At 37.9% G+C, this 286,109-nt stretch overlaps 15 protein-coding genes and 4 long non-coding RNA genes across 33 annotated transcripts; 11 read left to right on the forward strand and 8 right to left on the reverse strand.

Annotated features, from left to right (window-relative positions):
- Window positions 1-11,007: 11,007 nt before the first annotated feature.
- LOC137047634 (keratin, type I cytoskeletal 13-like) lies at window positions 11,008-13,280 on the forward strand. The gene is made up of 7 exons (XM_067425442.1): window positions 11,008-11,570; window positions 11,865-11,947; window positions 12,035-12,191; window positions 12,279-12,440; window positions 12,528-12,653; window positions 12,738-12,958; window positions 13,058-13,280. The coding sequence occupies exons 1-7, from the start codon at window positions 11,067-11,069 to the stop codon at window positions 13,188-13,190; spliced, it is 1,386 nt and encodes a 461-aa protein (XP_067281543.1). The 5' UTR covers window positions 11,008-11,066; the 3' UTR covers window positions 13,191-13,280.
- Window positions 13,281-14,481: 1,201 nt separating this feature from the next.
- Window positions 14,482-34,477, reverse strand: LOC137048348 (uncharacterized). 2 transcript variants are annotated; one of them, XR_010899391.1, is made up of 3 exons: window positions 34,357-34,477; window positions 33,409-33,520; window positions 14,482-14,622 (listed from the first exon to the last, which is right to left on the reverse strand). It is a non-coding gene; the product is annotated as an uncharacterized lncRNA (long non-coding RNA). The 2 variants fall into 2 exon arrangements; XR_010899390.1 differs by lacking the exon at window positions 14,482-14,622 and adding an exon at window positions 28,613-28,732.
- Window positions 20,248-22,503, forward strand: LOC137048347 (keratin, type I cytoskeletal 13-like). The gene is made up of 7 exons (XM_067426470.1): window positions 20,248-20,800; window positions 20,996-21,078; window positions 21,173-21,329; window positions 21,412-21,573; window positions 21,655-21,780; window positions 21,861-22,081; window positions 22,213-22,503. The coding sequence occupies exons 1-7, from the start codon at window positions 20,378-20,380 to the stop codon at window positions 22,340-22,342; spliced, it is 1,302 nt and encodes a 433-aa protein (XP_067282571.1). The 5' UTR covers window positions 20,248-20,377; the 3' UTR covers window positions 22,343-22,503.
- LOC137048346 (keratin, type I cytoskeletal 13-like) lies at window positions 28,128-30,293 on the forward strand. The gene is made up of 7 exons (XM_067426469.1): window positions 28,128-28,721; window positions 28,913-28,995; window positions 29,080-29,236; window positions 29,319-29,480; window positions 29,562-29,687; window positions 29,766-29,986; window positions 30,127-30,293. Exons 1-7 carry the CDS (start codon window positions 28,257-28,259, stop codon window positions 30,260-30,262), a joined length of 1,350 nt encoding a protein of 449 aa, XP_067282570.1. The 5' UTR covers window positions 28,128-28,256; the 3' UTR covers window positions 30,263-30,293.
- On the forward strand, window positions 34,453-36,658 carry LOC137048344 (keratin, type I cytoskeletal 13-like). The gene is made up of 7 exons (XM_067426468.1): window positions 34,453-35,006; window positions 35,209-35,291; window positions 35,376-35,532; window positions 35,615-35,776; window positions 35,870-35,995; window positions 36,076-36,296; window positions 36,468-36,658. The coding sequence occupies exons 1-7, from the start codon at window positions 34,542-34,544 to the stop codon at window positions 36,601-36,603; spliced, it is 1,350 nt and encodes a 449-aa protein (XP_067282569.1). The 5' UTR covers window positions 34,453-34,541; the 3' UTR covers window positions 36,604-36,658.
- A 3,944-nt stretch (window positions 36,659-40,602) lies between these two features.
- Window positions 40,603-46,591, forward strand: krt1-19e (keratin, type 1, 19e). The gene is made up of 8 exons (XM_067426192.1): window positions 40,603-41,163; window positions 41,306-41,388; window positions 41,720-41,876; window positions 42,190-42,351; window positions 43,269-43,394; window positions 44,786-44,860; window positions 44,995-45,143; window positions 46,450-46,591. Exons 1-8 carry the CDS (start codon window positions 40,618-40,620, stop codon window positions 46,589-46,591), a joined length of 1,440 nt encoding a protein of 479 aa, XP_067282293.1. The 5' UTR covers window positions 40,603-40,617.
- On the reverse strand, window positions 42,245-54,966 carry LOC137048162 (uncharacterized). The gene is made up of 4 exons (XR_010899325.1): window positions 54,629-54,966; window positions 53,047-53,153; window positions 52,748-52,975; window positions 42,245-42,375 (listed from the first exon to the last, which is right to left on the reverse strand). It is a non-coding gene; the product is annotated as an uncharacterized lncRNA (long non-coding RNA).
- krt1-19d (keratin, type 1, gene 19d) lies at window positions 52,783-56,139 on the forward strand. Its single transcript, XM_067426190.1, has 8 exons — window positions 52,783-53,184; window positions 53,273-53,355; window positions 53,535-53,691; window positions 54,975-55,136; window positions 55,230-55,355; window positions 55,453-55,527; window positions 55,667-55,809; window positions 55,951-56,139. The coding sequence occupies exons 1-8, from the start codon at window positions 52,783-52,785 to the stop codon at window positions 56,075-56,077; spliced, it is 1,275 nt and encodes a 424-aa protein (XP_067282291.1). The 3' UTR covers window positions 56,078-56,139.
- Window positions 55,591-68,726, reverse strand: si:dkeyp-113d7.1 (uncharacterized protein LOC407709 homolog). 4 transcript variants are annotated; one of them, XM_067426181.1, is made up of 5 exons: window positions 67,896-68,726; window positions 67,558-67,805; window positions 64,167-65,728; window positions 59,064-59,126; window positions 56,317-56,810 (listed from the first exon to the last, which is right to left on the reverse strand). In XM_067426181.1, the coding sequence occupies exons 3-5, from the start codon at window positions 65,569-65,571 to the stop codon at window positions 56,776-56,778; spliced, it is 1,503 nt and encodes a 500-aa protein (XP_067282282.1). In that variant the 5' UTR covers window positions 65,572-65,728; window positions 67,558-67,805; window positions 67,896-68,726; the 3' UTR covers window positions 56,317-56,775. The 4 variants fall into 4 exon arrangements, with proteins under 4 accessions (XP_067282285.1, XP_067282282.1, XP_067282281.1 ...); XM_067426184.1 differs by lacking the exons at window positions 56,317-56,810; window positions 67,558-67,805 and adding an exon at window positions 55,591-55,607; XM_067426180.1 differs by lacking the exon at window positions 67,558-67,805.
- Window positions 68,727-70,056: 1,330 nt separating this feature from the next.
- Window positions 70,057-167,945, reverse strand: si:dkeyp-113d7.10 (zinc finger and SCAN domain-containing protein 16). 5 transcript variants are annotated; one of them, XM_067426186.1, is made up of 6 exons: window positions 166,989-167,944; window positions 166,296-166,366; window positions 86,734-87,033; window positions 78,643-78,948; window positions 77,318-77,635; window positions 70,057-76,385 (listed from the first exon to the last, which is right to left on the reverse strand). In XM_067426186.1, exons 2-6 carry the CDS (start codon window positions 166,312-166,314, stop codon window positions 75,946-75,948), a joined length of 1,383 nt encoding a protein of 460 aa, XP_067282287.1. In that variant the 5' UTR covers window positions 166,315-166,366; window positions 166,989-167,944; the 3' UTR covers window positions 70,057-75,945. The 5 variants fall into 5 exon arrangements, with proteins under 5 accessions (XP_067282287.1, XP_067282290.1, XP_067282288.1 ...); XM_067426189.1 differs by lacking the exon at window positions 86,734-87,033 and having other exon boundaries at window positions 166,989-167,945; XM_067426187.1 differs by having other exon boundaries at window positions 166,296-167,944.
- On the reverse strand, window positions 91,052-93,089 carry LOC137048163 (uncharacterized). The gene is made up of 3 exons (XR_010899326.1): window positions 93,041-93,089; window positions 91,591-91,700; window positions 91,052-91,177 (listed from the first exon to the last, which is right to left on the reverse strand). It is a non-coding gene; the product is annotated as an uncharacterized lncRNA (long non-coding RNA).
- Window positions 104,325-111,226, forward strand: prf1.3 (perforin 1.3). The gene is made up of 4 exons (XM_067426179.1): window positions 104,325-104,378; window positions 105,496-106,003; window positions 108,015-108,887; window positions 109,988-111,226. The coding sequence occupies exons 2-4, from the start codon at window positions 105,501-105,503 to the stop codon at window positions 110,289-110,291; spliced, it is 1,680 nt and encodes a 559-aa protein (XP_067282280.1). The 5' UTR covers window positions 104,325-104,378; window positions 105,496-105,500; the 3' UTR covers window positions 110,292-111,226.
- stx1b (syntaxin 1B) lies at window positions 113,230-164,742 on the forward strand. Its single transcript, XM_067426191.1, has 10 exons — window positions 113,230-113,534; window positions 133,368-133,442; window positions 140,508-140,607; window positions 148,870-148,944; window positions 152,162-152,235; window positions 154,136-154,244; window positions 154,497-154,570; window positions 155,731-155,868; window positions 156,753-156,863; window positions 159,177-164,742. The coding sequence occupies exons 1-10, from the start codon at window positions 113,505-113,507 to the stop codon at window positions 159,255-159,257; spliced, it is 867 nt and encodes a 288-aa protein (XP_067282292.1). The 5' UTR covers window positions 113,230-113,504; the 3' UTR covers window positions 159,258-164,742.
- A 618-nt stretch (window positions 167,946-168,563) lies between the features above and the next one.
- si:dkey-89b17.4 (zinc finger protein 646) lies at window positions 168,564-183,130 on the reverse strand. Of its 4 annotated transcripts, XM_067426178.1 has the most exons (5): window positions 182,739-183,130; window positions 173,849-176,566; window positions 172,321-173,472; window positions 172,152-172,245; window positions 170,827-170,966 (listed from the first exon to the last, which is right to left on the reverse strand). In XM_067426178.1, exons 2-4 carry the CDS (start codon window positions 176,350-176,352, stop codon window positions 172,167-172,169), a joined length of 3,735 nt encoding a protein of 1,244 aa, XP_067282279.1. In that variant the 5' UTR covers window positions 176,353-176,566; window positions 182,739-183,130; the 3' UTR covers window positions 170,827-170,966; window positions 172,152-172,166. The 4 variants fall into 4 exon arrangements, with proteins under 4 accessions (XP_067282276.1, XP_067282278.1, XP_067282277.1 ...); XM_067426175.1 differs by lacking the exon at window positions 172,152-172,245 and having other exon boundaries at window positions 168,564-170,965; window positions 182,739-183,123; XM_067426177.1 differs by lacking the exons at window positions 172,152-172,245; window positions 182,739-183,130 and adding an exon at window positions 182,548-182,570 and having other exon boundaries at window positions 168,564-170,965.
- Window positions 183,131-202,716: 19,586 nt separating this feature from the next.
- Window positions 202,717-213,910, forward strand: gnb3b (guanine nucleotide binding protein (G protein), beta polypeptide 3b). Of its 3 annotated transcripts, XM_067425702.1 has the most exons (10): window positions 202,717-202,845; window positions 203,801-203,826; window positions 205,925-206,015; window positions 206,103-206,248; window positions 206,806-206,869; window positions 208,800-208,956; window positions 209,041-209,107; window positions 211,270-211,471; window positions 211,661-211,877; window positions 213,126-213,910. In XM_067425702.1, the coding sequence occupies exons 3-10, from the start codon at window positions 205,959-205,961 to the stop codon at window positions 213,230-213,232; spliced, it is 1,017 nt and encodes a 338-aa protein (XP_067281803.1). In that variant the 5' UTR covers window positions 202,717-202,845; window positions 203,801-203,826; window positions 205,925-205,958; the 3' UTR covers window positions 213,233-213,910. The 3 variants fall into 3 exon arrangements, with proteins under 3 accessions (XP_067281803.1, XP_067281804.1, XP_067281802.1); XM_067425703.1 differs by lacking the exon at window positions 203,801-203,826; XM_067425701.1 differs by lacking the exons at window positions 202,717-202,845; window positions 203,801-203,826 and adding an exon at window positions 203,842-203,985.
- On the reverse strand, window positions 213,107-217,629 carry LOC137047817 (uncharacterized). Its single transcript, XR_010899255.1, has 3 exons — window positions 217,492-217,629; window positions 216,813-216,942; window positions 213,107-213,240 (listed from the first exon to the last, which is right to left on the reverse strand). It is a non-coding gene; the product is annotated as an uncharacterized lncRNA (long non-coding RNA).
- tpi1a (triosephosphate isomerase 1a) lies at window positions 217,588-224,563 on the forward strand. The gene is made up of 7 exons (XM_067425704.1): window positions 217,588-217,797; window positions 219,704-219,827; window positions 219,924-220,008; window positions 220,153-220,285; window positions 220,526-220,611; window positions 223,289-223,376; window positions 224,021-224,563. Exons 1-7 carry the CDS (start codon window positions 217,686-217,688, stop codon window positions 224,137-224,139), a joined length of 747 nt encoding a protein of 248 aa, XP_067281805.1. The 5' UTR covers window positions 217,588-217,685; the 3' UTR covers window positions 224,140-224,563.
- Window positions 224,564-225,792: 1,229 nt separating this feature from the next.
- On the reverse strand, window positions 225,793-245,767 carry eno2 (enolase 2). Its single transcript, XM_067424829.1, has 12 exons — window positions 245,490-245,767; window positions 243,403-243,488; window positions 243,018-243,113; window positions 239,822-239,880; window positions 238,138-238,207; window positions 237,023-237,156; window positions 236,672-236,894; window positions 236,390-236,587; window positions 233,684-233,885; window positions 233,495-233,603; window positions 233,305-233,363; window positions 225,793-229,080 (listed from the first exon to the last, which is right to left on the reverse strand). Exons 2-12 carry the CDS (start codon window positions 243,485-243,487, stop codon window positions 229,011-229,013), a joined length of 1,305 nt encoding a protein of 434 aa, XP_067280930.1. The 5' UTR covers window position 243,488; window positions 245,490-245,767; the 3' UTR covers window positions 225,793-229,010.
- A 9,533-nt stretch (window positions 245,768-255,300) lies between these two features.
- chd4a (chromodomain helicase DNA binding protein 4a) lies at window positions 255,301-282,804 on the forward strand. Of its 2 annotated transcripts, none has more exons than XM_067424873.1 (41): window positions 255,301-255,506; window positions 255,903-256,028; window positions 257,714-257,835; window positions 258,976-259,203; window positions 259,294-259,412; window positions 263,953-264,209; window positions 264,925-265,049; window positions 265,265-265,400; window positions 266,952-267,121; window positions 267,236-267,469; window positions 267,640-267,843; window positions 269,280-269,491; window positions 269,582-269,713; window positions 270,373-270,472; window positions 270,589-270,780; window positions 271,311-271,511; window positions 271,601-271,738; window positions 271,869-271,990; window positions 272,517-272,690; window positions 272,783-272,924; window positions 273,035-273,166; window positions 273,809-273,926; window positions 274,032-274,156; window positions 274,277-274,369; window positions 274,468-274,606; window positions 274,705-274,874; window positions 275,164-275,350; window positions 275,473-275,559; window positions 275,656-275,747; window positions 275,838-275,971; window positions 276,398-276,542; window positions 276,698-276,860; window positions 277,076-277,176; window positions 277,277-277,508; window positions 277,635-277,697; window positions 277,782-277,937; window positions 278,803-278,911; window positions 279,023-279,155; window positions 280,005-280,200; window positions 280,293-280,456; window positions 282,548-282,804. In XM_067424873.1, the coding sequence occupies exons 2-41, from the start codon at window positions 255,974-255,976 to the stop codon at window positions 282,557-282,559; spliced, it is 5,814 nt and encodes a 1,937-aa protein (XP_067280974.1). In that variant the 5' UTR covers window positions 255,301-255,506; window positions 255,903-255,973; the 3' UTR covers window positions 282,560-282,804. The 2 variants fall into 2 exon arrangements, with proteins under 2 accessions (XP_067280974.1, XP_067280975.1); XM_067424874.1 differs by having other exon boundaries at window positions 275,164-275,341.
- Window positions 282,805-286,109: the final 3,305 nt, after the last annotated feature.

Raw genomic sequence — 286,109 nt, forward strand, 5'->3', positions numbered from 1 at the left:
CACTGGAATCTTCTAGAAAGAAGCTCACACTGGCCTGAAGGCTGTGGTTACAGCATATCAAATATCTTGAATGCAAGCCAGCTGGAGCACAGATTTCCGTTGCAAAATTGTGCAATAAGGCATCTGCAACATATTTCAATGAGTTTTATAAATCAATGAAGAAGGAATTTATGGTATTCACCAAAAGAATTTTGCGTTTACACGAAAATGATGGACTAGAAATGGAAAAGTTTTTTCTTTGTACAAATGACAACTTTATCAAAACGATACCCCACTGATCTGCGGAAACGACTAAACATGCTGTATTACACACACCAGGGCATATGTTAGCAATGATATTTATATAAAACGTTAATTCTGAAGAATAAATTGTGCTTTTCTATATGTCAGTCAAAAGTGACCATGTCGGTCACAATGCATACATTTTTTAAATCAACCTTGTTGCTGATTTAAATTTCAAATGGGTCCAATGTGTTTCAGTCTGTGGTGACCCACGCATATGATCTGCTCTATGCTATCATGTCTTTAGACAGAAATAGTTACAAATCTTTTAATTAAAGTTAAAAACAAATTAAAATTTGTTTTTAATTAAAAACAAAACAATGCATTAACAGTTAATCAAGTGCAATAAATTATGTTCAATTAGTTTTATGCTCTAAAGTGTTTTGCTACATTACACATTATATACACTGTAAAAAAAATTAAACATTTTCTAGTGAATGATCACATCTAAATTTTTCTAAAATATAATAAAAATGTATATGTTTTTTTTACATTGTAGTAAGCTATGTGTATTTTAGATGAATAACATTTGTGTATACTTAATAATCATTAAAGCTGCAGTACGTGACTTTTTTTTGCTGGTTAAAAATTATCCAAAATCTATTTTTAAGGAAATACACAACAAACAAGTATTCAAAACTATCCCCTTTATCTTAGCCCCATTCACAATGGTAAGCTTTAGCCTGGATGCCAGCTGAACTCAGCCCCGGCCACAACATTTGAGCTCGGGCGGTTCGTTCTGGCCTTGCTCCATAGAGGAGTAATTATCCCTGAACAGAAACTGTTCAGACCAATGAGATCATCAGGGCGGGCTTTAGACGATGACGGACAGATGATCAACAGTAACGTAATCATCACGTCATCAAAGGGGCTTGGATTATAGTTGTTCAAATCCTAAACGGAGAGCTTGTTTGTATATGCATTCGCCTTGACTATTTCTCTCAGAAATGATGATCATGTTTGCAAGTAACTGTGTAGCCTTAAATTCTTTTTTTTTTACAACACCGGCAAAGATCGTTTATTCCAGCGTGTGGGCAGCAGGGTTGCCAAGTTTTTACAACAAAATGTGTTTGGGGGGTAAAATGTGTGTTATTTTGGCAAGGTTGCCTGCTAAAATTCGTATTCATAGGTCTATATATCACATAACAGTCGCTTCAACAAGCGGATATGGAAAACAACCTGCGGAAAAAAAACACGGACTTGACAACACAGTTGAGCTCTGTTGACATTTGACAACTAAAGTAATGTGTCACTCTGTTGCTCTGATTGGTTGTTGGTCTATCCAATTGATGTCTTACCTGATTCGGTTGAAACACGCCCCATAATCACAGCCCAATGGAGTAGTTTCAGACTCATATTCTGACTAGAGTTGAGTATGACCACGTCAGGCTAGGTAAGCTTCTAAAAATGTGTTATAATTTGAGTGGTACGGTGGATTTCCGTGGGAAATTCAAGCATGTCAAGCACGTCTATATACATAAAAAAAGAGTCCGGCTAGTAATAGTAACGCATTTAAGGAGCATGTATACCGCATGTTCTTCAGCAGATCATTTATAGCCTTTTCTCACAGTTGGAGTAATTAAATTAATCATTTTGATGGCTAGAATAATAATAATATGCAGTTAGATGTTATTCGAGCGATCGTTAGATTTAATCACCTTTGGTAGCGTGATTTATTGTAATGTTTTGTTCACAAATTCTTATTTAGGTTATACTCCAAGACGTAGAATCTGTGATTTAGAAGTACAGTATCCACACCGGTGCGGTGACTGACAGCCATACACAGTCAAAACATTAGATTTATCCACGCTGAGGTGCCGCTAACTCCACAAATAACTGCAGTTGCAGGTTTCACACAGAGATGGGGACATAGAGGCAAAACTTACAGACTGCAGCTTTAAAGGTCCCCTTCTTCGCGTGTTTTCGAAGCTTTGATTATGTTTACAGTGTGCAATATAACATGAGTTCATGTTTTGCGTGTAAAAATACACAGTATTTTTCACACAATTTACTTATCTGTACAGCGCTGTTTCCTCTGTCCTAAAAACGGCCTGATGATTTCCTTGTTCTATGAAGTCCCTCCTTCAGAAACACATAACGAGTTCTGATTGGGCCAGCGCTTCCCGTGTTGAGATTGGACAGCAGCTTAGCGCACTTTGCCCGGAAAGGTCCCTGCCTCTTACCATAACGGGGAGATGCAAGTGCTGAATGCGCGCTCTTCTCCACGTGGGAGAGCAACATGACCACGCCCCCTATTTTGCGTGTTCTTGTGGGCGGAGGGTTAGTCAACAAACGGTTCTAGTGACATCATTCCTGAAGGAAGTGCAGGGGTGTAGTCCAAACCGGCCGTTCGCTGTAGGCTTTGAAAGGGAACTTCTGTTAAATAAAATATCTCGCTTGGCACTGAACTTTGAGCTTTATAATTTTACAGGTATTATTTATGCTCTAACAACAACATTACACACTAACTAAAGTTTGAAAGATGGAATCGCGAAGAACGGGACCTTTAACTGACAGTTAGGGGAGACCTGATTTCAAGGGAAGACCCGATTTGTCATGATACTGCAAAATAGGCCTACACATTTTACAGAATTAAAATGTGTCTTTTACAGAGCAGACTTTTGCCAAACGTGCACGCCTATAGTATAGACTAAACACATAATACGCATGACATCACCGTTTTCACAGATTTGTGTTTTCATAGTTTACACAGAGAAGATAACGGTTTAGTTTTCAAAAACTTGCATTTTAAAACTGGTTTTCAAAAGATTGTGTTTTCAGGCCAGCCAAACACTTGTTGTGTAAAAAAACGACCAAAATGCATTAGTTTTCAGTTTTTCGTTAAAAACGGTTTTGTAAACAAAAAACCCTAAAAATTCCTTGCGTACAGACATTAACGATGTCAAAACGCCCCATTTGCATAGATCTGTGAAAACGACTAAAAACGCTGTATTATGCTGCTAGGCCAGTCGGTGTAAAAAAAAAAAAAAACCTATGCGCTTATAGAATATGATTGTGCATAACATTACGGTTTTCACAAATTTGCATGTTTGTAGTTTATACTGAGACAAATGTTTTCAGGCACAATTTTTGTGTAAATTAATGGTTAAATTGCATTAAAAAGTGTTCCCTTCTTAGTTGAAAAGGATGCCGTGTAAACGGACCCTAAAATGCTTTCTCACACAAGCTCCTTTGAAGTGTGTGTGACATGTAGTTACAAGAACCCACAGTTCTGTCTGAACAAGAGTTGCATTTAACCTACCTTATATTCAAATCACCACAATGCGACATGTACTCACAAAACTTAATAATCATCTACTGATTGATGTTGCCTCGGGGTAACAACCCTGCTTTCATATAAAATGTACCTTATTTATGTAAAATCTAAATAAAAAGTGAAGACAATTTTAATTATGTCATGCTGTTATGTTTTAGTATTCTGATATCAGCAATGTGTTTGATTCATTTTGTTCCATAGTTGCATGGTGGATTATGCAAGATCATGTACGCTTTTGGTTTTATCTCCATTTCACTAAGCTTTTGCTTGCACATTCCTCTGGTTCACTGCATTTTTTGTCTTTAGGTCTTCACATCAATTGTACTGTGACAAGGGCAGATTCTACAACCCTGAGATTAAACAGCACCTTATAGGGCAATATCCATGGGCTATCCCTTAAAGAACCAGAGCACATGTTAGAGGGGCCAAAAAGGTATTTCAATGCACAATATGCAAATAAGTTAACCCTTTTAAAAACAGTTGCATTCCCCTTTCCTGGCAACATCAGTGGAAAAAATCACATCTTTTATTCCACAGATCATTATAATTAAATGGAAGCCCAACAGTACGCAGTTGAATGGTTTATGGAGAAAAAATATTAGACACATGTGTGAGAAATTGGCTCTCGTCCGTCTGTTGGACTGCACTCGCAGAACGATTCCAACAACGGTCCTTAAAAGGGCAACTGACTACTGTAGACAAGCTGACACAGGCCCTAAGAATATTACTTCAGTATATTTTAGGATATCAGACTAATCTGGGGAGCATGTGGAAGGATTTTAATCTTATATTGAAATATAGTCTAAAGATGTCAGCATAGGTAAACATTACCAGAACTTTCAACTGCACACCTTTATATACGTGACACAAGCACAAAAAAGAAAATGTCAAAAACTTTAATCCTGTGCCTTTATCCATCACGTCTGGGAATCAGAGTCATAGTTCATAAAACCACATTAACCTGAAAAGCTTTGCTAAGCTTCTATTCAACCGCAAAAATATTTCACAAGAATATTTGTTGAGTGATTGATGGGAGGGCGTAGACGACCGATAGCAGTTTCTCTGCTGTCATGGCTGTGTTTACTTGCCAAACCCTGAGGGGGAAGGAATAAAAAGAATATGTCCCCTAGTCTCAGGGTGTTACCTAACCTGCGCTTCGAATCTATCCGACACACCCTCTGTCCTCAAAATGCTCACCTGATGTTTACAGGCCACATTCACAGCAAGAAACAGCAGGACAATGTCAGCATTGTCCTGCCCAAAGGATAATTGGCAACTATATAAATGCTTCCAATTGCACAGTTTGACATAAAGACGTGGAATATGCAGTAATTCACAAAGGTTTCCGCTTGCACAAACAAACACTTTGTTTCAACATAATGCCATTAAAGTAAACAAATGACTCAGTTATGATTCACAAGTTTCTTAAAGAATAAAAGAGTACTTTATGAACGAATGCCAAGAACGGACAGGTTCTCACGGGTGTCTTCCGATTTATATTTTATCTCGGATTCATTCTGCTCTGTGTATTCACCGCAATTGTACTCTTTGAATAGGCGTTCCAGCAATATCAGTTATCAGTAATGTTTTTGTAATGCAATTAAAGCCAATTCAGGTACAATAAAACTCATCTGGGAGATAACAAGGAACATTATTTCCAAAAGTGATGACTATTTGAATAATAAAGGTATCCTTAATTTTTAGCCCTTTTTTTCCAAACCGATTTGCAGCGGTTAGGCTAATCTTATAATTTCCTGTTTAATACCGCCACAAATAAGGTTATTTGCCTCCGAATGTTAATTTACAGTTCACAGCCTGGGTCATTATCAGTTTGCTTGTTATAGTAATCAAGCCTATGTAAAATATCAATACTCTCGAGGAGAAAAGACACATGCAGCGAGGGTTAAACTGTAGATTCAGGCTTGTACGCAGCAGTAATATGAGCCTCGATGGGTGGAGTGGGGTGGGGTTCGGGTGGTCCAATAAAACGGCAGCAAACTGAAACCTCTGTCTAAACAGCCTCTTTACTCTCATGCTTGAAGACCTACGTAATGGTTTACAGATGAACAGGTCTTTATACTTCACATTTAAAATCAAGCAATTCAGTGCTTTTCCCCTTAAAGTCCGACATCATAGGAAAAACAGAAGATTAAAAAAGTCTTCAGTCATAAAACATACTAAATCCTTGTTGCCCCGGCCACATTCTTACTAGCTTTTCGTGGAAGGCCCACTTTTGTCACAGCAACACACCCAAACCTTTTTTGTTTAATGATATGGTGCTTTATTGCAAGCACAAGTGTTAATGAACCTCTTGACAAGCATATAACTTCTCCCTTCAACACTGCCATAAATCTTTGAAAACCGCATAAAACTATCTCGCAATGTGGTCAGAAGGATCAGGTGAAAAGGCTAGATCTTCATTGGTTGGGGGCTAGCAGACGATTTACAGGTTTGTACAAGCCTTTGTTTGCACATTCCTCAAGATTATTTTCAGTACCTCATTGTTAAGACACATTGACACAAATGTTTCAACAAAGATTTTAGGCTTAAATGTACAAGAAAGTTTATATTTTAGTTACGGTGGCAGCACAAATTCCTTTAGACGTATTTGTCGCATTTAAATCACTTTTTAGCCTTTGATAGTCCTGATGTATATTGTATTTAAAGCGATAGTAAATTCTGTCATCATTTCCTCACGCTCATGTTGTTTTGAACATGTATGAGTTTCTTTGTTCTGTTGAACACAAAAGAGGATATGGTCCCCATTGACTTACTTTTTGGTTAGCAACATTCTTCAAAATATCTTCTTCTTCTAAAACCTATATAGATTTAGAACAACTTGAGCATAAGTAAATTATGAATTCAATTATAAAATCCCTTTAAGGCCCGTTAACATCAAAAACGATAACTAAGCACACACAAACGTTCTGTTTATAGACCAGTTGTGAGCAGACGTCAGAGTTACATCATTGGCAGCTGCGCACACAGAGTGGTGGCAGGAAAACTGTGGCAACAAGTGAAGGAAAATTGGCAAAATACACGGAAAAAGAGAAACAATGTCATGTTGTGCCGTTGGATGTGGTCTTAATATTTATAGAACGCTGCTGTCGAAGACGCGCTGTGAAAATAAATGCAGACATGGTTGCAATCCACAAACTGGTTCCTTCTGATTCCTTGGCTCAAGACAATGCACCCTATATGACGACATTTTCAGTTTTTACATTTTCCAACCAAATAACCTACTTTTTTTTTTAAACTCGGTTCATTAAAATCAAAAATTAAGTCCTTCAGACCATGCTGGAAAAAAGTTATTAAAAGCTTTTTGATAAACCCAACCGTTCCCAAATAGCATGCTAACAAATTTGAAGAACAGCATGTGTTTTTTAGACGAAACTAGTACAATCAGAAGCATGACCTGTGGCTACTTGCATCGCTTCGGCAAAGCATCACCTACTGGTCAGAAGATATGAAAAATGGCCTTTTTGCTCATAACTTCTGAATGGTTTGCTTAAAAATCATAAAACTCTCTTCTGCTTCAGTGCATAATACGTCAAAAGATACCTAATCCCATATTGGCCATTGCGGATGTCAGCCATTTTGAATTTTATCCTAAAATGCTGTATTTTAAGAACACATTAGTGATTAGTGTATTCTTACGAAACTCGGTATGTGCCACCAGGACCATGCCCTGAAGGTCCTCAAAAAGTTTAGAGACAGCGCCACCTTGTAGTCAAAAGTTATGAAATTTCCAAAAATGCTAATCACTTGATTCATGTTGCATATTTTATTGAAACTTGATAGAGGTCATGCCGAGAAAAATGTCACCAATTATGCCATATTTACCCGAACATGTTGTCAGCCATTTTGAATTTCTTTGAAAACCTACTTTTCCAAACTTTTTAGACCGTTGGTCTGATTTTTACCAAAATTGGCTCGGATTATCTTCAGCCAATGCCAGCGAAAAGTTATCAAAATTATAATGGTATTACTACACCATAATAATTTGATAACAGTGCCACCTATTGGTCAAAAGTGATAAGCAAGTTTATCATATTACAGTGATTGTATTTGTGATGTATTCATCTATTTTGACTAAAATAATCTAAAAACATCTTAAATTACTTATTATGGCTTCCATAGAGTGCTAGGACTACTGCAGAACAGTAATTTTCTGCCACCAGGTAGGCTCCGCCCACAATCAACACATCAGCAGCGTTTGCAAACACCCAAATTGGTTTATTATGCGTGCTACATTTTTGTCGTCTGCCGCTTCAAATGCTTAAGTTCGTTAAAGCAGGATGGATTCTGATTGGCTGTGAATGTTTTTATTGCTCATCAGCTGGATAAAATAGTTCTGAAAGTGATTCCATCGTTTCTCTGTGCCGTTATCGCTGTAGTTGTGGTGTGATCTGCTATTCTTTAATAGGCCCGTTCACACCAAGAATGATAACTAAAGAAAACTATTAGCATCCACACAACGGATGAAATCGTTCGGTTTATTCTAAGTTCTTGCTTGTCTGTCACTTTAAATGCTTGATTTCGTTATAGTTCGTCAGCTGGATAAAATAGCTCTGAAAGTGATTCCAGCAATGTTGTTTATCTGTACCGTTATCCTTATAGTTGTGGTGTGAACTCTGTTATTCTTTATTATTGAGAGTGATTTTAAGAACTATCTCTTTATCGTTAACTTTATCATAGTTATCGTCCTTTGTGTGAACGGGCCTTTAGTCTCTCAAATCATGAGGTCATTAAATGGATAATAACTAAATTAAAGTGATAAAATTTAGCATGCCACTCTGTATATCAGATCATGTCTTTATGTCTGCACATAGGTATTATAACATATTAGTCTATATAATACAAATATACCAAAAAAAGCTTAAATAACCCTTGTTTTAGACATTGATATACTGACAGTAAAACTGTCATGTATTCTGCTTGAAGCAAAGTTAATCACTTTTGCACCAAACAGTTGGAACACATTGCGCTTACAAAACTTTCCCTAAGTTATTTTTTATTTTCAATCATCAAAAGAACAAAAGAATTGCTCAAGATCATTTGGGCGGAGGGCACTGCTAACACAGTTTCCCTATAGGCTTATACTTGCGTATACTTGTCAAATCCTAAGGGTGAAAAATGAAAGAATTTGTCCCCCTGTTAGTCTCTAGATGTTACCTAACCTGCACAGCGCTTTGTATTGATCTGACACACCCTTTGTCCTCAAATGCTATATGGTTCAGACTCATTAAGGGAACAGCACAAAAGCACTGCAATAAAAATCTAAAAGCGGCAAAGAAAAACACATTGAAATGCATTCAAAATGCACGCTTTTGTTTGGAGGAAAAAAAGAAAAGAAATGCTGCAGAGATACAAACACAATTAATACAATAACATTTGCTACAAAACTGTTTCTTTGTCATTTGACTATGTGAGTCATATTAATTGCATTAGCTAAATGCAAATATGACTTACAAAGTGCAAATGATTACAATTTCACAGGTGTTTCTCCGGTGCATTTTGATTATTAGTAGCCTAGTAAATTATGCTTTCATAAATATTTAATGGTAAAGAACAACTACAAAGACACAAGCCCTATATTTACCATCTGCACATTACCGGCTTTGAATAATTCAGACAGGAACGGCACATAAAATAAAAAAAACTATTATTTTGTCCTTAATAGGAGCAGGTGCATCAGACCAAGCTTGTTATACTTCAGGCATTAGACTTTGTCACACTCCTCTATTTGTCTGTGTAAATTGTGCTTGACTACCATAAAACCATATATCACCAAATCTTTGACTTTTTCTCTGACACTTCCCTGTACATTATTGACACTAAGCGTAGAAAAATTCAGATGGAGAACCACCCTTTTTGACAGCAAAAAAAAAAGGCTGGTCATGTAACTGTTGAGTTCAGTGTAAGTTCATACTATATGTGAAGGGACACAACCTAAATGAAGCAAGCTTTACAGTAAGCAAGTCTATGTCAAATATAAATACTCCTGCAGCCAAGCCTGAAACTGTGGGTTCTTTTTTACAGTCTATGGTTCTGGCATACAAACTGAAATAATGTGAGCCAGAAGGGGGAAGTCATGCAGTCCAAGTAAAACAGTTCCAGACAAAGATCCATTTTCTTTTTTAGAGTTTTGTTTCAGAAATGCGTCAACACTTATGTCAAGCAAACATATGAAATATTAAACTTCTTCACACTTACGGCCTCTTCTACGTTTTTATGGTGAAAGGCGTTTCATATCCCACCTTTATTTCTTCAGTGTAAAACACTCCCTGCCATCAGCCGAAGCTTAATTATTAAAGGGCTTTCTTGTTTTCATATCAGGCCATCAGATTTACGGCCTTTAACGCTTACTAAATGTTATTTCCTTTTGTTCTGGTGGTTTATTATTTGTTTTTGTATTTTGTTCCTGTCACCATGGCAACAACATTAAGGCATATCTTCATGTTTTTCAGATTTAATAAGGATAATGGATAAAAGGATAAAGAATGATTTGATCCAAACAAAATGCATCACTTGAGATTTCGAATGCAAAGAGTTATATATACCTGTTAAATGCATTTTCTAATAAAATGATATGAATCGTTGTATTCTATATTCTTGTACTCACATGTGATAAAACATTTTATGATAAAAAGATATGAACCTCTACATTCTATATTCTTGTACGCATATGGGATAAAACCTATTTTCTAATAAAGAGATATGAACCGTTTTATATTCTTGCATGTAAATAACTGACGCAGTAACTGTGACTGTGCCAGAGCTTGTTCTTTGGGTGTGGCTCAGTATTGGCACCCTGAGGACAGAAACTCTCACTTTTCTTAGTTCTTGTATTTGGAGCACCGTTTTACCCTCAGGTTCAAAAGAAATTAAGGTAACTACAATGCTAATGTTGAATTTTGTGATTTTCTAAACAATCATGATATACTGTATTAAACATATAAAAATCAGATGCACTTCAGAAGGTATTGTTAAAATTGGATATATGTATTTTAGTCCGAGTTGATATAACGGTCCAGATGTGCATGTATATACACACTCCATATAGTCCATACATAGTATGTACTATAGACAATACATACATAAAATAATTTTCCTTGTAAATCCACTGCGTTTGAGTGCAGAAGAGGTTTTTTCACTAAACTACTAGACTAAGAACAGTGCAGTTCATATCATAAACATATGCATAGTATTTTGTCACTGATTTCACTATGGCAAAATGCCTTCCTATAAAATCCAACTGCAGCAAATAGGGGCTTGATTCAAACCATGCAGTTGGCTGAATGCTGTGTGACTGCGTGTGACCCTGTGTTTGATTTGGAGAGTGAGGCAATGGTTTCTCACTCCACCTCTTTGGCTAATCCACAACGCCCATCTTGATCGTTGCCTCCCTCTATTTCTAAATAAAAGAAGATTTTGTGGTCATCTTTTCCTCACTTCTCACACTCTCTTCAGTCAAAGAGCAGAACAGGAAGCCTCCTCTGCAACCATGTCTGTTTCATACGCACGCAGTTTTAAATCCTCTGGAGGATCCATGGCAGGAGGAGGATCTCACTTCTCCATGTCCGGTGGTGGTGGTGGTCGTATGTCTGGCATGCGTGCCCCCAGCATGCATGGGGGAGCTGGAGGATCTGGGACACGTATCTCAAGTTCCTCTGCTTCTCGTTCTTACTCTTCTGGAGGTGGTGGCGGCTATGGAGGTGGAGCTGGTTTTGGCAGTGGTTCTGGTTTTGGTGGTGGTGGAGCTGGTTTCGGTGGTGGAGCTGGTTTCGGTGGTGGTGGTTCTGATTCGTTTGACGTGTCTGCAAATGAGAAGGCCACCATGCAAAACCTCAATGACCGTCTGGCCACCTACCTGGAGAAGGTGCGCACCCTTGAGAAGGCCAATGCTGATCTTGAGCTGAAGATCCGCCAGTTCCTGGAGAGCAAGACGTCACCCACTGCACGTGACTACAGTGCCTATTATGCTACCATCAATGACCTCCAGAACAAAGTATGTGGTACTGTCAGAAGAAAAGAATTGAAACTGTTATTAGAAAATAAATAATATATAACTAATCTTTTGTTAACTAACCTGTATACTAATAATGTGCTAAAATAAAAATAAAAACATTGTGCAGTTTATGAGTAATTTTTGTACAAAATGACCAATTAAATCTTTGAGAACATTGATATTTTCAATATATTGATGGAGATTGTTGTAATGAAGATGAATATAAGAGATAAGACTAAGCTCAAATAATTCTCAAGAGATATCTAAATTTGTCAATATGTTTGTCCCCTGAAGATCCAGGATGCCACTCGTATTAACGGAGGCATCTACCTCAGCATTGACAATGCCAAGCTGGCTGCAGATGACTTCAGAGTCAAGTAAGTCCACGCATGTCTAAGAGAAAATCTGACTATCAACATCTCGAATGGGTCCAAGAGATTTACAATGATTACATTTCTCTGCAGATATGAGAATGAGCTGAGCATGAGGCAGTCTGTAGAGGCAGATATTGCTGGGCTGAGGAGGGTGCTGGATGAGCTGACAATGGCCAGATCTGATCTGGAGATGCAGATTGAGGGGCTGAGAGAAGAGCTGATCTTCCTCAAGAAGAACCACGAGGAGGTAAGTTGGCGATTGATTAACACTCTTGAATAAATCAGCTATTCGTCCATGAAGCAAATGCTCATTTGTTTGTTGTCGCATCTTTAGGAACTCTTGGCAGCACGTGCCCAGATGACCGGACAGGTCAACGTAGAAGTTGACGCAGCACCACAGGAAGACCTGGCTAAAGTCATGGCTGAAATCCGTGAGCACTACGAGGGAGTCGCTGCCAAAAACCGCAGAGAACTCGATGCCTGGTTCCAGACACAGGTAGAATCAGATTAGTTTATATTTGTCAAAACCAATTCAAAATCAAAGTTCTTATCTGACTGCTCTGCTACTGATTGTCTCTAATAGAGTGAATCCATCAACAAAGTTGTCGTTGAAAGTACAGAAAACCTTCAATCATCCAAATCAGAAATCACAGAGCTTAAACGCACACTCCAGGGTCTTGAAATCGAGCTGCAGTCACAACTCAGTATGGTAAGTAGGTGACCAGGTCAGTCTTAAAATTTGCAGTTCTGATACATCACATAGCCTTTAGAATAATGACTTTTTCCTCAACAGAAATCGTCATTGGAAGGCACTTTGCACGACACACAAAACCGCTACAGCTCTATGTTGTCTGGCTACCAAACGCAAGTGACCAACATGGAACAGCAACTGGTCAATCTTCGTGCCGATCTGGAGCGTCAAGGTCAAGAGTATAGGATGCTTCTGGACATCAAGGCCAGACTGGAGATGGAGATTGCAGAGTACAGAAGACTGCTGGATGGAGAGGCTTCTGGGTAAGAGACTAAAATACACATTCACACCCTGATTCTCAATAAATTATAGGAAGCTGAATGAGATTGAGAGTTTTTCCCCTGTTTTTCCTCCAATCACAGAAGCCAACAAACCGCACAGTCCTCAACCAAAACCTCAACATCAACTACACGCAAAGTGGTAACTATTGTAGAGGAGGTTCAGGATGGCAAAGTGATCTCCTCCACCCAGGCAGTGACTGAGAGCAAAAAGTGAGATCTCAAACAAGAACAACCAGCACAAGAACTCCTGAGATAAAGCAACCTAATTCAGAGTGATGAAAAACAATAAACTGGTCTAAATGTGCTTTTGTGTTTGAGTTTTATTTATGCTTAATTTCTACTTAATTATTTGAAGAAATCAGAAACATGTTTTGCCTTCTACAAAAACTTAATGTTGGGCAAGCTTTGTTGTTAAAAAAATATTAATACACATAATATACAGGCATACACTTCCATTAAAAAGTTTGGGGTTATTCAAAATGTTTAATACTTTCGTCACATTCTAGTTTAATGATGTTGAAGATATGAACAAATGATGAAATAGTAGTGTATTTATAAAAGATAAGAAAACTCAGGAAACTTACAAAGGTAAAACTAAATGAAACAGTCGAAAACAGAAGAAACAGAAGGAACTGAACAGAATACTGACAGATGTGATCAAATTAATGAGTACCCAAGGAACACTTACTAGAGAACTAAGACAGGCTAAACAGGAAGAGAAGACAGCGACAATGAAACCAAACTGAACATAAATGTTATAACTTTTATTCAGCTAGGATTCATTTATAATGGTTACAAATAAATACTGTTCTCTTGAGGGTTATATTCATCAAAGAATCTGGAAAAAATTATCATGGTTTCCAGAGGAAACAGTTTTCAACATTAATAATAAGAAATGTTTTTGAGCAGCAAATCAGCACATTAGAATGATTACTAAAAAGAAAACAGTTATTTTAAATTGAAAAAATTGTTCAAAACCTTAATGTTTTTAGGGTGATTTATGATCAAATGCATGCAGCCTTGGTGAACCTATAATACAGCGTATTGAATAAATAAATACAGCGTACAGCAGTTACATAAAAAAACAAATAAAAACGTGTGCAAAGGTAAACAGTTTCTCATTTTAATACAAATGAGTTAATACACCGCATATCAATAATTTATATATTTTTTAAATACTATGAAATATACTGCACTGACCAATCATGTTAACAGAAAGTCCACTCCATTATCAGTGTACACACACTGTCAGAAACATATTTGGGAAAAGTATGCCTTTAGGGCTACAACAGCTTGTCATCAGAGCTGTGCACTTATATACTAATGTACCCCTTAAGGGCGCATGTAATTAATATGCATCCTTTAGGGGCAGACAAGGTAAAAAATTGAAACAAATTATTGTTTTTATATATATATGGTTATATGTCTTACTGAACGATCATTGGGTTTTAACAATCTAACATTCAGACAGTTTCAAATGAATCCAAGGAGATACTGACCTTCAAGTCACTATGACCCCTCCTGTGCGGGACCAGCATCCTGGATCCAATCCATAATATGTAGGTCTCCTCTTCTGCCACAGTGCATTCTGAAGTTGCTTTCCTCCAGTTTTTTCATTTGGGAATGTTACACGTGATGTGCAATGGCTACAAAAGGAGGAAAAGAGGTAAATGCAAATAATAAACAAATTATTTTAAATTAAAGGTTAAACCACTGGAAACACATGGCTTGTTTTAATAATGTTTTACCACCTTTCGGGGCCTTGAAAGTGTTAAATAGCAATATATTTCATAAAAAAATATCTTTATTTGTGTTACGAAGATGAACGAAGGTCTTCCGGATTTGGAATAACATGAGGGTGAATTAATGACACAAATTACATTTTTGGGTGAACTAACTCTTTAAGTGGGCTGTATGTAAGACTTTTCATATAGATCGCTTTTTATTGCTAATATGTGAACAGCTTGTAACAACACTTCCCCAACTTCCTAGGTTGTCTATTAAAGCCTGTTGATTGACTTACATATGAGGGACCTGGGACGTTTTTGCCCGGGAAACAAAAGGGCGTGGTGTTTACACACGCCCCCGAGAACCTTTCTTCCGTTCTATGACGCATGAAACAAATGCTTATACAATGTTTAGGATAATGCAGAAAGAGCTACTCTGTAGGCCTACTATAATGTCAATGCGTCATGCAAAGAAAAGAGATTAATTCAAACTATAATCAGATCTGTCTATAATCTCAAATATAGGCCTACCTCTAAATCAATTTATCATATCAGTGTAATTTTAATTACTTCATCTATGCTGGTGAACTGTAGAGTTGGTGCAAAAATATCTACATCGCTGTGTGGTAGGCACAATAAAGAACAAATATCTCAACTTGACCTTTTACTCTCTTAATTTTTGTATTCTGCATTTTCTATTATTTTTTACGGGTCTCTATGGACCTCTAGTGTCTACTGTTTCATATTACATGAGTTTAGTTAAAGCATTGCAGCTTCTCAATATGATCAGATGCTTTCTTAACTGTTTTTTTCTCACCGCTGGCATTTTTGTTGTTTATTATTAAGATAAATCTTAAAGTCACTCTCAGCAGCATGGTAGGCGTCTGGATGTTCGTAAAAGGGTTAGGTCACCCAAAAATGAAATTTCTTTCATTAATGACTCACCCCAATGTCGTTCCACACCCGTAAGAACTCCGTTCATCCTCAGAACACAGTTTAAGATATTTTAGATTTAGTCCGAGGCCTTTCTGTCCTTTGAATGTAAGTGTATGCCCACTTGCTGTCCACGTCCAGAAGGGAATGAAAACATCATCAAAGTAGTCCATTTGTGACATCAGTTGGTTAGTTAGACTCTTTTGAAGCCTCAACAATACATTTTGGTCAAAAAATAACAAAAAATATGACTTTATTCAGCATTGTCTTCTCTTCGGTGTTCCTCAAATAAAGAATCAAACGGTCATGATTCAAGATTCGGATCGCTTGTCAAACTGCTGAAATCACGTGACATTGACGATATGAATAACGAATCAATCTGACCGTTTGATTCTTTATTTGAGGTTTGAAAACAAACGTGGAAGAGAAGACAATGCTGTGACTGAAGATGAACGGAGATCTTACGGGTGTGGAACGACATTGGGGTGGGTCATTAATGAAAGAAATTTCAACCCTTTAACATTACATCGCTGCAAAAGTATTTTCATCTTCTTTTTACTTCTAAGCAAAGAATGCAAAAACACTTGGCCTTGGCCTGAGGGTATATCGGAGCATTGAACCAGGCTCATCTCTTGTACGTGTCATGCACAAATGCGAGCACAAGCAATAAGTTGCTGGCTGCAGGTCATTTAACTTGTTCACACTTGTCTGTAATAACAAGGGGTGTTTGAACTCTACATATAGCCCCTTTATATTTTTTTTACAGTATAGGTAAAGTTAATTAGCCCCCGCTGGTAGAAGCTGTAATTACACCACTATGTAGGCATGTTTCTCCATTGTATTCCATTCTGTTTTTGCAAGGAACATTTAAAATGACCAAAACAAACATAAAAATAGCCCAAAAATGTCTCCACAAAATGACGGCAGCATCCAGGCTGTACTTTCGTGGCTGCCTGCTCTGCCATTTCAGTGAATGAGACAGGTTTCTTTAAGTATTTTAGACCTCATTAGTTCAATCTAACCTTCAATCCCTACATTTAGCACACAGCGGAAATAATAACATGAAAATGGGTTTAATTTAAAAAAACTAGTTCAGTAATGGGTGACTCCTGGCGGGAGAGCAATTATATTGCAGGCTCGCTTAATGTACGGCAACATAAATTGTTGCAAACTAGTTTGTCGATCATAAAGCTGCACACTGTCATTTCCAGCAACCTAGTTGATCCTGCCAGTAACATAACACATCAGAGATACAACAATACTTGTGAGAAAAAAACGGCGAGAATTTACTGCATTGTAGTGAATTATACTTTCATATCGTCAGTTAACAACACATCTTTGGTAAATCTATGCAACTGTATAATGTTCTTCAGGTTTGACAGCTGTAACATGATACTACCAGCATTTTATCCTTTAGTTAATGACACATGAACCCGTTTTAACCCTCTGCTCTTAGCTGACATAAGAATTCCTACATTTTCGAATACATCTTGTTTTAGTTAGCCTCTTATCTTTAAAAACCAGAGCACTAATAAATCTGACTTACACTCTAAACAACTGAGATCTGCAGCAAAAAGCAACAACACTTTATGTTTAAAACTAATTCTGATAAACCATTTCATCAAAGTACTATAGTTGTTGCGCTATAGCTTAAATTAAGTTTACGAATTATGACTTACTGATCACATTTAAAGTTTCTTGCACAATCACAAGTGAAAGGTTCAGCATAATTTAAATGCTGTTCCATTACATGTCACTTTTAGCCTGACAACCAACACAAACACTTCCTTGTCTGCTTCTGTCAACAAGTTAGTCAAAAACATTTGTGGGTTTATACTGTAGACTAAAGTTTTTGTTTTCTTTACTTCAATCTTTTCATTGGATTCATTTTTTTAATGTAATCTAATCTAATCAATAAATTATGCAAGAACAGAGATAAAAGCTATAGAGGGCCACTTTGAAAGGAATCTAATGAACTTTACATGAAAAGGGATTGTTGTAGTCATCATACCTCACACTACCTATATAAATGATCTGCTCTGGAGTGGACAAATCTTAGAGCTGATCGTTTCACAATCTCAGAGGGCTTCTAAAATGTAGAGAGTGGGGCACAACCTAACGCCTTTTGACTTTCTCAGTCTGTGTAAATCCATGTCCAATACAATTATGTGGTTTTGTTTCATTAAAACAGTGTATTATTATTTTTTTATTTACCCCAAAAGAATGGAAGTGAAATGTAACAATATACCCCATTGGTGGGACATGTTGTAACGTAAGAAGGCACGTTTTAACAGGACCAAATGTCAGCTTAAAATGTTATGATATAATTAAAAAAAATATCCAGGATAAACTAAAATACTTTGTCAATAAAATAAAATTATTTACTTTTTCCAAATAAAATGGCATTTTTTTTATAAATACTTTTTTTTTTGACAACAAACACAGCAAAACACAGCTATACGGCATAGTTCAAAACATAATTAATAATTTATGAATATTGACTCATTATTCACCCTTTCATAGTTTCTTAATATAATTCATGAAAGTATAGAATATAATAGCGTATTTTAATATAGGCTCGGTGTAATGCAGTGTAACATGCCCGACCTGTGCAGCTGAGATTTAAACCCCGATTGTGTCTACTGCATCAGCATTAAAGAACAATCTCAACTGTTAAATAACAGATATAAGATTACAACAATATCTTATTTTAAATAAACACACACACAAAAAAAAAACAGATGAAAAATCGAAGTAAGAAATTTACTTGCTATGGTTTAATAAATGTTCCGTGATATCTTCCTAAGATTTAATACAATTTTGGCACAATTTTCTTTAAATAGAGTTGATAGGGCAATTAGTAAATACCCCAAGTTTTGTCATGCGGGCATGTGAGGAAACCTTTAAACCGTGTTTGTTACAACTAGCTTGGTTTTCAAACTTCGAAAAGCGGGCTCTCTCCTACACTTTTCGAAGTTTGAAAACCTGCCGGTTTAATGTTAAGACCTGACACATTCAGTGGATAAAACAGGTTTGTCTTGCCTCAGGTTGGTTCTGGATGAAGGGTTGAAAAGTTTTTGAGATAAGAAGATTTCAGTTTTATGTGAGCCAAAGGCTGGTAACTAATGTGCAGTTGCCTCTAATAAATCTACCAATCCATTAATTTCAATATATCTTGATTTATGAATAAATATGCAATAAAGAAATCTACCTACAATGTATTTGATTACTAACACCAGTGTCTATTAAAGGGATAGTTCAACAAAAAAATGAAAATTCTTATAATTACTCACTCAGTCGTTCTAAGACTATTATTCCTCTTCGGAACAAAAATGAAGATCTTTTTAATGAAAACTCCCTTCAGAGACAGCTATAAGTTCATAAAGAGACCGTAAAACGAATTCATAGGCTATGAATTGGGCGATTTAGTACAAAATTTTCTGAAGAGACATGATCGCTTTATATGATAAACAGAATGAATTTAGGCATTTATTGACATAAAATCTCATCACACCGGCCCCCAGTTTGCACATACAAATTAGGTGCTTATATTTACTAAATGAGCCTACAAAAGCAGAAATAAGCCATTTTAAATAAAGATCAATGTTTAATCAAATAAATAAATAAATCACGACACTAAAGTTTAGTAAAATTAGGAAATATTTAAGAGATCGTTAATTTAGTGCCTATTTTGTTCTCCTGTCACAAGTAATAATGTCAAGCCAAGGTTTACTGAGTTTTACACGATTCTTTTGTAGTGGTTTTCGGTGAAATGTACTAAAATAAATATCATCACCTGTGTACATTAGCCCACTTCTTCTCGACGCTTTTTCCTGTTGGTTTATAGAACAATTACTCAGAGTCGCCCTCTATCGTTTCAAAGAATAGCACAACGGCGAGCTCGTCAAGTATAAACATCTCGTCCGTTTGGGGAGGAGCGCGCGCAATCAGCGGAGGCTCGCACAGTGGAGCCAGACGAAAGTATAAACAAGGCTTAACACATCAGCTGTGGTAAGCGGAAGCTCAAGCATGTTTGCTTGATGTATGAGAACCAATGAGGTTCATTCTCATGTTACATAGATTTTTTTGAGTTTCTGCAATAACCAATGAGGTTCAATCTCGTGTTATGCAGCACATTTGCGCTTCCACAAGTGTTTTTTGTTCTTGTGCGTCAAGCAGATTAGGTAGAGCTTCTGTTTATGTTTGCTGATCAATGTTTAAATGTGAATAAAAGCCTACATTAAATCTATTCTATGGATTAGTTTTACAGTCTCTTTATTCACGTTTTGAAGTGTCAAAGTGTTAGTTGTAAAGCAGTTTATATGGAGAGACAGAAATATCTCAGATGTCATCAAAAAGAGCTTAATTTGAAAACAAAATTCTTATGGGTTGGAATGACATGAGCGTGAGTAATTAATCAAATATGTTTTGCAGAGATAAAAAGAAACATGCAAGCACAGAAGTGTGAAGACTGACAAGGACTGACAGCTGAAACTCACAGAATTTATTTCTTCTATGGAAATGTGAAAATATAAGTGATAACATACCAATCAAACCTGTTATCGGCCACACCTGCTCCTTCAGGGAACTGTAAAATGGTTTCACTCTCTACCACCTAGGGCAATCTTCAAGGTCCCTCCCCTATTTGTCAGCATAAAAAGATTAAGGGTCGTCTTCTCCTCACTCATCCGGTCGCTATTTCTCCAGTCAGAGCAGAAAACGACAGCAAGACTCCTTCAAAATGATGTCTTCTTCTTCCACCCGCAGCTACATGTCCTCAGGAGGATCTTCTCGCGTCTCTGTCTCTGGTGGCGGAGCTGGTCGTATCTCAGCCATGCGTGCCGGTAGCGTGTATGGAGGAGCAGGAGGAACCGGTGTCCGTATCTCCAGTGCTTCTTCTTCTCGCTCCTTCTCTGCTGGAGGTGGTGCTGGTTTTGGTGGTGGTTTCAACCTGGCTGATGCTATTGATGTGTCTGCAAATGAGAAAGCCACCATGCAAAACCTCAATGACCGTCTGGCCTCCTACCTGGAGAAGGTGCGTTCTCTCGAGAAGGCCAATGCTGAACTTGAGCTGAAGATCCGCCAGTTCCTGGACAGCAAGGCCACTCCTGCTGCTCATGACTACAGCGCCTATTTCGCTACTATCAGTGACCTCCAGGCCAAGGTATGTGACATAACTATACAACATATTCCTCAAGTCAATAATTAAACCAACTAGAGCAAAATTAACCTATTGCCAATTGGCCACCATCCTTTGTATGCAAAACATATATTCAAAGCATGTGAAAAATATTGCATTTTTTAAGTACAAGTTATCTAAATTTGACCTTTTATTCATCTTCATTCTGTGCCCCTAAAGATTCAGCATGCTACTGCTGTAAACGGAGGCATCTACCTCAACACTGACAATGCCAAGCTGGCTGCAGATGACTTCAGGGTCAAGTAAGTCCAACTAAATTGTACTATTAAAACTATAAAAATGCACTTCCAACATCTACAACATATCCAAAACATTTATATTTATATAATTGTGCAGATATGAGAATGAGCTGAGCATGAGGCAGTCTGTAGAGGCAGATATTGCTGGGCTGAGGAGGGTGCTGGATGAGCTGACAATGAGCAGATCTGATCTGGAGATGCAGATTGAGGGGCTGAGAGAAGAGCTGATCTTCCTCAAGAAGAACCATGAGGAGGTAAGTTGGCTCACGCTCTTCAATAAATAAGTAATTTCTCTAAATGAAGCAAATGCTCAGTGGTTTGTTATTATATTTTTAGGAACTCTTGGCCGCACGTGCTCAGATGAGTGGACAGGTCAATGTAGAAGTAGACGCAGCACCACAGGAAGACCTGACCAAGATCATGGCTGAAATCCGTGAACACTATGAGGCTGTCGCTGCCAAGAACCGCAAAGAACTTGAGGCTTGGTTCCAGAGCAAGGTAGAAATCTGATGTTTTTAAAGATAATTCAAACCAACAAAACACTTATCTGACTGCTTTGCAATGGATTGTCTTTCATAGACCGAAACCCTTAACAAGGAAGTTGCTGTCAGCACAGAAACCCTTCAAACATCCCGATCTGAAATCACAGAGGTTAAACGCACACTCCAGAGTCTTGAAATCGAGCTGCAGTCACAACTCAGTATGGTAAGCAAGGAGAGATGAATCCCTTAAAGTTTTTTCATCACATTGTGTAGAACAGAGAATAATTTCCTTTCCCTCAACAGAAAGCATCATTGGAAGGCACTTTGGCAGACACACAGGCCCGCTATTCCTCCATGTTGTCCGGCTATCAGTACCAGGTGACCAGCATGGAACAACAACTGGTGCAACTTCGTGCCGATCTGGAACGTCAAAGGCAAGAGTATCAAATGCTTCTGGACATCAAGACCAGACTGGAGATGGAGATTGCAGAGTACAGAAGACTGCTGGATGGAGAGGCTGTTAGGTGAGACATCTACAATAGGACAATCTCTAAAAAAAACATTCAGATGATACATAATGTGTTCATTTTTAAGTATAATAACTTGAGTAACAAGTAATTATCAATTTAATATTCTTTTTTTTCTATATCTGCAGTACCCAAAGCACAACCAAAACCTCAACTACACGCAAAGTGGTAACCATTGTGGAAGAAGTGGTGGATGGCAAAGTGGTCAGCTCATCTTCCCAGGCTACAAGCGAGATCGTGTCTCAAAAGAGCTCTTGAGCAAAAGCGATCTCAGAGTGAAAAAAGCCAATAAACTGGTCTAACTGTGCACAATCGTTTGTCTTACTCAGATGTCATTTGCACCTACATGCTGTTTTAAACTTTTCATAATAAAATCCCAGTCAACCATAATAATTAGGCAGAAGTTTTTAATTCCCAACCCTAGTAAAAAAGTTCTAGTACATAAAAAAAAAAGATTTAGACAAAATTAATGATTGGGTTCAATAAGATGTTTTATGACATATTTTAAAGAAGCCACAGCAGTACATTATTTCACCCAATTTAGACTTAGTGTTCATTCGAATGAACATCAATTTTCTCTGATGTTTATTTATAATGACATGAATAATAGTTAAAATGAGGGGTGTTTTTATATATATATATGCAAGATTGAGTTTACTAATAATCTTTTGACTTTTGCATCTTATATAATAAAAAAGTCTATTTCTCTCTTCTTTCTAGTATTACCGTACTCTTGACATGCAGCAATTGCAATACTGCACATATCAATACTCCAGAAGACGCCCCTATGCTTTGGGATAAAAATTCTGCATGACAGCTCTTGATATTCCTACATTTGAAATAATTTGGGATGAAAGCATCTACTAAAGGGGATTCATACACATTTTTACAAATACTTTTCCATGACTTTTGAGGCAATATTCATGACCTGATGTTCCATGAAAGTCTATGTATACATGTAAAATAACAAAACACATTTAAATTTATTATATCATATTTGAACTAAAATGAATGAATATAAATGTTATTTTTTTGCTTCCTTATTTGTTTTAATAATAAGTGCACGCTGGTTGTGACTGTGCCAGACGTTACTCTACGCAGATAACATAACGTCACATGCCTTGTATAATTTACTCCATTAGGTGACTCTTATCGGGGCTGGGGGATGTGTAGTTGGGGGAGCTTTACAATTACCTAAACCTTAAATGTTTTTTCAATCTATGTATTTGTGCTTTTACAATGGAGTATTTTTTTGCACAATCGCTTACACAAAAAGCACAAGCTTAATTTTTTAATTTTGAATAAAATTCAGTAGACAGTCAGTAACATAAGTCATGTCAAGTCAACTTAATTTGTATAGTGCTTTTACAATGACGATTGTTTCAAAGCAGCTTCACAGTGTTAAACAGGACAATATTGCAACAAAATTTGATTTGGCTGTACAGTCGATCTGGAGGAAACGGTGGTGGTTATCAGCTCATTTTAATTTATCATATAGCGACAATGTGGGCAGATCAGTAATATAGTTTATACAAATTAATTAAGACGTAATAAATACATTTTATTTGGATATTTAGTTAAATAACTTACATCGAAATTTTACAACGAAAATAACAACAATTAAATTATAAGCAGTAGTACAAATACAGTGGGTACGGAAAGTATTCAGAACCCCTTAAAATTTTCACTGTTTATTATATTGCAGCCATTTGCTAAAATCATTTAAGTTTATTTTGTTCTCATTAATGTACACACAGCACCCCATATTGACAGAAAAACAGAATTGTTGACATTTTTGCAGATTTATTAAAAAAGAAAAACTGAAATATCACATGGTCCAAAGAATTCAGACCCTTTGCTCAGTATTTAGAAGAAGCCCCCTCTTTTTTGAGAAAGATGCAACAAGTTTTTCACACCTTAGTTTGGGGAACCTCTACCATTCCTCCTTGCAGATCCTCTCCAGTTCTGTCAGGTTGGATGGTAAACGTTGGCATTTTCAGCCATTTTCAGGTCTCTCTAGATATGCTCAATTGGGTTTAAGTCGGGGCTCTGTCTGAGCCATTCAAGAACAGTCATGGAGTTGGTTTGAAGTCACTCCATTATTTTAGCTGTGTGCTTAGGGTCATTGTCTTGTTGGAAGGTGAACCTTCGGCCCAGTCTGAGATCTTGAGCACTCTGTAAAAGTGTTTCGTCTAGGACATCCCTGTACTTGGCCACATTCATCTTTTCCTTGATTGCAACTGAAAAACACCCCCACAGCATGATGCTGTCACCACCATGCTTCATTGTTGGGACTGTATTGGACAGGTGGTGAGCAGTTCCTGGTGTTCTCCACACATACCGCTTAGAATCAAGGCCAAAAAGTTCTATATTGGTCTCATCAGACCAGAGAATCTTATTTCTCACCATCTTGGATTCCTTCAGGTGTTTTTTTTTAGCAAACTCCATCCAGGCTTTCATGTGTTTTGCACTGAGGAGAGGCTTCTGTCGGGCCACTCTGCTATAAAGCCCAGACTGGTGGAGTGATGGTTGACTTTCTACAACTTTCTCCCATCTCCTGACTTCCTCTCTGGAGCTCAGCCACAGTGATCTGTGGGTTCTTCTTTACCTCTCTCACCAAGGCTATTCTCCCCCAATAGCTCAGTTTGGCCAGACGGCCAGCTCTAGGAAGGGGTCGTCCCAAATGGCTTCCATTTAAGGATTATGGAGGCCACTGTGCTCTTAGGAACCTTAAGTGCAGCAGAATTTATTTTTGTAACCTTGACCAGACCTTTGCCGTGCCACAATTCTGTCTCTGAGCTCTTCAGGCAATTCCTTTGACCTCATAATTCTCATTTGCTCTGACATGCACAGTGAGCTGTAAGGTCTTACATAGACAGATGTGTGCAGGGTTTCTCCTAAATTGAAATTTTTTTGGTGGCTGCCAAAGCAAATTTTTGTCCCATCAAAGCCTTATTTGATGAGTTATTGTGATTTATTAATTGATGTAGATTACTAATGCGCATGACTCTCTGCTCGTTCTGACACTCAGTTAATGTGCGCCCTCGTTAACTGAGTGAAGGAGAACGAGCAGAGAGCCGCACGCTCTTTCTGTCTTCAAAACCCTCACCGTTCTCTCTCTTTCTCACTTGCGCTTATCAATCAAAATCAACAGAACTGAAAAAATTGTTAAAGATATGAAGACTGAATCCGTGCGCCACGTGGCGCGTTCGCACAATATTTTCCCTGAATTACTGCTGGATGTGAATTGTGCTCAAAAATCGCACCTCTTTTAACAGACGTTTTGCACACGCAGCTGACATGAACCATACTTTCAAATAAACAGAAAATATCCTTATGAAGTGTTTTCTGTGATCAATCATTTGCGTTGTTTTAAGAGTCGGAGTTTACACATAACGTGTCCGCTTTTGTCCCATTCGCGAACTAATGACTCATTTGAACTGATTAATTTTAATGAACTGATCTGTCCAACACTGAACTCACGAATCGGTGTGTAATCATTTACTCACAACACCTCTGAAATGAGAATGCATGAGTGCTTACCCCACTAACAAGAGGGGTTAGTAAGAATTAGTCTCAATAATCCACAATATTTTCATGTATTTATTTTGAGTATTTATATTGATAATGTGTAGTAAATTCCCCATTTTTTTTTTAGTTTAGACTGGAATAAGGTGAAAGCAGAACAACGCAAGTTAAATTGTTTATGGCAGAGAATTAGACTATTTGTTATTCAATTTTTAATGCTGCTTTTTAATAATTGTTTCCAAAATAATGAATCAGTAAACCATGCAAACTGTGTAAAAATGAGGAACTAAAGAAACAAACATCAAGACATCATACATAATGAGATATCAAAATTAGATGAGCAACAAAAACCAAAAAAAAAATGTTTGCATTTATTTTACATTTATTGTCAGTATTGGGCTCACAGATCACGCGGGTAGGTACTTTTACTGTTGGGGAGTGTGTGCGCGTGCATGCGTGTGTGTGGAGGACCATGACTGGTCAGCCACCACCGAAGACCATTTCTGACCCAGGAAAAACCCTGTGTGTGGCTTTCCTAACCAAGTCCAATCCGTGTAATCAAACATAGCTGGACTCAAATGAAGGTGTAGAACCATCTCAAGGATGATCAGAAGAAAGGGACAGCACCTGAGTTAAATATACGAGTGTCACAGCAAAGGGTCTGAATACTTTGGACCATGTGATATTTCAGTTTTTCTTTTTTAATAAATCTGCAAAAATGTCAACAATTCAGTTTTTTCTGTCAATATGGGGTGCTGTGTGTACATTTATGAGAATTTTTTTTTACTTAAATGATTTTAGCAAATGGCTGCAATATAACAAAGTGAAAAATGTAAGGGGGTCTGAATACTTTCCGTACCCACTGTAAATACAATGGAATAATGATACAAAGGAAAGTGTGTGTGTGTGTGTGTGTGTGGGGGGGGGGGGGTCTTATAGTAGATCTAATATTTAGAAAATTTTCAAAAATCTAATACGACACTGAATGACACCTGCTGGAAATTTTAAAATGTCCTGACTTCTCCATGTTTTTCATGGTTGTACAAACCCAAAAGTATATATCAAGTAATGAATTGGATGGCAAAAGTCTCATATGGCCTAAGGCAGCATCTAAGCAATGCTTTAGAGTGTTAAAAATAAACTTATATATATCTTTGTCTCCATGCTCTGAGTGTCTCCTCTAAATCATGCTTCTGTTCTAGACTCCCTGAGGCATGCAGAGATAATTTATTACAATTGTTCAGCTGTTGATTATGGTATTTTCCATCAACTATTTTTAAATTGTATTGCTACAATACAATACCTACTACAAAGTTTCTCTGATCCTCACCAAATAAATCAGGTAATCAACAGACCATTAGATTAGACAGACCATAGATTAAAGTGAAGCGTATTCAAAACGGTTTGTTATAATAAAATATAACAAACAAATATAATATAATAATATATAACAAATATAATATAATATAATATAATATAATATAATATAATATAATATAATATAATATAATATAATATAATATAATATAATAAAAGCCATAAGAATGTTAGCAATCAGGGCTGCCCCAAGCATGGTCCATTCCCCTCAGTCCTTTCACTCCAGTACTCCCTCAAGCATGGGGCCCGGTGTGGTTGCACTGGTTGCACCGCCTTGAGGACGGCACAGTCAGCGATACCACTGAACTGACAAAACCTTGTAAATGTTGCAGGGTCAAAACCTAAAGGGTCATCAGCCGGGTGGCCTTGAGCAAATGACAAAACCACAGGTAGCTCTAGACCAGCACCAGCATTTACTAATTAAACAAACCTGATTCAACAATGTGCCTCCAGAAATGGGGTTGGGAAACACTGCTCAGGTGAAAGTCCCTGCAGCAATTATAGGGCAGTAAAGTCCCTTTTGTTACATGACTACATACTTGCATGCCAGTAGGGACCCCGCATAGTTTCTGGACATTGCTTAATATTGGTTTAAAAGGTGTAAAGTAGGGTTAACTCTGTACCTATAACACAATATGGGTCACTCAGAACTATAAATATCTAATAATCACCACATACAAACTAGTTCTATTAGGAATTCATATATATATTTTTTTTTAGAATGAAACTACTGTATTTTAAAGATTGACCATGTTTAGCTTTACAGTATTACATTTACGACGCATTCCAAACATTTAAAAGTTGCCCAGCACAACTTTGTTACATACATATATTTAGATACAAAATATATCTAAATATATTTCTCCTTTTTACTTATTGGACTGACAGGGCCAATATACTGTGCATTCCTAATGCAAACATTAAAAGGTTTATTAAAAGAAGAGAGAAATTAGCTAATTTAATAAAATAAAAAAAACAAACACAAAAAAAACATATTTCAGTCAATCTACGAGTCAACACTTAAGTCAAACTTTTACGGAATTTTAAAGTAATTTAAGTGAAACTGTGAAATGTTAACATACCTGTCTTCAGCCACGCCTGCCACCTGAGAGAATGGCCAAACAGTTGCATGTTCCCCACCCTTAGGCAATCCATTCAGTCCCTCCCCCAACTGTCCACATAAAAGGAGCAGGGGTCGTCTTCTCCTCACTCATCCACTCACTCATTCTCCAGCCAGAGTAGAGAACGACAGCAAGACTCCTTCAAAATGATGTCTTCTTCTTCCACCCGCAGCTACATGTCCTCAGGAGGATCTTCTCGCTTCTCTAGCTCTGGTGGCGGAGCTGGTCGTATCTCAGCCATGCGTGCCGGTAGCGTGTATGGAGGAGCAGGAGGAACCGGTGTCCGTATCTCCAGTGCTTCTTCTTCTCGCTCCTTCTCTGCTGGAGGTGGTGCTGGCTTTGGTGGTGGTGCTGGTTTTGGAAGTGGTGCTGGTTTTGGAGGTGGTGCTGGTTTCAACCTGGCTGATGCTATTGATGTGTCTGCAAATGAGAAAGCCACCATGCAAAACCTCAACGACCGTCTGGCCTCCTACCTGGAGAAGGTGCGTTCTCTCGAGAAGGCCAATGCTGATCTTGAGCTGAAGATCCGCCAGTTCCTGGACAACAAGGCCACTCCTGCTGCTCATGACTACAGCGCCTATTTCGCTACTATCAGTGACCTCCAGGCCAAGGTATGTGACATCTATAAAACATGTTAGTCAAGTCAATCATTAAACCACCTTTAGATAACAATGATCTAGTTTTCAATATCCCATCTTTCCTCATTTGCAAAGCATATATTCAAAGCATGTGAAAATAACGTATTTCGCACATGCGTAACTTCAGGAGATAACTAAATTTAACTTCATTCATCCTCTTGAAGATTCAGCATGCTACTGGTGTAAATGGAGGCATCTACTTGAGCATTGACAATGCCAAGTTGGCTGCAGATGACTTCAGAGTCAAGTAAGTCATTAGAAATACAAGCAAACAATATTTCCAACATCTATAACAGATCAAAATTATTTATATCAGTTAATTTTTTTGCAGATATGAGAATGAGCTGAGCATGAGGCAGTCTGTAGAGGCAGATATTGCTGGGCTGAGGAGGGTGCTGGATGAGCTGACAATGACCAGATCTGATCTGGAGATGCAGATTGAGGGGCTGAGAGAAGAGCTGATCTTCCTCAAGAAGAACCACGAGGAGGTAAGTTGGCTCACACTCTTCAATAAATAAGTAATTCCTTTAAATGAAGCAAATACTCAGTGGTTTGTCATTATATTTTTAGGAACTCTTGGCAGCACGTGCTCAGATGAGTGGACAGGTCAACGTAGAAGTAGACGCAGCACCACAGGAAGACCTGACCAAGATCATGGCTGAAATCCGTGAACACTACGAGGCTGTCGCTAATAAGAATCGCAAAGATCTTGAGGCTTGGTTCCAGAACAAGGTAGAAATCTGATGTTTTTAAAGATAATTCAAACCAACAAAACACTTATCTGACTGCTTTGCAATGAATTGTCTTTTATAGACCGAAACCCTTAACAAGGAAGTTGTTGTCAGCACAGAAACCCTTCAAACATCCCGATCTGAAATCACAGAGGTTAAACGCACACTCCAGAGTCTTGAAATCGAGCTGCAGTCACAACTCAGTATGGTAAGCAAGGAGATTAATCCTTTAAACTTTTGTCATCACATTGTGTAGAACAGAGAATAATTTCCTTTCCCTCAACAGAAAGCATCGTTGGAAGGCACTTTGGCAGACACACAGGCCCGCTATTCCTCCATGTTGTCCGGCTATCAGTACCAGGTGACCAGCATGGAAGAGCAACTGGTGCAACTTCGTGCCGATCTGGAACGTCAAAGGCAAGAGTATCAAATGCTTCTGGACATCAAGACCAGACTGGAGATGGAGATTGCAGAGTACAGAAGACTGCTGGATGGAGAGGCTGTTAGGTGTGACATCTACAATAGGACAATCTCTAAAAGAAAAGCATTTAGATTAAACTGTGGTGTCAAAAATTTTCAGTAAACAGTGGTGACTTAATCTGCCTAGCATTTCAGAAATGTAATTTTAAGTGTTTCTATCTTTGCAGCCTCTCAAGCTCCAGCTCAACCTCAACCTCAACTACACGCAAAGTGGTAACCATTGTGGAAGAAGTGGTGGACGGCAAAGTGATCAGCTCATCTTCCCAGGCTACAAGCCAGACCCTGTCTCAAAAGAGCTCTTGAGCAGCAACAATCCACCTCAGATTGAAAAATGCCAATAAAGTGGTCTTACTATGAATTTCCTGTGTTTGTATTATTTTGATATCACATTGTATCATAATGTGAAAATGTAGGCAAAGGGCATTAAATTAAAAAAACAGATCAGCTATTAGCCTTGTTGTGGTATAAAACATTAGAATTACAAAAAAGGCATGACAGCTAATTCAAAGACAAAAACCCAATTACACGGCTGTTCTCAATTACCAGAACAAAACGTAAATAAAAAACGTTGCTGAAACCTTACGCCCGTTTCACACATACTCCGTCTGCAGTGCGTGTGCGGTGCGTATTTTTTTCAGTACCCATGTTAACGGATGACAGCTTTCACACTGCACGCGGATGCGGTCCGTCAGTCCGTTCCAGGTGCGTTGCGTCTGCAGCAGTGTACGGATCGTTTTCGTACCGAGTCTATTTTTTGCTGCGCTGCGTTGCTGCATTAAAGTGATAGAACATTGTTCGCATTGAAATAAACATGTACTGACACGAAAATCTAGTAATTTCACCACAGATGCATATCATTTAAAATATACTCGTTTCAAAGTCAAGACATGGCTTTTTCTCTCAAGTAAAGCAACAAAACGACACCTTACCTGGCATTTAGGTAAAAAAAAATGTGCCATAATGGATAGCACTCGTACTTTCTTGGAGGTGAAAAGCAAAGTTCTTTTTGACCGGCAGGATTTCTTTTAAAAGGGTGTAAAAACGAAAGAAAGACGAGAGTCGGCTGTTTTTGAATAGACTATTGTAAGTTTCTAATTTAAAATGTTTGTGATTTAAGGCTATAACCTATGTTTAAATGTTTTGCCACTTGTGTGAGCTAAATCTAAAGTATATAAATATGAATACATGAATTTAATAAAATGTTGTTTAAATGTAGTAGGCTACGTAACCTGACTTCTATTAAAGAGTAAACAAAGAGAATTGGAATTCTGACGAGGCATGTTCAGTAAAAACTTTTGGATTTTAAATTTTAAAAAAAATGAATAAATGCTGTGTTTGTGGTATGCAACAGCGGATCAGTTGCGGACTGCAAACGCAGCATATGTGAAAGCACTACAGGGTGTGCTCCTGCAACGCAACACGCAATGCAACGCAACATGCACCGCACACGCACTGCAGACGGAGTATGTGTGAAACGGGCGTTAAATGACATACATTAAATCAGGCTGCAGTTTACTTTGCTGCAAAGGACATGTCTTTTTAATAAATATATCCATTTACAAATATAAGCCAACTGTTTCACATCTACAACCGGCCATCAAAATAACTATTTTAAAGGGGTAATGAATTGAGAAATCAAATTTCCTTTGAGCTTTTGATCTATAAAAGGTAATTATAATAAAAGAATATCCTGTAAGTTTCAGAGCTGAAAACGTCCTTGTTAGTCAGAGAAAAGCTTTTATAGACACCAGGCCCAGAAAACAATCGTGAGCTTCATTCTTACATCATAGCGCTATGAAACACCTCTACAGAACGCGTAATTCAGTAGCCCCGCCCACCGACTCATGGAAATGTTCGTATCACACTAGCCAGCAGCAATAACAATGTGGAAGAAGATAGCAAGATATTGTGGAAAAACACAGATGCTGCAAAAGCTTCCTTCGGATCATAATATTAGGAATGTGTGATACTTCATTTATTTTTAATGAAGTTCCAGCCCACGTGGGGAAGTCCGTTTGTGTGCTCGCTGCGGAATCGTTTGTAAACAAGCCTCAAGTGCTGGATTTGCAGACACAATGTTGTGCCTTCTATATTGGATCTGACAGGACTGGTTCAACAAATGTGAGTAAAACGTCTTTTTTATATGAAATAGTAATCCCGGGGCTGTACCAGACCAAAACGTATGCTTGTCGGCAGAAATTCTTTCTTGATCTGGGTGCACGTGTGTGTGTTTATGTGTGTGTGTGTGTGTGTGTGTGTGTGTGTGTGTGTGTGTGTGTGTGTGTGTGTGTGTGTGGTTTGCGCTTAGGCCGCGGAAACACTGCAAGCGTGCCGTGCTTGGACACTGCTTGCAGGAAGCTTGCACACTGCCTGCCTGACACGCACGGAAAACGCGTGCATGATAGAAATAGAAGAGACCCCTGTACATCAATAGCAGCAGTAGCGGCGCGTTAGACACGCTTCTGGTGTGCAAAGACAGAGAAAATGCCATGCAGCCGCCCTGCGGCTGACACGCAACAGCAATGCCACACTCACAGTGTGTCTCCGGCATTATATCGACCAATTATGCGGGTGCGGGCCATGTGATACAATCGCGGGTGGATGAGAAATAAATCATTGTGTTTGTTTGATAAAGACAAGTTGCCGTTGCCGCTTTCATAATAACTTCTCCCTCATGTAAACTAAACTGACAGGGGCATAGATATTAGAGCGGAGCAGAACCTCATTAAATATGCAAATCTTCTCCAATCCTAGCCATGGGCGTTTACTTCCAAGTCTCCAGTGCGTCACGCCCATCAAAACCCAGCGTTCAGAAGACAGCCTCAAAACCAGTGTAGAAAATAGCCTATTAATTATTAATTATTAGTTATGATGTTTTTTAATGTAAAAACCACACGAACGTCATTAGTTGACCTCAGACAACAGTATAAAAAAAATAAAAAAAGCCAGTTCATGACACCTTTAATCTCTCTGGCGCACACTCAAACATTTAAATGCATTTATGCAGGACTGATTATGTGAAATCTGAAACATGACAGTAAAACCAGCATTGAAAAACGTCCACAAATGTCTGAACATGTACAGAGCTCTCGTCTGAGAAAAGTTTAGCGGGGGAATGCAAGACGTCTGTCAAACTTACTTGAGGGGAGGATCAATTAGCCAGTTTTACGTCTTATGCTATTAGGTCATTCACACTTTATCATGCCATGGGCGTCAAGCACTAGCAAAGCCAATTGAAGCAGAGCAAATATATATATTTTACTACCCGCTTGTTCACCTACAACCTGACAACCACCTTTCTATCACTTCAAAACACCAGTCACTATTCATTCTTGACTGCCTTATTGACACTTCATTGTCACTGTTTTGAGATGTGCAGTTATTTGCCTGACGACTTTAAAAGGGTAAAGGGTGATTTTTTTGTGTGCAAATTTCCTAATTAAACAAACCTGATTCAACAATGTGCCTCCAGAAATGGAGTCAGGAAACACTGCTCAGGTGAAAGTCCTTGCAGCATTTGCAGGGCAGCAAAGTCCCCGCATAGTCGAAGGACACTGCCTCCTGTTGGTCAAAAGATGTAAAGTAGGGTTAACCTATAACATAATATGTATATATATATATATATATATATATATATATATATATATATAAAACGAAACATGCAAACTAGGTAATGGAATTTGTCGATTCTGATAACTGATCATTTATATTATCAATAATACATTTGATGATTTGTAATGAATCTACGTTTTGTGAAATGACAAATATATAGTGGTATATATATATATATATATATATATATATATATATATAAAAATACTCAGAGAGAGAGAGAGAGAGAGAGAGAGAGAGAGAGAGAGAGAGAGAGAGAGAGAGAGAGAGAGAGAGAGAGAGAGAGAGAGAGAGAGAGAGAGAGACCTTAAATTACACCAAACAATATGTGCTATGGAAATTTGGAAAACAAATAAAATCTTTACCCCACAATAATTTTTAAATTGGCTTTATGAACCGCTGGAATAAATTATAGATACGTACTATATGTACAGCAAAGAATCATATAACATTGAATCAAGAAATAAAATGCCTGTATAACAAACAAAAATACCTTTATCTAAACACTTTATTTCATTTGTGTTTAACAATAGGCCAAATAATGTGGGATCATTATTTCTTGAATATATCTAAATATATTCCTCTATTTTACTTATTGGACTGACAGGGCCAATATACTGTGCATTCCTAATGCAAACATTAAAAGGTTTATTAAAAGTAGAAAGAAATGAGCTAATTTAATGAAAAAACAAAACATATTTCAGTCAATCCACAAATTCACACTTGGGTCAAACTTTTAAGGAATTTTAAAGTAATTTAAGTGAAAGTGTTAAATCTTAACATACCTGTCTTCAGCCACGCCTGCCACCTCAGGGAATGGGCAAATAGTTGCATGTTCCCCACCCTTAGGCAATCCATTCAGTCCCTCCCCCAACTGTCCACATAAAAGGAGCAGGGGTCGTCTTCTCCTCACTCATCCACTCACTCATTCTCCAGCCAGAGTAGAGAACGACAGCAAGACTCCTTCAAAATGATGTCTTCTTCTTCCACCCGCAGCTACATGTCCTCAGGAGGATCTTCTCGCTTGTCTGGCTCTGGTGGCGGAGCTGGTCGTATCTCAGCCATGCGTGCCGGTAGCGTGTATGGAGGAGCAGGAGGAACCGGTGTCCGTATCTCCAGTGCTTCTTCTTCTCGCTCCTTCTCTGCTGGAGGTGGTGCAGGCTTTGGTGGTGGTGCTGGTTTTGGAAGTGGTGCTGGTTTTGGAGGTGGTGGTGGTTTCAACCTGGCTGATGCTGTTGATGTGTCTGCAAATGAGAAAGCCACCATGCAAAACCTCAATGACCGTCTGGCCTCCTACCTGGAGAAGGTGCGTTCTCTCGAGAAGGCCAATGCTGAACTTGAGCTGAAGATCCGCCAGTTCCTGGACAGCAAGGCCACTCCTGCTGCTCATGACTACAGCGCCTATTTCGCTACTATCAGTGACCTCCAGGCCAAGGTATGTGACATCTATAAAACATGTTAGTCAAGTCAATCATTAAACCACCTTTAGATAACAATGATCTAGTTTTCAATATCCCATCTTTCCTCATTTGCAAAGCATATTCAAAGCATGTGTAAAAATACTATATTGCTCAATTATGTAACTTCAGGAGATAAATAAATGTAACTTTTTTTTTCATAAATTTTTCCTCTTGAAGATTCAGCATGCTACTGGTGTAAACGGAGGCATCTACTTGAGCATTGACAATGCCAAGTTGGCTGCAGATGACTTCAGAGTCAAGTAAGTCATTAGAAATACAAGCAAACAATATTTCCAACATCTATAAAAGATCAAAATTATTTATATCAGTTAATTTTTGTGCAGATATGAGAATGAGCTGAGCATGAGGCAGTCTGTAGAGGCAGATATTGCTGGGCTGAGGAGGGTGCTGGATGAGCTGACAATGAGCAGATCTGATCTGGAGATGCAGATTGAGGGGCTGAGAGAAGAGCTGATCTTCCTCAAGAAGAACCACGAGGAGGTAAGTTGGCTCACGCTCTTCAATAAATAAGTAATTTCTCTAAATGAAGCAAATGCTCAGTGGTTTGTTATTATATTTTTAGGAACTCTTGGCAGTGCGTGCCCAGATGAGTGGACAGGTCAACGTAGAAGTAGACGCAGCACCACAGGAAGACCTGACCAAGATCATGGCTGAAATCCGTGAACACTACGAGGCTGTCGCTAATAAGAATCGCAAAGATCTTGAGGCTTGGTTCCAGAGCAAGGTAAAAATCTGATGTTTTAAAAAAAGGGCAGCATTATAATTTAAACCAACAAAACACTTATCTGACTGCTTTGCAATGAATTGTCTTTCATAGACCGAAACCCTTAACAAGGAAGTTGCTGTCAGCACAGAAACCCTTCAAACATCCCGATCTGAAATCACAGAGGTTAAACGCACACTCCAGAGTCTTGAAATCGAGCTGCAGTCACAACTCAGTATGGTAAGCAAGGAGAGATGAACCCCTTACATTTTTGTCATCACATTGTGTGGAACAGAGAATAATTTCCTTTCCCTCAACAGAAAGCATCGTTGGAAGGCACTTTGGCAGACACACAGGCCCGCTATTCCTCCATGTTGTCCGGCTATCAGTACCAGGTGACCAGCATGGAACAACAACTGGTGCAACTTCGTGCCGATCTGGAACGTCAAAGGCAAGAGTATCAAATGCTTCTGGACATCAAGACCAGACTGGAGATGGAGATTGCAGAGTACAGAAGACTGCTGGATGGAGAGGCTGTTAGGTGAGACATCTACAATAGGACAATCTCTAAAAGAAAAGCATTTAGATTAAATCATGGTTACAATTTTCCAGTAAGCAGTGGTGACTTATTGCAACAAACTAAATTAAAGTGGGTTGGAAATATCTGTCTAGCATTTCAGGAATGTAATTTTGTGTGTTTCTACCTTTGCAGCCTCTCAAGCTCCAGCTCCAGCTCAACCTCAACTACACGCAAAGTGGTAACCATTGTGGAAGAAGTGGTGGACGGCAAAGTGGTCAGCTCATCTTCCCAGGCTACAAGCCAGATCGTGTCTCAAAAGAGCTCTTGAGCAGCAACAATCCACCTCAGATTGAAAAATGCCAATAAAGTGGTCTAACTGTGAATTTCTTGTGTTTGTATTATTTTGATATCACATTGTTTCATAATGTGAAAATGTAGGCAAAGGGCATTAAAATAAAAAAACAGATCAGCTATTAGCCTTGTTGTGGTATAAAATATTAGAATTAGAAAAAAGGAATGACAGCTAATTCAAAGACCCAATTACATGGCTGTTCTCTATTACCAGAACAAACATTACAAAAAGCTGCTGATGCATTAAAATACATGCATTAAACCAGGCTAAAGGTTAATTTATTGCAAAGGACATGTATTTTTAATAAATATACATTCACAAATATAATCAATGTTTCACATATACAACCAGCCATCAGAATAACTAAATAAACCTCTCTCTGACACACTCAACCATTTGAACACATTTATCCATCATGACTATGTGAAGAGACTGATAAAGTCTGAAACATGACAAATAACTATGCTATTAGGTCATTCACACATTATCATGCCAAGGGGGCCTAGCAAAGCCAAGCAAATATACGCCTTTTCACTTGCTAGCTGACAACCAACTCCCTAAAAACACTTCAAAACACCAGTCACTGTTCATTCTTGAGCTGCCTTATACATCATTGTCACTCTTTTGAGCTTGAACACTCTTCAGAGTTATTTGCCTGACTTTAAAGGTCAAAAGGTGACGTTACAATACAAAGTTGACAGATCCCAGATAACCAGGTTATTTCAAATATGTTATTTCGCCTATGGCACCTAGAGGTGCTAGGAGCACCAATTTTAAATTAATAAATAAACCCCTAACATTACTAAAGAATTCAGTACAAATTACAGTAAACATGCAAGTATTGTGAATGTTATAATGCGAACACATTTGTGCACACCATTTTAAATCTGAATTTAGGTTCAATGTTGTGGGAATATATCTGTAAATAACTTCAAAAACTGGAACAATTAGCTTTTATTTCTATAATTATTGTTGTACATCAATGTGGATTGATGTCCACACCAGTCATTTTAACTTCAGTGAGTCGAGTTAAACCAGGGAAACATTTCTAGTAGGCCTACGGGGTTTCAATGATAGGTATCAACGTTATTAATATTACGATATTCGATATCTTGCCGTAAAACTAAAACTTATTTAATTTGTGGTGAAGTTAAGTGTCTCACTCACCTTTTATTTTCTGAACTCTCCCTCAGAAATCCAGAAAACCGCGCCAATCTTGTCACACGCGCGCGCTCTTGTGGTCGAGCACGCAATCGACGCTGCCAAACAAACTATCAGTGTTTTTCAATCAAGTATAGGCTATATTCCAAGGAATTTACCAAAATATTGCATTGAAACCGATATTTCTGGTATTAACAGAAGCAAAATGTCTTGTTAAGGTGACTCGACTGCATTTGAGAATTGACTGTTGGCAAACATACTTTTTCTTTTAGCATTTTTAGTTTTTGTATGAGATTCATCTGGTAAAAACTATTTTCCCCCTTTTTTGAGAAAGGTGACATCAGTATAAGTCAAAAACATTAAGGGGAAAACATTTACATTTTCAATCAATGGTGACTTATGGAAATGTGATTACACAATCATTGTTTAAAGCTTACATTGAATTACATTAAAAATGTAAACTTTTTGTATAAGGTAGGCCTGGTAGGCTATAGCTTTTTTAGAGTGAACATTAAATTATTTTGTTCTCAGAATTCAGACAATGCTATACTGCTAGTAATGGGAACAGGGAGCATTGAGTTTGTTTGACTTGCTGAAGGCAAAATGGCGAGAGGCCAAATAGACTACAACTGTAAATTCCTGCAGCTCAAGCATGCTCAGACATTTAAAAATATAACTAGCACTATCTTATTTTAAAGTAAGATTTGAACACAACTTATATCATATTCTCAATACGAGACTCATGGATAGACTTTTTTGACAACATACATGTCATACATCAACTTGTTCTTGGTCTTTAAATATGTCTGACATTAAAGTTTAAAATCATGACTAAAATCATTTTTATCAGGAATTTGAGACACAATAAGTGAATAGGGAAAGAAATTACATATCAATATTCCTATGAATTATTAAATATTATTGCAAAAAGGTTTCCATATTACTACTCCCATTATTTCACATATTTGCATTACATGTTGCACCAAGAACATATTAAAATGCAAATTAGATGTTGATTTGAAAGGGAAGATCCAAGTATGTCCATTTTTACCCACATATTGCATAAATTAAAATGGTATCTATCAATGCATTCCGTTAAATCTATCATATCATATTTCAGACTCATTAAACAAAGGTTTTTTATTATTATTATTATTCTGAAACCTAAAAAGTTGATTGGTAAATTAATAATAAATCAGATTTTTGCCTTTACATGTAATGTCATGTTATTTTATTTTTTAAACAACTGAGTTCTCATGTCAACTACAGAGAGCATGTAGCAATAAAATATGACTTTTCCCATTTGTTTCTTATGCTCTAAACCTGAGCTACATCCCTAATTAAATACACCTAAATTAATCAAGTTCTTACTAGGCATACTAGAAACTTCCAGGTAGGTGTGTTAAGGCAAGTTGGAGCTTAACTCTGCACTCTAAACAGTGGCCCTGCAGGACAGAGTTTGGACAAACCTGCTCTAAACAATGCAATGACATGAAAAAAACCTAAATTCAATTTCCCAGAGTCCCAGGAGAATATGAAAACTAAAGGCAAACAATAAATAAATAATAAAAATGTATCATCTCTTTTTACGCAGAGGTCTGTCCTCGGCGACCAATATATTACTTGAAATATATTAAAAAGTATGGTAAATACATGGAATAATATATTGATCGTATTATACAATATATTATATATCAAAGTAATAAATTGCTAAATATATAAATTATTGCCGCTTTCAATATATTGCAATAAATTGGAAAATTTATGATAAATGTATGATATAAATCCCATATATGTGAATATATTGCCTAATGTATTACATTGTATTTTCCAATATACTGCAATATATTTTTGTTTTGTTAGGGTCAACCGCCTAAGGGAGGAATTTTATGTTAAGCTACACATGGTGGGAAAAATCCTGCTGCTCTGCTAAGTACACACATGTACATGCACAAACATGAGAAGTTTCAAACAATCCACTTTTACCTCTAGATAGTATAGCCCCTAGTAAAATTGTTACATAATAAGATGCTGTAGACGAATCTTCAATTACCAGTGAGATCAGTATAGGTCGAAGTAGTTTCACAGCTTATCAATTTAAAACTTTTAAAAGATTTTCTGAAGTCACACTTGCTTCTTCCAGCATGGCTACATCACTTGCGAGCATTAAAATCTTAACTGAGAGTGTATGCTGAGTTAAGAACCTTTAAAGGGATAGTTCACCTGAAAATTCAAATTCTGTCATTTACTTACCCTCAAGCTGTTCCAAAACTATTACTTTTTTTCTCTCCTGCTGAACACAAAAGATGATATTTTGAAAAAATGTGGTAACCACTGACTTTTTTTGGCCTATCAACTGTAGACCCATATTCTTCGAAATACCTTCTTTTGTATTCAGTAGAAGAAACACATACAGGTTTGAAACAAATTCAAGGTGATTCAATGATGACAGAAGTTGAATTTGTTGGTGAACTAGCCCTTTAATATACTTTAATTTAGAACACTGAAGGTTTTAGAGTGAGGGGTTTGCATGTCCACAAATGTCTGAACATGTACGGAGTTCTCATCTGAGGAAATGTATAGAGGTGGAATGCAAGCTTCTATCTTACTCGAGGGGATGATCAGTCAACTTATTTTATGTCTTGGCGTCACTTTTCACTTAAAGATGATTTAAGCTGATAGAATTCCTTGCTGTCAGCAAGTTGTGATGGAAAATAAGGTTACTGCACCTTTCCTTGTCAGCATCACCAGCACATAAAAGGACCCTGAGTTTGTCCACTGTACTCACTCTCCAGACAGAGCAGAGTAAGACCACAAACCACCGTCCACATGGCTACCACCTTCTCCAGCGGCAGCTTTGTTTCCAGCAGGTCCTCAATGGGCTCCTCACGATTTTCAGCTTCAGGTGGAGGAGGAGGAGGAGGAGGCCGCATCAGCGCCATGAGGGCTGGCAGCGTGTACGCGGGTGCAGGAGGTTCAGGGGTCCGGATCTCCAGTGCCTCTCGCTCCATGTCTGCAGCTGGGTCAGGAGGTGGCTTTGGTGCCGGTGGAGGATTTGGGGCTGGTGGAGGATTTGGGGCTGGTGGAGGATTCGGGGCTGGTGGAGGATTCGGTGGGGGATTTGGTGCTGCAGCAGGAGGAGGATTCGGTATCTCTGGAGGAGCAGATGACAGCGTCATTGGCAATGAGAAGTTTACCATGCAGAATCTTAACGACCGTCTGGCTGCGTACCTTCTGAAGGTCCGCTCCCTTGAAAAGGCCAATGCTGACTTTGAGTTGAAGATACGCCAGTTCCTTGATAGCAGAATCTCCCCTACTGGCACTGCTTCTAACCACTCCGCCTTCGAGGCTACCATCAGTGACCTCCAGGCTAAAGTAAGTCTAGCTAGGTAGATTCTCTGTGACTATTGCTAAAAGACAATTATAAAACATAATAATCTTTATTCACTATAAAGCATGCAAACAAACTAATTAAAATATGAAAAGTAAAAAAAATAACTTTTCCTTTTGTTCTCAGATCTTGGCTGCCATCCAGGTAAAGAACACAGTCCACCTCGGCATTGACAATGCCAGCTTGGCTGCAGATGATTTCAGAATGAAGTAATTTTTTTTTTTTTTTATTATTAAAGAAATCAATTTTATTAAATATATGCTGTGTAAATATCCATACATTCTAGGGGGAAAACTAAACAAATAACTGCAGTGCAAATCATAAAAATAAAAATCTACTTTTGGGTAATTTGCACATTCTTGTGTGACAAAAGCTATACACACTTATACACAGTTAAATAATCTACTTATCACATTAAAATAACATTTAAAATGAACTAGTATGAGCTAGTGTACTAATGCATACAGTACACTGGATTTTAACAAATGTTGATGTTTATAAAAGAAAGTTATTTTAATAATGTTCCTTATTAATTGGCAGATATGAGAACGAGCTGTCAATTCGTCAGTCTGTGGAGGCCGACATCGCCGAGTTAAAGAGTGTTCTTAGTGAGCTCAACATGAACAATAAAGACCTCAGTCTGCAGATCGAAGGGTTCAATGAGGAGCTGGTTTACATAAAGAAGAGTCACGAGGAGGTAGTAAACCTGTTCATAATGGAGCAGAGCACAACACAAGATTTATTCTAATAACTGTTCCGGTTGAATATTTTAGGCAGGGGGTCAGGTCATAAAGGTGCCTTATTGTCTTAAAGGGATAGTTCACCCAAAATTAAAATTCTGCGTTCTTTTGTGTTCAGCAGAAGCACACACAAAAATACAGGTTCGAACAGTTTGAGGGTGACTGTCCATTTAAAGTCAAGATGTTACTGTTTTGTAACATATTTCCATATCATGATATTTAAAGTAAAGAATAATGAGCATCTGAAAATTATGTATAATGTATCTTCAGGACCTCTTGACAACACGTGATCAGATGAGTGGACAGGTCAACGTGGAAGTTGATGCCGCGCCACAGGAAGACCTCACCAGGATTCTAGCTGAGATGCGTGAGCACTACGAGACCGTCGTAGCCAAGAGCCGGAAAGACCTTGAAGGCTGGTTCCAGCAGAAGGTTGGTTCCGTCCCGAACCTGACTCTGTATATGAGAAACACAACACACATAAAGTCATAATGCATTCTATGGGCTCAGCTCAAAAATGTTGGAAACAAATAAATGGCGCTGGTCCAATAATAGTTAATGAAAATTAGATTAAAACAAAAGTTGATCAAATCTTGCAAGAGAAAAACCTCTCTATTTTTATTTTAGAGAGTAGTGGTATACACCGATCAGGCATAACATTATGACCTAATATTGCATTGGTCCTCCTTTTGCTGCCGAAACAGACTCAGGTCAAGAGGTCCCCATGTCCCTTTGAGACATGGACTCCACTAGACCCCTGACGGTGTGCTGTGGTGTCTGGCACCAAGATGTTAGCAGCAGATCTTTTAAGTCCTGTAAATTGCTAGGTGGGGCCTCCATGGTTTGGACTTGTTTGGACCTTCTTTCCAGAGTGCATCCTGGTGCCATGTGTTCCAGAGGTACCACATCGTCCAGCCGTCGCTCCCCACGCACATCAATGAGCCTTGGCCGCCCATGACCCTGTCGCCGGTTCACCACTGTTCCTTCCTTGAACCACTTTTGATAGATACTGACCCCTGCAGACCGGGAACACCCCACAAGTGCTGCAGTTTTAGATGCTCTGACCCAGTCGCCTAGCCTTCGCAATTTGGCTCTTGTCAAACTGTGTCAAATCCTTACATTTCACATTAACTTTGAGGACAAAACCTTCACTTGCTGCCTAATATATACCACCCACTAACAGGTGCCAGGAGTAAGAGATAGTCATTGTTATTCACTTCATCTGTCATAATGTTATGCAGGATTGGTGTATGTGTAATAAACATTAGCACAGCTACCTCTATGTTGGATGTTTGCATTTTACACAGCATTAAATTCAATTTTTTTTTTAAATTTCACTTATTTTGCAGTCCGAGACCTTCAAAGAAGAAGTTGTAACAAGCACAGAGACCTTGCAGACGTCAAAAACCGAGGTCAACACAGTGAAGAGCACAGTACAGTCACTGGAGATTGAGCTTCAGTCCCTCTTTTCTATGGTGAGTAATCAAGTAATGTGCAGTGAATCCAAAAACTATTTAGACATGTCACACTTAAAAGTCATTTTAGTTGACTGTAGCCTACTGAAACATAAAAATAACGTACGTTTGCAGAGAAGGCTCCTCGCTTTCAATTTTCAGTTACATTTGCTTCCGTTGGGTGTCCACAATCTGGCAACCCGTGTGAGCATAGAACCTGAGGAGGGGGCGGGGGAAAACTGATATAATAATGTTGCATGGCAACATTACAGTGCAGGCCAAAACCCACAAAATATAGTGCCTGAAATGCCCTGTAGATGGAGATCTTTTGTAGCAGAAATAAACTTTAAGTGTCATGCCAATTTTAACGAATTGCATTACTCATCACAAATGTATTAGAGTAAATAGTACATATAGCCTACTTATTCAAAAATATACTCCAGTAGAAGTTGCTAATATCTTTGATACTCACTAAAACTACAAAGTTGCCAAAAAGTTACTTAAGTACAGTAACTAACTGAATTTACTCAAATACTTTAGACCACTGCAAAAGTGCCCTTTGCAAATGGCAAATTATTTCAACATAAATGTATGTTTAACACTCATGTTCTAACCATTATTATATATTTTTCTTTCAAATAATTTTGTATTACATGATATAGCTTCAGTCATACAAATGAAACTGATTTTTTTAAGGAAAAAAAATGGGGGGTGGGGTTTGGGGGTTTACTTAAGGAAATGTTTCTAATATGGCAGAACTACCACAATGGAAAATGGGCAACAAAAGTAATTTTTCTTTAAAATTATAATTTTCTTTTCTATTTAAATGCACATTTAGTTTAGAAATTGATAGACTGGAACTTATGCAAACCAAAAATAAGTAGATTCCTATCGTTTAATCTTCACAATGACAAAACTCATCCTCACCCTCATCACACGGAAGAGCTAACTCTGCCCTCGTCCTATTGTTGCCCTTTCCATAAAACATTGCTATATTCATTTTCTGAAAATAAATAATTTTGTTATTTATACATAAATACAACTACTACAATAAAACTTTAAATAAATAAATAACTGGAATCATAAAGTATTGATGCTACTATCTATAAAAAATCTCAATGGGGAAATGCATTACTGCAGATCCACTGTGGTAAAGCATTGCCATGTGGCAACATACCTGTTTTTCCTGTAGTGGTACATCGTTGCCATATGGAAACATTGATATTCTCTCAATTTAGAGTAAAACTATGTAAGACAGAGTTGATTTGTGAATACAAATATCACATTTTACAAAGATGCTGCAAAAAAAATGTACTTTAAAAAGTATTTGTATTGTACACTTTCTGGTTATCAAACTTGAAAGAAAATGTACAATTCTGGTCATTGCTAACATGTTTTTCTCATTATCACAGAAATCCTCTATGGAGAGCACCCTGAGTGAGATTCAGAATCGCTACTCCCTGCAGCTGTCTGGCTACCAGGCACAGGTCAGAGCTCGCCTAAGGCTAAGACTCTCATAAATCTTAAAGACAGAACTCCTTCTGTAGCGAGCTCATTAATAAGGTTTTAAAATGACCTGTGTTGGTGTTAAAAATTCTGTCCTCTCCCCTCGGGCTTGTAGGTCAGTGGAATGGAGGGCCAACTGGTGCAGCTCCGCAGTGATCTGGAGCGCCAAGGTCAAGAGTATCAGATGCTTCTGGACATCAAGACCAGACTAGAGCTGGAGATAGCAGAGTACAGAAGACTGCTGGACGCAGAGGCTAGCGGCAGGTAAATCACAGACCATGTTTATATAGACAATAACAATGCTCTGCTCCATACATGCAGACTTAACATTCTTTTCCGGCTATTCTCGACAAAATTAATGTATTTATTGTACTATACACCAATCAGGCATAACATTATGACCTAAAATTGTGTTGGTCCTCCTTTTGCTGCCAAAGCAGCCTTTACCCTTCGAGGCATGGACTCCATTAGACCCCTGAAGGTATGTTGTGGTATCTGGCACCAGCAGCAGAGTTGCAAGGTGTGGCCTCCATGGATCGGACTTGTTTGTTCAACACATTCCACAGATGCTCGATTGGATTGAGATCTGGGGAATTTGGAGGCAAAGTCAACACCTCAAACTCGTAGTTGTGCTCTTCAAACCGTTCCTGAACCATTTTTGTTTTGTGGCAGGGCGCAAAATCCTGCTGAAATACACTTTCCATGAAAGGGTTTACAGGGTCTGCAACAATGCTTAGGTAGGTGGTGCATGTCAAAGTAACATTCACGTGGATGGCAGGACCTAAGGTTTACCAGCAGAACATTTTCCAAAGCATCACACTGCCTCCGCCGGCTTCCCATATAGTGCATCCTAGTGCCATGTGCTCCCCAGTTAAGCGACGCACACGTACCCGGCCATCCATGTGGTGTAAAAGAAAACGAGACCAGGCCACCTTCTTCCATTGCTCCGTGTTCCAGTTCTGATGCTGTTGGTGCTTTCAGCGGTGGACAGGGGCACCCTGACTGGTCTATGCCTATGCAGCCCCATACTCAACAGACTGTGATGCTCTGTGTATTCTGACACCTTTCTATCAGAACCAGCATTAACTTCTCGAGCAATTTGAGCTACAGTAGCTCGTCTATTTTATTAGACCACATGGGCAAGCCTTTGCTCCTCACGTGCATCAGTGAGCCTTGTCCGCTCATCACCCTGTTGTCAGTTCACCACTGTTCCTTCCTTGGACCATTTTTGATAGATACTGACAACTGCAAACCCGGGAACACGCCACAAGAGCTGCAGTTTTGGAGATGATCTGACCCAGTCGTCTAGCTATCACAATTTAGCCCTCAATTTGTCAAACTCCCTCAAATATTTACCCTGGTCCATTTTTCCTGCTTCTGAAATATCAGCTTTGACGACAACATTTGCACTTAATGCCTAATATAGCCCACCCTTTAATAGGTCATAATGAAGACGTAATCAGTGTTATTCACTTCACCTGTCAGTGGTCATAATGTTATGCCTGATTGGTAGATAGTACAAACTGGGGATTTAAGGTTTAACTTGCTGCATATTTTTGTCTCCCAACAGCCTTTCTATCACAGCCAACTCTGGCTCCAGCTCCTCCTCCAGCTCCATCACTAGCACCAAAACAGCGGTGATAACTGTTGTGGAAGAGGTTGTTGATAATGGGACGTTGATTTCAACCTCTTCAACATCCCTTGTTAAGTGAACCACACCAGACTCATGTTGGTTGGAGAATACATCTGCAGCTCCTATCAAGCTGTCAAGTTGTGGTGGTAGTCTGTAAGCATTTGCAACAATAAAAAGTGCCATGGACAAAATATGTGTGGTTGTGTCATTTGTTGTATAAGGGTGCAATTTGGAAATTATTCACTTTAAATTAAAGTGGCCAAAACAAATGCAAAGAGGGTATTGCCAATGCACATCGTTAAACATATCCAACACCAATTCAACCACATCCTCATTTAAAGGAACACTCCACTTTTTTTTTGAAAATAGGCTTATTTTCCAAGTCTCTTAGAGTTAAACAGTGGAGTTTTAGCCTTTTTGAATCCATTCAGCCGATCTCTGTATATGGCGGTAGCATTTTTAGCATACATCATTGAATTGGATTAGCCCATTAGCATCACGTAAATTATTTTTTTACCAAAGACTTTAAACATTTTTCCTATTTAAAACTTGACTCTTCTGGAGTTGCATGTACTAAGACCAACGAAAAATTAAAAGTTGCGATTTTTTTTAGACTGATATGACTAGGAACTATTTTCTCATTCCTGCATAATAAATCAAGTGCAAAATAAAGTGCATTCTCTGCAACTACAAACTTAGTGTCGGTCACATTGGAAGTTACCTATCTGAGGACTATTTTCAGTTGCTGTGTAATATCATTGCGCCTCTGCACCCATTGGATGGCAGCAAAGTAATGTGATTATTACACAGGAATGAGAAAATAGTTCCTAGCTATATCGGTGTAAAAATCCCAAACTTTTCATTTCCCGTTGGTTTTAATACACATTGGCCCTCATTTATCAATCTTGCGTAGAAACTGGTGTATATGTTGGCGTAAGATTATGCTTACACTCCTCTCACCGCCTGATTTATGAAGCTGTGCGTACCTCTGCAATCCAGGTGTACGCAATACTTGCCCTTGATAAATGCGGCGGCTGAAAACGATCGTCATTAGAATAACACGCCCCTATATATTCAAGTCTCCGCCTCCCCCACGCCCTCATTTTACGCCATGGACAAACAGAAGACGGCAAAGAAGCGAAACTTCTCCGACGTGGAGATCGGGCGCGCTCAATCATCTCACTAGTCCACTAGTCAGGGCACTGATTAGGGCATAAGTCAATGGGCTGACTCCCTGATCACTGACAATCCTATTGAGATGATTGAGACGCACCCATCGAGATCACCAGGGAAGTGGAAAAAAAACCTGAAATTGTTTTATTTGGGAGTTTAAAGAGTGGAATTAAAGGCACCTACAAAAACAAAATATGGACACAAATAACGAGTACTGTTAATAGTGTGGAGATTGAGAAGCGCACTCCAGCAGTTTAAAGCTGTTTGGATGATAAATTACCATCACTGCATTATTTTACAGCACGTTTTGAAAAAATTAGCATTTAATTTCGTATCACGGCACATGTATTGGGGTGTACAATAGTGATGATGATGTGATGTGGAGTAAGATTCATTCACATTAATAATTACATGACAATTTGTACGATTCTTCTTTTTATTATTATGATTATTATTCTTAATGACACTTGTTATTTAGAAGAAGAATGTCGTTTTTATTGATTTTATTATTATTTAAAAGAAGAAGGTCATTTTTATTATTTTGTCAGTCTGAATTATTCCCAGTCCGTGTGCAGCTGCCGGGCCAGGCGGGCCTGAAACGACAGATAAAGCGCACAGGCTCGCGACTGGAGGAATACATATGCCTACAAATCAAAAGCTTTGGTAAAGTCACAAAAATTAAACATTGACGTTCATGTTGCACAAAATAAACTATGAATGTTGTTTTTGTGGTTTTTAACAGTGGGTCATATAGCATATCTTGTCAGTGCGTTTTGTGGTGTTAGGAATTGCTTTTCTGCGCATTTTCCCACTAACTCAAACGTGCGTACACCACCTCCTGAGCTGGCGTAGGATTTGAGCATGCCGTACGCCAACGTCCATATTGATAAATCTCAAAGTCACCGTGGGTTTGGGTGTACGCAGGGTGTACGCTGGAAATTTGGTGTACGCACTTTTGATAAATGAGGGCCAATGTAACTACAGAATAGTCAAGTTTTAAATAGGAAAAATATTTTGAAAAAATAAAGTCTTTGCTCATTTCTGAGCACTAAGCTAATGGTCTAATCTGATTCAATGATGTATGCTAAGCTATGCTAAAAGTGCTACCGCCAGATACAGAGATCGGCTGAATGGATTCAAAAACGGTAAAAATCAACTGTTTAACTCTAAGGGACTTGGAAAATCGAGCCTATTTTCAAAAAAAGTGAAGTGTTCCTTCAAATCCCGGTGAAAAATGAACTCATCCCATTCTCCAAACAGTGTTTTTAACTAGGTTAGCAAAGAAATGTAACTGCTAACCTCAAAAAAATGTACAAACCTCAGAAATGTCATGTAAATACAAAACTAGGAAGTTACAAAACTAAATAGCTGGTTTAGCAACATAGTTCAAATGACTGCATCTGCTGAGTGTATGCATATGAATGTGAATAAATAATAATAGTGAGAGTAAACATTAAGATAAGACGATAAGATAAGTAGGGTTTGGTTAGTATAGAGTCATAGAGTACGATAAAGTAGTTAGCATTGCACAATCCTGACAAATCTCTCCTGTAAAGCAACTAAAAGGTCAAACTGGAATGAAAGATGTTTAAATTGCTGCTAAAATGTCAAGCGGCAATCAAACTAATCTGGATATTGTTCTGGTGAACTTGCTTTGCATCAACTTCACCTTTCCAAGATAATGCTGCTTTGCATATAAAAAAACCACAAATGTCAAACACATCATCTGCAGAAATGTCAGCCCAGCCCAGCCCAGCCCATTAAAAAATGTAGTTTGGTCAGTGAGCAAAATTCATTTTCAATTGTGGAGCTATTTAAACTCACTCCTCTCTTTTTATGATGATTACTTTGCTACTGTATTCTCAAAACAGGATTTGTTTTTCTAAAATTGTTTTAATTTTGGCAGCCTTTGAAACATCGGCAAAATAACCAAGAAAGTTATGTATGGAAAAGACAAAAAGAAAACAGCAAAAACAGAAGGGGACAAAGCATCTATTGTGAAGTAAAACAATTTTGCCAGTAGAAGAAGATGGCAAAACTATATTGTTTTATTGTTTATTTGCATTCACAATGCAATATACACCGATCAGGCATAACATTATGACCTGATAGACACCAAATAGAACCATGGCATGATGTGAGTGGTGTGTTGTCCATATGACTGTTCACGATCCATTATGTCACAACGTATGTGCACAAATTGAAAATGTAATTGCAAATACAATTTGCAATTGTTTTTTCCAAATTGTCCGGAATGTCATTCCATAGGGCTGATCTGTGTGTGCAATTCCACAAACCTGGAAGAGCTTCTGAATGTACACCGATCAGGCATAACATTATGACCACTGACAGGTGAAGTGAATAACTTATTATCTCTCCATCACGGCACCTGTTAGTGGGTGGGATATATTAGGCAGAACTTTACTTTATACTTTATATTAAGTGAAGATTTTGTCCTCAAAGTTGAAGCTGAAAAAATGAGCGGGCGTAAAGGCGGTTACATACTCTGCAAGAACAGAGAAAAAAGTTCTCACTCCTAGGGCTGCGAGAACAAAATGACGTCATAGCCACAGACCAGTCAGGGTGCCAATGCTGACCCCTGTCCACCGCCCAAAATGTACATGAGCCTGGTTTCTCTCAAGTTTTTTTTTTCTCCATTCTGTCTCCTGAAGGAGTTTTGATTCTTTGCCACAGTCGCCAATGGTTTTTGGCTTGCTCAGTTGGGGACACAAGATTTTCAACTAAATTACTGATTTGCCTGCATGAACACTATATGATAATTTAAATGAACTGGATGACATCATATTTTTGGCAATGTTCTGCTGGGAAACCTTGTGTCCTGCCATCCATGTGGATGTTACTTTAACATATACCGCCTACCTAAGCATTGCAGAATATGTATAGCCTTTCATGGAAACGTTATTCCCTGGTGGCTTTGGCCTATTTCAGCAGGATAATGCACCTGCGGTTCAGGAATGGTTTGAGGAATACATCAATAAGTTTGAGGTGTTGACTTAGCCTCCAAAATCCACAGATCTTAATCCAATCGAGCATCTGTGGGATGTGCTGAACAAACAAGCCCAAACCATGGAGGCCACACCTCACAACTTACAGGACTTCTTGGTGCTTTATACCACAGTACACCTTCAGGGGTCTAGTGGAGCCCATGCCTCGGTATTTGGGCTGTTTGGGCAGCAAAAGGGAGACCAACACTATGTTAGGAAGGTCATAATGTTATGCTTGATCTGTGTATATAGACTACATTGCCAAAAGTATTGGGACAACCCAACAAATCATTGAATTCAGGTGTTCCAATCACCTCCATGGCCACAGGTGTATAAAATCATGCAGACGCATCTACAAACATTGTCGCTCGCAGGAGCTCAGTGAATAAAAATGTGGTACTGTGAAAAGTTGCCACCTGTACAATAAATCCATTTGTGAAGTTTTCTCAGAACGAAATATTCCACCATCAACCATCAGTGGAAGCGATTGGGAACAACAGCAACTCAGCCAAAATGTGTTCCAACATGACTGTTCACAAAGCGTCGGGCCCATAAAGACAAGGATGAGGAGTTTGGTGTGGAGGAACTTGACTGGCCTGCACAGAGTCCTGAACTCAACCCGATAGAACACCTTTGGGATGAATTAGAGCAGAGACTGCGAGCCAGACCTTCTCATCCATCATCAGTGTCTGACCTCACAAATGCGCTTCTAGAAGAATAGACAAAAATTCCCATAAACACACTCCTAAACCTTGTGGAAAGCCTTCCCAGAAGAGCTGAAGCTGTTATAGCTGCGAAGGGTGGGTCAACTCCATATTAAACCCTACGGATTAAGAATGGGATGTCAAGTCAACTCAGCTTTATTTATATAGCGCTTTTTACAAGTCCAAGTGTCCCCAACTAAGCAAGCCAAAAGCCAAAGACGACGGTGGAAAGGAACCAAAACTCCTTCAGGGCCAGACTGGAGAAAAAAAACGTGAGAAACCAGGTCAGTCGGAGTGCCAGTTCTCCTCTGGCCGACGAACAGACAGTGTATGATTATGATTCTGGCAGCTTTACAGATGTCATTAAAGTGCATGCGCATGTAAAGACAGGTGTCCCAAAACGTTTGATCTTGTTTCCAAGTAAATATATCTAAAATTTTAAAACAAGATACTTTTACTGGTGTAAGATATTAAGGGTTGTTATAAATATATATTCAAACACTATACACTACTTTTCTATAGACTGGGGTCAGTATAAGATTTAATCATTTTTTGAACAAGTCTCTTGAGTCATCTCAAGGCTGCAATTATTTGTTCAAAAATATTATTACAATTTAAAATAGCTGTTTTCTAATTAAATCTATTTTAAAATGTAATATATTCCTGTGATGAAACCTGAATTTTCAGCATCATTACTCCGGTCTTCAGTGTCACATGATCCTTCAGAAATCATTCTAATATGATGATTTGGTGCTCAAGAAACATTAACATTATCAATGTCTAAAACTTGTGATAAATATTTTGAGAATTTTTTGATGCATAGAAAAAGAGAACAACATTTAATTGAAATAGAAATATTTTGTATCACTATAAACATGAATGCAACCTTGCTTAATAAAAGTGCTAACTTTTATTACTGCCCCCAAACTTTTTAAAGCATAAAACTCAAAGCCAGTGCTGAGTTTTAGAGGGTTTATGCATGCTTACAGAAATAAATCATAAGAAGAAAACACAACAAATATAAATGTGTAAAAGATAAAATCTGAAAACAGTTCTTAAGTAAATACTTTTATCTTGTTTTAAGGACGTTTAAAAAAAATTTTTAACAAATTTTGGAGAAAAACAAAGTGTTTATATTGCCACTAATGCACACACATTTTCATCAAACAGTAGCAGAGATTTGTTAAGTGATGTCCTTTATCCCACAATCACCTTATCTGTGACCTTTAAACGTTGCTGGAGACGTTCCAGAAAATGTGGCGAGATGACACGCATGGAATTTCAGGCATTGTGTCTCATATTCAAATTCACTCTATAAAAGAAACTGGCGTTTTCCTCCTTACGTTTACTAACCTGTCAGGACAGACGCAGACATTGTCTCGGTCAACATGGCTTCCACCTACTCCACCCGCAGCAGCTACATGTCCTCCAGTGGCTCATCCATGCGTGTCTCCGCGGCAAGTACAGGAAGCCGACGTATTAGCACCGTGAGGGCTGGCAGCGTGTATGGCGGAGCAGGAGGTTCAGGGGTCCGGATCTCCAAGTCCTCTCTTTCTGCAGGAGGTTTCAGCGTGTCAGGATCTGCAGACACCAGCTTCATTGGCAATGAGAAACTCACCATGCAGACCCTCAATGACCGTCTGGCCACTTACCTAGTCAAGGTTCGCTCCCTGGAGAAGGCCAATGCTGATCTGGAGCTGAAGATCCGCCAGTTCCTTGATGGCAAAGCCTCTCCTGTAGCTCGTGACTACAGCGCCTACTATGTCACCATAAAAGATCTTCAGGCTAAGGTATGTTATGGTTTTCAGTGTTACATGCTATTAAACATATTAAATATGAGGCAAAAAGTAAATCATGTATATTCATTTATATGTCCAGATCATGGCAGCCATTCATTTGAAGGGTGGAGTCCATCTCAGCATTGACAACACCAGCCTGGCCATAAATGATTTCAGAATGAAGTGAGTCTTGTCAGCAGATTCATCTATTCATCAATAGACCTGTCTGTCGGTCTATCTATCTATCTATCTATCTATCTATCTATCTATCTATCTATCTATCTATCTATCTATCTAGTTTTACCTCTAATTGTTTAATGTCCAGTGTGAGTGTTTCTCAAGAAAGTGTTGCTGCATGACAGATATGAAACCGAGCATGTCATACGTCAGTCTGTGGAATCAGACATTGTTGGGCTGAAGAGGGTGATTGATGACCTCAACATCAGCAGAAAAGACCTCACCATGCAGATCGAAGGGCTGAAGGAGGAGCTGGTCTTTTTGAAGAAGAATCATGAGGAGGTATATAACACTTCTGTGTGGTAGTTTAAAAAGTGGTGTTAGAATTATTTCTTAAACGACCATGTAGGAAGAAATGGCCACATTCCAGGACGACAAAGCCAAGACTCATCAGGCTCAAATGGTGAAAGAACGGTTGTGAGGGAGCATGAAGAATCATTTTCACACATGAATTGCCACCTCCAGATTCCAGACCTTAAATTAGTTGAAAGCCTTTGGGATGTGCTGGAGGAGACTTTACAGAGTGCTGGACTCTTCAACTGTCAATACAAGATCTTGACCAAAACAATGATGCATCTCTTGATGGAAATAACATCACAACATTTATATCCATTTGAGTCTAATGAATCTTGATATTTTATAAAGATTATATATACACACATTTATTTTACTGTAAATCATGTAAAAGATTTGTGATAAATACGTTTGCTTAAAGGAGTACTTCAGCGCTGGGAAGATGAATTTGTATTTAAACTGGGTCATAATGTAGTAGAAATGTGAAATTATTTTTTATTTGGTGCTTTCTAGACTGAGAAAAGACAGAAAATGTATTTTTGTCTCATGGGGGTGAAAGACAACAATTCTCTGCCCTATGAGGCCACTCCCAAAGCCACCACTACTAGATTACTGAATCACTTTCACTTTGCCACCACGACCATGTTCATTTTTATAAAATTAGTTCAGTTAGAGAACAGACACTACAATTAAAAACTGAATGTGTCTGTTCAATATGTGATTTAGCTGCTGAGGGAGTCTCACAGCCCAAAACGCTGCAGGAGTCAGATATATTGACAGGCATGGATGAGCTCATGAGGAGAGCTGAGGTAAACGCGTCTGGCAGCATAGATTCACAGCGCATGTTCAGTCTGGCGCGTTTTCAGTTCATGCCTTTGAAAGCTTAACTTTCATAGGAATTAGTTTGAGAAGTTGAAAGACTTACTTTTCTCCACTGGCCGCACCGTTTAAACATGAATGCCTGAGGCTGCAGCTGAGGATGAGTGATCTCCCATCCCCCACGCGCGAGTTGAAAACATGTGGAAAGGGCTCCCTCTGCTGGCTGTAGTCTTTAGCCTCTGGGGAATTTTTTTTCCAGAAATAAAAATCTCTTGTCTCATGGGGATATGAGGGGGGAAACACCATCATTCGAATATACTTCAGGGTTTCAACTGATACAAATCCATATGCTAATCACTGAAGTAACCCTTTAAGTTTTGTTAAATAATTCAATATGTAGGCCTATCAGTGAGGTTACTTGAACTGACATGAAAATGAATTCATACTCTTAGGAGCTCTTGGCCGCACGCACACAAATGAGCGGGCAGGTTCATGTCGAGGTTGACGCGGCTCCACAGGAAGATCTCACCAAGATTCTGGCAGAAATCCGTGAGCACTATGAATCCGTCACAGCGAAGAACCAAAGAGAGCTTGAGCACTGGTTCAAGACAAAGGTGAGATCTATCAAACATACAGGGATAAAAGTATTTTAATGTGCTCTGCATGACAGAACGGTATGAGAACACATATGTTTTATTTTATTTTAGACGGAGACTCTGAAACAAGAAGTTGTCACCAGCACCACAGACTTGAAATCTACTCGCTCTGAAGTCAATATAGTCAAATCCAGAATGCAGGCATTGCAAATCGAACTGCAGTCCATATTAGCCATGGTCAGTGATACGCAATTGGCAGTTTTCTGGCACTAACTCGTTATATTAGCATTCTAGTATTACATTATTCTGAATATGCATCTTATCATCAATTTAGAAATTATCTTTGGAGGCCACATTGTCTGACACAAAGAATCGTTATTCCATGAAGATGTCTAACTACCAACATCAGGTGAGTAGATTTGCATTGAAAAGGATATAGTTCATAAAATGTACTCACCCTCACGTCACTCCAACCTGACTTTCTGTCCTCTGTTAAACACACACAAAACATTAATCAGTACAAAACCACTCATTTTTGGTGCTTTTAGGTCACCATCCTGGAAGAGCAGTTGGTGCAGCTCCGGGCCGATCTGGAGCGCCAGCGTCAGGAGTACCAGATGCTCCTGGACATCAAGACCAGACTGGAGATGGAGATCGCAGAGTACAGGAGACTTCTGGATGGAGAAGCCAGGTGAGTTTATCTTTTGATATCTTTCACATAATTATCTGTCGCTCAGCTCCAAATCATTAAAAAAGCATTCCCAGGAACATACTACTATTATTATAATAGTTGAAAATGAAAGTCCCACTAACTGTTGTTTTTCTTCCACAGTGTCAAAAAAACCTCCACTTCCACCTCAAGGACTAAAGTCATCACTGTTGTGGAAGAGGTCGTAGATGGAAAAGTGATTTCCACCTCCACTTCTGAAAGCGTGTCTGGCAGTCGCAGTGTTTTGTAATGCATGTTTGTGTTTGCTGTAAGTGCAAAACTGAAAACCAAATAAAACAGCATTATGAAACATTTATGCGGTGATGCATAGTCTGTAGAACGACTTATTCTTCAAGTGGGATTAGATTTTGAATAATAATGTTATTTTAAAATAAAACTAATACATCAAATAATTTTAAATAAATTAAATACATTTTATTAAATAATACATTTTTGAAATTGTATTCTGCTGAAAATGATTACATTCAATTACCCTTTTATAAAGTTATGAAATTCTATCTATCTATGCATTGCTATCTATATCTAAGTGAAGCCTGTAGAATACACATCTTTAAAGTTGGATTACATTTATTTATGAAAAATTATAGATGGAGGGTATAATAAATAAAGGCATTAAATAAGTGCACTCTTAAAAACTGTGGAAAGAAATTGAGAACTGAATGGCATTGCTGAAAAAAAGAAAAGAAAAAAACTTTAGGAATTTATAAAATCACTGTTTGTAATATATCTACAAACAGCAATGGCATTTCCTGGTTCTACATACATCTTACACATATTTCATTTTCTGTGGCATCATGCCTCAAACAGTCCACTAGTAGCTCATTTTCAGTTTGAATGTTTTTCATAAAAGACCTACAATGCACAAACAGTAGGTGGCGCTCATGAATGTCCAATAAGGTTTAGCTCTTTCAGTTTTCAGGCTACTTTTTAAGTTGTTTTATCCTTGATCTTCCCCAGCAAACCTGTCAAGGAGACATTAACAGTGCTTCATTAACAACATTTCTGCAGTCTCATAGTGTAATGTGACTATTTTTCATGTGAGTTCAAAAAAGCCAGTACATCAACAAGGACCCACATTTAAAGCTTACATCAAGTTGCATCCCAAAACAGTACAGTTTCTTATAGTTAAAATGAAGCAAACACAACGATCAGAACAGGCCTGTAAGCCAAAGTTATAAGTATATGTAAGCAAAATTGTGCAAATGAAAGATTTTAAAAACATGTAAGAGATCCCATAAACATTTATTCCCTCCGACCCTCCCTGAGCTGTATTCTTTAACATTAATGTCAATAATCCTTCCTGCCATTTTGCTACAGAATTCAATGGGAATATTCTTGATCTGATCATGACTGAGTCTGCACCATTTGTGTAATATCTGGGTGTATCTGACAATAAGGTTTCTGTCTCCCTACATCAAGGCCAAACGGGACATACGTTTCAGACACCTGAAAAATATTAACAGAGGAAACCTGAGCTTTAAGGTGCATTATGTAGTATTTTTGAAGTAAAACATCCAAAAACCACTAGGCCAGTGTTATATATTTTGTTCAGTTGAGTACGTACACCATCCCAAATGTTTCCAACTATTTGTAAATTGAGAGAAAATCGCTATTTTAACCAAGGAGTTGGGACGTCTCAGCATTGCGTTTAAGGGAGTCGCGTCATATCCGCGTTACCCTTGGTTTCTTTACTCTTAGCAGTGTGCAACAAGTGTCACAGCAACCACTGAGCCAACGCACAGAGTAACACCATAACATCATTTTAAACACACTTAGTTGTGAGAAACACAGAGCTGAGTTACCTCATACTCATGACCGGAAAAGCGGAAATAGCGCCGGCGCCTGGTGTGTGTTTGTGTAACAATCACTCCAGCAGCCTTGCTCAGCTCCACAAACTCTCGGTCCTGCTCTGCTTCATACTGCAGTAACGTTAGTAACAACCGATAACTGAACATGATTTCTCCCTGAATCCTATTTTCCACCGGCTGTAAGGTGAAGACCACATGTCCCAAGATACTGCGATCAAACTCGGCGTCATCATACACCTTTGTTTTGAATAGATGACCTCTAGCGGACGGAAAGTTGCATAGTGCAGCTTTAAGCCTTCAACATATCCATTCTGCAAATATCCCATCAGTTACTGAGTCTGTGGAATTCTACATTAGGTCACTGAGACGCATTTTAAGTCAGAAAAGTCACGTTTTCCCGCTCAGCTCCCTGGTTTACAAGTGACCTGCGGAAATTGAAGGCAGCTGGACGTGCCCTTTAACGGCGGTATAAAAACTCTGAACTAACTGTTCACAAAGTGGCCTATCTGGACCACCAAAATGCTCTTTTGAAAAAGATGCATGGTCACAGTTCTATTAAAATATTATTCAGGATAGTCCTGGCAATTAGTCCTGGCTGTTCTCCACCATAAATTATCTCCTTAAACCTCAAATTGCTTCACTCATTGGGGCTACAGAAGAACAATGTAACAATTTAATGACCTTCTTTAGAACTAAAATCGCTCAAATTCGTTCATCCCTCTCTTATTTCTCCTCAACGTCTGTTCCAACTGCCGACCCACAATTTGGTATCTTGAGGCTATTCTGCTGCTTCCCAGAAGTTATTCAACTTGAGGTTGAGGCAGCCATCAGACAGAGGAGATCCTCCACCTGTGCCCTTGACCCCTTCCCCACCGCTCTGGTGAAAACAAGTATTACTGCCATCATCACCATGATAATAAACCTGTCCCTTCAGTCTGTCCTAAAAGAAGCTATAATTAGACCATTACTCAAGAAACCCTCCCTTGGTCCTCAAACTCCTGCTAATTATAGGCCTATATCCAACTTGCCATTTATTTCGAAGGTCGTGGAGTAAGTACTTGCCAGGCACCTCGAGGACCTCCTCAACTACAACATTTTAAAAATCTCCAATCTGTCTTCCATTCTGCCACAGCACAGACCCAGCCTTAGTGTTTAGACTGTCTTTCAGTGTTTAAACTGCTTTATGTTTACATGTTTGTGTTCATTTTAGTTGGAAGCTGATTGATTCTTTATTGCTCTAACTGGTTTATTTTATTCTTCCTCCCTTTGTAGCACTTTAAGATTTTCTTTAAAATGTAAAATGCATTATAAATAAAATTTATTATTATTATTATTATTATTATTATTATTATTATTATTATTATTATTATTATAAGCAATTAGAAAAATGCAGGTTTGGTTACTTACATGGTGGTTTGGAGTAGACTGATGATTGTTGATGATGAGTGACAGAGACCTCTGGTGGCTGACCTAAAAAGGTATGAAAATACAAGATTTCAGCATACATTAATTTAGAAATATTTTCACCTAGTTTGGAAATCAAATATCACTTTAATTACATATTAAACATTTTATGACAGCTATTAAACATTTTATAAAAAACTCACACATGTAGGCCTATAAGCCATCTAATTGTAGTCAGTCACTGAATCCAAATTGCATGACAACTTTTTGTTAATAATGTAATCTATTTCAGATTTAAGGTTGGACTACTATTGGATTACATTTGACATTACATATTACATCATGTCAGGATTTCCCAGACTGGGCTTTGTATTAACTAAATATTTTAAATGAAAATAAATCATAAATAAATCAATAAAACACTTACTAAAAAAAAGATGTTGACCGTAAAAATTAAAATAAACCTTTTAATTTATTTACCTGCAGCATGTGACCTTCACCAACGTTAAGAGAACCATGAACTAAATTGTATTATTATTTATTATAAGTGGCTTAATTTAATATCGACATAACTTATTAACTTAAAATCTCAGGGGGTGCTTGAAGTAAATATATTATGTCAAAGAGGTTCAACTGACAAAACAATTTGGCAATCCCTGCATTGCATGTACAGTAGGCTACAACTTTTTTATAAGTTTTAAAGACAAAAGCCTTCCAAAGACATGGTTAAATGATTCACTGAGTGATAACTAGACAACATAAAGTTATAATTCATGTGAGATCAGGAGGTATTTAGAAATACAATGTTTAGAAAACACATTTATATGAATCCAGTGAAGAAATGCTGTGTTTTGCTCAGTTGTCACTGATTTCAGGCTCTTGATTTCCACAAACCTGAAAGAGCTTCTGAATGTACACCAATCCGGCATAACGTTATGACCACTGGCAGGTAAAGGGAATAACACTGATTATCTCTTTATCATTGCACCTGGGTGGGATATATTAGGCAGCAAGTGTAGATTTTGTCCTCAGAGTTGATGTGTTAGAAGCAGGAAAAATGGGCAAGCATATAGATTTGAGTGATTACTTCTTCATTATGACCTTTTAAAGGGTGGGCTATATTAGGCATTAAGTGCAAATTTTGTCCTCAAAGCGGATATTTCAGAAGCAGGATGAATGACCAGGGTAAAGATTTGAGGGATTTTAACAAGGGCCAAATTGTAATGGTTAGACGACTGGGTCAGAGCATCTCCAAAACTGCAGCTCTTGTGGGGTGTTCCCGGCCTGCAGTGGTCAGTATCTATAAAAAGTGGTCCAAGAAAGGAACAGTCAACAGTGGTTAACCGGCGACAGGGTCATGGGCGGCCAAGGCTCATTGATGCACAAGGGGAGCGAAGGCTATCCCGTGCGGTCCAATCAGACAAGCTACTGCCATATTGCTTAATATATTAATGCTGGTTCTCATAGAAAGATGTCAGAATACACAGTGCATCACAGTTTGTTGCCTATGGGGCTGCAGAGCCACAGACCAATCAGGGTGCCCATGCTGACCCCTGTCCACCACTGAAAGCGCCACCAATGGGTGTGTGAGCATCAGAACGGGACCACTGCGCAATGGAAGAAGGTGGCCTGGTCTGATTAATCACGTTTTCTTTTACACCACATGGATGGCCGGGTGCGTGTGCATCGCTTACATGGGGAACACATGGCACCAGGAGGCACTATGGGAACAAGGCGAGCCGGAGAAGGCAGTGATCCTTTGGGCAATGTTCTGCTGGGAAACCTTGGATATGGGTGTTACTTTGACACGTACCACCTACCCAAGCATTGTTGCAGACCATGAACACCCTTTCATGGAAACAGTATTCCCTGGTGTCTGTGGCCTCTTTCAGCAGGATAATGCTCCTGCCATGAAGCAAAAAAGGTTCAGGAATCGTTTGAGAAGCACAACGATGAGTTTAAGGTGTTGACTTGGTCTCCAAATTACCCAGATCTCAAATTAAATCGAGCATCTGTGGGATGTGCTGAACAAACAATTCCAATCCATGGAGGCCCCACCTCTTAATTTACAAGATGGAAAGGATCTGCTGCTAACGTCTTGGTGCCAGATACCACATCACACCTTAAGAGGGTCTAGTAGAATCTATGCCACGATGGGTCAGGGCTGTTTTGACAACAAAAGGGGGACCAACACAATATTTGGATTGGTCATAATGTTATGCCTGATGGGTGTATATAAAAAGTAGATTTTTATAGAAAGGAAAATTTAATTAATTAAAATAATACTGTGAGAATAGCATTGTAAGAATAACATGTAATCAATATAAAAGTAACTAATGAGTATTTTAAGAAGTAACCTAATAACAAGTTTTTTAAGAATCTTGTTATATAATCCAGATTACACGTAATCAGACTACCCAACACTATACATCTTTGTATCCTTTGTGGTATCTATCCAGTGTTGCAAAATATTAATAGAAAATATCAGCCAGCACGAGAATATAGAGCTGACTCAGAAAACCATGCTAGGAGAAACAGCTTCAAGTCATTGTGGTTACAGGATGCATTTAGCTCACTAACTGCATAATTACCCTGGAACAGCTGGGAATTCAGCCTTTATGTTTTTGTGATATCAGTCAACATCCTTAAACATAAACCTACTGACATACTTTCACCGTTCCCTAACCCTGTAAATCATAATCATTGTTACATTACTTGAAGACAATACAAAAACTAACATATATGTTGATTTTTACTTGACTTAAAGATGTTGCCACACATAGCTAAAAAAAAAAACCCATCCAAATATTTTCAGTTCAGGCTAAGTTTACTTCAGCCTACTTTAGACAGGCTCCCTTGTGAGAGATGAGACTATTAGGACACCAATTAGGTGATAAACATCCATAATAACTATTTGGAGTCAAACAAACCAAGTTCAGTGATTCTCACAGGACTTGCAAATATCATTAGCGCCATAGATATGCATGTGCAGACTGGCCCATAGAACCACATTAAAACTAACACACTCATATCAACTGGGGGAGGGATTACACTTTTAACATCCGGGATGAATGCGCTTGCATAATGTTTGCTTTTATTTACCTACAATCCAAATCACCAATTTCTTGGTCTGAAACAAATCTGATGTAACTCTGCAGTTCAGACCTGGACCCGTAAAGCTGGATTTTACTTCGCTGATCTAAATCTGATTGAAAACATATGTGCCCTCCCTGTTTCTCACTTACAAACACCTCATGTGTAAGAAATTCCACAGAGACTGAGCTACGGTCAACAATCTGTCCTAAACACTTTATGACTCATAAGAATGACATGCAAATATAAAAATCACAAAACATTTAAAAAGCAACTGAGAACTAATACGAAATAAAAGAAGGCTTGGAAGAATTTGTTCTTTACCACTTACATTCATCTTTGACAAAAAAAATCCACACTGTAAACCCTAACGCTCCAAATAATGAATTGGTTTGAGTAGAGCCAACTCAAATTAAACAATTTACTTCAAACTAATTAACTGTTATGAATATTTTTTTGAGTTCTCAAAACTATGTAATCTGAATTGTTTTATGTTTTATGCAAGTTTTATGAACTTGTTTCTTTTAATTTAGACAAACTTAAATTTAATTGAAACTGGACTGGGATTCTAGGATGTATATTTCCCAGCATGCTCTGCTACTGAAAAGGGACAGTAAAGGGCAAAATTAATGTTAAGTGGGAGATTTAGTAGTGTTTCATGTTTTGTTATGCTAGAAGAGTTCTGTTATGTTGGGTGTTCGGTGATGAGTGGAGCTAGTTTGAGAACAGATTTTTGTTAAATGTATTATATTGCCATCCTCATTCAGCAAGTGATATGCTAATGCTATCAAAGCCTTGAGTTAACAATTAGCGAGGTGGCATTTTCTGAATTAGCTAGTTAAAGCAGGTCAAGTTCCCACCTAAAAATGTAAGATTGAATATTTTTTAAGTTAAATATGAATTAGCTTACCCAAATATTTCAGAGCAATTAAAATGTATGTTTACAAGAAAGAAAAAAAAACGGCAAGTTCTGCTCACTTAAACTTTACATTTCTTAACTATAAAAAATGGAGGCAACTTATTTGGGTTTACAGTGCAGCCTTTACTGGACATGGAGTAGAACAAAAACTGTATTTTTGTTACAGAAGATATTTTCAATAAATCCCAAAATTAGCCACACTCAAACAATCATAAAAACATTCATATAACTAAGTAGGCTACACACACCAGCCTTAAAGGGATAGTTCACACAAAAATCCAAATTCTGTCATAATTTACTCACCCTCAAGTTGTTCCAAACCTGTATGAATTTCTTCATTCTGCTGAACACAAAAGAAGATATTTGGAAGAATATTTGTTTATACAGGTTTGGAACAACTTGACGGCAAATGAAATATGACAAAATCTTCATTTTTGGGTCAACTATCCCTTTCACTTTCCATGTATTTTCCTTACATTTTGTTTTTGATGCACAAGTAAAGCAAAATTGTTCCAACCATTTTGCATTTCACTGCTCTAAATAAAGGGATAGGTGAGAAACCTATTCAAATGCACAACTCAGTTTCAAAAAGAACAGCAGATGTTTTCTGAATTTTTTTTAACATTAGTTTCTTTAATAATTCATTCCAGTACATGGTTTAAGAATTACATATTATCAATAAACGTGTACACTGAGTATTTTACTGGAGGAAAGAAACTAGAATGGCACTCACTATGACACAGATCAGACAAGATACAAAGACTCTCTGTAAGCTCACCGATCCCAAACATAGACACTTTCATAAGAGAAAATCAGTCACGACTGTAACCAAAAGAAGATATTAAGAAAAGAGACGTAAGGTATGAAAACATAATGAAACATATATATTTTATAATATATTTATATATATTGTAGCTTTTATTTTTTTTTAAAGAAACTAAAGAAATGAAAAGCAAAAAAAAGAAAATAAAAGAGTAATACTTTTTTGAGATGTAATGAGGTTTTATTTCAGCTGCTATCGTTACTGAGACTGCTGCCACTGCTAAGATCTGGCCGTTCTCGTTTGTGAATCTGCTCGTGTGCTTTAAGATGACCTGATTGGCTGAAATTCTTCCCGCACTGCTGGCAGGTGTACGGCCGTTCGCCCGTGTGAATTTGCTGGTGTGCTTTAAGATGTCCCAAGCGGCCAAAACTTTTGCCACACTGGGTGCAGCCGAACGGTCTTTCCCCGGAGTGAATCTTCTCGTGCGTTTTGAGGACCCCTGAATTGCTGAAAGATTTGCCACACTGGGAGCAGCTGTAGGGCTTCTCGCCCGTGTGGATTTGCTGGTGATTGCGGTAACTCGTCTCTTTAGTGAAGCTCTTGCCGCACATCGAACAGCAGAAGGGCCGCTCTCCCGTGTGGCTCAACTGGTGGGCTTTGAGTTCCTTGGTTTGACTGAAGCACTTTCCGCACTCGGCGCAACTGAACGGCTTCTCGCCCGTGTGCAGCCGCTGGTGCGAGCGGAGGTCGTCCGCTTTAGTAAAACCCTTCGGGCAGTGAGCGCAGGTGTAAGGTTTTTGCCCCGTGTGGATGAGCTGGTGCCTTTTCAAGTTACCGGCCTGCCCGAAGCTCTTCCCACACTGGGAGCAAGTGTAAGGCCTCTCGCCGGTGTGGATGCGTTGGTGAGTCTTCAGGTTACCCAGGGTGCTGAAGTTCTTCCCGCACTGAGTGCAAGAGAACGGCTTCTCACCTGAGAGGTTGCGAGGTTTGCGTGGCCCGTGGCCTTTTGTGCTGGTTTGGTTGTGCGCAGCATGCGCTTTGTTGGCGTGGACGGATGTCAGTTCGTAAAGGTTTCCGGAGGGGAAATCCGAGTCCATTTTCCCCATGTTGTCGATGACGGTTTCGGGCCGGAGCTTGTTGAGCTCGGTGCGCAGCTCCGCCATGTGGATGGACTCCAGGCCATTCATCTCAGTCTTGATGTGGCTGGACATGAGGTTGGGTTCGTACTCGGTCTTGATGGCGCCGAGCTCGCTGGCGTAGTAGCTGTGCAGGTCCGAATGCTGCTCTGACTTGATGTACTCCAGGCTGTCCGAGACGTGGGTGATGTAGTCGAACACCAGGCTGGGTTCATAGTGTGACTTGTAGGAGTCCAGCTCCGTGCTGTGAAAGGAATGGAGGTCACCGTGGTGCTCCGACTTGATGTAGTCCAGGCCGCTGATCTCCATCTTGATCTGCTCGGAGCCCAGCTCGGCTGTGCTCAGTGGCTGAATCACAGAGAGGTCCACCGTGCGGATGGGGTCGAGGTCGGGCTCGCTTTTGATGCACGGCAGCATAGCCATGGGCTCCACGATCTCGGACGCCAGCGAGCTGAGCGTGGGCATGCTACATTCTGACGAGAGCATGGTCAGGGTTTGCGTGGTGCACTCCGTTTGCAAAGAGTCAAGTGGCGGAGTGTCGCATTCCGACACCAGGTTATTTAGTCCTAAAGTGATGCATTCTGTCTCCAACTCTGCCATCCTGGTGGAAGCTAGTCCACCGCCTGTCCGTAGCTTCCGTTATGAGTAATATACCTTACTTTCAAGGAGATAAAAACAGGATTCCTGAGCGGGGATTTTCACTTCTGCCGCGGCAACCGCTAACCTCGGTTAGGAACAACCGTGAGTCCCCTGGCTCCTAGATGCAAAGGAAACACACACACAAAAACAAAATCAATGTACAACATTTGAACAGCAATTGAATGTCCCTTTATTTGTATAAAAATAGCAAACAATTTTGCACAATGCAACCAAAATGTCATACCCTGTTGTTAAAGCGCAACTGAGCCCATGTCAACATTAAATCAATTTTTGGTGCTGCAATGATGCAAAACACATTAGCAACGATGGAGAACCACCAAAAGTTGCTGTTTTTTTTCTGTGGAATGGTATGCCATTACAAATTAAACCCATGACTTGTATCTTTAAAAGCAGTCTTACATTTATTGTTATTTGAATAATTTGGGGCAAATTATGATTTAGCTCTCTTTGTTACACTATACATTTGAATACTGAGTAATATTAAGTAACTACATGTATTTACTATATACTATAGGTTTAGGATTTGGTGTGATTTAGTTGCACGCAATTATGCATAATTTATAGTTACTACAATAGTAAATACAGCAACACTGACACCGTAAAATAAAGTGTTACCAAAAGTTGTTTTCATATGGTCTTTCTATGCCATTTATTTTTTGCATAGCACTTTGGTCCACCTAAATAAATAAAGATCAAGTTGAGATTTAGTGGAGTTTCATATTTCCCAACAAACACTCAGCTTTTATAGCAATAATGCAAAATACTGAAGAGCAAATGATGCACATTTGATGTGTACTTGACGCTTTATCTGTGTATTTATTATATGCAATGGAGAATGATGGGAAATAGAGTGTAGTCACACAGGTTTCATCACAGACCAGGTAACTGGCTAGCTTTTTTAACAAATGTATACAAACTACATTGTACCATGAACATGACTTTAAGCTATTTGATTCTGTCATTATTGAATTTGATTCAGTCATGAAGTTAGGTTTTCCTCTGGTAATTTGTATTTGGTGGCATTCATTTTTGGACTGAACAATGCAATCCTTCCAACGTGACTTTTGTGAAGGACTTTAGCTGTCAAAATTCAACCTACACTAAGGCCAAAAGTAAAAAAAGAAAGAAAAGCTACTAAGTAAAGCTAGATCAAACACAGATTGTCATCATTTGATATTTTGCATACTTGTCATTTCAAAATGGCTGTTTCTTGAATGCATGCATGTGACAGACCTGTTCATGCAAAACACATAATTAGTTGAAACATTTTTGTTATATTTTTTGCTATACAGTACACTAATAAATGCTGATAGCGTCATTTATTATACCTAATAAATATGACAAGCATCTAATGGTGGGCACCAAAACGTCAAAGTCAATGTGACACATTGCTGAAGCAGATGTTTACATCAGAATTTATTGTCAAATAGTCGCACAAAATATGTCAAGCAAATCTGTGAGGGAATCAAACAAAAGAGGGAGGTTCAGGCTTATAAGTGTATAATTACAACGTCGTGTGTCATTTGTGTAATTGTGTGTGCCAAGTGACGACTGTTTGAAAGTACACATTTTAGGCCGGCGAAAAATAGGATGACAGAACAAAAAAATAAAAAGATTAGAAAACTTGATGTAGATGTGCTGTGTAAAAACGCGCAAAAAGGCTCGTCGATTTTTACCGAGAATAAGCAACTAGTCAAGGTGGCTTCGCTAGTTCGCCACGCATCATGCACTTTTCTGCTGCCTTTCTTGAATCTGGCGGCGTTTTGCACACAATAAATCTTTTGCTATTTTTTTTACACCAAGAGAACGGTTTAATCCACGACGCATAGAACGTGCTATACAAACACAGAACGGGTAGCGAATATTGGGTATATCGGCATGCAGGGCGCGTTTCGGTGTTTCCAGCGGTGGTGATGAAGAACATACAAAGGCAGGAGGGTGAAAATGCCACAGCTTCAGCATGCGCGAGCCAGTGGCCATCTTGTTTGTAGCTGAACGTCGCTGCATCAGCCAACTGAACGATCCGCTGAGGGAAAGTTGAGCCAGCTGCAACTTTTGAACGCAAACGTCGATTCGGTCACCTTTGCATAACAATGCGAACCGCTCGCTGCGATAGAACAGCGAGTGTGGTGAGTTGCATGACTTGCGCGGTTCGTGCACACTCTCATCACTACCTATCAGGAGAGACAGGAGGAGGAAAAAAAGATGAAGACAGCGGAACGCGAGTAAAAACGCTCGTGAGGACGCATCGGCGATTTTTTTACCTGTTCATTGCTTTTTTTCGGCCGTCAACGCGCCGAAGCGGAACCCACACCAAACCCCTGCCGGACCCGCCACGTCCACCTCGGCCCCAGCGTCCAGCAGCCTCCCTGTCGCACACACTCCTTCTTTCCCTCTCTCTCCTCCCTCTCATTGACTAATTCCGCTTCGTTTTCACTCCCGTTGTCGCTTTCCTCCGGGCTTCAGCCGTTGTACTTCCGTCGTAAAAATGTAAATGCGCGCGCAGCAGTACCGTTTACTGAGCAGCTACTTTGTTTACTTCCGACAATTGCTCGTTTTCGTGCGTATTATTAAAGGACGCACGGCAGAGGGAAATGAAATAAACATCTGCACGTACTAGGCAAAGAGAGTGTTGTGTGCAACCAGATGTGTTTTTCATTCTCGGGCTCGTTTATAACTATCATCATCATCATCATGCATCATCTGAGGGCACAGACACACCAGCAGTTACTCCTCATGAAAAAGCTCAGTGCTGGAGGAGCATCACATGCTCGGACACTCCAGAGTTGCTATAAAGTGGATAGATCTTGCATGGTTATCAACAAACAATGACAGGCCTATGTAAATTATTAGAGACCTGCATTCCATTGAAACGGATTAGATATTGTTTTTATGCATAAAATGCCTATAATGCAAATGCTTTTATGTACGATATTTAAATTACTGTAGTCTAGAAAAAATATTAAGAGTAAACTAAGAATTAATCAGATAAATTGCATATACTTGTGTTGTTGACTTGCTGTGCATATCTTACAAAGCCAAAACAAATGAAAAATAATGCATTACATAAATAAGATTGCATTGTCAAACAGGGTTCTTAAAGGGATAGTTCTCCCAAAAATGAATTCACTCACCTTCAAGCCATCCTAGGTGTATGATATTCTTTCTTCAGACGAACACAATATGAGTTAGGCTATAAAAAATGTACTGGCTAATCCAAGCATTATAATGGCAGCCCAAAATTTGAAGCGCCAAAAAACTGCGTCTATCTATCATTTAAGTACTCCACACAGCTCAAGGGGGTTAATAAAGGCCTTCTGAAGTGAATCGGTAGGTTTGTGTAAGAAAAATATCTAGCTTCCGAACTTACGGAAAAAAACAACTGGCGTATGATGCTGGACGTAGCGTAAGCGCTTTGAACTGAGAGGCGTTACGCTTTCTTCATAAGTTGAATACAGAAGGCGGTAAGGCGGAAGCTAAATATTTTTTTATAATGTGTTAAATATGGGTATTTTTCTTATACAAACCCATCATTTCACTTCAGAAGGCCTTTAATAACCCCTCCTGAGCCGTGTGGATTACGTTTATAATATTGCGTCTTAAAAAATGTGTGCTACATAAAGCTTGGATTAGCCTTGGCTTGGGACACTAAAATTGCAATACAAGTTTTCAACTAGGGTAAATATCTAAATAAAATTATTTTGAACATTTTTATTATGAACTGTATTACTTATCTGCCCACATTGTCGCTATATGATAAATTGAAATGAGCTGATACAATTATTCTGTGTTCATCTGAAAGAAGAATGTCTATACACCTAGGATGGCTTGAAGGTGAGTAATTTTCATTTTCGGGTGAACTGTCCCTTTAACCATTTAAAAAAAAAAGTTTAGGTAACAAATGTGTGAATTTAAGTATATAAGAATCACTTAACCATTGTATGATTTCTGTACAACAACTGATGCCTTTCTCATTAAATTCAAGCCTTATCATTCAAAAATGTGTTTATACAACTATTGGAACAATTGGATGTCATTTGCTCTTAGAAACAATGATGTGAAGGTTCACCAGTACGCAGCAATTTCCACGACTGATACGAATCAAATTGCGAGCGTCACGCAGCTGTTAGTGCTTAGAACATCACAATAGCATCAAACAGGAAGGCTTTTTCAAGTTGCATCTAGCTGGAGGACTTTACAGAATTTATTAAAGACAAAAACGCCCTAAGGGATATTTAATTGGTCACATTTCACCCATCTGTGCATTCAGGCTTCAGGAAAACTTTTATCTCTCATGATCCCAGCTGTTGTCCATAGAGTTCAGAAACTCATTCAACTCCAAAGTTGCACTGGTAGAAGTGAAGGAAGAGGATAATGCAAGATTCGATTCAAGACTCGGAATGAAAAATGACAGGATGTAATTGATGCGATTTTACACCTTTTAATGTATTGCCATAATTCAAATGTACAACTACTTCAAGTCACATTAAAAAGACATTTCAGTGATAGATTGTTTTTTTGTTTTTGTTTTTAAAAAAAGTAAATGCTGGTTACAACAACAGGCATTCTTAAGATATGAAAAAAAATCAATCATCCAACAAAAACAAAAAATATATATACCCAACTTCCCTATAGTAACAATTTCTGATCATTGACCAATTTTTTTTCCACATTGGAAATAAGATTTACTATTGATTTTCTGTATATGTGGTTTATAATTACATGGATCATAATTTTCTGTAAATTAACGAATGAGAGTTTTCATGAATCAATTTAGAGATGATTATTCTAACAAAAGTATGACAATGTAAACGCAAAAGGCGTTGCTTAAAATTTAACGGAGCACTCGTAGTTGTTTATTTTCACGATGTAACTGTGTGAACAAGACCTGAGGTAATGAACTGAACAAACAATCTGATTTCAATGCAAAGCTTTCAGACTACAGACAAAACTGAGGTATGGATGTGTGGAGTAACAGTGCAAAATATATACTGGAGTTAAAAAAATTAAAAAGTACAAATGTAATACTTGGCATTTATTGGTCAAATGCTCTATAATCCATTCAGAGCTACTATGCCCTAACATAACAGAAAACTACTAAACATGATCCATGGAAAAGACTTGATCCAATTGGTCTGAAGTTTTTTTTTTTCAATACAATGCAATACAGATTCTTAACAAAAAGAAAAAAGGAGTCATCATGCAAAACATAGAACACCAAAACGCTCAAGTAGTTTGTAAGAATAATGCAGTTTTCTGGGCAAATAAGTGACTGCAAAGCTCTTAAAACTCATTTTTTCAGACTGTTTTGGTAGAAGGTTACGGTTGATTTTGCTTCATAAAAACGGTTACAAAAATGAACAGGTAAAAGCATTCTTACAGGATAACAATGCCGGTCAATTGGGTTATTATTATGATCAACTACACGGAAAGTCAGTGACTGCAGACACGCACACACAAACTATTTCAGGCACTATATACCGCATAATGTTTCAACGTCGTTTTTACAAGAGACACATTCCCCATTATGAATAAACAGCTGCACCCCAAAGAGATTTTACATGCGCAGTTTCTTTAATTCATGGTCATAAATAGATGAGCATACATGGGGCCGTTTCACTGCATTCAAATGCGAAATTCAAGTCCTTCAATATTCATTTAAATTGCTTCTTGTAACCTAGAACAAATGAAAATATGCCATTATATTGTCACTCTTACCATTACCAGATCCAGTTTAGTCGTTTGATCGCTTAAAGTGATAGTTCACCCAAAAACATTAATTCTGTCATTATTTACTCGCCCTCATGTCATTCCAAACCTTTAAGACTTACTTTCTTGTGTGGAACATTTTGAGAAATGTGTGTTGAGAAAATGAGTGTTTACATTTTTGGGTGAATTATCCCTCTCAAGTATCCTTCTCTGCATTGATGGAACAAGTTATTTTAACATTTCTAATTACAAGTCAGATCTGACTATCAGTAACATGGATAAAAGAGAACTAGTACAATATCTATAGTTGACTGTTTAAATGAAAGCACTAAAATCACAAGAAAGGAGGAGTTCTGGTAAGTTCTTAACGAAGGCAGGGTGCTAAACAATGAATGAATCAGCTTATTGAACAGATAAATCTAGGCACTAGCAACAGATGATGCACTTCATTATAGTCTACTAATGAAGTTAAGGGTGTGTTCACATTTGTAGTTCAGTGCGGCTTGGTTCGTTTGGTCCGGAACAAAAAAAAAAAACTTTTGTCCTGGTCCGCTTAGTGTCCACAGGGGCATTTTAACAGCAAACCTTAAGATAATAAACCTAAAGACATATGGAGGTGTTTACAACATAATGAGTCGACTTTTATTGCGTAAATCTCATGACGGAACCTACTGTTCATCCAAAACAATACTGTGCTCTGGGCTAAATTCTCTCAATGTATGTGCGTAGCCTACATATGAGTATTTTGACCAGCTGAGAACTCATGAAGAACTTCTGCGTAAATGTGTAAAGGAGTTAAAACAGCGGCAGGAATCCCTCTGTCGCACACACAAACAAAGATCTGCTGAGAAGAGACTCTGGGCATTTACCGATATGTGACAGACAACATCGAAAAGAAAAACGGGTATCCAAGAGCATTGACCTCTTTAGGGTCGCACCTTGTGACGTCATGCCCCATTTTTGGTTCGTTTGCATGTCTTTGGTCTGTGTTGCTTTCGTATTTCATCTAAACCGCACCATAGTTTGTTTGGAAATGGTCCAAGTCTCAGTCCGCTTGTTTGGTGCGCGCCAGGGTTCGGGCGCCAGCATTCAGACTAATTCAAATTAACCGCACTAACAGAGCAAACGCACCAGGGTTTGTTTTAATCGAATTAAACATGCCAAGTGTGAACACACCCTGAGATACTCAATACACCTGAAAATAAGCTCAGGCCCTGTCCCAATTGGAACCCTAGCCCCTTGCAACTTTTCTCCAAGTCTACACTTTTGTGACATAATGCTGCTTTGACTGTCAAGGTAGAAGTCTTGGTAAAAGTGCACATCTAGGGCACATATTGACCGCAAAGTAGGCACTCGCGAGCACCTTTCTGAAATGATAAATTGGGCGACCTAGTCGTGTGGACTTTAGATCACAAGTGCATATGAAGTGCGCCATTTGGGACTTGGCCCTAAAGTTCATAATTTAACATGTAATGGCCCATAATGAAAAACACATGAAAAAAATCTACAATCTTAAAAGAGTATGTATGGTCGAATAAGGTTTCCCTTCATTGTAATCTTTGGGTCACAAGTTCTTGGTACCTTCCTACAGGGAGATAATAGGTAGCGTTAAACAAAATAGGCCACATTTTTAAATGCACAATCAAATAATAAGTACGCCAACAGCAAGTCCCGTTCCATTTGTAAACGTTTCTTGTGAACAGGACCTTAACTCCTGTTATTGCAGAAGTCCCAAAGATATGGTCCCATCGATGAGGTATTGATCCAAGAAGTAACAGTAACACCTTGAATTTTCTTCTCCATCATGCTTATTACTGAGAACAATGATATTGTAAAACTTCAGGGAATGTGCGTAACAAGTAGGACTTCGCTGTTAGCGTTCCCTTCGATATAGGGCATAAATCGTAAGTGCGGGGTTCGTCTGCCTCTTTGAAAACAGCTTCCAAAAGGAAGACTCCATATTCAGAAATATGCCGCCGATGCTGGGAAAACCAAATCTTGCAACAGAGCATTTCTTTAAGTTCAAGATGTAGAGCCATGCAAATACTACAACACAATCAGTACAGGAAGACACTACCCTAGTTGAGGATACTGGGAAAGTTGGATCCACTTATAAAGTCACTGAAATGAGAATATGAAGGGTTAGGAACTTCAAGTTTCTTTCCAATAACCATTTCAATTCACTTTTCTTGTCCTAACACCAACTTCACCCTTATACCGCTTGCCTCTTGAAGACAGCTCCTTGGTTGTGCACGTCATGCAATGATGACAATTGTGCGAGTTCAAGTGGAAAACTGTAAGCCATCCTCTATCCGCGATGGTGAAGAAAACATTTAGAATCGGACATAAGTCAAAACCTTAATTATATCGAAAAAAAATCCAGTATGACATCTGAACATAAGAGGTATTTCATGTTGACTACTAAGTCAGTAAGGAAAAAGATGGTTGATTTGATCGCAGGAGACGCGTTACACTATCTCTAGTTCATTTGAACACATTTAAAAGGTTTGTAAAAAAAACACACACAAAAACAAGACCACCATGCTGTAAGGGAACTGCTCTCCATTCATTTCCCATTATAGTTTCATGTAACGTTTGAAATATTTACAAAGTTTCAGGATCTTTTAAAACGTGTATTATGAAAAATCTCACCCAATGAAAAAAGGAACTTCTTCAGTCCTTAATGTGATGGTCTATAGCCCTACTCTGATATTTACACTGCATACTCAGCTTGTTGTTACTGATATATGTTTCTTACAAATTTCTCTACAATTAAGGAACTAAAATAAAGGTAAAACAAACAAAAAAAACATTCCTTGACATCCTTTTTCATCTGAGTACCTTCACACTAGCAAAAAGGCTATGAGTTTTTTTGTACTTCCTTCAGTACTTGAAATTAGGGATGCTCCGATTGATCGGCCACATATCAGTATCAGCCGATAATCACAAATTGATCCAAAAAAATATCACGCAGGGGAACATTGGCTAACTTAATAGACCTTATTCAGAACAGAGCCGTATGAAAGCGAAGCTGTGAGGAATAGACTTGCTGTGTTTTCAATGGCATCAGCTAAAAACCTCCTAGTTCACTTATAATTTTCCACAGCTTATATTGGTGGATGTTTTTTGTCTAATGAAATGTCTTGGAAAGATATTTTTGCAGTGTTTTTGTCAGCAGTACAACTCACTGAAGAGACGCATGTCTATCCCTCATAGCCTCACATTCATTCCGGTTTAAAATTGGGAAGAATAATGGGAAGAAAAGATGCCACTGCTGTGAATAAGGTTTATACAACGAACCTGATTCACTGCGCCTGTCATCTCTCTGTGTCTGAGGCTGGGCTGAGGAAGCTCCTCCACAAACACACACACACACACAGCGACAGGGAAACTTAGGGTGTGTGATTATATTATCATATATTTGTGAAAAAAATCAGTTTACCATCAGTAGTCAGAAGATGAAAGCAAAGTTTAAGGGGATTTCCCATGACTGCCGTCAGCTCTGTTCAATGGATTGAATTAATGCCATTGAAGAGAAACATCATCTTCAGTGTTACTTAGGTGACTCGTTGCTAATCAATTGAGCCTTGTAAAGTGGTGCTCAAAGTTAAATTAACTTCATCTTGTGGCATTGTAACAATGTAACTGCACTGACTGACAGCCTGCAATTATGTTCAGTTATAAAGCCTTGTAGGCTCTTTAATAAGCCAAATTATCCTTACATGAATAGTGTTTTGAGTAAGCTCTGGTTTTAAAAAAGGCCTATTGAAATGTTCAAATTAATATTTGTTGTGCTTATTTGATTCTCATTTAAAACAGTATTATTACTGTAAATAATATAACCAATGCAACATCTGTGGTATAAAAGAAAAGAAAAAAAGTTAACAATGACAGTCAAAAGAGTGTGTACATATCACTTCTATTTAGCTTAAATGATTGGGATCAGTGTTGGGTAAGTTACTTTAAAAAGGAGTTAATTACTAGTTACTAATTACATCTATCTTCAATAGTGTAATTAGATTACTGTACAAATTACTCTCTCCAAAAAGTATTTAATTACGTATTACTTTTCAAACACTATATCAACCTCGAGTTAAGTGATTCAAGGATAGACATGAAATGGTTCTTTTAATTCATTCAAATACATAATATAAAACTACATCAATTATTCTCATTAACTGACCAAAGTATTACAAATGTGAGAAGCATAGATAAAAACATGCATTTTAAAAGTTTTAAATTTTGATGTTATTCCACTATTGTATTATATATAATTGTTCTACAGTCTTTACACAGTATTTAGTTCAATTACTTGTGAAGTAACTGTAATTAAATTAAAAAAAGTAATCCCTTACTTTACTTTTTCAAACGAAAAGAAATTAAATTACAGTAACTAATTACTTAGTAACTAGTTACACCCAACACTGATTGGGATCGATATCGGCCGATTATAAGAAACTGTTAGTCGGTATTGGCTGCAAAATTCGGAGCATCCCTACATGAAATTAATTTAAAAGTCTGACTCACTCTGCGAAGCAACAAACATGGGAAAACATCCCTTTTCATTTGCAAAATTTCTCCTGAATTTGCTCCGTCTACACGCTCTCATATTGTTTTGTCCGTGTGCGTCCGTAAGTGAGCCTGGAGCCTTGAAGACTGGGAGAAACTCTTTCCACATTTTGGGCATCGGTTGGGCATCTCCTCGTGCGTTTGACGGTGAGTTTTGAGAAGATGCGCTCGGCTGAACTTTCTGCCGCACTCTTTGCAAGCATGGGATTTCCTCCTACCTTTGGGTTTCGAGGACTCGCACCTGTCCATTGTCTCCCCGTCATCTTCATCGTCTTCCTCGTTGTCATCCTCATCTTCCTTTTTCATATTCACCTGGTTACTCTTTGAACCTTTGCCGACTTGTGAATCAGCTGGGTCCATGGACACTTCTTGACTGGGAACAGCATCCATGGACTCATCGTCACCCTCGAGCAGCTGGGATGGAAGTGTCAGGAGTCTTTGCAACATAGAAGGGGATCTGATATGAGAGTCGTCGCCTGTGTATAAAAAGAGGGCGACTTGAAACAAACGACTTGATATGCTTTTAAATATGAACTAGGAATGCATTGAAATGTATTGGTTAACAGCAAAAAATAAATTTTCGGTTTTTGGCCAAAAGAAAAAAAAAATGGCTGAAAAGATCAACCGAAAAAACAGGTAAGCTCAGTCTGCTTTAATTTTTGCTCATTATGCTCATAATTGTGCTCTTATAAACTATTCTAACTTAAACGTTCTGGGAAAATTTTTTGAGATAAAAAGGGGAAGAGTTGTGGGAAGCATACTGATGGTGACGGTGAAGTCGAGGGAGCGTGGTGTAGTTCATTTATAGCTTACTTTTAGCTTTTTACTTCTGGTGACGGCAGAAAATTCATAAATGTTGTGTTCATCTGTGATAATTATCTTGAAGGACTAAATGTGCAAGTATCATAACATTTTCTCGATCACAGAGCTTGTTTTTAGCGATAATCCAAAAGCCTAAGGGAAAATCCTATCGGATTTTTCTTGAGTGAACCAGTGACGCTAACTGCCGGTTGGCCTACAAAGTGACTTCATTTCTGCACCACTCTACTATTACATGTCTGTATCAAAATACACTACAGTTGAACCTTATTTGTACTGTATCTATGCTTGTATTTAGTGGATTTCATCTTAACACAAATATGTATATTAGCTTCTTTTTCTTTTTTTTTATTCATTAAAATGTGTCATTTGTCATTAAAATGATTTGACTCAACTAGAGCATTAGTCTACTAGTAGACTTTACATTAGTCTACTAAGACTAATGTATAAAAAAATAATTTAAAAGCAAATTTGCAATAAGTATTTTTAATTTTCGCCCAAGACCATCCAGAATTTTTGGTTCCGACCCATAATTTTAATTTCGGTGCATCCCTAATTATAACTGCACTCGATCATCAGCGCAGCCTACCTGTGGAGCTGACGACAGGAACACCTTGTGTGTCTGAGGATAGAGCAACGACCTCCATATCGTCTACCTGCAACCAGGGCGGCTGCCCCACCTCAAGCTCCAGTTTCCTTTGAGAGGCCAGGCAAGACGGCATGAGCGTCTCTCTAATTAGGCTGTTCATGTCAGTCACCGAGCCTGAGCTCAGCTCGGTGTGCTCCTCCTTACTGGTGGTGACCTCTTTGATCTGCCAGAAGTCACTGCACCACTTCTGCCCGAAGACTTTATCCAGGATGGGCACCCAGTCTTGAGCCACCGTAATGACAGTCTGCTTGTCTGGTTCTGTTGAGGAAAAAAACAGAAGACATTTTTTTGTTTAGGCTTAATTGACTCGAGGTTATACACTGAACTAAACTAGAAAATCCACATAAACTTTGTTTGCTGATTTAGCAATCAAGGATCCAGAGGAGGTTATTTGCATTTCATTTGTAAATGTAGAATTCACTTATAAATATTAAGGACATTTGGCTAAAAAGTATTTTTATTTTTATTTGAAAGTTTAACTTACAAGTTAGTTTAAGCACAAGCACTTTTATTCACTAATTTCCTACCATCCAGATGATATCTGTCTGAAGACGTTTACAGTGAGCAATCTTGGGACGAATTGTTGGCCAGGACTGCTTTGTTTTTTTACATGAGAGCTTAAAAATAGAATTCCGAATGAAAACCAAAGAACAGATGGCCAAACAAAGTATTTTTGTTTCTGGTCTGTTGTTGAACAATAAACTTGCCAAAATAATGTGTTGATAACAGGGGAAATTTGGTTTGGTGTAATGCTGTTTTTAAACAATGGGCATATTTTATTATAAAAAGACAATATTTACATTGTCGCTTGATCGTGGGAGATATAAATCGCGAAAATCACAAGAAAATGATGCCCAAGAGCTGCATTTCAAATCACAATGTAGGAAGACTGTTACACTGGCATTGTCAAGGCTAGTCTGTTGAATCCTCTGCAAATTAGCACTCAGAACAGATCTGAAAGATAGTAAACTGAACCAAACAGATTGGTACAGTTACCTGGTTTTCATATTTATTTTAGTGACCCGAGTGCTAAAGCAACACAGGCAATGCATGCAAATAAATGTTAGCAGCAGGCACAAATCATACGGATTCAATACCTCCCACATTGTTCTAAACAAAAAAAGCAGCAAGTCTAACTAACTTTACCCTTCTGGATGTTAAAAAACCCTCTTAATTAGCATTTAAGCATTGAATTGCTTAAAAGTTAGACTACATGAATTTATAGTGTCTGGTTCAAATAAAGGATGTCTTTTTGAACTTTGTACCATTGGTGGATTCAGTTTGTTCCTTTTCCCGGCCTTTTTTGTGTGATTGGTCCTGCAGGCCTTTCGACTCTTGCTTTTCTGCTTTGGAACTGCTAGGAGAGTCATTTTCACAGTCCTCCGGTACCACAGCAACCACGTCACTGGTTTCCACTAAGTTCTTTTCCTGTAGCTGCTCTTTCAATATGTGGTTTTCCCGCTCCTTCTTGGTGAACTCCAAGAGCAGGTCGTCAAAGCTGTCTTCCACGATTTTGGTCAGCTCACAAACTGCAAATTCCAGCACGTGTTCCATAACGGATTTTAACTGACCTTAAAATGGAGACAAAATGGAGGACATTATGATATAAAATTACTTAGAAAAACCCTATATGATGAGGTTCTTGTGACAGGTAGTTACTGCATTTAAATCCTCCAATCTCTCTCTGCGCCATCCACACACTGCAGCGAACTGCACCAAATAAGACTGCTGGCTGACATTTATGAGAATCACACCAATTTGCTTCACTCCTTACTCTGAGCAAGCAACAGTTCAGATTTAAAGCCTCAAATACACTCTGTCAAGATTTTAAAGCAATCTAAGAAGAATCTCACAATGAAAGCATTTCTCTTGATGGAGCAGGGATCTCGTATAACATTGAGTGGTATATTTTAAGCCTTGTATATAATAACATTTGTGTAGTATGTATTTATACACTTATGACACTTACATTAGAAAGCTTACATTGCAAAACCAATTAAATATACATATGGTCCCACATTATATTAGAAGTCTAACTAGTATACACTTAAGAGAAAATGTAATTGTTATGTACGAATATACTTATTGTGTTCATGTTGTATTGAGGTGGGATACGGGTAAGACTAGGACAGGTTTGGTGGTAAATACTTAGTTGCAGCTGTTGTCATACAAATATATATTGTGATATCTGGATTTTTTTTATTTATTAGATTATGTCTCTCACAGTGGACATGCACCTACGATGACAATTTCAGACCCCTCCATGATTTCCAAGTGGGAGAACTTATAATACAAAATAGCAGGGAGTTCAAATACTTATTTTCCTTACTGTGTGTGTGTGTGTGTGTGTGTGTGTGTGTGTGTGTGTGTGTGTGTGTGTGTGTGTGTGTGTGTGTGTGTGTGTGTGTGTGTGTATTTATATATTACACACACAAACACAAATAATGGTTCTCAAATTATTTTAAACTGGACACTTCAGGTGTCCTACAAAATTATTCATAATAAAAAAGTAAACAAAATATATCCTTAAAATAAAAAAAATAAAAAATATATATATAAATTCAAATACTAAAATGTATTAATATTACAATTAAGTACATACACTCATCTTATTGAATTTTCCTTACATATTTCAATAAAATAAATGGTTAAAATAAGTAAGTTGCCAAAACATGTATGTAACATTGTATCAAATTATTAATTTAAATGTTGGCGTACAGTAGTTAAAGACATTTAATATAAAGTGGGTCCAAAAAAAAAATTATATATATATATAAACACTTACTAATAATCATAAAATTGACCTCGGAATAAATTAGCTTTTTTATAAATAAAAAAAATAGGGAAAAAAGGAACTACTAAACTTTTAATAATTGCTATCCAGAAATCTCACCAAAAAAAATGGTATTTCATGTAAACAAAGCCAACATGTTGGGATGCACCATGAAAGTTTTGGCCAATGTGTGTTCATTTTGTTATCGGCCCAATATTTTTTTTTTGACTCATATACAAAAGCTGATAAATAATATTTCCTTCAGCTGAGAAACTTCAGACGCGCACTGTTCGCCATGATAGTTATGAATTGCTTTAAACATGATTAAAAATACTTTAAAAAAATATATAATAATTAAGTGCAACATGTGCAGTGCAAGTCTGTCATATAGTGTACATAAAATTATAAAGACAACATCATTATAATTATGTGCTTGGGACATGGCCTAATGGTAAGAATTTTGTTTCTGTAATCAGGCTCTCAAAAATTATATAAAAACTTGGATTTAGATTTATGGGCCGATATATATCGGTTATCGAATACAAACAATTACCTATTCGTTCAAAATTTTCATTTCGGTGCATCCCTACCAACATGTCTTGCAAAGTGTGGACAAACTGTCAAAGTGTTTCGATTTTCAAAGTGACACTGAACATTTCATTTAGATGGTTTAGGTGTCTCCAAAAATCTGTATTTCAGGATGGAAGATGAATCGTAGGTCATCTCTATGTAATTACCTCAGCACTGCTTGTAGTGATGGGATGTTGGTGACTTGAAATCAAATGGGAAGGAAATGCCGGAGGTCAGAATTCTGAGTTGGACGCTATCTTGTAACTTGTAAAAATGGCACCTCCCTGCAGCAGTACAGTCTTTAAAATGCATAGCATGCCGTCCTCTCCATTCCTCACTGACTGTATGGAGTCCATTCTGATCAGACCACTGAAAAGCCACATCTAAAATTCCCCAAATGCCACTTAATGCTTAACTGTCAGAGCAAGATTTTTGTGTTTCAAATGGAGATCATGAGTCTCATCATACAACTTAACAAAATAACTTAATTCACTGACAAAATGTTAATTGCTGCAGTCTATTTAAAATGTATTTTAAATTGTTTAAAAAAACTGTTTGGATGAATGAATAAATGACTCACTCATAAATACTTTGAATAGGTAATATGCTTTATTTTGATCGAGACAGGAATAGGCTAGCTGCAGGTCGGAGTTGATTGATCCCGTAGACTACTTTTATCCCAGTACTTCTGTGATACGAATATTTGTAAAATAAACAAAATAATACTGTGCGGTTGAAAAGACTGTTTGTGAAGTTGTTTTATACCCATTGACAACTGCTATCTCTGGTTGAGCTGCAACATGAACACAAATTAGAATTTTCCGCTGTGATTTTGACAATTTGACACCATTTTAACTTAAAACGGGAAACTTTTTGCCCATTCATTTACACGACAACAGCGTTTTTGGGACCATCAAAATGCAAGTTTTTAAATATACCATTGTCAGACGCGTTGTGTGTTCGGTCTATAGTCATGCTTAGTGTTGTCAAAAGTACCAACTACGATACCAAATCGGTACGGAAGTGTAAAAAATGTGACGCTTCGAGCACTGCTGAGCTGTAACCGTAAACACCTCTGACTAGTCATTGCGCTCACGCGCTCATCGGATGTGCCTGTGATTGGCTACAATGATCAACGTTACGGCAGCGATTTGAAAGAACACGGATGTGTTTAAAAGTGTTTTGAAAGCAGGAGCAGGAGGGTTTGAAAGCACAAGCAGGCCTCAACTAGCCTGACAAGCTAGACCCACATCAAGATGTTTGGTCTGGAAACTCACCATAGACAGGGCTCAATCCGAGGGGCGGGATAAACGGTTGTCTTTCAAACTCCCTCTGCACGCGATAGGATAGCGCTACAACCAACCAGAGCAACGAAGGTGAAACAGAGCTTGTTGATAGATTAAACATTCACCGTATCCGGTCGGCTAAACTCCGAACACAGCTTCCCTTTTTAAGAATGACTTCAGTGCCGTTCTTTGTTCTTTTCTCAGAGAAAAGCTTAACTCCAAGTCTTCCAGAGTCGCGGTCAGAGCTGATTCGAAAGACCGCCGTTCGCCAGTTTCTGTGTTTACTAGAAGCACGCAAACGCAACACGGCCGACGTCATTATGGCCCCGCCCGCCGACTCTATACACGATGTGATTGGCCCGTCCAGATTGTGAGGAATACAGCTCAGAAGGGTATTGAGAGTTCCTAGACGACACTTGCGGGCAGATTCAATTTGCTGCCGCTAGGGTGCGTCTAGATTTCTAGGCTAGGCCTCAACCAGCGGACCGGTAGACACCTGCATTCAAAAGCTCTGTGTGTATCTGTGCAAGTGCTCTGTGAAAAGCGTCATTGATGTATTTTTACAACATGTTTGTGAAGAGCTGATCACTGTAGCCAATCACAGAACTATTTGATGAGCGCGTGAGCACAACGGTCAGTCAGAGGTGTTTACGATTCAGCTCAACAGTGCTCAAAGCGTCACATTTTTAAAATGTCAGTACCAATTTGGTATTGCGGTCAGTACTTTTGACAACAACACTAGTCACGCTGATGATAAAAATATGAAAAAACACATTCTAGACATGAAAAGCCATTCACAACCAGTTTTCTTCTGTAATGTGATGCATTGCAGAATGAAACAGGATATTCAAGAAAAAAGATATGTAGTGCATGACTTGACTTGATCCTTTGGCAACTGGATGGATCATGTAAAGCAGTCTCTAGGCCCTGCTACACCTTGTAAACCTACCATTAAGATGTGTTTTGGTTGAGCGGATCACAAGTAGAAGAGGGAGACGCATACCCATACACACTTGATATCTCTTTTGTCCAAAACCACGTCCTGATTTCTTCAAGGGGAGGGTCTATGGGTGGGTAATGTATGGGTTTTTTCAGACCTTTCAATCTAATGGATAAAATAAGCTCGAGCAATAAACATATGAATGAGAGTGGACAAAACAGAAAAGCATATGGAGAGCAGCTTTTGTTTTTTGCTCTGGCAGCCAAAAGACCACGCAAAACGCTGATTCTCACCGCCTGATTTATGAAGCTGTGTGCACCTCTGCAATCGACGTGTACGCAATACTAGCCCTTGATAAATGCCGTGGCTGAAAACGATCGTCATTATGATAACACGCCCCTATATAGCCGCCTCCCCCACGCCCTCATTTTACGCCATGGACACATGGAAGACGGCACAGAAGAGAAACTTCTCCGAGGTGGAGATCAGGCGCGTCTCAATCATCTCACTAGTCAGGGCACTGATTAGGACATAAGTCAATGGGCTGACTCCCTGATCAGTGTCCTGACTAGTGAGATGACCCATCGAGACCATTACTATAGGGAAGTGGAAAAAAGCGAAATTGTTTTATTTGAGAGTTTAAATAAAGTCTTTTTATTGTGGGAATAAAGGCACCCACAAAAACAAAATGTGGACCTAAATTAGGAGTACTGTTAATAGTGTGGGGGTTGAGAAGCACACTCCAGCAGTTTAATTTCTCATCCAAACAGCTATTTATCACAATGCATTATTTTACAGAATATGTTTTGAAACAATTAGCATTTAATTTCGTATCACTGCACATGTAGGCTACTGGGGTGTACGATAGTGATGATGTGATGTGGAGTACTATTCATTCACATTGATAATTGCATAACAATTTGTAAGATTCGTATTATTATTATGATTTTTATTATTAATGACACTTATTGTTTTTTAGAAGAAGAATGTCGTTATTATTTATTTTATTATTATTATTTAAAAGAAGAAGAATGTCATTTTTATTATTTTGTCAGTCTGAATTATTTTCAGTCCCAGTCTGTGTGCAGCTGTCGGGCCTAACCCTGAACCATCAGGTAAAGTGCACAGGCTCGCAACTGGAGGAAGACACATGCCTACAAATCAAATGCTTTGGTATAGTCACACAAATTAAACATTGAAGTCCATTGCACAAAAATAAACACTGAAGTTTATAATTACTATGTTGTTGTTGTTGTTTTTACAGTGGGTCATAATATAGCATATCTTTGTCAGTGTGTTTTGTGGTGTTAGGAATTGTTTTTCTGCGCATTTTCGCACTAACTCAAACGTGCTTACACCACCTCCTGAGCTGCCGTAGGATTTGAGCGTGCCGTACGCCAACGTCCATATTGATAAATCTCAAAGTCACCTTGGGTTTGGTGTACACTGGAAATTTGGTGTACGCACTTTTGATAAATGAGGGCCATTGTGCGTGGTACATTTTTCACCTGGCTAGCGTGTTTCCCATAATATGTACGCATTAGCGGGTTAGGTGGTTTTGGTTCTTAAATCATTTTAAAACTTGTTTACACCTGTATTTAGCATCATCCACTTGTGATTAGATTGACGGAAACATATGCATGATAATGCATGAAACGGATATCGTTCCATGCATTATCATGTGCTTTCCATAATTTTTACACATTAGATTAGTAGGCAGATAATAGGTGGTCTTTTGTGTTTGAATGCATTTTCAACTACCTCTGGAAGAGGTAGAAAATGGACACACTCAAAACTTTTTAGACTCTGTTTACACCTGTTTTTAGCGTCACCCACTTGTGATCGGATTAATTAAAACACTCCTTAATATCAGGTGTAAACGGGGCTTATATGACAGAGAGGCTGAAAAGTAAGAGCGCTCTGTGACATCAGTCAAAAAGGAAAGTTGTTTCAGAGGCTTTTATTTCTTTGGAACAATACGAACTAATGAATTATTCACAGGCATTAAAAATCCATTTTATTTTCATTTTCAGGCCCAACCATAAAATATGACCAAACAGAAAGTATTTACAATTTAAGATATTTAACAATATTACTTCTAACAAAAATAAAAACTGACCAATTTGAATTCTTGCAAAGCATTTTTATATTTACTATTTATTATATATGATTATTATATATTTATTTAATTTTTTTTATTACATTTTCTTAAAATTTTCGTTTTTTTAACATATCTCTTCACAAATGTTTCTTTACATAAAGATATAAATTCATTTTGAAGGAAAACGATAGCATGGACTGCAAAGCATTACTAATTGGTTTGTAGTTTTCAACACAATCCTTCTCTGATGCTCCAAAAACTGCCACAAGTCATTCTTTCATTGTCTGCTCTGCTGCATTAGCTAACAAGATCTTGATTTTGAATACATCAGATTTGTCTGCAAGGCAAGTTTCAGACAGCAGTGGTTTCAAATGGCCTGGAACTTTCTCGCACTTGCCACAGGTTAGTGGGCCATGCTTACGGTTGAGGCCTGATGTCGCCGCAATCGAGAAAAAAAAAGATTTACCTATTCAAATGCAATTTTGAACTGTATGCAAGGTAAATGGAAATCACTGATCTCCATTCATTTGACTTTGGTGTAATGGTGTATCTATATCAAAGAAATTAAATGAGCGTTGTTGTGTGCATCATAGCATGTTAACATGCAAAGCCGATCACAGGGCTCCTTTGTGATTTGGCTGCAGTCCCTGCTTATGTAGAATGAAGACCCTCATGATACTACCCCCCTCAGACCCCAACCATGGATACCCTCCGCAGGGTCTGGTAGGTGTGGCTTTTTCTAACCACCTCCATTGGCTAAAATGCAAGGCAAGGACACCCTCCCCATGGCTACCGTCACCGCAGTATGAAAAGCAGCGCTAAGGAGCAGCTCAACGACAGAAGCGTCATCACCCAAACCAGCCATTGGCAGCAGTCATAACAGACTCCTAACATCAAACTGTCCCTGTATACATGCCCACACAGGCCTGAGGACTGCTAACTAAGATTCATTTCAAAGACCAGACACCAATACAATTCCTCTCAACAAAGACAAAACATTCTGTCAAAAACAATGTCTACAGGCTACTTAGAACAATTAGGCAGACTTGCACACTTCCTTCAACAGAGGATTTGGTTCTTTAAAAAAAAAAATCCCCTTAAGACTTCTATGGATGAGTTTGCTTAATTGCCATCTTGAACTTTAGCAAGAAAGTAAATAAGTTAGACTTCTAAATAAGACTGGAATCAAGATTTTGTTAGCAAATGTGTTTTTAAATCAGAGATTTCTAGCTGGTCAAAATATGGTGCAAGCTGGTAGACCGCAAAAAAAATAAAAAAATAAAATAAAGCTGGTTTTTGAAGCATTATGTCTCGTAACCCAGCAAGAAACCAACTACCATGTTTCAAAACAGTTACTATCTAAAGCTGGATGGATTTTCCATCATGGTTTGGATTTAGCAACATTCGTGCCACGTTTCTGAAATGTATGGGCGTTTAACCACAATTCGGGAATTGAAATGCATGGGTGCAAAAACAGAAAAGAAAATAGGTCTAAGTTTATTATGACTTCCTCCTTCCGTTCAAAATGGTGTTACCCTTGTTTTTATAAAGCTCGTCACTGCGCACCAACCCATCGAGTCAGATTTGCATTGTAAACATGAGCGCTCCAAACATACAGATTATTGTACAATATATTAAAGACATTTAATCATTTAAAAGACACATTTTGCACACAAATAGTCTTACCAACTGCTCGCCCTTTCTGTTCACGCCTGAGCGTTTCAGACTGATCGCCACATTCAGGGCTCTGGCTGGGGGTGTGTTGCTTTGTTCCATCGTTCGTGTCTGTTTTTCTCCTAGACGCATTGCTTTTCCCGCTCCCTCCGTATTCTAGCTCCCTTGACTGAATGGTTGCCCTTAAACGCTGGTTTTCCTGCTCTTTGGTGGCTGTTTCCAATAGCATTGAATTCAAAGTGGCCCCAACAGTCTTGGTGATTTCCTGAACGGCGAGCTGCACTACCTGCTCCAGTGCGGACTCCAGCTGACCTTGGAAAAACGAAATGTACAGGGCACCGTTCATGTTTACAACCGCTCTGTTGGAAGACCTCTGTCATTCTTCCTCTTCCCACCCCCCAAAATAGTGTTAAATATACAGAAGTCTTCTAGAACAACTGCCTAGAAACGAACAGTTACCCCTTTCTCGCTAAACACATCGTGGATGTATACACCCCTTAGTATGCTGTACCGTACTCTACTCTGTGAAGTCGCACAGAGAGTCAAAGTAGTCCATCAGCACATTAGACGATCTTCCCTCAGACGAACCACTACGCCATTTTGCCCCAAATTCGAAAACGTCCTGCGCACACAACCAAGAAACGAGCCATGGCAAAATGCCGTTTGGAGGTTTGAGCATCCGATGTTTTAGTTTTGGACTGAGGGTGAGGGGGCCGCACAAATTAACAATTTCAAATACGTTTAGGGGATTATACTTACGCAGTTATTGCAGCCATGCACTACTTTGGTCGCGCATGCTTTTTACATTTCCCTACATACTGACTCCCACTTGTTACAAAACTTTTCATATGCGCTCCTCTACTTTGAATACGGTAAAACAGCTACTGCATGATCTAAGAGTATCATGTTAGATTAAGGATACGTTGAAATTGAGCTGCATGCCTGCCATGTCAGCGTATTTATCCAAGATAATCATAGTGTCTTTTGTTTGTTTGTTTTAATTGTGTAATTATTCATCATTATATTGTCCACGCCCACAAACATTCGGGATAATATAAATGGCTCAGGGTGCGTCTTTAAAGGGAAAATTCACCCCAAAATGCTAATTCTGTCATTTACTCACCCTTATGTTGTTCCGAATCTGTATGTCATTCTTTCTTCTGCTGAACACAATTGAAGATATTTTGAAGAAATACAATAGTTCTCTCTCTCTCTCTCTCTCTCTCTCTCTCTCTCTCTCTCTCTCTCTCTCTCTCTCTCTCTCTCTCTCTCTCTCTCTCTCTCTCTCTCTCTCTCTCTCTCTCTCTCTCTCCCTCCCCCCCCACACACACACACATTATGAAAGTCAATGTTAGGTTAGGTTTAGGTTTATTTAAGGTTTGACAAGGGAGGATATTGCAGCACAAAACCCTGAAATGTGTCAACATACTCATACATAACATGTATACTCAGTAATAATTCTAACATAATATTATCATTCATTTCTGAGAGATAGTACAGCACAAATACACACAAAGAAAAGCAGAACTGGACTTCATACATTCAAACACCTAAAGAGTTATTTGTAAAACAATTTAAGAGCACATGAAATAAAAGAAAGTTCATGTCTTTTTGTTTTACTTCTAGGCATGACAAACTCCCTGTGCTGCTACAAATTCCCTGTTACTTTCTAGTTACCAACATTCTTCAAAATATTTGCTTTCTGAAACACCTTGAGGGTACGAAAATGACGACAAACTGTTCATTTTTTGGGTTAACTATCCCTTTAAGGTGCAGTAGGATGCTGGGCTTAAACAGACTTCCGTTTACAAAAGCATATGGCTGAAGTTTTCAGTGACTGGTGCCATTGTAAAAAGTCATTCATTAATTTCTTCCACAAACAAAAGTTGTCTGCCCTCTTGAGGCAACCCACTTCATGTTAAATAACGTCAACAAATAAAGAAAAACGTTTAGGTTACTAATATGACTGCAGTCTTCATCTCCTGTGAATGTATACCATTTTTCAGAAGTGTTGTCCCTTTCCTTTTGTGTAAAACTTTTTAAATGAGGACAAAACACGTCTCAAGTTTTTGAAGTTGTAAAACGGCAGGAAAAGAACTCCATTGTCGTGCATGCGATCTGTGGCTACAAATATGCCACAGCCCCGGTTCCTGTTTCTACATCAGCAGAGGAAGAAGAATACGGGACTCACACCAACACAGCGTTACTAAACTGTCTAGTGTAAAGGGGCAAAGCGAGGCATTACACTAATATGAGGTATTTTTTTCTGTAGATAACCCAGGCTTCACAGACAAAGCTTAGTCCTAGTTCTAGACTAAAATGTATGTTTGAGTTGTTTTAACTTAAAGCAACTTGCACAGACATATCTTAAAATACACTATATTGCCAAAAGTTGTGGGACGCCTGCCTTTACATGCACATGAACTTTAATGACATCATCACATTCTTAATCCGTAGGGTTTAATATGGAGTCAGGCCACCCTTTACAGCTATAACAGCTTCAGCTCTTCTGGAAAGGCTTTCAACAATGTTTAGTGTTTCTATGGGAATTTTTGACCATTCTTCTAGAAGCGCATTTGTGAGGTCAGGCACTGATGTTGGACGAGAAGACCTGGGTCACAGTCTCCGCTCTAATTCATCTCAAAGGTGTTTTATCGGGTTGAGGTCAGGACTCTGTGCAGGCCAGTCAAGTTCCTCCACACCAAACTCCTCCTCCATGTATTTATTCATGGACCTTGCTTTGTGCACTGGTGCACAGTCATGTTGGAACAGAAAGGGGCCATCCCCAAACTGTTCCCACAAAGTAGGGAGCATGAAATTGTCCAAAATGTCTGGGAATGCTGAGGCATTAAAAGTTCCTTTCACTGGAACTAATGGGCCAAGCCCGACCCCTGGAAAACAACCCCCACACCATAATCCCCCTCCATCAAACTTTACACTTGGCACAAAGCAGTCAGACAATCACCATTCTCCTGGCAACCATCAAACCCAGACTCATCCATCTGATTGCTAGACAGAGAAATGTAATTCATCACTCCAGAGTACACGTCTCCACTTCTCTAGAGTTCAGTGGCGGTGTGCTTTACACCAATGCATGCGATGCTTTGCATTGCACTTGGTGATGTTAGGTTTGGATGCAACTGCTCGGCCATGGTAACCCATTCCATGAAGCTCTCTACACACTGTTCTTGAGATAAGGCCACAAGAAGTTTGGAGGTCTGTAGCTATTGACTCTGCAGAAAATTGTCTATTTCTGCGCACCCTGCTCTGTGATTTTACAAGGCCTAAAGCTTCATGGCTGAGTTGCTGTTGATTCCAATAATTAACTTAAATATTTTTTTATTTAATATTGAAAAAATAAATAAATATTTAATTAGTATTTATACACTGTAAAAAAAAGGTACCTGCCTTAAAATTTTGAGTTCATTGAAATTAAAAAAAAATTGAGTTAATACAATGAACATTTTTGAGAATTAAAAACCTTTATTCAAATATTATTAAAAGCATATTGGGTAATTGTGTGTTTTATTTGTGATGACGCACACAGTGAAACATGCAAAATTGTGCTATTTTCATTATTTATCAGGTTTTATGTGGTTCAGATAAGTTAAAATAATTTCATTTTCATTTAAAATTAAGGCAACCAGATTACTTACTTTTTTAAAGTTAAACCAACAATATTTTATACAGTGTATAAATAATTTAAATTGACAAATAAATGACACACACTGTTAGACATTTAAGAGAGATTTTACAGTAACTTACTGGCAACACTGTTGCCAGTAAGTTACTGTATTTGAGATTTACAGTACAATAACCACATTTCAGTTTACAGTAACTACATGTTACTGTAATTATGTAATACAGTACCATTACTGTAAACCTTGGTTAATAGTACATTAATCCTAATCCTATTCAATTATTAATTCTTACTGAATTAGAATATTTTTTATTTATTTTTTGTATCTGACACAATTCTTACATTTAATCCAAACAGACACACATATTATTAAATATGAAACTCTTTATTTAAAACATTGCAATTGCTTACATTTAAACATAATAATAATAATAATAATAATAATAATAATAATAATAATAATAATAATAATAGACTTTATTTTTAACGAAGTTTTCATTCCGAATCACAAAGTGCAACAAAGGGGGAAAAAAAGAAAAAAAAAGAATAACAATTAAAAATATAGAATACTACAAACAATCAACCAACACAGAAAACTGAACAGAAACAGAGCTGATGGTGGAAGTCTTTGTAAGCTCCTCTGTAAACATGAGTAATAACACAATCACTGAAGAATGCTGAAACTTTGGTGCAAAATAATATACATAAAAAAATAAACATGAAAAACAAATTCATTTTTTACACATGTAGACTTAAGTTCCATGTCTGTGCCAATTTTTGAACGAGGAATCTGGTCCATTATGGCAAGAAGTCCCTCTAAATAAGAATGACATAAAGTTAGTCATACAATTTGAGTATACACTTGCCTTCATGAACTGTTTTATGGAAGAGGTGATTCACTATTATTAATATTTTGAAGAATGTACTTTGTATTGATGCTGAACTTGATTGTATATTACAGAGGTGTTTCTGTTATTTAGCTTAATAAAAGACACTAAAGAAAACTGTCAGTACATAATAGGAGCAGCACAAACTACATCCTCCAAAATTATCATATTACTGAATCACCTCAACATGATTTCACTATCTATTTAATCAAAAACAACATTGTAACCTTTTATTGCAGGATGGATTACATATGTATCCATCTTGCATTAGCTTTAGTTAGGTATCCTCAAACGTAAAAGTGTCTGTGTATACTTTACATATCCTATTAAAAAGTGTCTTACCTAGTCCATAAATTCGTAGGGTGTCTCCACTCTCCACACAGTTCCTATGTTCAGCCCCGGGACTGTGATGTCCTCCCTCAGGAAAAACTTGCGGTGCTCTGGTTCCTTTTCTAGAATGTAGAATAAATCATGTCAATCCAATTATAATATTTGAGAAAGAAACAAAAATACTACAAAAATAAATTCGCCAGTGACCAACGTTAACTACAAGCTGACGGATAATATCTAGTTATTGCTGTCTGGGCCGTGAGCTCTCCTCGGGCAAAATTTACGATGCTGCACGGGTTCCTAATCTAAAACGTAAAATAATCTGTCGATACGAATGTCAAAAATCTGAAGAAAAAAAAAACTAAAAACTAAACTGTGTATAAATGAAATGTCAAAAAATTAAATAAAACAACGTTATTTCTGCAACTGTGGCCAACGTAAATTTACTAACTTCGTTTTAATGTAAAGCTTAATGCTCGATAAAAATCAGTAGGATCAGTAGCCTAACGTTAATTCAATAAACTCACCAAGTATTTTTTATTATTATAAAACGTTAGGTTTACCTCAATTTTTAGCACCAATGCTGATCAAATTACATTCATTATATGCTGTCTGGGCCGTGAGAGCTCTCCTCGGGTAAAATTTACGATGCTGCACGGGTTCCTAATCTAAAACGTAAAATAATCTGTCGATACGAATGTCAAAAATCTGAAGAAAAAAAAACTAAAAACTAAACTGTGTATAAATGAAATGTCAAAAAATTAAATAAAACAACGTTATTTCTGCAACTGTGGCCAACGTAAATTTACTAACTTCGTTTTAATGTAAAGCTTAATGCTCGATAAAAATCAGTATGATCAGTAGCCTAACGTTAATTCAATAAACTCACCAAGTATTTTTTTTATTATAAAACGTTAGGTTTACCTCAATTTTTAGCACCAATGCTGATCAAATTACATTCATTATATGCTGTCTGGGCCGTGAGAGCTCTCCTCGGGTAAAATTTACGATGCTGCACGGGTTCCTAATCTGAAAAATGTAAAATAAATCCTGTCGAACGAATGTCAAAAAAAAAACAAAAAAAAAAAAACGAAAAATGTAAGTTAGTCTATAAATGAAATGTTAGGGGAAAAAATAACTAACTTCGTTTTGATGTAAAGCCTAATATGCTCGATAATTTTTTCTTTTATTTTGATCGTTAACGTTAATTCAATAAACTCACTAAGTCTTTTTAAAAATAAAACATTAGGTTTACCTCAATGACCTATAGCTTTAATGTTATGTTGTCCGGGCCGTGAGCTCTCTCCTCGAGCAAAACTTGCGACGCTGCTGGTTCCTGATATAATTCAATAAACTATTTTTTTTAATAAAACGTTAAGTTTACCTCAGTTTTTAGCACCAATGCTGACAAGGTAAAATTGGGGTGCAGACAACTGCGTCTAGTACAATCACTTAAACCTACCTTGCTTATTTGCTGTTCTCCTCACGGGGGATGAAAAAATCTTCTCAGGGTGTCTGGACACAGCTCATATATTCTCTGGAGCTCTCTCCTCGGGTGAAACTTTTAACGCTGCACTGATGGTTCCTAATCGAAATCTTAAACAAATCCTATCGTTCCAAATTGTGCCTAAGAAGCCGTTGTGGTAAATACAGTACTGTACTTTATTTTTTTAAAATACAGTGAATCACTGTATTTGGTGTTTGACGTCACAGAAAATTCCCATGATGCAACTGGAATTACAGCTATTTACTGTAAAGAGAATTTACAGTATTATACTGGGTGATATATTGTAAATAACTGTACAAATTACAGAAATGTCTAACAGTGCAACTATGTATTTATGAAATAAGGGTATTCTTGCTGTGCATGTTTTGTGACGTTGTCATTGCCTAGCTGCATGCAATACTGAAGATAAACCATGAAACGGCGCTTGTAACTATTGTACTGAATAGCATGTGTTCAGTGATAAGCAGATATGTATATCATAGCATGTGGGGGCCACATTTCACCATGCTGATAAATATATATTTCACTTTATTTAAACAACACTTTGTTTCAAAGTGTGCCGCATATTTTTCTGATAAAGTATTGGGCATATAGAGCTAATTAATATGCTCTAAAAACAGCAGTTTTCAAACAGCAGGGGGTGCAGTATGATAACTGTATCATGTAAAACACTGTTATAACTCAGGGGTTTTCAAACTTTATGATGCCAAGGACCCCCAAGTATGATGAACTTTTATGTGGGACCCCCTTCCTAAAATCCATCTATTTTTATTTAGGCATAAGAAAAAACATTTAAAACTGTTAAATTAAAACACAAAAACACATCAATTGTGTTAACTTAATAAATTGGCTATAGCCAACTTTAATGTTGGATGTAAAAAAAATAAAGAAAAATTATTTGTACAATAAATGTATGCAAGCAGCTTGCGTATTGCGTTACAACCCCAGTGAGTGAGATAAAGGGGACTCAGAAGAAAGATACAAAGCAAACATTTACAATTCTGGAAAGTAGCCTATGTACATGGCAAGAGAGGAGAGAAACATTTAGAATAAAACTGAATGTTTGGTAGACTTTATCCATTTTTGCTTTGTCTTTGTGTTCTCTGAAATTTTCTGGGGACCCCTTAGAACCTTCTGGAGGACCCCTGGGGGTCCCCGGACCCCAGTTTGAAAACCCCTGTTATAACTAGTAGCATAAAATCATCCTTCTTGGCATTATGGCTAAACCAATTGCAACTTTTGTTGAGGAGAACAACAGAACAAAACAATAACTTGATTAATTAAAATGTAACCGGAATGGGGACTATTATAGACAACTATAATTAAATATAAGCATTTAAAATATGTAAAAAACGGATGCTATATAGTTTTAGATCAAAACAAGTAAGCACAAGGTGACAATCACTAAGACACCCAGGACCTTTTTTTTTTTATTAATACAGTGCAATATAGTGCAGTTTTATGCCAGTTTGTTGGTTGGTTTGGTCTGCTATTCCACCACACTAGACCAGTTTGAGGATGATTCAAGTTGATATTCCCATTTTACCTTTATGCTCCAAATAGAACAGTATTATCCAGTTCTATAGCCGTGCACCGAAATGACAAGAACATCCCAGAAAAACAAATTCAGAGCACTCATGAATTAAACATGCAGAATGTCAAATTAACTTTTTTTCAATATGCTGATACCTTGCTTTTTAACTTTTAATTAAGCTTAATGTATAGATGATTTCATCATGACTGCAAAACAGCTACTTTTTAGAAAATGTACAAAAAAGAAGCTTTAGGATTAAAACTTAAGGGTTTATGATATTATTAGCTGTGAAGGTTTTAATCTAATAAAATAAAATAAGAAATAAAAAATAAAAATCGAAGGACTTGAAGGGAATCTGTATCTGTACTGTCTATTTTATTGGTAACACTTTACAATAAGGTTGCATTAGTTAACATTAATTAATCCATAGTTAACATGAACTAACCATGAACAACGCCTCTGTTCAACATTATTTCATCTTTGTTAACGTTAGGTAATAAAAATGCAGCTGTTCGCGTTAGTTCACAGTGCATTAACTAATAAGATTTTAATAATGCATTAGTGAATGATGAAATTAACATTAACAAAGATAAATAAATGTTTTATAAGTGCAGTTGATCATTAGTTAATGTTAACTAATGTAGTTAACTAATGTTAACTAATGAACCTTATTGTAAAGTGTTACCATTTTGGTAGTACTGTTCATTCATCATATAGCAGGGGTTTTATGTGGTCGCTGTCTAAGAGGAGGCAAGACATCAAGCACACCTCATTCATGCACTTGGGGATCCCAGACCTTATTCACAGCAGTACCATCTTTTTAACGGGAATAAATGTGAGGCTGCGGGATAGACGTGCATCTCTTTGGTGGGTTGTTCTGTTATTTCATGTGTTTTTGGATTGTTCTGCTGACAAAAATTTCCAAGCAACTTCATTATAGGCAAAAAACAAGTGATCTGGGAGCTTTACGCAGCAGATGCCATTGAAAACACAGTAAATCTTGCTTTCATACCTGCCATTGTGCTGCTTCTGAATAAGGTATATTGCGGTGAATTAATGACAGGTAATGTGGCGGAGGGATGCAGGGATAATGTCAGAACCTGGAAAACTAATTTGCCACTGGTTCCTTCGAGATTTTACTAACTTCAACATAACTTGATAATGCTTTGACGCTTCGTTATTATAGTTACTTATTAAAAACATGCATTAAAATCTTTTTTTTTCAATTTGGGTGTGTAATTTATATTGTACAACAAAACAAAGTACTGAAGTTGTTTACTACAGGCTTTATTTTGCACATAAATTAGGGGAATAAAACTATTTATAAAACCTATAAAACCAGCAGCAAATTTTCTATAAACTCTATTAACACCTGGGCTGTGTCCGAAATCACATACTCTCTTGAGTAGGTAATTATTTTGAATAAGTAATTACTTCACGGCCGCTATGGCTGGTTCTGAAAACTTAGGCTGAACTTTAGCTGACTTATTGCCTTGCTGCTGTCACGGTGTTATGGCAGTAGTAAGCACACAACACAGAAGATGAGGGTTCAACGCAGACTTTACTTCAAAAGGACAGTGAATGTTCACTACATACATGGGTACCAACAACAATAACCGACCAAGGACTGAACAGAACAGGGAGTATAAATACACTGGGTGAAGGAGGGAACTAATAAGACACAGGTGGAGATAAACTAATCCGAGACAAACGAGCAAGGGTGACGACATGACAGAACATAATTGTGACATTACGCCCCCTCGAAAAGGCGCATCCTCGCGCCGTGAGGAAGAAAAACATGAAGAAAAAAGGGGCAGGGGCGGAGGCTTTGGCGGAAGGCGAGAAGCTGGTGACGGGCAGAATCCTGGAGTAGGCGGGCACCGGTGCCAAGGTGGCACTGACGGTGGGAGGATCCAGGGCTGGCTGCGAGGGCGGACGGCACCCTGGGGCCGATCGGGGGAGGCAGAGCCACGGTGGGGGGAGGAACCGGTGAAACAGAGCGGCCGACGGACCAGGGTGACATCGCAGGCTTGGAAGCCTGGCGCTGAGCTCCTGGCTCACGTGACTGAGGTGGTGATGTGGACCCGGATGGCTAGAACGAAGATGTGGTGAGCGAGGCCGACAGGGAGGCTGGAGGAAGGGATAGGGGTGCAGGATGAGGGCGCAGCCCGAATCCCAGAAGTCCCAGGCATAGGCTGTGCGTCGACCGCTGGAGGCCAACCTGGAGTGACGAGGGTGCCCAGCAGAGTTTCTGGGCAGATGGGCCAAGAAGGATAAAGGAGCGGTGAGCCGAGGCGATGGTGACGGGCTGACAGGCCAAGATGGAGTTTTGGGCCTGGAGGCCTGAGGTGTAGCTGGGGACTCAACCTCTAACTTAGCTGGTGGCAGGGAAGCCTGAGGTGCGGATGAGCCTTACGGAATGAGCGGCGGTGGCAGAGTCAAGGAGCTGGATGACACCAGTGGTGCCAATGGATCCAGGGGGCTGGCAACAGCCAGCGATGGAGATGGGATAAGGAGAGACAAGGATACAGGTAGAAGACTTCCAGACAGGACTGGAGAAGATGATGCTGACGATAGGGTGGGGACTAGGGTGGGAAAAGGATCCGCGGACCACAGATCGATCAGGTCTATGTCCGCTCCGGGCTCTGCGTTGGACTGACTTGGCTCGGTCAACTCTGGGGCCTTCGTGTCCTCCAGCAATGACTCTGAAAGCAGTGTTTGAGCACGAAGGTACCTCACGAAACTGATTTTGGACAGACTTCCGAGGCAGTGTAACAGTTTAATAATCTAGAGAATGAGCTAGAAATGGCATTAGAAGTCGAAAACGTTGGTCAAAAACATACATTTATACACAAACTTAACAGAAGCTACAACTTTCTGACGCCATCTTTCTTTTTAACTCAGCTGTCACTGAATGGAACGCATAGGATTGTGGGATATCAAAGTCAGCGAAGGATACATCTATACTGCCTTCAAAAATCTATCTGATGAAGGTCTCTCACAAGACAGGAAGTAAAACTAGCACTGGATTCGGAAACACCTTAATGTCTACCTACCTTGACAGCATTTTTAAGTTTTCGGATGCAATCCATGAATGTAAACATACTACATTCGCCATTTTAGCATTATCTTGTGACCTACCAGTGTCAGTTACGTTGCTTAACTACCATTCACAAATTTTCTCCCATGGCCTCATGGGATAGTAAAATGTCCATTGTTTGCACACTTCAAAATCTTGCAAGAAGTACTTATAAATTAATTTGGACATACTACTTTTGTCATATTCTGTTTTTTGCCTACTATTTAGTAGATGCACTTCAGCCCTGCACTTTATCCATGTGCAAAATTAGCAGTCATGCTATGATGAAAGCACAGTGCTGTGCATGAATATTAATATAGCTACCTTGCTTTGTAACATAATGCAGGTTAATATACATAACCCCAAACCTTCCCCGTATAGTAGAATTTGTAAATTCACAAGCAGTATGACTCCTTCTAAGCCAGTCCTTTAGGGCTAGTCATCGAATGTCTCATTGCATTATTATTAAAATTTATGAGCCAAGCCATGGATAGCAGAATACCACTGAGGCTAAGAAACCATCACATTGTGTTAAACCCGTCAATAGCGTGCCAGTTGGATAAGCCAGTCTGTGATTGGTTCCCGCAGAAGTGTAACAGAAGCAAAGGAAATGAATGTACTGGTTTCCAGACTGAGTTGCAGGGTGAAATCAAATCACCGGCAGATCAGGCTGGGAGTTAGTAGTCAATAGTTTTTTTTTTTATTTAAAGATCGCGTTAGTAATATGCATCTATAGGCGGGTACATAATGCACGTACACAATGCGCTTATTACACACACAGGGATGCACAGCAGCACAAAAACATTTTTAAATATTCAAAATAAAAGGGAACAGCCTGGAACGTGCTTCACTTTCAGTAAGGAAGGTCAATATACATGCTCAGGTGTCGTGTACGAGACTCACTTCTGGTGTTGGCTTAAATTATGCCAGATCGTATATACTGAAAGTGGTGTCTTTACATGTACACAACGCCAGAGCGTGTACATTGACCTTCTTTGCCAGAAGTAAAGCGCATTCCAGGCTGTTGGATATATATTGTTGTATTTGAGGTAAAAAAATAAATAAATAAATACGGTTCAATTTCTCACACAAACTTGATTGTTTTGTGTCTTAAGATATCAATGTGTCGTCATGAACCACAGGGCTCTATGTGCATGTTTTCTAAGCATGTTTTATTTGCTCTCATTGAATTGTTACCCATTTACATGCATTATATATCTGGCGCACAGCAACGGTTGGAGTTAAAAATGTTCATTTATGTTCTACTGAAGAAACAAAGACACCTACATGCACTGGGGGTAAGCCATTAAACATCAAATTTTCATTTTTGGGGTGAACTATCTCTTTAAATATAAATATTTTAGACCAAAATGCAATAGGAAGGAGACTATATAAAAAATAAAAAATAAATAAAAAAGAAGCAGCTTAAATTAGTCCACATTTATTGTAATTGTATGAAAAAGTGATCTGGACAAATTTCTTCAAAATGTTTTTTTTGTGTTCCACGGAAGAAGATACGTGATGGGTTAATGGATCAATTAAGGCATGAGTAAATGATGACAGATTTAATTTTGGGTTAACTATTAATTTATTTGAAATACAAACGTATGGGATCAAAACGTAAAAATAAAAATACATTCATATAGGTTTTTTTTTTAAAGAAGAAAAAAATATTGTGTGCGAATTTCACTTTTAAAGCCCTGGGGTCCTGTGTCACCTCTTGCCAGAATTGTGCCAAATTCTGACCCCTGTCAGATTATTGTTTAGTTTTAGGATTAGGTGTTGTGGTCTGAGGTTAGGGTTAGGGTTAGGCAACCAGGTAGCGGCCTCAACAAGAAGTATAATAATTTGACGGGGAGTTAAATTTGGGCACAGTGACTGCGGTAGCATTGAGATGCAGCTTGGCAGGCGTTTAAGCTAGACTGCAAGTTTCTCCCTTCACTGCCGCTGCACTCAGTGACCTGTACGTGGGTCATAAATTGCAGTACAGAATGCAAAACAACAATCCCTCCTGCAGCAGTGCGCTCACAACAGTCTAGCAATCAATTCAATGGTGTGTTAAAGAAATAGTTCAGCCAAAAATGAAACATCTGTCATCATTTGCTCACCCTCATGTCATCCTGTATGATTTTGTTCCTTTTGTGGAACACAAACTAACAACGTTCCATAAGTCTATATGAATTGGGAATTTTCTTCATATTCTTCCTTTGTGTGATGAGCAGATGATACAAATTTGTAACGGTAAAATGTAAATGACAGATTTTACGTAAGTTATCACTACATCTTGCATTGCATAGTAAAACTTGTTTTCAGATCATAGGCCCATCAGACCGAAGGACTTTTTACAACTGATGTAACATCTGGGTCGGACTTGGCTACGCTGTTAGTGTAAATGGGTTAACCCACATTCCACAGCAAGCGTTCATGGCCTAGATCACAATCAGATCTGATGCTGATGCCTGGCACTGGTAACCGAAGTTACAAGTTCTGTATATTTTGAATGCACAATTGACTTGTGGCGGAAATAGCGCTTTGTTCCTTTAACAAAGTTTGTTCATTACAAATTGGTCAAATACAACTAATTATTTAATTCCCTAATTTAAAGTGGATTTTTGTTGTGCCAGGGGTACCGTGACTGTTTTGATAACTGCTTGGATGAAAAAAAGAAAAGAAAAAAAGAAACAAAAAACAGAAAGTGGCCCGTGGCACACCGAAAACGAGCATCAGAATAAATGAATCTAAATCACATAAAGAGTTTTCATTGCTATGATCAATGGCAGAACGAAACCAATAGCGAAACCTTATTGTTCTTGAGGATAGGATGAAAAAGTCTGTTAAAAGCTTACTTTCTTACTATTCAAATTCATTTGCATTTACCACAACTCACTCATATTTTTAATTATTTAAAATCTTAATCTTATTTAATCCTAATTAGTTTCATTTTGAATAAATCAAGCTATTGTTTGGCTTAGTTAAAACATACTGGGCATAGTTGGTATTTTATATGTAATTCCATCATGTAGGAGAAAATGACTGAATACATCAAAATGTCATGATATCTGAAAGAATAAACATTGAAATTCCCCTCATAGTGGTTTGGTCTCTTCTGACCTACATTGATCTTCAGGTAGATGTTCTGAGGGGATAAAGTAATAAGCCACCAGAGCAGTGCGATAAGTCTCTCTGGAGGAGTCAGCCTGTTCCTCATCCCACAAAAAAACATCAGCTGCATAATCAATCTGCAAAGAGTCAAGGTATTATTTCTGTCACCTCAAGTGACCTTTTTAAATATACCATGTGGAAAAATCTGTCATGCTGGAATTGAACACTTGGCAGATCATTTTGACTTATTTGCCAGCCACTTTTGGCAAGCTACCTGCTTGCACTTTGTCTCGGATTGCACTTTGGCCCTGTTTACACCTGGTATTAAGATGAGTTTTGGTCAGTCAGACCACAAGTAGGATTACACCATAGACTGTAAAAAAATATGGATGTAGTGTCCGTGACGTTTAAAAGCGTTCTAAAGCATAAAGTAGGGGCGAGCTGGGCGTCGCATCTTGCGAGTGAGTCATCGCAAGCCACTCCCGGATAACAGAAAATGGGAAAGAGGCGGGACGTGGGCAGAGCTTAGGTGACGCAATGACTATAGACATCGGATAAATGGCTATCCACCTGTCACTCAAAGTGGCCATGCCCTTAATTATGCAGAACTTTAAGGCTTTATATAACGTAAACAAATGAGTTATAAAAAAATTCACCCCCGTCACAGTTGTCATCAAGGTCAAAATTAGCCGTAAAGGCCAAAACCACAATTTGTACCAGGCTGTAAACATGTTTTTTTCTGCTGTAAAGTTGGGCATTTTAACATGGGGCTCAATTAGATTCTGCTCCCTTCTGGAACCTGTCCCTAGATGCCAGTTGATTTGCAAATGAATTGCAGTTTACATTACTTCCGTATTGGTTTTAAGAGAGATTGCGGGAGGTTGCCGCTTGGTTTACACCTGGTGATTTAATCCATCTCTTTTGGAACCACTTCGTTCCTGATTCTTCGAGGGGGGGTAAATGTGTTTTTTTTTTTCAAATCCTGAAATAGCGTGCTTCCCATAATTTTTATGCATTAGGTAGAGAGTAGTCTTTTGTGGTTGTTCAAACATCTACACTACAACTACACTACACTACGAAAGCAGTTTGTGGCACCTTGACGTAACATGATCCTTTTAGGCCCTGTAGGTTGCGAGGTGGAGCCCTCATGGATCAAACTTGATGGTCCAGCACCTTCCACAGATGTTCAACTGGATTGAGATTTGAAAAATGTGTAGGCCAGGTCAACACCTTGAACTCTTTGTTCTGTTCCTCAAACAATTTTGGAACAATATGTGCAGTGTGGCAGAGTGCATTATCCTGCTGAAAGAGGGCACTTCCACCAAGGAACACCATTATCATGAAGGGGTGCCTCTGGTCTGCAACAATGTGGCACGTCAAATTTACATCTACATTAATGGCGGACCCAGGGTTTCCTTGCAGAACATTGCCCAGAGCATCACACTCACTCTACCAGCTTGTCTACTTCCCACAGTGCATCCTGTTGCCGTCACTTCTCTAGGTCAACACACACATAAATGCTGTTCACGTAAACGGGACTCATCAAACCAAACAACCTTCTTCCACTGCTCCAAGGTCCAGTTTAGACTCTCACGTGCCAATTGTAGGTGCTTTCGACTGTGGACAGAGGTTATCATAGGCACTCTGATTGGTTTGCAGTAATGTAGCCCCAAACACAGCAGAGAGAGATGCACTCTGCATCAGATGTGTTACACATTAAAAAAAATTGTGACTAGTGCCACAGTAGACCTTCTGTTATCTATAACCATATGGGTTAGTCTTCGTTGCCTTCGTGCATTGATGAGCCTTTTTTGTGGTTTGTTCCTTTCTCGAACACTATTGTTAATTCTCAGCACTGCTGACCAGGCGCAACGAACATATTTGCCATTTCAGAGATATTCTGACACCTTGGCATTACAATTTGCCCCTTTGCAAAGTCTCTCAGATCTTTATTTCTGCCCATTTCTCCTGCATCCAACATAATGATCATGAGAATTGATTGTTTGCTACCATCTAATCTACCCAGACCTTAATATGTGGCCTTGTAAGGAGATGATCGATGATTTTCGCTTTGCCTGTGACTGATCATGATGTTTTGGCTCATCTGTGCATAAAAACATCACAAATGTAAATCCAAATGTATGTTAAACAGCAATTTTTACTTTTTGTAAAAGACCTTTAAAAGGTATTCAAAGAGGAGAGTGGTCTTTTTTGTAATCACGTTTTGCAGCTCTTTTCATGCCCAAGAAGCATAAAAAGAGAAAGCAGTTTTACCAAATTCGGATTGCACCCTCGGGACTTAATAAATTTGTAGATTTAGTACTATAATGGTTGCTATGATAAGATTTATGAACAGTGCAATTGAATAAATGTGATTCAATAAATGTGCAATGGTTTAAACTAAAGAGTCAAAGCCTAATGGTTTTTGAATGCTTTGATGGTATTGTTACAGAGGAACAGCGGTTTACACCATTTCTGCAGGCATAGCAGTTGAGAGGTGTGAAGAACTTCAGTTTCTCTCAAAAATGATTAGTCAGATATTCACCCCTCGATTATGAATGCTGATAAGTTCAATACATGCACCAACTGAAGTCGGTCAAGAATACTCAAAGATCTTGGTATAATAAAAGTCATTACATGTGAGATAAATGCAGGGCAAAACCCAAGTGTCCATAAGAACAATCATATGGATCCTATTCACATAGATTCAATGTTGTATACTAGTAAACCTTACTATGAGGTCCAACAATGTGTGAAATCGTAAGTGGTTGGGTCATTCCTCGAAAATCCCTGAGAGTGCAGAGAATCGAGACTGGCCCTTTCCCGATGTCTTGGTAGGATTTTTCATCTAAGTAAGATAAGAACCAATCGAGTACAGATCCAGAGATGCCAATCGCAGCCAGTGCGAAGGTCAACAGTCTGCAATGTAATGCATTAGAGCAGACTGAATCAAGACTGATATCAAATCTTGATTGGTATGACCCTGCCGTGTGAGCTTCACTAGTATAAGACTATATGTCATGATTAATTTGCAGTAAGTGCACCTCATTGCCATTGAGAAATACAGGCTACAATACAAAACCTAGCCTTAAAAGTATTCTCCTGCTTACCGTTACATCTATGCTGCAGTTATGTTTTATGGCATATCATACTGAAACATTGTTTTAATCATTTTGATGTTTTATCATCCATCAAGTAAAAATTACATTTCTGAAATTAAGTAACAAAAGTGTTATTGATTTTATTGATTGCATCGATGACCTGAGAAGAGTTTAAAATAACTCTATTCCTTACAAATCAAACAATCTGATATTTTATGATTTCTTTTAAATATAAAAGAGCAAATACTCGTATAATAATACCCATAAAGATGTTACAAAAGGCTAAAAAAGTTTTTCTGTATATGTGCTTGTGTCTTTGTGTTGTGGAAAGAAAGTGTGACATAACTGGTGTTTCTGAGTCTGCTCTTTTTTGTTCCACCCCCTTTTTTTTCTAACATAAGGGTTATTTAACTGCATCTCCTGCCCTGCCCTACCCTGCCCTGCCCTGCGAAGGCGGTTAAGAAACGTCTCTGCAAGGTAAATGTCAATTGTTTGCTTGATATTTTTATATTTTGTATAATTAAGAATAATTTTTCTAAAAATAAATGTCTGTCTTTGGTACAGTGTAGAATAAATAAGTGTTAAATTAGAGCACTACTGATAAAGATTTCTGATAAAGGAAAGATTTCTTACATTTTTAATCTTAAACCAAGGGTGGTTTCATTGCATTGAATCATGGGAATGTCCATTTTCTGCTGGGTTTAAAAGTGGATTTATTTAGTGGGTATTTTAAATAACAGATCAGATCACTTACTTGCATCATAAGTTTGGACAAACTTTGAATTTTAAATGTTTCTTATTATCTACCAAACCTTTTTATCTATTCTATAGACTTCCTGTACGCTTGAAAGTAGTATAAATTGTGATATAAATATAAAGAAAGTTACATCCTGCATCCTTCTGGAGATGATTACATGATTTTACTCCTTCAAAAATCATGTAAAAACAGATTACTTTAAAATGTAGTAAAGGTTTATGTAGAACACCAGAATTGGTATTGTTTAATTATCTGTGAACCCTACACAGTTTTTTTTAGTGTTGGTGAAGGAAATTATATTTGTTGCACTCCAAATAAATATGCATTTATCGATAATTAGCCTGGTTTCCACTGCAGATTTGCACAAAACCTTTGCTATATATATTTTTAAGTGTTGATTAAAAACTATTGCAAATTGCCTGCATTTCCATTTACAGTTCCAAAAAAATAAAAAAATTATATATATATATATATATATATATATATATATATATATATGTTTCCATTGCAGTATTGTGAAATATTTATTTTTCGAATTGCCTGAAAAACCACCATACGATCGTAAAAACGTTTGCGATATATAGGAATTTTTGCGCATGTGATGCGTTTCCATTAGCCGTGTTTTCAATTCACAGTTTCAATATGCCCAATTTGAAGGGTACTGGAAACAGCTACTGACAAATCAAAATATTAGTAACCTGTATATAAATATGTATGGAAATACTTAATTTGATATTTTGTTATAAATAATGTAAAGACACCGAAATTTTTACATGTTAAGCATCCAAATACTTTTCGATTAGTTAATCAATTTGAATTTTCCTTTCTTTCCTGCAGTACAAATGGCTCCTCTTCTGTTGCTCCTCTTTCTTCCTTTTGCCCTGTGTTGTGAAACGGTCCCCAGCACAGAGTGTGAGAAGCTTAAATTTGTGCCTGGGCACAATTTGGTGGGAGAGGGCTTTGACATTGTGCGGATGAAGACCACCGGAGCTTTTGTGGTGGATGTGCGGACCTACACGAATGGAGGAGAGCATGGAAACTGCACCGCGTGTGAGAACAAATTGCTCAACGAGAAGCAGAAGTTGCCAACTTCTGTGATCGACTGGCGCATCAAGGTGCAGTGCCGTCGCAGCCTCAGTGCCAAGATTTATGAAACTGCAAGCTCCGTTCTTAAGGACACCACCAGTTCAGCCAGTGTCAGCTGGAAGGTTGGCCTGAGTGTGCCGATGGTGGCAGGTGTGGCTGTCGGTGGCACTCATTCGCGTTCAGCCAGGTTTGCCAAGAGCCACGCAGCTCAAGACAAGTTCTCCTACACAAGCCACACCTTCTCCTGTCGCTATTACTCGTAAGTCCTGGCCGTAGTGTGTGTGTGTGTGTGTGTGTGCGTGCGCACTCTTAAAAGGTTGTTTGTTGGTATCATTGGTTCCATGAAGGAGCTTTAACATCCATGATACCTTTTCAGGTTCTTTAAAGTAGAAAAATGTTCTTCAAAGAAAAAAAAAAATAAACAAAATTATTTAAAAAAAACTTCACGAAAATGTTCTTTGGGGAACCAAAAATATTTATGCATTGCTTTGAGAACACCCTTTTTTTTGGAACCTGTGTGTGTGCGTGCGTGCGTGTGCGCTGGTAATCACTACATTATGGGGACAAAATGTCCCCACAAAGATGGCAATATCCGAAATCCTTGTCCTTGTGGGAACATTTTTTGAACCCCATGAGGAAAGCATCTTATAAATCATACAGAAGGAGTTTTTTGGAGAAAATAAAAATGCTGAATGTTTTCTGTGATGGGTAGTTTAGGGGCAGGGGCAGTGTAGGGGGATAGAAAATACGGTTTGTACGGTATAAAATTCAATAGGCTGCTTGCAGTTGTTTATTTTTAACTATTGCTGCTGTCTTTTGACATTTTTAATTGTTAAAAACAAAAACTGGCTAATGAGAATTTTGATTTTCTTTCTCATAAAGAAAAAATCCTGGGTCATTTTAAACCCTGCTCTGGGTCAAGCAACACTTTCAAAGTGTTAACCCTGAATTATGTGATTCTAGAACGTTACGGTGCTGCTTAGCAATATATAACGAACCATAGACTAAACAGTGCTCAGCTCATTAAATATTCAGTCAGAGACTTTTACAAGACATTTAGTTTCAGTATCTGTGAAAAACAACTGCAATTTATGCAAATACTTCAACTAGCAGTACACCTTATTTAGATCATCGGCTCATTAGACTCCAAGAACTGAACTGAGGGTTTTAGATAAAGAAGACATACAAAATGAGCATGAGGATGAATAATGAGGACCAGAGATGAGAACCGTTGAAAAAAGCCTTATGTTTAGATGAAAAGTATTATTTTGCAGTATTTAAAGGGTTAGTTCACCCAAGAATGCTGAATAAAGTGGTATTTTTTGTTATTTTTTAACCAAAATGTAATGTCGAGGCTTCAAAAGAGTCTAACTAACGAACTGATGTTACATATGGACTACTTTGATGAAGTTTTCATTCCCTTCTGGACGTGGACAGCAAGTGGGCATACACTTACATTCAAAGGACAGAAAGGCCTCGGACTAAATCTAAAATATCTTAAACTGTGTTCTGAGGATGAACGGAGGTCTTACGGGTGTGGAGTCATTAATGAAAGAAATTTCATTTTCGGGTGAACTAACCCTTTAAGCAGATTTACTTTTCCACAAATACAAAAACTAATAGGGAATTGTGAGAATAAAATTATTAGAATTAAAATTGTTTCTAATATGAAATAGAAATAGACTTTTTTTTTCACTTTTGAAATATATATAAGGTTACAATTATCAAATGTAAGTTCACAATTAAAAATACTTTTTTTTTGTTTTTTTGCATTTTTTGAGACAGATGAGACATAGGGTAGTGCCATATTTAGTTTTTGACATAAATGAAAGCAAGTCTGGGGCACATGTTCAATGGATTGTACCGTTGACAACATGCTAGTTGTTCTGCTGACAAAACCCTACAAACTTTGAGTAGATACGATTGTAAAATATAAAAAAAATAACTTACAAAAAGTGGTCTAGGACCTTTATATAGATCGTGCCATTGTAAATACTAAGTCTATCCCTCACAGTCTTGTTTTCATCTGCCTAAAATTCAATATGGCGTCTACCCTGACTAAGGTCTATAAACTCAACAATTACCTTTTCAAATTGTTTAACTTTAAGGCAGAAACAGCAAATATTGAAACATTTGAAAAATATTGATATGAAAAATATTGAAGCAAATATAGAAACAAATATTGAACGGTGTGATATGTGTTATGAGATAACCCAGGATTACATTACTAACATGAAACACGTAAAGTCTTTTTTCTCTCTTTTTATCAGATTTCGTCTTCATGCTCGTCCCCCACTGACCAAAGAATTTGCCGGATCCATCAGTTCACTTCCTGCTAAATATGACAGCAAATCAGAAGCTGCATATAACCATTTTATTTCTATCTATGGAACACATTTCTTGCGAAGAGTCGACCTGGGCGGCCGCGTACAGTCAACCACTGCTGTAAAGACCTGCCAGGTTTCCATGACGGGTCTCTCGGTACAGGACGTGAGCAACTGCTTATCGGCGGAGGCATCCGGCGTCATTAAGGGCGTGAAGGTGAGCGCGCAAGCAAGCTACTGCAAAGCCAAGCAACAGAAACTGCAGAGAGGCAACACCTTCAGTGCCTCATTTTCCGACCGCGTCACTGAAATATTGGGCGGCAATGGCGAGCAGCAAGATATCCTCTTCAATCCAAGCAACAAAAGTGGCTATGGCATGTGGCTCAAATCACTAAAGAAAATTCCTGGAGTAGTATCCTACACCTTGACCTCATTGCATATGCTCGTGAAAAACGACTCGGCTAGACGAGCCAGTCTGCAAGCTGCCATCAGCAAATACATCATACAAAGAGCCATATCAACCGCTTGCCCCTCTAGTTGCAAAGTGGGCAAGCGGCAGAATAATTGTGCATGCAAATGCAGCGGTCATCAAAGAGTTAATAGTAACTGCTGTCCGAGTCAGCCAGGAGTGGCCACGTTGAATGTGATCGTGAAGAGTGCTGCGGCATTATGGGGCGACGTGTTCTCTAAAACTGATGGTTATGTTAAAGTGTTCTACGCAGGGTCTGCAAAGGCTGAAACCCCTGTGATTTGGAACAACAACTTCCCTCAATGGAACTACCAGTTAAATATTGGAACTGTGGATCTGACTCAAAGACAGTAAGTAATTATGTTTGCAAAACTACGATTTCGTAATCATAGTCTCAGTTGCGCTCAGCAATTCTGTAGATGCTGAAAACACATGATAATGTTCTAAAGAAGTCTGTAAACTTCCAAGTTGAAATTTTGTGAAACTTTAAATTCAAATAATACGTGTGTCGTGTTAGTGTTGTCAAAACTATCGATATCTATCGATCCTGAAATAGCTGAAATGGTTACAATACTCCTGTTTGCAGTATCAATACACTGATACCAGCTGTGCGTTGACGCTCTCACAACCACACACCCTGATTTAGTTAGACGTGTTCCTGGGTCAACATATTTTGTTGATCCTGGAATACCACTTATGTAGAAGCACCTAACCCTGGTTGTAAGTCTAAACTTAAACTTAACTGTAAACGTCCCTTGAATCCGATTGGTTGATTGCAATGTTGTTCCAGGATCAACAAATGATGCTTTTCCACTGCATGGTACGACTCGTTTGGCTCGCTTAAATAGTACCATATCGGTTGAGGTTCCAAAACGTGCCGTACTGATACTAAAATGTAGTGTAAACACAGATCAGAGAATCATCACTACCATTATGCTTTTGTGAGAGTGATATGGCAATTGAGACCCTAAACACATTGCCAAATGCAAGATTAGTTTACCCTTGTGCGCTGTCGGGTCAAACCAAGTGATGTCGTAGCTTACACTTTGTCGTACGAGTTCCCAAACTCTCGTTCTTTTTAGCAGTATTGCTGCTATCAGCCTCCTTTGAAACAAACTTCTTCGTCTCGCAGACAAAAACATTCGCATGCCGAGAAGTAGAGGCGGCGCAACTATAACGATCATTCTAAATTATTTGAAGCAGTACTAACTGCAGTGGAAAAGCAAGCCGAGCCGAGTCGGTAAGATCACTTGGAAAAATCAAGTTCTCTCATATAGCCGCCCGCCTCTCAAACAGATAATAACAAATTATCTGTATGGCGGTATGTATGGTTCTCCACATGGTTATCAAAAATGGTATCGAATATTGATATTTTTCAAGGTATTGTATCGAAGTTGGAAATTCCATTATCATGACATTACTTAATGTTATGTCCATTCTCTTCTTACAGGCCCTTGAAATTTGAGGTGTGGGACCGTGACAACCGGTTTGATGATGATCTTTTGGGAACGGGTATTGTTGTACCATCAAAAGGCATCAATGTGGCGAAGAGTTTTGGATTCAAGCATGGCTCTCTTTTGATCTACTACACTGCAAAGTGTGGACCAAGTCTTACAGGGTCTTTTTGTGAAAAATACTCTCCTACGCCAGGTGGTGATGGTACTAAACTAAACTATTACCAGCCATATGACAGACTGCAGCCAATTTTGTTTAAAAATTCCAATGACTTTGCAAGAAATATGTCTTTCCTGTAATACAACAACTGTAGAATGTAAAGAAACTATTGATGAAAGGCTGCAACATACTCTGCAAGAACAGAGAAAAAGTTCTCGCTCCCAGGGCTGCGAGATCAAAATTACGTCATTTTGTTCTCGCAGCCCGGGTTTGGGAGTACTCGCAGCTTGTTCTCGACACATCACCTGAGCAGAACTTTTTTCTTGCGGGTGTCCGAGAACTATTGTGTGATTGGTCATACATTTAAAGTGGGCATGGTTAATGCGGAGAAACGCAGATGATCGGCACCTGCTTTTCTCGTGAAGTATGAATGCACTAGCCAGAACGAACTTTGTTCTTGTTCTTGCCGCTTCGAGAAAACGAACAAATGTCTTTGTTCTTGCAGAGTATGTTCCAAGCTTAAGGGTCTTCTGAGATAACGAAGTGTATAAAAATGGCCATAGGCTATTTGCGATATTTGGCAAAGATACATATTGAAAAGTGTTATCATAAATTAAATACCACTGTCATTGTCACAAATTTACAAAACCTTTTTTTTTTTTTTTTACTTTTAATATATTTTATCTTTTAAATAAAAAAAATATATCTGATTCTTACAAATATTTTTGCAATATATAATTTAGTTGTAATTTTGTATGTATTTTATACAATGACCCTCAATAAATTTAAAACAGCAATGCAAAACTTTTTTGACATTTTTGTCTCTTTAGTATCTTTTTTTAAGCTGCTTATTTCACTCATTATATAGGCTGAAATAGATTTGTGAATTATTATAACAATTTAAATTAAATGCCACATAAAAAACAGGGGAAAATGGAAAATAATGGTTCTGATGAATCAGGAGAGTAGACATTTGTTGTAAAAATTAAAAACACATGTTTAGATGAAGTACAATTATGCATTGATGGTTTTAAGTCACATTCAAGGCATGGCGGAAGATACATTGAGCATGAAGAAACTGCTATCTGTCACCTTTCTAAATGAGATGACATTAAAATTACAAATCTTTTTGGCAACACAAAAATTGCAGTCTTTTTTTGAACCAAACAGTGCCCCCTGTATAAAACATATTGCTTTACACAAGAAGCATCTCCTAAAGGCCTTCCTCTACAGTTTAAACATTTTAGGCCCAAACCTCCCTAAAGCTGGTTTGTGATAATTACCATTGTTAAAGGCTTTATGAACATTAGTGTGAATTTAACAAACACACACGAATATTGTTGTTCAGTGGGGTTTATAATTAAAAACCTTGTGGTCAAAAGCAAGTAGTGTGCTATATTTAAACAACCAACTGAATTGAAAGCTCTTAGATTAACAAACATCTTCAATGCCAATAAAACGATAATGACATTAAAATAATATTTTGTGTATAATGCACAAATTTCCTCTAACAGAAACATTTGATCAAAAGGAAAGAAAAAATAAAACATTCAAAAAGTAATTTATTTGCACTTGAACAAAACTGCTTTGTATATCTCTTCCCCTTAGATTGGGATGTCATCGTCTAATATGGAGCCATTTTAAAATCGTATGGCCCTGGGATGAGCAAAAAGATTTTTATTTTTGACTATATACTTTTCAAATGAGTTCCCACAGTTCACATATCTGAGCTCTGTAGCCCCAGGACAGTGAACTGGGGCAAAAAGATGCACTAAAGATGCACTGAAGATCCCTTCCACCCTGATTTGTTTCCAGAAGCTTCCATTTGCAGATGTTTCAAGCAATCCATACCAAGACCAACAGTCAACCGCAGTATTGCCAACACTGTATCCCTGCTCAACTCAACAGTTTAAGTAGTGTCTCTGTAATATTTAAAAGTCAGCATGAAATCCAAAATGTCCACATTTACTTTTATAATTCATGTCCCTTGCCCTGATCATATTGTCTTTATAATCTTTAATCATACATTGTTCTTCCTATAAAACTACTTTCCTTTTCAAAGATGCTTTTATTGGGTAATGGTTACCATTAATGGCCATAAGTCTTGAATTATTATTATTATTAGACCAAATTAAAAATTAAAAAATTATTTATTAATACTGATGCTCTATCAATAGAATGAATCACATTATAACATTACATTTCTATAGAATTTTTTTTTTTTTAAAGTGAGATTATTTATTTTAAATGAAGAAATGCTAGGTTTTTTAAAAAAAAAACACACATTGGGTTGTAAATGGACAAATCCTGCAACTGGGTTATTTTAACTCAGCAATTAGGTCATTTTATGCAGACACCCGCTGGGTTAAAGCAACCCAATTGCTGTGTTTATCCTTTTTCAACATGTACAAATGGTGAAAGGCACAAGCAGTCCCAAACAGAACTTTGGCTTGGTACTTGAATTTGAATGATGGTGCTCATGAATTCCTGATAGATAAAATGTAGTCCCATTTTACAATTTATTTACCCAATGAACATTGGTTTTTGGAGATATGCCATTAAGCTATATAGTAGGCTAAATCAGGTTGAAATTCGGCTTGACTTTACAAACACCTGGATCCCTTTATATGTTAAGCTATATATTTTCCCCTATATTGTAGAATAATGTGTTGATTGTAACAGTGGAATTCTCTTTACTCGTAACATTACTCGTCGTGACTGTGATGTTTGCATACGAGGTAAATTGATAACTCACACCTATAATGGTGAATAAAGAGAATTCTGAGAACGCATTGTGATTTTCAATGAGACCTACCCCATTAGAATGAAACAGACACGTGTCGAATATTTCGTCAGGCCTACAGGAGGCTCCCGGTTTTGTATCCCGCCTAAAACAAACTACAGTTCCCTACTTATAATGGGGAACGTAGGGCAGTTACGCGCTGCGGAGGCGCGCAGTACAGCAAGCGAGCGGAATGGGGGAGGGGCAGCAGGTAAAGCGAGACGGCGGCGCATGCGCAGAAGCCCTCCAGCCCTCTGCATCGCTCCCCTCCCCCCACCTCTTTTTTTTGCAGCATCAGTACCGCGTTCGGAATCGCATTCGTGTGCTGGAGTCAGAGCGCGCTGCGGGGCATCACTGCACCGCCACGGAGGACACACCATCACAGAACCAGGAACAGGGGAGAGGAAAAAAGGCGTGAAATAGTGCAGAGGGGAAGAAAAGGGCGCTCTTTTTTTCTGAAATCACCGAAATCCGTGGGAAATTAAACAGGAGCCCAGACATTTGCTAATAATAAATACACGAACGCAGCGGACATCTCAAGCTATATTTTTGGCCAGCACGGCGGGGAAAAATGAAGGATCGCACGCAGGAACTACGAAGTGTAAGTCTGTATTTCTGATGCTTTATCGTTCATCTCCTCCCATATTCTCCGTCTCCTCACCGCAACCGGGCGTCAGCAGCTGACATCTCACTGCCGCTCGCTCACGGTTGAACATTTATGGGCATGGTATGGTTTTCGTGCATTTTCCGATATTTTTTTCTCGCTTTTATATTTTTTCGTATATGCAATTCCAAATGTAACCGTCTACCACATCGCACATACATTATGCTTTTAATAGCGGCTCTCACGCGAGCACTGTTCCATGTGCGATGGATCGATGTATCGATCAAATCGGGTTATATGGCGTAATTCGCGAAATGAGCCCCCCCACATTAGCATGCATACAGACTACCTTTGATGCATGTCGCCCAGGAGTGTGATCTAGGGTAGCCTATAGACTGCTGCGGATAGTTAGGCAGTATCCTTACACTGATACGCACCATCCCAATATCTAATTCTATGATCACCACCATGATTAATTATTTATAACATACCTTTTTTTTGTTAAACGAAAATAGCATTCATCCGAACAGGTTCCCTTGTTCCGTACCCCATTAACTCTATTAGATTGTCCCTCCTGCACCAGGAAATTTTGAGTATCTTTACTAAAGCTCCATTCTGGTTACATGTAGGCTCCATCGGACGCATTTGGATCATCAGATGGGATGTGCGATTATTGCAGCACGCATTGTTCCGTTATGGCCCCTATATTAAATATGAAAGGGTGTAATATTGTTGCACATATCGCCCAATTGAGCTAAACGAATAGGCTACAACATGGCCGCCAAAGTATTTCTATTTGTAGTCGCAGCGGTATAGCGACTTAATCGTTTATTTATTTAATTTTTCAGTATTATCGAAGGTGGGTATTGAGACTTTAATGCGTCGCCCAACCTCCACGAATTTTCCGTCGCCAGAGATCAATGGAATATCGTAAAAGGAAACGCCTGAACCCAATGCACTGCACTCATCAGTGTATGCGCGTGTAGCGCGCTTGCGAGGGAGCGAAAGGGGTGGGGGTGGAAGGGAGATATGTACATTAACATGTTTGTAAAAATATCGGCAACTTCACAACCATGCCCAAAGACGTGCATCTTTCTCGATGAGCCACTTTTGCTTCATCATAAAAAGTCATTTGTACAAAAACCCCGACCGGAATCAGTCCAAGACTTTCCTTCTTCCCCTGGAGACCCGGAGCATCTGATATCAGCCGTTGCTTATCAGACGCAATGTAGAAATGTAATCTACAGATAATTGGATTTACAGAATTCGAAATTATACGTGATGCGCGTGCAGACTCCCCAAAGCCGCGCGAGCAGACCCACTGTTAGCTGCTGCTGCCAAATTGCCTTTAAACATATACATCATTAGTCTTGCTTCTAAAGGTGTTAATAGTTCCACGCGAGTGTGATGCGACATGATTGGGCAATAATCGAATTTTATGTAATCGTCAACATCACTGTGACGTATTGGTCGCGCGGTGAGGGAAGTGCACGGGTTACTTGGACTGTGGGCGTGCGCAGGGCGAGCGTGTCTATGCATAGTGGAGACAAGCAAGGATACATCAGACAGAATTCATTGACCTTGCCCATTTCAATATGAGGTTTCATTTGTATAGGGGAGAGATCTGACATTAAATGAATGAGTAAGATTGAATGGGATAATTACAGACTGAAGTATTTCTCATGAAATTGGGCAGGGAAAGCATCATGGTCCACAGTGGCCAAAGCAAACCTTTGGCTCAGGTAAAAAAATTAAAAAATAAAGTCAAGTAAAATAAAAAGTCATGGTACAAGGACTGTAGATTTATGACTTTCATCTGTACTCCAATGAAGACGTCACCACAACAGCCTCAGATAATTAGCACACTTATTTTATTGCCATTGCACGGGCCAGAAGGAACCTGCAGAAAACTGAACAGAATATCAACGGCAGATTGTTTGATCCAGACAGTTGTCGCACAGAAGTTGTCACACAGGCTATATTTTCTCAAAAGTTTCATTAGACAAATGTGAACATTGGTTTCAAACACCAAGTTTAACAAAACACAATATATAATTATACATTAACCTTTCACACTTTTGATGTTTCATATTGTTTTGTGTTTTATAACTCTCTTACTGTTTAACTATAGCCAGAAAAACCAATAGGCCGGTTCCACTTTATATTGTGACAACATGCCCGCTGTATCACAAAAGGTCAATGTGTCTTGATTAAACCTTTTTCCTTGGCAGTGGAAATGTTCAGTGGCTTTTTTGGAACCGAGATTTTATAAGGCATCAGTCTGTACTTAAATCAACTTTCAAAAATAACTCTACCCTAAGAAATATTCACCAGAGTAAAATCTTTGACAGCCTCTGTCTCCCCTAATATATTATGATAAATTGATAATTCAGAGAAGTATTTTCATGAGTGATGCCATGTGATGACTGTGTCTTTTGAAAAGCGGATACAGTTTATGTCAACATTGGAGCGTTAGTGTGACAGAGCAAGCAGGCAATAGATGTTATTAAAAAGCATCACATCTGGACAAAATGGTTCCAAACCCTGATGCTAAACATGCACAATGTATTGCTGTGCTTCACTGTGCCCTGTGATGTCCTTGAGAGAGGCAAGGTTGAATGTCTGTGTCTCTCACCCTCTCTCTCTTCCTTTCTCTGCCTCTCAGCTAACAGGCTTCAGAGGTGAAGTCATATTTACAACTCCTACTTTAAATGATATAGGCGGTGGTGCATCTTTCAGAGTATGGAATACTAAAAGGATAGTTCAATCCAAAATGAAAATGGTCATCTTCACACCTGTGTGACTTTCTTTCGTCTGCTGAACGCAAAAGAAGATATTTTCAAGAAGGTTTGCTTTGGTGACTAATGGCTTTAATTGCATGGACCAAATATCAAGAAGTTTCTCAGAATATCTCTTCTAAAAAGTCACTAGGGTGAGTAAATTACCATTTTCCTTTTTGAGTGAATTATTAAGAAGCAGTCAGATGAATAACCTGTCGGCCTGTCATGTTTGCCAGACCCAAGCTAAAAGCCGAATAAGTTACAAGATATGTCTGGATGTTGTAGCTTGTTAGTATAGGCTCAGTGTTTAAATATTGAAATGTTCTGACTTCTGAGAACACTGAATATTGGATTGAAAATAAAAGTCATATTTAGATTTTGCTGAAGAACTTTTCTCCGATCAGAAGAATCACAGTTAGCTACAAATGGGTTTGAATATGCAAAATATGGGGGTGAATGTAATTTATTGTGCATCAAAATAAACAACAAGCAAGCAAAACCGCATTAAAATGCATGAAAATGAATAAATACCAATAGAATTAAGTTTGTGTTTGAAGCCACTGACTCTTGTTGAGTGATGAATACAGTATGGTATATAACGAAATTTGTTTCTTTATTGTAATATATTTTGTAATGAACATGATATCCAGACTATTATTTGGTGTACAACCACAGGTGTGGTCTGATTAGACAGTTGGCAACCTAATACCTAATTTACTCAGAAGCTCCAGGAAGGCAAAGACTCTTTGACATCACATACTGTATCTTGCCCAGTTTAGTCCAGAAAAGGAGAGGTCAGACACATTGTGCTAACTGATACTAAATGAGTGCTAATTGAAGATACAATTCAGCTGCTCCAGTTATGACCAAGAACTCAATGGCATACTTGATTTTTCGCAATCCTTGGTGCAGGTGTAAAATAGTTTCTCAAAAAAAGATTAAAATTAATGATCAAAAGTGAACACACCGAGATAACTATACAAACATCACTTGTTTTTGACAGTAGACATTTGTGTATGTCCAAGCAAAACAGCATAATAAGTTGCATTTTATTTAGCGATTTTACTAGAACAAATGCAGGGAATGTCTAAACTAGAACAAACATAATGCTTAAAGTAATAGACTTAAAAAGGTTTATTTTTATTTTTATGAGTGGGCACACTTGCTAAACAGACAACCCCTAAAACAAGCGCTCATTTGTGGCTTTTTCTGAGTTGATTGGTTGCCTGTTAGCTACTCAAAAAGATTTTTTTTAGAACGTGTGGGGTATTAATTCTCTGGACAGATGGAATGGAAGCAGGGAACCCCGGTAGCCGACGCGACACACAGAGAAAGTATCAGAATGATAAGCATCGAGCAGCGCTACAGCTGACTGCAGCAAGAGCTGAGCTCATGGGGAAAGGGAACTCAGTAGGTGTCTTGTCAGCCGACGGGGCCGGAACAGGTAGATAATAATTGGCAGAGAAAGGGAGAGTGGAATATACGGCTACATATGTGAAGTTGGACGCTGCCCAACAACAGATGCAACAGATGGGTCAAGATAGGTCACGGATTTGGCTGTGTCAGTGGGAATAGGGAAGAATGAAGCACTGCGGGCATGAAACTGCAGTGAGGTTATAGGGAGGGAGGTGGAATTTCCCCAAATCTCAGATAAGACTGGATGGAAAAATGAGGTAGAGTGGAGAAAATAAAAAGGGATAAGCAGTGGTGGCCACAGGTACTGTAACAGATGGAGGATAAAGGAGATGCATTATAAAGACATTTGATTAGAAGATAAATGAAGGTTTAATGATTTAGTTTTTAGGTTATTGCACTAAACATACACTGGGTAGATTTGCTGGTGCACAGGAATTGGGTAAAACTGCTTTGTAAAACTGTAAAATGAATTTTGAGCACTGACATTGCACCGGTAGCTTAACTTGATTTGGTTGGCTCTTTCTGCATATAAAAATCTCAGCGTGAGGATGCTCAGAGATTATACTGAAAATACTACAGACTTTATGAAATTGTTTGTGATTTGTAACTGTGTGGGAACTGGGGCTGACAATAGTAATAGTAGGCAAGTAGTTGAAATGGTTAAAGGTTTAAATGTAGTTGAAGGACTGCCAGAGGGATCTTTACAGACTAAAACCAGATTTAGCAGAAAGGTTGCACTCTAAAGAGGGAATGCACGGGACGTCACCGTCGCCCTGAGTGACTGCAGTTATGCCCACTGAGTCGCAAAAAGACTGAGCGGCAGCATTGGCTTTCAGCGTGAATGCTGCGAAAAACATGGCTTAAATGGGATTGACGGTACAAACATATACAAACTGTATTTTTACAGACTGCTGAAAGCTACAGAAAAGAAAAGCAAATGGATCGCTGCAGTTAACAGAAATAACTGAACTGAAATAACAGGCAGTGAAGCATGGATTTGCAGTTATTATTTTATCTCAACATATAGAATATATATATAACCCGGATTTAGACCTACCTATATCGTATTTACAAAAAGCATTCAAGCATTTGAAAATGTTCGTTGTATTTTCACAGCGTTGAAATCAGGCTCATATAAATGTCAGGAAACAAGATTCCTGGCTGCATGTCAATATCCATGGATAACTGGATGTTAGGTAAGTTGTAAGGAACACTATATGGAGTCCAAACTTTAGTTTAAACTGATAATCGTTTGGTGTACCCGTACCGTGAACGTTTTCACAGTTTTTCCTATTAAATCCATTCATGCTGCAGTCCTTCTGCCACTCAGTCCAGCTGAGGAGGCGTGTTCCGGCGGGAAAGTGATGTCGAAGCATGAGTTGACTAGCACACACTTAAGTGGCACTTTAATCCTGAATGAAAGATCTGGGTTCAGTCTTGAACATTTCTACAAGATATGAAGATATCTGCTAGCATGTTGGCTTGTAGTATTATAGGCTACGTCTGGCCACATTGGGTTCACATAATACATTTGATTTCTATTTAGATTTCTGAAATGTCCATTTTTAAGGATACCATTGCTTATATAGTACATTAGTAACCAAACACCTAAAGAATAATGCAGTTAAATTTGTATGTCATGGACAATATATATTTTTCCATTTAAACAATATATTTTTTTGTGTGTATCAAATTGTTATGAAACATGGTCAGTCGGGATTTATGAGTTATACAGCGACCCCTGCAGGTCATCACATTAACTGACCACTGGATATAGCCATATTAGGCTTTCTACTGAGTTGGTTAGTTGGATTTGGATGATAATCGTAAGAACTAAATCTAATTTCTTAAAACGTTTAGTTTCTTTAATGACTTTACGGACAGTTTTATTAGTAATTGAATAATAATTTAACTAGGAGATCTTAAACATGATGTCAATTTTTAATTACAATTTTGCAGTTCTTCTGATTCAGTGGTCATTAGATTCAGACTGATAACTCGTGAATTTCTGATTGTTTTATTTGTGTTGACTAATTCAGAACCAGCTTAATGAGTCACTTAGTAATTTATGAGTCAAGAGTTATTTATTTACAAATCAGGCAACACTGCTAGCTAGCACTGTGTGTTCGTGAAGACAACGGAATAGAGTGCTGGTTGTCTAACTTTTGCACACACATCTCCCTCTCTCTCTCTCTCTCTCTCTCTCTCTCTCTCTCTCTCTCTCTCTCTCTCTCTCTCTCTCTCCCATCACAACAAATTAAAATGCAGTCACACAATTCAGCTTAAACATTTCTTTTTGCCATGTTGCTGTAAGATTCAGAATAGCAGTGCAGGGAACATTCAGGATACTTTAGAACTAAAGTTTGATGTCTTTAGGGTGTGCTCCTCTATAGTTTCTCAAATTAAGACCAGGATACATAATAGCATCCAAGGAAGGGTTTAATCTGTCGTTTACTCACCCTTATATCATTTCAAACCAATATGACTGTTTTTTTGTCCCAATCACTCTGCTGTTTTTTCAGTGATGTGCTGGTTGCTCTTTTCCATGCTGTTACAATTAATGATGCTTTCAAACTTCAAACAATAACGCAAAAGCACTGTAAAGGTGTCATAATAGTCTTACATTTCAGTCTGTTCTTCAAACAAAGCTACTGTATGATTTCAAAGACACCAGCACATTCTTCAAAATATCTTTTGTGTTCTACAGAAGAAAGTCAGTCATAGAGGTTTGAAACAACACAAGGGTGAGTGAATTATTTTGAATTTGAATTTCTGGCTGGCCAGTTCCTTTAATCTGTCTTAACATATGGGTGGGCGCCCACTGAAGTAATTGGATTTTTTCTTTCTTTTTGCGTATGGTTGCTTCACCATTAGCAGTCTTGACAATTACTGAAGAATTTGAAGAGGGAGGTCCTGTCAATAACTGCATTAGTATCGATCCATTCTTTTATTGATCCATTTTCCTTAATTTTTGGGCTTTTGAAGAACTACAGAATTGAATGGTAATGCAATTTTTGAAATATTGACTCTAATATCATTAAGGTCAAAAAAACCCTGACTATGGGAAAAGTGCAAGATGAATATAAACTGAAGTTGCAGATGAACAAATGTTCACACGACCTTCTACTGAACTACATTTCACTCACATTTTTGCTTAGTCATGGTGGAAGTAAAGCACCGATTGCCTCATAAAACACTGTGCATGAACATCTGTCGAGCATCATCCATGATATTGCATCTGTAGCGTCATTTTTCACACCATGTAATGGAAAATTCATAATAGACCAGAATAATCTTTTGTAAGCAATGCCAAGCGTCAACATCGAGCAAGTTAGACTGAGGTCAGGCTGCATGGGCTTTCGACTTCATTAAGACTGAATCACAGTTTTTCCTTTCTGACCAGCGCTGATTTAATTTCTTTTAGTCATGCCCACAAAATGCCGCCTTGATGGGTAATTTCAATAGATCGGCAAGATTTGCTATGATTTAAAAGTGTCAGGGATGGATTTATGCTTTAAATTGACTGCGGACAGTGAATGAGTCAGCTATTTTGTTGTTCATTCTCCAGTGGCTTGCTGTCATTTGAACCAGATGCTTATTTTTCATACCCGAGTCATTATTGACTAATGTGAAAAGGCAGTGGCTATTCCAATGGGAAACAGGAAGCGTTTTTATCAGTACTGGTATGTGGGCGAGATGTCGGTCCCAATCACACCTTTTGGTCTGATTTTACTCACATGAATGTGTTGTTTCATGATTTGTTGAAACAAGCTGACTTATATTAAAGACTTTCGTGGACAAGTTTAATATATTATTTTATTCATTTTAAAGCTGTAAGATATGAACTTGTTGTGCAGCCCAATAGTTAAATAGTCCTTTATTCTTTTGATTTATGGTCTTTTATTTAGGTTTGTTCACATCTGCCTCAAATGATTTCTAATTGCATGAGGTTACTCTAATGACCATATATATGCTTTTAGTTCTTTGACAAAGGACTCATCAGCTGTCTATTTAGTTTCTTGTTATTAGCCTCGGTTTATAGAACTGAACTGGGAATAACTCTGTCCCTTGGGTGGAAAGGAGAGAGGGGACGTCATGCCCAGACAACACAAAATACACACTATAATGAATCTTCCTCATCTTTTATACTGCCTGTGTTTTGTTTTTACAGCCACAACTTTTCCCTTAAATTCAAGGTTCCCTTGAAGGAACTTGGTGTTGCTAGACATGATGCAAAATGTAATGTCGTAATTATACATTGCATTGCCATAATTAAGCATAGAATCTAATCAAATTATCAATTTAATGTGATTAAGGATAAAGGAAAACATGTTTTGCAAGAACTATCGCTGTGCTATAGGAATCGTATTGGTTACATGGCACATGCAATGTGATTCGAAAACAACAATCAGGCTAATCATAATCTTTTCATCTCTTAATAATATATATATATATATTTTTGCGTATTATATTTTCTACAGTTCTCAGGAATGCACATTATTTGGTGTTGTCAGACATAATGCAAAATGTAATGCCATTCCTTAAATGTTTTCTATCCCAGAATGCACCATTATATCGAAAGAATCCACGGGTTGAGCAGGAATGTGATTTACTTCCACTTTGGACATATAATCACATTTTCCACCACTTCTCGCGGTTCCTCATGTTTGTCAACAGAAACTAATGTAGTATTATGAGGCTAAAGGAGGTTACTGTCTAATGCTGTAAAGACTTCTGATGCCTGTGGCCAATGGCCATCCTCAGCGCAGATGGGCCAACGGCAGGGATGCAGGATTATGACACTTCTGCATTACCCCCACACCTGATTTTTCACCGCATTATTTTGAGAGAACCCGGCACAGATTCGAGTGAAAATTTCAGAGAGCCTGCCGTATCTGCTATAGTGAAGGTCCAGGTCACCTGCTTGGAAGGAGATACTTTTTTTAAATGTCCTTTTCCGGTGACAACTTATTCCGCATCATCCCCCCTCCCCCCATCACTCTCTCTTTCCCTGTGGAGGTCTGTCTCTCTCCCCATCCCCCTCTCATTGCACTTTCCTGACCCTCCCCCTACAGCTGCACACTTATTCCTCTTGATTCTCCCTGCCACACACTCATACACACTCGCTTTCGCATCCTAAGCATACTCACTATTGCTCGATCCCTGCCAAGGGCTTTTTTTCCAATCGCAGTGTGGGTAAATAAATCAAAGTATGAAAAAAACGAAACTGACACACATTCATTTCAGTGGAAGGCACCACTTAAGCAATTCAGTGCATTCTTAAACTTATCAATGTGGGCAATTTATGTGTCAGAATTTTTTTTTTGGTTAATTAAAGAATAAAATAACTAATAAAACTTAGCAAAAATAAGAATTTCATAAGAGGCATATTTTATGCACATCTTTTTATCTTTTTTTGTTATTATTAATATTTTCCTTTAAACTATAGCAGCATTTCACGCCTCATATTTCAGCTTTTTTGGGAGTGTGAAAATTTTGTATCATTGCTGAAGCTATTATTTTCATACTGTATATTGTGCAAGTCAGTTATTAAAAATAAGATATTTGGTGACATAAAACAATGAACACATTTATACAGCTAGATACATAAATACCCAAATCGTGTTTGTATGTGTGTTTGTATTCCAATCACTGCGTGGGTACGACTATGCCTGCAGTATATTGTGAGGACAGTTTTATTGCAGGGACAATGTCACGTCCTCTCTGCTGCACACCACCCACCAGTCTTTAACACCGCCAATAAAAGCAAAATGGCTTCCTGTCTAGTTATGGTACAGCTAGTTTTCAAAATATACCAGTAAAACCAGTCAGAAAATGTGAATATTTCACTATATTTGTTCACTAGGTGGGATATAAATTCTGGGCAACTAAAGTAACGCAATTGACGCAGTCTAGCAGAATCTGCTCAGTAGGATGGAAACTAGTAGTGACAACAAAGTCAACAAATTATATTTTATCTTGACAGCATAAAAGGCAGGCCCTGCATAATTTAAAGGTAAATATCAGTGTATGATCTGAATTCATATACTCGGACTAAGTTCATGTAGCTTAAGTGGTAGTGCATGATGCTGGCAATATCAAGATCATGGGCTCGATTCCAGAGGAAGGCAAGAACCCTAAATGTAATGTAAGTCACTTTGGATAAAAGCATCGGCCAAATGCACAAACATAAGTTGTTCGTCTCAGATGTTCTATGTAGGCAAGTCAGTTACCGGAGCTAAATACCTCCTGAGGTTCATGGTGAATTAGGGCAACAGTGCACCAATGGGATTTCTCATAATCTGATTCAGAAATCATAATAGTACCAGCTGTACAAAATAAGTAAAAAAGGCTATTTATTCGACAAATGTTCAAATGTAAATGGAACGATATTTATACAGCCATTTAAGTATTGCAAGTAACTTTGCAACTACAAGTCAACTTGTCGTTAATAGAGTTTTATTTTACTGTCTGCTTAGCATCTGCTAACACTTTATTTTGATGCTCCCCAACAGGCTTTCTACTGGCTATAATTAACTTTGTAACTACATGTCTCAACTTATTCTACTAACCTGAAACCTAACACCCAACCATATAACTAAAACTCTAATGAGGGCTGGTTGACATGCAGTTGAAAAGTTACTTAGCTAGTAGAATGTCTAAAGTGGACCATCGAAATAAAGTGTAACCCAATTTTAATAATAAAAACAAATGTTGCTCCTCATCCTCATGCCCACGTTTCCAGCTTAAAGGCCAAATGCAATAAGAATAAACACTTTGTTGCTTTAAGTAGTTTGTCTTTTAGCTTTAATCTATATATGCTAGTCTAGTTCAAAATGTGCTTTTAGAAGATTTATGCATTTTAAGTTCTTTTATCCAGCTAATATTCTTGTAGCTCAAACAGTGGCGCATGGGACTAGCAGTCCTGAGGTTGAAGAACCAATTCCCAGGGAATGCATGAATAGGTAAACACGTCTGCAAAATGCATAAATGTAAATGTTAAAGCACAGACTGAGAGAGTGGTCCAAACATTAGACTAGTGGGTTCATATCCAACTAGGGCAAATGGAAAAAACTAGTGAGCAAATTTGACTTATCTCTTTGACTCAATGTCTTTTGACATGGCTTAGCCGATATTCAAAAATGATTCATGAGCAGTATGTCTCCATACTTTGTCTCCATGAGCTGAATCATCAGCATGTAATTTGCCACTGGTCTCTTTCTCACCTGGTTTCACAGACCAGACCTAAGCCCAGATTAAAATGCATTATTGAGCTGTTTTAACTAAAAGCAACATCTCAAAATATGTCAGTGCCATTGTTTTGTCTCAAGATGCACACCAGTAATGTTTTTCTTAAGGTATGTTTATAAAAGACACTTTCATGTCCTAATTAAACTAAGGCCTAATGAAACTGGGCCTATATGTTTGCTGGTCCACATCCCGATCGTCATACTTCCTTTTTTTTCATTAATTTTTTCTTCCTAAGCCATAGCAGGTACCTATGCATTTGACATAGGTATAAATATTAAAACATATGCTGATGGTTGCTTTTCCTAAGTATCTTTTGTCCTTACTGTATTAAGATGGGTGTTAACTAGTGGGCCACTGATCTGTTCTGATTGGTTCGGAGAGAACAGAGACAAAATGCTATATAATTATGTACTGTTAGGATATAAATAACATATTTTCTTCTTTGCTATGGGTGGAAACGATGTAAAAACTATGGAATTTAGAGCACAAATTCCTGTTTTAATTGGTCGAAGATAGTCAAATTAGATTTTATATGCTTTGCTGTAGTTCATCTATTTACAGGCTTGCCACTATTCTTATGCCATGTAAATGATGTTGGATGTTGTTGGGCCTACACAGTTCACAGTAATCTACATACGAGTAGTATTAGAAATTCTAAATGAGAAACTTCAGGTCACACACAGTCTTGATTCATTGTTTTTGTTACAGTTGTGAGGTCTTTCTTTGAAAATACCAACACAATAAAAAAAAAACTGTCATAAAACATAAGCACATAAGTGAGGGAATCTGCATATTTTGTCTCTGTGGCCTGTACTGTACGAGTATAAGATTAATTTAAATAATTTAATTTCAAATAAACATTTCATGGCCATGTATTTCGTTAAGTAGCCCTGTAACAACCAGTGTGATGCACAGTTATATACGGTCATTATGGCAAAACCCTCTCAGGGTGGTACAAGACCATATCCTGATCACCCTTGTTGGGCTTTATTCTGAGATAATGGCTTCTGATTGTATAATATCCCTTACTTTAAATCAATCTCCAGCATTTACTGTTCACCCAAATAGACTATAATGACCTTGGGTTGCTTATGCTGTAGTTTTGCAGAGGATCTGTCATAAGCCTGGCAATGAGTAGATGTGACATATCCCCAAGCATACAGTGGTGCTCTTTTTAAAAAGAAAAGCCAATATATTGTGTGAAAAAGAACACTATAAGGGTTCTTTAATATTATATATATATATATATATATATATATATATATATATATATATATATATATATATATATATATATATATATATATATATATATAATCTGCCTCAAGAATGGCTTGGTGTTCACATGACCCTGCTATATGACTCTCTCCTTTGTGTGTAAAAACATATATGACTAGCAGAATGAATTTCATCTAAAGATGTGTTTTTTAAAAAGCTGGGCTATTTTAAGTTGTGCAACGCCCCAAAAACAGCATGAGATGCAATACAAAGGCCAAAATGCAACAGCATGCTGTCAGCACTCCAACTATAGCAAACTGCTAAAAATATAGAAATATCAAAATATAAATTGATATTAATACAGGTATATACAGAAATATATCATTCAAAAGTTTGGGGTCAGTGTGATTTTTTTTATTTAAAAAAAAAGTAATTTTATTGAACAATACATTACATTTGACATTAAGAAATATGTATAATGTTACAAATATTTCAAATTAATGATGCATTACTGGATTTTTGAATGAATGATATCTGAAGATTCATGTGACTAAAAATAGGAAAAATGAGGCTGAAAATTCTTGCCATTACAGGAATAAATTACATTTTATATAAGATAAACCTAAAAATGTAGTAGGCTATTCTGTTGTTTGATGACTAAATATATTATACATCTCCATTCTGTTCTAGTCATTTCCAGGCTAACATATTTTGAAGTTGTACCAAATATATCTCTTAAACAATTCTCTAAAATGTCTCCCCTTGTTTTAGCAGAGAATCTCTTCTTGTCACTCAACTACAAAAGGGATGAAAGCAGATATGAATTGTTTATTGCTGTCCCACTGTGACCCTTGTCTAACATCGTAGGAGATTTATCGTCTCCAAACTCTTCCCCCAGACCTTATCTGTGCTCTCCAGCTTTGTAGATACAGAATGTGGCTTCCAAAAAAAAAAAGGCAACAACATTTGCAGAATCTTCCATCATCACCCACACACTAACCAAGCTGGTAGGAGGCTTCAGTGACACAATTCAAAATCCACCAGGCCTCTCCTCCTTCTCGTGCTGAAATCTGTTGCTATAGAATTATTTGTGTGAAGGTCATTAGCGACTGATATTGCGGTACCGTAGACATACAGCACAGGGGACCAGCGGTAAAGCCACTCCCCGTGAAACCAGATGCTGAGGGGGCAGGGAGGGCAGGGCTCGGGAAGGGAGCGGCCAGATAAGGAGAGAAGCAGGCGAGTAAACATTAGCACGGCTGATGAGACAACACAGAGGTCGCTTTCTGTTACTATTTCATTGTGTTTTGACATACAATCCTCCTGTCACAGAGAAATGCTGGTAGCTAAAGCAGGAACGCCTGGCTAAAATGTTGAATAAGCAATTGTCCGTAAGCTAAAAGCATCAGACATTCACCTTTGCTCATGGGGGAAGGGACTTTATTCCCATTATCTGATGACGGGAGAGTGAAAATAGCCTCTGCATGAATTAAATGATGTTAGCTGGAGATAGACAGGCTGATGCATCAATCACCAGACAGGCAGACAGTTATGTCTAGAATAGCCATATACTGTGGACATATTTAAAATGAAAAACGTTCAGCTCAAAAAAAAATAGCTGGTTATCAATCACCTACATATTCTTGTACGAAATTGTGTGTGTGGGTGTGTATGTACACTCACCTAAAGGATTATTAGGAACACCTGTTCAATTTCTCATTAATGGAATTATCTAATTAACCAATCACATGACAGTTGCTTCAATGCATTTAGGGGTGTGGTCCTGGTCAAGACAATCTCCTGAACTCCAAACTGAATGTCAGAATGGGAAAGAAAGGTGATTTAAGCAATTTTGAGCACGGCATGGTTGTTGGTGCCAGACGGGCCGGTCTGAGTATTTCACAATCGGCTCAGTTACTGGGATTTTCACACACAACCATTTCTAGGGTTTACAAAGAATGGTGTAAAACATCCAGTATGTGGCAGTCCTGTGGGCGAAAATGCCTTGTTGATGCTAGAGGTCAGAGGAGAATGGGCTAACTGATTCAAGCTGATAGAAGAGCAACTTTGACTGAAATAACCACTCATTACAACCGACGTATGCAGCAATGCATTTGTGAAGCCACACCACACACAACCTTGAGGCAGATGGGCTACAACAGCATAAGACCCCACCGGGTACCACTCATCTCCACTACAAATAGGAAAAAGAGGCTACAATTTTGCACAAACTCACCAAAATTGGACAGTTGAAGACTGGAAAATGTTGCCTGGTCTGATGAGTTTCGATTTCTGTTTAGACATTCAGATGGTAGAGTCAGAATTTGGCGTAAACAGAATGAGAACATGAATCCATCATGCCTTGTTACCACTGTGCCACGGTGGTGGTGGTGTAATGGTGTGGGGGATGTTTTCTTGGGGATTGTTTAAATGCCATGGCCTACCTGAGCATTATTTCTGACCATGTCCATCCCTTTACGACCACCATGTACCCATCCTCTGATGGCTACTTCCAGCCGGATATTGCAGATGTCACAAAGCTCGAATCATTTCAAATTGGTTTCTTTAACATGACAATGAGTCATTGTACTAAAGTGGCCCCCACAGTCACCAGATCTCAACCCAATAGAGCATCTTTGGGATGTGGTGGGACGGGAGCTTCGTGCCCTGGATGTGCTTCCCACAAATCTCCATCAACTGCAAGATGCTATCCTATCAATATGGGCCAACATTTCTAAAGAATGCTTTCAGCACCTTGTTGAATCAATTCCACGTAGAATTAAGGCAGTTCTGAAGGCAAAAGGGGCTCAACAACAGTATTAGTATGGTGTTCCTAATAATCCCTTAGGTGTATACACACAACCACTAGTGCCAGTCATAAACTTATTTGTGAAGACACCATGTTTATATTAATTTCTCCAGAGCACCAACAATTTTCCTCCATTTATTGACCAGTGTGATGGATGAATAATGCATTTTATCCATATATCCATATCTACTTTTAAATAGAACACTTTATAGTCTGGCCAAGCCTGCAGTTTCAAACAGAATAAATAATTACTTTTGACTACTTTATTTATAACTGTCCTTTTTATAGACATAAAAGGTCCGTAAAGGGATAGTTCACCAAAAATAAAATTTTGATGTTTATCTGTTTAGCCCCAGGGCATCCAAGATGTAGGTGTTTTTCAGTAGAACACAAATGAATGGATTAACTCCAACCGTTAATCATGTCAATGGGGTGTATTTCTATGAGAGTAAAAACACGTAGATATACAAATCCTTATTAAACCCTGCGGCTCGTGGCGACACATTGATGTCTTCAGACACCAAACAATCGGTTTCTGCGAGAAACCCAACAGTATGTTATTTTTTTACCTCATATAAGACAAATCCAGTATTCCCAACGCCATTACTTCCGCCGGAGAAGGTCCAAACCCGGCGCGAACATATATATATGCATGCTTTATGCAAATGTATGTTTATTATTAGTGAAACCATATAATACTTATTCAATAATAATCAATAAAACAGCATGAAGACTAGATATGTATCAAAGGTCATAGATGTTTATCAAAGAACTTGTTCATGTCTCTTAAGCCTAGCTTAAAAATTCAGAATAAGCAGGGATTTCTCTCATTTTTAGAATATAAATAAAGGTAGTATTACTGGCAGTTTAGTTCAGAACAAGGCACAGTTCGTATGAAAAACTGGTAATGTGAAAGCTGTCATGCGGACCTGTGAGCACACCAGTACCACACCATACCCGGAGGATGTCCATATTCCACGAGTAGGAATATAGTGTGGCCCCTTTAAGAGAGGCGCGCTCTCTATTGGACTGCCGATATTTTGCGTGTGCGCGCCGAACTATGCCTCAATTCACATGAACAGAGAAAGGAGCATTCTTGTTCAGAAGAGTAACCTGTGCATTCGTTTTAGCCGTTGTAATGCATTTAGTTCAAAATAACACATGTACTTTAAGTGGTGATGTGTCAGTTATTTACCTCAGACATGAGCGAGAGTGAGCTTCAGTGTATTCACGCATCGCGCTCGGACTGCAGAGAATGTGCTCAATGTAAACAGACTTTTCTTTCGACCTGGTGTCTATGGTTAAACAGAAAATATGGTAGCTTACAGGCAATAACTGCACTTTTGGTTTAGAATATTAATGCAGCCATATCACCCTGTAGCCCAAGACTGGTTTCCCACTGTGCCCATTGGCCCCTGTCCATCATGGCCTCCTAATAATCCCCATATAATGATTGGCTTCATCACTCTGTCTCCTCTCCACCAATCAGCTGGTTTGTGGTGAGCGTTCTGGTGCAATATGGCTGCCGTCGCATCATCCAGGTGGATGCTGCACATTGGTGGTGGTTGAGGAGATTCCCCCCTTCTATGTAAAGCGCTTTGAGTGCCTTGAAAAGCACTGTATAAATCGAACGCATTATTATTAAAATGATAACCATTTTCTTTCCCTATTAATGTTTGCTGCTGCATCCTTTACGTCTATGGCTTATCCAGATTTCTCCAACTACGGATAAACAGAAAATGCGCGCTGCGTTAACGCGCATTAATAAATTTAGTGCCGTTAAAATAAATTTGTGTTAATGCGTTAACTTTGACAGCCCTAATATATATATATATATATAATCCTCATTAGTGCTTGCGCAGATTGGTCAAATGATGCATCTATGTACACACATCTATGATCATGCTGTTTTGACCTTCTCTGTAAGATACTGGAAGAGGTTCGTCTGATATGAGGTAAAAAAACTAATCGTTTTGTGTCTTAAGACACCATTGTGTCGTCATGAGCCGTAGGGTTTAATATGGATTCTTATGTCTATTTTTTACTCTCATATAAAAACATCCCATTTACGTGCAACAGTTTGAGTTAAAAATCTAAATTTGTGTTCTACTGAAGAAATAAACACACCTACATCTTGTATGCCTTGGGGGTAAGCAGATAAACATTACATTTTCATTTCTGGGTGAACTATCCCTTAAGATGACATTAGACAAATATTATTGCCGCTATTTACTTGGCGCTTAGTTTTAAATGGAATGCATTACATCAAGTCGGACAGTCGTGTACAGTTTTAACCACACAAGTTGAAACATTTGAACGCATCTGAAGGTCAAAACAAATATGACTGTGCAGCCCTCATGAAACTCGCCAATGGAAACTAATGATCTCATGCCAACAGTTTGGTTTACAGTTCAGTCATAAGCAATTCTTCTGAAAATAGCAAGCATTTGGGAAACCCGTTTCATTTTTTTTGTTTTCAATAACTGCATTACTTAACTGTTTTTTTTATTTTATTTTTCATTATTTACTTATTCCATTTAAAAAAAAACATGCCCTGTTTTTTTCATCAGGATGAATGTAATATCTGCTTTCGGGTTTATTATATTACAGTTCAAAATACAGTATATTAAGAGCCTGTCTGTGGTTATGGTAATGACTCACAATCCTCATAAAAGCTGTATTAGTTTCATTGGCAACAATCATTTCAGAATATTGTCCAAGAACTGCTTTGTAAATATTAATGATTAACCGCTAAATATTAACAAGTGCCCATGAAATCGTGTTCCAGTAAACATGATTCCAGCTCACCCTCCTGACTGTCACTATAATCTCTGTTTTCTCTTTGGACATAGTGGTTTCATTGGTTGGGAAGCAGTTTGCTTGAAATGAAGTGCTATTAGTTCCCAGTAAAGGTGCAGAGTGTGGGACGGGGGATGGTCTTTATGGCTACACACACAGGAGAACGTCCTATTCCGCTCAGTGTGGATTGGCCGTACATCTAATCTGAGATCGCCCTCCAGCTATCCCCAATTCTCATACCAATATGTGAACACAATCAAACGATCTTTTAAATGTGGCACCGTGTGCTCATCTGAAAACATGTGATTTGCATTAGTTTATTAGGCTGCCCTAGTTTATCATATATGAGGAATGGAGAAGCAGTCTGGATGTTAAAGACCCATTTGCTGTGTGTTTGGGCCATTATCTCACTACTGTGTTTTTGGTTGAGATACTGAGTGAACCCACAAAAAACAGCAGCAAAAAAAAATGAAAATTATTTTGCATTGATGGAAGAAATACTGATTAAAGGGTTGGTTCACCCAAAATGAAATTTCTTTCATTAATGATTCACCCCAATGTCGTTCCACACCCGTAAGACCTCCGTTCATCCTCAGAACACAGTTTAAGATATTTTAGATTTAGTCCGAGGCCTTTCTGTCCTTTGAATGTAAGTGTATGCCCACTTGCTGTCCACGTCCAGAAGGGAATGAAAACATCATCAAAGTAGTCCATATGTGACATAGTTGGTTAGTTAGACTCTTTTGAAGCATCAACAATACATTTTGGTCAAAAAATAACAAAAAAATTGGACTTTATTCAGCATTGTCTTCTCTTCCGTGTTCCTCAAATAAAGAATCAAACGGTCATGATTCAAGATTCGGATCGCGTGTCAAACTGGCAAACTGCTGAAATCACGTGACATTGGCGATATGAATCACGAATGAATCTGCTGATTCGCGACCGTTTGATTCTTTATTTAAGGTTTGAAAACAAACGTGGAAGAGAAGACAATGCTGAATAAAGTCGTATTTGTTGTTATTTTTTGACCAAAATGTAATGTCGAGGCTTCAAAAGAGTCTAACTAACCAACTGATGTCACATATGAACTACTTTGATGATGTTTTCATTCCCTTCTGGACGTGGACAGCAAGTGGGCATACACTTACATTCAAAGGACAGAAAGCCCTTGGACTAAATCTAAAATACCTTAAACTGTGTTCCGAGGATGAACGGAGGTCTTACAGGTGTGGAACGACATTGGGGTGAGTCATTAATAAAAGAAATTTTGTTTTTGGGTAAACTAACCCTTTAACACTGATGTTTACTGAATCTTTAGTATGAACAGCTATTGTCGTATTACTCATTTGTATGTGGCTTTGGGTTAAAGCATCAGCTAAAATAATCCATGTACAAAAATACTATTTATTGTAGAGGTACATTGTCCAACATTTAATTGTATTAGTTCGCTCTGTGCTTGTCCAAGATTAGGCCAACATTATAAAAACGACAATTTTCTTGGATTGAGATAATCAATATATTCTAAGTGAATTTTTGTTGTTGTCATTTTTCTTACAGGCTAAGGACAGTGACGATGATGAGGAAGTCGTTCATGTCGACCGAGACCACTTTATGGATGAGTTTTTTGAACAGGTAAGATTTATCTTAAGGCAAATATAATATCCAGTGATGATTTATGCAGATTTAGATTATTTGATTTGCTCATCAAGTTTGGTTTATATCTAGCTGAGTGCTGCTGTCTTTAATGCAAAAAAAGAGACAAACCAATTACTCAAATAAAATTAAATACAATTACTGTGTAAATTTTAGATTTCAACTTGAGGCTGAAATACACCTGATTTATGCATATAGGCATTCTAGACACGCGCGCCGGTAGAATTAATATACAAACTATCTTCATATAGTTAAAAATTATTATTACTATAAATTTTATTATTATAATTATTTCACTAAAAGTCTATAAGACAACTACTTCCAGTTTGTCAGGAACCCTCTATATCCATGTTTTGTCATTTTATATATATTTTTTTTCAGGGTATATACAGCAATCCTTAAGTTAAATTTACTACTTTTTAATGCCTTTTTTATTACCTTCAGAATATTTTTAAAACCATCACGACACTGAATTGTAAGTGTTAATCAGCGACCTTTCTATTATTTACATAGATTTTGACATATATAACATACAAAAAAGAATAGATTTAGAATCGACACCAGGAGGAAATCTGTTACAAGTTATCATTCAGACACAGTAAAACAGATCTCAACATTCACAAAGGTCGGTTAAGGAGAAGCATTACTGCATACACATTTGATTTCAATTAATAATTGGTAATTCAGCAATTAAATTATTTAAACAACAAAACCTGAGCCAAATATTACATTTCTATAGCTGTGATAAGTTGTTGATTTTTTTCTGTGATTAATCGCAATTAATCGCAATAAAAAAGAAATGTTTAATACTTTTTTAATATATTTTTTATATAATAATTTCACTGTTAATCAAATTAATGTAGAAACAACATAAAGAGAATATATTTTAAACATTTGTTTAAATGGCATATTTTTATGAATAAAGGCCAGTATTACTGATATTAATACAGCTACTTTTTTTACATTTATTATTAGGCTTCAAAAATATAACAGTTTTTAATTTAAGTAAACTTAAAACAATGCTAACATAAACCCATAATAAATGTCATGTTTACTCCTGCCCTTCCTGTCTTAACAGTTAGGAAATATACAGATATTTAATAAAGTTATCAAAGTTATATGCAGTCTGCACTGCATAAAATATAAATGAAATAGTTAATCCTTATTGAAGCTACAAAAGTTATTTAGTCAAGAGCAGCGAGTCATTTTCTCTGTTCCCTTTGTTCTTTAACTTTACTGACAGGAAGCTTTATTGGCTGCTGTCCCTTTAAGAGCAGACAGACACGCGGATCTCACGGTCTGTGGATTGCGCCTCATTCTCTCACAACTCTTTTTGTTAATTTTAGACTTTATATAAATCGTTTAAGATTGCTCTTATGAGGACAGTCGTTGAAGATATGCCTTGAAGCAAGTCTAAATTAAAACGTAAGCCAGCCACTTTTGTTGAGCGCGCAGTGTTCTGAGATGATGCCGAACGACCGCTGAATATGACGTCAGCATCAAACATACGTTGAGACGGAGACGAAAGATCTTTGATTATGTGCCCAGATATGCTAAAGCCCATATTTAAACAAACTAACGCAAACGCAGATAGAATTTCAATCAGAATAGGACACCTGATAGTCTGAAAAAATAATACCTAATTTGGAAAATAATAATACCTGAGACCACATTTAACACTTTTAATGGCCTTAAATTTGACAATTTTGATATTTCACTTTTTAAAACCCCGCGGACACCCTGTTTTTTCATAAATGTAATACTATTGGTCACCCTTTACATCTGTCTGTGAGTTTTGAAAATGTTTAACTAGGAATATATATATATATATATAATAACCGGAAGTCTCGGTTTCCGAAAACGGTTCAGGTGCAATGTATGCGCAAAGTGCTGGGAGCGTATCCTTTAATAGCAAGCGACACACCCCATCTTGGAACTTCGGAGACGGTAAATCCGTTTACTTTAGCAAGTAAAGGAAAAATGATGAAAGAGAGAATAGATGAGTGCCACAGGGCTCTTACCAGATTTATAGTGAAGGCTTACATCCTTTTTCCACTGTTGAATCACCATGGTTTAGGTAAGTGTTTAGGCACAATTACCTTTGTAATGCTGAATTACTGTTTATTATTTACAAGCTCAATGAATTACTATTAAATTAAATTACTATTAAGAACTGAATTACTATTAAATTAATATACAACCAATTAATAAATATAATTTATAACTTGGTTTTATTCAGAGACAGAGAGAGAAAATGTAATAAGAGTAAGACAATTTCAGAGGTGTTCATTTGAACATATTTATTTTAATTTCCATAAATTCCATATGGCTTAATTAATACTGGAATATATGTATAGTACAGGACTTTTTTGACATTGCCAACCTGTAAATTAATCTGAGAGCAAATAATAAACACGAAAAGGATTGTTTAAGTTGTGTATTGTGCCTTTTTCCTTTACCACTATTTGTTTAATAATTTTAATGGAACCGGAATCAGAAAATTTCTCACAATTCTCAACCCTATATATATATATAAATAATGATATTGTTATTGGCCTGAAAATTTGACCAATATATTAAAACCGATAAATAATGTATAATTTCCTTTAGTTGAAACTCTTCAGATGTTTGCCATGATGTTTTAAATAGCTTGAAATATGATTGAAATCACTTCAAAAAGTTAAATAGTTAAGTGTTACATGTGCAGTGCAAAGTCTGTCATATAGGCTACAAAATTATAGTGAGAACATTATAATTCTGTGTGCTTGGGACAGGGCTGTGCTTTGGAATATGTCCAGATCAGTGCATCCCTATTTTTAACCAATGAAGAAGAAAATAAAAGAGCTTGTTTCTACTTCATTGTCTCTTCAAACTGCTGGTAAAACCACTTTACTACAACCCCTTGTTTGCAGTGGATGGGTAAAGAACTGGTTGTTTAAAAAAGCATTTTCTTTTCTCAAGAAACAATATAGGCCAGATTTTGGCATGAGACACAATTCCAAAAAAACGCAAATGGGAGTTGAAAGTTCTGAGCTTAATCTACTGGCGAGGCGCAAATTACAGAACACAGATGCAGCCGGATCATTTCCATAATGACCAACGCAATCGACCAAGAGCAGTGCAAATTAGTGTCTGGTTTAAGACATGCTTTTTTGGGGTGTTAAATGGCACAAATACCAGTAAATTGACGAGCACAAGCCTTAGTAAATCACCTTCCATGATTCATTTAAATATTCTCCTCCCATATATTTTGTGTCTGAAAGGGAAACTCCTACACATGCAATAAGGTCAGCCACAAAAATAACTATCCATGTTAATTATTCACTGCTTGTTGTAAATCCTAGTAGTTTCTTGATGGCAAAAGAGGGTTTGCACTGGCGCAAGTTGTTAGTAAATCTGGCCCTGTATATAAAGACTAATGTTTTATGTATGAGGAGCAGAGAAGTATATCTTAGTCTAGCATTTGTTGTCGAGTCATAGCCAATGCTGTCTTAAATAACCCGTGTATAGCACTTCATCTTTTATAACATGAGATTTTGGCCAAATGACAACAAACTAAGCGCCCACATAGCTACAGTAAACTTTATAACCTGCAAGTTGATGAAAAGTAAGGCAATGCACTCATTGCCATGACGGACAAAATCACGACATTCACTAGTCAAAAACTTGTAACTTCATTTGAGCTTGATTTGTATATGATCTGTATATACACCCTTAAAAATAAAGGTGCAGGAAGAACTAAAAATGCGTTTTCACAGTAATGCCATAGAAGAACCATTTTTGGTTCCCTAAAGAACAGTTTTGTGAAAGGTTCTTTAAAGAACCATTTTTTTAATAACCATTTTATAGTCTAAAGAACCTTTTTGCACTACAAAGAACATTTGTGCAATGGAAAGGTTCTTTGGATATTATAGGTTCTTCATGGAACCCTACACCCTGCCAAAGAACCATTTAAGAAACTTTATTTTCAAGAGTGCAGTATATGATAATATAAAATTCGGTCTGACAACTGGGTGGGTTTTTTGCGGGGGTGGAATTGTTTTTTTTGGTCACAAAATGAGGTTAATACGACTCTGAACACACTATCTGAACAGATTTTAAAATACTATGCATAACAATTGCTGACTTTGTAATTGGTTACAGGGAAAAACTCGGAATCATAAAAGTAAACGCATACCAAATACTACCGGACTTTCACGTCTTTCCAAACTCAACAGACTCTCAGAAACACACATCTCAATGACAGAAGATGCATGACAACAATTAAAACAATATGCATTTTAAAATCCACTCAAAATATTAAATCTTTGATAACCTCTGACTGGATGGAATCAGCCTGAAGCTAAGAAAAAAAATGTTTACACTTTGTGAACCAAGAAAAGTTGTGTAGTGTTTTCCAGCCTTTAACTACTTTGACTACTTTGAACCACTTGCATTTGATTTGTAATGGAAACTAGAATCTACAGTAGTGACCAAGTGTTGACCAGAGGGGATATTAGTTAAGACCCTACAAGTTTGAATATAAGGAAAATATTTTATATATATTTTTAAATATGAAGGAAAAACAAAACATTAAAATTGGTTAAGGTATTTATATGACGAAATTATATGACAAAAAATAAGGCAAATTACAGCTACAGGTGTTATTTTACTATGCAAAAATGGCATAAATAAGCTCACAGGAAAACGCATACATTGACTACAACAGACTCAGTTACTAATAATTAGTTGGTTCTCTCTTGTTTTTGTATGTGTTCATAAGTTCTTTGTGTGACAGCCTGGCCAAAACTTATGTCAGAACAATTTGGCATGTTTCATTGCGTTACCACAAATAAAACAAATTTACTCCAAGCACAACTTGTGCTTACAAAATCTTTAAACATAAAAAAAAAAAAAAAAAAGATTTATATGGTGATACATATTGTTTATATAGCATTACAGATATTTTAAAAGCAGCTTTACAGTGATAACAGGAAAATTATAAATTTCGGCTGTTGTTCAGCTAAAGTCAGTTCAGTGTTGATTCAGTCTCATTGTAAAGATCATCAATTAATAAATTAGTTAATTTCATCTATATTGTTGAATATTAAGTGTCCCCAACTAAGCAAGCCAGAGGCGACAGTGGCAAGGAACCCAAACTCCGTCAGCTGACAGAATGAAGAAAAAAACCATACTGTACCATACCATACCATACTTCCATACTGTTTTTCATTACTTGAAAATAAGGAAGCATAGTTATTCAGATTTATGCAGTTCACATCTTAAAGCAGGTTAGTTCCTGCATACTTTCCTCCAAAAGGTGAATATTGATCGCAAATTAACTTCTACAGCTAACATTTAATGTGACAAAATATACCTGTAATATGAATAAAGAAATATGCATAGGCGGAGGGTGAACCAACTTTAGGGTAAGGCTAGATACGATTCCTCCTTAAAAAACACATTTAAATAGAATGTTGTGAAATAGACACATAATAATAAATAATAAAATATGTGAATAATATATAGCCTAACCATTGCCTTACCTAATGCAGAAATTTTTTTCTTCAAATTCTGAATGGATTATAGCCTCGGAAGCGTTTATAAAGCTTTATAATCATTAAGCTGTCACTCATCTTAATTCATTGCAATCTTACAAAGTTCTGCTAATCGATTAAGCTGACTGTGTACAATGATTATTTAGCCTACATAATGTCAATTTTTTTTGTAACAAGTCAAATTATAATGACAGGATTTGAGTGCGCAGATCTCAACACTGAACAAAAACTCCAGCGTTTTGAGTGGTGAGGGGAATCTAACTGATTGGCTATTGCATTCAAGAAATCATCAGATATGTTTGTGATTGGCTACATTGTTCAATGCTGCAAAAATGCGTTGTAAATAGAAAAACTTATTTATATTAGTTTTGACGCTATCAAGAGCTCAATAATTAAATCTGTTTATGTTTATTGGTTTATGATGAGAGTATTCGCAAGACATACTCTCAAGGCACACAAACACATTCTGTCCAACAAAACTCTGTGTTTCAGCAATTATTAATCTTAATGCCTATGATTGCACATTGCATTCATTAGCTCAACTGAGTCGTGTGCAACGCTATAAAACTAAAAAGTATGATGCAACATGAGCAGATCTAAATCGACACAAATCGTCTCGGTTAAGTATGTAACCCTCGTTCCCTGAAGGAGGGAACGGAGACGTACGTCGGAACTGACCAGCGAATTGGGATCTGATTTCAGAGACCCAATTCATCTGTAAGTTCCGACGTACGTCGAACGTGATCGACTGAAAGGGAACAACATTTTCATTTCACGTTATTTCTAAACTTAGTTTAAATGTGCAGGGGCATTTTTGGCTCAAGCCCACGTTCATTTTTAACCCATGGCCAGGGGGAGGCTAAAGCTAGTGTTATAAAATCCACGAGTGAGCGAGGGTCCGCGTGAAGTAAAAACTGTCATCGGAGAGCGTGTACGTGACCTTACTGCGCATGTGCTGGAAAAACAACATGGACTTAGAGAGAAGCTGTGTGAAGAAGCCCGTCGCTACCCAAACCTCTACACTCCGTTGTTAAAACAATATAAAGACATCCAGATGTGCAATAATTTGTGGAGTAAAATTGAAGTGTGGAAGTGTGCACGGCGATCTAATGCGCATGTGTGGAACACATCGCCCGGACCCCATCATACACCTTCAGTAGTTTAAATACAAAAAAGTCCGAATTGGTGTATAACCTGGGCTTAAGCCTTCCCCAGCCTTACACACGCTCCGCCTATGGAAATATGATGAAAATTTCTTAAATGTTTTATAAATTCAATCTGAAATATATAATATGTATATTGTAAATAAACATTATTATTATTATTGTATTATTAATATAAAAACATACTTTTCAAGCTAATTAGCCAATTACTTTCTCATTTTCTCATATTTCTTTACACAGTTTCACAATATGCAAGAAGTCATTTAGATTTAGTCCTCTTTCATATATTTGCAAATGTCACCATATTGATTACGGGCATCATTTAATGCATGTTCTCCTGACAGGTGGAGGAGATCCGTGGCTGTATTGAAAAGCTGTCAGAGGATGTAGAACAGGTCAAGAAGCAGCACAGTGCCATCCTAGCAGCACCCAACCCTGATGAAAGTGAGTTCCACCCATCAGTTTTATCCAAAATACTGCCTCAGCGTATACACAGAGTCTATGAAAAAGCATTCGCATTCATTTCAATGTGGTTTAAAAATCTAAATTCTGCCTCTAGAATATGGTTATTTTTTCAGAACACTAATAGGAACTGTATGTGACACTTCATCAGTGAGACGTTCAAGCATACAATAAAAAAGTGCAAATTTGATGTTTTACCTCCCCCATATCTGCCTCTAGGATCTATCCATTTGCACACAAATATAAACCACACAGACACACTTTTGTGAATGCATATCTGTCTCAGGGCAAGATGACAAATTTTTACATTAGCTTTCAACACCCACGTTTTCAACATTAAATGTGATGCACTGTATATATTTGCATTGTCTACTATACCGCTCGGTATTCATTTACTCATGTTCATTGCATAAAATGGGGCGTTGAGTGATACTGTTCCTTTTACACAATCCCTGAAAAATGCATGCATATTCGGTCACAATGCAGGAAGGTTGTGAGGGGTGCAAATGCGATAAACTATTTATCGTTTTTTGGAAAGCACCAGCTCCATGACTTCACTGCAGTTGTGTGGTAAGATATATGAGCTCATTGGTGAGCCTGTTCAAGCCTTTCTCCAATACCTTGCATTTGCGCCACCCACTCTACAAAAGAGTTGCCACATTGCTCCAAGTGTTTATTAGACCCATCCCACACACCTCATAGTGCAGCAGCCCACACTGCATCTATAGGAGCTGTTTCTTCAGTTCTCAAATGTTGCTAAAAAATCCTGCTCACCTCATCTTTCCCCAGCAACAATATTCAATTACGGGAAATGTCTGTGAGTGTTTGAGTCGTTCCAGTATTGTCTGTGACTAATGTGTGAGGTCATTCTGACAGAGCAGCTCTTTAGTGAATGTGCAGTAAGCCAACTGTCAAATCATTGAGATTACAACATTATCTAATGAAAACAAAATGCCTTTGTTGAATCTGGTATCTTTCAGGTACTCAAATATTGCTTTAAATTAACATTAAATAGAAAATAGACCATTTTTGAGTGTGAAGTGTGTTTGTTTTTAACAAGAGACAACCATGTTTATTCATATAGGCAAGTTTTCTGAAAAGCAAGTAAAAGTCATTATTTTTCCAATTCCTAATGGTGGCACTAGCTGTGCAAACACATACATACTTCAACTTCAGGTTAAATTTATAAAATAGATTTGTGGTTATTTGCTTACAAAAAGCACCATAGTACTTTCATGTTTGTTTTTTTGACATGTACCGTTTAAGATGGAAGTAAACTGTGAAATGGAGCCACTGTGAGTGCAATATTGTTTATTATACAACAGTTTAAGAAGGTAATATTGACTAACTTACATTATAGACACAATATCTTTTTTGTGTGTGTGCCAAAGACAAAGACTAACACACAGTAGTGGTGTTTTGTGGTTATTGTGCTATTGAACAAATGAACAAATGAATGAATGAATCCTGAATGAATCACTGAATTTTTAAACAAATCATTTGAGTGAATGATTTAATGAACCACGCAAAAAGACACTTGTCAGTTCACAAAACTTCTGAGTGAATGGTTCTGTGATTCTCTTCTTTTCACCAATTGGGGTAAACATGTAACCTGCAAAACGAGTTACAGAAAAATCTGTCAATGTATAAAATACAATGTAGATTCAACTTTAAAAAGTAAGCTTTCATGCTGCCTTAACTTTTTTAATTTAGTCAACTTGAAATGTGGGCTTGTATTAAATGAAAACTTGGATATTTGAGTTATCCCAACAAGTTAAATCCATGAAGGTTATTGTGGCTTATCTATGCATTTCGCTATATTTTAACATGTATTGCTTGGCTCTATTTACTTCCATTTTAAGTACTTTACTTGTCTGGCTATCACCAGATCAAGCTCAATGTTTTAAAACTGAACATTGGCCTGGGGAATCTGCTCTGTATTTCCTACTGCACAAGAGGCGTGATCAATAGTCATAGTTTAAATGACTCTGTAGCAATGGGATAGTCCTTCAACCAATCAGACAAACGATCCACCGCTTCTCTATCTGTCATCATGTTAAACCCACCAATAGCACACCAAGTGGATAAGCCGGACTGTGATTGGTCCCCGCAAATGTGTAATGGAGGAAGGATAGAAAAACGTACAGGCTCAGCCCAGCCTGAGCTGCAGGTCAAAATCAAATCGCCTGCAGATCGGGCTGGGTTTACCTAGTTCAGTACTTTACTGTAACTTCAAATTTTTCTAAATGCTTTTCTCTTGTAACTGACATTATGCCACAAATGCCGTTGAGACATCTTATTGAACACAATGAACACAAAACGCAAAAGTGCCCTTTGAAGCTGCGTAGCTTAGTTCAAACAATCCACAGCATATGAATGACTCAGCTGCTATAGATGAATCTTTAATAGATGACGTCTCACTGTGTCTTTTGGTGCAGTTTTGTACATTTGACTGCATGTGATTCACTTTGGTTTCAATGCATGGTTTCTTTGTTTCTGTTAAGTTGTTGCATGCATGTATAAGAACGTCATTTTCTTTTCTTTTTCCTGTTCTCTTTTCTTTTGCTTCCCCCACCCATCTGTTTTTACCATGCTGCATGAAGGATGAAGAGAACCCATGGAAGTTGAGTGTCTGTCTCGATATCTGTGTCAGTGTGAACCAGAAACCCGAGGAGAGGTGGAGAACATATTTAATAAACTCATTCTTAAAGGAATAGTGCACTCAAAATGAAAATGTTGTTATTATTTTTTACTTGTTCAAAGATGTGAGGGTGATTTATACTGTAATGTTTCAAAAATGACTTAAAATAATCATTTTAGTAGTAATACGGACTATTATACTGTTTTTTTGTACTTTTTTAGTTGTGTAAATCACCATCACCTGTTATTTATGGAAAAGGATGCTCAGACATTCTGCTTAAGATCGACTTTTGTTTTGAGTTTCGCAAAATTATACAGGGCCAGGGACATGGGAATGAGTATATGACATTATAAAATATTAATTCATTGCTTTAAATGTCTAACTTAAGTGGTTCTCCTTGTATTATTCTCCTTTAGTTTCAGTAGTGTTTGGTGTGTTTTGATTGTTATTATGCTTGTAATGTTATACATACTGCATAACATGTATATTATAGACCCAATTCCTATTTCTCTTCCTTACAGCAGAAGCCTAGGAATTCAGTCACAGGAATACATACAAAAATAGAAAGACAGACACCGCCATTTTTCATTTAGCAGATGCCTTTTATCCAAAATATCCTACTCAGAATATGATCTTAGTCACTGGCAAGTTCATGGGTCACGTCAAAATGGGATCAAGATAACTTTTGTGTGCTTAGATGTTTAACCAAGACTGTAATACCATCCCCCTCGCCCTCAAGTGATACAGTGTTATTGTGATCTCAGTAACATTTCTGGGTCAGTGCTCCTAGAAGCTAATCCACAACATCAATGTTAGCAGCCCAAGTTCTCCATTAATACACCCCCACCGCAAAACCCAAGCATTTCATGGATTTTTTATTACCCTTTTACTGAGGTCACCTAACTTTTACATTACATTCTTGTGTATGTGCTACTGTACAAAAGCTTGTGCAATGCTTGTGAGAAAGCCAGCTCGCTAAAACATTAGTGAATCTAATTCTGAATTTTTTGTAAATTCTGCAAATGTGACCTTGAGCAAAAATGTTATCCTATGTGGGCTCTACGGGTGACTAATGGTTTACCTCTTTGCCCTAGTTAATTAATTCACCCAATCAGCTTAAATGACTAAATTAGCCATCAGAATTATAGCACATAATGAACTCCTGCCCCCAAAGGTTCTCCATGTTGCCCTGCAGGTGAGTGACGTTAGCAAGTAAAATGAGCTGTGCGTAGTTCACTTAGCTGAAGGGTGATAAATTGGAAGGTTAGCATTTTTTATACTGCCAATCCTTGGGTGTTGAGATATTTTTTGTGATCTGGATGGATTTTATTGCATGTTCAGTATTCTGATAGAAACATAAAAGCATTGCTATAAGTTCTCATTTATTTGTTGGAATGTTTTGCTAAATGCATTTTGCAGTAGGCGTTGATATGTGGCCAAAAATAACAACAACACAAAAAAACCTGCAGAAATTACATAATCTTTATTCTTTAAAGTAGACATCAACAAACACCATATGCTACAGAGAATTTAGGTTCATGTAGTTCATCTATCCATCATCTATCTATCATAAATCATAGTAAATTAATTTAGATGAACATTAGCTGATAAAAGATCATAAATCAGTCATTAATAGGCAGAGCCAGACTTGTAGAGCCAAAATGTTTTTTTTTTTTTAATATTTTCTACATTTCTGAGAATTTGTGAAAATATTTGATAAACAAACATGCAGGAGTAGATTTTGTAGAACTTTATGAATGAAAATATTGCAGGAATCCTAAATGTCATGGTTCTGCAACAGGTCTCCTTTAGCAAATACAACTGTGAGCCAATACAAATAAAATCAAATTCAAGAGCTATTAAAGTGCTGGTTAGATGTCATGTTAAACAGTGGGTGTGACAAGAAACATTCTTGTTGGTCAAATCGATCTCTCGACCACATGAGCAAAAAAAAAAAGAAAGAAAAAAAAGAAAGAAAAAAAGCTGACATGAGACAATGGGTTGTTTAGAACAGGAAAGTGCAGGAGCGCATTTAGCTGTCTGTAAGGACAACAATAGTGTAGCGGTGTGCAAATATTGTGATGCAAACTCAGTGACAGGAGATACATTACACTTTTGTTTAATCGATGGACAGGGGAACTGGCCACACCCTGACTACAGCACTTTAATGGACACGAGTGACTAAACAGATCATTTGTTTTACAGGACAGACTTGCTTTTTTAAGTGCTTTTTACACTGTTTGTAGACTGTCTTTCATACTTTTTGTTTAAAAATTTTTTTTTTATTATAAAAAGGTGCATGGTACATCTACCAACATTTATGAATAACTTTCCAATTATTTTATATTTATTTTTAATTCATTTAATTAATTATTTTCTATTCTTTCAAAGATTAGGGAATTTTGTTTCAATGCCAATGTTCAGATTGTTCTAAATGCTTGAAAATTCCCTTTTCCACATACAAATATATACAAATAAAAATCCACCAAACTGAATTTGGTCAATCCAACATGCTAATCAAAATAACACTCAATTGCCAAAAGCTAACCACATTTTAACTTAACTAAAGAGATTTAATATAAGATTTAATATATTGAAGAAAATAGAGAAATTCTGGCAAATTGAACCTTTCAAACCTCCTAAAATTTATGACAAAGTAATTACAGACACACAATTAAAAAAGCCATTATGATATATCCTTTAAAAGCTTAAAAAAAGTAATCATAATTGAACAATCACCTGTATATAACGTCAATCAAAGTGATGAATTACTTTTCACAAGGTATAGACATATAATTTATCACCCTTCTTCTGCCCACCGCCTACCGCCCACCGTCCATCCCCTGAAAGTGATCAGCAGGAGTCACAATATTGATGGCCTGGAGGAGTTGCTGGAAAAATTTGAAGTGTGGGGATTGTATAAATTCTCAGCCCGGATTATTAAACCCCATTTAGTGATAAGTTGTGTGTGTGTATATATATATAAACCTGCACTTTCTTCAATAAACCCGGTTATATCATTATTCGGGGTAATTCCACCGAGATTAATATTGGAAAAGCTGTAGTAATCAGTAATCAGCTATTTTCTGTTCCTGCTCACGTTTAAGTGCTGCCATGTCAAATAGCCTAGATAACTTTATTCATTAAACCAGTGTTTCCCAACCTTTTTTCAGTCATGGCGCCCTTTGAAAATGTTCTAAATTTTGTGGCACACCCTCGCATACGTTACGGTAGGGGTGTAATGGTACAGATTGCTCACGATTCGGTTTGTATCAAGGTTTTAGGTTCACAGTTTCAGGTTGACGGTTGTATGGTTTGGTATTTGCTATGTTCATGGACAGCAGCACAAATAATTACTATTGAGCAAAGATACTACTAATAAAATAATGCTTTTCGGGCTTTTCAGGTAGGTCTAACATTAGTTTTTAGGTAAATAAATTGAAGTAATCAAATGAAAAATTACTGCATATTTAACTGTTTAAATTAAATATTAATCCTTATTAAACTTACAAAAGCTATTCAATCCAGTGAGTGATTCCTTATCTTCTTTGACATTAAACAGACAGCAGTAAAGGCTACTGCTCCTTTAAGACCCAGGGGTATCGCTTTCTCGACTGTACTGTATGTTAACATAAGGCATATTCAGTTTACACGGATAGACCGTTTTGCCCATTTCTTTTATTATTATCGCTGTTGTAATGTATCACCGAGGAGCAAGCACGTGTATCCATCGTCAGAAACATACATAATGCATTATTTTCAAGTTACAACCCATATTAAAGATGCGCCATCAGATGTGATATGAACCGCGATGCAAGTGCGTGCTGAAACCTTTTAAGCGGCACCCAGCGCACCCCGGTTGGGAAACATTGCATTAATCTGACGCACCACCATCCACAACATGTTTTATATTGACACATAGCAGGCCGAATATGACTTTAAATTAAGATGGTTATTATTGGCACAATGTTGAGCTACAAAACAAAGAAAATATTACAATATTGGCGATGACACGAAAATATTTCCACAGACATCTGAACCCGGCATAAATCGAGATTACCTGATTGCCGCTCCTGCTGATTGATATTAATGTCTTCTTCCTAATGGTAAAAAAAAAAGAAGTTCCTGAACCAAATAACATACGAATCAGCTGGTGTTCTTGCGCTGAAAACCCCCTGAGATAATTAAAATCGATGTTTAGGGAGCCCGCATCCGGTATTTTTTCTGTGCAAAAGTATAAAGTGTAGTGTCAATAAAATCCCTAATTTCAGTATTTATAATGTTATGAATTAAAAATTGAGTATTGTATCTTAAATCCCTTGGTATAATTTATCCTTTACAGCAAGAAACACAAATTACCTATTTTCGTCATTTTTATGGCTATGGCACTTTGACGATCCTTATCTCATAATTAAATTTTGCGACTTTAGCCGGGGTTTCACAGACAGGGGTCACATTTATATATATTGGCATGGGGCATAGAATACATATGCTTGATTTTGGCAGATCTGCTACGCTGCTGAGGAAATACAAGACTTTGTTTTGCTTAGTTAAAATAACATACAGGTGGATATGCTGCTGCAAGAATATATTAAAACCCCCATATGATCTCTACAGGAGGCACTGGGGAGGAGGAGGGGTAAACAGATATTTTCCTACTCGTGCAGCTCCATCGCAGGCTTGCGTACGAAATATAGTCATGTGGATTAGGAAGTATGTCTGATTAGCTAATGCCACGGCGTTAGAAGGAACCAATTAGATCTCGGTTGGAATCACAACTGAACTGTGTAAATGTTATGCATAATACATAAGTACATATTTAATTACAAAATTTGAGACAAAATCTCAGACAGAAATCTCAGATATTAGGATAAATATTTCAGTATGAATTTGCAAGTGCATTATTTATCTTAAATGCACATAAATAATCCCTAGTGATAAAGTGATATTGGCATTAATACTTGTAGTGGAAGAAATGTCATGGTCATCAAACTCTCATGGCTGGAGAAAAGAGAGAAAGCAGCGAGGGATTGGATTAGTCAGAGGAAAGGAGAGTGTGTAGGTGGGAGTTGAAAAGGCTGAGGTGGTGTCCAGGGAGTGAATGGCACTGCAGTAACTATCAATCAACATATGACTGCAGCCTGCAGTCTATATACACATATCCACCGTTTAACCAGAGAGTGCTCATTTTTCTCTTTAAAGAACAAGAACATTATATGGCCCGAGATATTTTCAAAGGTTAAAGTCTTAAAAACTAATATACAGTGCACTGCAAAAATTTAAAATCTGGATTTTGGTCATGTTCTTCAGTAAAAAAAAAAAAAAAAAAAGCATCCATCTATCTATCTATCTATCTATCTATCTATCTATCTATCTATCTATCTATCTATCTATCTATCTATCTATCTATCTATTTATCTATCTATCTATCTATCTATCTATCTATCTATCTATCTATCTATCTATCTATCTATCTGCACTGTTGTCACATGCCTATATACATTTATATAAAATGCAACCAGTGCTCATTAACATTGAAAACTCAACCTTATATGCATTTAAACAACTTCTCTTTTGTATTCCCTTGTGTTTTTACTCTGCAGAGACCAAGCAGGAGTTGGAGGACCTCACAGCTGACATTAAGAAGACAGCCAATAAAGTGCGCTCTAAGTTAAAAGGTACAAAAACCAGAAATGTATCTAGAACTTCATTGCCAATTTTATATTTCTGTATTTTCTGTAACAAAATTATGTAAAACATTAAAAATGAATAGCCTGCTCTGTATGAAACAAACAAATGTTCTTGAATTAAGCATGAGAAAATGAAGACAATTTCAGGTATATTTGCAAGTATACATAAGGTTTAGTCTTCTAAAAGTTCATAATACCTTCATCCTCACGTAGGCAAAGCTAATTAGGACTCAAACTTTGACTCAAAAGGCAGCCACCGCGAAGGGAGAACAAGTAGAAGTTTGGACTAATCTCATTTGAAGTGTTCTCCTGAAGTTGCGCAGGAAAAGACAACACTATAAGAACAATGCAGGAGAGAACACTTTATATACACTGATCAGGCATTACAGATCAGGGTATGACCACCTTCATAATATTGTGTTGGTCCCCCTTTTTGCTGCCAAAACAGCCCTGATCTGTCGAGACATGGACTCCACTAGACCCTTGAAGGTGTACTGTGGTATCTGGCACCAAGATGTTAGCAGCAGATCCTTTAAGTCCTGTAAGTTGTGAGGTGGGGCCTCCATGGATCGGACTTGTTTGTTCAGCACATACCACAGATGTCCGATTAGATTGAGATCTGGGGAATTTGGAGGCCAAGTCAACTCCTCAAAGTCGTGCTCAAACCATTTCTGAACAATTTTTGCTTTGTGGATCATTTGCTGGGCGCATTATCTTGTTGAAAGAGGCTAGCTGTGAGAATATAATTTCCAATGAAAGGGTGCACATGGTCTGCAACAATGCTTAGGTAGGTGGTGCGTGTCAAAGTAACATCCACATGAATGGCAGAACCCAAGGTTTCCCAGCAGAACATTTCCCAAAGCATCACACTGCGTCCGCCGGCTTGCCTTTTTCCCATAGTGCATCCTGGTGCCATGTGGTCCCTGTAAGTGACGCACAGTATATGGCAATCCACGTGATGTAAAAGAAAATGTGATTCATCAGACCAGGCTACTTTTTTACATTGCTCCGTGGTCCACGTTTGATGCTCACGTGCCCACTGTTGGTGCTTTCAGCGGTGGACAGGGGTCAGCATGGGCACCCTGACTGGTCTGCGATTATGCAGCCCCAGAAGCAGGGCCCTATTATTTCCGCGATCACGGAATCGCGGACAGAATTGCGGAATCTGCATATTAACACGGAATCTAGTGTTAATGCAGAATTTCCCAGTATTTTACATATTTGTAATGAAATTCTGTTTTGTGTGGGAGGAGAGCGTATGTCTGGGGAAAATGCAGACCGGGGGAAGCATATCTTCGCGACACAATCCCTCCCATCATTTCAGCTCGCCCTTCAAAACAATGAAAGTATGGCGAAGTTGGTCTCCACGGCTCTAGCAGAGGCTTTCGTCAGCGAAAAAGTTAAGAAACTCGACGCTAACGCCGGTTTCACACGGCACGGTTCAGTGCAGAAGCTTTGCATATGGAGAGCAGGAGCCGCGCGCCCGTTGTGCTTTTTACACAGGCAGCATTGGTCGCGAGCAGCTGAACCGCAGCTTGTGTAACGTTATTGCAAATACAGACAAATATTCCATTCTGTCAGATTTTCCGGTGGTCTGCTCGACCCCTGTCATTCTCGTGCTTTGATTTATGATAGGCACATTAGGCAGCCTTTCTGCTGCAAATGCGACCGTTTTCCCCTCTGTTCCAAACATAACTTGTGCATAAAACATGCTGTATATGGGTAGTTTACATGATAAAAGTAACCTTAAAGTTAAGATAAGCATCTAGTTTTAATTATTTAAAGGAGCCTTTGAAGTTGGGGGGAAAAAATTCCAGCAGTGTTGTTTTCGTGTATTTTATTTTTATTTTTCACAGCTCATATCATAATGGTGACAGTTAAACACACAGAACAATTCACTAGCCTACATGATTTCATGGTGAAATGTGTTATTTTTTTCATGTTAATTTTCAGCTTTAAATGTTTTACTTAATAGTACTGTATGTAAAAGATGATTCTTTTGAATTTTTTTTAGTTCTTTTTGAATTTTTTTACTTGAAAGAAAAAGCTAATGGAGCACTTTCATTTTAACTCATATAAACTAATATAATGTTTTACCAGAAAATTTAAAGCTCATAACCATTAATATTTGAAGTACTTGAAGTGCAGTGTTACGTTGGATCATGCAGTCTTTGTCCTAAAAGGTAAATGTGATGTTTGTTACCGCAATAAATTTAAGATCATTCCTATTTTTTGTTTTATGTTCTATAATATTAACATTAAAAGCACATTCTTTTTTGACTAAAATAACAGTAAAGGGTAAAAAAAACGAAATTCCCACAAATTAAAACGGAAAAAACGGAATCTGCAAAAATTAAAACGGAAAAAACGGAATTTGCAAAAATTAAAACGGAAAAAACGGAATCTGCAAAAACTAAAATGGAAAAAACGGAATTTGGGAAAAAATAAAACAGATTTTATAGGGCCCTACAGAAGCAACAAACTGTGATGTGCTGTGTATTCTGACCCCTTTGTTTCAGAACCAGGATTAACTTCTTAAACAATTTGAGCTACAGTAGCATGTCCCGCCCATGATCCATGTCGCCGCTTCACCACTGTTCCTTCCTTGGACCACTTTTAAATACTGACCCCTGCAGATCGGGAACACCCCACAAGAGCTGCAGTTTTGGAGATGCTCTGACCTAGTCTACTAGCCATCATAAGCCCTTATCAAACTCACCCAAATCCTTACGCTTGCCCATGTTTCCTGCTTCTTATCAACATATATCTAATTTTATTTTGCTAATGGTCATTATGATAGCAACTTCATCTACATTCTTCTTGATGTAGCCAGTGGGGCACCCAGCTCCATTAGAACTGAATGGAGTGTAAATCCCATTGTCTCCTGAAGTGGACAGTGAGATCTATTGTCCTTCTGAGATTAAGGGACTTGTTATTACTCTGGGACCACTTTGTCTGACACCTAGTGACTGTGTATGCACTTTCATTGTTGCAGTTCAGTCTGCCAATTACTTTTTCATAGTTGCTATTCCACCTCAGTAACTGTTGTAACCAGGTAACCAGGGCGAAACAGCTGCTATATGAAATGTCAATCATTAGTATATGATGAAGAGGCAATATTTCTCATGCTCACTGCATAACTTTGGTTTAGCACTAACTGTTTTACTGAAATTTATTATATTCAGTTTATGTCTCCATTCCACAGCAATCGAACAAAGTATCGAGCAAGAGGAGGGGTTGAACAGATCATCTGCAGATTTGCGGATCCGCAAGACACAGGTATGAAAATAATGAGACATACCATTGTAATAATCAAAATACTTGTCAAAATTATTTAAAATCTTTATTCTCCTAACAATAATTGTCAATCTATTCAGTCAAATCACTGTAATGTGTAAAATACTTATTCCAAAAGAGTCGAGGAACTTGACAAGGAAGAACTTAGTTTTGTTTTCCATTGTCAAAAACATCACAACTTCTTCATTATTATATTCAATATTCAATTAATAAATCTTTAAATAAAACATCTTACAATATTAATTTTACTATTTAACATTTTTTGTTACAAGCCATTTTTTCACTGATTTCAGATTGGTGTTATGAATAATGTCCTTAAAGTTCCACATGTGCATGGTTAAAAATGCATGAGTTGTGTCTTTCACTTGGGAATAATAAAAGTACTCAGGGGATATCTCAAAAGACTTTCAAAGCTTTTTTAAAAATAAATAAATAAAATAGTTTCACTAAAATAGAAGCAATATTCAGGAAGATGGTAACAAATCTGACCTTCAGGGTGTCCAGCGTGCAGGGCCGGCTCTAGCTCTTTGGTTGCCCTAGGCGAGATGGAGTTTTGCGCCCCCCACCCCTCCCCACCCCACTCACTTTTATCGTCTCTATACTAATTCAGCACGTCTGTTTTTCTAGGCCTACCCCTAACCGAGAAGCACTTATTATTAAACACGTTTGACGCTTTATTTCCACTTTTCAAACATTTTCTCACTTTTTATTGAAAATAAATGCCTTTCCGATCTGGTATGTGATGGGAATAGAGCGGGTTGGCAAAACGCAGGATCGAACCTCTGATCGATCTGCATCAAAACTTGCTGCCATGCGTCTTACCACTACACTACAGCCACTGAAAAGAATTAGGTGAACACAGCATATTTGTGTTTAATGTAAATAATATGGCATCTATCGTTAGGCTGCTCCAGTAAAAAAAAAAAAAAAAAAAAAAAAACGAGAGGCCGTATTTATTTTCTTCCGACGCCCACGTAGAGAGTGTTTGTACTTTTCATAAATAACATGAATACCGTACGTTATCCATATTCATAACGAACTGGACTTTTGATATTTAATGACATCCATTTAGGTTATTGTAGATTATTGTCAGTGAAGTTATGTTTGCAATACGTATAGTAATTATGTAGAAAACTAGCAAGTGATAGCTTGACAATATTAATAATATTTATAAAATAAATATTAGTTGATAAGATTGATACTAAGTAATTTTATTTTGTTTGACAACTTATTGGCTGAGATAAGAAGACTAACCTCTATACTGGGCTTTCTTTCGATTTTCTTCCTTTCTTTTTTTCTCTTTTTCCATCCCTGTGCATCCGCGGGTTTAGACGCCTCACTTTTGATGAACGCGCAAGATGAGCACTTGCCTGACCTAACGCCTGAACCAATAATCAATAATCACCATCAATTCAATCTAATAATCAGGTTGATAAGTAATTAAACGTGTGGCTGAGGGGGCGCCCTATGATGATCATGTTTAATGAACATTATGTTGTATTTCGCTTGTTCCGATTCTATGCTTAATGGGAAGTAATGGGCGGCACTAGAGCGCGCTCGCGCCCCTAACACAATTGTCGCCCTAGGCGACCGCCTAGCTCGCCTATAGCAAACGCCGGCCCTGCCAGCGTGCTCAAAGACTGACATACTTCCTGTGACCTCTGCCCTCCCACTGAGGAGCTCTGTCAAACACCCTCATTGGCGCCATCTGCTGTTCAGAAACACAATGTGTGCAGTAATCTCTTAAACTGCAGCAAAAGCAGGGGCCGATTTCACAACAATCACACTTGGCCCTCAATATTATTATCCTGAGCTGCTTACTGTCACTGAGCATATTCACATCCTGATGTGCAACCTCCACATCTCTATCTTTATCCCACAGCATTCCACGCTGTCACGCAAGTTTGTGGAGGTAATGACGGAGTACAACACTACGCAGTCCAAATACAGGGACCGCTGCAAGGACCGCATTCAGAGACAACTGGAAATTAGTGAGTTCTGCTAGCATGCACAAAGATACACCCCCACGCAAAAGCTGAGAAGCATCCTCCACATGAGTGGAGTGCAGTTTCATTTTAACTACAAATCTTACTAACTTAAGCTATAAACTATTTATTAAAGCTATGCAACAAGTTACAGGATAAAAACCATGACCTGTGTATCACATTCTATCAGCTGATCTAATACGGGAATACCCAGTATGCACCATAATGATACCATGTACTTCTAATATCTTTAATTAGCTGGCAGAACAACTACCAATGAGGAGCTGGAAGACATGTTGGAGAGTGGGAAACTTGCCATCTTCACTGATGATGTAAGTTTAATAGCTGGCAATCAATGACAAACAAATTTTACTTGGTTTCCATGAAAGGAAAGGTCGTCATTTCAGGTCAAATTTAAACACTTCTGCTTTAAAAATTTAATTTCACTAAGGTTCAGTCACAAATAGTTTCCCTTATGGTACTCTTCTGAGCGTACACTTTTGCCACATTAACTGTTGGGTAATAGTCCACTGTAAAGTGGGCTTCGCAAAAGTCCTAAAGGTGCTTGCCTTCTGAAAACACAAACGGTAAATGGGACACCCTACAGCAGTGGGATACATAAGGACCAGGGTGGCACTGACACACTCAGATTGATGGCTGTTCCACCCAATCGAATGAGACATTTTTTAACAGAAAAAAAATCATTCATGCGTACATGACAATGACGCGTCAAAATACATGAATTTAGCGGATGTCACTGCCGAAACTCTGCAGCATGTATGTGGCCGCTTGCCAAGCAAGAAAAACAAAAGTTTGTCACATTCTGAACTGATTATATATCACATTTTAAGCGTGCAAAGAGCAGTCCCTTAAAGCGGTCACTCTTAGTTCATCACGATTATGCGATCTCACAAAGTTCTGTTATAATCAATGAAGCACTCTACACTGCACAATAATGAATCTCTCATTTACATAATGTTCGCCACACTTTTTGTTTCTTATAATGATGGAATTGTGAACGTGCAAAAATCCACACTGGACAAAAACTCTGGCTTTGACCTTTGAGCGGATTCGGACATAATCTGTTTGGCCATTGCATCAACAGATATATCTATGATTGGCCGCATTGCTCAGCACTGCCCAAACATGTTGTAAATAGAAACCCAATACACTCTTCCATAGTGCAAACTCAAATATGCACTGGACCATTTGCCAAATCGCCAATATGCTATATGTAGAAAACTTATCCTAGTCCAGCAGTTATGGGCAGCAAATTTCTGGCCTCGCCACTGCTCTATTCATACACTTCAAGTGTGCTATTTGGGACAAGAACTATTAATTTAATGTTTTACATGAAATCATATTCAAATATTTCATAATTTGTTGACTATTTCATCCAATCTATGTGCAAAAAATATGTGAAAATCTATGTTTAATAATAGAAATTTGACCTGCTGATATGAACTTTTTCCTCTTATTCTCTATTTAACAGATCAAAATGGACTCCCAGATGACCAAGCAGGCACTAAATGAGATTGAGACCCGACACACTGAGATCATTAAGTTGGAGAACAGCATCCGTGAGCTGCACGACATGTTTGTGGACATGGCCATGCTGGTCGAGAGTCAGGTACAGCCAACATATTTGTTAACCCTCATGTCATTCCAAACCTGTATGCAGTGTCATTTAAGTATTATTTATATACTATTTTATTTATATTGTATTTATGTCAGTTATTTGCCAAGGCATTATTTAGAATTTTCATTATTGTTTTCCATCTAATATTTATATTTTTTTCAATTTTATTTCAGTTCACGAGTTCACACTTACATATAATTATATAGAGTATATATTTAAATAAGTATTTGGCATGCTGTCCGGGCAGAGGGATTCAAGCTCGAACTTGGCCCGAACCCAGAGTATATATGGGTGTATGTATGTATATATATATATATATATATATATATATATACACATACACACCTCTTTGTTGACTAGCTGAGTGCTCTCCACCTGTGTTAGTTATCTGAAAGCCCTCCTCCTGAATCTTTGTTAATAAACATCATTTAAGAAAAACTATTTTTAATAGTATACAATTCATAATGGCCACATCTATCAGGCTTGGCCAGCCACGGATACAACTAGACTTAAAAAGTTTTGTGCTCCATTGTGATGCTTACTTTACAATGTAATTCACAGACAGCAATTTATATATTTCCACACAACCAATGACAGTGGAAATTATTCCGACATTGCTATAGAAGGCCATCATGTTAAGATACAAGGATAGCCCCCATGGATCAACCTGGGGCTAAGGGCCTTTGCTCAAGGGAAAAGAGGTGAACTCAGTCATCTACACTTGCTGGGTTTGAAAAGGCTGCATAAAGCATTTAAGAAAATCTTAACTTTCAAGTCTTTGCATTTGATACAGCGATTGTCATGTGTGTGTGTGTATATATGTGGATATTGTGAAGAGGTTGTTTGTTTGATGTGCCTATTTTTGTCATTCACAGGGAGAAATGATTGACAGAATTGAGTATAACGTGGAACACTCTGTGGACTATGTAGAGAGAGCAGTTTCTGACACCAAGAAGGCTGTCAAATACCAGAGTCAGGCACGCAAGGTAAAACACTATCAGCTGTTACACCTGACGTCTTTCAGTATTATGCCCTTTGTGTACAATGATTTGTGCTTTCTAGAGAACATAGACTCAGTCCTTAGTTGTCATGTATAAAAACGAGCAATAGAAGAGCATTTTGAAATTACTCCTAAACTACTTAAAGCATCTGAAAAAACAACCCATATATCTCTCCTCTGGCACTCATTGGTTCTTCAACAGATGCTGTCTTCTCTCAGCTTTTTTGCTACTGTGTTTGCTGGCTAACGTCCATTGCAGTGGTCTATAGGCCACAGACTCTTGGTGATATGCCACCTACTTCTATACTTTCTGATGAGTCAAATTGCAGATCTGGTGAAACATAATCTTTACATTTATTCACTTAGAGGAGCTTCAGAAATGTTAGAATTATATTGTCAGTGATTGATTGATTTAGTTATTTTCAGCTAATAATCCAATCAATTAAGGATAGTAATTAAATAAATTATGAAATCATTCAGATTAAACCAAGCACATTGCCCATTTCAATAATAATAAAATAGTGAAACTTCTAAGATGTTGAAAATCTAAGTGGTCGCAAATCCCCGGCCAGCGACTGAAGGATAAATTTGATTGAGTAAGAGCAAGTGAAAACGTTTTTATACATTTTTTAATACTGTTTCGACCAATTAAAGTATGATGCAGTATCACTTCTAATTTTTCAGCAATGTTAAGAAGAGTAGGTCAGATTTTCTGTATATACTGTAAATTCCAGGTTCTAAGCTTTAAAAATGGACACTTTTTTGTGTAAGTCAAGCGAGTAGTTACTAGGGATGCAACAATACAGTTAGTCCACGGTTCAATACATACCTCGGTTTTTAACCACGGTTTTTGGTTCGGTTCTGATGGCTTGTCGCATTATAGTTTTTTTCTATTATATTCTTAAGCGACAGGAACAGCAAAAGGTTAAGGAGAAAAATTACTTTTTTATTGCAATACTCTTTCTTTATTTAATTTTACAAGAATTTAATAACCTTACTTAAACTTAAAACTTTACTCTAAAAAAAAACATACACATTCCTAGTGTATTGTATAATATAAAAAAATACATATAAAGATTTACACTGGCAGCTCAGAGCTGTTCAGCAGCATTTAAGTGTGAAATTGAATGTCAAATGCAGTGAGTTTTACAGTGAGTTTTACAGTTAGTTTTTCAGTCAAATGCAGTGAGTTTTACTTTCACTTTAGGCATAACCGACCGTGTTTATGTAAACCTTGTGTGTATTTGACAGTATTACCCGGTAAGACGATTACTTATTCCAGTAATCACGTGTTTGACAGGCTGTTGGTGCACGCACTCAGAAAAGCACACGTTAAAACCATGCATAAACACGTGAATTAAATGTTTAACCGGCAAGGCTTTAAAACGCATGCAAATATGAACTTTTGTGATTGTGAATAACTATAATCTTCCGTTGTGAGGATAACTCTACCACTAACATGTGATGTGGCATGTTCAGTATATTGGGATGGAGGCAAATTATAGAATTTGTAGGAAAATAAGTAATAAAATGTAAAGCCAAAAAAAAAAACGCAATTCACAAGCGCATATTTAACTGTGAATGCCATACCGAACAGTTCAATATTATATTGAGAATTTTGGCATCCCTAGTAGTAATTTATTATATTTTGAGTGAGCTTTTGTGTATTGGTATCGCTTATTTTAGGCCCCAAATTGGTGTTTAAAATAAACAAAAAATAAATAAACAAAGATTGCTTGGTCTTGTCAGTCAGTTGATCACCAGAAAAAGCTGAAAAGTAAATGCATATTTGCTTCAAAGTTGTCACACCAAGCAACAGCTTTTCCATTTAGTTATTTCAGTTTGGCATTAGTCCCTTGGCACAATAAAATATTCAAAGCTTCCCTTTATGACATTATCACATCAGTACACGTTTCCTTTGGAGATTCCAAAGTTTAGAATGATGTTAATACTGTATTTAGCACTGTATCTAATCACCACCTTCTCAAATGCAGTCAATGTTTAAAACATTCAGTATTCAAAGGGCCCGTGTCCCAGAGTGGGTCCTTTCATCAATAATTGAATTAACTTTTAATTAATTTAATGATTTACTTTGGTAATGGTTTAATTGTTCATGGTTTCATTTAATGATTTAAAGTGTGGTTAAAGATGAGGTGGTGCTACTTAGATTAGCTGACTGTGTACTACTGTGCAATCGAGTAATAGAGTAGCTAGATGAACAAACCAAACGATTGCTGATCTGTTGGCTGTTTAATTACACATCTTTCTTTCTTTCTCCTTCTTTTTTCGCCCCCTGCAGAAGAAGATCATGATCATCATCTGCTGTGTAATTTTGGGAGTGGTTTTGGCGTCCACTATCGGAGGAACCCTAGGCTTCTAAACGACATGAAGAAAGACAAACACTTGGAAAGCTGAGTGTTTTATCCACTTAAATACGAGATAAGGAAACTGTCATAAAATGGGGGTTGGGAAGGGGTAAAAATTGAATATTCAAAAATCAAACAATCAAAAAAATAAATAAATAAAAGGAGATGTTACGTACTAGCTGATTTAAATATATACAAAAGTGGGTTCAAATACACATAATATTTACAATCTGTACATGTAAATGTATTGAACATAAAAGCAGCACATGGGTTACTACCTGTAAAGGAATAAAACTCAACTTTTTTTTTATTTATTTTTTTAGCGTTGCTTTTATTTTTGGGGGGGCCTCCAGGACAGTGCCAGCAACTGCTAAATTGTTTTAAGTTCCGGCAGAACACGGTGTTTGGCAAACCATACTATCATTACAAATACTAACCAACTGAACATAGATGTTATAGACAGTAGTACTAGTCCGATTTCAATGGCCTAACGTTCCGAGTGGTTGCTTGCATTCAAATGAAATCTCATTTATTACCTTATTAGTTCATTACCGATGGAGTGCTGTAGATTAAAAGCACTGTCAACCTCATAGCTGAATTTCTGTCTTAATAGATTTACTGTGGGCAACCATAAACAAATGAAGAAAAAAGAAGCACACATCATTGTGAATTGTGAGAGGAAGTGATATCACCACGTTTGTACATAAAGATGATTTTCTTTTGACTTTTGCTGTACTGTAGAAGGTAGGCAGTGAAGGAACGGACATTTCATTTAACATATAGAAAGCTGGGATCGATAGGGTGGCATTGCGCAAACTGTTGAACTATGCAGTTTTGATTCCCCCTGTTTTTTGAATTAATTCATGGCAACCTATGGAATGATTCTGAAAGAGACAAAATTAATTTGTCTACACCGAAGATTTCTTCGTTGAGAAAAGAAAATGTCAATACTTGAAGCAACGCCTAGCCTAAATATTATCTTTTGGAGGGTGGTTAGGTCTGCTGAAATTAATATTCCTTATTTTTCAGTTAATCGTTAGTTTTGCATTTTTTATTTGCCTTGTTTAATGAATTGCATATATATTTTATGTTATAATATAATAGGCTTGAACAGGACCGTTTTTGGTTTTGAAGGATCGATTTGGGAGTTTGAAGTTTTTCACCTTGGTGCTAGTTAAAGAAGAGAGACTAATAAAATTAACTACTAGGACATGATAGTTGGATCTTATTAAATTCTACATATCTGAGACGAGACAAGCTCTTGATGAGCTATCTGACTAAATAGTTACGTAGATGAATTCTTCAGTTCAGTTGAAGAAACCTGTAGGACACTTATTATGCAGTGACTAATTTTCACAAACTTTATATGAAACAACTCCAATCCAGCTCTGAACGCCCAGAGAGACAGCATCTTGTCAAGATAACGCTAGCTTAGAATAAGACGCTTTGATTTTGTCCAAAGATTTTTTTTTTAAACAAATCAAACAATTGTATCATTAATTTGTTGCATCCTTTTCTTTGCGGACAGAAAGTGCCAGCTTGGTTAATCATGTACTGCTCGTTTTAAATTCAAGGGCTAAAATTCAAAAAACCAAACTTTAGCTCTGTTTATTTTTATTTTTGTTGATACAGAATCCCTCTTGGCTTGATTCAGATTAGTCGCACTCTTAGAATGCACTCACCCTCATGTTCATGACGTTACAGAACATGTACCAACTCTGAAAGTGCACTCCTTTTCTCAATATGGACTTCATTTTCCATGTACTGCTTATCATAGAATATATAACAGGAGCCCCCCCACCCCGTCCCGCCACTCCTTTACCTACCTTAAGTGAAGTAGTAGGGAACAGGAAAGATTTTGGGGATATATACTGTATACTTTTTAGAAAGCCTGAGGCAGAGGGCTGGGACTTTTTTGCTTTAATCATTCCAGTAACGTCCAGCATGTTTTCTTTGAAACTTGTGTATTTAGTGTCGAATCACTTACATGTATGGTAAAATGAGGTAAATATGTATGTCGGTGTTGTTTTTTAGTAGACGATATAGCTGGAAGGCCCTTATTTGTTAACGCATGCAACTTTCGCTTTGTTAGTTTGCATGGCTCTCGATCATGTGTGCACTTTACAATCAAAGAAAACAATGTCTTATGCCGCCACATTTTTTGGGTTGTATCGTTTTGTTAATATGTTTTTTTGTTTTTTTGTTTTTTTTTAAATTTATGATTATTTATTATGAAGAATCTCAAAGGGTTGGATGGGGGGAGGGGGGTTAACTTCATTTAATATTTCTCCTGCCGATTTTATCATGACCCTGACGATGCTGGAGTTTTAACGTGGTCCCCATGAATGTGTTCCCTGTGGATGTGCACATGAATACAAAATCTGTTTGTTGTCAGGTATTTTGTTCCTAAACCACGTCCATAGTGTAAAACAACGTATTTCCCCCCCTCCTCACCCTCTGGAAACACTCTGGGTACGAATCATTTTTGCGCATCTTGTTCATTTCCCTTTCCCCTGATGTATTCCCAAACTTGATTGTTGTGCTTAACCGGTGATGATATGTGAATTATTTCGTAAGACTATTCTTTATTGTGAGTCGTGTGCTGCGGTGTCGAATTGTGCAACTCAAAAGGCCATGTATGCGTGCCCTGTCCCTTCGGCATTTTTTCCTTTTTTACGTACACGTTGCTGTATAAGTGAGCATGAGCATTTGTGTGTGTGGATGTGTGTGTGTGCTCGTTTGCTGTTGGAGCCCTCGGGCGCACCGCAACGCTAACCGGCGTCGGGCGCAAGGGGCTTCTCTGGTCTGCAGGTCTATGGTATGCAGCTCTAGCGCTCCAGTTTTGTGCCGACTTCATTCAAATGTTAAGAAAAGTAATAAGACTAAAAAGCCAAAGCGTTATGCGAGTACAGAGCACAATGTTACAGTCAACTGTATTGTGTAGTCCTCCCCACCCGTAAACTTGTGAACTATCTTGCGTATACATTTACTATGTTTTCAGTTACACTACTTTCAGCGACAATGTTCTCAATATAAAGGTTTATTTATTTATTTATTTATATTCATTCTGAACAATATGTATAATGTATACTACACAAGCTTGTTCCTTTTAAAGCACTTTCTCCAAAAACAGCTACGTACAAAACAAATCTGTTGTGTGTACTGTATGTTGTTTTTTCTTTCTCCCCTCAATGATGCTGTTTATGTTGCCATTTACCCCTTGTTCAGCTCACTTGCATTGCTTCCTCTGTGCTGGCAATACATTAGACGTAGACATTAGATCAGCTCTGGTTAAAAGAAAATGAAATAATAATAATAAAAAAAAACTGTATACTAACATGGGCACAGATCTGGATGAAAGTTTTCTCAGTTGTCTTATTTTCATTTTCCAACACTGTTTTTGGATGTTCGTCACACAGACACTGATATGACCAGACAGCACTGGCATAACACAGCACATTGAGAAGGCATTTTGTAAATGAGTGAAAATTACAAACTACTTATATATTTAAAAAAAATACAATGTACCTTTTAGAGTTTAACTGCATAATAGTCTTTTTGGTTGGGGTTGTTGAGTGCCTCATCACTGCAGGTGAAGAAAAAACCCTTACGCCCAAACTGCACGGCGAGCGAGCGACGATGCAACAAAGCTAAGAGCGCTCCCGCCATGATCAACGAAACGTCTCAGCTACGTAGACTGCTTTGTGTATTGTAATGCTCGCTGCTTAGTTTCCACGTGTGCTTTAGCTGTCTAGGAGATGCATCGCACCTGACTGACAGCTCTCAAAGACTTTGACATTAACGGATACGACTTCTTGCACCTAAGACCTGCGATCGTGATTTTTCTCAACAGCCCCAGCCATGATCCTCCTTAATTTCGTCCCCTTTTGTGTCATTCCTTTGATGTATATTCCCATTAAACTTTATACCAGTATTCTTGTTTCAGTGTTAGATTTAGAACGAGGAAACGGTTTGTGGAGATGGTGCTCAAACTGTGATTTCAGCAAAATGATCATCAATTACAGAGGATGGCCTGTAATGATGTGATGAAAACACTATTCTAATTAGAACGGGAAGATGACTGGATAAGGATGACATAATTGAATTATACCATTATCAAATGTGATGAATTATATAACTACAATGATTTAAAAATCCCGAGAAGTTGTGTTATATTAGTAGTAATATTGAATGCTCGCGATTTTGTCAATCTGAACTGATCTTGTCTTGTAATTATTGTAAATATTTCAAAGAGAGAAAAAATGATTTGCATGTCCATGTATAAAACTACTAAAATAGTTCCTGTCAAAGTTGTGAGGTTGATTGATTTTCTTATTCTTTGCCCTGGTCGCAGCGCTTTGCTGCTGACTGCTCGCTTGTCTTAAAGCAGTGATGTCAAGGGTGCTCTATAATGAAGAAAAGTGGAATAACGCTTTAACATCAGAATCAATAAAATATGTTGTGTTACCTCAGAGAGCCTTTAGCGGTTCAACTCTGGGGGAAAAACGTGCTTCCCTCCATGTACACCATTGATTGGTCTACAGGTCAAATGCACACCATCTGTAGCTTCCATGCAACTTGACTGCTTTTCTTGCAGAGGGCCACCATATTGGCAATGTCAAATTTAGAACATATACTGGCATTTTTGTGCATTTTGTGGTATATGTTTGTGTCGGTTAGAAAACCTTGCGTGCATAGACTGTAGCATGGCTGAAGCTCAAAAGCTAAACGTAACACGGGATGAGCTCTGGTCTTACACAAAGAGTAGTTCTTGGGATTTGGAAGTTCTCTTTAAAACAATAATGCTCGAAGCAAACAGAAACACACTCATCTGTGCAATACAAAGAAAAGGGCTTTCTCACACACACATTTGAAAGCACTGAAGAACGCCGACTTCAATTTTATTGTGGGAGTTGAGGGAAACAACAGCCACTAACCGGGGTTCCAGTCGTCGTTTTGTGTGTCGCCAACCGTCTTCTCACCACACTAGGATCTAAGTTTTAACATGCATTCAGGGCAGAAACCTCAATGAGATGGGCACCAAGGATGGGAAGGAAGAAATTAAATCGATTTCTGCAACTTTGACTGGAATTGCAATTTCTGTCTTTTATTTTCTGTGTGTATGTGTACTGTATTGTAAAAAAAGGAAAAAGATACAAACAAACAACCTAACTGTCCCTCTCTCTTCCCTCTCTCTTGTAATACTGTTTGCTGTTCTGTTTGGTTAGTGTGGCGTACCAGTATCCCTCTCCTCGCCTAAACCCTTTGCTATCTTCCTCCCTTCTCTCACAATCTCTCTCTCTCTCTCTTTTCCCCCCTCTCTCTCTCTCTCCCTCTTTTCTCCATGGATCTTTAAGATGAGAACTCTATGCAGATGCTGTCTTTTATAAGTGTGTCAAAATTTTAAGTTGAAATGAAAAATGAAAAAAGAAAAACCCCAACAAACAGATATTATGAACTGAAACAAAAAATAAAGAAAAACGATTGTCCAGTGTACAACTGCTGTAGTTGTCTTCCCTACTTTTACTCCTTTCTCATATCATGAGCAGGGTTGGGAGAAGTCAATAATATGACAAAAGCTTGTATATGCATCAAACATTTATATTGACTTTTGTTTTACAGTGTTTACACCATCACTCTGGATTTAGATATTTTGCCAACTTTCTGTGTAAAATAAACACAGTTGAAGTTTCAAGTACTGCCTGCACTGGGGAAAAAATGGCTATAGAAATACTTTTCACTCAAAAAATAGCTAACAAAGAAACAGCAAGTAACACACAATGAATTAAAGGTGAAATGTTGAAATAAAGTACAAAAAAATAAAATAGTATTTTCTTGTTAAACCTATTCCAACAAACTGCTCAGTATGCTGGCATCCATTCCAAAATAAAAATTACAATCAATGAAGAATTTGAGCAGTATCAGGTGTCCCCTTAATAATGTACATAAAATGTTGCAACTTGTGCAAATGTCAATTTATAACAATAGACAAAATGACAGAAGTCACATCAGTTCATCAAATAAGATGCCTTACTAGTAATTGTAACGTAAATGCCATCTAGCAAGATAATTCCATCCGAATGGTGCTAAAGATGTTTCATCCACTGTAAAGCGTTGGACACGCTTTCAATTAACTATTAAGCCAGCCACATGAATTCACCCCAGACCCCTGTGTGCAAAGTAGATAAAGTTATTTAGAAAGATAATGCGGTTTTGCTCAATTACGTTGTTATTGATTGCACCAGAAGATGCCCTGGGAGCTGTGCAAGACCAACAAGTGCTTATCATTACTCTAAATTAATTAATTTAGTCCTTTCAGTGAAAACTTGCCAAAGTTGGCAGGTATGAAGGGCTGGTTTTCCAGTTGCTAAGCAACAGGCAGTACATTTTCGTTTAAAAATAATTCAGTCATTGAGCTACAAGCTTTGGGTGTTAATGTTTTATGCTGAGTTTTAGATAGGGGAAAGCAGGGTACAACCCACATGTGGTTTGTGTAAATTCACTTGTGGTTCAGAGTATTTCATTTTTCCCACATTAATTGCACACATCTAGTACAATTATGTAGTTTTCTTCCATTAATACGGGGTATAGTTTTTTCTTGATTTACCTCGAAAGAATGAAAGTGAAATGTGACAACATAACTGTGCAACTAAGGGTTGTGCCCCGCTCTCCCCTATTACTCTCAATTCAGACCAATTAATCCCATGAAACCTATGAATTATGCATGTAGTTTCTATAGGTGTAAAAACATGCAATTTTCACTTCACACCCTCAGAAACACATTTTTCAAAGAGGGCCCAAAACAGATCACAGCCTCAAGCCTCAAAACAGGAATACGTTGCCAATAAAATTGTGCTGCTGGACCTGAATGGACTCCTCCATGTAAATGACTTATCTGAATCTGAATTGAGAAACTGCATGCATTCTTTTGCTCTCAAGCAACTGCACTGTTTCTTTGAAATTAAAGAATGAAACAGGCTACTAAAAAGCTTTACTGGTTTCAGAGCATTAGCCAAACTAACAAACAAGTCTGGTTGAAGGTGAAAACTTACCTAAAGGATCTTTCACCATCTAATGGACAGCCCAATACCTCAATCAACCACATTTATTTGTCACCCAGCACCTAAAAAAATCAGATGAATTTACATTCACAAATAGCATTTGAACATTCTCAGTATCCCAAAACCAATGTTAATTATAAAGAAGTTGTAATCGTTTGTGAATAAGATATCTGTCTTGTATAAAAATGTTGATTATTATCTCATGAAGTCAGTATGACTCGTGTGTTAGGCTACATTTTAAGTCTTAAAAACGCCATTTGATAAATTAATGCGGGGAAAAGACTGCAATTTAAGCAATTGTTGAATAATAATGTTCGCCATCATTATGGCGTCCATTCGTCAACGCAATACGTTACTGGACGCAATTAACGCTCAGTTGATAACAGCTTCGGTTTGTGGGCAAAATGATCAGTGAATAATGGTTTAATTTTTGTCTATTCCTCACACAAAACTTTTTTAAACACTTGGAACACAATCTTAAGTCATATTTACTACTTTTTTTTAAACTGTTATGGTGCTTTTTTGGCGTTAATGACGGACGTTATTCCTCCAAATCGAAATGAGGTAAGAAACGTACATTTTTCTTTTGAGAGTGAACTATTTCTTTACGAGAAATAGCTAAATGATACGATTACCATCGTGTTGTTCTATAAACAAAATGTATATAATCATTTGATTCGTTACCTTTGGAATACTTGAGATTTGTGTGCTCGCTCTGACTCTGGGGTAAAGAAATGGCGCGATTTTCTTGTGATGTCACGCGTGGTGATTTCTTAAGGCTCTAGTGGTCGCTGTTGCAGCAATGCATGCCCATATTTAGACATCTGCAGATTGCATTTAACTGGCATGATACGTTCATCGGCCCTATTGAATGTTTTTTTAAATTAAACTCTTTAATTTTAATTAACATTTTGATTAGCTCTGTTTCTGATTTTGGGATTTTAGATAAAACAAATACCGCTCAAGGACACAAGAGACCCAAGTCTCAATTGCAATTCCCATCTCACCCCCAATTCCGTTTAAACTCCCACTAGCCAAACTAAATAAAACCACTGACACCTCCCATTTATGAGTCATTCTGAATTAGGTATATCAGTAAAATAAGTATTACATATTCATAAAAATATAGTATACAGAAATATTAAATAATGATGTATTAGTCAAAAAATGGGAAATGCTCTGAAGTTAAGAAGGATAGCCTACCTAGATTGAACAAAAAAAGAGCATCAAACTAGCGATTAGTCTGAACAAGGAGCAAGATAGAAACTGATGAGAGTTTGATTATTCTTGTGTGAGAAAAACTATGTGTTTATTAAATAAGTAACAGTATGTAATATGTTGTGTTCTATCATTTAAATTCTTACTGACCATAGTAAACGAACTGCTAACCCCAGCTGCCAGGTGCATTAAACATCCTAAAACCCATGAATGGAAACATCCATAATAAACAGACTTTAACAAAGACACCATGACACCAAACGTTACCAAATGGTGGATGGTGACTTTTTCAGAACACCAACCATAAGTGACAAACTTTAAAATCACACATAAATTTGAAGTAAATGTTACATTAATTTTCCAGCTATTTATTTGTATTATTTGATAGCAGTGAGGTTATAATTCAAACATGTTCTTTTAGGAAATGAATTATCAAAATGTAGCTTAAAAAAAGTATAGAGTCACACATTTTATTTTTTATATATATATATATATATATATATATATATATATATATATATATATATATATATATATATATATATATATATATATATATAACGAGGGGAAAAAAAATATTGAAACTTGATCAAAGTAGCAACTGTGCACCTGGGAAGAACTTCCTTTTATCCAATTGTGTAAAATTTGCAAGGGCATAGGAACGTAAAATATATATTCTTCCCATGCTCTGAACACAGTGCACACAACTTCATTTGCACTTAAAATACATCGGCGTAGCACCAGTGCTCCCAGGTAATATAGTTTGAAAACAAACAAATGCAATTAAATAAGAAAAAGCCCAAAACAAATAAATACATGCGTTACATAAAAGTGTAACTGATGAGTTAAAATAAGATTGCCTTGCTGATTGTAATGATTACATAAATCATTCCTTAACGTGTGAGCTTAAAGTGTGAAACAGGCACATCCAATCTTGACATGAGCGTGGGGGAGACAGTCATGACATCACATGAGAAAGGCAATAATAATAATAATAATACAGTGATATGTTTACACATTGTACTGCAAACAAAACACACATTATTACAGTTCCCTGTTTATTGCACAAGGGACAGAAATGTTCATTTAAAAGCATAACAAATAATGGCAACAAAATAGGAGATTACGGTCACTATAACAAGTGTTCTTTAGGAGTCCTGCCATTCCTGACTCCGTGTCCAATAGCCTCTGGATAATGGAGGGGTTGAAACAAGTAATCCTAAAACTGGGAGTTCTAAAACTAGCGTTTTCAGTTACAAGTGTTAATATAAATAAAATGCATACTACAGTGATCTTTTATAAAAGTTTTCCTGTAAATAATACAGTCAGAGGTACAATACAATACAAGGTAAAACCAAATGCCATTACAAGCCTATCAATATACATTTTTCACCCCTTTCGCTTTTCTCCTTTTTTTTCTTAGCACAACCTATCGTTTCTATACACTAGCAAGTTAGTTGCAGTTTTAAAATATGGGTTCTGAGCAACATCATAAAATTAAAGGGAGAACGAACAAATGATGCCACTAAGAAATGAACCCAATAAGCGCAATGCTGTCATCTGCTGAATAATAATGTTTGAAGCTCATCTTCGTGCTGCAAAGAACACACAAGTTAGAAAAGTTAGAACATCAAAAGAAATGGGGAGGAATACAAAAAAAAAAAACGTTGACAGTCCTACACAACACAGAAATGTGTTGCCTCCAAAAACTGAAGACATTTCAATTACGCTCTATACACTGTTAAACATAGTTACTTCTACTTGTTAAACATACAAGTTGCTCGACATGTCTCGGAATTCATCAGACAGTCAACATGTTTTCTTTGTATCGTCTAGGATTGAAATCTGTGAATGCTTTCAAGGCAGTCATCAAAGGGGTAGCTGGGCATGGGATGAAATGTATGTTTTTCATATGCTTGTTTCTTGCGGCATTACCCTGAACCTAGGGATACACATCCATTTTTAACCTAATGTGGCTACAGTTTAACCTTCCCATTGTGACATCACAAAAACAATACTGATGTAACAGTACCATGGTGGGAAATGTGCCGTTTTATACACAACATATATGGAAATGTCTCATCCGAAAGCAATTCGTTTTCAAGAATTAAAACAAGACGCCAGCTAGTTTGCACTTCTTTGAAAGGCTGGTATCAGAAATGAAGGCAGTGGCCCTCGATGTCCCCCACCCCAAGGGGAACTATGAAAATGCAAATAAGGTCACCTGTGGTGTTTAGGGTGAGGGTAAGGGTGGGGAAAATGTGACTATGACCTAAAACTAACGGTCATTGTTTAATCCACTGTGTCAGGGTACATGCAGGGACAGTTCTGTTAACCTAAACAACAACCTGGTCAACAAAAGACTCACAGCCACATCTCAAGCAATTAGAGATGAAGGTGAGTGAGAGGAAAAGGGGGTTTTGGCACCTCCAAAAGCCTTGGCATGGATCTCCATTACAAACTGCAAGTTCTGCTTCCCAAATTTAACCCACTATAAAAAGGGCCCCGAGGGCATACCCAAAAAGTTGGTGGTACCCATGTTCAGACCAGTAGAAGGTGCAGAACTGTTCCAGTGGATCTTCTGATGGTGTCTTAAGTTGGATTTGCTGGAGAAGCGCTTATCACACTGCTGACACGAGAAAGGCTTCTCCTTGGTGTGGATGCGGCGATGACAGATGAGCTGGGTGGAGACACGGAAAGCCTTGCCGCAATCCGGGCACTGGTAACGTTTGGGTTCTGTGTGGATGCGTCTGTGGTTTTTGAGTGCCATCAGGTTGGAGAATTCCTTCTGACAGGAGTTGCAGAAATAGGTGCCCATCTTGTGGCTGTTCTTGTGATTCAAAAGTGAGCTGGCGTGCCGGTAACCACGGCCGCACTGATCACAGACATGCGACTTACACCCTGACTCATTGCGACTCTGCTGTAACTGCTGTTGTTGTTGTTGTTGTTGTTGTTGCCCGGATGAGCTGCTGCCACTGGGGCCATGGTGTGATGGGTTAAGCTTTTGGAGCCCATTAGGATCCAATCCCTGGGCCTGCATCAGCGTAAGGTCAAGCCCAGAGCCCCAACCCAAATTAGAGCCACTGGACGAAACCTCAGGCTGTTGCGATGTTTTTGGGGCACGGCCATGTTGCATTTCCAAGTGGAGCCGGAAGCTAGCCTGGGTAGGGAAGCTCCGCTGGCACAGAGTGCAGGCAAACTCCCGCTCCTTTTGGTGCACACGCCGGTGATTTTGAAGCTGGGAAGAGACGCGGAAAGCCTTTCCACATTCTGGACAGTGATGCCGTCGAGTTTCAGAATGAATGCGACGGTGGTTTTTGAGTGCGAGCAGGTTGGAGTAGGTCTTGAGGCACACAGCGCAGTGGTAGATGCCGATGGTGTGGGTGTTTTTGTGATTAAGGAGTGAGCTGGCATGCCGGTAAGAACGGCCACACTGGTCACATCTGTGAAGAAAGAACCAGAGGAGAAAGTAAATCTCAGCAGCTCGTTGTCCTTTTAACCCCTCTATAGTTAGTTAACCTAGATTAGTCTGAAAGTAACCTGGACAGTAGGTTGTTGACTTCTATGAGAACAGCATTGACGAATACACAAGTACAGGTATATGATCTTGAATCCAGCTGCCAAAACTTTAAAATAAAAAATACAAAAAAAAACTGTCCCAGCTTGGACAGGGTAACTTGAATTGCACTGCCTATTAATAGCAGTTAATAAATTCAATATGAATTATAAAAGTATCAACCAATTGTGTTTGGTGTTGAAATTAAGTCAGTGGTAGTATAATAATCGATATAATTTATTGTGGTAATATATGAACTGTAGATATAATTTTGTAACAGCACATAAGACAAGCCTAATCATCACAAATAAATGATAAATGTACTGCAAATCACTATTTTCAAACTCATAGAAGATTCGATGGTTTAAAATGGTAATAATGTTACCCAGTATAGAAAGACAACACACAGGAAGCCTTCACATAATTGTACAGCAAATAATGTTTTTGGATTTGACCTGAATTCCGGTTGGAATCAAGTATAACAAATGTGTGGTGAACTGGTTTTCCCAAGCACTAAGCACATGTGGTAAAGCAGTATGTTGCCTTTTATCTTTGACTTCTCTATGAATTTTTGTTCTGATCATGCATGTAATTTGTTAGTATGCAAGTTCTTTGTTAGTATGTTGACACATTTAAAAAAAAAGTTTCTTCCTTTTTTCTTTTATTGTATTGACAGCAAATTAAACCGATTTTTATGTTTCACTACAATAGCAAACTAAGCTATATTTATAGTATTTAAGAAATGTGCGTTTAATTAATGGATGGTTTGCTGAGTGCTGTTGGGCCTAGATTAGTATTTATTCCTGAAAACACTACAGCGGATATAAAATGCTCAGTATGAATACTTATGACAACTGAACGTTCAAATGGTAACAACAGTAAACTACACCATACATTCTAGAATATTGTCAATAAGATAAATTAATAAAAGGAGGGAATAGATGAGATGATTTGGCTATATTTAGTACAATACACACATCTACTTAGTAAGTACATCAAAATGTACCTATTATATCAAGACATCCTAACAATCTAGTGCATATTGCTAACTGAAAGCAAAGGGGGGTAACTTATCTGGTCTCCACTAATCATACTGTCCAAACTTCAGAAAAATCCGAATTCCGGCACGCGTATGGTCCCGAGGAAGCCGGATTGGAGATCATATACCTGTAATAGACATGTAGAAACCTGTGATCTTTACTAGTTCACTTCAAAAAACACGAACAACAGACGTAAACTCACGTGAACCGGTATTCCTCTCCCTCTCTTGTGCTTGAAGTGGCCTTCCTCACGCCCTCCTTGCCTACCTGGTTGTCCCCGCAGCGGTGCCTGGCCAGCCCAGAACGACCCTGGAAGCTCTTCCCGCAGGTGGGGCAGCCAAAACGGGTGTGGCCTTCCTCGTGGACTCTCTGGTGGTTCCGAAGGAAGCGTGCCAGCCGGAAAGCCTTGCCACAGGTTGAGCAGATATGTCGCTTCTTCTGCGTGTGGATACGCATGTGGTTTCGCAGGGCCATATAGTTGGAGTACGGCTTGTCACAATACGAGCAGCTGAAGTTGCCAATTTTGTGTGTGTTTTTGTGGTTAAGCAGGCTGCTAGCATGCTTGTAAGAGCAGCCACAAAGGTCACAGGTAAAAGGACGTTCTTCACGCTCTGGAGACCCCAGATCACCCGTATCCATGCTCATATTGGAGCTGTTAAGAGAGGCAGAGGAAGAAGGAAGCTGGGCACTGCAGTTATGCGAGGCCAGATCTGTGGTTGTAGTAAAGACTTGAGAGCAACCATCGCATTCATATTCATTTGGAGGAGGAGCAGTCTGCACGCTGGGACCAGGAAGGGGACCAGGAATATCTTTGCAGAGCTGGTTGCTGGTGTGCGTTTCAAGCTGCCTCTGGTTCCTGAAGCCCCTACCACAGTCAGAGCAGGTATATTTTTTCAGAGCAAAATGCATTCTGAGGTGATTCTTCATTGCCAGTCGATTTGGATAAGTGGAGTTGCACACATTGCAGTGGTATTCACCAATCTTATGCAAGTTCTTATGATTGGCCAGACTGCCAGCATGACGGTAAGTACGTCCGCACTGATCGCAAGCAAAGGGGCGGCGGCCGCTGCCATCATCCACTTGCTGGGCCCTAGCCCCCGCATACGGTTTCTTGAAGCCTTGAGGTTGACCATAATTGGTGTTCACAGGAGGATTCTGAATTTTGGGATCACCCATCCTCATAGCTTGAAGCTGTGATGGGCCTCCCTCATAGCGGGCACCATTGGGATGAGACATGCTTTGAACACGTTGGTGTTGATCTCCAGTCTTCGCTCTGTGCTCTTCGTGCAGCCGTAGATGATTTATCAACTGCTTCTGAATTTTGAAGGCTTTCCCACACTCCTCACACTTGTGCCTGTGAAGACAAAACACACAAAAACAAACAGATAAAGCAGTGTTAAAATGTACTTTCAAAAAATTAAAGAAACATAAAGAGGGAAGGTCCCCTTACAAATACAAAGATGACTACACAATGCTCAAATGGGGTACAGACATTATGAAATTCAGACTCAACTGCGTGTATGTGTGTACATCAGTATGAGTTATGTTGCCCTGGGAAAATCACCAAAGCACACTGCCGTGACACTCTAAATTTCATTAAAATCTATTAATTCATTGATGACCTGGGTAATCACATGAGTGGGGAACTCATGATAATACATAAGCATTCAAAGTATGCAAAGAGAACTAAACAGTTAGAATATAATAGGGCACATGCAATGCTGGCTAACCTCTTTAAGTCAAAATGAGTCCTCTGGTGGTTCTTGAGAGCCAGTAGGTTGTAGTAGCGTTTTTGGCAGACAAGGCAGCGGAAGACCCCAGTCTTGTGAGATTTCTTATGGTTGAGCAGGGAGCAGGGGTGTCTGTAACCCCTTCCACACTGGTCGCACCTGTGGGGTCGATCATCAGAATGTCGCATCTGCTGAGGGTTTACAGGGCCCCCGCTGCCACTGGTACCAGCACCACCCGTCATTCCTTTAGCTCCATTCATACCCTTGTTCAATGCCCCTGCTCTCGCCTTGCCTGGACACAGGTGAGTGATCAGCTGATGGCGATCTGCAAAGAACATGCCACAGTCAACGCAAATGTGGTTCCTTCCATCCATTTTGCCATTAGAATTAGAGCTATTGCCTCCCAAGCCATGTGTAGATCCATCTGGCCGGGGAGGTCCATGGGCTAGCTGGTGGTTAAGCAAGTCCTGCTTTCTGCTGAAGCTCTGTCCACAGATGCTACAGATCAAAAGACTGGTTGTATTACCCTCTTGTCGCCTCCTCCACTCTTGCTCACCAATTGGAGAGAGGGCGGAGGAGGGTCCTGCCCCCTGGTTAACCCCATGGCTGCGCAAGTGGCTACGAAGTGCCCTTAGGCTGGCATAATGGTTTCCACAGACTGTGCACTGATAAACCTCTCCGTCATCATCTTTGTTATCCATTCTCTTACTGTTGCCCTGGGAGTTGTCTTGAGGTGCTCCAAACGACATCTGGTTGTGGCCACGTCTCTGACGAGTACTTTCTTTGAGGTTGCCACTGCCTGGCAGGGAAGCACCACTAGGACTATGGAAGCTTATGTTACCCAAGTAACCATTGGTCATACCGCCTTGGTTGACACTATTTGGTTGACGATGGTTTTGTGGAAGAGGTGAGTGACCAGAACTGCTTTGAGCGAGAGAGCCATCAAATCGGTCATGGAATTCCAGTGATTCCAGGCCACTGTTATGGGAACCATCTGGGACAAAGTGTGCTGCATCACCAAGATTACCAGGCAGTGAAATAGGGGTTGCTGCACTACTCTCCTGGTCCTGAGAATGTACAAAGCCTTGTTGAGAGTCTAGCCCTGTGAGTGGCTCAGAGGAAAGCCAATCTCCCTCTGTGCCCATCGATTGTGAATTTGGCCGAGTTTTGTGACTACGGAGGTGACTATGAAGGGCTGCTAAGTGTGGATACTGCTTACAGCAAACAGTGCACTGATAATGACCAGTTTGATGGGAGCGTTTATGATTAACTAGACTCCCAGCATGTCGATAGCTTTTCCCACACTCTTGGCACTTAAATCTGCGTTCACCATCATCAATTGTAGAATGCTCCTGAGACCTTGTCTCACGACTGGATGATGATATTGATGGTTGAGAGTTTGAAGCCAGTCCATCAGAATTTAAAATAGCAGGACTGCCTTGAGCATGGGTTGTGGTATGTGGGTCATGAGTAAGATAATGAATTTTAAGACTCTCTAAGTCAGGATGTCCTGCTCCACAATATGCACAGGTATATATGGGATTATTAGCAGGAGGGCCTAGCATTGGGTCATAACGCTTGTCAGGTAATGGGGGCAGTGGAAGAGGGTCACCTAGTGCAGGTGTATAAGGATTAACAGCTGGGGACCGAACAGAACTAAGATTATGAGGCACTATCCCTGGGAAGCTACGCGTTAGCCCCAATGAAGATGATGCAGCATTATGTAACAAAAGGTGCTCTTGAAAGTCATTTTTATTAGGCAAAACCACTTGACAAAGATGGCAAAAGCTGGGTGCCATGTCATCATTCTGGAGGCCAAGGGGGCGAGGGTCAGATTGTGCTTCAGACACAAGAGCCCCCATGGACATTCCAGGCGGCTTAAATTTTGAATGAGTGCGTTCGTGAGCATTAAGAGCTGCAAGATTATTGAACTGTTTGTAACAGACATTGCACTTATACATGCCCTCTTGATGAGACTTCTTATGGTTAACCAAGCTGCCATGATGACGATATGTCCTGTCACATTGGTCACATTTAAATGGTCTGTCCCAGGCATCTTCAGATCCTGGAGATTTCTGTTTGTCATGGTCATGGCCAGGCATTATTCCACTGTTGTTTATGTGACTCCTGAAAGCTGCTTCCGACAGATCTTGTGCTAGATTATAATCCCTGTCTTCATCACCATTGTCATCGTTCTCCTCTTCTGCTTGGGCACTTGGAGACAGGGTGTGGACACGGAGGTGGTTTTTTAGCGCCATTGCATTAGGCAACGTTCTGGTGCAGACTGGGCACTGGAAGGAGCCCATCTCATGAGTTTTTTTGTGAGAAGCCAAGCTACTGGCATGCTTAAAAATGCGTCCACACTGTTCACATTCAAATCTGCCATTGTCTTCTTGATGATAGTGTGCTTTCATGTGCTCCAGTAGGCTAGGTGTACTTGGGCAAATGATGTCGCATTCTTTGCAAGGGAAACCCTTGGCACGATTCATATCATGCATAGCCATGATGAGAAAATTGAAATGGAAGGGGGAAATGTCCACATAAAATGATCCTCGAACAAAGAAGAAAAGGGGGCAATGTGTGATGTTCAGCTCTCTGCTTCTGTAGTATCAGCCATTTTACCTGGGTGACAGATATTCTCTCCAATCAGCCTTTCAATTCCACTCGATCGCGGCAGTTCAGAGAGGGTCTGGACAGTTGTGGGGCATCAGAGGAAAGCTGAGAAGATACAAATGGAAACAACATTAATTTTATTTAACAATGTAATTATATTCACCACTTTTTGTAGTGTTAAAAAAAAGCTTAATACACTTAAAATGACAGAATCATTTTACAAATCTAAATGCTAGATTAAAACCTTAAAAACAAATACATAGCGAGCAAAAAAAGGTTATAAAAGCTGTTCATTAAGGGGAACCTAGTGCCTTTGACAAAAACTTTGTGATGGATGTGGCCACATTATGTGATAATAGCATTGATACATTTGATCTCACATTTAGGTTATACGACAAAACTTTACCAAATGTAAGCAAATTACCAGTACATTCAAAAAATATAAGCCTACCATTCAAAATAGACTGTCAGTACATAGTGTAGGTAAAGTTCATTCTAATTATCAAGCTAATACATAGTTTAACAAAACTGGTTTTAATTTGTTTTATTCAAGATGATGTTTTACTAACAGCTGGTGTCAGTCCAAAATAAAACTACTGTCAAGATTTTTCTATAGACACTGAACAATTAGCACCAAAAAGGCATGGGCGTTTTGTTGTTGTTGATTGTGGCTGGCTGACCTTATTGCATATGCATTTGTAGGAGTATCCCTTTCAGACACAAAATGTATAACATCTTTTTAAATGAATCACACAACATGGTTTATTAAGTACAAATGTCTCCTGTACCACATTCATGTTCAGATTCATAACTATAGACAATATTGTATGGCATGGACAGTTGGTTTATGAGGAAGTATTGTTAATTTGAAGCCACATTTAGACTAAGACCGTTATTTTGGTTGCTTTTGAGAGTCACTAATTGCCAGCACTATATATGAAATCAGCCCACTGCCATGGGCATCGCTAAAGCAAGTGAAATTTGGTAACTTGTACTCCAACCCAAAAGTTTGATACAAATCTAACATTCGGAGATGGGAGTTCTATAAAAGGGTTCAGTGTGTTTGCTGTCAGTTATTAGTGCACTTTTGTATTCATGATAAAAACACAAATCTCACAGTATTATTCAAATGAAATTTGCTTTTAGAGAACTAAATAAAATGCATGACCACAAATTCATTTCAATTTAGACCTCACAGGGGAACAATTCATCTTACCACAAAACTGGAATGAAAGAAACAGTGTTCCTTTACCACACACAATGGCCATTAAAAAACTGAAACACTAGAAATCTCGACTGGATTATTTTCCTGCCTCTCTCAAGCCTACTGTATGGCATTATTTCGATGTCAGTACAATAACTTCAATAGTCACCTCAACAATAACCCTATGTTCAGACAATGTGTGACTGATATCAAAACCTTTCAATGTGAAGGGATTTGGCAGAAAAATAGGGCCCAGTATGGCAAAAACATTCTTGTTTACACTCCAACCAGGTTTGAAGAAATATTTAAAATAGTAATATAGAAAACATTAAATCATATTATTTCAAAATGGTCATAAGTATAGTTTAATTGCAGCTCTAAATGAGACTATATCTTTAGGTCAAGTTTTAAGTTGTTGGAAAACTGTGACATCCATGTATGCATTTTATTTAAATATCTCGTCATAAATCCAGTATCAACCAAGGTGTTACTTTAATTATTGATTTAAAAAAGTAAGGGAAATATACCGAAGGAACATTATTTTTTTATGTACATAGCTGAGGTGAGAACAAAATGCATATTTTTTTCTTTTTTTATAATCTACAATATTAATTAGTACAGAGTACACAATAAAGCATGTTTATTCATTCATATTCTTAATCACAAAAATTAAAAAATGCCCAACATCCAAACACTATAACCAAAGTTACATAGATTCAACTGTTTCTTATATTTTGTGCTACAAGTTGCAATATAGACTCTATGAAGTGTTTATTATGTGATCATCACTCATGCATAGCACAGTCTGCTGTATGTGGAATGAGTCTAGAGTCAGAGTCATCTCACAGCATCTGTGATCTCAGTTAGGATTGCACACCCTTAGGGTATATAACCTAACCAGTGGTCTATGATTCAAGACCATCTGGACGCTTAAGCTCCATCAATGCTGTCAAAATCCATACTGCAAAATGCCATATGGGTCCACCTTTACAGAATAACACAAATACAATAATATACAGATACAGAAACCATATTTCTTCTATGTTTGCTCATTTGTCGAAGGTCAATCAGTACACAAACTATACTAGAACTTGTTGGTAATATCATGGTATTGAATGATTCACATATATGGATATAAATCGCTTTATTTTACAGTCCTGTTTCCCATGTACCTACTATATACTTATTATAGTAATTGCAATAACTGAGTAATAGCAGGGCTCCAGACTGCGCCTAAAATGATAAATGATTAACAATTTTTTTTTTTTTTAAAGAGATCGCCATTGGCAACCATATAATTGTACATGTTATGATTAATAATTGCATGCCTTTTTACCTGCATGTTCTGTGATGAGTAGCCCATCACATCTTTTGTTGTGCTGACGTAATAAAATGAGACGACGCACAGCAAAGTTACAATGGGAAAAAACTTTTTCAAAGCCCTCATCTCTATCGAGCAACCACGCTGACGGCTGTGCCAGCATGAGAGAGATAGAAAACAACGGAGATGTGTCAATGAATGAACATCCAAGTACTGTAAAAGTGCAAGAAGGCAGTGTCTATTTTTGTGCACACAACATGGATAAATCACTACAGATAAACAGCCAACTAATCGGTAACAAATCTTGTTTTTAATTGATACTGATATGGATTCTCTTATTCTCAATATATTTTAATCTTTGCTGTTTTTTCTGTTACTGCCTGTTGTAGCACACCCATCCATAATAGCAGGACGATTTGTACTTGCCTATCACCTTTAAAGTCACTTTTAACTTGTTAGTTAATTTTAGCAAAAAATAGAAGGAGCTAAAAAGGAAATAACACTGTTTTTTCATGTACCATTATATGGACATTTTTATTCTTTTGTGGCACTTGAAAAAATATTTTGGTCCCGAAACTTTTCCCTTATATGAGCCATTAGCTCCTTAATTGATATTTTTTGACTAGGTACTTACCCCTGAACTTACCCCTACCCCTACCCCTAAACCTAACCTTAACCCACCTTATATTACCTAGTACATTCTTAGGTTAGTACACTGTAAGAACAGGTAAGTCTGCCCAACGTTAAAAAAAAATATATATATATATTATATATACACAACCATATTTAACTGAAATTTTAATAGGCTTTGGGAACTGAATATCAATGAATATCCTTAAAGGTCCCGTTCTTCGCGATTCTATCTTTCAAACTTTAGTTAGTGTGTAATGTTGCTGTTAGAGCATAAATAATACCTGTAAAATTATAAAGCTCAAAGTTCAATGCCAAGCGAGATATTTTATTTAACAGAAGTTCCCTTTCAAAGCCTACAGCGAACGGCCGGTTTGGACTACAGCAGGAAGTGCAGGGATGTAATGACGTCACTAGAACCGTTTGTTGACTAACCCTCCGCCCACAAGTACATGCAAAATAGGGGGCGTGGCCTTGTTGCTCTCCCACGTGGAGAAGAGCGCGTTGAACAAGGAAATCATCAGGCCGCTTTTAGGACAGAAGAAACAGCGCTGTACAGATAAGTAAATTGTGTGAAAAATACTGTTTTTTTAAAAGGCGAAACATGAACTCATGTTATATTGCACACTGTAAACATAATCAAAGCTTCGAAAACACGCGAAGAATGGGACCTTTAAGGTCAGGATTTGGATACCTGTAATAACATTTTTACAAATTCAGTTTAGTGATTCCTGTGTGCACATTTTAATGTTATTTCCAACCATTTAAGCACAAGACAATGTGAAAGAGAACTAAATTCGACACTCCAAAGCACAGACAGTGCAATACTGAATTTAGTTCTTGTTGAATTCTCAAATACACACAAAAAAATCTTCGTACACTGAGTTTTGTCTTAAGTGAACGTAAACAGTCGAGAAACCGCACGTGTAACATTATACAGGATCCTGCATGAGGTCCTAAAGTGACTCACTGATCTTGACTGAATAACTTTTGAAACATTAATAAGGATTCATCTATATTTCATTTATCAAAAGAAAATGATTACATCTAATGTTATTTAATATTTGATTACAATTGCTCTAGCAGAATTTGGACAGCTTTACAACTTTCAGTTGTATTTATTTGTGCTGTTGCTAATTTGTTCATTTGCTCTTATTTTATTACGGTTTACTTGTCTTTAACAATGTTTGAAATTTATATTAGTTAGTCCAGTTGTTTTTGCTGTGCTATTTTTCTTACAACCATAGAATCAAAACATTTCGCCATAAGACACAGAATAAATATGTTTGATATAAATTATTAACTAAATATTTAATCTTACTGGAATCTAAATAAATAAGCAGAATTGCCAGCCCTAAACTTTAATTACTTAATTATTATTAGACATTACCACAAAAAAAAAAAACATGGCATTGTCATGATAACATGTCTTTAAAAAAACGGATATTCATATATTATTGAATTAACCATCTAAATCTACAATGCACATACTGCATAACCTTGATAAACTGATAAGGAGTTTTAAATGAATAATTAATCATTCAGACCATTGTTTTTGGCCAATTGACAAAACAAAACTAGCTTTTAAAAAAAAAAAAATCATAATGGCTTCCAAAATAATTTTACTCCACACAAAAGCTTGTTGATATTCAGAACAAAACTAGAAAAATGCGTAGAAAAATTCACAGGCCCGAGAGATACTATTGCCTGACGACCATGGGAATTCTGTGGACATTCAACTTTCTCATGAAAACTAAAGATAAAGAGGCTTTGTGAGAAGTTCATAAATGGAAGCATAAAAACACTAATGTTCATTCATTTTTCCTCTAATATGTATAATAAAGCTTAAACGTTTTATGCATTGTATTTCGTTATTTCCCAACTAGAACAATATATATTCACCAATATATTTCTATGATGTTTAAGTTTGTTTTTGTTTTTTTACTTCTTTTTTTCCTTCAATTTCTATTACTTTTCCAGGCCTGGAAAACATTATTTTAAAAAGCCCTGATGACCATGGAAGCCATATAAATATAGAAAACTAGAATTTAGCGGTGTTTTTATTTATTTATAAATAAATAAATAAAATATTTGTAGCAACTTGTAGGCATCTAAATATGTAAACTGAGCCCCCAAAACACTGTTACAGTTGAAAAATGTTATTATACCGTTTGTATTTGCAATGGCGCAGCTCACAAAGAAAGAAACGGGGTGGGCCCAACATGTATGTGGACCCCTAATAGAAAGCGAATAATAATCATACATTTTCGTTAACTAGAACAAAACCTGTTTTATATCAAATGGAAGCAGTTAACGCTTTGCTATGACCTTGGCCTGACGCTCCCACACCCGCTTTTTATCCGGACAAAAGCAGATGCCCGACATTCCTTGTCATTTTCCATCCCCAGACTCACCACATTAGACGGCAACCCCGAATTAAGATATAAATTACCGTATATCCACTTCGGCTCAATACACGTGCATTTCTGTAGACAAATACGTGTGCATCGTTGTGAGGGAGAGCAACATTTACATCCCGACCCGTATGTTTTTCACAGGATGCGCGTCGCTGTGTGCAAATATTAGCTGGTGGGCTATTGCAGCTAACGTTAGATCGACTGTGAGGGGAGGAAAAAAAAACGATGATTTTCGAAGCGTCATAGGCTTTAGACGAAATATTCGTGCTAGTTTTTAGTCTACCTCGTGTGTGGATTCGAATGCGCGAAAGCATCCAGGGCTCTTACGCGATCCCATCGATTATTTTAATGTGTCGGTCTGTCTGACAGCGTCAACCCCCCCGCTGCTAACGCGCTAGCCTCCCCTCGCAAAACTAGCGCGAAATAAGAGCAAACGGCACGGTCTCGTAAAAAAATAAATAAGCCGTGTTGATTCCGTAAATTTGAAAGAATAGTCGTGTAGTTCAAATAATACCCGTATGGATTTGAGTGAATCGATGCACGCCCGGCATATACTCGGAAACGGTTTCTGCTTTTAGCAGTAAGGTCAGTGCTAATCGGCTAACAGCCTAGCGACACAAAGATCCGGAGGCTCGCGAGCTCTGATTCAATGAATGTGGCCATTGTGTGCAATTAAACAAACACCTTCAAGCTGCAACCACTTACCCGACTTACAGACGTGCACAATGGTCAAGGATGGGGGTTATGCTCTTTTTGATTGCGCAGAGAATAAATGGCATGTTCAGTCGCTCGCCATAATTATTTAAACTATTTTTTTCTTCAGCGGGCGGCTCCACCGTCTTTTTCTCGGTGTATTCAGCACACTTCCTGCTGCGGGCTGAATGGCTATGGCGAGCTGCGGATGTACTCCACCGCGTCACTCTGACTCTGCGCTCATTCTTCGTCTGTTTGCGTTGGAAGTAAACATTGTTCAATGCATTGTGGACCTACATTTTGAATTTAAATTACATAGCAGATGTTTGCGAAAAAGCTATTTATGTAGCGCACAGACTGTCCTGCAAATTTTGTGTCCTTCCATTGGAAATGCCACGAAACAAAAACAATTCTTCTAAATACATTGGAGTTCAATGGTCTAAGAGACCGGGGCTAATTGTCACAATGAATGCATTTCAGTGTTTCAGTTCAAAAAGCAAGTAGACCAGTAGTTGTATGTTTTAAACACCTAATTAACTCGCAATGAAGTATTTTTGTTGTTAATTTTGGAAGGGGGTCCAATGAAAACTACAACAACAAGACTTAAATAAATTAATAAAATGTATGATTAATATAAACGTAAAATAAATAAAACATTTACCAGTACATTACTATAAAAAGAAGATTATGTAACACACACACATACTTAATTATAATATACTCCCTCACATGAGGGTGATCATATGGGTGTCCGTAGCATCTGAAATATTGAAACCCCTGCTCTAAACAATATTTTTGCTGTAGGTGCTGGGTACACAGTAAAACCACACTGATATGACTGCCACGTTTTTTAAACTAGAGTATTTAGGGGCCCAAACCATCTGGTTTCATTAATTGTCTTGGTGACTTTTAGACCTTTACTATCCAGTCAACTCATTCAAATGAATAAAAAAAAAACCTGTTTAGTCCAGAACAAGACCTGACTATATCCATGGAAAAATGTCTTGGAACTTGAGTCGGTCATGACTAATTCTGTAATTATTATTAAATGAATATAGGCCTATACGTACAATTTACATTTGTTTAATTAATATACATTTGTGCATTGTATATATCAATATCAGTGTACTACGGTATTGCCATCTGTCATTGTACACCACTGAATTAAAACATTTGTACACATAAGCATTTGAAATATCATAATAAATATTGTTCGTTTCTGCAGCTTAGTTTTACAGCAATAGAAGCAAAATTATAGAGTCGTTTAAATTAAAATGCTTATACATCTAGAAATGCTGACATGTCTTAGAGGTTTAAAATATTTTTGAACATTTGGAAACGGGATTGTCTATTGGTGGGTTTTACCTGTGTTTTATGGGAAACTAGAGACTCCAGTTTGATTTATGGCTGCAGTTGACATTCAGTCCGCACTCATTTCCAACGTGAAAGATCTGCACGATTATTCACTGTGCACAACAGACTACATTTTTTAGCGATTTTTATCAGTGTAATGTATGATCAGCTGCTCTCTACTGTCTTTTTTCTCTGGAGGATAATGCCTTTAGTTGTTGGTACTTGCTAAATAATGTTGTGCCTATATTTCTGCCATAGCTGAAGTACTTTTTATCAGCTTACCATTGTTCATTTGGAACCTCTGAATGTAACCCTAAAATCTTCTGCCTTGAACCTTTCAAAGCTTTTGTGAATTTTTCGTGTTCTCTTTAGTTACTATATGTGCACTTTGTCAATTTATTTATACCTTATATGCAGAGTTGTTTGTGGGTACATTTTTCACTTTCCAACATACTAAATAACTTTGCATCTAGTCAGCTAACTCTCAGAGTATTAGTAGACTGTTCATTTAGAGTTAGTAACCCTACAATAATTTGATTTGAAAAGTTATTATTAGCAAAGTCTTTTAAGGCAAGTTATTTCACTTGGCAGCCATCTTTGAAACGCCTCTCAGGCAGCCATTTCAGGGGCCGTTTACACGACAACTAAAAACAGAAAACTCTTTACGTGTTTTGTCCATTAATTTACACAACAACAGTGTTTTGGAGGCCTGAAAATGCTTTCAAAGTGCAAGTTTTTGAAAACTACTTGACCTTTTTTTTAGTTTTTGAAAAACTACTATACCGTTATCGTCTCTGCCTAAACTACAAAAACACAGTGACATCATGCGCATGCGTTTTACGTGTCAGTCTATAGGTGCGTAGTGTTTCTTTAAAACTACTGGTCTGGCAGCATAATACAGAATTGTTATTAATAATCATGGATTGGTGAACAAGGTTTGCTTTGATAGCGTTGTTGTCTGTATGCAAAGAACGCAAAAGAACATTAGGGGTACAATTATGCATCCTCTGAAAGAGTAGGCTACAAAATCTCTGGATCCAGACTGATCTCATGAAATGGCGTATGTATGGCACGCCAATCCGTATGCCGTTTTGGCGTGCTATCAGGACACATATTCGCTTTTTGGCGTGTTTATCAACGCGGTTTCATTCTAACGTTATCCCCCTACACTGCCCCTACCCCTAAACCTACCCACAAACACACACTGCCCTTGCGCCTAAACCTACCCATCACAAGAAACATTCTGCATTTTTACATTTTCAAAATAAAACAATTTATTATGTTTATAAATCCATTTACCTTGTGGACACACACACACACACACACACATATTCAGACACATTTTGAACGCGTAACTCAAACTCTTCCCTAAACCTACCTATTTGTATATTATAAAAAACAGGATATAACAGGAACAATTTATTCAGAAAGTTCAAATATCCCAAGTGTTCCGAGGCCAAACAATTGATTTGTGTGAAGAAAATCCCCAAATGCGATCAGAATGTCGAGTCCATCCGCCAAAGATTAATACATTTCAAGTATTGCCGCCGGAAGAAACGTCAGGTCAGCTTTGACAGCATTGGGTGTTATCTCAAGATCAATTGCTGTTCGCAAAGGGGCGTGATCATCATTTCAACGACATTAAGACATTAAAACATTAAGATCAACTCTGCTCTTCACATGAAGATATCGTATGATTTTAGAAGATTTGAAATGCAACATGAGTTAATACTCTTATACTGTTCTTTTGGTCAGTTTTTGCAATAAATACATGTGACTGTACATTTATTTGCCTGTTTTATATTGTCGACTCGAGAGTGAGTACACTGTAAAAAATTACTGTAAAAATACGGGACATTTTGTACAGTAATTTACCGTTCTTCATTAATACAGCTGAATACTGTAAATGAGGCAGAATTTGACGAGCAAATGAATAACGGCAAGCTACTGTTCAGTTTTACGGGATAATACAGTATTTTTTATATTATAGTCACATGCTTGAGTCTGCTCACAACTCATAGGAAAATCAGGAAGCATCACATCTCATCAACAGGCATGCAACCAAAAAGGATTACCATAACATTTAAGGTTTAACATTACATTACTTTAATATTTTATTGTGAGAAAAGAAGAATGAGAAGAGGATTAAATTAAGGAAGAATTTTTGCTCCGATTGTGACCCTGCCAGCACACATCAGACGACGGTGCATCACCAGCATGTGGCTTTTCACTTCACCAATTTATCAAGGTAAATGCAAACTGAAAAAAAAGTGTTCTTTTGTAACTGACTTGATTTATTATCGAATCTACATCAGGTATTGTTTTTTTTGTTTTAAATGTGCACTAAAGCAATGAGACTAGCAGTCACTGCTGGCTGCCTCTGTTTTAGTCCTACCATTCGTTGAGAGATTAAAGATTGTCTGTGTTAAAATGGTAAGATTATTTTGTTGTGTAGGTCTGTGGATTGTAGTATAAAAATGCTAATGTGCAACATATGTGGTAAGACCCGCAGCAATGCTCATAGTTTTTTGCTGAATGCAAAGTGTGGCATCCCCGAGTGCATAATACATTTTTCTATGTTTTCAGCCATCAAGTGTCACACATAGAGGCAATGATACTCCGTGCTGATGTGAGTTTTGCTTAGTATTCCACTTGTTTAGTATTTACTTCATGCCTGTTGTGACTGTATACACATTTTCATTTCACTACATAGGCCACCATTTTTCTGTTCTACAGATATCTGCCACTGCAGCAGATGCTGAGCACACCCTGACCCTCCCTGCGGACTCTGATACTGCTAGGTAAGTGTCACAAGCAAGCATGGAGTATAAAACAATACAACAGAATAAAACATACTCTCTAATTGTTCTTTTTCTGTATTCAAAGAATATTTTAAAGAATGTTGGTAACCAGACAGTTGACAGTAGCTATTGACTTCTATTGTATTTTTTGTTTCTACTATGATAGTCATTTGGGTCTGTCAACTGTCTGGTTACCATCATTCTTTAAAAAAATCTTCTTTTCTGTTGAACAGAAGAAAATAACTCATACAGGTTTGGAACAACATGAGGATGAGTAAATCATGACAACATTTTAATTTTGGGGTGAACTATCCCTTTAATACTGCTGACAAAGTTATAAAGTGCTGTCTACATTACTCTAAGATATCAGGTCTCTTAATGCCTCAGATCAAACGTAAACTAAATTTGATGCAAATACTGTCATAATGTCAAAAACCTAGAATATTTAGGCCTATATTTGAATGCAGTGTGTTTATGTCTAAAGTGCAATTAATAATTACTTACCTCACTAATATGTTATATTTCTGTGTAATTATATTGTAGATGCTCTATTTGTGTGAACCCCAAGAGAGGAACAAAAGCCAGCCAGGCAAAGGTGGTGTCCAAGCAGACAGGGACGCATGTGCAGAAAAAGGCAACAACTGTGAATCTTTAGTCACCGTCTTAAAAAACTCATGGAGTGGGGCAAAGTCACAGCATTATGTTCTGTTCAGCCTAGCCTCACTGGTGAAGCAGAAATATTGTCATTCTATGAATGGATTTTATGTTATTAGCTTTAATAAAAGCATGTTTTAAAGTTATCTTTTGTCTGAGCCATTTGTTTGCCAGCAATTTTCAGTGTTTTTTGTTTTAAAATGTAAATTATACATCATCAGTTTCTTGTAGTGTTGCAATATAAATATCACATTTGATAGTACTTTAATAAATGTTATAGTATTAAACCATTTATGAAAATTACAGCAGGAACACTAAAATAACATTATAACGGGAGGGAAACACCTGACAGTATTATACTGTACAGCCTATATTTTCTACAGCAGAGTACTGTAATATTTTTTACAGTATTTAACTGTTGTTTCAGATTACAGTAGGTCCACTGTAAAATTACAGCATTCTACAGGTCAAGTAGCTGCCTGCAATCTACTGTAAATTAACGGGGAATTTTTTTACAGTGTAGGTTTAGGGTAGGAGTAGATTATGTTGCTCTAAAATATAAAATTAGGCTATAAATATTCATTCTGTGAGATCAGGTTGGCGGAATCACATGGCGTAGTAGACATACACGCAGAGATGATGGTTCGTTTCGGCGTAGACGTACACGTGGAGATGATGGTTTGTTTCGTCATAGACATACACACAGATATGGCGCTCGCTTTGTGTCATTTCTTTCCTAACCACGCTTAAAGGCGTGTTAACGTGCGTGTGACATGCGTGTGGAGAACGTCTGCCCGTCTGAACGTCTGCCCGTCTACACGTCTGCCCCTCCAATGCCCGATAATTAAGCTATTATTAAAAAAGATTAAGCAATTTAGATGAAGTAGTAATTATTAAATTACATTAAGTAAAAGCACATTCATAGCTATAACATTATAGTAATGAATTGTTCCAATTCTTTCAAAAACACAAATATATATAGTTAATAATACCCACACAACTCCTGTCAGACTAGTGCAAGTGTTTTCTACTGGTGTGCTGTTTGGAACTATATTTTCATTGACTATTGTGTGAAATCATGCCTGTCCTTAACAGTTTATCTGCAGGCATTCTGGTTTTCTAATGATTTATTTTTTATAAGCTAAAAATGCACATAGTAAACAAATATTTACAGATTTGTTTTACTTGGTATTTTCCCTTAACTTTTGTCTCAATTGGCAGTTAAGTTTCATTATATATATATATATATATATATAAATGTATTATACAATTCTGTCATTATTGGAATTCTTGTAAGAACAGATTGACATTAATAGAAGTCAAATAAACCGCAGCTTTTTGACTGTCTCAGTTTGGGTAAATCCACTTGTGGTTCATTTATTTCCCCCCCTATATAAAAGTATAGAATATAATAGTTTAGGCCTATTTATAATAGTGTTACAACCATAACGCACCCCATCTGCGAAACTGGGATTTAAACAGCGGCTCATGTTTTCTGCTGGTTAGATCAGCATTAAAGAACGATCTTAACTATTAAATAACAGATATAAGATTACAATAATATCAGATGTCTTATTTTTAAATAAACACAAAAAGTTGAAAAAATAACTTAAATTTACTATGGTCTATGGTTAAAAAAAAATGTTCAGTAATATCTTCCAGATTTTTAAACTTTGGATTTAAACAATATTTTCTCTATATAATATTAATATGGCAATAGTAAACACACTAAGTTTAATCATCCTAGTATGTATGGAAAGGGTTAAACCATGCGTGTTACATCTAACCCCACATAAGGTTGTGCCCAGCACCCCCCATTGTATAAAACTCTGACTACAGCTATGGAATAACAGTCATGTTTACAATACTTCAATAATGATTAACCAATATCAGGGGTGGGACCCATTTTCAGCCCGGGAGCCCAAGAACACAAATGTAAAAGAAGCAAACAATACACACTATAAATAAGATTTTATAAACAAAACAAAAACACAACAACAACATTGGGTGGGCCAGGCTGGTAATGATCAGCCAGGCTTTTTTAAGGCTACCCCAAAAACTGGTGAGTGAATAATTGCAGAGGTCATGAATTTACAAAAATTTTCATATTCATGCCCAATGGGCAACTTCAATGTAATCACGTTGACACATTTACTAAATACATTAGCACATACTTGCCCTGAATGTCCTTTTTGTTTTTCTCAGTCACTTTGGTACATTTCTTGAATCATCCTTAAGATTTGCAAACCAGTAAAGGCATTTCTTAAAATAATTTATTCAAGCAGCAGCAATAAATGGATTACCCTCAAAATCCTTCTCAAAGTGAGGGCAGTGATTGTGTGTGTGTGTGTGTGTGTGTGTGTGTGTGTGTGTGTGTGTGTGTGTGTGTGTGTGTGTGTGTGTGTGTGTTACATTGTCTTTATAAAGTATATTTACTGTATCATCTAAAATACAAATGGACTACTGCAATACAGTAAGTATACAGTACAGTACAGAAAGCTGTCTGATTATACCCGTTTTGTCTACAAACGTTTTAATTATTAAAGACACTGTTGTTCTCCCAACATTCGGCTATATAACTTTTGACACACCTCAGTTGTTTAAGGTCATGGTTGAGAACATAATCTGGAATAGTGTCCCTTATTTCAACATGTCCACAATCTCCACCTCTTCTACTGTTCTGCCTACCCTTCTACCACACATCCTTACTCTTCTTCTTCCCAGCTGTTGGCCTGTTTGTTTCATTTGTTGTTCTTCCATTATTTTCATGTGTCTATTTATGCTTGCCAAATGAAGCTTCATGAGATGCACTCTGATCTACTTCAAAGAACTGGCTGATCATTGGTTGATTTAATGCTTTGCATTGCCCTTCATTAGAGAAATTCAAAATGTATGGCCGAGAAAAGCTTGCTATCATCAAAACATTAAAATATAGCATGTCATGGGAACCAACAACTTCACATCTTCACACAGCAAATTACTGAGGGATAAAAACCTGGTGTTGGGCATCTAGTGATAAAATCTGGTGTTAATTTACAAATATTATATGCTTTATCACTTGTTTAGTGTTAAAGCACAGTGTTTCCTTTGGGTGATAAAGCACAGTGTTTCCTTTGGGTGTTAACAATCAACATCTGCGCATGTGCAGAGCATTTTATATTTCCCAGCTCATCCTTCGGTCTCTCCATCTTTATGGATTTCCCTGCACACACAACGGTTACAAGGACAAGGTATAGTATAGTATTATTATCTTATCAACTTGTGATTTATTAATGGGCTTGTATAATGAGTAACGTAGCCGATGTGGATGACTTAACTCTTAGCGTTTTTTTTTTTTTTTTTTTTACCTCAGTTTAAATTTAGCGCGCTTTTGATCCGCCATTCAGTTTAACATAACTGAATAACCCCCACTAACACACTAAATTCTTTAATGGAGGACGAGATTTACGTAAGTGACTTAATTTCGTTGTATTAATTTTGTAATAATGTAGCAGCATTAACATTATGTGTCATTTTTTAACTCACTGGACTTGGATAGTTATTTCTTCTCATTTGGCATAACGTATCTTTAGGGCTTCCAACCTTTATAAGACCGTTTATATCTTTCACCCCGTAACTACGAGTTAATTCTGGTGTTTTGAAATGTCATTCAAATGAGAAAGCAGACGTTAATCGAATGAATTAATTGCTCTTAATTTTTTTTTCTTGTGTGACGCCGGGGCTCGATCCCTGGCCGAGCACCCACGGATAGCACGGTCCATCATTGTCGGCGCTGCGCATACTGATCGGCCTGCAACATTTTGCGAGTGAAATGCTCTGTTCTAGCAATCTTCTCGTTGTACTTTGATAACATACGCCGACCATTCTGTACAGCGCTCCAAAATGTCGAAAACATCGTAGGACACGCTTTTCTCCATGAACTGCTTCAGTCATATAGAAACTCAAGATCGAGTACGAGTGTGCAATGTCGTGGAATGTATACGCCAAAACTCATTTTGGCGTGCATATGATACGCTGTTTTTTGCGTGCATATGATACGCAATTTATGGCGTATTATACATACGAACCCCCCACCCCACTACCCTAAACCTACCCAAGAGAGCGTGTCATATATACGCCATAAAGTGCGTATCATATGCACGCCGAAATGAGTTTTGGCGTATACATTCCACGACATTGCACACTCATACTATTTGACATTTTTCGTCTTATTTTGTATTAGTTGAGCAGACATGCATTAGTGCCCTTCCATGCGCGATTTTTTCTGTACAACTTAGTTCTAGCCTTTTCTAGTTGTAGTATTGTAAATCTGTAACAGTAGTGCTTATGTTTTGAATATAACGTTTTCTTGCTATGTGTTGGTATTAAAATAACCTGAAGTAAAACACAAAGTGACCTGATTATTTTGAGTCTTTTAGTTTGCTTTCTGCTTTGGAGGATTTTTGTTTCATGGAATATTGTTTATTATTGCAGAAGGAAACCACTTAAGGCCACAATCTATGTATGCCCTTGGCATTATTACTCTACAAACCTAAACGATCCTGAAAGGAAGACAGGCTATGTAAGTATCTCTGCTTGTTGATTGAAGATGTTTGAAACTTTATATCTTAGATTTTTTTAATGTGTTTGTTTTAACCAAATGTGTCTCTTTAACAGGAACGATACTATGTGTTTGGATCATTTTGAGGAGCGCTATCAACGCCAAGATCGTGGGATCGATGAATTGGGAAAGCAAGAACTGACAAAATGTAAAAATACGTACATTGAATGCAATGTAAGTCTCTTTGGATAAAATCATCTGCCAAATGTAAATGTATTAATTTATAAAGGAATAGTATTTTTTATCAGAATGAATTACAAACCAGACAGTTTTTTAACATTAAGGTTGATTTAATATATACAATGTTGAATTTTTGTATTTTCAATTAAAACATTACTTGAGGAATGTTTCTTTGTTTAATCTTGTTTGAAACGCAGTAGAGATTTATCATGGTAAGATGTTATAGCATTGGAGTATAACAAGAAATTGTTTTATTCAATTGTATGTGTGACTACAATGGCTTTACTGTAGCAATTCCTGGCGAAAGCAAGAACTGACAAAAATGTTTTTTTTTTTTTTTTATTAAAAATGGTATTGAATGCAGTGTAAGTCGCATTGGATAAAAGTGTCTGCCAAATACATAAATGTAATGGAATTAATATATTACAATTTCAATAAATATTCAAATCAATTTGTAGTCACTTGATTTTTTTTGGGAAAAAATAAAATAATATATATAAATTGTTTTAAATTTCATTCACAGTGCCATTTTAGTATTTAAGTATTTACATTAAATAAACATTAAATACACTGGGTGTGTGAGATTAATCACCATAAAGTGTTAAATGTACACTTATGAGTAATACATTTCTCAACACCTTGAGTGACTAAAAAGAAACACTAACACAGTGTTTGTATAACGAACACTTTCGTCAGTGTTGTTTTAACACTAGCAAAGACGGACCTGTATGTTCACCCGGAAAGTGATAAATTTAACACCCGTGGTGATAAATCTCCCAACATGTTTTTTGCTGTGCACATACAATTAGGCTATATTAAAAAGGTTTATAATGATTCACTTCTGGGTAATAGAATATATATAAATTATATTACCCAGAACTGAATCATTCTTTTCATTATTTATATATATATATATATATATATATATATATATATATATATATATATATATATATATATATATATATATATATACAGGGAGTGCAGAATTATTAGGCAAATGAGTATTTTGACCACATCATCCTCGTTATGCATGTTGTCTTACTCCAAGCTGTATAGGCTGGAAAGCCTACTACTAATTAAGCATATTAGGGGATGTGCATCTCTGTAATGAGAAGGGGTGTGGTCTAATGACATCAACACCCTATATCAGGTGTGCATAATTATTAGGCAACTTCCTTTCCTTTGGCAAAATGGGTCAAAAGAAGGACTTGACAGGCTCAGAAAAGTCAAAAATAGTGAGATATATTGCAGAGGGATGCAGCAGTCTTAAAATAGCCAAGCTTCTGAAGCGTGATCATCGAACAATCAAGCGTTTCATTCAAAATAGTCAACAGGGTCGCAAGAAGCGTGTGGAAAAACCAAGGCGCAAAATAACTGCCCGTGAACTGAGAAAAGTCAAGCGTGCAGCTGCCAAGATGCCACTTGCCACCAGTTTGGCCATATTTCAGAGCTGCAACATCACTGGAGTGCCCAAAAGCACAAGGTGTGCAATACTCAGAGACATGGCCAAGGTAAGAAAGGCAGAAAGTCGACCACCACTGAACAAGACACACAAGCTGAAACGTCAAGACTGGGCCAAGAAATATCTCAAGACTGATTTTTCTGAGGTTTTATGGACTGATGAAATGAGAGTGAGTCTTGATGGGCCAGATGGATGGGCCCGTGGCTGGATTGGTAAAGGGCAGAGAGCTCCAGTCCGACTCAGACGCCAGCAAGGTGGAGGTGGAGTACTGGTTTGGGCTGGTATCATCAAAGATGAGCTTGTGGGGCCTTTTCGGGTTGAGGATGGAGTCAAGCTCAACTCCCAGTCCTACTGCCAGTTTCTGGAAGACACCTTCTTCAAGCAGTGTTACAGGAAGAAGTCTGCATCCTTCAAGAAAAACATGATTTTCATGCAGGACAATGCTCCATCACACGCGTCCAAGTACTCCACAGCGTGGCTGGCAAGAAAGGGTATAAAAGAAGAAAATCTAATGATATGGCCTCCTTGTTCATCTGATCTGAACCCCATTGAGAACCTGTGGTCCATCATCAAATGTGCGATTTACAAGGAGGGAAAACAGTACACCTCTCTGAACAGTGTCTGGGAGGCTGTGGTTGCTGCTGCACGCAATGTTGATGGTGAACAGATCAAAACACTGACAGAATCCATGGGTGGCAGGCTTTTGAGTGTCCTTGCAAAGAAAGGTGGCTATATTGGTCACTGATTTGTTTTTGTTTGGTTTTTGAATGTCAGAAATGTATATTTGTGAATGTTGAGGTGTTATATTGGTTTCACTGGTAAAAATAAATAATTGAAATGGGTATAAATTTGTTTTTTGTTAAGTTGCCTAATAATTATGCACAGTAATAGTCACCTGCACACACAGATATCCCCCTAAAATAGCTAAAACTAAAACTTCCAAAAATATTCAGCTTTGATATTAATGAGTTTTTTGTGTTCATTGAGAACATGGTTGTTGTTCAATAATAAAATTAATCCTCAAATATACAACTTGCCTAATAATTCTGCACTCCCTGTGTATATATATATAATGAAAATTAACTGCCAATTGAGACAAAAATTTGAGGAAAAATACCAAGTAAAACACAAATTTGTAAATATTTATATATTTTTTTATGTTTCCGTAATAAGCAGTTTTAGCTTAGAAAAAAGAAATCATTAGAAAACCAGAAGAATGCCTGCAGATAAACTGTTAAGGACAGGCATGATTTCTCACAATAGTCAATGAAAATATAGTTCCAAACAGCACACCAGTAGAAAACACTTGCACTAGTCTGACAGGAGTTGTGTGGGTATTATTACATATATATTTGTTTTTGAAAGAATAGGTTGAACATTTTCCAGTAATCTTAATAGTACAGTTCATTGCTGCCATCTATTGGAGGTTTTCATTTCGGCAACCCGGTTCAAATGAGCTTTCAAGAAGTGCACGATTTTTGAAAAGAAATTCAGAATATACTCAAGTAATGCATCTACTCTACTATGATTCTTTTTATTTATTATTGTATATAGGCTATGCTAAACCCATGTTAGTTTTTACTGTTGTGATGTTAGTTTTTATATTTATTATTATTATAATTTTTTTTTATTAAATCACAAACCAAATAGTATTTTCTTGATATTCTTCAAGGAAAGATATGCTTATGCACTATATGTTAAATAGCAATTAATGTGCTTATCGGGCATTAGACGTGCAGACGTTCAGACGTACAGACGTGCAGACGTTCTCCACACGTTCAGACGTCCAGACGTTAGGCTTGTTTGAGATGCGCCTTGCCTCGCCTGAAATAAAGGCGAGACTAGGCGGCTGCAGTGAGGGGAGGAGTGAAAAAAGTGCAGGCAAGCCGGACAATTCTCTCTTCTCGTAGTGGATCAGACACCAGCGAGAGCAGGTGTGTGTGTGTGAGATTAGAGTTCTCTCTTCTCGTAGTGGATCAGACACCTGCGAGATCAGTTGCAGATATCGCGGGATTCACACTTGTGCGCTCTGTTGCTGATAAACTGGATGTAATTTAAGTTCTGTTGCTTTTATATGAAAATAAATATTATGAACAAGGCACCCAAAGTTTTTGTTATTTATTTCCTTTCGAAAGGCCTGCTTATCAAGCATTTTTACTTTAATTACACACATGTTTTTATATATTTTTATTAATATGACAACAATCACATAACCCACAGAAAGACTGCACTGTCCGAGAGTTTGAGAATATGCACACATAATTTATACACATAAAAACATGATACCAGAGTTTTAAATTCAAATATATTAAAAAACAACCTTGCATCACGGTTATTTAAACCAATGAGCATTAAGCTGTGTCGTCAGCAAGTCGTTTCCCATCATGCTTTTGCTCCGCGCAGTCGGTGGAGAGCAACTGCGCTCGACTGCAGAATCCGACACATCCGCCTCGCCATCGCGAGAGATTTTTGACATACGTCGCATGACATCAGAGCAAGGCGGGCCGCCCTCGGACACATTTCTAACCGGCATGCATCTCGCGCTGATCACCGGTGATCGATTCTGCGCAGATTTTGCTCATCTCAAACAAGCCTGTTCTCCACACGTTCAGACGTAATCCACACGTTAACTTCTAACGTGACGCCACCGTGACGTCTGCATAGATCAACAGCTACACGTTACTGACGTGTCTACGTCAGGTAATATTTGCGTGTACGTCTCCATATAAAACAAATGGAGACGTACACGCACGTATACACGTGTGTTATCTGTCGTGCTTTTCAGTCTCGTCGCCGAATGGAACATTCCGAGCGCCATACACAGATAGCTCAACCAGACCAGACTTGACCAGAGGGAATGCATATAGTCTCAAATTCGGCCACGGAAGAGCGAAGGCATCTATTCCCATACGCACCAGATGAGACACAGCATCAAGTCCTGTGAAGCAGAGAGGTCCACCTTTGCCCCGTCGAACACACTCCAAATTTGAGCCACTGTGGCTGTGCAACATCCATTCCCCTGACCTGAGCTTTTGTCTCTACAGGGAGTTTGCTGCAATGTCAAGTCCCCTCAAACGTCAACTGTTCTCAGCGAAAGAAACCTGTCTGGAGCCCAATGGAGGAGGGTGTGTGCGTGTGTAGGGTGTGTAATGCGTAAGGTGTGTAGTGTGTGTAGTGTGCCGCCATGGTGATTTATGTGGGACACCACTGCCATGTTTTTTGTCCTGACAATAAGATGACAGCCCATCTGGGCCAGAAGGAAGTGATCCAGGGCCAGAGAGATGTTCGCAACTCCTGGCAGTTTATGTGCCACGAGAGAAGCTTGCCCGTTCAAACATCACAAGTCGGTCTGCCTTTCGAAGACAGCACCCCAACCAGTCAAAGAGGCATCCGTTTTGACAATCTGGCGACATCAGATAATGTTGAAAGGGAGATTCTGAAATACATTGCCACTTCAATATACCTGTATATCTATATCCTAATTAAAATCATTATGAAAGCCTTAATCAATATTTATCTTTCTATATTATTATAATGATTCTTTCCAGATTTGGCTTTGTTTCTTGTTTTCTAAAGTGTATATTTGGTCTCTGAGAAGTGACTGAGGGTCTGACCTAGAGATGTGTGATGTGTCACTAAAACACTTGATCAACAAGGTGTTTTGTCTTTGGATTTTCAGGTATCACACACCCCTAACATGTCAGGAGTGCAGAAACACTATGTTTACTCACTTAGCCCGGCTTCCAGATATGAAATATGGATTTGTCTTTCATTTAATTTATTATATTTTATTCCTTTTATATTTCCTTTTACTGAAACACTAAAGAGTCAAGATGAATATTGCCTGTACTATTGTCTGTACCTCTCACTGAGAGAAAGCATGTTTTTAGTATGTTTTGGTTAAAACTGGAGCTTAATCAGCTCCAACCTTGGAGAGGTTGTGCATCTGTGTATGTGCACAATATTCTGTGTTACAGATCAGTGTTGAGAATGGACATCCTAAGAGATGGGTGGACTTGTTGTTCTGGGAAAGCTGACGGCTGCAACAGACCTGCAGGTCACTATTGAAACATGCATCAGATTAACTGAAATGTGTGGAAATTTACCATGACTTTGCAGTAATGACGTGGATAGACCTTGAAAACAGTACAACTCCTTGTGAGACTTGAAGCTGGGTTCTGCTGTTAAAACTGCAAACTATTCTTAAGTAAAACATTTATTTTAATTAATTACACTCCTAAATCTTGGTTTTCATTTTTCACTACTGGTCTTGGGTCATAAACTGTTAACCCCTAACAATGCCCATCTTGACCCCTTGGAGCAAAAAGAGGTTGTATTTTTATCTTCAGAGAGCAAAAAGGCAACTTCATGAAATTTTAACAGACAGAAGGCAGACCAAAACGGATGAATGCCCCTGAGTTTCATCCATCACAGGAATGGTGTCATATGAAGGAGACCCAAAAGCCAGCAGAGGAGAGGCTGCTGCCCTCAGCTCCAGAAGCCTGCGACATGCACCCACCGCGACACAATGGCCAAGCATGAAACGGACCAATTAGCACAGAGACTGGAAACTAAAGCCAAAAGGGCCAATTGGGCCTGTATCTAGAAGGTATCAATTTGGACACCCAGAAAAGTGGTCTGAGGAGGATTTAAGACACTCTTCTGAGCATTCAGCCTGAGACCAAGAGACCAATTCTCTGAATTGAGCCAGAATGAGCCAGTTGTCTAGGTAATTTAGTACACGGATGCCCTGGAGCCTCAAGGGAGCCAGAGCTGCATCCAAGCACTTGGAGAACATCCACAAAATCAAAGGTAGACCAAATGGAAGAATTCGATACTGGTACGCCTTTTCCCCAAAGGCAAACCTGAGGAACCTCCTGTGCTGTGGAATGATTCGGATATGGGAGTAGGTGTCCTTCAGGTCCACGGTGACAAAAAGTCACCTGTTTGAATCTGTTTGAATCTTGAATAGTTTTTAACATCAGCATCTTGAACTTTCCTTTGTAGAGGGAAAAATTCAGGTGATGTGGGTTAAAAATGGGGCACAAAAATTTTTGCCCATTAGTTCCAGCAAAATGAACTTATAAAGCTTTAGCATACCAAGACATTCTGGACAATTTCATGCTCCCAACTTGGTGGGAACATTTTGGGGATGGCCCCTTCCTGTTCCAACATGACTGTGCACCAGTGCACAAAGCAAGGTCCATAAAGACATGGATGAGAGAGTTTGGTGTAGAGGAACTTGACCTGAACTCAACCCGATAAAACACCTTTGGGATGAATTAGAGCAGAGACTGTGAGTGAGGCCTTCTCGTCCAACATCAGTGCCTGACCTCACAAATGCGCTTCTAGAAGAATGGTCAAAAATTCCCATAAACACACTCCTAAACCTATAGCTGCAAAGGCTGGGCCAACTCCATACTCAACCCTACAGATTAAAGGTGGGATAAGTGTTATTTCAAAACCGTTTTAGAAAAAGGACTCGGGCCGAGAGGAATAACAAACTTGTAGCCAATCAGCAAGTAAGGGGCGTGTCTATGGTGAGAAGAGAGGCCCAACACACGAGTCACACAGGACGGAAATTAGCCAAGAAAGAACTAATATATTCTGGCTTTTGCTTGAATATGCTCGTGTGTTATGTTCACTTGTTTGTCCACTTGGGATCGTATTGTGGCTCACTTCAACGATGATAAAGACCCGTTCATTTCCACATCGTATGGAACATCTAAATCCCCTCAGTGTTTCAAGGTTTCAAGCGTCAGCTCACAAAATGTGTTCGACAGGTAAGATATACTATACTCCTAATATATGTTTTTTTCCTCTTTACATCTATATTACCCATCCGGTCATAATTGTAATATATGTCGTTAGCTGGACTATCGAGCTTGTATAGCCTACTAACTTTATTGAGTTGTTCATGAGAACTGTTTGTGTTTTGTGATCGCTATAACTCTTATCTTGTTATAATTGTAATATGTCATTAGCTGGACTCTCGGCTCGTGTTCTGTCGAGGTGGTTATGAGAACGGTTTGTGTTTTGTGATCGCTATAACTCTTATCTTGTTATAATTGTAATATGTCATTAGCTGGACTCTCGGCTCGTGTTCTGTCGAGGTGGTTATGAGAACGGTTTTTGTTTTGTGATCGCTATAACTCTAATCGTGTCATAATTGTAATATGTCGTTAGCTGGACTGTTGGCTCGTGTATATTTGTTCATGAGAAAGGTTTGTTTTTTTGTGATGGAAGGGGTGGCTTTTTCATAGAATATTCGACCTGGATTAGTAACACAGATTCTGCCATAGTCGTTGCCTGGGTTATGTATGTGTGGGGCGGAGCTATCAATATAGGGCCGAGACCCTTTTTGGGGGTAGGGGCGTGTTTGTTTTGGTGATTTGAAATAACAACAACGGTTGATATCATTTACCCCACCTTTAACAATGTGATCTCAAGTTAAAGCAGGTGTCCCAGAACTTTTGGCAATAGAGTGTATATATAGCCACCCAAATATAGGCTACTAACATGGTAAACCACCCATAGCAGAGAAAAAAGTAAAGTAACATTTTCTTAAAGTAGCACTTTATTTCAATGGTCCACTTTAGACTTATGTAACTACATGTCAAATAGCTCTCATTAGAGTACTAGACTGTCTGTGTTTTGCAAATAAATGTCAACTTATTCTACTAACCCTAACCTTCCAGTCTACTAATGCTCTAATGAGAGTTAATAGACATGTAGTTAGTTCCTTAGTCACAAAAATGTCTAAAGTGGACTATTGAAATAAATTGTCATTTAACCAACAAATCAGTCACTCCTGCCAAGACAGGCTGAACCAAATACATTTTAATTGTGGCAAAGACCCCTCCACAAAATGCAGAACCCAAATTAAACTTGCTTATACAATGTCAAAGTAAACAAAAAGACTGAATGACAAATGCAGTCACATCGATGCCTGAAAATTCCTCAGCTCTCCACCAGAGGTCTCTCTGTCCATTAAATCCATCCTGACAGCTTGTACAGGAAGTTTTTTATTATCTACAGAGTATTAGTTACCTTCATTTTGCAAATGGTTAGGTATAATAATATTATTAATCATGTTGAGAAGTCATAAATGCCCAGAGTGATGGTTATTGTTCTGATAAATTAAGCAGTGATGGCAAATGCATAGCACATTTAATTGAAAACAAGTACTGCAGTGTGATGTTGTTCATTTAAAGATTAGATAGTTCTTCTATCCAACCCAATGGTAAAATTCTCCACCTACTTCCTGTTGTCTGACTCATCTGTATTATTGATGCAGCCTACAATGGAACAGTTGTAGGAGACCTTTTGTGGGTGGTGTGACCTAGTGGTTAAATATCCAGTAATTTGAAGGTTGGCAGCTTACATCCTGGGGGAGTTTAATGAAAATGTTTCATGATAATGTCAGGTTTCTCCATATGAACTGCAATACTATAAATCACTTTGGGCAAAAAATGTGTACTAAATTACTAACTAGAACGAACCGATAGTGCAATTCCCTGGGGTGTACTTGTGTTGTTCACCACCATTCTTTACACAGTTTCCAGGAGCATCATGAGTTCATACCTATCAGAAAATAAGCATGTGATCAGGAAGCACAGGAAGGTCACTATAGTTAAAGCTGGTAAATCTTTCTCAAGTGGCCTCAATCAGGCTGCAGTTACAGTTATGAGGCCATTTAATTGGAAAATAAGGAAAATAAACTTTTCAGACACAGTTTTCTAAAATGTGTGTGTGTGCGTGCATGTGTGTGTGTGCATGTGTGGGTGTTTAATTGCAATAATCTTGCAATGAAACTATGATTTTCTGCTCGTCCTGCACTATACAAAATAATATGCACAACACCATTTTTTCTTTGCCATAATGGTATGCTTTAACACTTCCTCAAATGAACTTGAGGGAAGGTTGCCCTCAGTGCCATAGACTGGCAGTTACATACAACACGGCTTGAGTAGATAAGCCCTTCTTGGCATGTTTACCTTGTAAATTAGACCCATTAGCTCTTCAGAGAATGGTTCTGATAGGATTTATTATGAAAAACTTACAGTACACTATAGGCTTATTGGTTGTTGAAAATTTTAGTGCAGTATACTGAAAATGTTCTTGAACTTGTGTTAGTGCTTCAGGGTTCTTTTAATACACTTACCATATCCCAAATGTTTATTTTATTGTATTTTTCTTTATAATATAGCAAGGTCACAACAAGTAGTTTAATTTATGCACTGTGAATCAATGCTTCTGAATTCGCACTGGCCTAAGAATGCAATTTCACAAAGACCATTAGCTATGTTTACATCCAAAGCATTACATAATGCGCAAAATTAGAATACTACATAAAACATGCAAATAAAGCACTGTTTCCATCCCAATGTATTAAAGAGAGCAAAAGGCTGCATCCTTCGAAGGACGCGAAGGTCTGAGTGAGGACTGGGAAGGACTGAGTGTTGGTACATGGGACGGTCTAGCCTAGAGGAATGGTCTTGTCGGCTATAAACTGTGACGGCTGGTGTTAATGAGTGACGGGAACGTTTGTATTTCCGTTAGTTTGTGCGCATTATCGGATTTAAAAAAGTGTCTTTAATTGAGCGTGTTTTTTTATGTGCATTTTTTACATTTATGCTTATTGTGCATTTTCACCAAGCATTTTTTTATGATATCCCAAAATTCACATTTATTCGCTTTTCACAATACATGTAATTCCAAAGCAGCTTTACAGGAAAATGCATGTTTCTACATTACAATCCAGGGTAATCTGTTATCAGAGGCGACTGTCCATGGTAATTTATATGAACTGTCAAAAATTCAGTTATAAGATAATACAAATCATGGAGTTATTTAGGGAGAGACTAATCTCATTAAATACATTTTGTTAAGTTGTGATCATAATGATTAAACTATATAGAAAATTTGGCAGTGGTGCATGTTGATTCAGAGTTAACGTCATCTAATGTCCTTGCAGGGGTTGGCGTCATCGCTTCACAGGTATCTGGCATCTGAAATCTCTGCAGTTAGCCGGACCCAGAACTGGAGCTGGATGGGCATCCCGAGGTAGAGACAGAAAAGGAAATGGAAAATAATTAGCGTAGCTTCTTTTCATTACATTTCAAGCTAAAGATAATCGTGTGCATTTCATTTGATTTCACTGGAGTACAAGGTTATGAGGTGCATAATGCTTGACTAAAGAGATGTCTTTAATCTAGATTTAAACTGGTAGAGTGTCTGAGCCTCGAACAAGACTATTCCAGAGTTTAGGATACAAATACAACAACGCTCAGTCATTATTCTTTTCCATTGCATTTGACTCTCCCAGAGTCGGATCAGAGTTAAGATCAAATCAACATGAGAACAGCACCACCTTATCATCAAAACTTTCATCAGTTTCCTCACTTTCCTTCTTGCGTTGCTCTTTGTGTCACCTGTGACGTCTGCTCCACGGATTCACCTGCTCTAATTCCTTAACGGGATTGCAGATTCCCCGGATATCCACTTAAAACCTGATTAGGCGAGCTCAACTCATTAGCTCTGACAAACCAATTCAAACCCCTCAACCCCGAAGCCAAAGAACAGGCCCCCTCCCATTAAGTGTTCATCAAACCACACCATTGACCCTTTTAGAACTGACACATCAATTGTTAAACTTGCTGAAATGTGGTAAAACAAGTACGAAATGCTTTAAATACGATGATAAAGCCAATATTACTCAAAAATGACTGTTAGGTAGATGGTAGAACCAATGCTGAGAACTTCAGGAATCAACCGTATTTGTGTTCGTGCCACACGCTAGCCTTCACGTCTTCTGTCCTCTGCTATCTGCTCTCACTCTTGCCTTGTCTATCGACTCCATAACCTGATTTTCCATTCCAATCAGTTTACCTGTTCCTTGCCCTCCCCTCTTCTTCTCTCTTTCTCTCTCCCTTACCCTTTCTCTGCCCATCTTTGGGCTTATCCTTTCATCCCTGATCTCCTTCATCCCCTCCAATCCTCATCTGTCCCTCTCTCACAGAAGAAGAAGAGAGAGTTTTTCCACAGGTAAGTTGCATCCAGTCTGTTGGGGAACCTGTGGGAGGCACAGAGAAAGAAAGACGATTGAAGGGCTGTCGTGTGGACTAAGCAAAATAGAGACTGATACAGAGAGAGAGGCTTTGGAGTTATTGAGGAGAAGGGGAAGAAGTTTTTTTGGGTAGACAGGTGAGTTTGTGTTTAGTTTAGTCATTAATTAGTGTGTGTAAGAAAATTGTGCAGTGATGCAATGCACAGCGAATAGCAAACAAATACAAACCCTTTGTTTTAGGATAAAGTCTTATGACTAACATGCAGTTTTTTATTTGGCATACATGCAGAATGCACGGAAATGCATGAGTAAATGCTTTGCTTTTTCTGTGCACGTTCATGCATTTTGCACACATACTAGATTAAGAAACGAAAGACTTTTATCTTAAAGACTAAAGAGGTGTATCGTTGTGCACTTTTTGTTTCTGATTTCCTGGAAGAAGTTCCCAGAACATGCTATTACGAAAGGTTAATCTGCAACTTTTATAATACTTCAAATCTCATTGGAATGTTAATGTTGGTATTTCAACCATCCAGCACTTTCAGGAGGAATTTAATGTTGTAGCAAAGTTTGTTAGCCGGTACATTCCTGTGGTTTTCCATTTCTAAACGGATCATAATGTCATCGCAACTGGCAAACCTTGCACATTTGTTTCTTTGTAGGATTAACCTAATGCTAAATCTACTCTTGAAGGAGTGATCAAATTCACCTTGGAAATCTTGAAATTCGTCAGGTCTCATTTTCTCTTGATGAACCTTCTTACCTATCACAAACATGTTCCCAAGACATAAGTTTTTTTTTTCCCTTTTCCCTTTTCCCTGAGTTTTGTCTTTGATCTCCCTACCTCAGGTCCCACCTGATCCCATAGTAAAGAGCAGTCGGTAATCGGATGACAGGAGATTTGATAAACCACCCCCAACAGCTCCTGCGAAGGCTTAAACCTTTCTTCTAGCCTTCCTCGACATCAATAAAACAACAGCTCTCAGCAAGAGCTGAATAGACATCACATTGTAATCTTGTAACTATTATAACACATCATAATTTGATCACTGGCAGCACAATGCACGGCTCAGTTCTGCAGATCACAGTTTCTACAGAGCAGTAGGCTCTACTTCTTAACCCGTCATTTGAGTTCATTAGTACCTCCGTAGCACAACAAGCTGATAATTCCTCATCACCTCTTCTGGCCTCCCACCGAGAGGTAACTTCATATGGCGGTAGACTAGCAACTAAATGATTTTATAGTAAGTTGCAACTTAGTTGATGTACATCTGCTTAAAACATTTGAAATATCTTTTGCAGCATTACAGAACTCAGATTGATTAGACTTTGACGTTTGAGACATTCTCATTGATCAGATGTAGAATCACCAAGTCAATGAAAAGCCTCAAGATATGTTTGGGGTAATATTAGATTTGATTCTTGCTTTTTTATTTTTTATTTGCTTTGCTTCATAAATTGCATATATATTTTATAATAAAAACAAAAGACTGTTTCAGTTTTGAAGGATAGATTTGGGAGTTTGCTTGAAGTTTTCGCTTTGGCGCTATTTTTTGAATAGAATTTATAGTGTCTATGACAGTAAAACTGAGTAAATGAATGAAATACCCAAACAGCACTGTTATTTATGTTATTCTTAGCATTTAGCTAACATCACGGCACATTCAATTGGATTTGGATCATCTACGTGCCTATAACAGACAGGTTGTTCCACAGCTTTTACAAATCTGTGTTCAGTGTTACTGTGTACTAAGCAAGTGGTTCTTGCTACTTGCTTAGTACACAGTAACACTGAACACAGATTTGACTTGCCTTTTGAGATATTACATGAAAAGTTCAGGCTTAATTGGCCTCCGGTGAGATGTTTTTCGTCTGGCTGAAAGGTTTTGTATCAAATCAAAGTCAGGTTTCAATATTCATCAATACTAGGTCAAATCATACATCTTCAATACTATTAAAATGGCTTCCACGTGTCTGATGGTGATAGTCACACATAAGGACAGTTCAGTGATAGTTCAGTTTATTTATTTATAGACCGTTTTTTATTACTCATTTTTATTTTCCGATTGCTTCTAGCTCGTGTTGGTAAGCACCCCGATCAACAGCAGCTATGGGTGAAATGGACCAGATGAAAAAGGAGGCTGAAGGCCTGAAGACACAGATCGAGGTGAGACTATAATATGATTGCTAATGCAATGACTATTCACACAATTGATAATGAAATACTAATATTAAATATTTATCCCCATTCTAGGCGGCACGCAAAGCGGCCAATGACACAGACATGGCCTCGGCCGCTTCTGGGGTGGCTCCGGCCCCTCGGGTCCAACTCAAGACCAGGAGGACCCTCAAAGGCCACCTGGCCAAAATCTACGCTATGCATTGGAGTACAGACAACAGGTGGGAACGTTATTACGGTGTCAAATCAAAGTATAAAATGAGCTATGCTGGTCATACTGCACCGTAGAAGTATTTGTTAATTTTTAACAATTTGGCCCCCAAAAGTATATTAAAGTGAAATATATTAGGTGTATCTGTTGCCCTTGCTTGTCACATGATCTGCTCAACCAGGTTAATAGCTCTCACATGGAATTCAACCACGTCTTGTGGTCACCTTGAATTAGCTAATTCTTAGTTAGATCAATTATCAGGGTCAGTGGCCTGAAGCAGACTTAAGCCTCAGTGTATTCAAGAAGGTACTTGACCATGTCTAGGGTTAAACAGCACTGACGGCAAAATCATATTTTATCATTAAATCAGTATGTTTGTGAGATTTGAAATGTAAATATATATATATATATATATATATATATATATATATATATATATATATATATATATATATATATATATATATATAATGAGCGATGGAGTATCAAATGGATATATGAACAATATCCTTTCATCCCGTTGTCTTACCACCCTTTCTTTGCACTTTCTTTCATTGGTGTCTTTAGGCTAATGGTCAGTGCATCACAGGATGGCAAGCTACTTATCTGGGATTCTCACTCTGGAAACAAGGTGTGTCTGAATGACTCAAATACACTTTCAAGAGAAGATGGGGAATCATATATAAATATATTTAAACTATAGTATATACCAGCTGGCTAGCTATAAATATCGTATGGGCTATACATCATAATGTCCCTTACGAAAGGAAAATATATTTACCAATATATTACTTGAAATATATTATAATATATTGTAAATACATGGAATAATATATTTATGGTATTATACAATATATTATATATTCCTGTAATATATTGCAAAATATACAAATGATTGCCGCTTTCATATATTGCAATATATTGGAGAATATAAATATTAAATCCCATATATGTGAATATATTGCCTAATGTATTAAATGATATTTTCCAATATACTGCAATATATTTTTGTTTCATAAGGGGTCGCCTAGTATTTTGTTCTAAGCTTAATGATTATGTGTATTTTAAGTTTCTTGAATGGGCCAGTACATTTTTCATTTTTAAATATCTCTCTAACTTCCAATAATACACAGGTATTGTAACCATCAGAGTTTTCAACCGTTTCAAACTTTTATTGTGTTTTGGCCACAATAATTCATTTACACAAAAAATGTGTTTTTGGGGCCTGAAAATAAAACCTTTTGAAAATGGGTTTCAAAGTGCACATTTGGGGAAATTATACCATTATTGTCTCTGTAAAATTTGTGAAAACGGGACGTCATGTGCATGCATGTTCCGTCTATAGGTGCGTAGTGTTTCTTTACAAAGTGACAGCGCCAACTACTGGCCTTGCATGAATAATACAGCGCTTTTAGTAGTTTTCGTGGATCCATGTAAACGGGGATCATTTGACAACATTGTCGTCTGTGTGCAAAACTTCTTAAATACGCAAAAACATTTTTAGCACATTGTTGTCTAGTAAATGTACCCTAGTCAACTTTACACGTCAAGATAAAAACATAGTTGAATGAAGATATTTAATTTAAAGGTGAAGTTTGCGATGTTTTGGTTGTCCTAAAGTTTGCACAAAAATTACTGAATCGGGTCACACACGGTCTTTCACACGGTTAGTGAATGATGTGGCACTTTAGGAATTATGATTCGTTTTTAACTGTTTCTGGCAGGACAGAATCTGTTTAAAGGGATACTGCATACCTTTCTAGTCTCAGTGTGTGCACTTAATCTCTCTGACGCGCGGTGATGATCTGATAGCATTTCGCTTAGCCCACTAAGCCCAGTTCATTCACTATGGTACCAAACAGAGATCAAGTTAGAAGCGACCAAACACCTCCACGTTTTCCCGATTTAAATACAGTTACACGAATAGTTGAATGTACTTGGTTTAGTGTGCTAAGCTAAATGCTATCAGATCGTCACCGCGCATCAGAGAGATTAAGTGCACGCACTCAGACGAGAGAGGTATGCATCAACTCGTTTTAGTTAGGGAATAACAGTTTAATATGAAAAAGCGATGAAGTATCCCTTTAAATAACAAAACCTAGCAAACATATGCGACCCCTTGAACACAAAATTTTAAATTAAGATTTATACATAATCTGAAAGCTGAATAAATAAGCTTTCCATTGATGTAATTCAATGGAACAGATTTTCAAATAGTTGTATCTCAACCAAATAATCCTAACCTTATTTGGTCGAGATACAACTATTTGAAAATCTGGAACCTGAGGGTGCAAAATGTCTAAAGTATTAAGAAAATCGCCTTTACATTTACGGTAGGACATTTACAAAATATCTTCATGGAACATGATCTATTTTTGGCATAAAAAATAGATAATTTTGACCTATCCAATGTATTGTTGGCTATTGCCACAAATATACCCGTGCGACTTATGACTGGTTTTGTGATCCAGAATGATATTTGAGAACAGTGATTATTTTCAGTTTCATGTGCAAATCAGAATACGTTCAAGGGACGATTTAATATTTCCCTCTTCCTTTAGATAAATGCTGTTCCCCTCAAATCCTCATGGGTGATGACCTGTGCGTATGCTCCTTCCGGAAACCTTGTGGCCAGCGGTGGTCTCGACAACATGTGTACTGTCTACAACTTGAAGACACCCGTAATCAAGACTGTGAAAGAATTGGATGCTCACACAGGTAAAGTATACAAGTTAGTCGAGAATCTTTTCTTTCTTGCATACCTGTGTCTGTTATGTAATTGTGTCTTTCTATTTTTTATAGGTTACTTGTCCTGTGCACGCTTCCTCAGTGACACGGAGATTCTTACTGCCTCCGGTGATACCACATGGTTTGTGCATGTAGCTTTTAACTGATAGTTCAGTTACATTTTTGTATCAGTATTGAGTGACTTATTTTTTAAAAGGAGCTATATGTAGAAAACATAAACTGTAAAAAAATATGGAAGTAGTGTTTGTGACGTCACCCATAGGTTTCCGATAAGCCATTCTGAAGCGTAAAGTAGGGGCGAGCTGGGCGTCTTGCGAGCGAGTCATCACGAGTCACTTGGAGATAACAGAAAATGGTCAAAAAGGCGGGATGTGGGCGGAGCTGAGGTGACGCGATGACTATAGACTATATAAATGGCTATCCACCTGTCACTCAAAGTAACCCCGCCTTTATTTATGCAGAACTTTAAGGCTTTATATAACGTAAACAAATGAGTTATAAAAAGATTCACCCCCTCACAGTTGTCATGAAGGTCAAAATTGGCCCTATAGAACATAACCACAATTTGTACCAGGCTGTAAACATGTTTTTTTCCTGCTGTAAAGTTGGGAATTTTAACATGTGGCTCAATGAGATTCTGCGCCCTTCTGGAGCCTGTCCCTAGTGGCCAGTTGAGGAATTGCAGTTTACATTACTTCCGTATTGGCTTCAAGAGAGAACGTGTGAAGTTGCCGCTTGGTAGAAACCCTTGTTATTAGTGTCACCGGTGGCTGTTAAGTGAACTGCAGCCAGCAACTTTTTGCTCGTGCTCGCACTCGTGCACACATAATGTACAAGAGACTGAGCCTGATTCAATGCCTTGATATACTCATGACGATGTTCTTTTAAGTATAAAGAAGTTGGAAATTCCTTTATAGTGATATACTAAGTCCACGTTGCTGAGAGTGATGTATATGTAAATATGTGCTGCATGCTTTTCTCTCAATAACTAAATAAACAAATGACTGTGTTGAGAAAACAGCAGTTAAGAAAGCATCTGATCATAGCGATGTGGATATGTTTGCATATTCACCGGCATCATGTCGACAAATGAGGTAATTAAAATTACAGTTATGATAGTTTGTAAAGTATATCTGAGACTGTAGACTATATAGATTTGACTATGTGAGACTAGTTTGAATTATTCCATTTTCGTTGCATGATTCATGGACATTACAGTACAGATTAGCTCTTTCAGCATTATCCAGACCATTGTATAAGCATTGGTTTCATGTTTCATAGAACGGAAGAGAGGCCCTTGGGAGTAGTGTAAACTTCACATCCTTATGATTTTCACGACAAAAATGTCCCGAGTCCTTCACATCAGCCAACAGGCTTTCATAGAAAGCCGGGGAAGACCGAGTTTTTTCGTTGCGTTACAAGCTGTTCACTCATTTGTAATAAGAAAGTGATTAATACATGGAAATTCTTATGTACAGCCCCTTTAAATATCCCCATGTTTGATGGCAACAAAAAACACAATAAAACTACAATACAATTCATGCATACAAGAATAATTTGAGAAACAGAAAAGTTGACTGACGTCTCAGTTCTTCTCGGGACATTCATGAGAGATCCTGACAAAATATTTATGTTCAATTCAGTGGATCCAGTTCATGAAAATGGTGAGTTTAACTCACTGACTCAATTCTGTCCCCATTCATCGCACAGTAATCGCATAGGAATAGAAGCCAACATTATTCAAAATGTTGTGTTTCATGCAAGAAATCATTTTTGGATTGACATGAGTAAATGACAGAATTTTCATTTTTGGACAAACTAACCCTTTAGGGCATTATACTGCTGCTCAAACACATGATGCTAAGGTTATATATGCATACTGTATTTGCCAAAACAACAGATCATACTACATGAAAATAATAACAAAAATCTGCCCCACATGAAATACACTCGATTTGATTATCTATTTCCAGTGTGGTAAAAGTACCAAAAGCAGTACCGGTAGTATTATCTAGTTATCTAATTTCTGTGTTTGTTTCTTTGTTCAATATACTCACACAGAAGAGGTGTGCTTTTACTTTACACTAAGTTACTTACAGCCTGGTATAAAGTTTTTTGTTTTTTTTAATCTCATAAACTTACAATACGTGCTCTCAATGATATCTAGAGAGCAGAACGTCATGGCAACCAACCTAACAATCAACCACTCGCATCTTCAAAAATGTAAAAAGCTTTTGTTCAGTTTCAATTATTATTTTAATTTTACCCTATTTTTTGTTCCAGTGCACTGTGGGATTTGGAGACTGGAAAGCAGACGACAGTTTTCCTGAACCATGTTGGGGACTGCATGTGTCTGGCTCTGTCCCCGGACAACAAAACCTTTGTTTCCGGTGCTTGCGACTCTCTGGCCAAGCTGTGGGACATCAGGGATGGCCAGTGCAAGCAAACCTTCCAGGGTCACACGAGTGACATCAACGCCATTTCAGTAAGTTTGCACAAAATGTTTAATGCACTAACAAGAAAACATAGAAAAGTGGATTACAGTTATTTTAACCAGTAATTTCCTTCTTCGTTGATGATTCTAACCTACTATTAGTTTCAAAGATTTGCTTTTTTCCAATTGGTAAGAGAAAATCACATAAATGGATTCATCAAACTGTGTCTACCTTTTCAGTACTTCCCCAGTGGCAATGCATTTATCACAGGCTCCGATGACTGCACATGCAAGATGTATGATATCCGCGCTGATCAAGAAGTGATTGGCTACCAGGATGCCGCCCTGAACAGCGGCGTTACATCACTGGCTCTCTCCATGTCTGGCCGCCTCATCTTTGCTGGCTACGATGACTTCAACTGCAATATCTGGGACTCGCTAAAGGGCGAGAAAGTGGGTAAGTTTAAAGAAAGGAGAAGCAGATGGATGGAAAGAATCATTAGTACTGATTCACTCTCCACCAGTGGTTTTAAAAAAAAGTTGCCAGCCACCGCCAGGGTTTTTGACCATTTGCACCTAAATTGAATAGCCCACAGATTATTTTGTTTAATGAATATCTAAGATGACCCTCTTGTTTAAAACAAAAAAACCCAAAAACTTTTATTCTAGCTTCATGCATTTCTTTTTATCATCAGTTGAATATGGGTAAGTTTCATAAAAAAAGGCAACATTTTGAACAAAAAGCTGAGAAAATCAAGTTTTTGTCAAAGACTGTATCCAGATCAGATTCAGAGCGATGATCAAACACAGATGGAGCAGATCGAGTCCATCAACACCCCTATTGCTTTACAGTCCTGGGTCCACATTCCATTCACTAACATCAGGCAGTTTTGATTCTTATTATGTTTAATGTTGATGAGCGTATTATTTTACATCTGCTTACATACTATGGCGTGTTTTACTGCGTCTTCCTCGCATGTGTTTGGATCAGGAGATCCTGTACTCATTCAGAAGATGCGTAATAACGCCCCCTAGCGTCTAACAGTGAAAACACGGAATATTCTGGTTTTGGCAGGGAAGCGTTTTCTCACAAATAACGGAAAATGATGTGTTTGGCGGGGAAAGAGTTAATTAAGCAGTTAATAGTCCAATAGTAGTTTGAAGGTGTTTACCAGCCGGAGTGAACTTTTCCAGTAAAATTAACTCCCGAAACGAACTCCAAACATTTTGGCTTGATTTTGTTTGAAATGACAGATCAGTTTGTTCTTCGATTTCGCTTGAAGAAGTTGAACAATTTACTTAAGTGAGCATGAAATGTGAAAACTATTTTCATGTTATAGATTTTCTTGTGAACAATTCATCCATGCATATGTTACTTTTTTGTAGTGTTTAATCAAAATGTCACAACTGGATCTTCCGGTGAAATGGATCTTTTTCATTCGTTTAGTCCACTTAAACCCCAATGCTGAAAGCTCATGTTCATCTGTCTCCACTTTTGAGTGCAGTGGCCACGTCTCAAAATCAAAAGTCGTCCAACCAATGCATAAAGCCAATTCCCACCATACATTTTCCCTTTTTCAATAATCTGTTACACTCAGATTTATGTCACAATACAGAAGAAAGGATCTGTCTTTAAATAAAGAACAAAGTCCTATCAAATTCATATCTCGCTTCCTTCCTTCCTTTCTTCCGTTCTCTCTTGTAGGTGTGTTGTCTGGCCATGACAACAGGGTGAGCTGCACCGGAGTACCATTAGATGGCATGTGCGTTTGCACTGGCTCATGGGACAGCTTCTTGAAGATTTGGAACTGAGCTGGACCCTGAAACAAGATAAAGAAGAGGATGACAAAAAGAGGATGAGTAGAGGTTGAGAGAGAGGATGAGAAATGAGAAATGCTAAGCAACAGAGAATCTCTCTCACACACACAAACACACAAGCTCTGTCTGTATGTGTGGGGTTTCTGGATGACGGATTTTATTAGAATAATAAAATGGAATATTTAATTGTAAAAATGTAAGTTGCAACAAATACAGGAACACGGTTTGAATTAATGTAATTATAACATGACAATCTCACAATCTTTGACTTGAAATTAGTGTTTTTGGCACCTTAAAAATGAGGAAAATGATTAATCATTTATGAATTAAAAATATAGTATTACATATTTTTGTCTGTTACAAACCCTCATCATTAGATGGAAGTTTGCATGATTATTTTTATGTATTAGAAATGATAATAGAATGCAGAAGAAACTGCACAGTGACTTTTTCTCACTGTCTGAGATCTGATATATGGCTCTTTGATGCTGTTGGTGAATTTAACCTGGAATACAGTTGTATTTTAATTTCTAACAAGCTTCCCGAAGTCCTCTAAACGACACATTATGCAAAAAGATCACATTTCTGTATTTACTTTCATCTTTTTGTAGGACTTTTACATAAAAGACAGTTCCCCTTAAATGTCGCAGTGGTTACGTGAATACCTTTCTAATAAACATAGTATTCTGCATTAAACAATATTTTGGTGTGTGCTGTCTGTGTCTTTCAAGCTGTTATGTTCAATAAAATAAGTGTTTTGTGATTTTTCTTTAAGCTAGAAAATGATTTGTTTTATGACTTTTTTCTTTTAACTATTAGAAACGCATTACTAGTAACGCATTACTTTTAAATTTACAAAAAAAAGAGTAACAAGAGTTACTTTTTCAAATTAGTAATGCAAGTTACTTTGTTTTCCCATCTACCTAGTCCCCTAATACCTATGATGGGTAAGACTATGGCCCTGTCCCAAATGGCACCCTAAACCCTCACGGTCTTCCTCTGAGTCCGCACTTTCATGACGTAATGGCGCTTTGACGGCCGGAAAGAAGTCCTCTGCATAGCTCACACCAGTGCGGACTTGGCTGAAGTGCGCATCAAGGGCGCATAACGGCCGCAAAAGGGGGGGTTGCGAGTACACTTCTGAGACCTAAAATGACAAATGGGACACCCAGCAGTCTTATAGACTTAACCGACACGTGCAGGCAACAGCCATTGTAAGTCCACAAGACCGAAAGTGCACATGAAGGGACAGGGCCTAAATATGACCATGCATTTACAAGTGTTGAAATTTCTCTTTTCCTGTGTCCTATTCCTTTGCAATCTAGAGCAGCTGCACAGCTGAAAGGTTGGTTCAAGCTGTGCCCTCTACTGTACAGATGTGAATTTGCATTTCCTTTTGCACTTGCACTTTTTGTGTGAAAGGGCCTTTACATTTGCCAAAAATATAGCTTTTTTGTTATTAAAAAACAAACAAGCAAGGTGAGAAAAAGTAATGCAAAAGTAACGTTACTTAGTAGTGTAATGCATTACTTTCCATACAAAGTAACTAAGTAATGCAATAAGTTACTTTTTTCCAGAGGTGGACAAAGTACACAACTCTATTACTTGAGTAAAAGTAAAAGTACTACTGGTCAAATATTACTCCGTTACAAGTGAAAGTTGTAAAAACAGATTTTTACTTAAGTAAAAGTACAGAAGTATTCGTTTTAAAAAGTACTTAAGTATAAAAGTAAATTTCCTTTTTTATGCCAATGCATTATTTTATTATTGTTGTATAAATGCACAGTGTCATCATGGTTTAAGCCAGTCAGTGCTGCTCTATCTGACATACTAGCATACGACTAACTAAAACTCATTTAAATACTTGTATATAAGTTACAAAGCTCTTTATAAAGCTGCTGTCACTTTAAGGCCGAATGCACGGATCCAATACACTGATACACTTCTGATATTCTCCTAACTTTATTCTTCTCTTTCTCCCAGACGTTTATATTTTTTTATATTTTATAAGACATGCACCAAGTGTATGCCAACTAAACTAATCTTGATTTTTTGTTTTTTACTGAAACATACTTTCAAAGTATGGCTATGGGTGCACACACTTGTGCCTAAGAACCGTCTTCTTCCATTTTGCTATGAACTGATCAGTGTTTAAAAAAAAGTTGGGGAAATGTACATGACCCTATAAGAGTGATTCCTGATAGACTGTCTACAACAACAACAAAAAACCTTTTAAAGAAGGAAAAAATCATCCTCTGACTTTCAGAGCTGCAACAGAAACGACTTTCGACTTAGATAGAAATGTAGTGGAGTAAAAAGTACGATATTTGTCTTTCAAATGTAGTGAAGTAAAAGTCATAAGTTTCCAGAAAAAAATAATACTCCAGTAAAGTACGGATACTCAAAAAGTGTACTTAAGTACAGAACTCAAGTAAATGTACTTAGTTACTGTCCACCTCTGCTTTTTTTATGCATTACTAATGCATTTTATGCATTTTAAGCATATTAATGTATTACTTTAGCTATGTTTCCACTTAAATTACCTGCCACTATTTGTCCCAGGAACTTTTTCCCCCAGACCTGTTGCTGTTTGCGTTTGCAAGAAGTTTAGGCAAATTAGTCAGGTGACGCAGAACTGCGCGCGACTTTCCAGTTCCCACTGGATTCTGTCCTCCGCAAATAAGCTTAATAAAGCATGAACCATCGGTCATATTTATTTGAGTAGCAAACAAGTCTTACAACAGACCTTTAATAATGTTGTTTCAAACAAAACGCTGCATGGAGTCATCCAATCAAAATGCTGCATGTACTCAACCAATCAACATGTTCAGCTCCCAAGTCCCAACCCATAATGTTCCTGAACTTTAAAAAAAGGACTACCTCGCGAGCAGGGACATTCTGAGGAGGAAATTTTAATCCCAGAACTTCATTTAGACCCTTTTATCATGTGGTTGAAACACACCGAGTACCACCCCATAATCCCTAGTTCAGTTCCTGTAGTGGAAACACACCTTTTTAAAAGTAACTTTCCCCAACACTGGTGACAAAAAGAGATATTAGAAAGGCAATCTAATTTATAAAATGTCAATTAGGCCACAAAACTATGTTTGTTTGTTGTTGTTTTTATATATATGACATGCTACTGGAAAGCAAGCACAGAACTTGCCACTGCCAATACACACAACATACTGTGAGCAAGTAAGATATGCTGCTGCTGCACAAGCATCACCCCCATCAGATCAATCCAGGTGGAGCTTGGGAAGGTGAAGGGAAAGTGTGCTGCAAACTGCTACAGCAAACACTAAGCAATAATTTGAGTTAAACAGCGGAAATCAATCAGCTGTGCCCTATAGAAAAAGCAGATTGGGACTTATGAGCATGCCATCTAGAGTTTCATGACAGAACTTTGTATTTACTAACTATATGCTTTCACTTCTATAATGAGGTCACAACCTAAGTAAACCTAATTCCTTTAAGTATATTTTATCACCTACTGCCATCTCAGTCCCCTTGAGAAAGTAGATCAGGCATTTGTTTTTTCTTTCACCTAAGAAGGAGGACTATAGAGACTTACTCTAATCCACTTTCAATAGAGCTTTTCCCAGAGAAACGTCAGCAAGCTCCAGCCAACAAGACTAGTAATTGACTGAATTTCCTGTTCTTGAAGAAGTCCATGGGGCAAGGCTGATATGACCAAGCTGTGGCTGTGAAATGAGAAAGAAGACATAATGTAGGACATAAAAAGCAGTTTCGAAACAATAAGCATTTTAAGAAAATGCACACATGAATGGATGGCAACAGCATTATGAATTACATTAAAACATCTTACATTTTTAAATAGTATAATTAAAAATAACTAATATTAAAAAATAATTACACAGAATGAACACATCTGGGAAAGTTGTGTTAAGCAAAGTGACATTACAAATGTAAACAAACTAATAAATTAAGGCCATTTTACAAACATGTGAACTCGTTTATATAGATACTTTCTTTCAATCAGTTGAAGCACAAGATGTTCTTTAGAATATCCCCAAAACCATCAGGGATAGACAATGTAATTTTATTTGGGGAAAGTGCCGATCTATAAATGTAAATATATGCAAATAAGTGATCTCTTTGGGGCTCAAATATATTCTTTTAAAATCCACAGAGATCTTCTATGCAGCCCGAGTTTCGAAAAAACGAGGCTGCTCAGTATTCCTAAGGTTTAGCTTGTGAATAATAATAATTATTATTGAATGTCGCCCCACCTTATTTGAATATTAATCAGATTGTCGTGACTCGTGACGTTTGTTGCGACCTTCCAATGCCAAAGGACTGGTGCTTGAATATTTACGACCACGCCTTTTCCATAGTAGGATTCGTAAACGTGTAAGTACGGGACCGGGAGTGATTATACTGCAGTAGGTGTGCTTGATCCGTTTGTTTTGTTTGTCCCGCAAAAATGTCCACAAGAAAATTCTTCGTCGGGGGAAACTGGAAAATGAACGGCGATAAAGAGACTCTGGGCGAGCTCATAATGACCTTGAATACGGCCAGTCTCAACGATGAAGCAGGTCCATGGCGTTCATTTGATGTTATGTTGTGTAACCGAGAGCGTATTAAGCAGACAGTATTTTAATTTTTCATTTAAGCCAATTAGTCTAATGCATATTGATGTAATGGAAATTGTTAGACGCATCAGAGGCGTTATACATGACGTCACGTGATACTTTAAATAGATGGAGGCTCGTGTGGACGTGTTTTTAAATAGAAATAACTTATTAATTTGTGCATTAACTAGTTAATATTGATATTGAGTTGATTCTTATATGATTGAATGTAATCAGAGTTATGTGTGTTTTTTTTTAAAGAAACGTAGACAATTTTGCATAGGCCTGATGCAGAGAACACCAAAAGGGATAGTAATTAAAAATCTGTCGTCATTTCCTCACCTCACCATTAAAGGGTTAGTTCACCCAAAAATGAAATTTGTCATTGTCATTAATGACTCACCCTAATGTTGTTCCACACCTCCGTTCATATTCGGAACACAGTTTAAGATATTTTATATTTAGTCTGAGACCGTGTCCAAGTGTGTGGCCACTATACTGTCCATCCATATGTAACATCAGTTGGTTAATTTCGAATCTCTTGAAGCATCGAAAATACATTTTGGTCCATAAATAACAAAAACTATGACTTTATTTAGCATTGTCTTCTCTTCCGCGTTTGTTTTTAAAACCTCAAAGATTCAAACGGTCATGAATCAGCCTATTGATTCATGATTCGGATCGCGTGTCAAACTCAAGGAGGTAATCTAGCACTCGGAAAGCATACCACCCATTGCTAACCAAGCCATCACCTGCTGTTAGCATCCCATTGACTCCCATTCATTTTTGCGTCACTTTGACAGTGAATAACTTTACATCTGAGGCGTTTAAAGACTCCATTTGTCCATTGTTTATTTCTAAAGAAACACAACAATGTATAAAAGGACTCCATTTCCTTATATCTTACACTATCGCCCCGTTGAAGCTGTTTTTGTTAACAGTCTAACGATTGCGTCATAACCAACGCGACTGTCGCACAGTAGAGAAATGACTGTATAGACAGGAGGAGACACTCGCAGGCAATCTTTTACTGTCTGTCAGACAGTCGGGGGGACGTGGAAACATAAAGTCCGATAAAGTCAAGCGAGACGAGTGAGGAGAAGCCGATAGTGAGCCAAAAGGGACAAAACATTTAAACAACGTAATTCAGATTTCATTTTTTTTACAACTACTAGAAGACTTACAACTGTCAGATAGGTTGCTCTCTTCACATCTATGTCGTCAAGCTCAGTCTGAGCCTGCGCAGTACGCTCAGCCATCAGGAAGTGAGTGCCTCTAATTGACTTCACAATTCAGCGTTGAAGTCTATGGGATCGCTGTGTCAATTTCTTTTACTGTCTATGGTCAAACTGCTGAAATCATGTGACATTGGCGATCCGAATCATGAATCAATATGCTGATTCAAGTCAATGGTGCCTCGCAAATGTTTGGCAACCCATATTCTTAAAAATATATTTTGTGTCCAAACCCCCCCCCCCCCCCCCCCCCAAATAAAAATAAAAATAAAAAACGCATACAGGTTTGGAACAACTTGAGGGTGAGTAAATGACAGAATTAAAATTTTTGGGTGAACGATATCTTAAATGTAAAAAATTTAAAACAAGTTTTTGTCCCACCCCATATGTTTCCCAAGTGCATAAAAATGCATTTATTATATAAATAACCAGGGAGGAATATAAGTAATCTGGTGGAAATTATTAATAAAGTCAGAGGTTGTAAATAAAAATAATTATAAAACAATATTTCACACAAAAACGTTTGTAAATGATGACACGTTTCATTTTTTTTGTGTGAAATATCCATTTAGAAGTAGTCATGCTAGCTTTCATGATCATTTCACCATAACCGTGGCTTTGTCTTCATTGTTTAGAGGTGGTGTGTGGAGCACCGTCTATTTATCTCGATTATGTGAGGTCTAAGCTGGACCAGAGGATTGGTGTGGCCGCCCAGAACTGCTATAAGGTACCCAAGGGAGCCTTCACCGGGGAGATCAGGTATACATGCTTATTGGTATCTTTTATAGCATTTATGAACAACAATTTATCACCGTCCATACTGTAAAACCATATTTGTTTTTCTCTCGGCTCTAGCCCAGCGATGATTAAAGACTGCGGCATCGACTGGGTGATTCTGGGCCATTCTGAGAGGCGTCATGTGTTTGGCGAGAGTGATGAGGTTGAGAAGGAATATTAATTTAAAATGATCTAGAAGTCAAAACCATTTTATGTCTTTGCATTTCTGTATGATGCAATCCATGCATCATTGTGATGCATATTCAGCCCTGTTTCACTCTGGAGTGGCTATTATTTTCCCTTGCAGCTGATTGGCCAGAAAGTGGCCCATTGCCTAGAGAATGATTTGGGTGTGATCGCCTGCATTGGGGAGAAACTAGAAGAGAGAGAAGCTGGAACCACTGAGGACGTGGTGTTCGAACAGACCAAAGTTATTGCAGGTCATTTTAAACAAATGCATGTCATTTTAGCATTGATGGCATGGATTGTCAACAAATATACTGAGCTGTCTTATTAGGAATATTTATTTTGATGGTTAATATGAAATTATCAGATATTAGGTTTGTTGTCCTAACATTGCTCTTTCAAACAGTTCATTTATGTTCTAGGACCTTGTTCATGATTATATACATATTACCTATAAAACATTAAATGCCATGTTTAATATTTATATTTTATAGACAATGTGAAGGACTGGGCTCGTGTGGTTTTAGCGTATGAACCAGTGTGGGCGATTGGCACTGGAAAAACTGCCACTCCTGATCAGGTAAATCTGTATTCACATAATCCATCAATAATAATATCATCATATCATATTTCAACTCCATGTTTTATAGCCTCCATTTTGTATTTATGAAATGCATATGCACTAAAGCAAGACTAATAATACAGTGCATCCAGAAGGTATTCACAGCTCTTCACTTTTTCCACATTTTATGTTACGTTACAGCCTCATTCAAAAAAAAAATTAAATTCATATGTTTTTCCTCAATTCTACAAACAATACCCCAAAATGACAATGTGAAAGATGTTTGTTAGAAATCTTTGCAAATTTATTAAAAATAAAAAACAACAAAACAAACAAAATCACATGTACACAAGTATTCACAGCCTTTACCATGACACTCAAAATTGAGCTCAAGTGCATCCTGTTTCCACTGATTATCCTTGAGATGTTTCGAGAACTTGATTGGAGTCCACCTGTGGTCAATTCGGTTGATTTGGAAAGGCACACACCTGCCTAAATAAGGTCCTACAGTTAACAGTGCACGCCAGAGCACAAACTGAGCCATGAAATCCAAGGAATTGTCTGTAGACCTCTGAGCACGGTGGCCTCCGTCATCTGTAAATGGAAGAAGTTTGAAACCACCAGGACTTTTCCAATACCATCACTACAGTTAAGCATAGTGGGGGCAGCATCATGCTGTGGGGATGTTTTTCAGCGGCAGGAAGGAACTGGAAGACTAGTCAGGATCGAGGGAAAGATAAATCCAGCAATGTACAGTGACATCCTTGATAAGAACCTGATCCAGATTGCTCTGGACCTCAGACTCAAGCCAAAGTTCCTCTTCCGAAAGGACAACGACCCTAAGCACACAGCCAAGATAACAAACATCTCTGAATGTCCTTGAGTGGCCCAGCTTGAGGCCAGACTTGAACCTGATTGAATATCTCTGGATGGCTGTGCACAGACATACCCATCCAACCTGATGATGCTTGAGATGTCCTGCAAAAAAGTATGGCAGAAACTGGCCAAAAGTAAGTGTGCCAAGCTTGTTGCATCATACTCAAAAAAGGCTTTAATTGATACCAAAGGTGCTTCAGCAAAGAATTAAGCAAAGGCTGTGAATAACTATGTATTTTTTTATTTAAATAAATGTGCAAATATTTCAAACAAACTTCTTTCACGTTGGCATTATGGGGTATTGTTTGTAGAACTGAGGGAAAAAAAATTATAATTTAATTAATTTTGAAATAAGGCTGTAACCATAGACTGTAAAAAAATATGGATGTAGTGTCCGTGACATCACCCATAAGATTCCGATAAGCCGTTCTGAAGCGTAAAGTAGGGGCGAGCTGGGCGTCGCCATCTTGCCAGTGAGTCATTGCAAGTCTCTCCCAGATAACAGAAAATGGGCAAAAAGGCGAGATGTGGGTGGAGCTGAGGTGACGCAATGACTATAGACTGCAGATAAATGGCTATCCGCCTGTCACTCAAAGTAACCACACCCTTAATTATGCAGAACTTTAAGGCTTTATATAACGTAATTTACACACAAACTGTAAAAAAAAAAAAGTAAACGAATTAGTTATAAAAAAATTCACCCCCCTCACAGTTGTCATGAAGGTTAAAATTAGCGTATAGGCCAAAACTTTTTTCAGCCTGGTACAAATTGTGTTTTTTTTTTACTGTAAAGTTAAGAATTTTAACATGGAGCTCAATGAGATTCTGCTCCCTTCTGGAGCCTGTCCTTAGTGGCCAGTTGAGGAATTACAGTTTACATTACTTCCGTATTGGCTTCAAGAGAGATCGCGGGAGGTTGCTGCTTGGCTGTAACAGCAAAATGTGGAAAAAGTGAACCTTCATGTTGTTTGAAACCTCTTTAAAACACAATTTAATATATTTTTAATGCATTCTGAGGTTTCTGTCCCTCCATTGAAAGTCTAGGCAAAGAAAACTTAAGAAGATCCAAGATCATAAAGCCATCATGAAATAAGTCCATATGAATCAAGCAATTTAAGTCAAGTCTTGGGAAAAGATGATTAACAGTTTGAATTTAGGCCTTTATTAATAGAGCAAATCACATATGGTAAAAATGGAAGCTTGTGAGTGTATCATTCCATTTTAAATATTACATCTAAAATATTAAAAATGCTGCCTTCGCAGAACGCATTCCAAGGTCGTAAGTCATCAAGGCACACCGAATCCAAAGTTAGCTTCTCTTCTCGTCTCCTGATATACCTTCATCTGATTTTTGAAGGCAGCTTAGATGTAATCCTTCACTATCTTTGATATCCCACAATCCTATGCTTTCCATTCGGTGACAGTTGAGCTAAAAAAGAAAGATGGCATCTGAAAGTTGCGGTTGGTGGTCAGTTTGTGTGTAAATGTAAGTTTTTGACAAGTCAGTTTATCAATTTTGCTGTCATTTTTTAGCATGAAATTACTATTATAGTTCATATTCACTTAGTTTTCACCAAAGCTTGCTTTATTTTGCTGTAAACCATTTAACTGTAATGCTACCTCAGAAGTTTCTCAGAAATCAGTTTTGTGACGTGCCTTCATGTCTAAACTCTGCAAAGTCATTGGGCAGCAAGGCAACAAGATTTCAGACGTAGCCAGTATTCAAAAAAGCATAATGGGGGGATTTCAGTATTTCAGTTCATGATCATGTATTTGAATCGGAGTACAAGAAGTCTTTAAGGTTTTGTATGTGCTGCAGGCTCAGGAGGTGCATGAGAAGCTGAGAGGATGGCTGAGAGCGAATGTGTCGGATGCCGTAGCCGACTCTCTGCGCATCATCTACGGAGGTGAGTCTGCAGTGTTCAGAACATCCCGTCTGTTCAGTTCTGAGTGGCCTTAAAGGGATAGTTCACCCAAAAATGAAAATGATTCCATGATTTACTCACCCTCAAGCCATCCTTGGTGTATATGACATCCTATGGTGTATCTTATTTCATACGAATACAATCGGAGTTATATATAAAAAAAATCCTTGCCTTTCTAAGCTTTATAATGGCAGTGAATGACACTTTGATTTTGAGGTGACTTAGGGAGTAGTGAAGCTTTGACACCTGTCACGGTTTAAACGAATAGGGTTGGGCCACAAACTCAAGCCTCTTTTCTTTTATACTCCAACATTTCTCTTTAAAAATTTTCATTTGATACCAAAGTATCAAAGCGTTTCCACTTTGCATTCAATGTAATCCTTATATCAGTTCATGCATTCCCTGGGAATCAAACCCATGACTGTCTCATTGCTAGCACTACAGTGACCGAAATTGCTCTCATTTTACATCATCCCCAGAGTTTCTCAGAAAAGGCTCGAATCCCAGACTAAAATGCATGTTTGAGCAGTTTTAACTATCATCTGTATTGTAATTAAAATATATTATTTAAATATATTATTTATTATTTAATAATTGTTTTTTTATGTTCTTCTCTCGTTTCACAGGCTCTGTTACTGGGGGAAACTGCAAAGAGCTTGCGTCCCAGGCTGACATTGATGGCTTCCTGGTTGGAGGTGCTTCCCTTAAGCCAGAGTTTGTTGACATCATAAATGCCCGCTCCTAGAGATGCTCAGCCATTTTGACGGCCCAAACTGCTGCACTGCCTAATCAGTATATACCAGCTTCTTGTCATTCCAGCAGGTCTGAAAGTTTACTTGTGGTTGTATTGCTTTTACTCGCCTGCTTGTTAAATGGTTGAGTTGGGTTATTGGGCTAGAATATTAATATTAACTTAACTTACAAACTAAAAATGTGGTAATATAAAGGCACAAGAGAGCTTGGGCATGTTAGTTCCTCATTTGCTGCTACGCTTGAGTAAATAACTGTGTTGTCTATGCACTTGCAGAGCACACTACTTGAAGTCTAACACACTGTATACTCCACACTGATTAACTTCCAAGACCAGCGGTGAAGTTTGTAGTGACTTTAACAGCACTTTATCCTCTGTAGAAATGACTACCTCGGTAGAAAATAAAAAAAGGTACTTATCTCGTCTTCTCATGTCTTCACTTGGTCTTAAGATTGTTTTTCTGCTTTTATCACTGACACACACACACACACACACACACACACACACACACACACACACACACACACACATATATATAGTACCAGTCAAAAGTTTGAAAAGTTACTATTTTCATTGTTGTCACGTATGCTCATCAAGCCTGCATTTATTTGTTTAAAAAAAAACTAACAGTAATATTGTAAAATAATGGTTTTCTATTTTAATATACTTTAAAATATAATTTATTTCTGTGATATAAAGCTGTATTTTCAGCATCATTACTCCAGTCTTCAGTGTCATATGATCCTTCAAAAATCCTTCTATGATGATTTATCAATGTTGGAAACAGTTGTGCTGCTTAATATTTTTTATAACCTATGATATTTTTTCAGGATTCTTTGATGAATAAAATTTTCCCAAAAAAGAACAGCATTCATTTAAAATACAAGTATTTTTTACTATATTTAATATACACTACTGTTCAAAAGTTTGGGGTCAGTAATCCCCCCCCCCCCATTTAAAAAAAAGAAACGAATACTTTTATTCAGCAAGGGTTTGTTAAATTGATAAAAAGTGATAGTAAAGATTGATATTCTTAGAAAATATTTCTATTTTGGATTATTGCTGCTTTTTAAACTTTTTATTCATCAATGAATCCTGAAAAAAGTATCCAAAAAAATATTAAGCAGCACAACTGTTTCCAACTTTGATAATAACTTGAGTATCAAATCAACACATTAGAATGATTTTATTCTACGTACAATACATTTTTAAAATGTAATCTATTTCTGTGATCAAAGCTGAATTTTCAGCATCATTACTCCAGCCTTCAGTGTCACATGATCCTTCAGAAACCATTTTATTATGCAGATTTCATGCTCAAGAAGTCAATGTTGAAAATGTCTCATATATTTTAGAATTTTTCAGGATTATTTGACTGAATATAAAGTTCAAAAGAACAGCATTTCTTAAATGCATCCTTGTAAAATAAAAGTATTAATTTCTGTACAGTAATGTTTTTTTTTTATATAACTGAGTTTTCAGTTATGAACATTTCTAATGTAGGTGACAAGTGCAATTTTTAAAACCCATAAAACATTCACATCATCTGTTTTAATGTGTCATATTTGAGCATCTAAATGGTGAAAAGCCATTTAAACGTCCTCTGCTTTTAAAGAAGAGAAGAAAACACACTTAGAGACTCAAGGGTGACGAAAGTAATGACAGCTTTAATATTCCATAACATTATTCTTTGACAGGCTTGTTAGTTATTTATTTTTTATTTTTCTCTCCATCTTGCTTTCTTTTCCTTCTTTCATCACGATAACCCCACAAAATAATGAAAAGACAAGTCATCAAGGAGGAAAAAGATTTCAGGTATGAGGGAGAACAAGCCAAGTCGTAACCACAAGTAGGGAAAGGGGTGGAGGGTACAGATGAAACAACCAGAAAGGAAGAAACACAGACTGCAAGTCCAAGGTGGCAGAGAATAAGGAGTCGTGTGTGCGTTGGGGGTGAGCTTTTGCTACACAAATGTGAGCGAGCGAGTGAATGTGTGTCTCTATTCGTGTAAGCGTGTCTGTCGGTCGAGTTCTTGAATTAGATCTGTCATTGTGATTGTTTCTCTTTCGTTCACTGCTGGATTAAGATCATTCATCTTTAAGGAGAAGCGTGTCATTTCTACTGCTCTCTACGCTCCGTCTCCTATGATTTGGACGAAGGTAGCTTGGCCCCAAAATCACGTCATTGGTTGAGCCAGAAATCAGTGTGCTACAGATCAACAGTATTTACAATCGTCAAGAAAATCTACCTACGAATGGCTCATTTATGAGAAAGTATTTTACCCATTTAAAGGGATAGTTCAGCATAAAATTTAAAATCTGTAATTTCCTCACACTCCATTTATTCCAAACTACTATGAGTTTCTCTCTTCAGTTGAACACAAAAGAAAAAATGAGGCAGTTGATGGCACCCATTTTAACTATCTATTTGAACAATTTAAGCACATTGTCTAAAGCGCACTACGCAAGTGCACTTAAGGAGTTTCCGAAACCACTTTTGCTAGTTTAATGATGGGAAAAATGGTTGGCCTAAAAGGGTTGCACTAAATGGTGTTTTGGGCATGATGTCCAATAAACCATTCAGAGTCTTATCTCCCATTCCCTTTAAAAGCCAGTTGCGCCCACCTACTATTACTAACGCGCTCTTTAAATAACACAAAAAACACTTACTATTGACTTCAGACCACATTTTTGTTGGTCAGTTACATAGTCGTTTTCACTTGCCTCAAAATAGCAAAGTGCCAACAATGTGCCTGGACACACGTTATTTTCAGACCAGCGCACATATGGGTGCAAATCATAGACTGTAAAAATTTTTTTTGACTTAGTGTCCGTGACGTCACTCACAGGGTTCTGAAGTGCAGTTTTGAAGTGTAAAGTAGAGACGAGCTGGCCGTTGCCATCTTGCAAGCGCGTCATCGTGCGTCACGCCCGGATAACAGAAAATGGGCAAAGAGGTGGGACGTGGGCGGAGGTGAGGTGACACAATGACTAACAGACAGCAGATAAATGGGTATCCACCTGTCAATCAAAGTGGCCACGCCCTTAATTATGCAGAATTTATGGCTTTATATTATGTGAATGAGTGAGTGAATGAATGAGTTATAAAACAAATTCACCTCCCTCACAGTTGTTATGAAGGTCAAAATTAGCCGTACAGATCAACCACACTTTGTACCAGGCTGTAAACATGTATTTTCCTGATGTAAAGTTGGGCATTTTAACATGGGGCTCAAGGAGATTCTGCTCCCTTCTGGAATTCTCCAATAAATTACTTCTGTATTGGCTTCAACAGAAACGGGGAGGTTGCCGCTTGGTGCAAATGCATGCGCCATGTTGTTTGTTATTTAAACGTGAAAATGATAACTACGTCGGGCTGAAACTAGCAAAAAACACTTGTCGTGTCTGGCGCCGTATTGCGCCGAGTGAATGACAGGTCCCCTAGAGTCCAATACTCCCCCCCACACACACTATGGAAGTCAATGGGGGCCGTCAACAGCCTAGTTACCAACATTCTTCAGAATATTTTCTATGTCCAACAGAAGAAAGAAAATCATTCAGGTTTGGAACCACATGAGGGTGACTAAATTACAGAATTTTACCTTTATGGTGAACTGTCCCTTTAAAAAAAAATCACTTCCCCTTTAAGATCCTGGTTGAAAGAAAATGCGAAAGTACATTTTAAGAGTCATTGCATGAGAAAATCTGGCAGATGTATAAAGATTTGGGGACTCTTGAATATAAGTATTGTTATTAGAAGTGATTTGAACTTTGTTCAGTGTGTGTGTGTGTGTGTGTGTGTGTGTGTGTGTGTGTGTGTGTGTTTAGCTGTGGTGGTCTATATAGGGAGCCATCAGACTACAATAACAAGCACACAAGGACATATTTTAGACCTCCCAATCCAATGACAACAATATACATAAACTAATGAACTTACAAATGTTTACCTTATGTTGTTTTAAATAGCGAAGCATCTTTATGAAAAGATATTCTACACACTGTTTGAATTTTTTTATATACTAAAATGATTTTCTTTTTATTTAAGTCAGAGACTCAAGCACCATATTTTATTTTGTTTGCTGATTTGGTCTTTTGTTTGTCTTTTTCTTCAGCATGCTTTTGGGTCAGAGATGGACATAAAAACTGCATCAGAGAAAGAGTGTTGTTTGATAAAAAGCATCTGATGCCCTGGGCAAACTACTTAGTAAACTGTCTGGTCCCTTATACATCTGAATACTTCACTGTCAATGTCAATCTTCCCATTGGAAATCCCACTGCTGCATAAATATTCATGTAACTATTTTATTTTTCTACCATTTTCCAAAATCTATTATTTTTGCCTAGTTCTCATGCAATGAACCATAAAAATTACATTTGATTTCTTTAGTGTGGCATGTCAATCTAGACAGTTTTTTAAATGTATTTACATATTTCACATCTAAATTGAAGCTTTCATTTAAAGATTACAAATAAACTCTACTTTTAATCCATCTGAGTTAAATCCTTTTTAGACAACAAAGTCTTTGCCTTGTTAAATTCAAGGTCCATTTTCTGTGTCATACGCATGCATGCCCACCCTGTGCACGTTTTGCCCGCCAAGTATCACTTGTGCATAATGTTGGGTCCAGGATTCACTGTGCATAATATTTGGTCTATCAAAGCCTGTCCGCAGTCCAGTTCATTTTAAATATATATATTTGAGTGTCTGAGTAAGTCATTTTTAGTATCTCAGTGCAAATAGTGCTGTTTTGATGCGTTCTGAATGATTTTAGGGGATGTCGGGGTAGTCAGTCGGTTCAGTGCAGTACATACTCTGTTTGTCAGTTGTTGTTTTTTCCGTGTGATTTCGGTGCAGCGATGTCAGTATCACAGAGCGCTTGGGTTTCTGAAATTGTGCCCGGCGAAACGAGCCTGATCACCCAATTCTTCTTCAATCCTGTGGGGCAGAAAAAGAGACATATTGGCAGAGAATGACATGGATGAATTGTATGGGAACAGGGGGTGACGGAGAAAGTGCTAGAAGCATGTAATCAGCCATGTTAATCAAAGTAATTATATTGGTGCCTTTTGCGGCCACTGTTATTTTAGAGACTGGGGCTTTTTAAGTACAACAGTTATTATGCAAGTTGACTCATTTTCATTTGAAGCACTTGAATGTGCTTATTCACAATAGAAATGGAAGATTTGTACATTTTCCTAAGACAATGGCCCTCATTTATCAAAAGTGCGTACACCAAATTTCCAGCGTACACCTTGCGTACACCCAAACCCACGGTGACTTTGAGATTTATCAATATGGACGTTGGCGTACGGCACGCTCAAATCCTACGCCAGCTCAGGAGGTGGTGTACGCACGTTTGAGTTAGTGGGAAAATGCGCAGAAAAACAATTCCTAACACCACAAAACGCACTGACAAGATATGCTATATGACCCACTGTTAAAAACCACAACAACAACATTTAGTGTTTATTTTTGTGCAACATGAACGTCAATGTTTAATTTGTGTGACTTTACCAAAGCGTTTGATCTGTAGGCATATGTATTCCTCCAGTCGCGAGCCGCTTTATCTGACGTTTCAGGCCCGCCTGGCCCAGCAGCTGCGCACGGACTGGGACTAAAATAATTCAGACTGACAAAATAATAAAAATGGCCTTCTTCTTTTAAATAATAATAAAATCAATAAAAACGGCATTCTTCTAAATAACAAGCGTCATTAAGAATAATAATCAAGAAGAAGAATCTTAATTGTCATGTAATTATTAATGTGAATGAATCTTACTCCACAATACATCATCACTATTGTACACCCCAATACATGTGCCGTGATACGAAATTAAATGCTAATTGTTTCAAAACGTGCTGTAAAATAATGCATTGTGATGGTAATTTATCATCCAAACAGCTTTAAACTGCTGGAGTGCGCGTCTCAACCCCCACACTAACAGTAGCTACTCGTAATTTGGGTCCATATTTTGTTTTTGTAGGTGCCTTTAATCCCACTCTTTAAACTCCCAAATAAAACAATTTCGGGGTTTTTTTCCACTTCCCTGGTGATGGTCTCGATGGGCGCGTCTCAATCATCTCAATAGTTCAGTAGTCAGAGCACTGATCAGGGAGTCAGCCCATTGACTTATGTCCTAATCAGTGCCCTGACTAGTGGACTAGTGAGATGATTGAGCGCGCCCGATCTCCATGTCGGAGAAGTTTCGCTTCTTTGCCGTCTTCTGTTTGCCCATGGTGTAAAATGAGGGCGTGCGGGAGGCAGAGACTTGAATATATAGGGGCGTGTTATTCTAATGACGATCGTTTTCAGCCGTGGGATTTATCAAGGGCAAGTATTGCGTACACCTGAATTGCAGAGGTACGCACAGTTTCATAAATCAGGCGGTGAGAGGAGTGTAAGCATAATCTTACGCCAACATATACACCCGTTTCTACGCAAGATTGATAAATGAGGGCCAATGTGAATAGTGTTTTACAATAGTGGCACTACAATGTTAGGATGGTTGCCAGGGTGTTGCTATGGTACTTTGAGTGGTTGCTAGGTGGTTGCTTACTAGCCAGTGGGCAACCACCAGTGTTGCCACAGTTACTTTGAAAAAGTAATCTGATTACTGATTACTCCTTTAAAAAGTAACTTTGTTACTTTACAGATTACTTGATTTAAAAGTAACTAAGATTACAAGTTACTTTATTGGCTACATTTAGCAGTTGCCAACAACACCCATGCCATGCTGCTTCAAAATAGAAATGACAACCGTTTTTGCCAACACACTTTATTGGAAGTGCATTTTTAACAGTAACGTCAAAAATGCATCTCCTGATCAGTGTTGCCAAGACCGCGGTTTTCCCGCAGAATCGGGCTACTTTAACACTGTTTCCGCGGGCTATTTTTCATGTCCGCGGGTTAAAGTGACCCCAATTATAGCCCCAGAAATGCTCAGGGAACCCTGCCAAAAAACATATATTTTACCCCCCAGAATGCAATTTTTTTTTTTACCAGGGAACCCCCCCCAAAATGCAATTGGGCGGGTTTTGTTGTGAAAACCTGGCAACCGTGCTCCTGATATTGTAATTTGAAATTAAAAAAATATTTCCTGAAAAAATACTCTCCCCGAGATGCAAAAAGAAAGCAAATATATATTTTTAATTTTTTTGCTAAGGACTAAATTACTAAAATAGTAACTCACAGTGACTTGGATCAATTACTTTAATCTGATTACTGGTTTGGAAATAGTAACGCGTTAGATTGCTCTACTGGCATCACTGGCAAACACCTAGCAAGGCACTAAAAATTGCACCAAAAAATCTCAAAATATTGCTCAAGTCTTTCATTTAATGGAAGAAAATGGAATTTTTGGTATAAAAGCTTGTTTCCACCACAGAATAAACATTACATTATTTTTTAATCTCACAATTCTGACTTTTTTTTTCTCACAATTGCAAGTTATAAAGTCAGAACTGAGATATAAGCTTGCAATTGCACAAAAATATCATAATTGTGAGCCAGCTTTGTTTTCTAAGAATTGGACTTTATAACTTGAAATTGCGAGAAACAAAATCAGATTTGTTGCAATTTACTTTTTTTTTTATTCTGTGGTGGAAACATGCTACAATCAATGATAGATGAGCTGAGCCAGATCTTCAGTAGGATGCAGGGTGCGAACTAAGGGGGAGCTAGGGGGAGCTCGGCTCCCCTAAATAAGACATGGGCTCCCCTGAAAACGTGATTTGAGAAATTTTGGGGGGTCTCAAAAATATTGACACCGTGTTATTTTGAGGTGCAATTTCAGTTTTCTGTAATGTGATCATCGTGGATTATTATATGTAAAATTGCTAAAAATATATAATTAATTCATGCATGACGGCAATTTAAATCTAATTCACTTTCATAAAGATAACTATACATGCTGTTCTTGTCATGACCATCAAGGTGTGGTGGCGCTGCGGTGCAAATTCCACTCATGTTTAGTACATGTCAACGCAAAGATTCGTAGAAAAAACTAAAACGAATATCCACTTCTTGATCTTGGATTTCTGGAAGAACAGCAAAGGAAGCTGACCCCAGGCCTCTGTGGTCGATTCTGTGATAAGGCATGTTATTCCCAATTATGTGTTGTGGCTGGGTTGATATAGGTCTGCGCGACTATCGATGTCCTAATAAGACTAACGTTAATTAAATGGAGGAATTATGGTATTCTTCTGTATGACGAGTAACTTCAACCGTTCATGTGAACTCAAAGACAGCCGGATGCTTTGTTTATAGACTATTTGTGGGCTTTTTGACCTATCAATTCTTGTTTTTTCTTCCTTCATTAAAATCAAAGATGTTCTTTAATGATTGTAAATTGTATATTAAGAGTCTCCGCAATGCATTAAGCAATAGATTGACCCGTTCACCAGTGTGTGAAGGAATATACACGTCCTCTCTTCCACGCGCACAACCCCCCCCCCCCCCCCCCCACACACACGAAAAGTGGGCTCCCCCAAAGGCCACGATATAGTTCGAACACTGGTAGGATGAATTCAAGTTAATGGGATTCCCGAAAAAAGAATCAGCCTCTAGTGTGTGTGTGTGTATGTTTGTCCTGGATTGTGCCAGATTTTGTATATTTTTTGATAAATAACAAGAAATTCATTCCATTAATTCCTATAGGGGGTCAAATTGACCCACAAGTGAAGAATTTGTAACTTTTTATAATTTCAACCACATAAACAGTATTTTTTTTGTGTATTCATGCGACAAAAGTCCCAAGGTCTTTGATCACTCCAATGAACACTCAATTTTTAATCAAAATAATAATAATTTGGGTCAAAATTACCAGAGGGAATGATCGTGTTATTTTATAAATATGCATCTGCTTTCATATGCTATCACTTGTTTGTGCATCTTCTTCACATGTCTTTTGATCCGGAGATTCAGTACTCTTTCAGAAGATGTGTAATAGTGCCCCCTACCATATAACACAGAAAGCTGGAAAAGTACATTAATGGTGGGGAAGCGTTGTCTCATAATTTTTTTTATTATTTTTTTGTCAATGGTGGGAAAAGAGTTAATAGAGGCAATAAGCATCCTGCAATTATTTGGACATTGTTTTAGGGATTTAAATGAATGTTTTACTACATTGCTAAAAACAGTGTGCTTGAATGCACTCTTGCCTCATAAGTTGGTTGTATTTTGCGAGACGCTCGGATCTACACGGAGCTCCTGTCTTTATCTGAAATATAAACAAAGAAAGAGTGAAAGTTTGTTAAGTTAGTCGAACTTGGTTAAGATTATGTAAAAGGCACCATATCTGAACCATATAATCTCTATACATAATGGTTACGTTTGTGTAAGGGTGCGTACCTGTCCAGTGCAGAGTCCCACCACTAGATCAGCGATAAAAGTGTCTTCTGTCTCTCCTGAGCGATGGCTGACCATCACGCCCCATCCGTTAGCCTGAGCAAGCTTACATCTAAGGGATACGCAGTTCAGAATAGGAAGATAAGGATCTAGAAAATTCTGGTTTATTAGACATAGTTTCGAGTAACTCACGCCTGGATGGCCTCTGTGACGGTGCCGATCTGGTTGACCTTCAGGAGCAGACAGTTGCATGCGCGGTCTTCCGCAGCCTTCTCTATCCTCTTTGGGTTTGTCACGGTCAGGTCGTCACCCACAATCTGGATCCCAACTGAACCCGTCATGTTAGTCCAAGCGGCCCAGTCATCCTGATCAAATGGGTCCTCAATGGACACCACTGTGGGACAAAAACATGATGTATGTTCTGGGTTAAATGCATCTTAAAGGGATAGTTCGCCCATTATTTACTCACTTGTTCCAAATCTGTATGAGTTTCTTTCTTCTGCTGAATACAAAATAAAATATTTAGAAAAATGCCAGTAACCAAACATTGACTTTCATAGTTTTTTTTTTTCTCATATATGGAAGTCAATGGGGGCCATTGACAACTACTGTTTGGTTATCCATATTCTTCAAAATATCTTCTTTTGTGTTGAGCAGAAGAAGTAAACTCAGTCACAGTTTGCTTTTTATTCACCAAAAAATCCTGAAAAAATTATTCCACAATAATATTAAGCATAACAACATTGATAATAGTAATAAACGTTTCTTGAAAATTAAATCGGATTATCAGAATGATTTCTGAGATATAATGCGACACTAAAAACAGTAATGATGCTAAAATTCAGCTTTGATCACAGGAATAAATTATGTTTTAAAATATATTCAGTTGTTTTAAATTTTAATAATATTTCACAATTTCATTGTTTGCTGTGTTTTTTAATCAAATAAATGCATTTAAATGAAAAAATCTAAATGAACTCTAAATTACTTTTTGAATGGCAGTAGGGGTTATATCCCTATTCTGATGGTTTAAAGTGTTATAGTAAACAGTGTGTTAAATAATTGTATTAAATAAAATGCATTTCAATAGTGACAATTGCCCCAAGACTTCAAAAGTGAGTGTTACTGTAAAAACAAGCTTAATAAATGGCAAAAATAAATACATTAATTAATTGAATGATTTTAAGTGTATTTATTACAGGTTTTAAAGTCCCACTGTAGTCGATAATTTTATCCTGTAAAAGAAATTCTTCACGCCCTTAAAATAGCTTGAATGTAACTCTGAACCCTTGCTTCATTTATTATACATGGATTAATGAATATGCAAATTACCCCCCCCCCCCCACTCACACCAGCTCGGAGATCCACTCGCTCAACTTTACTCAAGTTACCGTAGTAAACGCTGGACAAAGGTATCGCTCTCCACAACGTCGGACACATAGCGCTTATCCTACATTATCAAACAGCTAATAATGTGTTCAGAGGTGGACAGTAACTAAGTACATTTACTTGAGTTCTGTACTTAAGTTCACTTTTTTAGTATCTGTACTTTACTGGTCTATTATTGTTTCTGGAAACGTATGACTTTTACTTCACTACATTTGAAAGACAAATATCAGACTTTTTACTCCACTACATTTCTATCTAAGTCAAAAGTCGTTTCTGTTGCAGCTCTGAAAGTCAGAGGATGATTTTTTCCTTCTTTAAAAGGTTTTTTTTTTGTGGTTTCAGACAGTCTATCAGAAATCACTCTTATAGGGTCATATACATTTCCCCAACTTTTTTTGAACACTGATCAGTTCATAGCAAAATGGAAGAAGACGGTTCTTAGGCACAAGTGTGTGCACCCATAGCCATACTTTGAAAGTATGTTTCAGTAAAAAACAAAAAATCAAGATTAGTTTAGTTGGCATACACTTGGTGCATGTCTTATCAAATATTAAAAATATAAACGTCTGGGAGAAAGAGAAGAATAAAGTTAGGAGAATATCAGATGTGTATCAGTCTATTGGATCCGTGCATTCGGCCTTAAAGTGACAGCAGCTTTATAAAGAGCTTTGTAACTTATATACAAGTATTTAAATTAGTTTTAGTTAGTCGTATGCTAGTACGTCAGATGAAGCATCACTGACTGGCTTAAACCATGATGACACTGTGCATTTATACAACAATAATAAAATAATGCATTGGCATAAAAAAGGAAATTTACTTTTATACTTAAGTACTTTTGAAAACAATTACTTCTGTACTTTTACTTGAGTAAAAATCTGTTTTTACAACTTTCACTCGTAACAGACTAATATTTGACCAGTAGTACTTTTACTTTTACTCAAGTAATAGAGTTGTGTACTTTGTCCACCTCTGAATGTGTCTCTAATGTTTCACAAATCATGTTCCTGTTCGCCATCTCAGAGTCAGACAGCTGCCAAAATCAACGTCCTTAGAAACGCTTTCAAAGGCATATCATAACATCATATTATATAATCATATAATTCATTCACTAGCTATATTACTAAATGTACCATTTTTTATATTAACAGAAAAATATATACTCTCTTGAGACTCCCCTGCTTCAGAACAGTCATAGTTAATAATAAGCTATATCCCGCCCACATGTTGACGTGATTGGTTACAAGGTAGTTTGTGACGTCAGAAACACCAGAGATTTCGAACTGCGTTTTTGAGAGTTTTTTTCACTGCAGTTTTAAGGAGAAAATACTCCTGCAATGGCGTTGACTTATACATTTGTACATGTTTTTTCTTTCCAAATTGACATACCGTTTAAAACTTTAAAATGTATAGTAATTTACAAGGTATATAATTTAAATGGACCTCAAGGAGACTTTATTAACATTTGAATTAGAAATTTCCTTTACATTTTTACTATTCACAATTTACCTGGATAATCGTTGACAAACGTCTGGTAGATCTCTAACAGCTCATCGCCGGTGATGTGTCTGTCTGGGTTTGGAGGGGACTTGAAGTCAAGGTCGTACTTCCCGTCGCGGTAGAACTCGGAAGCGGCTACATCCATCCCGATCACAACTTTATCCGTGAACCCGGCCTTGTCTATGGCTGTCTTTATCAACTCAAGTGCTGTGGAGACGTGATAGAGAAGCCCATATTGATAAATTCATTATGATTAAATTGGATCACACTCAGACAGACTTATAAACACACCTTCACTGTTCTCCAGGATGTTTGGAGCAAAGCCTCCCTCGTCACCGACGTTGGTGGCATCTTGGCCATACTTCTCCTTGATGACACCCTTCAGAGTCTGGTAGAGCTCGGCTCCGACACGCAGCGCGTCACGGAATGACTCCGCCCCCACAGGAAGTACCATGAACTCCTGCATGGCGAGCTTGTTTCCAGCATGGGAGCCTCCGTTGATTACATTAAAGGCCTGACAAACGGGCAGAGAAAATGTGCTTAGTCAGTCTATTTCCCTAGATAATCAAGAGAAAACACATACAGGCGTGAATTATTATGTTGCGTACTAAATTTGTGCAATTGAGTAATGAGTTTTCTTACAGGAACTGGCAGCACTAGCTCTGTGTTTCCTGCCAGATCAGCAATATGACGGTACAGAGGGACGCCTTTCTCTGCCGCACCGGCCTTGCAGATGGCTAGAGACACTCCCAGGATGGCGTTAGCACCAAACTGAGCTGTAGATATAATGAACAGATAGCAATTATCATTCATTTTTACGTGATTTATATGGCATTAAAAATCCATATGCATTGTAACAATTGGAACATTATTGGAACAAGTGCTGAAATTATTTCCATTATTTGGGGTCAGTAAGATTTTATTTTATTTATAAAAAAGGATGCATTACATTGATCAAAAGTGACACTAAAGACATTTATATTGTTGCAAAAGATTTCCATTTCAAATAAATGCTGTTCTTTTGAGATTTCTATTCATCTAAAAAAAAATCAAACAATTGTATCATGGTTTCCACTAAAATATGAGGCAGCACACCTGTTTTCAACATGATTAATAATAAGAAATGTTTCTTGAGCAGAAAATCTGCATATTAGAATGATTGCTGATTGATCATGTGACACTGAACACTCGAGTAATGATGCTAAAAATGATGCTTTACATCACAGGAATACATTATGTTTAAATATATTCAACTAAAAAACATTAATACATTTTCATTATTAATAATTTTATACAATATTACTGTTTCTACTGTATTTTTGATCAAATAAATGCAGTCTTATTGAGCATAAGATTTTTTTTTTCTTTACAAAATCTTACCAACCCTACACTTTTAAACAGTATTTTATAAACTATTGAGTTCTTTATAAATCTAATATCCTAATAAATCATATTACGCTTTTTAAACTTTTATACATCACAATTGGTTACAATTGGTACGATTTTCAGTAAGTAAATCAGTAGCATTATGTTCTGTTTTAAGGTTTGCATGGCTTCAGAATACATAGAATATAGCAACTTGTGTGCTGCTTTTTGTCTTTCTTTGGTACTTTATCACTTAGAAAAATAGCATCTTGTTTTGTGCTCCACAGAAGAAAGAAAGTCATACAGATTTGGAAAAAGTAAACGATGCCAGAATTTCCATTTTGGATAACTATGTCTTTAAAATATGATTGTGTTATAAGATTATAACTCACATTTGTTCTCTGTGCCGTCCATTTCGATCATCATGTTGTCTAGTTTCTCTTGTTCCACCACACTGATCTCCTAAAGTTCACAATGTGAAGATAAAACCCTCCAGATTAATAAAATGCAGCGCTTGACTGTTGCTTGATGAAAATGTTGTCTAATTATTAGCCCTGTTGCTGTGAAATTAAAACTCATCATAAAAACCAAGTCAGTCTAAAAGTACACTGAACAAAATGATTTTTACTGCTTGTTTAAATTGCTTAGTTAAAATGAGCTAAAGCAACACAATTGCTATACATTTTGTCCTAACTTAATTTGATTGTGTTCAATCCACTTAAATATAAGTCAAACTGAAGTCACACTGAATCCATTTGTGTTTTTACATGAATGATTTGTGCTGCATTAACTGAGACTGGGCGGGGCTTGTTAGTTCCCAGCATGCTTTGCATATGGTTAAATCAAGAGAGAGTAAATGTTGTTATTTTATATGTAGAAGTCTTATTTTATGTATTTTGGAGCAAGATGAGAAAGGGGGAGACTTGATTGTGTTTAATATTCAATTAGGTTGGAATTATTAGAACAATTTAAATTACAGTCGGTTACCATTGTGGAGAAGAGTGGAGCATTTGTTTCGTCTGTGGATTGATACAGCTATGTCATAAGAGCTTTGCTAGAAAAGGTTATATTGTTTAGCATTTAAGATGCTAATGTGTGCTATTGCTAGCTAATAAATTGTAAACTTGCTAGTGCAGCAGTATTGTAATTCAGTTGTGTTACATTAAAATATATGAAACTGAAGTAGATGAATGAATGCCTGAATCATGTCAAGGAGCCTTATCAAATCTATTTGAAACTACTCAATTGTATTAATTCCATGTTGAAGTTACATGAACAAATTGTGTTTGTTTAACTCAATTGATTAAATTGAAGTAAATCATGTAAATCCAGCACACCTTTTTTCATTGTATCCTTGCAGCATTTGAGCATATTTGTATTTAAGTCTTCGCATTGTAGACATGGAAGTAAACAAAAGACATGAAAACGAAAGAATGGAATGTGTAGATCAGAATGAAAATCAAGACCTGGATAATAGGAGATTTTGTGTCTCTGTCTTTGGTAGATTTGTAGCAGTTGGACCTGTTTTAACATCTCCTGTTACAAATAAACGGGTATAAAATAAGAAAAGAAAAATGATTTAAAAAAAAAAAGAGTGCAGGGGTGCGATCTGATTCTGATCCCATCTGATCGGAATCTGATCTGTAAAACAAACATACAAACAAACAAATAACAAATAATTAAATGAACAATTGCTTAAAAATAAATGGTGAAAAAATCGGATTTAATTTTTTTAGCAAAGTGCTGACAAACATCTGAAGAAAAACATGTATGGAATGAAAAAAAAATTAGGAGGCTGTAAAAGAATGTAAATCAGAGAAAAATAAACGTAGTTACGTTCATTTTAAAGGAATATTGTAGGTTTAAATACAAGTTGTGCCCCCAAGTATTTTAAGAATATACGCTGCAAATGATTTATATATTTTTTTCCCTGCAGAAATGAGTCTCAGGTTCATTTAGATACTCTTTTCCAGAAGTAGGCAAATATCCACAGATTGTAGCTGGTTGAAAACAAATAGTTTGGTTATTTGTTATAAAAAGAAGGTTAATTAAACAAGACCATTTTTTTCCACTTACAGATGCAATGATGGCTGGTCCAAGAGTGTCATTAATGTGACCAACAGCCTTCAGTACACCTTAAAACACAAGACATTCACAAGAATAGATCAAATAAACAAAACTATAGCAGGAGCCTTCAAAAAGAATCATCCAATTAGTGCCTCTATTATGCTATTTTAAAGGGTTACTTCAGCGATTAGCATATGGCTTTGTATCAGTAGAAACCCTGGAGTATATTCAAATGATTGTGCTTTCCCCCCTCATATCCCCCTGAGACAAGAGATTTATGCATTTTATTTCTGGAAAAATTCCTCCTATGATGCAAATTGACGATATTTGCATCATAGGAGGAATGCTTGGCCAGAGGCTAAAGACTACAGCCAGCAGAGAGAGCCATTTCCGCATGTTTTGAACCCGCGCATGGGGGATGGAGATCACACTCGCAGCTCAGCTCAGCTACAGGCACTCATTTAAACGGAGCTATGGTGAGCAATGTAAGTCTTTTAATTTCTCAAATTAATTTTTATGAAAGTTATGCTTGCAAAGGCATAAACTGAAACGCACCAGACTGAACTCACGTTGTGAATGTATGCCGCGTGTGTAGTCGCGATTACCTCAGCTCTCATCACTCCTGCAGTTAGTGCTCAGTGCTGTGACACTCGCGCGGTGACTCACTCATTATATTGAACAGACAGGTTCAGTTTTTAATTGTAGTGTCTTCTCTAACTCAGTCACAGTAATCTCGTTGGTGGGAATGGCCTCACAGGGCAGCGAAGCATTCTGGGAATTGTAGTCTTTCATCCCCATGGGACAAAAATACATTTTCTATCTTTTCTCAGTCTAGAAGGCACCAAATTCAAAAATAATTTCACATTTCTACTCCATTGATGACCCAGTTTAAATACAGATTCATCTTCCCAGCGCTGAAGTACCTCTTTAAAGGTTCCTCGTTTTGTTTCAAAGATCTCCTACAATAGGTTAAAGGTGCACCATAGGCAATTTTTTTCAATAATAGTGCAAACACAATGTAAATAAGAGATTTGTTGATTATAACGGGAGTTTTGGAGAGAGTCCAGAACTCTGTCACTGATAAATTTGTGCTTCAGTGATTGTAAAGTGAGCATTCACTTTCTATATATAATTTAATCACGGTTTAAATAACAGATTCATTTCATCCTACTAAGAGAAACAATGTGAAGTTGACCGTTTAGTCACTGGTTTGATTTACTGACACATAAACAGCGATAATGATTTTTAAGGCCCACTGAAATCAAAATGTCAGAAGTTTTTTAGCTTTTAGTATGACAATGTCAGCCTTAAAGTTAAGAATAAGCTGGTCTGTTCCAAAACAATGACAAAATTAGCATTTAAGCAGTCTCTCACTTCTGTTAAAACTACTTACAAATTTTGATGACATCATCGCAGACTACACCTTCTCATCAAACCTTCTGTCCAATCAAAATGCTCTCTAGAATCTTAAGCCCGCCCCCTACACTGCTGAAGCTGCGGCTGAAATCGGTCAGTTTTTAACACATTTACTAATTTCTACATGGTGAACAACACACAGCACACTATATATGTGTTAGGAAACGATTCAGTGTAAATATGCTTTCAGTTGAGGTGAATGAAGTCTGTTTTCACGTTAGTTTCACACAGCGCAGAAGCGTACACACATAGTCTAGACCAGAGCTGTTGACTAGATACATGAGAGCGCAGCGCGGATCTTATGCGTGAGTCAGCGCAGACAACAAACATATCGGACCCATTTGAATTCTAGCCAGAATGCTGCATTTCAAAGTGATATGGAGGAGATTAGGATGATAAACGGTTAGAGGAAACTGGCTTTACCAAACAGAAAGGCTCTATTCAAACTGACACGGTGTATTAACAAAACGCTATGATTGCTGATTGATCATGTGACACTGAACACTCGAGTAATGATGCTGAAAATGATGCTTTACATCACAGGAATAAATTATGTTTAAATATATTCAACTTTTTCCATTATCAAATTTTCCATTATTATTATTATAAAAAAGGGGAGGAGCTGCTAACAGCTGGAGCCGTTTCAGGGGAAATCACGTCAACACATTGAATAATGCGGCGCGGTTCAAAGCACTTCAGCGGGCCTTTAAGACAAAGAACATCTGTGAACATGAATCGTGGTGATTTTGGTTAGATATGTACACACAATCAGTACATATCAAACGATATGAATCAAAGCAATAGTGACCCCTAGTAAAAACTTGTTTAAACACATAAGTGTGTTGCGCCATTCCTGTCAGATTCAATATAGAAGGCACAGCATAGCACTGACTGTGCTTTTCCTCAACTATTCAAAGGTATGTTTATATCTTAGTTGCTCGTTCCAGTGTTAGTGTTACTTATATTATTTATCTACTACTTTTCATGCGTGAAACAATGTGCAGGGCTGGGGTGGTAAGGATGTAGAAGCAGACATTGAGCCGGTCTTTCACCTATCTATGACATCATAAATAGGTACATTCCCAAACGAGTTGTTTTCTAAGCTTGGTTTCAATAAAAGCTGTTTTGTATTACGTTTTTATTTCTTAAACTTACAGGATATTTTCATAGTATAACCTCGCACATGTCAAAAGCTCAAGGAAAATTTTTATTCTCAATTCATGACTCTTTAAAATACATTGTACATGACCTCATTTCTTCAAGAGTCTGAAAAAGGAGTCTCTCTAAACCCCTTCTTTCCATGAACCTACCCTGCTCTGATTGGTCAGATGGCCCAGTCTGTTGCGACTGGTCCACCATTTACAGTGTGTGTCTGAAAAAAAAGGCCATTACTGAATTTCAGCTCCGGATCTTCCTGAGCACTTGATACATTACACAGCAATACGAACAGTAATGATGGTGTCGGTTACCGTATCAATTCAAGTCTTTATCCGTTTGAATTGCAAGAAAAGTGGATTTGCAGCACTGAAAATAGTGTCTTCCCAACATGTCAACAATACGAACCAAACTCTTCCAGGCCTAAGCTACAAAAACCACAGGCTGGCATTATGCAAATGTGTTACATTGTTGATCTTTAAAACTTTACAGACATTTTACATAAACAAACAGCTAGGTACAAACAGGTAATATTCAAAAAAGTATAATAGAGGCACTTTAAACAATCGTATGTTTTATTTATAATGATTATTAATAGTGCAAATGTTAAGATGGACCATATTTGATCGCTCACCTTTGCCCTTGTAACGGCTCTTGTCTCCATCTCTGAGTTCCAGAGCCTCATAGATGCCTGTCGACGCTCCACTGGGCACCGCAGCCCTAAACAGACCTGAAAACACACTGACACTTCAAATCTGTCCTTCATTTCCATGCATTTATATTTGTCTCTTAAAAGTGACTTGCATGTGGACATGCAACACATTTTGATAATATTTTGTTTTTATTATATATATTATAAATTGTATTTTACATGCAGGCCTATGCATTTTGGAAGATGTCTTATTTGTAATGGACATTCATCCAGGAGCTCAATTGTACATCACACATTCCACTAATTCCTTTGCTTTTAAAATCCAGGATGCTCAGTCTTCTTTTTCTGACGGGCTCTATTGATTCACCTTTATCAGTTCTCAGGTCCACCTCCACTGTAGGGTTTCCCCGAGAGTCCAGGATTTCCCTGGCAATGATGCTCACAATGGACATCCTTAAAGACAGAGAGGAAACAAAAGCATTGGAGATCAGTGCCATCATTGCTCATGATGTTTAGAAACTCTGTGTGCATGGCATCAATTTGATTGATAAATATCTAACAGTGAGTGAGTCTTCCAATATGTTAAGCCCTGTTTTGTTCAACCTGCATCTTCCATTAATCCTCTTTTACATATTATAAATCTTGCTCAAATGCAAAAAAACATAAATGTTAAGTGGCGAACTAGGGTTTTTAGTGAACACAAAGTATTTTGTGATTCACAGAATGAGCACAATATGCTAAGTGCATTTAATTCACCGAAGGTGTTTGGAAAAGTACGTTTGTGTACATAAAATGGAAGTTTTGGGCGCAAAATCCATTTTGGGTTTAGAATTTTGTTGTCGAAATGCAGGGGTCTTTTGTCTTCCTGTGCACGAAATACTGCATTTTTACGTAACTCGTTTAGTCCACAGAATTACTCAGGTTACATTTGCCGCTAGGAGAGGAGATAAAAAAAAAAAAAGGTCTAAATGAACACTGACTGCCTGCTCACTCACCTCTGAGGGGTTAAAATAACCTGATTTTTTTGTAGGAATTTTTTTTTTAACCACTCAACATCACAACAGCATATTCAACATGAATTTACCTTTACAATTCATTATACTTCCATCCTTAATGAGTAAAACAGAATATTATATTAGGGCAAAATGGATGGAAGTGTCTGCTATAAGTTTGCTAAAACAATACACGTTTGGATGTAATCTTTTATTGAGCAGAATTCATTTAACATAAGAAATGAAACATTTAGGATAATGTGCACTGATTAATCGTTAAAAATAAGACCAGGAAGGTGCATGAAGTGAATAGCATCCATTTTGACTTAACCCTCAATATGCAAATACATCAGGAGTGGCAATCAATCTGATTTCTTTGAAAATGGGACTGTATTTCTGGAACATTCAGTTCCGTCCTTCTTACCAATGAGAGATATAGCTCAAGCATCGACAGGGACATGCCACGCTGGCAGCCAATAAAAAGCAAGAACATGCAAATTGCATTCTAAATATGCCACGACCGACACGGGCACATGTCACCTTGCTAATGGAATGCGCGTCTCGTAGCACCGACCACCAGGGTTTAGACTGGGGGAGGAGGAGGGGCTTTATTTGTAATGACACGACGGGCATGTATGCCCGCAGGTGTCACACTGTGCGACCTGCTTATTATCGAGCATCCAAATTCGGACGCTGCTAATTTACGCCGTGCCCGTGCCAGTGTGTGGTACTGCAGCAACCGTGCTGTCAGCAGATACAGGGGGGAGGGGCGACTGACGGAGGGGTGGGGTGGATACCGCAGAAAGTGGCGTGATGGGGCAAGAAAAAGATAAATAATTGAACATCCCTTTGGCGAAAAAGAAGAGCTTTTCTGGAGCATCGAAGCGAGTAGTGGAGAGCAGAAATAGGACGTTCACGAGCGATTCGTTCTTTTTGCGTTGGTCACGTGACAAATATACGCAAGAGTCGGAACTCGCGCGAGGTGAACTAATTATTCATGTTTCTCATACTTTACTTCATTAATTGCTTCGTTTTAATAGATCAACAAATGCAAAGTCAGTTACTCAAATTAACGAAATGACTTGAATAAATAATTTACTCAACAAGGTTTGAAGGTAAATTCAGTAAAATTGCACCAATGAGAACAGTTTGGACACAGACACACAGTGATAACAGAAACAGTAAAGCATCCGTCTGCCGAACCCCTCATCAGCGGGCACCAGAATACACTGCCACCCGAATTCACATCCAGCATCACTGTCCGCCGAGACATGCCTTGAGCACCAGCGACGCCTTCATATAACAATTCATTCTTAATGCAACATTCATAAAGCCATGCCCAAACCTGTTCAATAGCATTATTCATAGACAAGCCAAAGCATCTTAATGACCCGCAACTCATGCATTAATGATGCAAAGGAGCAGGTGCAAAAAAGAAAAGAGGCTGTCATGCGATGATTACCTGCCGTCAGTGCGCGGAGCCTTGCGAGAGGCAAGCCTGGAAGTGTCGAACTGCGGAAGAAGAGAGGAAAACAGAGCGAGGGTGGGTGGGTGGAAAACAGAATGAGAGCGAGAGGAGAGGAGAAACAAGAAGGGGGAGGGGATGAAAAGATGACTCAGAGGAAGATGCTGAGAATTAGAGAGGAGAGGAGGAGAGAAAGAGGAGGATGAGTAGGTCAAGGCGACTGATTAATAAGCGGGAACAAGGGACCCGGGAAGAGGAGGGGAAACAACAAACACAGGGTACTGCGACGTTCCTCTGTGACTGCTGGTAAAAATAGATGGAGGAACTGGGTAGAAAGAAGCAAGACTAGAATCTTCTTCCAGTGTTGGTAGGGAATGCAAAGCTAGATGCCTGTTAAAGTCACCATGAAATCAAAATCGACTATTTTAATTATTATGGAATATGCAAGTATTTATTAGAACTGATTTATTTAATTCATGTTGTAAACTTTAATCAAAATAACTTCCCCTCCTCTGGCAGGCATATCTCTTTTCTTTGATGACGTGTTTACTGGCGCGAGGGCGGGACAACCCAAGTCTCTGCAGGATAATAGGAGTTACTAGATCAGTGGGCGAGGCCATAAACAGAGGGCGCTTTTCAATGCGTTGCCTGATTTGCCAACATCACAGTGTGGGTGAGGTCGGGTGAAGAGGATAATTTTTTTTAATTGCATGGTTTATAAACACCCATCAGTTTGAAAACACCTACAAATTTAGAAACACCCACTTTTGTTCCGCAGAGACCCCATACTCGGACAACCTGGCACTCACATGAGGAATAGCAAACCTCAATCATCTAATCAATTTCCCATAGGCAAAATCAAGTCCCGCCCTATATTTTCTCCTTGAAGAAGCCATTTTCACCTAGACGTGGTCATACTCAATTCTAGTCAGAATATGAGTCTGAAACTGCTCCACTGGGCTGTGATTATTGAACTATGCGCGATCATGATTACGATTATGTTTCAACTGAACCAGGAAAAACCTTAATTGGATAGACCTACAACCAATCAGAGCAACGAAGCGACGCATTGTCAAATATCAACAGAGCTCAACTGCACTGAGTTGCCGGGTAGTTAGCGGGTTTTGTTGTAAAAACTTGGCAACTCTGTCTGCACATGCGCTGGAACAAACAATCTTTACCGGTGTTGTAAAAAAATACAAGAATTTAATGATACACAGAGTACTTACTCAACATGATCATCATTTCTGAGAGAAATTGTGAAGGTGTAAGCATACAAACAAGCTCTCCGTTTAGGATTCAAACAAATATAATCCAAGCCCCTTTGATGACGTGATGATTACGTTACTGTTGATCATCTGTCCGTCATCGTCTAAAGCCCGCCCTGATGATTTCATTGGTCCGAACAGTTTCTGTTCGGGGATAATTACTTCTCTATGGATCGAGTCCAGACCGAACTGCCCGACCTAAAAATGTTGTGGGCGGGGCTAAGTTTGGCTGGCATCCAGGCTACATTTCACCCAGATTTTCCTCACAATGTAGCCTGACGTCATCATACTCAACTCTAGTCAGAATATGAGTCTGATGCTCCATTGTGCTGTGATTATGGGACATGTTTCAACCGAATCAGGAAAGACCTCAACTGGATAGACCTACAACCAATCAGAGTACGGTGTTGTAAAAATAAAATAATTTAAGGATACACAGAGTATCATATGCAGTATCATATGATACATATCATATGTATCATATCATATACTTACCAACACCATCATCATTTCTGAGAGAAACAGTGAAGGTGAATACGAACAAGTTCTCAGTTTAGGATTAGAACAAATTCAGCCCAAGCCCCTTTGATGACGTGCATGATTACGTTACTGTTGATCATCTGTCCATCATCGTCTAAACAATCGTCCTGACAATTTGATCAGTCCGAACAGTTTCTGTTCGGGCATAAATTACTCATGTATGGATCAAGTCCAGACCAAACTGGCCGAGCTCAAATGTTGTGGGCGGGGCTGAGTTCGGCTGGCATCCAGGCTACTCACAACGGGGGAAAAAGCTGCAATTGCAACTTTCATCTTATGCCGAATTTACATAGCAATGATTTTAGGTTACAGCACCTTACACAGTCTTCTTATTTATGTAGCCTATATTAAGGCCAATAGAACTAGATTTTTGTGAATTAGTGTTTTAGGATTTAAAAAAAAACATTAACAACATTAAAAATATGATGTTAAATTAATAAGAAATAGAAATTGTTTAAAAAAAAAATATTTTAACACTTTGGCTGTGGCTTATTTTTTAAACAAATAATTTAAATAACTAATAAGCATTGTTTTAGTAAAATCATATTTAGATCAATTTTGGACCCACTTGTCTTTTCTTTTTTTTAAATACAAATTCCCAATTGATAAAATCTATTTCAGTCCATAATTTTTCTCTTTACTGAGATTTACACTCATGACGTGACGTGATGTGACTTTTTGCATTTTAAGGATTTTAAAATATATATATATTTATGAAGACTATACTGGGAAAATCTCATATTGTATCCATTTGAAATAGTCAAAACATAGTCGAGGGTCTGCTAAATGACAGATATTATTGTACTGATACAGAAAATAGATTATATTTATTTATATTGTGCTTGTATGTGTCCAAGTGTGAAACGTCTATTCATGAGATCGGCACTTAAAGGTGAGTGAAAGATAATCTGTGATTACACTCTTTATTTTAATGAGATTATTTTTTTCAGGGAATTGGGTCACTAATCTTGACACTACATAGTGAGATAAAGAGCGTATTATTTTAAAAATAACAGGCTATACAAACCTCTTGGCCAATCACAATTACATTATTTTTTGGTGCTTCTGTGTGTTCTGAGTGTGATTAATGTTTAATATTTTATGTGTTATTATTGGAGAATAATGTTCCTTCCTCTGTCTACAAAGCCTATAGCAGAGATGGTTTCACTCACCATCTGCTTGCAGTCTGTCACTGTTTAAAATAATGAAGGAATTCACTTGATAGTGGTAACATGAGACATTTGGCCTCAGGACCCACATATACACTCCTGAACAAAATCTTAAGACCAGGGGATTCATTGCAAGTTTTACACATTTCACAGTTGTGGATCATAACCGGGTTGTAAGTGCTGCTTCAAAATGCCAAAAGAAGAAACAGGAGCAAGAGACAAAAAAAAAGAGAGTAGGCAATTTATTGAAAACTGCATTTAAACTCAAACAGGCCGTTCATCAGCTGATCAAAAGTTTAAGACCATAGCCTAAAAATAAACGCACAACAGTACTAAAAGTGTCAAAAAAGGACAAAAAAGTAGTGAGTAGCCCCACCGTTCTTGTTGATCATTTTAAAAACTCGTTTCGGCATGCTTGCATGTGACTGTTTCCAGGAGGCCGGTGGGAACGTTGCTCCATGTGATGAAGATGGCTTCACGAAGGGCATCCACGGTCTGGAACTGACGTCCATTTTTGTAAACTTCCCTTGCCATCCATCCCCAAATGTTCTCAATGGGATTTAGATCAGGGGAATACGCAGGATGGTCCAAAAGAGCAACGTTATTCTCCTGGAAGAAGTCCTTCGTCAAGTGAATTGCAGCGTTGTCCTGTTGAAAGACCCAGTCATTACCGCACAGACGGGCCCTCGGTCAAGAGGGATGCCCGCTGCAACAGATCCACATAGCCAGTCGCCGTTTGACGCCCCTGCACAACCTGAAGCTCCATTTTCCCATTGAAGGAAAAAGCACCCCAGATCATGATGGAGCCTCCTCCACTGTGCCGCATAGAAAACATCTCAGGTGGGATCTCCTTGTCATGCCAGTAACGTTGGAAGTCATCAGGACCGTCCAGGTTAAATTTTTTCTCGTTAGAGAATAAAACTTTCTTCCACTTTTCAATGTCCCATGTTTGGTGCTCCCTTGCAAATTCTAAACCGGCAAGTTTGTGTCGTGGGAGGAGACGTGGCCTTTGAAGACGTTTTTTGTTCTAGAAGCCCTTCTCTAGCAGATGACGTCTTATGGTTATTGGGCTGCAGTCAGCATCAGTAAGGGCCTTAATTTGGGTTGAGGATTGACCTGTGTCTTCACGGACAACCCGTCGGATCCTGCGGCTCAGTGCAGGTGAAATCTTTTTGGGTCTACCACTTGACTTTTTTATCCCATAACTCTCAGGATTTTTTAAGAAATGTAAAATGACAGTCTTACTGCGTCCAACCTCAGCAGCGATGGCACGCTGCGAGAGGCCTTGCTTGTGCAGCTCAACAATCCTGCCACGTTCAAAGAGAGAAAGCCTTTTTGCCTTTGCCATCAGGAGATCTTGACAGTATGACTGCTTGAAGGACAATGCCATGAAAGCCATATTTTTGTGCAGATTTGACCTTTTTATGGCTATGGTCTTAAACTTTTGATCAGCTGATGAACGGCCTGTTTCAGTTTAAATGCAGTTTTCAATAAATTGCCTACTCTCTATTTTTTGTCTCTTGCTCCTGTTTCTTCTTTTGGCATTTTGAAGCAGCGCTTACAACCCGGTTATGATCCACAAGTGTGAAATGTGTAAAACTTGCAATGCATCCCCTGGTCTTAAGATTTTGTTCAGGAGTGTATTTCCCAATTGCAATATTTTACATTATTTTCAACATAGTAGTCTAATGACACTAAAACTCTGTAAAATTGTTACTCACAACTATTCACAATACATATTATCACAATCCATGATACATATTGTTGCCTTTTTGTTTTGTAATATAGACATGCAATATATTGTTACACCCCTAAGAAATAGATTTTAAACTAAAAGTGTGATATCTTTGAAATGAGAACTGGTGTGTGAATGGGTATCTCTAGCCTGACTCATTAATTCTTAAATTCACTAAAGAAAAGAAAACATATCCAAATTTGCAATAAAACACTAAAGATTGTTCAAACAAATGTTTGTGTTTAAGTTAAATAATCATTAGGCCTCTTGGTCTAGATAAAAGCATTTTTCTTAAGTGAACCGTATTTTTGAGTACTACAATCTGTCCACGAAATTAATTTTGAGATAATAATTTAAATACATACAGAAAATACATTTAAATACCAAAGTAAGGTAACAACAAAGGTCAATAATCCAAAACTCAAGTGAATAAAATAGCTAAATTAGTTTTTTTTTTTTGGCTTGAGCAAACTGAGAAAACCCTGCCCTGAAACTGTTGTTGTATTGTGTTGAATAAACATAGACACAGTATATAACCTGCCAACAGGATTCAACGATAAAAAGATCAGCAGTGTCTCTCTGTCCCTTCTGAAATGCCACTTTTAAAGAAAGATCTTTTCATTGTGTTGACATCAGAGCCTGGCTGAATAAACCTGTGGTGTGTATTCTGTTGAGTCATGCGTGGCTTCCCAGCATGTGTCACATTCACTTTAGCAAACAGGTCACTGTACAGACGGTCATATATTGCTTCGCATTTCTTTAGCAGAGAATATTCATCAGTGTGACATTACCGAACACTTCTCGATTATATAACATTCTGTGCAATTATATGATTGAATGTGTATTTTTATTTAGACTCACACGTGCAGTCTACTGTATTGAAGCTCTTCAGATATAGTATAGCATTTTAGCAGCCATTACTCCAGTAGCCTATTTAGTGTCAAATTTCCTTCAGAAATCATGAAAAATATCTTATTATCAATGTTTAAAACATTTAGGCTGGCTAATACTTTTTTGAAACAGTGATGCATTTTTTTCAGGATTATTTTATGAATAGAAAGTTCCAAAGAACAGTATTTATTTGAAATAGAAGATAGTCTAGTATTAGACTAGTAGTAGATAGTCTTTACTGTCACTTTTGATCAATTTATTGCAACCTCGCAGAATAAACGTATGCATTTATTTATACCTGATTTACCAAAATTATATAATTAGAACATACAGCATGAATCCATTTTCCAACCCGTGTTTTTGTCTTACTCTGAATAATTATGGAACGCTTATAATAATTGTTTATATTGGGGCTATTTCAGGCCGGTCTGGTAGAAACCGCTGCGGAGGAGCACAGTCCGTGCGTGACTCGCCATAGACATAAACGGAGAGACGTAGCTCCGGCTGCAATGTTCTTCCGCAAGACGCATGCAGTTCTGTTTATTAACCGCTAGAGAGCAAAAAGTTACGGATTCACAAAAAGATCATTTTAATGGAAAAAAAATACCACAAATCACTCTTTTCTTGTAAATGTATCATTATACGGTGTATTTCAAGTTCTACTGATAATTAAACCAGAAATTACCAACAATACAAATTAAGATGTGTATTAAAACTAAATAATAATCAAGTCTTTGGGGCTGCAGGTTGTGGGTAGGCTATATTGCTCCCGGTCACTAGAAGGAGCTATATCATATTCCTTTCTAATATTTCCACAGTCAATCACTAGAGGTCACCATCATCACGTTCCTGATTGTATGTCACAAGGACTAAAAAGGCATTTCTTTAAAAACGATTCATAAGTACTACCCTGCCTACCACAATTTTTTTTTCCCCCAAAACGGATATTTTCTCTAGTTGCTCTTTCTGTGACTCTGACTCAATTGTACTTCATCTTTTTTGGTATTGTCCCTTTACTCAAATGTTCTGGCCAGATGTTTTAGGATTTATTAGGAATGAAATGATGGATGTGGTACTAGGCTTTGTTAATTATGATCAATCTAAAAAAGGTACATTTTATGTAATTACTCTGACCTTTTTTTACTTGATATGTTCCACATTCACAAATCTAAGTGCTTAACCTCTTTTTCTTGTTTTTATGAAAGAACTTAAACTTCAATTAAATTGTCTGAGAACAAAAAACCTTAAAAACTTCATCTGTTTGCAATTTTTTTCCAGTGTCATGTAATTCTCATAATTTGTCAATGTTCAATTTATATTATGTATTTTGATGTTATTTGTTATCATTGACTACTTTTACTTCAGTATTCTTACTCATCTAGTAAATACACTTAATTTAACAGCCAGTTAGCAATTTTACAAAAGTGTTTCCTAGTCTAGTCTTGCAATTTCCAGGATTTATGATGTTTTATTCTCCAGGTAGATTTACTGTAGTTGAATTATGGGTTGAGTTTCTAACTGAATAAACACCCAGCACAGATCCTAACCATTCACTGCTGAGTTAGAAGTTGCATTCATAACTGATGGCCTTATGTTGGTTGGCTGAAAAAGTGCATAGTTCTTAAGCACATCTGGAAGAGAGTCACGGCTATTGAAGTGATCTTATATTTTCAGGATATAGACTGTGTAACATATCTACTCCAGACACTCTATATGACTAGATCTGAAAGCTTTAAGAATGGAGAAGTCACACTTATGTGGCCAGTGGCACAGGATGTATAGTGCTTCTTTTATTTAATCATTCAGATGTATTTATTAATTCAGGATATATATCTTTAGATTGCGAAAGATATGTATTTCTATGTGCTCCACAAAAATACAAACCCAGTGCGCCTATAAGCATTATTAATTAATAAAGGGTCTGCATTTGACCTGATTTCAAATGTTTCCATTGCTAACGGTTGATGTTCTCTTGCGTTTCCCCATACATCCCATGCAACATATTTTATCATTCGAATGAAAGATTTACCTAAACTACATACTGTATTGTGTGTGTTGCATTTCATACGTTGCACTGGTGGCCCTGAAGCTAATGCATTATAACAAACATCCTTTGTTTACTTAATGAAGCACAATAGGTTCATGTGATCAAATTAATCAATCACAATGCTCCGGAATATGATGGGGGTGGGGAATATGAAGTCATGGAAAAGGTACGGCCATTATTTGATCATGTATATTGAATGTCTCATGTACTCAAACTGGGTGCCTTTGGACCGATTACTTCTCTTTTCTTAATGTTAATGCATAAGTGTGTGTACGAACAGAAAACTGAAGGATAACGTCAAGTCAGTGTCACAAATATGAAACGGCAAAGCTTGAGTAGCTAATACAAGGGAGCAGAAATCAGTTTATGTACAGTTTTGCATGATTTAGTATGGGGTTGAGATTAAAGGTGTGGGGGGTGCTAGTCGTCGGGGATATTATGGGATGTCTGGGCCATTAGGGAGGGGGAGGGGTGGGGGCCGGGTTTAAAGGGGGGAGGAAAAAGAGTGAACGTCACACTCTGGACTGTTCATTTTTGTCTCTTCATTTTTGGGGATTTTTTTTGGTGGTGTGGTCGAAGATTCACCTTCACCTGTGAGAGACTGCTATTCCCATTTTTTTTTTTTTTTTGCATATATATCCGTGCACGTTCTTAGTTTGGTGTAGCCCTAAAACCCCTAAAAATATATTTTTCACATTCATAAATATCACGTTTATTGTACTGAGCAACAAAGCCTACATTAAATCTGTGCATTTGAAAGTTGCACAAGTAAAGTTAGTGATTCGAAAAACGACCCAGCGCTGCAATCGAAATCGCGGCCTATTGGTTTTTGTTTTTTTTGGCCACATCCGACGCTTATGTCTTAAGGGTTTATCAGTAGACATCTCTGATGGCGTCCATATGTGGCTCTTTCACCCAGTTATGGAGTCGCGTTCGGTACGCTGAGGGTGTGGGGGAGGAGGGGACTAGCAGAGAGAGTAAAAAGAGTATTATGGCATTCATTTTAGCATGCATGGTAATCTGAAACCCCTCCCTTATCCCCCCCCCCCCCCCAAACGACAGACATGCACAGAAACACCTCTTTCTTGCACATTGCCATGACAACTGCCAGCACATGAAGAATATTATGGTCTGTGTTTTCTTTTGGCTGAGACATTATTACTGGATATTTGGTGCTTTGGAGTGTGGAGGAGGGGTGCGCCTGAGTGGGTTGTCATGACGACCACCTCTATATTTCTTTGATATGTAATTATGCTATATGGTGCCTACCACTCCCCATCCCCCCTAAGAAATTACATTTGTTTCTATATATGTATACATGTGTACATACATATGTGTTGCGTTGTGATGGACTAGATGTGTGCGTCGTGAGCTGTGAGTGTTTACTTCGATCCAGGTGGACGATAACGGGGTGAAAATGGGAAAAGGTAGCCCGTGCTGAAGCTAAGAGGAGGTCAAACTACAAACTACTATAACTTCTGAAGGCCTAGTGCCAATTTCATTTTAAGCCTTTAGAGCTGCTTTATCAATGTGATTGTGAACTTGAGAGGTAGACCATGTGAATGTGGCCTTGAACCTAAAAATTCCAAAAACCTGAACTATTATCTGCTATTTGGGCTCATTTTGGGACTCCAAACTAAAGTTAGTGACACGTGGTAGTGAATCGTGTTCTAAAATGCTATTGGCCTGAAGAGCAACAACTTTAAGTTTTGATTATATGTGGCATTTTATACAGTCACAAATGTGTACTGTAGATAATACTGTATATACAGAAGTGCAATAAGGAAGCAGGCTGGCGAGGAGTTTCTAATAGACTTTTTCTCCCTCTCTCTGTCTCTCTCTTCCGGTTCAGTTCCCGTTCATTCTTTTTTCGGAGTTATGGTTATTGTGGGATGTCAGTGACTATGTTTATTATTATGGGATGTTAACTGGGTGGGAGGGGGTGGCTGTCTCCATGGCAACTGTTGCTAAGGGCATGGTGGAATGGGGAAGAGAGGGTCTGTCTTTGGTTGTTGGGGGGGGTTATTATGGTCTGTATGTTGCAAGGTAACTATGCGGTGGGGGGAAGGGTGAATGTCTGTATGTATGTGTATGTGTGAATATGGGGAGGGAGATTATTATGGGATGTCTGGCCCCTGATCTCTTTGTGTCTATGCAAAGGGTGTAAGTGGCAGAACGAGAAACTGCGACGTTGTGTGCATCCTACAGCTGAGAAACAAAAATTATCTGGATACACTTTAACTACTTATTCATTAGGGATATTACAAATTGTATTTAAATGTTAATGAAAAGGAGCCAATACAACGTGGGGACATCTTAAATTGCATTAGCTGTTTGTTTAAAAAAGGAAACAGGTCAAGTTTTGTGAGTATACTTTCTAAAATTGTATTATATTAATAATAATAATAGATTTTTTTAGATCATACTATTTATGACGTCTTTTAACGCATGTAAAATTAAAGGAACCTTAAAAGTTATGGAGACTTTGCAGGTTAGCATTCCTAGCCTGCTTAGCTAATGCCTCACTCAAATCATGCCCCATTTGCCTATTAAATGTCCATAACATGTTTTAACCGCGTATTTTAAAAGTTTATTAACGTTTTTTTTCACTTTCACACAAAACTTCCACCTTTATTATATATATTTGCATGATTTGTTGTTTTTTTTCTGGCACGAAGTGACCACTATGATCAGCATGCTACCGTGAGTATTAACTTCCGTTTGTATTGTTCTTTTATTTTCTGCCTCCCCCGGCTTCAGGAAGGCACGAGAGGAGGCGAAAATCGGCATACAAGGGTTCGCAATCCTCTCTAGCTGGTGTTATCAACAATATGTCCGGCAGTGAAGACGATAGAGACGATTTTGAACCTCGGTCTATGATACAAGGTAAAATATTTACATTTACTGACGCGGGTCAACTCTAGTTTGGTCGGTGTTGGTTTTGTTTATCGCATATGTGGATGAAAGGTAGATACATTGAATGTTTAAACAGATTATTTGTGACGTACTTTATGATCTCAGTTGGAGATTATTGGTGTGAAACTTCATTTATTCGATGCACCAGTGGCTAACGTTAGTCGGCTAACGAAACAAGCGGGTCTGATATTTTTCTAGATTTCATTTCTTATAAAGCATTTAACTTTAAAATGATAATTTAACGTGTAAATCACCTTGCTTATTTGGATACATTGTGCATTTTACCTTTCAGTTTTTTTTAGTCACCGCTCAGGGCTTTGTGTTGCCGGTTTTTTACGCGGCTAGCCGTCGACTTGCCTGCTATTTTTGCCTTCACACTCAAATAATATACCTTCATATCTGTCAAACGTGGCACATTACGTTCATTTGGGAATCTTGGGGCTCTTATTGAGCAGTAGTGATGTGCCTATAGTAATATTTGATGTGTTATGTTGTTGCTGTACCGGTATCGGTGCTTCGCGGCCTACCGGTAACAGTCGCGTGTGAGTTTGACGCGTGAGGATTTTCAGTGTCCTCGCGCTCTTACTATTCGCGCGCTGTCCGGCCTGTAGTTTCCAATCAATTTTTTATACCCTTGAAATAATTATCAATGTCGATTTTCAGTTTAATATTTTGATTTTGCAAACCAGTGTGTGCAGGAATCGGATGTGACGCTAGTTTTTCAGGGAAATAGTTGAAGGGGGGCTTTGCCCGGGTCTTCAATGTTTTGAATGGAGCAAAATACTCGGTGTATTTTTTCTCTAGCCTTACTAACCACATAAGACGTAATGTAAGATTCATTGTACCACTTTATGAAGGAAATTGTTTTTTTTTTAAATGTTGTGAGTGCATAATTTAGTATGTTTAGTGCTCTTAGTCAAAGAGACATTAATATACTGTGGTATCTGAACAATATACAATATACTAAAGCAAGTATATTGGTTTTCATAGTGAAATATGAGGCAAGTCCATTAAGATCTTATATTACTGTCGTCCATGGGTAAACTTCGTTAAGGACTGGCAGAATAATAATAATAATAGCAGCAACAGTGCCATGTGACTTCCTTGAACCAAGAAAAAATTGTCATGCGTAACTGAAAGTACCACAAATTTCCTCAGATTGAGTTTGCAATCTTTACTAAAAATACCCTTACATTGTATCTGATCAAATGTTAAGCCCACAGCTCACAGTGTTATTGAAACCATAATGAGCTTTTAATTGACCATGTGTCTCAACATGTAGTGCCCCAGATGATTTTCATCCAGCCCAGATCAAATGACTAAAATAAATTTGTAAATGACTGATCTATTGCTGTCCTATCATTAGATTAAATGTGAATGTCAGTGCACAGCATTGATGATTGCATCGATAAATATGAGCAGCCCTTTGTCTGACTACAGTCCACAAGCTCATGGATTTTATTTTAATTTTTTTGGAAATGGTTATTACCGGGCCTGAAAATGAGGAAAATCCAAACGTTGTGAATTTTTATAATGAAAATTTACATATTTAACATGCATGCTACATTTTCAACTAAATATACAAGACTTAAACATTTGAGTCCAAGCTATTAAATTGTGTAGATATTGCAGATTTGTTTGTGTTTGTTCCACAGACGAGGATGACCTTGACGAGGAGTTGTCAGAGAACGATGCCCCAAAGGTGAAAAAGAAGAAGAAAGCCAAAAAAAGTAGCCGTGAGAGCAAAGGCAGCAAGAGAAATCGTTCACGCAGAGAGGTAATAGCCTTTGTGTGTGTGTTTGTTTGTATGTGTGTGGGGGTATTGTTTGTGTACAATATCCTTTGGAGAATGCAGTATTCACTTTCCTTATGTTATGGATTAGAAACCTCCCCCACAGTGTCTTAATGAGAAACAGAGCAATTCAGCTGCCGTCACAAATGGGATAACATGTCCTAATGACTGTTAATATCAAAGGTACATAATTCAATTTTTTTTAAAGCTACCAAATCCCTATCCAACTGCTTCAGTAATGATAACCACACCTGCTGTGTTTAAAAGACTTTCAAAGGAACAGAGACATGACAAAATCTGATTCTAGTCTAACTGGTCAATTGGTTTCTTTATTATTATTTTTTAAATACTGAACACAATATAAAGTAATTGGGTTTATCTTGTAAGACAAGCCGAATCATTCAGTTTAAAGATCGCAAACCGATTTTTGCAACGTCATATAAGTGGATGTTAAAAGCACTATAAATAAAAGCGAGCTCATGCCTTTCTTGGATGGTACCTTTGTTTATTTTTTGGAGTAGTTAAAATTTGCTACAGCATAGCATGTTCATATTCGATTTAAAACTCTTTCTAAAGCATTTTGCTCATTGTTTTATAACTATTATGCATTATGGCCTCATATGTTCATGAGATATTTGTATATTATTTACATGAACTAAAGACAAAATTTGGGTTTGGTAAGAAATGTTTTTGAAAGAAGTCTCTTATTCTTACCAAGGTTGCATTTATTTGATCAAAAATAAAGTAAAAAAAAACTGTAATATTGTGAAATATTATAACTGAATATATAATTTTGAATATATTTTAAAATGTAATGTAATCCTGTGAAGTTACAGCTGATTCTTGAGCCATTCTGTAGTGTCACGTGATCATTTAGAAACCATGATGCATGTTTGTTTTTCAGGATTAATTGAAAAGAACAGTGTTTATTTGAAATATAAACCTTTGAAAATAGGAAAAATTTTCAATTTAATGCTTTACTGGCCTCAAACATTATTGTATGACATTATATCAAATGTATCCTATAATCTTGTTTTGGCAAATTAACTACTAAATTAACTACTACTAAAAGATAATTTTACCTGCCTCCAGAAGTGATCAAAATATGTCCTATATGTCCTCCAGGATATTGGCATCAGTTCTCCGGAGCCAGTGGAAGGGCCAGATCTGGATGATGGTGAAGAAGACCGCTCAGAAAGCGAGGGTAGTGACTACACACCAGGCAAGAAAAAGAAAAAAAGAGCCAGCACCACAAAGGAAAAGAAAAGAAGCAGCTCTGTTGCCGACAGAAACTCAGCAGCCTCCAAACGGAGGGAACCTGAGGAAGAGGAAGACGAGGACGATGATGATTCTGTGAGTTCCTATGAGATTTGAGAGCTAAATTAACTGTATGATAAAGTAAATATAAATCAAATCGCTCATAAGTTCTGAACTGATTTTAAGGAGCCAAAAAGTTCCTCTCAGCTTTTGGATACCTGGGGTATGGAGGACATCGATCATGTCTTCACTGAGGAAGACTATAGAACTCTGACCAACTACAAAGCCTTCAGCCAGTTTGTCAGGTATGAGTGCATTACCCAGATTACTAATATGAGAGAAATCATTGTACAGGAATCTTTATCTTACAGTTGGCGTGAGGTGGAAGTTGCTTCTCAAATAAGAAAAACTTCTAGGGCAGGTTTAGATTTTGTCCATCAGGAACCGTTTGGATTGTTGTGCTTTGCTATTGCTGTGATGTCATGTGATCTGATCGATCAGCCAATAATCACATTATATGATGCGATCGGGAGCCTCTAAATTTGGTCAATCTCACAGACGATCACAATGTTTTGAGGTAAAACCACCAGAAGTTGCTGCCATCGTTGCTTGTAAACAGTAAACCAAAGTAAATCACACTTCTTTATTTAGAGCAGTTTGTCTTGATTCAAACGAGCCCCACACTACATCACCTGATGTGTAGATCTTGAGAAAATCATCACAGTGTGATTTGACAATGATGCACTGCATTGCTAAATCTACAGGACTTCAGGGGATCCGATCATGTTGTGATCGCGACACTTTTCTAACATAACTTAAAAAGTTCAACTAATGGAAACTGGATCTCAGGTATGGTGGGACGTGAAATCAAAATGGAACATTATCACGTTCGAAAATTCGTTTCAATCAGAAATATGTAACAATAGGGAAGAAAAGACAATTGCAACTTCTGTTTCATGCTGACTTTAACTGCTGCTTTTAAATTTGCTGACAAATTAGAAGTGTTATCTCCTGACTTATAACATATGATCATAATCATAATAAACAAGGCATCTAATATAGGGCTAAATTTTGGCTTCCAATGATTATGAAAACAAGATAATCGCCACATTCCGCCAGCAGACTTTCCTTTCCGTCACGCTTTTGTTCCTCCCTAAGCCAAACTTGACATCCAAATCAGCCGAGTAAGTGGGTGAACTAAAATGCAGTCTATTGTTGCTAAACTGCAGTACGTGCTTGATATTAAACTGTTATTAAAAGCGTATTAAGCTGTGAAAGTGATGCTGTTCCCTGTTAGGCGTCCTGTGCACGTGAGACGGGACAGAACGTGCATAAGTGAAGAATACTCTGGGCTAGGGTTGGGTCATTGTCCATCGATGATGCCTGACAAACATTGTGATGTTGAGCTGGCATCGTGATATTGTTTCCATGGCAACGCGTTATGCTTGTCACATGACTCACATCAGCCAAAATAGCGCTGTATGACGCATGTATTGCTTTTTCATTTTGAATCCAAAAACATGCTTAACATAACTTCATCTACCTTATATTCAGATTCTCAAATATGTGTGTTGTGTTTTTTATATATATATTTTGTTTATTTAAAAACCTTTATAAATGACCTTGATCTATAATGTGAGAAGGGTGCCTCGTTAGTTCGTGCCGCAGTTCAGAGAGTCCTATCAGTCGGATTTACATCACATGAATTTATCATTTTTTCTCTGAAATACATGCAAGTAGGTGGCCCAGTGAACTGGGAGAAGAACAGTAATTTTATAGTTACTTTACACAGTGTATCTGATATGAATAAAGCACGTCTGGTAATTATATTTGAATGGATTATTGCTGCTTCCACAGACACCAGTGTGTATTTTATACTTTTAAAGGGATCCCATGGTGTTGAGACTTGTATGGCTTAATATAACATAAATGATGTCTCTTACTGAATTATGTGGTAGAAAACCCATGAAAGATCTACGTTATTTAAAAAATCGATTTTATATTTGGACCATGGGCGGCGCCATTTTGTTTGCGTTCTAGGTTGATGACGTAGAGTGGTTGAACTCCTCAATCAGCTGGCGTTACCCGTTGCTATTTTTACCACAACGCAACTCGAAAATTGTTTCAGAGTTAAACAAAACAAATGAATTGCTTTGTAATTGTACTTAAAACACACTCAAACATACATGTGCACACAAACTCACCTACACAAGTCACAAACAGATCGGCGGGCGCGCACACACACACCTGACTGCTCTGTCTCAATCGCATGCATCATCACCAAAACATCCTGCCTCTCTTCCTCACGTTACTTTATCCCATCGTCCTACCTAGATATTTCCCTCTGCTGGTCACATTAGGCATTATAGTTAATCTACTATCAACAGTCTATCTAGGGAACAGGATGTGTTGAACAGGATATCAACACAGGGAATAGATTGAGGGTTATGTATGCGCGCGCAGTGCGTGCGTGTGTGTGTGTGTGTTCGCGCCGATCTGTTGGGGTGTGTGTGTGTGTGTGTTCGCGCCGATCTGTTGGGGTGTGTGTGAGAGTCTGTGTGAGAGAGAGAGTTTGTGTGCACATGTATGTTTGAGTGCGTGAAGTCGGACAGCTGTTTGTAAATCGGCTGTACACTCGTTATTGCGGTGGAACGTGAGACTGAATGACTGCACTCGAACATGTCCACTATGGTGTCGGACAACACTACAAATGTCCGTCCCTTCAAATAATGCCCTATTTAAGGGTATAGGGTCGATTTCAGATTCAGCCCCTGTCGTGGAGACTGAGCAGCCCAACATCTCGATTGAGACAGAGCCTGTCGTGTGCGCGCCCGCCGATCTGTTTGTGACTTGTGTAGGTGAGTTTGTGTGCACATGTATGTTTGAGTGTGTTTTAAATATAATTACAAAGGAATTCATTGGTTTTGTTTAACTCTGAAACAATTTTCGAGTTGCGTTGTGGTAAAAATAGCTACGGGTAATGCCAGCTGATTGAGGAGTTCAACCACTCTACGTCATCAACCTAGAACGCAAACAAAATGGCGCCGCCCATGGTCCAAATATAAAATCGATTTTTAAAATAACGTAGATCTTTCATGGGTTTTCTACTACATAATTCAGTAAGAGACATCATTTATGTTATATTAAGCCATACAAGTCTCAACACCAGGGGATCCCTTTAAATGTATTGTTTTGCTTGTACTTATGTATATTTAAATGTCTGAAACCTAAAATAAACATTATGTGGTTGAAAACACCGAATAGTTGTGACAAGCGCTAAGCGCGCCTGTCTCTGGTTCAGCGCCAACCAACTCATGTTTGAATCTGGCAGTTATGTCATATCAATTCAACGGGCTCATTCAATCAGAACGAGACATGGGCAGTGGAACATGGGGATAAAACGCAAGGTCTCAACATGTTTAAAAAAAAAGTTAAACTGATTTTTCAAAACGTCCATCTAGGGCTGGGCGATATAATGATATGTATTGCGATAGACATGTAATCATTATTTAAAAAAAATGCGTTCTAGTTTGGTTGCTTCAGTCTCGTGTTGGATTCTTCAGTTTCAGATCCGGCATGGAGTGATGAGTGAAAAATAAGTGTTCGAGTGAGCGAGGAAATTGTTGATAAAACAGGAAAACAAGTCAGCTTGCCAGTATGGCAGTTTTTTGGGGGATTTTATAAGTCTGACCATATCAGACCAATGTCATCTGCAAATTTTGCAAGACTGTCGACCCCACCAAGACTGGTAATACCACAAACTTATTTAACCACCTTAAGTCTGTGGTTTATACTTTCTTCTGGCTCAGCAGCGTCAGAGCCTCGTCTGGTTGAGGAAGAGTTTATACTCGCCACAATCGCTCACTGTGGTGCTATTCTTTGAAACGACATGGGCTGATCCGAAATCTCCCCCTAAACCCTAATTCACTATTCCCTAAAGTTAGTCCACTAATATAGTTCACTTGAAGGAGTAAATGAAAACGAGTGAGAGAAGTCGGGCAGCTGTTCAGTGTACATCGGTTGTACTACACTCGTTATTGCGGTGCAATGTGGGATTGAATGAGTGCACTCAGTAATGTCCACTATAGTTTCGGACACCGCAACAAATGACTGTCCTTTCAAATAGTGCTCTCTTTGAGGGGTATGGGGGCGGTTTCAGTTTCAGCCATGGAGAGGTAGGCTACTCTACATCAGTGCCTTAAAGCTTCTAAACGGTGCAAAGAAGTAATGGAGGCACACTGCATTTTAATGTTAAGAGATAATTAAATGTCCATTGTGATTTTGGACTTGTTTACATTTTAATTATTTGAGTGTTTTCTGTGGAAGCGTTGACATTTCTGCCTTTATAACTGAGGGGATTATAATCAGAGGAAGGTTAAGTTTAAAATAATAATGTTTAAATGTAATATATTTTTCTCCTGGTCCTTATTTTAAATAGGTCATTAAAAAAATATTACACTTATATCGTGATACAGTTTTCAGCCATATCCCCCAGCCCTAGGTCCATCGTTCATTACTTAGTGTAGCAAGGAATGAAACGCTGATCACACAGGTTTTTATCAAACCAAGCAGCTTTCTGTTGGTCATCATTAAGAATTTGCATGCACAACTTAAACACGATACGTCAAGCTGCCAGACAACATGGATTCCTATTGAAATTACCGGATTTCACCTGCAATTTTTTGGGGGAAAAAGGTCAATGTGACTGCAGCTTAACTGTTAATAGCTGCAGATCGGGAGTATGTTGGCTTTACACCAACAAAGTATTGACAGCAGCAAAATCATCAATATGTAAAGAGATTTCCCGCAAATTTTAACATCAATGTCTTCCCTTTAACCTCACAGGCCTCTGATTGCTGCCAAGAACCCCAAAATCGCAGTTTCCAAGATGATGATGGTTCTGGGAGCAAAGTGGCGGGAGTTCAGCACTAACAATCCTCTGCGGGGCTCGGCTGCTGCCACCACGGCCCTGGCGGCCGCTAGTGCCGCAGCATCTGTTGAAACGGTAGCAGAAACTCCAGCCGCTGTACCTGCAGTCCAAGTCAGTGTCGAGTCCACACCAGCAGCTCCCGTACGCAAGGCCAAGACAAAAGAGGGCAAGGGTGAGTGCCAGGTTGTTTAATTTTTAGGTTTGTGTAATTACGATTGTGCTTCTGCCGTGTGAGAGATGTTTATTTGATTTGTGCACTTTCATCTTGACAGTGATATTATGCTAAACATTCAGCAGTTGTTTTTTTTTTTTGCGATGTTGGGGAATAATGGTTTCCTTGATATTTGCATTGTTCATTGTAGTACAGAGCTTGTTTCACCATAGATTGTTTTTAAATTGTGATGATCACATTTTAATGGTTTCTTAGAACCTTGAAGAATGGGGCAGCTCAGATTTATTTGACCCGACAGCAAACTGCTGTTGCTCATTTCACTTGCAAAATGGGGCACAGAAGCAAATATGGATTGCTTAATGCCTTTGGTGCAGAAAAATTACCACGGTTGCATTTGATTGATCAAAAATACAGGAAAAATGCCGTCTCCAGTCTTCATAGTCACGTGATCCTTTGTAAATCATTCTAATATGCTGATTTGCTGCTCAAGAAACATTTCTTATAATTATCAATGTTTAATTCGATCAAAAACTTTTGAACAGTAGCGCATGTCAGATATTGCTTATACACAATTTTAGTGCTTCTAATAAAACAAGATGCTTTTCAGATGATTTCCACATGCTAGCAGGGTTTATTATTTATGATTTATGAGTTCTTAGCTGCTAATGTTTTGCTTGCATCAAGGAAAAATTATGCTAATTCCTGCACATTTCAGGTCCCAATGCACGCAAGAAGTCCAAACCTGCTCCCAAACCTCAGGAGAAGAAGGTGAAGACCAAAAAGGTTGCTCCTCTGAAGATCAAACTTGGAGGCTTCAACAGCAAGAGGAAACGCTCATCTGTAAGACCCCCAGTTCTACTTTTTCCCCTCGTTTCTACAGCTCAGCTTTGCACTTTGCACTCATTTTTTCCCCTTCCTGACTCTAATTTTAGATGTAAATTAGATGTCTCTAATGGTATCCGAGTAATTTTCTGGTCATTTATGGACTGAAGTACAGAATTTCAGTATTTTTATCTCTGCTTCTACTTATTTATATTTCAAACCTTTTTTTTTAGAGTGAAGAGGACGATGTTGATGTGGATAGTGACTTTGACGATGGCAGTATGAACAGTGTGTCTGTTTCGAATGGATCAAATAGCCGCAGTAGTCGCAGCAGTGCGAAAAAGAAGCCCAAAAAGAAGACTAAAAAGGGTGAGGATCTTATTCTCTGTTTTGGTGCTTGTGGACATTTTAGGTTTAATCCGGCCTATTAAAACACTCTTTCCAACCCTCTAAATATGAGTAAATCTTCACTCTGGGTGATTAAATATCTATCATTAGCCATTGGCTAATAAATGCTTAGATTTTACTCGCCAGTGTATGTGTTAGAGGCTAAGAATAAGTTTAGCATAGATATATTTTCACTAGATATAGATATATTTTCACTAGATATAGATATATTTTCATATTTTCACTTCAACTGTATATTTGAATGCACGCATGCATATATATATATATATATATATATATATATATATATATATATATATATATATATATATATATATATATATATATATATATATATAGTTAAGAAATGTATGCATATATATTAGGGCTGGACCAGAATATTTGTTCAGTGAGTTGGTATTCGATTTTTTTTAACTTTGGTATTCAAATATTTGTATTTTCATGTTTATTTTCTCTCGCACACCCCCTTTAAACAGTTCTCAGTTGCACTTGAATGTTTACACTATAAAATCTGTCGAAATATAATTTTTTATTTTTATACAGTTATCTTATTTAGCCTAACCGTTTTTAATAGGATGCAAAGTTGAGGAACCCAACCATGTTATTTTTAGTAAATATATTTGCTTCTTAGACTGTGTTCCCTGCAAGGCTGCACCTGAGTATTCTCTGTCTGAGTGCACAACTGCATGAGGTTATATGGAAGAAGCGCCTGAGCTTGCATTTTCGGTTAAGCTTTGTTCGTTTGACATTGTGGAAAATAGAAGAATAGAAACAAAATGTATTAGCCTTTACCCCTTAGGGATGTGAGTCTGAGAGAATTTCCCCTCACTGTCACATTACAGTGCTTGTGCAGTGTGTGGCTGTGCGTTTAAAGAGTTCACTCAAAAATGAAAATTCTGTCAAAATCTACTCGCCTTCAAATTGTTTCAAACCTATACGAGTGTCTTTGTTCTGTTGAACACAAAAGAAGATATTTAGAAGAATGTAACCAAGCAAATAGAGCAACCATTGACTACCATTGTATTTTTTTCCGTACTATGGTAGTCAATGGTTGCTCTATCTGCTTGGTTACAAACAATCTTCCAAATATCTTCTTTGGTGTTCAGCAGAACAAATAAATGTATACAGGGTTGGAACAACTTGAGGGTAAGTAAATGACACAATAATTTTCATGTGAATTAACACTTTCAGGGACCAGAGAGATTTTTATACTTTTGGTTGAGAATTAGCACTAATTTAGGGGCAGGTCACTTGAATGGTGGGTTAATTTGCCTATTATTCTTAATGAAAAATACAACAACAAAACAGTACATGACAAACTCACTTAAAATGGCGCTTTTACATTTTGCTTTGAATCCAAATCTTCCGCGATCATCATGTCACTCAGCAATGAATGAAATCTGCCTCCTGCTGATGTGCTGTGACACACAGCACGTTCAGTTTTTAATTGTGGGCTAGTTCATCTGTTCTGAACTAAATTAACTGAAATAAATTCTTCTCTTTCTCTTCTAGGAGATGAGGATGGTGATGGCTATGAGACAGATCATCAGGATTACTGTGAGGTCTGTCAGCAGGGAGGAGAGATCATTCTCTGTGACACCTGTCCACGAGCCTATCACATGGTCTGCTTGGACCCTGATATGGAGAAGGCACCGGAGGGCACCTGGAGCTGCCCTCATTGTGTGAGTGAACCAGCTTTAAATCTCTGACTGAATTCATTTCAAAGGACGTCCAAAGAACATCATTACGCCCGGATGTGACCTAATTCTCTGCATAAAAATCTCCTCTTCTTCCAGGAGAAAATGGGGATTCAGTGGGAGGCTCGTGAGGACGCATCAGATGTTGAGGAGGATAACGAGGTCGGAGGTGAGGCAGAAGAGGACGACCATCACATGGAGTTCTGCAGAGTGTGTAAAGATGGCGGAGAGCTGCTGTGCTGTGACTCCTGCCCCTCATCGTACCACATTCACTGCCTTAACCCGCCCCTGCCTGAGATTCCCAACGGAGAATGGATCTGTCCTCGCTGCACTGTGAGTCAGCTGTTAGAATTTTTAAATGGGCTTAAAGGTTAGGGGTCACACCTGGAAATGTCTTAGTTGATTTGCTGTTAATGTGACAACAAATAACATACAAATAGCCTACTTATTACCTAACTAAATTACCTACTTTCTTTTTTTCTTCTCTCTCTCTCTCTCTCCAGTGTCCTACTATGAAAGGAAAGGTGCAGAAGATTCTAACCTGGCGTTGGAGTGAGCCTCCTCCCCCTACCCCTGTGGCCCGGCCCACTGACCTGCCAGCTGATGCGCCTGACCCCACACCATTAGCTGGTCGCCCTGAGAGGGAGTTCTTTGTTAAATGGCAGAATATGTCTTATTGGCACTGCTCCTGGGTTTCTGAGTTACAGGTACATCACTGGGTCTTATTTTGGACTTGAAGTGCTATGTTTCCATCCACCTATTTTGATGTGAATTTTGGGATATTTGAGCTCACTTAAGGGTGCTTTCACACCTGCCTCATTTAGTTCGGTTGAATCGTACTAGAGTTCGTTTCCCTCTTTGGTGCGGTTCGTTTGGTCAGGCCTGAAAGCAGCAATCGCACTCGGGTGCGCACCAAAAGCGGACCAAACAAGCGTACCGAGACCTCCTTGAAGAGGTGGTCTCGGTACGTTTTCAAACGAACTCTGGAGCGGTTTGTTTGTGGTGAGAACGTGATCCGACCTCGAACAGAACCAACTGCAAAAGTACTGATCATTTTCGGACTGAACCAGCTGCCGTAGTTAGCTGCGCTGACATTGTGTGCATGATATTATTACCTGATAGATCGTTGGCAATATTTTCGGAAGATGGAAGCATGTCAAGAGTTAATAATTAATGCACGCCTCCTCTTGAAGTGACGAGCGATGCGCGCTCGCCGTCTGCAGTGCATTAGAACGTTGTTTTCATGTCGCATCCGAGCTTCATCATAGAAATGTTTTGTTTGCATACTGTGGTAAATACACACCGTTTAGTAGATTATGGCCAGGGACAAAACTGGCCCGCGCAGTCGTCTCTCCATAGTGTTATTATAGTTTGCTGGCTTTGCCTCGCCTGTTGGAATTTTCCAACACACGTAAATTCTGACCAATCGAAAAGCAGTTTAGGAAATACGCCATGGCCAATGAGTGATGTGGATGTTGTCACGTGCCTGCGTTTTGGTTCGTTTCAACTGGTTCGGACCAAAGCAATCAGTGTGGTGTGAAAAGGAACCAAAAAATCTGAAAAATGCAACAATGTATAATTGTTTGCCCTTGGTTCGGACCAAATGAACCGAACTAGAGATGTGAAAGCACCCTAAGTTGGATGCACTTTTTTATCCAATAAGAACTTGCATAAACTACGATAGAAAATTTTTTACAGAATAAATTCCTCTATTCGTAGGGATATTTAGTGCCAGTTTATCTGGAAGTGATTTTGTTCTCTCTGGCTTACTGGATGGGAACTGCCTTATTTGCAATTTTTTTTAATGCAATATTACAATTTTGCGCATAAATTTGCAACTTTGGATGGAAACATAGCTAGTGTCATCATACATTTTTTTTTATTAAGATATTTAAATTTATTATAGGTTATTTATTTAAGAGGAAAATACACAATTCATATTATTTATTTTATTTAATGATAATAGTTATTATTAATATCAATTATTGCTTTTCATTTTGGCTTGAACAAACTTTCAGGGTTTAGTGTATTATCTGTGAATCCAGACAAATGGCTTGTGTGTCATTTTGAATCTAGATTTAGGCTGAATTCACACTTTAGCTTTTTTTTTGTTCTAACTTTGGCTCGCAACATCTCTCTCTAGCTGGAGATGCACTGTCAGGTGATGTTCAGAAACTACCAGCGCAAGAACGACATGGATGAGCCCCCGCCCATAGACTTCGGTGTTGAGGGAGATGAGGACAAGAGTGACAAGAGAAAGAAGAAAGACCCCACCTACGCTCGGATGGAGGAGAAGTACTACCGCTTTGGCATCAAGATGGAATGGATGATGATTCATCGTGTCCTGAACCATAGGTGAGATGAGATTAAGAACTTTGGGTTGAATCACTGGATCAATTTCATGGCATTTCTAATGCCATACCTGTTGTGTTTTATTGCTTTTAGTGTGGATAAGAAGAATAACTGTCACTACCTTATCAAGTGGAGGGACGTAACGTATGATCAGTCTACCTGGGAGTCAGAGGATATGGATATACCAGAGTTTGATGCCTACAAACTGCAGTACTGGAACCACAGGTATACGTGTGAACAGAAATAGCCTTTGAAAGTCTTTTAACATCCACAATAATGTGAAAATAGGCAAGACTCTTAGTCATCTAGGTCCTGACATTAATTATATTATTGGATAATATTTTTAAATTCCAGACAGTATTATTTTTAATTGGCTTAGATTTTTGTATTTTCAGTTTTCATTTTATTTAGAAATTTTTTAAGTGTGGTAATTTTGTTTTTGTAATTTTTTGTAATTTTTTATATTACTATTTAGGGTTTTGTTTTGTTTTAGTTCAGTTTTAGCTTTTATTTATTTCCAGTTAATTTTCAGTGCTTCAACTTGAACCAAACGGATATTGAAAATGGCAACTATCTGAAATGTTTGTAGATTTGTATTTTATATTATTTCAGCTTTCAAATAATAAAGTTATGTCTTGGTTAGTAACAGTATATCTTGGACATAAGAGTATGTCTTGGTTACATCAGCATGAAAGAAAAGTGTTTTTTTAAGGCAGTGAAAAAGACTGTACAAAAGTTTTTTTAGTTTTAAAAAAAAGAAAAGAAGAAAATTTAGATTTTAGGATATTTCAGTATAAATCTTCAGGTTCATAAACCCGAAAGGGCAAGAGAATCCATGTACTGATGCACACGCTCATCCTATTCATCTGTTTTTTTTCCTAAAGGGAGTTGATGATGGGTGATGAAGGTAAACCAGGAAAGAAGTTGAAGATCAAAGGGAAGGTGCGAAAACTGGACCGGCCTCCAGAGAACCCTGTGGTAGATGTAAGTGAGCTTCATTGTGCTGTTCCTACACATTAATGGCAGAACTTCAGATCAGATCCAGCTCCACCATTCACTTGCTCATCTGGATAAAACCCAATTTCTTTACTCTCCTGTAGCCCACTATTAAGTTTGACCGTCAGCCAGAGTATCTGGACAGTACAGGTGGAACGTTGCATCCATACCAGTTGGAGGGGCTCAACTGGCTCCGCTTCTCCTGGGCTCAGGGAACCGACACCATCCTGGCAGACGAGATGGGTCTGGGAAAAACCGTGCAGACTGCTGTTTTCCTCTATTCACTGTATAAAGAGGTGCTCTGTTTTTAAAAAATCTATTTGTATTTATTTCCTCGAGAGTCCAAGAGTTATAATTTTATGGATTGAACAAAGAATTAACGTTATGTATTATTAATCTCGTAATCCAAGAAGAACTACACTGCCATTCAAAAGTTTGGGTTGGGTAAGATTTTTTGTTTTGTTTATTTTGATTAAAGACATCTCATGCCTTCCAAGGCTACATTTATTTGATCTAAAATACAGTAAGAACAGTAATATTGTGATATATGATTATGAATTATATTATAGATATATGTGGAATACATTTTAAATGTAATTTATTCCTGTGATGTTAAAAATGAAACTGGTGCATTCTTTGATAAGTAGAAAGTTGAATTAAAAGTATTCATTTCTTTAAAAAAAAAAATCTTACCCACCCCAAACTTAAACGGTAGCATACATTTTCACACAATTTTGTCTCTAAATGGTATAATGTATGTTTTGTAAGCATAGAAAAATGTTACTACCCTTCTCCGTTTTAAAACGCTGGTGTGCTTATTCTCCAGGGTCATTCTAAGGGTCCATTCCTGGTGAGTGCCCCCTTGTCCACCATCATTAATTGGGAGCGAGAGTTTGAAATGTGGGCCCCGGACATGTACGTTGTCACATACGTCGGTGACAAGGACAGCAGGGCTGTCATCAGGGAAAACGAGTTCTCTTTTGAGAACAATGCCATCCGTGGTGGCAAGAAACCCTCTAAGATGAAGGTTAGTTGGAGAACTCTGCTTTCCATTAAAGAATTGTAAGACACGAATCCATATATATATCGATGATTGTTTCCCTTATGATCATGCAGAAAGAAGCCTCTGTAAAGTTCCATGTGCTGTTGACCTCCTATGAGTTGATCACTATTGACACGGCGGTCCTGGGATCCATCGACTGGGCTTGTTTGGTAGTTGACGAGGCCCACAGACTGAAGAATAACCAGTCAAAGGTGAGACTAACATGGATATTAATTTTTATGCACTAATTTGGCTTATGTGGTTAAAACTGGTTCAACTGACACATTTATTACACTACATTTTATGATGTTTTAATGTTGTGCTGTGGTGTTTGTTGTACAGTTTTTCAGGGTGCTGAACAATTACCCACTGCAGCATAAGTTATTGTTGACCGGAACTCCTCTACAGAACAACTTAGAAGAGCTTTTCCATCTGCTCAACTTCCTCACACCAGAGAGATTCAGGTGTGTTTGTCAAAATAGTTTTTCTTTGGATTCATTTAAAACAAACAATCTTTAAAGAAGCTTTAATAATCTAAAATATATTTTTTAAATACAAAGTGTGTGTCTTTTTAAAATAATTAATCATTGTTAGACATTTGTTCTCCCCCCCCAATAATTTAACATATAATTAACTCACAATGCACTGTAAAATATTTAAAACAAATTCTAATAATATTAAGATTAAGATTATATTTTTATATTAATTAATACTAATATTATTATTATACTTGTTTACAAAAATAGTAGAGAATTTTTAAATTTATACATTTGTATAGCACTTCACAAGCAAAGCAGCTTTATGTAATTTGTCAACCACTGAACAAGACAACAGTAAAAATGGAAAAACACTTGATGGATGTTCGTACATTTTAAGGAAGCATAAATTAATGCATATAGTGTTTTGGGAAAAAAAGTTCTTGTACATTTTTTAATGAACCCCTTTAGAAGGTTTTCAGGCATAAATAATGCTCTTTATTTCTCACTGCAGTAATCTTGAGGGATTCTTGGAGGAGTTTGCCGATATCGCCAAGGAGGACCAGATCAAAAAGCTTCACGATATGCTGGGACCACACATGCTCAGGAGACTCAAAGCAGACGTGTTCAAGCACATGCCTTCCAAAACAGAGCTCATCGTCCGAGTCGAGCTCAGCCCCATGCAAAAGTGAGTATGTGATGATGTATGGACTGAGAGCTCGGCTACAGGATTGGTAGAGGGCAGTTTTAAAAAAAAAAACATTTTGTGTGTTAATCCAGGAAATATTACAAGTTCATCCTGACCCGCAATTTCGAGGCTCTAAACACTCGCGGTGGAGGAAACCAGGTTTCTTTGTTAAACGTCGTCATGGACCTCAAGAAGTGCTGTAATCATCCTTATCTCTTCCCCGTTGCTGCTATGGTACACTCCACTATTTGCTCTTAATAATAGACCAACAGCATATTCTATTATGTGATTTGAGGATGCAAGTAAGTTGAAAATGCACTACTCTGATTGGCTGTGTGAAACAGGAAGCTGCCAAGATGCCCAATGGGATGTATGAGGGCAGTGCCCTGACTAAAGCTGCTGGCAAACTGCTGCTACTGCAGAAGATGATGCGGAAACTCAAGGATGGTGGACACAGAGTGCTCATCTTCTCTCAGGTAAATAAGTGTTTGATTTATTTAGTAATTTAAAAAAAATCTTATCTCAGAGGCAAAACTCTTTATTCCCCTTACAAAGCAACATCAAACCTTTTTTTGGTATTGTTTCTCTCTATTAGGAATTCATTATCAATATAACAGTGTTAAGTATTAATTATTTACACTTCTGTTCTAAAGTTTTGAAAAATGAATACTTTTATTCAGCAAGGAACACATTAAATTGATCTAAAAGTGTAAAATAAGGTTGTTCCTTTGAACTTCATATTCATCAAAGAATCCTGAAAAATGTTTCACTGTTTCTACCAAAATATGAAGCAGCACAACTGCTTTCAACAGATGATGATGATAATAATAATAAGAGTGTTTTTGAGGAACAAGTCAGTATATTCGGAGTAGATTGGCCTAATGATGTTGACAATTCAGCGTTGTATCACAGGAATACATTGCATTTTAAAATACAAATATTCTTGTATCCTTGATCAACTAAAAGCTGCCTTGGTGAGCATAAGAGACTTGCTAAAAATCTTAAAGGCCTTCCTTTAACGGTGTAAAAATATAAACAATAGTGTAAAAAAAAAAAGAGAGACAAAAACACTTATGATGAACGGCAGGAGTTTGAGATGCTTTGTCCGTCTTCTCTAGATGACCAAAATGTTGGACCTGCTGGAAGACTTCCTGGAGAATGAGGGCTACAAATATGAGCGTATTGACGGAAGCATCACAGGAGGCATGAGGCAGGAAGCCATTGACCGCTTTAATGGTAAGACCAGATGTTTGATGTGTAACTAATATGGTCCATACATTAGTTTTCTTGCTCTCTGAAATCATTCTCAAGTGTCATAATTTATTGTTTTTTCGCTCTTAGCTCCTGGTGCTCCTCAGTTTGCTTTCCTGCTGTCGACCAGAGCCGGTGGTCTGGGTATCAACCTGGCAACCGCAGACACTGTCATCATCTACGATTCAGACTGGAACCCTCACAATGACATTCAGGTGAGATCACGCATCCGCAACAGACTCTATCTGGTGTTTGGATCAGGATAATCTTGAAAAAAAAAGTTTTGTTGGGTTTGTTATCCTCATTTCACGTTTCCTGTTGTTTACTCTTTGCAGGCCTTTAGCAGAGCTCACAGGATTGGTCAAAACAAGAAGGTGATGATCTACCGCTTTGTGACCAAAGCCTCTGTAGAAGAAAGAATTACTCAGGTATACCCCTACCACCTTTCTAGGAAGTGAAATAGTTTTTTGTGGTAACACTCTTTTTTGATTTTAAACTGATTGGTGTGTTTTTTATTTATCTTAAGGTGGCCAAGAAGAAGATGATGTTGACTCACTTGGTTGTGCGTCCTGGACTGGGCTCAAAGACCGGTTCAATGTCCAAACAGGAGCTGGATGACATTCTCAAATTTGGTACAGAGGAGCTCTTCAAGGACGAGGGAGAAGGTGTGACTGGAATCACAAACTTTTAAACTCTTTATACCTGTACGACTTCTCACTTAAGGAACAGAGATGTGTGAAACTGGTTGTGTTTGTCTGTTAAGGAGAGAACAAAGAAGAAGATAGCAGCGTGATTCACTATGATGACAAAGCCATCGATCGGCTGCTGGATCGCAACCAGGACGCCACAGATGACACGGAGATCCAGAGCATGAACGAGTATCTCAGCTCCTTCAAAGTGGCTCAGTATGTGGTCAAGGACGAGGAGGAAGCGGTGAGTGCTGCTAAAGAACAATGTGGGCTGTTAAACCAAAAGTAGTAATGTTACACTAGTAGGGTATTACAATAGTAATGCCTTATTTTTATTTTGTAATAATAATTAACATTAATTATTTTATAATTTTTTCACCAAATCGTGCTGCCATAGTTGACACAAGTGATATGACACATCCAGCTGTGGTTTAGTCATAACTAATTGGCATATATCTTCAATAATACTTTTATATGCATCACTTGCATGCCATATTTTGCTCTTACTCACTGCTTCCTGTCTTCTCCCTCAGGAAGAGGAAGTTCAGAGGGAGATCATTAAGCAGGAGGAGAGCGTGGATCCAGATTACTGGGAGAAGCTGCTCCGACACCATTACGAGCAGCAGCAGGAGGATTTGGCTCGTAATCTGGGCAAGGGCAAGCGAATCCGCAAACAGGTCAACTACAACGACGGTTCTCAGGAGGATCGAGGTAAGAGACGTAAGGCAAAACCACTAAACTCTTTATCAAAAATATACTTAAATGATATTATAAACAGTTTTAAGTGATGGAAAATGTTATTGTAAGTGTATATATTAATCATCTTTCTTGCACTGTTACAGACTGGCAGGATGATCAGTCCGATGGCCAATCAGATTATTCCGTCGCTTCAGAGGAAGGAGATGAGGACTTTGATGAACGAACAGAAGGTGAGACTAGAATGACGCACACCACTGATACAAATTTAGAAAAGCATAAAATGTTTACACCCTTTTTCTGACCACAATTTTGCTGTCTGCTTGCAGCCAATTCACGGCGACCCAACAGGAAAGGCCTCAGAAATGACAAAGACAAACCCCTGCCCCCCCTGCTGGCCAGAGTGAGCGGCAACATTGAGGTGAGTGAAGGATGAAATAGGATTTTTTTTTTTCTTTCTTAAATGTATGTATTTTAATTTGCACTTACTAAAACTGTTTTGATTTGACAGGTGTTGGGTTTCAACGCTCGTCAGAGGAAGGCCTTCCTGAATGCAGTGATGCGTTATGGGATGCCGCCTCAGGACGCCTTCACAACCCAGTGGCTGGTCAGAGACTTGCGTGGCAAATCAGAGAAGGAGTTCAAGTGAGATTTGGCTAATTTTTAGTGGTTTTGGAAAAAACACATTCGCTATTAACTATGACTTGCCTCACTAACTATTAATAAGCAGTAATTTAGGAGTTTATAAAGTAAAGTTGATTTACCCTAATTACATTGTGCAGGATTAAGGGATGTAGAATAAGGTCATGCAGAATAAGGCATTAATATGTTCTTTATAAGTACTAATAAACAGCCAATATTCTAGTAATATGCATGCTAATAAGCAACTAGTTAATAGGGAGAATTGAACCCTAAACTAAAGTGGGTTTTAGTTTAAATTTAACAACTGGTTTACGAATTTCATAAACAGAAAAAAACTGTATTGATTTTGGGTTGCCAACATGTAGCCTAAATACATTTTCGTACCTTTGGTATATCAGGATCTGTAAACCGGTTTCTGCTTTCTCTCAGGGCTTACGTCTCTCTCTTTATGCGGCACTTGTGTGAGCCTGGTGCAGATGGTGCTGAAAGCTTTGCCGATGGCGTTCCTCGGGAGGGACTCTCACGGCAACACGTCCTTACTCGTATTGGTGTGATGTCGTTAATCCGAAAGAAGGTAAATTAGTAATTCGTTATCGTAGTTTAAACGCAATCCAAAAGCTGATGTGTTTACTTAAACCGGTTCTATGACAAGTTCCAAGATGCGTGAATGCAAAAGCCATTTTTTTGCAGTTTTCTTATTGTGGGCATTTGAATAACGTCTGTTTTCAGGTGCAAGAGTTCGAGCATGTGAACGGTCAGTGGTCCATGCCCTGGATGATGGAGTTGAACGAGAATAAAACTCTGTCCATCGCCGGCAGCCAGCCTGACTCACCCAGCAAAACGCCCTCTACTGGCACTCCAGCGGACACTCAGCCCAACACTCCTGCTCCAGGTACTACATGCCTCAGCTCACACATCGACTTCCTGTTTGTGAGAAATCTATCCGAAAATCTCCAGCAGACATTTAATCTCTTTCAAATTGAGAGTCCACCGGGTGTTAAAAACAATCTAGACTAGACTGACGCATGTTTCTGCTGAAAAGCGAGATTCCAGCTCTGTTCTTTGTTTCTTGGAGCCTTAAACCTTTTAATGTATTTTTTTCTACAGATGGTGTTTCCAAAGCAGAAGATGGCGGAAAAGACGCTGATAAGGAAAAGGTGAAAAATGGAGATGGTGAGAAGGAGGCCAGTGAAAATAAAGACAGTGACGTGAGTATCAGCTTACACAGCAAACTGTGCTTCATTGTCAGTGTTTTAACCATGTGAGTTTTAGGTGGTTAATGAGGTGATTCTATTTCTTCATCAAAAGGTCATTGCCATTCCGGATGAAGATGAAGAAGGTTCCTCAGCTTCTGAAGAGAAGGGAAAAGACAAGGAGGAGAAGGAAAAGATGTCTGAATCCTCCTCAGAGGCAGAAAAGGCTGATGGGAATCAAGTTGAGAAAGAAGAGGAGAAAGGGAAGTCTGGAGAAGCTGATGAGAAGACCGAAGACACCAAGCCCAAAGGATCTGAGGTTGAGAAGGAAACGTCAGACAACAAAGGTAACCAAAAATGCATTACAACAAGCCCCATTACACATTAATAATATGGAGTTTCGCGGTTGAACCTGATCCAAAATTTTTGAAGTTTGAACTTAGTGGCTAATTTCTGTTCATGTGTCTTTTCAGGAGAAAAGAAGGATGATGAACCTGAAAAGATGGACACTACCCCTGTTACAGATGAGAAGAAAGGTCTGTACCACCTGATTGAGATCCAGAAACTACGTAAACATGTCAAGTCCACCTCATTAACTTGTGTTGTTCGTGTCGCCCCAGGTCAGAAAGATGAGAAGGAGTCTGGTAAGACGGATGAAGCGGGAAAACTACAGAACGGAGAAAGTGCCAAAGACAGCGCAGCGGCAGCAGGAGCTGAAGAGAGGAAGAAAGCCAAAACACGCTTCATGTTCAACATTGCAGATGGAGGGTTTACCGGTAAGATCTCCTGTCAAATGTTCATTTCAGAAATCCTTTTCTAGTTTTGTACTAGTTTTAAGGCATAAGCCATTATGACCCAAGAAACGTGGAGACTCGACAAGCTCTGAAGACTTGTCATCTTAAGTTTGCTTTTGTGACAGCACTAAGTTTGTTATTTTTTTAATTTTTTTTTAAGTACTATTGAGAATTGTTTTTTTTTTAACTCCCCATTTATTTTAATTATATTTATTTTAACACCAATTATAATTACATTTTTTTAACTTATTTTTATTTATTTGGTAACACTTCAGTATGGGGAACACAATCACTATTAACTACGACTTACCTCAATAAGCTCCTAATTTACTGCTTATTACTAGTTAGTAAGGTAGTTTTTTTTAGCGTTTAGGTATTGTGCAGGATTAAGGGATGTAGAATAAGGTCATGCAGAATAAGGTATTAAAATGTGCTTTTTAAGTACTAATAAACAGCCAATATCCTAGTAATATGCATGCTAATAAGCAACTAGTTAATAGTTAATAACTGAACCTTAAAATAGTGTTACCATTTATTTTTGCTAGTCATTATTCACTATTAATATTCATTATTTTATTTTATTGTATTTTTATTTATTTACATAATTCTGAAGATGTGCAATATGTGTGTAATGGACAACATTGAAAATATGCTATAGAGAATTTTTATTTATTTGAACTTTTTTACCAATATATTTTTTTGTATGTTTTGTTGCCTCAAAGTTTATTTAGTTGGTTTATTTTAATAAATAGCTAAAAATACAGAATAAAGTTAGTCATAATTTTCAGTGTTTGCTAAAATATTCATATGTTGTGTATTTGTACTAAATTATCTTTCTTTCTCACAGAATTACACTCCCTGTGGCAGAATGAGGAGCGAGCCGCTACCGTCACCAAGAAGACAAATGAGATCTGGCATCGTCGTCATGACTACTGGCTACTTGCTGGCATCATACAGTATCCTTAAAAAAAAACACTGTTTTCACTGTATGTGTACACATGTGTCTGCGTTTGGGTGTGTTCAAGTGAAACACTGAAAATGAAATCAACCATAACTCATCGTCTCAGACATGGTTACGCTCGTTGGCAAGATATTCAGAATGACGTCAGATTCGCCATTCTTAATGAACCCTTCAAGGGAGAGATCAACAGAGGAAACTTCCTGGAGATCAAGAACAAATTTTTGGCTCGGAGGTTCAAGGTATTATGAAAAGAGTCAAACAATCTTCTTCTTTTTTTTGCTGCATACAACTAAAGATATGAGAGATGCTGCGTTCACATGTCGTAGTTGTGAGATGCCAACCTGTGATGATCAGAATTATGCATTTCTATTATTTATATTTGTATTAATTTAATTATGCTCAGGTCGGAGCTTTTGGAAAATTCAATATTTAAGTTTTTGTGGGGCCCCTGATCCGATAAGAGTATTTGAATATCTGGTATCTGTCGATACAGTGTCCCGATCTGTTACTTGTATTTTCCTAGTGCTTGGATATGTTTATTGGCCCTTAATTATGTAAACAAACTGAGTTCACAATTATGAATATGGGACTACTGATATAAACTTTTATATGTAAAATAATTGCAACAAAAAGGCGAGGTTTTGAGTAGATTTGAGCCTGTTCAAAGGCATGTGGCAAGATGTCTCATAGTCTCTGACAGCAAATAAAAATAAACTGTAAATGCATTTTGAGTGATTCCTTGCAAAAAGTGTGCTTCAAATAGGCTAAACAGGGAAGCTCGAACATGCGTGTGTGTGTGTGATGGGCTAGAACAGACCTCATTGGATCATGCACAAATATTTGAATTTTTTTCTTTTTAATGGCGGTTGGCAAACCCATTGAAGGTGTATACCGCCACCTACTGTACAACACCTACTGTACAAAATAAAGGATCAGGCTTGGGATAGATTTTTTTTTTTTTTTTTTTTTTTAATGCTTAATTGGCGCCAATACCTCCCCTACTTTTTACAAGTTGGAATCTCATAATAATGGTAATTCTGACATGGCCTGAATGCACGTTTAGTAACGATTTGTGATGTCTCCTGTAGTTGCTTGAGCAGGCTCTGGTGATTGAAGAACAGCTGCGCAGAGCTGCGTATTTGAACATGACTGAAGACCCCTCTCACCCCTCCATGGCTCTCAACACACGCTTCAGTGAAGTGGAGTGTCTGGCCGAATCCCACCAGCACCTGAGCAAGGAATCCATGTCCGGAAACAAACCTGCCAACGCCGTCCTACATAAAGGTGCTTCATATGAGCTAATGTTCTTTTAATTTGTGATTGTGTGATGCATTAGAAGACGACACTCACTACCTTTCTGTATTTGTTTCTGACAGTACTAAAACAGCTGGAGGAGTTGCTAAGTGACATGAAAGCAGATGTCACCCGTCTCCCAGCGACCATCGCCAGGATACCGCCCGTCGCTGTAAGGCTGCAGATGTCAGAAAGAAACATTCTCAGCCGTTTGGCCAGCAGAGGACCAGACACACAGTCTCAGCAGGTATGTCAACACCTACCTGTGCTGATATGATTAATGCTATACATTTTTAATAGTTTACATTAAGTATTTTGAAAAATTTACATTGAAAATTTTTAACCAGCTGTATGATGCATTACATTAGATTTGTTTATTTTCGCCTATCTAAATCGCTCGGAGGTCGCATTAAGGCCCTTGCACATCAGAAGCATAACAAAAAAATGAAGTGATAAAGCGAATATTTCATGTGCGAATAGTTTTCGCTAAAATCATTTACATCAGTCGCGGCGCAAATTTGCGACGTCTGACATTTCAGAGCTCTAACATTACAAAACATTCAATGGCGACAGCTGAGAATACATGGACATTTCATAATCCAAGGAAGACGAGCTTTTCATTTTCTTTAAAAGGCCGGAAAGTTTTGGGTGCACCCAGTCTTAAAAGAACACCGTTTGAAGGGGAGTAAGTTCCTCTTGAACAGGCTTCAATACTGTTACTTCCACACTTGCATTCGAATGTCCGTGGGACAATTTGAGGAGCACCTCCAGAGACTGTAGCACTGCGTCTGATGAGACAAACCACAAACTTCAGGCAACCAATCGATCCGGAGCAGATGTTTCCAGTTCAGTCACAATGTAAACATTTAAGTGCCACAGTTGTACTGACGGCAACACATTCACTTTCCATAGTCGTGGACAAAATTAGGTTTGGCTCAAAAAATTGTTATCGATGTCTGTAGCCTACAGCGACTTGCATTTACTCACACAGGAGCTGTAATGTCATGAGAAATGTGATACCTGGCAAAGGTTAATGTTGATTGAATAACTAGTGACATCTACTGGAAATTGCGTCGCCTTTGTTTCCATGTATGTGATTGGTTAATGCCAAAGTAATAGAAAAAATCGACATTGAAGTAAATTTTTTTTTTGCATTCGGTGTGGAAGCACTCATTACACAAACAGCTGATCAAAAAATAAAACCATTGCGCAAATTATTCGCTCGTCAATATCATCTCCGGTGTAAAAGGACCTTTAGACATTAGGCATTGTCATTTTGATGTACAGGATGTAAAATTTCCATCAATCTATTATTACCCATCATTTGAATTTTCAGATTTTAATAATAATCGATTTCAAAGGATCTGTTTTTGTTCATATTTAAAGGACAAGCATATAGGCTCAATTGTGCATTAATTTAATGTTTGTCCAATAAATCTCAATAAGCTTTGTTACATTTGATATGGAACAAAATGGACAGAATTTGAAAGCTGATACTTTATCACAAAATAAAAAAAATACATAGTGTAAACAATAATAGTGAACACTACTATGTTACAGAATGAAATAAACATCACAAAACATGTTGAAAGATACATTCCAATTTACCAAAATTCGTATCATGTCTCGTTAATCGCTGAATGTAACTCAATCGATAATGTAACTCTGAAAAGCCATTCAATGACCTTGATAGTCAGCAGGAGCGCAATTGCCACCAAGTGGACAGAGGAGAGAACTACAGGTACAGATTATCTGAAAATAACAACCGTTCTTCATGTTGACAGTTACTGCGACCTATAAAAAAAACTGATAATATATATGTCAAATATATAAAGATAGTAGACAATACAATTAAAAGAAGAGGTTAACAGAATTAATTATTGCCCTGTTCAGTCAGCCAAACACAGTTACAAATCAAGTCTGCAAAAAAGTCACCTCTAAGGTTTTCTGAGAAATCGTTCACTTTCAAATTGACCATGGAAAAACTGCCTTGACATGTTGTTTTCAAAAAAATGAGGTCATGCCTCTTATCCACCGTGAAACCACTGGAGTCTTTTATTTCCATTAAACCATAAGTTGTCTAAATTTAGCTCTGCGCCACGTCTACCTTTTGAAATAATAAATGCTCGACAATGACGTAAGTGCAGAAAACGTAAACCAGCTCCGGAAAACAAAATGACTACAAATTCACATCATCAATGTTTTAGGCACTTTATAAATTGTAGTCATCAAAAGCCTGTCAATCAAATAGACCTCATGCAGATGGCAGTTTGCCCCTTTCAGTTGTCGTTGGTGTTTGCGGTCTTGTTAACGTATTTCTCTGTGGTGATGTTGGCAGGTCCAGCAGTAACCCTCAGCAGACTCCAGTCCTCAGAGCGCCGCACACCATGTCTACATTCCTGATTGCACATGATATCTCGTCTTAGCTTGAGTCCACACCCTCGTACTGTCCGCTCAACCCTGGGGGCTGTGGATATTTGAGCTGTTGTTTTTTATTATTTTCCTAATTAATATTGTTTACATAATATTGTTGATGATGGTTTTTGGGACCTCAATAAAAATGTTCAATAAAAAGGGTTTGGTTTCTTTTAATCATTTTGTAGTTATTGTGTATTTTTCTGCTTTGCCAACCACTAAAGCTACATGGTGTTGCGGTTCAAATTTAACTGGATAATTTAAGAGGACTAAACTATCAAATTACGGCAACGACTATCCAATCATTTACGGTAATTATTTTAATTAAAATTATTTCTAACATAGTGAGTGCATGTGTTTTTCTCTCTGGATCTGCCATTTAAGCAAATTAAATGGATTTTTATTTAAGTTTACTCTTTCACAGCTGCAAACAGTGCAGCTATACAGTTTTACCATATGCCAGTTCGTGAAAAAAGCAATAAGCCAAAAATGCAATGTTTCTTTTTAATTGTATTATTTGTCACAATATAAAATCTTTGCATTTTTACAATAGAGTAATCAGTTAATTAAAAAATTGCATCAAATATGTTTTGCGTTTTGGTATCAGATGACTTTCCTTCTCTGATTGCGGGCAGTTTCACCATGACATTAGAGAACAAAGATTGGTGAACAAATAAAAATTATGTAAATTAAAGGTCCTCTAACCAATCTGAAGGACCGATGAGATATCGGATTACTTGTAGATCCTTTTTAGCACGAGGAATACGCAGGTGTAATAAAATACATTTTATTAAAAAGATAAGAGTAAATCAACACAGCTACTTAAATAAACACCATGACTGAAGAAATAAAATGCAACTGATTATGTCGCTGTGTGATTGTTTGTGCTGCTGTGGCAGAATTACGTTATCTTATGGAAAGATAAATTGTTATTTCTCTGAAACTAATGAAGTGAAGAACCTTATGCGTCAAACAAATAAAAGAAAGATTACTTATGAACTTGGGGCAGACGTCTTCCCCTGGGAATGCAGTTAGGAAAGGAGCCGGAATCCATGACAACAGCCTTGAACAAGAAGATCTTTGGGATGCTGAAATCTGGAATATGTAGATGAGGCCCTGATGTAAGTGAAGAATGTCTAACAATCTGGAACATGCAGATGAAGGTACCTAGAAGCGAAGGCTTGCTCATCAGAGGCCATTTTTACTGCAAATGTGCTGCTAGACAGAACTTGGTCACCATGCACTTCTGTCTATCTGGCATGGAGAATATGCGACACTTTTTCTCTAGACGAAGACTGAACGTAGTGTTTGTTAATGCCTCTTTCCTCACAGTGGAGACTGTTACAGTATCTCTGGACAGAGCGGAGACTCAGACAATGCATCTGCTATTATCTCACCAGTTGAGTCTCAGAACAAGGAGTGTCTTTTGAAAGGGTCCTTATCTCTTTCCGATGAGGAGGCAATTGTTGCAATTGTTGCTCCATTGTGCTGTAGTTTAAATCAGTTTTAAATGGTTAATTCACCAGAAACAGAAAATTCTGTAATTTACTCACCCTCATATCGTTCCAAACCTGTAAGACTTTCGCTCATCTTCAGAGAACAAATTGATCTTTTTGAAGAAATCTGACAGCTCTGTACCTCCACTGACCACTTGGACGCTTCAAAAAGTTGTATGAAATTAACGGCTTGTTGCAAAATTTCTGAAGAAACCTGGATTGAATCTCTTCATCATATAACGCGATCGTGTCTCTTCAGAAAAGAACTTGGACTAACTGCTCAATTCATATAGTGTAGAAATCTAATTTGCAGTGAGTGTCGTCCAGCAACTCTCTATAGACTTATGAGCTGGAAAAACCAAACTCTGGTCAGGCCAATCACATCTTGTATAGAGTCAGTGGGCAGGGCTTAACATAATGACGGCCGAGTTGCGGAGGTTCCGCGTGCTTCCTCTGGAAGACTTGGAGTTAAGCTTTTCTCTAAAAAAAGGACAAAGAACAGCACTGAAGTCATTCTTATAAAGGCAAGATGTGTTTGGAGTTTTGCTGGTGAAAGTTTAATTATCAATTAGCTGCGCTACACGTTGCTCTGGTTGGTTGTAGCACTATCCAATTGCGTGCAGAGGGATTGAGCCCTGTCGATGGTGAGTTTCCAGACCAAACATCTTGATGTGGGTCTGGCTTGTCAAGCTACAATTCATATGGATTAGTTTTATCATCTCTTTACGAACTTTTTGAAGCATCAACGTGGTCGTTGCGTAGCTGTCAATGAAAGGACTGAAAGGTTTCAGATTTCATCAGTATTTCTTCATGTGTTTCAAAGACGAACAAAAGTGTTACGGGTTTGGAACAACATGAGGGTGAGTAAATGACAGAATTTTAATTTTTGAGTGAGCTTAAAGGGTTACTTCAGCGATTAGCATATGGCTTTGTATCAGTAGAAACCCTGGAGTATATTCAAATTATTGTGCTTTCCCCCCTCATATCTCCCTGAGACGAGATTTATGCATTTTATTTCTGGAAAAATTCCTCCTATGATGCAAATTGACGATTTTTGCATCATAGGAGGAATGTTTGCCCAAAGGCTAAAGACTACAGCCAGCAGAGGGAGCCATTTCCGCATGTTTTGAATCCGCGCATGGGGGAGGGGAGATAACACTCAGCTTGCAGGGAGAGCTCAGCCCACAGCTACAGGCACTCATTTAAACGGAGCTATGGTGTGCAATGTAAGTTTTTTAACTTCTCAAATTAATTTCTATGAAAGTTAAGCTTGCAAAGGCATGAACTGAAACGCGCCAGACTGAACTCGCGTTGTGAATGTATGCCGCGAGGCGAGTGTAGTCGCGATTACCTCAGCTTTCATCACTCCTGCAGTTAGTGCTCAGTGCTGTGAGACTCGCGCGGTGACTCACTCATTATATTGAACACACACGTTCAGTTTTTAAGTGTAGTGTCTTCTCTAACTCAGTCACTGTAATCAAGTTGGTGGCGTTGGGAATGACCTCACAGGGCAGCGAAGCATTCTGGGAATTGTAGTCTTTCATCCCCATGGGACAAAAATAAATTTTCTCTCTTTTCTCATTCTAGAAGACACCAAATTCAAAAATAATTTCACATTTCTACTACATTGATGACCCAGTTTAAATACAGATTCATCTTCCCAGCGCTGAAGTACCCCTTTAAGGTTTCCAAACATAGTTGGTTTGGCTTATTGGTTTTGAATTGATTCTTGAGGCCTCCCGTTTCAGCCACCACATGCTGTATTTATATTATTAATACACCACTGAAGGAATTTTTATGGCGGTTTAGGCCTAAACCACAGGCCAGGGATTATTCTCAAGATGGGTTAAAGGCAGAAACTGCATTTGAACTAATGAGAAGTCTTCTTGCCCTAGCATGTTGTTGAATTAATATAAAACTCTATCAACAGTTTGATGGACTCAATCCATACAGCATTCAATGTAAAGAACACACACGAATTTCAAGAGA

This window comes from Pseudorasbora parva, chromosome 19, assembly GCF_024679245.1.
Source record: "Pseudorasbora parva isolate DD20220531a chromosome 19, ASM2467924v1, whole genome shotgun sequence".
NCBI classification, from domain to species: Eukaryota; Metazoa; Chordata; class Actinopteri; order Cypriniformes; family Gobionidae; genus Pseudorasbora; species Pseudorasbora parva.

Coding starts and splice junctions, on each gene's coding strand:
- LOC137047634 (XM_067425442.1), top strand. CDS start 11,067: ATGTCTGTTTCATACGCACGCAGTTTTAAATCCTCTGGAGGATCCATG. Junction 11,571..11,864: donor TCAATGACCTCCAGAACAAA/GTATGTGGTACT, acceptor TGTCCCCTGAAG/ATCCAGGATGCCACTCGTAT. Junction 12,654..12,737: donor TGCAGTCACAACTCAGTATG/GTAAGTAGGTGA, acceptor TTTCCTCAACAG/AAATCGTCATTGGAAGGCAC.
- LOC137048347 (XM_067426470.1), top strand. CDS start 20,378: ATGATGTCTTCTTCTTCCACCCGCAGCTACATGTCCTCAGGAGGATCT. Junction 20,801..20,995: donor TCAGTGACCTCCAGGCCAAG/GTATGTGACATA, acceptor GTGCCCCTAAAG/ATTCAGCATGCTACTGCTGT. Junction 21,574..21,654: donor AGGCTTGGTTCCAGAGCAAG/GTAGAAATCTGA, acceptor TGTCTTTCATAG/ACCGAAACCCTTAACAAGGA.
- LOC137048346 (XM_067426469.1), top strand. CDS start 28,257: ATGATGTCTTCTTCTTCCACCCGCAGCTACATGTCCTCAGGAGGATCT. Junction 28,722..28,912: donor TCAGTGACCTCCAGGCCAAG/GTATGTGACATC, acceptor ATCCTCTTGAAG/ATTCAGCATGCTACTGGTGT. Junction 29,237..29,318: donor TCAAGAAGAACCACGAGGAG/GTAAGTTGGCTC, acceptor TTATATTTTTAG/GAACTCTTGGCAGCACGTGC.
- LOC137048344 (XM_067426468.1), top strand. CDS start 34,542: ATGATGTCTTCTTCTTCCACCCGCAGCTACATGTCCTCAGGAGGATCT. Junction 35,292..35,375: donor GCAGATGACTTCAGAGTCAA/GTAAGTCATTAG, acceptor ATTTTTGTGCAG/ATATGAGAATGAGCTGAGCA. Junction 35,996..36,075: donor TGCAGTCACAACTCAGTATG/GTAAGCAAGGAG, acceptor TTCCCTCAACAG/AAAGCATCGTTGGAAGGCAC.
- krt1-19e (XM_067426192.1), top strand. CDS start 40,618: ATGGCTACCACCTTCTCCAGCGGCAGCTTTGTTTCCAGCAGGTCCTCA. Junction 41,877..42,189: donor TAAAGAAGAGTCACGAGGAG/GTAGTAAACCTG, acceptor ATGTATCTTCAG/GACCTCTTGACAACACGTGA. Junction 45,144..46,449: donor GACGCAGAGGCTAGCGGCAG/GTAAATCACAGA, acceptor GTCTCCCAACAG/CCTTTCTATCACAGCCAACT.
- krt1-19d (XM_067426190.1), top strand. CDS start 52,783: ATGGCTTCCACCTACTCCACCCGCAGCAGCTACATGTCCTCCAGTGGC. Junction 53,185..53,272: donor TAAAAGATCTTCAGGCTAAG/GTATGTTATGGT, acceptor TTATATGTCCAG/ATCATGGCAGCCATTCATTT. Junction 53,692..54,974: donor TGAAGAAGAATCATGAGGAG/GTATATAACACT, acceptor TCATACTCTTAG/GAGCTCTTGGCCGCACGCAC.
- si:dkeyp-113d7.1 (XM_067426180.1), bottom strand. CDS start 65,571: ATGGCAGAGTTGGAGACAGAATGCATCACTTTAGGACTAAATAACCTG. Junction 59,127..64,166: donor GAAGAATTTCAGCCAATCAG/GTCATCTTAAAG, acceptor ATACCTTTTTAG/GTCAGCCACCAGAGGTCTCT. Junction 56,811..59,063: donor AGTCTACTCCAAACCACCAT/GTAAGTAACCAA, acceptor TCTCCTTGACAG/GTTTGCTGGGGAAGATCAAG.
- si:dkeyp-113d7.10 (XM_067426185.1), bottom strand. CDS start 87,067: ATGAACGGTGCCCTGTACATTTCGTTTTTCCAAGGTCAGCTGGAGTCC. Junction 78,949..86,733: donor ACAGAAAGGGCGAGCAGTTG/GTAAGACTATTT, acceptor CTCCATTTTAAG/GTCAGTTAAAATCCGTTATG. Junction 76,386..77,317: donor TCCTGTCGTCAGCTCCACAG/GTAGGCTGCGCT, acceptor TTTTATACACAG/GCGACGACTCTCATATCAGA.
- prf1.3 (XM_067426179.1), top strand. CDS start 105,501: ATGGCTCCTCTTCTGTTGCTCCTCTTTCTTCCTTTTGCCCTGTGTTGT. Junction 106,004..108,014: donor TTCTCCTGTCGCTATTACTC/GTAAGTCCTGGC, acceptor TCTTTTTATCAG/ATTTCGTCTTCATGCTCGTC. Junction 108,888..109,987: donor GTGGATCTGACTCAAAGACA/GTAAGTAATTAT, acceptor CTCTTCTTACAG/GCCCTTGAAATTTGAGGTGT.
- stx1b (XM_067426191.1), top strand. CDS start 113,505: ATGAAGGATCGCACGCAGGAACTACGAAGT. Junction 140,608..148,869: donor AGCACCCAACCCTGATGAAA/GTGAGTTCCACC, acceptor TTTACTCTGCAG/AGACCAAGCAGGAGTTGGAG. Junction 152,236..154,135: donor TGCGGATCCGCAAGACACAG/GTATGAAAATAA, acceptor TTTATCCCACAG/CATTCCACGCTGTCACGCAA.
- si:dkey-89b17.4 (XM_067426175.1), bottom strand. CDS start 176,352: ATGGCTATGCATGATATGAATCGTGCCAAGGGTTTCCCTTGCAAAGAA. Junction 173,473..173,848: donor ACTCATTTTGACTTAAAGAG/GTTAGCCAGCAT, acceptor TTGTCTTCACAG/GCACAAGTGTGAGGAGTGTG. Junction 170,966..172,320: donor GGAGAGGAATACCGGTTCAC/GTGAGTTTACGT, acceptor CTTTCTTCACAG/ATGTGACCAGTGTGGCCGTT.
- gnb3b (XM_067425702.1), top strand. CDS start 205,959: ATGGGTGAAATGGACCAGATGAAAAAGGAGGCTGAAGGCCTGAAGACA. Junction 206,870..208,799: donor ATTCTCACTCTGGAAACAAG/GTGTGTCTGAAT, acceptor CTCTTCCTTTAG/ATAAATGCTGTTCCCCTCAA. Junction 209,108..211,269: donor GCCTCCGGTGATACCACATG/GTTTGTGCATGT, acceptor TTTTTGTTCCAG/TGCACTGTGGGATTTGGAGA.
- tpi1a (XM_067425704.1), top strand. CDS start 217,686: ATGTCCACAAGAAAATTCTTCGTCGGGGGAAACTGGAAAATGAACGGC. Junction 220,612..223,288: donor AAACTGCCACTCCTGATCAG/GTAAATCTGTAT, acceptor TATGTGCTGCAG/GCTCAGGAGGTGCATGAGAA. Junction 223,377..224,020: donor TCTGCGCATCATCTACGGAG/GTGAGTCTGCAG, acceptor CTCGTTTCACAG/GCTCTGTTACTGGGGGAAAC.
- eno2 (XM_067424829.1), bottom strand. CDS start 243,487: ATGTCCATTGTGAGCATCATTGCCAGGGAAATCCTGGACTCTCGGGGA. Junction 238,208..239,821: donor GACCAGCCATCATTGCATCT/GTAAGTGGAAAA, acceptor TGTGAACTTTAG/GAGATCAGTGTGGTGGAACA. Junction 237,157..238,137: donor GGACGGCACAGAGAACAAAT/GTGAGTTATAAT, acceptor TTATATCTACAG/CTCAGTTTGGTGCTAACGCC.
- chd4a (XM_067424873.1), top strand. CDS start 255,974: ATGTCCGGCAGTGAAGACGATAGAGACGATTTTGAACCTCGGTCTATG. Junction 275,560..275,655: donor CTTTGATGAACGAACAGAAG/GTGAGACTAGAA, acceptor GTCTGCTTGCAG/CCAATTCACGGCGACCCAAC. Junction 279,156..280,004: donor TTTTGGCTCGGAGGTTCAAG/GTATTATGAAAA, acceptor TGTCTCCTGTAG/TTGCTTGAGCAGGCTCTGGT.